The 231,924-nt window shown below is 39.1% G+C and overlaps 5 protein-coding genes and 6 long non-coding RNA genes across 15 annotated transcripts; 5 read left to right on the plus strand and 6 right to left on the minus strand.

The window, feature by feature from the left end:
• Positions 1-233: 233 nt before the first annotated feature.
• Positions 234-6,758, minus strand: rbmx (RNA binding motif protein X-linked). Of its 2 annotated transcripts, XM_008420720.3 has the most exons (11): positions 6,624-6,758; positions 6,447-6,546; positions 6,233-6,342; positions 4,988-5,094; positions 4,748-4,901; positions 4,427-4,564; positions 4,207-4,318; positions 3,877-4,002; positions 3,044-3,135; positions 721-2,307; positions 234-371 (listed from the first exon to the last, which is right to left on the minus strand). In XM_008420720.3, the coding sequence occupies exons 3-10, from the start codon at positions 6,339-6,341 to the stop codon at positions 1,994-1,996; spliced, it is 1,152 nt and encodes a 383-aa protein (XP_008418942.1). In that variant the 5' UTR covers position 6,342; positions 6,447-6,546; positions 6,624-6,758; the 3' UTR covers positions 234-371; positions 721-1,993. The 2 variants fall into 2 exon arrangements, with proteins under 2 accessions (XP_008418942.1, XP_017162748.1); XM_017307259.2 differs by having other exon boundaries at positions 721-811; positions 6,447-6,741.
• Positions 6,759-17,328: 10,570 nt separating this feature from the next.
• tm9sf5 (transmembrane 9 superfamily protein member 5) lies at positions 17,329-30,596 on the plus strand. Of its 2 annotated transcripts, XM_008420721.3 has the most exons (18): positions 17,329-17,623; positions 18,016-18,083; positions 18,171-18,264; positions 18,399-18,526; positions 18,667-18,796; positions 19,445-19,572; positions 20,189-20,303; positions 20,415-20,494; positions 20,602-20,707; positions 23,168-23,218; positions 23,552-23,684; positions 24,731-24,850; positions 25,056-25,113; positions 25,249-25,408; positions 25,512-25,663; positions 25,749-25,860; positions 25,949-26,120; positions 29,615-30,596. In XM_008420721.3, exons 1-18 carry the CDS (start codon positions 17,498-17,500, stop codon positions 29,680-29,682), a joined length of 2,001 nt encoding a protein of 666 aa, XP_008418943.1. In that variant the 5' UTR covers positions 17,329-17,497; the 3' UTR covers positions 29,683-30,596. The 2 variants fall into 2 exon arrangements, with proteins under 2 accessions (XP_008418943.1, XP_008418944.1); XM_008420722.3 differs by lacking the exon at positions 23,168-23,218 and having other exon boundaries at positions 17,330-17,623.
• Positions 30,597-32,674: 2,078 nt separating this feature from the next.
• Positions 32,675-37,801, minus strand: gpr101 (G protein-coupled receptor 101). Its single transcript, XM_008420723.3, has one exon. It carries the CDS (start codon positions 35,733-35,735, stop codon positions 34,392-34,394), a length of 1,344 nt encoding a protein of 447 aa, XP_008418945.1. The 5' UTR covers positions 35,736-37,801; the 3' UTR covers positions 32,675-34,391.
• Positions 37,802-44,917: 7,116 nt separating this feature from the next.
• On the plus strand, positions 44,918-169,058 carry LOC145553123 (uncharacterized). 3 transcript variants are annotated; one of them, XR_014089341.1, is made up of 6 exons: positions 44,918-45,749; positions 78,585-78,644; positions 158,336-158,379; positions 162,636-162,783; positions 167,092-167,207; positions 168,564-169,058. It is a non-coding gene; the product is annotated as an uncharacterized LOC145553123 (long non-coding RNA). The 3 variants fall into 3 exon arrangements; XR_014089340.1 differs by lacking the exon at positions 44,918-45,749 and adding an exon at positions 64,902-66,861; XR_014089339.1 differs by lacking the exon at positions 44,918-45,749 and adding an exon at positions 64,904-66,127.
• LOC145553256 (uncharacterized) lies at positions 67,406-68,922 on the minus strand. Its single transcript, XR_014089552.1, has 5 exons — positions 68,598-68,922; positions 68,157-68,300; positions 67,842-67,979; positions 67,629-67,734; positions 67,406-67,538 (listed from the first exon to the last, which is right to left on the minus strand). It is a non-coding gene; the product is annotated as an uncharacterized LOC145553256 (long non-coding RNA).
• Positions 129,507-132,270, minus strand: zic3 (zic family member 3 heterotaxy 1 (odd-paired homolog, Drosophila)). Its single transcript, XM_008420726.3, has 3 exons — positions 131,161-132,270; positions 130,289-130,452; positions 129,507-129,827 (listed from the first exon to the last, which is right to left on the minus strand). The coding sequence occupies exons 1-3, from the start codon at positions 132,149-132,151 to the stop codon at positions 129,645-129,647; spliced, it is 1,338 nt and encodes a 445-aa protein (XP_008418948.1). The 5' UTR covers positions 132,152-132,270; the 3' UTR covers positions 129,507-129,644.
• zic6 (zic family member 6) lies at positions 138,762-143,945 on the plus strand. Its single transcript, XM_008420724.3, has 2 exons — positions 138,762-140,639; positions 142,480-143,945. The coding sequence occupies exons 1-2, from the start codon at positions 139,679-139,681 to the stop codon at positions 143,103-143,105; spliced, it is 1,587 nt and encodes a 528-aa protein (XP_008418946.1). The 5' UTR covers positions 138,762-139,678; the 3' UTR covers positions 143,106-143,945.
• Positions 169,059-169,778: 720 nt separating the features above from the next.
• Positions 169,779-205,199, minus strand: LOC145553121 (uncharacterized). Its single transcript, XR_014089337.1, has 3 exons — positions 202,986-205,199; positions 194,188-194,256; positions 169,779-170,989 (listed from the first exon to the last, which is right to left on the minus strand). It is a non-coding gene; the product is annotated as an uncharacterized LOC145553121 (long non-coding RNA).
• LOC145553122 (uncharacterized) lies at positions 177,032-179,374 on the plus strand. The gene is made up of 3 exons (XR_014089338.1): positions 177,032-177,360; positions 178,315-178,576; positions 178,722-179,374. It is a non-coding gene; the product is annotated as an uncharacterized LOC145553122 (long non-coding RNA).
• Positions 197,819-226,838, plus strand: LOC103471610 (uncharacterized). Its single transcript, XR_534681.3, has 3 exons — positions 197,819-198,219; positions 202,414-202,516; positions 225,503-226,838. It is a non-coding gene; the product is annotated as an uncharacterized LOC103471610 (long non-coding RNA).
• Positions 215,625-222,537, minus strand: LOC145553124 (uncharacterized). The gene is made up of 2 exons (XR_014089342.1): positions 221,807-222,537; positions 215,625-216,226 (listed from the first exon to the last, which is right to left on the minus strand). It is a non-coding gene; the product is annotated as an uncharacterized LOC145553124 (long non-coding RNA).
• Positions 226,839-231,924: the final 5,086 nt, after the last annotated feature.

Genomic DNA, 231,924 nt, shown 5'->3' on the forward strand with positions numbered 1-231,924 from the left:
AAAGTTTGAATATGAATCCATTTTCAAGGTATTACTGGTGTAACTGGGTTAAACTTTTAGAGCACAGCCTGATATTTAAATCCATCTTATCATGTCAAAGTTTAGCATCACTTCAAAAAGTCTGGGGAGAAAAAAAAAATCTGATTTGCTACTTTTAGAAATATTACACATCAACTGCTTTACTGAATTATCTTTCCCAGTTTCACTGTTGTATTGAGACAAAAAGGGAAAACTGATTTTAAAGACTTTATTTAAAACACAACAAATATCAAATTTAACCAAGTCTTCAGTCTGAACTCTTCCCACTTCCAACAGGTTCTTCCAGCCAAATGGTTTCAGTCAACCTCTGCAACGGTGGGCTGCAACAGCACCTGAGAAGCAAAGAACGAAAGATTAAAGCAAGTCGACAGACCTATAGAATGATAGCAAGTTTCAGCTAATCCGACAAATCATGAACAATTTAAAATGTGTATAAATGAGTTTATGCTCAGTTAAAGGAGGACTTGTTGTTTGTTAGTTTAGGTTTGGCTTTACAGGCTGTGCTTCAGAGGGAGTAAGGCAGCACAACATATTATTACAATATTAGTGTGCAACATTGAGATTGCATAGAACTGGGTGCAAAAAATGTTGGCCGATATATTCCACACGTTACATGCTTCAATTTTACATGCTAATGTAATATTTGACCAAGCAGCTGTTGGTCATATGTGCTGGACATACCTAGGTTGATTAAAGACGATCTGGTCAAATCAGCCCAACAACTGGAGGATATAACTGGTATATTTCAGCAGCCATTGCCTTGATGTTCATCCTGCAACACAGAAAAACAATCAACATTGTCCTTGTCTTAAGTGTGTATTGAAAAATAAAATATAAAGATATTGTAGTTCTCAATCCAACTTCAAGTTTCTCCGTATTTTTTTTTTTCCAGTTTGGCTGCTGGGTTGATGGCGTTTCTCCACAGGTCTCCAGTTTTTTGGGGGGCATGCTTGTAGAAGAGGTTTGGTTACTGAACAGAATTTATGCCTGCTTGGTTTTTACTTAGAAAAAAAAAGTTTTTCACTAGATGTCGCTTAATGTCAAAAAAAAAAAAAAATACTGATGCCAATTCTTTGAAACCGCACAACTCGGTTGAGCAAAAAGTTGTTTCGAGGGCTCAGATTGTCAATCTTGTTGATCAAAAGGAAGGAATCCTCATGGTTTGTTGCTCTTAAAAAAAAAATTACCAAATAAAACAATTAGAAGCGCTTATTTCAGTTGACCTCCTTATTGCAGTGTTTCCTGAGGCAAAAGTTGTCTGGAGTGAAGATTGTAATACAGGACAATGAGAAACTCATTTACAGGTGAGAAACAAAGGTTTGCTTTGCTTACCAGCTGATGACTATCGGTCGAGTTGTGTTTGCTTGTTGCCTTTGGTTTTGTCGTTGCATGTCATCAAATTGCTCTAGGGTGATGGATCCATTTCCAAGGGGAACTACATTGGAACATTTTGACAGTAACATTTCCCCATCTGGCAAACAGTAGTGTCCAGTTGGAAGCACATTTTGTTTAATATTTCATTCCACTCCATCACATGTGCGAACAGACTCACCTATGATTACAGAACTTTGCAAAGGAGACGGTGTCGTCACCTTTTCCCCACATTTGTCAGAAATCTTGAGGTGAAAAATCGATGAGCAGATGTAGAGTTTCAACTAAAAGCTTTATTAGCGTATGAAAGCCATATTTAGGGCATTGCAGATTCAATTCACACTGAACTGACAAAAACACTTAACTACACTGTGACATAGGTAAAGAAATACTATATATTAAAAAAAGGGAAGAAAAAAAAAATACACATTAAACGGGGAAAGTAAAAGATACAAAGCTAAGCTTCCTAAGTCACAGATTTAAGACACATTTTGTCTGTTTGTATTTATCAGATTTCTTCCAAAACATGTGTCAAGGATGTACGAAGATCAAAGTTTGCATTAATGAGACTTCCAAGTCCATTTTAGTATCTGTTACGAGCCATTCCTCTATCAGGCCGACCGCCACCACGGCCACCGCGAGGCCCTCCACGACTTGAGCCATACGAGTCACGAGGAGGGTAGCCTCTCTCGCCAGGGGGGGCCGGGCCCCTTTCCTGCCTACCCATTCTCTCTCCACGGCTCGGAGGGTACGGGTCACTCCGGCTGCTGGGGTAACTGTCACGACTGCCATAGCCATCCCTGGAGCTGCTGCCATAGTCATCGTAACGACTGCTTCCACCGCTTCCACCATAGGATGGTGGGGGGCCCCGTGAGGGTGGGGCGCTGCGAGAGTTACCTGCAGGGTCAATGGTTCAGGTAATGGTTCAGGTAATGGTTCAACGTCAATAAATTACTTGCACCGTTAAGTGCGCACTTTCTGCCAATAGAATTCATCCTGTGACAAATTTCATGGGTGGTGTGTTGTTTGTGTTTTTCATCTTCCATTTGTTTGAGTTCTACATTCATTTAATGTGGATGTTTTAGTTGATGAGCAGTTGCAGTTGATATAAAATTAATATCTTCTACATTGAATAAGTGGGTAGTGTTACTCCATTTCTGCATGCCATTTACTCGGGAAGCCATTTTTCCTTTAAGAGGTCCAGGTGAAGAAAAGAGACGAGGTTTTCTGACTTGTCTTGAAGGTTTGTGAAGTTTAGTCCTTGAGGGAGTGCTTTGCTAGGCAACACTTAATGGACATTTCCAAGGTTTTTGAGGGATCCTTACAGTTGCATACTCTGCGTCAAGTCAAATCAAATCAAATTGTTCCTTTGCCTGAAATAGTCACACTTTTGATAAATATAGGAATTGCACAGTGTGGACTGAGCTTTTAGACAAATTTCTGCTTTTAGCCTAGAAGCCAATGTCTGAATTGCATACAAATGTGCGAGTTGGAGGTTTGTTCAGGGTGAAAGTTCTTCTCTTGGGAGGTAGTGAACTTGAGCTTTCTGTTGCAGCCTGTGCCATGACTTATTTTTGCAGCTTTTCCCTGTGTGACGGTAATAATTTGTTGAGCTCATGGAGCTGTATCTTACCGTAACCATCATAGGAATCTCGGTAGGAGCCACCACTGGGACGATCCATGTAGCCTCTCGGCTCTCTGCCACCTCCATAACCATCACGGTCGCTTAGTAAAAAACATAACATAACCCCATTATGTTTAGACGAGTAGGTATGATTTTAAGAATGTCTTAAAACCTTAGGAACTAAAGCAAACCTGTATCTAGGCCTCTCATAGTAAGCACATCAATTATTAAAATAAACTCAATAATTTACATTTGCTTGTTTGTTTTCTTCCCATTTCTTTTTCTACCAGACTGGATAACAAAAGGCTTCACTCCAGTGTGTTGACCCGACTGACCCCCTCTCTTCTTGTTGCCTTAGCTGAAGGAGGAGTGAACTCTGGTGTCAGTTACTTGCCAGGCACACAGTATTGTAGACACAAGCCAGAAAACGCAAGTGGAATTATTCAAATGGAGTGTTTTTGTTGTTAGTTTGCACTTCTGTTTATAAAGGTCCTATCTGGAAGTTTTCCTGGTATGAGAACAAAGATTGATATCTTTGAAGGACAATTTTACATACAGAAACTTCATAATCCATTTCATTTATGGTTTTGGATGTGCATAGGTTTTTATTTTAATTTCATTTAGTGTTTTTGGTTGTTTTGTTCAGTTCTTTTTAATGTTTAAAATCTCTTTCAGTTCAAGTGTTAACTGTTGCTTAGAAATTACAGTTTTGAGCTTTGTTGTACTTCTTTATCACCATCACATTACTTAAAAATGTTATTAAAAAAAATACAATATTAGTCATCACAATCATTTCTGGGCAATTTATCGTCAAGCAAAATATGTTACAGTGACAGGCATACCTGTATCCTCTTGACATAGAGCCATAGTCATCTCTGGAGCCAGAACTAGAATATTCTCTGTAGGAGTAATCTCTGGGAGGAGGTCCGTAGTCCCGGTCTCTTGAGCTGTAATCCCGGCTGGAGTATCTAAAAACCATTAAACAGGACCGATCTATTTAGGTTCATCACAACACCAAGGTACAATAAAAGTGTTTATGGAGTGTTTATTCGACAACTTTAACATATTATATTTTAGTAAATCTTTTTTTTTTTTTTTTTATCTCGTATGTAAATTTTCCCTTTTATGCTCAGAAATCATTCACAGTAGACCCTGGTTCTGATATTTCCTACCCATCTTTAGGGTTGTAATGGTCATCTCTTGGGGATGGATAATCATCTCTCCTGGACATGGAGTCTCTGCGCGGTGGAGGGCCATAGGGATCCCTGTCTCTGGACATGGGAGCTGAAATGACGACAAGTTAACAGTAATATCCCCAAACCGTTGAGACAAAAAAATTAAATAAAAATAAATTTAAAAAATTAATATTCTGAGACTGTTTTAAATACTCACGTCTGCTCATGGAACCAGATAGGGCCGACCTCTTGGGTGGAGGACCCCCATTGCGAACTGGTGGGCCTCGTTTCATTGGTGGACCTCTGGATGACATCCGACTATAGTAGCCATCTCCATCTTCTGAATCATAGTAGTCTTAAAAGATGGACATATTTTCAGCATTTATCTGAATTAATTAAAAACCCACCTTTTCAAATTTCCCCAATAGGTATCTATATTTAAAAATGCCCGTGTTATCGAGAGGAAACCAAATTCCAATTCCTAGTTTGTGTGCAAACTTTGCCAAAAAAAAAAATCTGATTCTGATTAATACCTTACCTCTGGATGGGGGGCCCCTCATTCCTCCCCTTGACCCGCGGGGCCCTCTGGGAGGACCCCGGCTTCGAGAATGCATAGGCGGCCCTCGTCTGCCAGAACTCTCAAACTGAGGCTTTGTAGCTTGTTCCACTTTAATAGGCTTCCCATCCAAAGACTGGTTAAATAAAAAAGTTACAATTACAATCGAAACTTCAAAATTTTATAAAAAAAATTATATCTTGAAGAAAAACAAAGACCCACCTTTCCATTCATTTCCCGGGCGGCATCTTTTGCATCAGCCGGACTTTCAAAGGTTACAAAAGCAAAGCCCCTCGATTTGTTTGTTTCACGGTCCTTCATTAGAAGTACTGAAACATAAAAACAAAAAAGGTGAGACCAGAAGTGGATTTAAAAAAAATTAAATAAAATTTTTTTTAATATACTTTCAAATTTAAGACATAACAGTTTGTTACTACTTTATATTTTATTGCATCCTGTGAATTGCAATAATAACTAAAAAAACAATAAAACACTTTTATTGAAAGTTTAGTATAAACTACTGATTTGAAAGTTGATGTGTCGCCATCTGGAAGTCTGCAGATGTAGTTTGTGCTGAAATTACTTACTAAAACCATTGATGACATAACATTCAAAATCTATATGTTGCCAAACGCCAAGTATCCTGGTCACACAGCCAGGACTCATCAATGTTTAGGTCTGATAAAACCTTGATTTGTTTGGCTGAATTGGGATTTTTTTTTTTTAATTAGCCATTTTCCAGTACCTGTACCAAAAACATAAATTTAAATATTTGATCAATTAGCCTCAATTTAGTATGTGCAATGTCCAGAGCCTCTTGGGGAGAAAAAAACTGGCAAATTGTGACTTAATCTCAAGATTAAACTCTTATTAAAAATTAAAATAAAAACATTCTATGTCAATTATACCAAGACAGAATATTTAACCCATGACTAATTCTGAAAAGATTATGTAGTGACAAATGTGACCCTTTGCCTGGATAAAGGTATATGTCATTTATTTGAACAATTCACTGAGATAACTAGATGCTGTGCTCCTATTTTAAGCAACTTTTGGGGCTTAGCGGGCATTCAACACTACTCATCCTTAAAGTAATTGAGCAAAGGAAATAAAATAGTTCATATTTCAGGATTAAATTATACATCCATAAACTATTTAGCTTTTCAAAAGGACCCTCAAAGTATTTTGAAAATAAACAAACAAAACAAAACAAAACAAAACAAAAAAAAACATATCTATCGAAAGTGAAAATGAAACAATTCGAGTTCATACAAAGTCTTCAATATTCATTTTAAATATTGGTAAAACTTAAACAAAAGGAAAAGATGCTATTTAAACTGTAATATTACAACTAAAAATATAAAATTTCAAGTGTGTATTAATCACAGCAACACATAAGCTTTGTACGCGGTGCCAAAGCAGTAGAAAATTAAAATCGGGTTCTACTTGTGGAGGGGTCATTCCCACCTTCGACGATCCTGCCATATTTGCTGAAGTACTGCTCCAAGGCCTTGTCGGTGGTCTCTGTGTTGAGTCCACCGATGAAGAGCTTCCCCGGTCGGTCTGCTTCGGCCATTCTGAAAAACAAAGAAAATGCCGATCGGGTCAACTATCACACGGAAAATATTGCACACGAACGATAAAACTGCTCTTAAAAACGAATCATTTGCTAGTTGAATACCTTTTTGCTGGTTTAGAGTCGCTCAACGCGCAAAATGGCGATAAACGCGCCACCAATATCAGCGAAACAGTTATTCACGTTAGAAGACTTTCCCCACGAGCTAGAAAAAAAACATTTAAATACTGCTGTTTAAAACCACAAAGACGCCAAGTGTGAAATATTTAAACCAACACGAACCTAGTCTGCTCAAAGCATGCAGGCTAACAACATGCTATAACGAGGAACTACGAAATTTATCAGGCTCTTGGAGAATACAATGATGGTGAACAACGGTTGCTCTTCTTCCTCTATTTACCTTCTTCCGGTTGAAATTCATACTCCTGCCCCCTAGTGGCACTCCAAGGCGCTGCACATCTGCAACTGCTCTAGTATCGCAGTCATTTTCTGTTTAGGTTTAATGTTTCATCGTTTTCATTATTTGTTCTTATGAAATGCTTGGTTTAAAATCCCTTGAGATTTTAGTCATGCAACCACTCATACCATTTTTTTCACTCTCTTAAGTGACCGAATGATTTGCGACTGAATGACTTCAACATTTGCGAGGTTACAAAAATTGTCTATCTTTGCTAAGTATCTCAAGCTCTGTCAAACTGATTGGAGAACGATTGGGGACATCAGCTTACTGGATTTGGATCTGGACTTTGACTGGGTCATTCTGCACTGCTACAGACAAATAAATACACTTTAATTCAAGGAAGCTGTTAATTAGATTTAGGTCTTTATGATTGCATTGTGTTCTCTATTGTGCACTGTAACTTTATGTGGATTTTCTGGGTTACTCATTTTGTGAAGCACTTTGTGACATCAGTGCAATTTATGAACCTCGAGGACTCACGAATCAGTGTTAAAAGTTATAAATAAAACTTTCTACTGAAAGGGACTGAACATTGCACTGAAAAAAGATGATGGGTGAATTTAGTTGGACTCTGGCTGGGAAATCCAAAACTTAATTTAATTTCAGGTAAAGCCTTTCTTTTGTTGATTTAAATGTACTATTACACTGAGATTGTTTCTACAGTTGGGATCTGTCTTCTTAATCTGTTTTTTGAGTAAAATCCTGAAGGTTTGGGGTTAAAAACAGGTATTTCTAAATTAGGAACTTTCTACATTTTGCCCACTTTCATTATTAGCTTTTAGTAAATGAGAAAGACTGAATTATATGTCCAGTTTTTGAAATGTTGCTGTTATTCCATATTATCTCCAGTTGGAACTTTGTTTCTGTGATGGTGGAGCAACACTGGTTTCACAGAACAGTTCTGGTTTCGTTCCTGTTTATGCTGGTGTAGCGTAGTTGAATCTGCGTTGTGTCTTGTGAAAATAACAGCCAGACAACAGCTGAGCTGAAGGCACTTTTAATGCTCCTGCATCCAAACAGCATAAAATAGTGGTCAAAACAGGCCTTTTCTGATCAGTGCTCCACAGCGCCTTCTCCCACGGAATCCGAACAGAAAGAGCCTGAGCAGCGCGTGTGCAACTTATGTAAAATAACACATTCACCTTACAAAATAAAAATAATGGCAACAATAATTAGTAACTAAGTCCAAACATGAACCTTATACTCTTGAACAGTACATGAATAACAAAAAAAATAACAATTAGACAAAATATTCCCACCAAAAGCAATGAAACATCACATACCTGCATCCAAACAGCATAAAATAGTGGTCAAAACAGGCCTTTTCTGATCAGTGCTCCACAGCGCCTGTTTAACCATGAACAGTACTATTTTCAGCACATGGATGTAGCATTTTCATTAGCAATGTTTCATGAAGTATAAGAGCAGCTAAATGTCTGCCAACACGGTTCTAGCACTGTTTAGCAAGGTTTGAGTGCCCCAAAGCACATTATCTACAAAAACATATTACTTATACTTAAAATGCACTTATTAAACACAGAAAACAAAACTTCATACCTTCTCCCACGGAATCCGAACAGAAAGAGCGCGACGGAGAGCGTGGGAAAACCTTTCATGAACTATAATGGTATGACCCGTTAATTTTTCTCCTTAAACCCCGAATTAACACCCAAAACAACAATATATGAACTCAATATGTTCAATAGTAGAGAAAACAATTCACATTTTCATTGAGAACACACCACATTTAAATAAAAATAATAATTTTGAAACAGGAAGTTACCCGCTGTTTTGCAATGGATTTGCCGTCTTTTCAAAATAAAAGCTACCAGTGCTCATACGAGTTCCCACCGGAATAGCTTATCACTTGACAATCTAGTGTAACAACATCACACTGCTACATTCACCCCCTCTGTTTTACACTAGATTTCGGTCATATTACAAAAATAATAAAGAAAAACAAAAACCAAGCAAATAAAATAAAACAAAAATAAACATACAATTTTTTTTTTCTTCAAATCTGACCACGACAATACATGTGACCCGGATATACCCGCCATACAAGACCAAAATGGTCGACCAGCAAATAGCTATTCATTGAAGAATTAGGGAAGATGAGGGGTAGCTAAGTCCCCACCTCACCATAGAAGACATGCCACCTACACATCTATCATAGAGTACACCCAAAATCACCCCAATGCGTCCAGTGCAATGGACAACCTAAATAAAATCATGACCAGACCCCATTATAAGAAGTCCCAATAAAAAGAAAAACAATAAAATAACACAAAATAAATGGCCCTATGACAAAATCTTAACTCTCTGTGTGGACATTGTCTGAATCAACCTGTTAACAGGTTTGATAAGTCTACCCAGTCTCGTCCGTATCCCTTCCCCTGAAACGACTGAAGGAATTGCTGAAGGTACAACAGTAGCGATTGAGTCTCTTCCAGACACATGTGAGCCACTAATGGCCTTAGTTAAACCTATGGTGTCACTTTGGCGTAAACCTACGCTGACAGAGTCTGAAAGCCGGTCACTATTGTGATCCTCAGAGTGTGAGCTCTCTGATCCATGATCCGCCCCATCCAAGACCCTCCTATGGTCCCCACAGGCAGACATGGTCCCTCTACCCTGAACACTACTATCATTTCCTCCAATAGCTTCAGAATCACTAGCTACCATCACTTCACCTGCAGTCATTACCACACTAGACTCTGGGAGGGAGGAAACCCAGTGAGCTGTTCGAGTATCACTGTCCCGCTCACCTGGAACCTCATCATCTGACGGCCCACCCTCTGAAACTGTGTTTGAAAAAGAAGTCTGAGACACCGAATCATCCCATGATGGCAGAGGCAAAAAGTTTACAGGCATGATCAGATTCCTATGAACTGTCCTAACCCGTCCTGTGACAGGATGACGAATAACATAGGTGTTCAGTTCGCTGTTCTTATGAACCACAATGTAAACCGTGTCCTTCCAACGATCAGCCAATTTCCGTTTGCCCCGTTCCCCTTTGTTAGCCATCAAAACTCTGTCTCCTTTCTCCAAAGAGTGTCCCTTAACCTTTCGGTTATACACCTCAGCTTGTCTCAACTGTTGTTTCTCAGCGTGTTGCAGAGCCAAAGTCATTGCTTCTCTGAGATCCGTGCCCAATGACTGAACATACTTGTCCATGTCAGCAGTCTCTCCGTCTAAGAGGACACTGCCAAACATCACATCAACAGGTAACCTAGGAGTTCGCCCGAACATTAAAAAGAAAGGCGGCCAACCTGTTGTTTCGTGTACCGTGCAATTATAGGCAAAAGTCAGTGTGTTAAGCATCTGAGGCCATTTTTCCTTTGCCCGAGGAGGCAATGCACGGATCATGCTACCCAGAGTGCGGTTAAGACGTTCAGCCTGGCCGTTTCCCGCAGGATGATATGGGGTTGTATGGCTTTTACGAACACCGGCCATCTGGAGTAGCTCGGCAATGAGGGAACTCTCGAAATTAGCCCCTCTGTCAGAGTGAATACAAGCTGGAAACCCGTATATGGAAAAAAAATGATTCCATAACACGCGAGCCACTGATTTGGCAGACTGATTTGGACATGGGTAAGCACATGCGAGTCTGGTAAAATGGTCTGTCACCACTAGAACGTCGATGGACTTGTTATTGACATCCTCTGCGGACCAGAAGTCAATACAAACTAATTCTAGTGGTGCTGATGTCACAACAGAAACAAGTGGAGCCCTGGCCTCAGGTTCAGGTGCTTTGCTCAAGACGCATCTCTTACAATGACTCACATATTCTTTGACATCGTGTTCCATCGAGTCCCAGTAAAAGCGCTGTCTGGCAAGCCACAGTGTGCGCTGCTGACCTTGATGGCCTGCATCATCATGCACCCCTTTCAACACCTGACATCTCAAAGCAACTGGAACCACATATTGGAACACTTTCTTCTTGCTCACCACATGTTTAGAAACACGGTACAACACACCCAGCCGAGTCGTGAGTTTACCCCACTGTCGCAATGTACGGTTTGTCTCCCGCGATTCGTGGACGCGCTCACGTCGGGATGGTCGACTTCCCCTGTTCACATAAAAGGAAACCCGGTTGATCACAGGATCCTGACACTGCTTATCATACAACTCCTCATGAGTGAGAACAGGCAGTGGGCACTGCCCCACTGGCAACAGTTTCTCCAGCTGTTGTGTGTAGCAGGTTGCTCTCATTTCTGCACCTTCACTCCAACAACGGTGAGACTTAAATAAGGCTGACACCTCATCACGAGAAACTCTCCCACCATTGTCCTTAATGTCCACACTGCCTGTGACAGAGCCCTGGATCGGAGAGGTAAGTCTAAGCTTCCCATCCACAGACTCTTCCCGAGAAAGGCGAAACATGTTCTGAACATCTTCCACCAACAAACCCCTGGCCTCTTCCAGCAAAGTGTCATATGGAATTCTCGTCAAACGGTGCATCATCCTGTGCTGAGCAAATGGTTCCCTGCTCAATGCATCCGCCACAATATTTCGCGGCCCTGGAATATACTGAATGTCAAAATCAAAGGGGGCCAGCTTGGCCACCCACCTCTGTTCGCAAGCATCCAGTTTCGGCTTGGTAAGAATGTACTTCAGAGGATTGTTGTCAGTCCAAACAGTAAATTTATGCCCACGCAGCCAATGACTAAACTTATCATGAATAGCCCATTTCATGGCGAGAAACTCGAGCCTATGAGCTGGGTATTTGGACTGTGCATGATTCAAGGACTTACTAGCGAAGGCAATGGGCCTCGCAATGTTGTGGCCTTCTTGTACCTGTGACAGCACAGCTCCTAATCCGGAAGATGACGCGTCAACAGAAAGCAGGAAAGGCTTTGTAAAGTCAGGGTGGGCAAGAAGAACCTGCTCAGTCAACAAAGCTTTCAAGGTCCTAAATGCTTCGCTACAAGCTGGGGTCCAGTCAGCCGCGACAGGCTTACGCGACAAAGCTGGTTTCTTTTGGCCCTTGCCCCTCCGTGGCTTGGCCGTCCCTGTAGTCAGTTGGAATAATGGCTTGGCAATCACAGAGCAGTTCTCAATGTAGTGCTGATAATACACCACCATGCCAAGAAAAGAGCGAATCTTCTTAGGAGATGGCGTGGCGCCATCAGGTTCCATAAGATCTGCTTCTGACACACCTTCAATTGCCTGCACTTTGTCAGGGTCTGTTGCTATGCCGTCTCTCGTAACAATGTGACCCAAGAACTTGACCGACTTTCTCAAAAACTGACACTTGGATGGAGACAGCTTTAAGTTATGTTCTTTTAACCGCCGGAACACCATCTCAAGCCTTTGCAAGCTTTCCTCCTCAGACTTTCCGAAAACCAACAGATCGTCCAAGTAACAAAGAAGGCTTAAAAAGTTCTGGTCACCAAAGATCGTGAGCATCATTCGCATGAAAGTGGCCGGGCTGTTACACAGACCCTGTGGCATGCGGTTATACTCGTGTAATCCGAGAGGAGAGGAGAAAGCAGTGTATTTCTTATCATCTTCATGAAGTGGGACATTGTAATATCCCGAAGTCAAGTCCATTGAGCTAAAGAATGCGTTACCTCCCAAAGCTGCAAGGATGTCAGCTTGATGTGGTAAAGGGTGCGCATCTTTGACTGTACGGGCGTTCAACCACCTGAAGTCCGTACACAACCTCAAATCACCATTTTTCTTCCAGCAAAGAACGAGTGGAGAAGCATACTCACTGCTCGATTTTCTAATAATTTCACGCTCTTCCATGTCATCCAAAGTTTCTCTCAACTTTTGGTAGTGAGCAGGAGAAAGCCTACGATAAGGCAGACGAAAAGGGCGTTCATCTGTAAGTCTGATGCGATGGCAGAATTCGGCAGCCTTGCCGCAGTCCAATTGATGTCTTGAGAACACATCTTCATACTTTACAACCAAGTCAATCAGCTTCTCTCTCCAATGTTCAGAAACTTCACAATCACCGACAGACAGATCTTGCAGCCCCACATCCGCTAATTTGCCAGGTCCACCTGTTGTCTTAACACTGCAACATGACTCAGCAGTAAGGCTGCCGTGAGAGCTGCTCACCCTACCCACGTTCTGATGTACCCTCACCTCCATACCACCATCAAAGTCCTCCAAGGCAATGCATGGATACACATCAGCCACCTTAGCGTTCCTTCTCAACACAATCGGGGACATAGTAGGGTTGATGATCTTCACAGGAAGCCACCCGCCCCCCCAAAGTGGAGCAACTACTCTGCCAACCATCACACTACGGTGCACGCAGCGTGATGTGCTCGGTTCAACAACAACAGTACTCCCCACAGAGAGTTTAGTCTTAGGTGGAAGGCGGCCCCACACCACATGCTCACTCATGGGCTCAAGAGTCACGGCCTTCTTCAGTTTGACAGTCCCAACTTTCTCTGGGATTTCCTCCCCCCTCCACCTTTCAAGATTGGCCAAAAATCTGACAAACTGACTGTTTGCATCCAGACAGGTAGAGTCCGGTCTACTCAGTACCCGCCAATAGGCCTCATCAGTCTTAAACTGTTTGATGAGCGGTTTCATCACATTGGTGCCAACAATGAGCTCATCAGCCTGACCTTCAACCACCAAAACTGGGACGACATAGTCAAACCCAAACAGCTTAAGTTGCAGTTCACAGGTGCCCACCGGAACAGTCTGTTTCCCACCACACCCAACAAGAACAATGCTAGCGGAAGGGATTACATCTCCTTTCATCACTCCTGCCTCACGTAGCTGAGGGATCATGTCTGCACGTACAGATGTAGCCATAGACCCACTATCTAACATCCCCCGCAGCTCAATCTTGTTCCCAACTAGCACCGTAGTGAAAAACAGGCCATCACTGATAGGCAGTTTTGCCACATTCTGGAAAATGACAGTTTGATCAGTAGATATTGTGTTGCAAGCCATTGTATACACAGTCTGGATGTCATCATCAAAATTGAGGGAAACACTACAGAGGCCCACACCATCCCCCGCTAAATGAGGGCCATCTAGTTTTCCTGAGGCGAATCAGCCCGTCCCTGGCCAATCGGATGCATTTGAGATTTCTGAGTTTGAGTACAGTGAACACTGATGTGCTCCGGAGAGAAGCATCGGAAGCATAATCTGTGCATCCTACAGTGTGACCTAGTGTCATGCTGCAGATTGCCACAAACCTGACAGTCCCGTGAGCGTCTAGAAGTCTGCTTATTGGACCTGTGGCTTATAGCCTGAGTGTTACTGATTAGAGCTGTCTCCAGCAGACTCAAAACCCTGTCCATTGTGTTGTTTTCAATTACTGTTTTGGAGCACTCTGGCTCTGGAACACATCTAGAAATGGGCAACACAGTTTGATCATTGACAGTCACCCCCTCGAGTGGAAGCTCGGTAGCTGCCCCTTTCTGTTTTCCGCGGCTCCGAACAACCGCATGGTCTCTTAAATGCTCATCCAAATGGTCTTGCACTTCACTAGCTGTCCAGTCGCGAGAAGGCTTGGTTTTAAAAACCAGTGCCAACTCTCTGTCAGGACAATGGCGAATAAACATTAGCACCAGATGTGAACTAAGGTCAGTCATTGATTCCCCCTTACTAGCCAAGCACCGTTCAGCAACCTCTGCAGCTTTGTTAAGCCGTATCCAGTAATCAAGAGGTCCCTCATTTGTGTATGGTGTGCTAGCGTAAAAGTCAGCTAGCGGCAGGTCTGAATGAATGGTGTCCCCAAAATGTTGTCTGAGAATACTAAAGATAACAGAAACATCTGCAGTCTTTGCATTACTACGCATCCAAACTTTAGTGACATCTCTTGCCCTCCCCATCAATCTGTTCATAACCACTTCTACCTGTTCAGCATTAGTGGGGGGTTTCTGTCGAAGGTAGGCCTGCATGAGATCTTCCCACTCAAAAACAGAACACTTATCAGATTTGTCACCCCTGAAGTAGGGTGGAACATCAACATCAGAGCGTAACAAAAGATTAAGTTTTGATGCATCAATAACAGTAGTACCACCTTGAAATGACTGTGAAGAGTTCTTGTTGTGATCCGGAGTTGAGTCGGGTTGAGGCTCCGAAGCAGTGTTCTGCATCAACGACATCTTGATGGACTCACCTATTTCTGACCCAATAGACCTGATTAGATCAGTTAATTGAGTGGAGGCAGTTTCTCCACCAGGTGAAAACACAGGAGAGGGTGAGACAGTCACTGGGCTCAAGCCTGGAGTGAAACTTAAAGGTTGACTAGGCAGTTCACCAACCCCCTTTGTCCTCCCAGAGCCAAAAAATGTTGTACCACAAACCCCTGGACTTCCTGGAGTAGACTGCATAGCAACTGCCAACTGCAAAACCCCTCTCCCTCTACCCATGGATAAGTCCCCATGTCTAGATGTTGACATGTTATTCACATACTGACCCTCCATAGGGAGACTTCACTGTTGTCCTTTATAGAAAAAAAAACATGAACATGTCCAGAAGTAAAAAAAAAATGGAAACGAAAAAATCCCAACCAACAGTGTCCGAAGAACTTCACAGTCTGCCCCAAAGTGCAGATGGAACCAGAAAGCGTCGTCCTGCAACACCGGTGGTCCGCTTCAGCTGACCAGACGACGGGTCACGGCACCAGTTTTGTAGCGTAGTTGAATCTGCGTTGTGTCTTGTGAAAATAACAGCCAGACAACAGCTGAGCTGAAGGCACTTTTAATGCTCCTGCATCCAAACAGCAGAAAATAGTGGTCAAAACAGGCCTTTTCTGATCAGTGCTCCACAGCGCCTTCTCCCACGGAATCCGAACAGAAAGAGCCTGAGCAGCGCGTGTGCAACTTATGTAAAATAACACATTCACCTTACAAAATAAAAATAATGGCAACAATAATTAGTAACTAAGTCCAAACATGAACCTTATACTCTTGAACAGTACATGAATAACAAAAAAAATAACAATTAGACAAAATATTCCCACCAAAAGCAATGAAACATCACATACCTGCATCCAAACAGCATAAAATAGTGGTCAAAACAGGCCTTTTCTGATCAGTGCTCCACAGCGCCTGTTTAACCATGAACAGTACTATTTTCAGCACATGGATGTAGCATTTTCATTAGCAATGTTTCATGAAGTATAAGAGCAGCTAAATGTCTGCCAACACGGTTCTAGCACTGTTTAGCAAGGTTTGAGTGCCCCAAAGCACATTATCTACAAAAACATATTACTTATACTTAAAATGCACTTATTAAACACAGAAAACAAAACTTCATACCTTCTCCCACGGAATCCGAACAGAAAGAGCGCGACGGAGAGCGTGGGAAAACCTTTCATGAACTATAATGGTATGACCCGTTAATTTTTCTCCTTAAACCCCGAATTAACACCCAAAACAACAATATATGAACTCAATATGTTCAATAGTAGAGAAAACAATTCACATTTTCATTGAGAACACACCACATTTAAATAAAAATAATAATTTTGAAACAGGAAGTTACCCGCTGTTTTGCAATGGATTTGCCGTCTTTTCAAAATAAAAGCTACCAGTGCTCATACGAGTTCCCACCGGAATAGCTTATCACTTGACAATCTAGTGTAACAACATCACACTGCTACACTGGACACCTTCTGCTAATCTATCTATCTATCTATCTATCTATCTATCTATCTATCTATCTATCTATCTATCTATCTATCTATCTATCTATCTATCTATCTATCTATCTATCTATCTATCTATCTATCTATCTATCTATCTATCTATCTATCTATCTATCTATCTATCTATCTTATGAATGACTCCTTAGAAATTAGGCTAAATTACAAAGAACAGTTCTCAAGATCAATATTTGCAACATCACAGGATCAGATTGTGAGTACATTTTGTTTACTTAAATTTTGAGTTACAGTTGATGATACAGAACTAAAGCTCAACTAAATAATGCGGAAAAAATTTATATCATTTGAAGTGAAAGGCTGATTATTTAGACACAGAATAGCACTATAATACCAGCAAATAAATTGTAGTTATTTCAGTAAAAACTTTCACCACAGGCCACGCAAAGTTGTGAACTTCCGTTTCCTTCTACAAGCGCTACGTATCATTCAGGTTTTTCTAGTCATCCTTCATTTTATTTCCCAAATTTACGAATGAATGTCCCTCTTCATTTTTTTTAAAACGATGTCTGCTCTCTTCTACAAAAATTCAGATTTCTGTAACACATTTTCACAATTGTACTTTATGTTTTCCCTCTCTAAGTTAGTTCAGCTATAAAAACGAGGAAAACAAGGGTGTTGATGGTGGCTGAGAAGCAACGTAAAGTTCCACGGTGTCAAAATATGATGCCTGTCAAAATAATTCAAGTAGCAAATATACCTGCTCATTTTAAGTCTCCATATGATTCCATTATAATATAAGTAAAACACATTAAAAACTTTATAATACAAATTGTATTACACGCAGTTTTACATAATCTTAAAACACAAAAGTCCAACGTTTGAAGCAGAACGAATCTTTCGTACCTTTACTTTGAAAGGAAAACCCCGTGACATCCGCATAGCTTGACAGAGGTGGGACGTTGTCAGTCTGGATCGGTGTCCGTAGTTAGCAAGACGGCTTTTAGCCAGTTGTAGATACCCGGTGAACAGTAGACCCTTATAAACTAGGGGATACGCCGCCTTTAACAGCAAGATATCGCAGCGTTGGAGAGCTTAGCCCGCGTTAAAATGAAGACGCGACAGTCAGTTGGATTGGTCTTTTTGCTAGTCGTATATTTCAGTTCATGCTCGGCTTTTTATCTTCCGGGTTTAGCTCCCGTGAGTTTTTGTGATAAAGAGACCGAAGAATGCCAGGTATGATTTCTTTCAGTGGAGTAGCAGTTCTTAATAAGTTCTGTACATGTTTATCAGCAGAAGTTTCTATATTTTTCCCGTGTGTTTTTGACATCTTTTTTTCAACTGGGAGAAATGGCAGTAGCTAGCCACTTGTCCTCTAGGCCCCGGCTAATTTCTGGAACAGGAAACTGGCACATCGTGATGATGTTTAGGCACTTTGTATTGTTTTCGTCTCACTAGTAATTGCTTAAAAGCCATTGTCTCTTGGTTTCGGCTCTAATGCCATTAAAAAAAGTTTCTGTGCGTGATAATTATGTTTTCCATTTGGGACTCGATAATTTCAGGCTCATTAGTTTGTTTTTTAAAAAAATGTTCTTTAAAAGTTACATTTTAAAGTATCTTCTTTACAGACGCAGGTTGAGCTGTTTGTTAATCGCTTGGACTCAGTGGAGTCTGTCCTGCCTTACGAATATGATATGTAAGTCATTTGATATTTTAGATTAACTAAAATTCTTGATCAGTATCATCATTTGTCTGTGGATGATCATTTAAATATTTGCTAAAGGTTTGACTTCTGCAAAGATGACCATGAGAAGAGGCCATCGGAGAACCTGGGACAGGTGCTATTTGGTGAGCGAATTGAGTCTTCCCCTTACAAGGTGAGAGCCTGAATGATGGGAAATACGTTTTTTGTTTCGTTCATTCTATGTTTGCAGAGATGCACCATTCATTCGACCAAATCCTTATCCATGTTGCAGCTAAAAAACAACATTTTTTTTGCCTTTTTTTGCAGTTCAAGTTTAAAGAAGATGTAAAATGCAAGAGAGTTTGCACCAAGACTTACAAGACGGCAAACAAAGATGATGCTCCGAAATTGGATTTTCTCAAGATGGGAATGCAGTTGAACTACCAGCATCACTGGTTAGTGGCTGATACACTTCATTAGAAGATGCTTGCTGATTCAATTTCTCCTTAAGAATTGGTGCTAATTTAGAGAAAATTAATAAATGAACAAAGGAAAGTATTTAAGCAAACCTTTATAATTGTAAATGTATTTTAAGGATTATCGACAACATGCCAGTGACATGGTGCTATGACGTTGAAGATGGTCAAAAGTATTGCAACCCTGGCTTCCCCATTGGCTGCCTTGTCACATCAGATGGTCGAGCAAAAGATGCCTGTGTGATTAATGTGAGTTGTGGTTTCTTGCTTTTTTAAATTTCTGCATTTTTAAGTGGTTTTATTATAAAAATGTTAATTAAATGAACAACAGCTAATGGCTATTTTCTTTAAGGTAATTTATTTCCTCAGAAGGAATACCAACAGAGATGACATTGTGTATTTACAGTAAATTTGTATGAACAGCATTAGTGACTGTAAAACTGGTTGCATTAAGCTATGCTATGCTTGGCTTTACCAACCAGTGATACCTGTCGGAGCAGTGTGACGGTGTACGTCAGCAGCTAAAAGGAATGCATTTTTATCTAACTGATTTTATTGTCTTTAAATGCACTCTCGTTTAGTTTGTTTTAGTTGGTAACTATTAAATACAAAAAATGTTTAATAAAGGAATGAACCTTCAGATCTGATTAATTTACCTAAAAACACTAGTTTTATTTTTTTTGGTGATTGTACTTATAATTTTGCTTGTGCTTTCATGTTTTTTTTTTTTTTTATCTTATTTTAGAGGACCAAGGAAAGACGTTAGTATGATGAAAGAACTAAATAAATCTGATGACTTTCACTTGTTACACAAAATAGCATGAGTTCAATATGTTCAAGTGAAGTTAAAGGTGGAATGGATGTTGACTAATCAGATACATTTTCATCTTTTTTCAGTCTGAGTTCAACAAGAAAAACACATTTTATGTCTTCAACCATGTGGACATAAAGATCACTTACCACAAAGGAGAACCCGAAGGTTGGCAAGGCTCTCGCCTGGTTGCTGCCACTCTCGAACCAAAGAGGTGAGTGGATGTGGATGGACAATCAGCTACTATTTATTCATTAAAAATTTTTTTAATGCATCTCATTTAGGCATGCGTCACCTTTCAGCATGAATGTATGCAGAGGTTTTCAATAGTTTCAGATTTAAAAACCACAAAAGTTTTTATTCATACCCTTATTAGTGACTAAAGAGCTAACGGAGTGTAACAAAGTGCTCCACTGTCTCTCCCTGTTGCTGCTCACTGCCAGTCAGCTGGTTGAAAGACTGCTATGGTTTTCCTTTGCTTACAATGTAGACATATTAGTATTTCTAGTAAGGAATAATGAACTCAGTTGGCATACTGACAATTTGGAAACTGTTAGTATATCAAATGAAATTAACAATAAATGGCTATGGTTGACCATATTAACTGTCAATATCCAGTTGTTCTATCATTTTTGCTGCAGTTTAAACCTGACTTGTTTTTCCGGTTTTGTCCTAAAGTACACAAAAACATGTTCAAACATAAAGTGGTTATTATGCACTGAGACGCTCTTACCGCATGTAGTTAAGGTTATGATATAAATAACAATTGGCTTTTGTTCTTAACAATTACATTTTAACATAAGTTGACTTTTTGTATTTTGTGCAAACAGCATCAAACAAGTAGATGAAAACGAACCAAAATGTGAGTCAGGAAACCCAATGGAAGTGCCTGCGGAGTTTAAAGAGGATGTAACAATCGTTTACACCTATGCTGTAACATTTGAGGTAAGCCTTTTATGTGTGACTATACTTTTTAGTAATGTGTTACCTGTTCATGGTCTGTAAGGAGAAAACTGTTATCTGATTATTGCATTTTTAAAAAAATGTATTTTACAGGAAAATAATACCATCAAATGGGCCTCTAGGTGGGACTACATCCTGGTCTCGATGCCTCATACCAACATCCAGTGGTTTAGGTCCGAATACGCTTTTAATGCTTTTTCACTTTAGAAAACTGCCACTAGTATTCACAAGCTCTTTATTCTCGGTATTTGCATTAAGGCGCGTCTTGTTTGTTCAACAGCATCATGAATTCCTTGGTCATTGTGCTTTTCCTGTCTGGCATGGTTGCCATGATCATGCTGAGAACCCTCCACAAGGACATCGCCAGATACAATCAGGTGGATCAGGTAAAGGCGCTGTTTGACTTTCCTGTTCTGATGTGTACAAAAAATTCTTACTACAAATACATTGCAGGACATCATGTTTGCACGTTGTGAATGAAAGCAGCTGCATTTCTGATGGAAAATCTCCTATTAAGCAAGCACTTTTAGAGTTACTTCTATGAATAAACATACTTTTACATTCATATTGTTTTTAGCCACATTTAAACATTTTTAGAATCATTCATGCGATATTAAAAGAGCTTAAATTGGTCTTGATATTCTAATTTTTCAAATTATTTCTTCCATGAGCAGTAAACATTTTAGTTTGAGTAAAACATTCACAGAAAATGCAAAAATGCAAAAAAGGTATTGGCCTGAAGGCTTAGACAACCTTCAGGCCATCAGCATCACATGAGACAAGAGAATGGAGTACATTGAGTTCACCCTGACGAAGCAGCACTAGGACTTTGCCCTAATAACCACAACCAGTGTAGAGGCGAATAAACAAATCAGGTGGTTTATCAATCTCTTTTCAGTCATCATATGCAAATGTTGCTGGTTTTTCAGTGTGAAATGCTGTTGCACTGTTTTTTTTCTTCCAAAAATGTATTTATGCTTTAACATGAGGTACAGTGTAAAGGCAGTGCAGTAGTTACATAGTTAACATTGTACCATTAACATACAAACATAATTGGGCTAGAACACACCCAATTATACACACATATATATATCTAAATGAGATGCATGATCAAGTCAGAATAAGCATACTGTGTTAGCGGACAAAAAACGGATACATCAAAAAAAAGAATAAAAATAAAAAGGAGCACAGTACTAAATATATGTACATTTCTTTCCCTCAACCCATACAAACACACAAAGACAAGAAAACAAGAAAAATAAAATAAAATGCAGGCGCCAGGGGATACTTCTGTCAATATATCAGTTAAGCTTAACTCAAGAAAAAGATGAAAGTAAAAGAGATATAGATGAGAATAAGAATAATAAACACGAGCTACGTACATACCACCTTATCAGTCTGGAATAATGCTGTTGCATTGTTGATTAAATGAATGTTTTAACAAGGAACTCTCATTAAAAACTCTGTCATAACAAGGAAATGCTGTTTATAAACAAATCTTTAGCCACACTAACAGTGGTATATGATCGACTTGCTTAAGCTATATATCTTCCCAGTAATTATCATTAAGTGTTTATTCAATAGAACAGGTCTGTCTGTATGTGTTAGTTACTGGCTCCGGTCATTGATCTCCGGCTAGCTTTCTTATGGTGATGAGTTCTTGAGTGCAGGATTGCGCAATTTTTTACTATCGCTTACTCACACAAGACAAGCCCTTCCACTTCCTGTTGGCGTTATGAAACCATTGTATTAGAAGTAATCTCCATTTATTTTCAGATGCCACTCATACCAAAACATGTTTCAGCATTTTCCTTTCTGGAAATTATTACACACAGACTGTTGTTACTGTCTGATAAAATTAATGATTAATTCAACAAGGGTGGGTTTTCTTACTAATTGGTAGTCTGATGTTTACATGCTTAGGACAGTGGGACCAAGTGTTGTCTTGTACTATCTACAGATGTATCTAAATGATTTAGAATAGCATCCAAAAGTTATGTGAATTTATTTGAGTAATTTAACTGAAAAAAGGAAACGGATATTATATAAGGTGCAAAAATACAAAATCTTCCCAAGTGATTTTGGTTTAGTTTTAGTGTAAATATCTTGGTGCACTTAAAATAAGACAAAACTAACTTAAGAGTAACTTTTAATCAAGACATAAGAGCTTGTTTTAAGTCAATAATTCCTTAAATTTGGTGAAAAAGTACTAGTTCCATCGGCAGGTTATTTCACTTACTTCATTTTCCCATGTTACAAGTGGAATAATCTGCCCATGAAACTAGTACTTTTTTGTTGATGTCGAGGTATTAGTGGCTTAAAACAAGTTTCTAAATCTTGCTTAAAAGTTATTAGTAAGTTAGTTTTTCTTGTTTCAAGTGTACTAACATACTTGAACTAGAAACTAGACCAGAATACCTGGTAAGATTTTGTTTTCTGCAGTGCAGATTTCAATACGGACCAATTAGAAAATATTGGTATGAGTGTCACTTTTTGAATGAATAAAATAAAGTTGTCAATATTATTCTCATTTATTGAATATGTGTCTATTCTTGAATACTTTTGTTGCTGAGACTAATCAGATAGAAACCTCTTGTATGCGTGAATGAAGGCAGGGCAGGTGGATCCATATCGCTCTACATAAGGATTTTCATGAGGAACTTAGAGGCTTAACTGAAGAAATTATTCTAACACATTGGAGACTGGAGTTTATTTTCTTAGTAACGCCATTTACTGGTCTGCTTGTGCTTATTTGTGTGGCTTATGCTTTAAATCTGCAGTGTAAAGTACCACCCAGCACGAGTGCATTGCATCCAAAATTACAAATATTCTGTTACATTTCACAGGGAGACTTGATAAAGCTTACACCGGCCAAGGAAAAATCTTCTCTACCCTATGTAAGCTTAATGAAATCCACTCTAAAGATTGAACTAAATCAGGTGCTTGGTGCTTGGGTGTGTATGATTCTGGCAAACGGAGAACATATGGAATGTAAAATGTGGTGTGGATCTTTAAACTAGGAGTTAAATCTGTCTGAAAAAGGGGAAAAATGCATTTTTCCTTGAAATTAGTTTATTCACACCAAATTTTACACCTTTTTAAAATCTGTCTTCACATATATGTGTTTGTCTAGCAGGAATGAGTGTCTGGTGGTCGGCAGCCTTTTAAACTTTAAACCTGTTTAAATTTGAGTCTCTCATTAGACCCTTGTGTTGACCTTTGTCCCCCAGGAGGACGCACAGGAGGAGTCGGGATGGAAGCAAGTGCATGGCGACGTTTTCCGTCCTCCCAGGAAGGGGATGCTGCTGTCTGTGTTCCTTGGACAGGGCACCCAGATCTTCATCATGACCTTCATCACGCTCTGTAAGGATTTCTCACTTTCTGCCGAACGCACAGAGCTTCACTTTCATCCAGATGTTTTGCTGTTAATTTCCTGCAGGTTGTTTACACAAACTCGCCTCCAGCTGCACCTGGTCTAGGTTGATGTCTATTCTGCATGTAAAGGATGGTTTAAAAATCACTTTGCTGCTGTCATGTATGCTAGACATGTCCACAGTCATGCTTAGTTGGTTTATTTGGATACTTAATGCCTACATTCCCATCTGCTTTATGTATTACATTCAAATAAAGAAACTATTTAATTTAGCATCTGCTTATCATAGGGCTGGACAATAAATCAATAACAGTATATGAAATGATTGACATGTCGGTAGATAATACATCTGATAGATTATTTAATACATATTAATGAACTCTGATCCGAACCTCTCATAGATAACTGAACAAGGCGTGTGGCATCAACTAACTTACTCTTTGGTTACCTAGCAACTCACTGGTTACCTAGCAGTAACATGTTGGATAAATCACATAGTTTTTCAGGTCTCTCATAACTGCTTAAAAATAAACAGTGAAGTGAAAACTGGATGCAACCAGCTTGGCAGTATTTCAGATATTTAAAACAAAAAACGAATCAATAATTATCTATCGGCTGACATGAAATACTTGTTTCATAAGTTTTTCAACCACATCGTCCAGGCCTATCTTGACAGCATAAAAACAAATGATTTTGTATGGTGGTGAATAAATTCAACCCATACAAGGTGTTCAAGGTTTCAAGTAACGTGACATGGGAGCGTGATTCTCTGCTTTCCCCATGTTCAAAATAAAATGAGAAAGCTTCTTTAAGTTATCACGTAATTCTGATCACATGACTTTTATCGTAAATATTGTTTTGTGAGCTAAATGTAAACAAGATATTCCGAATCTGTACTAAGCACGGAGCTTTCAACTTAAATTACAGTATATGGTAACATATACCATACACATTTTACATTCTTAAGTTAGCCAGGCATTCTGTTAAAATGTTTTGTCTTTTACATTCTACATACATGACTTTCTGTCCACTTTAGTCCTGGCCTGTCTTGGATTCCTGTCTCCTGCCAACAGAGGGGCTCTGATGACGTGCGCTGTGGTTCTCTGGGTCCTGCTGGGAACACCTGCTGGCTACGTGTCTGCACGTCTTTACAAAAGTAATTCTCCACTTTGTATGAAAGTTACAGTTTTACAAAGTAGTTAAAAAAATAAAGAAGTTGTTTTTTGATTGTCACCCTCTCAGTTTAGATAATGTAGGATATCTAAAAGTTAAACCAACTTGGATAATAATTCGCTCATAACCAAACTTCACTTTTATCGTTCCTGTCACAATAATTAATTCTTGTCTCTTCTTCTTATCAGCTTTTGGAGGTGAAAAGTGGAAGACCAACGTGTTGTTGACGGCTCTCCTGTGCCCAGGGTTCGTTATTTAGCTTAGCAAATTCTCACATTTCATGCGCTTCTGTTTCAGCAGGTCTGGAGGCTTGCATTCTGATGTTAACCAGCGTATGATTTACCTTTGTATTGAGTCGTTGTTTTTTTTTTCTTTCTTTAGGATTGTATTTGCGGACTTTTTCCTGATGAACCTGATCCTTTGGGTGGAGGGTTCCTCAGCTGCAATCCCCTTCGGTACTTTGGTGGCCATTTTGGCCATGTGGTTTGGAATTTCTGTTCCTCTCACCTTCATCGGTGCCTACTTTGGATTCAAGAAACCTGTGAGTTAGATCTTCCGAGTTGACAAAACATAGACAAATGTTTTTATCTTTGGCTTCTTCTAAGTCTTCATCTTCTTTTTTTTTTCTTTTCTGTTTGGCGCAGGCAATTGAGCAACCGGTGCGGACAAATCAAATCCCCCGTCAAATTCCTGAGCAGTCCTTCTTCACTAAACCCATCCCTGGGATCGTGATGGGTGGCATCCTTCCCTTTGGTTGCATCTTCATCCAGCTGTTCTTCATCCTCAACAGCATTTGGTACAAATGTGAAACAAATCTTCAGATCCGATATTAGATACTTAAACATGTTTACAGGGTGAATAAATTAATATTTTTGATTTAGGTCTCATCAGATGTACTACATGTTTGGGTTCCTGTTCCTGGTTTTCATTATTCTCCTGATCACCTGCTCTGAGGCCACAATTCTGCTGTGCTACTTCCACCTGTGTGCTGAGGTACCTGAATGTTTAGCCTAGATTTTTTCTTTACTTTTTTATTGTTTTAGAGGACCCTAACTCGCCATCTTTTGTCTGATTCATCCAGGACTACCATTGGTGGTGGCGTTCATTCCTGACCAGCGGCTTCACAGCAGTCTATCTCTTTATCTATGCTGTGCACTACTTCTTCTCAAAGCTGCAAATAATTGGCGCCGCAAGCACTATACTGTACTTTGGATACACTATGATTATGGTTCTCATCTTCTTCCTCTTTACAGGTAAGAATGTTACTTTTTAATGAAAATCGTTTTGTTTTATCCTTGTTGGTGTGTATTGCAGACATGACTTTGTTCCGTGTCTCATTAAATTCAATGGAAGTTTAAGATCAGTGAAGAGTTTGGGTTGTGCTGTCTATTCAAAGGTAATTTGAAACCAGTGGATAGTCAGGTTACCTGTAGGAGGGGCATTCAAGATCCTGTTCTAAGAATAGACACAAGGAAATTCCTCAACATTTGTTTGCTCTCATTTTAGTGGCCTTTTGTGCTTGCACAGATAAGAAAAAGTACCTACAAAGTAATGCAGTGAAAAAGGAATGTATTTCAATACTTAAGTTTCCATAATTAAACTAATGGTTGTTACACTCAAAAGCGTTTGATTCTGTTCATTCAGATGACAATGGCTTACATCTAGTGAACATCACAGTTCTCAGAAAATTTAAATATAATTTAAGACCAATTAAAAATCATATTTAATGTTATTCTATGGACTGCACAATTATGGGGAAGACTGCTGACAGACGGTTGTCATTGACAACTTCCTCATCTGGTCTTTATCAAAGACGGTGGATAAAGAGGCTGGCTTAATGTAAAGTTGAGTGGAAAGAATAATGTAAAAAAAATCATACCCAATTGGTATGATGGCAGTCCTGAGATGATTCACTCAGTCAGGTTTATTTGTATGTATTATTAATCAAAAGCATCTCTAAGCAGGTGGGTTTTTAGTCTTGATTTAAAGGAACTCCGCGTTTCAGCCGTTTTGCAGTTTTCTGGAAGTTTATAGATTTTATGGTTCATAAAAGCTGAATACAGCTTTTGCATGTTTGGTTCTGGTTCTGGGGATGCAGAGCAAAACCAGAAGATCTGAGCGATCTGGAAGTTTGTCATTCTGTGATTTATAAACTAATAGAAATATTGTAATGTCTGTTCTCTGAGCTATAGGCAGCCAGTATAAGGATTTTTCCAACTGGGTTAATGAACATTATCCTCCTGATTTTAGTGAGAATGCAAGCAGCTGTGTTCTGGGTCAGCTGCGCATATATATATATATATATATATATATATATATATATATATCTTTTTTTTAATTTTTTATCAGACCTATGAAGACACTGTTGCTGTAATCAATGCGACTAACGATAAGCACATGAGTTTTTCTAGGTCTTGCTGGGACTTTAGTCATTTAATCCTAGAAATGTTCTTCATGTGACAGAAGGCTGACTTTGTAACTGCCTTTATGTGACTTTTTTACACTTATATGTTGTTCAGTATGATAAGTGACTGATTTACAATTATATGTTAAGCATAGATTACATGATTATTATTAATTGAATTGAACATGATTGTATATAATTACAAGGATGAAGTGAAATATATTTAAGTGCAAGACATGATTTATTTGAATAGAAGAAGTCTTTTATTTTGAAGAATGCTTAAGTATCTGGTTCTGTTTTGTCACTATCTTGCTTTGTTGATATTTTGGTTGTCTTGGTAACGAACAGCTGTTGCCGTTATCAGCTGTCGCCGTTTTCTCTCTTCAATAAAAAACGGAACAGAAAGGTTCAGTAAAAGACATACGAGCCTCCGTTTTGTTTGAAGAAGCTTCACTCCGTAACAGCCTTTATGTGACTCTTAAGGTTCAGGTCTGAACCATCATTACACCCAGATCTCGGGCCGGTCTTTATCAAGTCCAAAGTTCACAAACCAATCTACCAGGAAGTTTTAGAGCACTTCCTGCTACCTTTTGCTGAAAAACTTTGAAATTTAGATTTAATTTTCCTGCAGGACTGTTTCTTACAAGCCACGTTAACAGTCTAGATTTTTCCAGTTGCATATCTATGTGGCGCTGTTGAGCTTTCTTGCCGACTCAAATGAGATTCAGGTTGTCAGCAGGAAGAGGATAATATAAAGTAGGGAATAATGAGCACATACCCGCCCAGTCTGTGTGTTGCACAAGATCATTTGGCTCACCATGATGTTGATGATGACATATGTCCTGGTATTATTCTGTCATTAGGCAAGATAAAAATTTAGTCCGTAGCAACGCTCGTCACGGCTGTTCTGGTTGACACTGTCTTGGGTCAGAGCTATAAGTAGCAAGCGGACAAGATGTCAGAAGATTATCGCTGCAAAGTAGTTCTGCAGTTCAGGAAAAAGATGATTAGTTTCCCTCCTTTCTGCTGGTTTTGATTTAAATACTACTAATCCGTGTCATTTCCTCTTTTCACTTTTTATTCTGTTGTCTCTTTGCCATCTCATCCCAACTTTGATCACAACTTATTTCTGCTGGGGGCTTTATGTGTGGCCCCCATTCAGCAGTCAGTCGGGGTTTTACACCCAGACGAAGTGATTCGGGATTTTAACTAAAGGAACAAACGTATGCACCAGAGATCGCTGTGTTTTTGTCAAAATACATACATTTATTTTTTATAATCTCTAGATTCCATCTCAATTACCAAATCGATTGCAGTTGACTCATCCAGATTGATCAGGATCTAGGTCGCAGAATAACCTCGACATTACCTTGAATATACCCGGCACATGGCTAACTAGAACATTTATCCAAATACTCTTTACTGAGAATATTTGCAAATCAAACCCAATTTGACTTTTTTCATATTGGCATTGATGATGAGTAATAGGACTTAAAAAGGTTTTGACTTTGACTCTGGCAATATATTTATGTTTTTTGCAAACTGTGACTCCAGAAAAGTTGCTTTTTGGACCTTCCACAATAAAGACCTAACTATTTTTAAATAACAATTTAATAATAATAATAAGAAGAAATTCAGGTTCTTTCCTTTTCTTTATTTTTTTATTGAATTTCCATAACGTAATGACAAGTATCAGTAATATTTATATATCTATATATTGGAGCATTCATGGCTCTAAATGAGTTTTCTTTAAACTGACGGTTGTAATGATTTCAGGTCTTTGGTCTAGATAATAACTTACAATTTGGGAGGAAAATATCTGCAGTTAATAGTTTTTTTCCACAAATAAAAGGAAGGAAATAAGCTACAATGTTGAAGCTTTAAATTAGTTCATTTACTTTTACAGATAATATGGAAAAAGCTTAAATTGTGGTATTACATGCGAAGGTATTTCAGAAGCAATGTGGTAACAAGTACAAACTATTTTAGTGTACTTTATGTACCTTTTGCTACCTTGTGTTGAATAAAATCTTCTTCATATGACATCATAGATCACAAAGTCTCTAAAAACGAATCAGTTCATAGGTTAACATACATTTCTCTATTTTCAGTTATTAGATTCCAGTAAGTGAAATTGGTGATTTTGTTAAAAATAATTATTTCTTGTTTATATTTTTTCTTAATTAATTAAATTTGTGTGCCTCATACAACTGAAATAATAGTATAATTGAGGTTTTTAACCCATTTTATTAGAGGTGCTGGTTTATGCGGATCCTACCTTGTTAATCTCATGATTTATTTATGTTTTTTAACAAATGTGCTTTTCCTGTCTCCTGCCTTTAGGAACAATTGGGTTCTTCGCCTGCTTCTGGTTTGTAAATAAGATCTACAGTGTGGTGAAAGTGGACTAGAGGACTGAAGCATGGACTAACGTCTTGCTGCCACAGCGCTGGGCTCCTCAGTGCTGCCTTTGTCATGAAGTGGTCTAAACGGACCGGAACTGAAACCATCACGTGATAGAAAAACTCACAGAGCAGAGCCCGTCCTTTTTTTTGTGCTTTAAACCTCTGTTGCTTCCCCCCCCCCCCCCCATTTTAAATATAAATATGTATATCATATTGTTTCACTGTTGACCCGTTATCTTCTGAGTGGCGCCTTGAAAATCAGTGAGGGTTCCAGTGATTAAGTTGGCACCATGAACCATTTGTTTTACTTTAATTTTCTAAAGAAAGTGAAATATTTTAGTGTTTTGGTTTTTCTATTCTTTCATGGCTATAAATGCTCCTTTTTTCTGTTCTGTAATGATTTGGAAAACAAAATGTGTACATAAGTTGTATAAAGAGGGAGAGTGAGAATGCTTCTGTCACCATTATGAGAGCCTCTTGTGGGGCTTTTCATTTTCTGCATATTTTTGATTTGTAGGTGTGAATTGGGCTTAAATTCTTTAAATATCAGTCAGTAATGTAGTTTAAACATATAAAACACTGACACTGGTATGATGATGTCCATTTTCTTCAAATTAAGATTCTGTAGAGTAGAAGGATGATGCAGGTACTGAAGACACGCCCGTGTTAGTGACTGCAGTGTGTTACATATTAAGAATATTTCAATGTGTTTGCTCACAGGAAAAAAATCCAACTTTAATTTCAATGCAGACCATGAAGTTACTTACTATGTGCTCCATTGAGATGCATCCCTTAATGATCTAAAGTGGTTTGTTGAGCTGTTAATCGCATAAGCACCATTGCTGTGTGCTTCTGGCAGTGGGGAGTCTTCATCAGAGGTGGAAACTTTACAAATAAATGTAATTAATTTAAAGGGAAAATGGTGGTATTGTGTTTGAGTTACTGTAAAATGTCACTTCTTTCTATTTATCTCTGGACTTTAGACTAGAAGCTCCAATTCAGTAATGATCTCATGCAGCTTTTTCTATTATAAAACTACACAGAAAGCAGATTGAGATGTATTTCAAACTGTTGATGCAGTAATTCAAATAAGTATAATGTAATATACTGGTGATAAATTAATAGGCATAATTTATCCATCAAATTAAAACTAAGTGTGACTTTAAATGAAGACAGAAAAATGCCTGATTTGAAATATTTCTTGGACAAACATCAATGTAAAATGACACATTGTTTTTCTTATACATTACACAGTTTATTATTAAACAGCAAACAGCATTTATTATTCCAACCAAATTAATACAAATGCACAAAATATGTTGTTAAAGTCTAAACATTTTCTCTTGATTTGCTGCAATGCAAACTGTTCTATTGAAAGACTGACAAGTTTGATTGTCAAATATGTTTTCTCTACTGACCTGCTGGATAAATACAGGTTTATAACAAAGGCAGGTCTCGGAAAGAAAAAAAAAACAACATACAAATCTATCACAATATAGTATGAAAAATAATACACTAGGGGCAAAACAATTTTTCCTTTAACAAACAGTTATAGAAATACCAAAACAGGCAAAACCTGCTGTTAAAATGAGCCCTAGTCAAGCTTACGGCTTCCTAAATATGCTTTTCTCTGACTTGTAACACTGTTGGACGCAGTCAGACATTTACATACACTCAGCATAACCATGAATGCATTCAGGGATTTAAAATAATATGCTTTACTGTCTGTCCAGCATGGAATAATTGTATAACTTCAGCAAACTGATCAACCCTCAGATCAACGGGAAAGTCCAAAGGAAAGTTTCTAGATCCTCTGAACAACCAAAGATTTTAAGATTATCAATTCAAATAACTGTACCGAAGTGCAATTTGTTAAGATATGCCACCTTCTGGAACCGAACATTCACTTTTATGTGAAAAGAAATTGGTTAAGATTTTAAGGAACCACCAATGCTAAAGTGTGCCATGAAATGGAAATTGCTGGAACTCTGATCACATTTCCACAGACTGAGGAGAAAGAATAACGTTCGCCAAGATGGACACCTTCAAGATTGACTGAAATTTGCAGTTTAAAGCCAGGCGCCTTCTGGAATTTATGTTTAAATGAAACAAAAATGTTTTGAAGAGTCATGCTGAGGCGTCCGAACCTTCAAATCACTACACCACGTATAAGGCATGATGTTGATACCCCCTTTTTGGAACTACTGCTGAATTCTTCAAATTCATCCCAAATGAACAACCAGGCAGTTTACATCTGGACACAATAACACCTGACAGTTAAATAATCCCAAATGCACCTCAAAACTAGTTGTAGACTGCATAAAGCAAGCTAATCTTAAATTTGGCTTTTTGAAATCCTTGACCTTAAGTTTACTTAAGATTTGACTGCTATGCTGGGAAGTCGTTTTAGATAATCTCTGCCAATATTGACAAGAATACATGTCAAATATTCAACTGTCATTATTTCTGAAGGTTTTTGGTTGTGGGGCAATTAGCTTAATTTCAGGGAGATGTATGTGGATATTTTAACCTGTATTTAAATTCTTGTGTGGATTGGAGAAAATCCATGATAAATTCAAATATACTGCTCAAAAAAATAAATGGAACACTTACAATATAACTCCAAGTAAATGAAACTTCTGTGAAATCAAACTGTCCACTTAGGAAGCAACACTGATTGACCCGACGAGGGTCCCGTTGTCAATCAGTGTTGCTTCCTAAGTGGACAGTTTGATTTCACAGAAGTTTCATTTACTTGGAGTTATATTGTGTTGTTTAAGTGTTCCCTTTATTTTTTTGAGCAGTCTGATTTAAAAAAAAAAATTTAACGTGATGATTATGACATCCTAAAAAAAGCTGAAACGCATCGCTGCAAAGCTCGAATTAACATAGCATGCATCCCCAAATGAGTGTATGTAAATTTCTGACCCGAGGTACTTCTATTTGCGGCTTTAAAAATTCTTTCTAATTTTTCTTAAAGAGGTATCTTACACCTTTACATGTGCTTAATGGAATGTAAGACATCTGTTACATAAGCTCTGCTGGCGTGCTGCTTGTTTAAAAAAAACTGGTACACTGTTATATTTTTATCACACGTTGCTCCCTGTGTTGTGTGGTGTTAAAGAAAATACTCTCTCTCTAAAGAAAGGCTGACGCTAAAAAGGCAGTAAATACTGAGTCCAAATTTGACACACTGAAGAAGTAAAATCTTCAGGTTTTGCCAGAATAAACTAAAAACTGATGGGTGCGTGTATTTGTCCATGTTATTAACTAAAGGGAATCATAACCCTTCTGTGTTCTTTCGCTTACAGGCACAGTGAATCATTCTTTCTATTCTCCAAAAAGGCGCTTCAAGACTAAAAGAGGAGTTGCAGAAAATAAATATTTACAAGCTAAAAATTGAATTGATATGGGCACATCATTTTTCTTAGTCTGCAAGCAGCACCCTGAGTTGATATGGTGGAAATAAAGCTGTGCCCTCCAGCGTGTTTCACATAAAACACACTAAAGGAGAGGTCTTGCTAAGCTAACAATGAATTCAAGATATCATTGGTTTGTGTCAGAAAAAAGATGATATTTCGTTTTAGGGCAAGGTCTGGATTGATTAGTTAAAGTTGAAAAATGTTTTAAAGGTCCATTTTGAAATTCAAACATCAGTAATTACAATATTGGATACTTCTGATAATGGTTTTACAGACAGAACATGATGACAACAGCAAGTCTTGTACATACAATCTATGTTGTAACTTTTATAACTGCATTTACATATTAAAAAAACCCTCAGCTGGTTTTGATTCTCTTGACTGGATAAAACTTTCCCCCCATTGGAGAAGCTTAAAGGGATAGTTTGGGATTTCTGAGGTTAGGTTCTGATAATATCTTAACTGCAGTAGATAACTCACTTTATTTAATATAAATCCAGATTAGTTGGCTTAAAGATAATGGCTGCCCAAAGTGGTCTTCTGCCATCTTAAAATAAGTCCAGGCTCAAAATCTGAAAGCAGTTTTATGGAGCACCATTTTATAAACCTTTAAGCCATTGCCATCTACGCTATTAACACATGAGCTGTTGATTAGCTACACAGGAAACAGAGAAAATGACTGCAGTGCAGTTATTTTCTTGTACCAATAACATAAAATGTATAGTATCTCCTATACATTTCATGTTATTTAATGGTGACAATGTTTCTTTAGAATTTGTACACATAAAATAGAAGAAAATACAGTATTTAGCTAGTTACCACAACAACAAACTGCAAATCCAGTTGAGTTTTCCCAAATTACAACAAGAAAACATTTGGATGTGATGCCTTCACCCAGATCAGAGCTTCAACTTCCTATACAAATCAAACAGACTGTAAGCACCAGTTTCTGTGAAAATGACCACCCAATACCAACATTAGAGCAACTTAAAGGTTCATAAAACTGTATTTACATAAATGTTTTTGCCGTTTAAAGACAGTAGGAGTCTGCTGCAATCTAGAGAGTTACCTACTGCTATTTAAATATTATCTTTTTATTTTAAGGAAACCTAATTTCAAAAACCCTGCACTTTCCGTTTAAGACAAACCATCAAACGATCGATAAGTGAATGGTAATGTATTCAGTACCACTGCTTACAAGTTCAGCAGGCTAGATCCACATTTATCGCCTCCCATCCACAGAAACTCCTCACATAGGAATCGAGATTTCCTTTTTGATGATCGCAGTGCAGATCATGAGCTTTGCTGGCCGTGAACAGGAAGCTCTCTCTCGGAGCTGAAACTGGTAGAGGTGGTCTCTCTGCGGCTGTCTCTTGACTTCCTCTCACAAGTAGGAGAGGAGGACGTTGTGCACTCTTCCCAAGTCTGCATGGGGAAAACTCGAGCAGCCAGACTGGGGAGGTGAGGGTGAGCGTTGGGCTGTCCCTCCGTCGCGGTGAAGCAGCCCTCCACCGTGGAGCTGTGACGTGGACGACCCTGCTTGCAGAGCATCCCGTAAAGCAAAGCCAGGAACTCTTTTCTCACGCTGCGATGCATGTAGCCATAAATGTACGGATGAAGGCAGCACTGCAAGAAGAAGAGCACCAGGGCAGTGGAGGACAACCACGGGGGCACATTGGCTCTGGTGCTCATCGAAATGGTATTGAGAATGCTGTAGGGACCCATGCTGAAGATATATGAAGCCATGATGACAAACACTACACGAGCTGCCTTGCAGTGGTAGTGGAACCGTCTGTGTTTAACTCGTACAGGGTGTCTTCGGGCTGTGTAGGGGCCCTCAGGTGAACTCGCCTGCTGGGGTAAAGAAAGCTGCTGCGGACTGGTGGGGCCCTGAAATTCCTGCTGGCACGGCTGGGAGTAGGATTGCGTCTGAATGGGATGCACTAACGCATTCTGTCTCCTAGCAGCTCTAAACACCATCCAGTAGCATCCAAGCATGATTAGCACTGGGAGCCAAAAGGAAAAGGTGAACACCACAGCAGAGTAGGACAAGCTGGAGGACCACACCACTGTGCAGACCTTGTAACGGCGGTCAAAATCTATGGAGCCCCAGCCGTAGAGAGGGGGTGTGCTCTGCAAGACGCTCAGCACCCAGGTGGCGACGATCAGGTTGGTGCCTAAGTGTGGGGTCATGCGGGTCGGATAAGATAGAGGGTGGATAATGGCCAGGTAGCGATCCACTGAGACAACAATGATGGTGTTGACTCCGGCGAATGCAAAAAGGTGCATGAGCACCACCAGAGCCTGGCACAGCCGAGCATCCAGCGGCCACACACCCGGCAAGGCAGCCGCAATGGCAAACGGCATGACTAAGACAGTCTGGAGGAGGTCCGCCAGGAGCAGGTTGAGGACAAAGCGGTTGGCGACGTGAAGGAGCTGAGGCTTCCTTTGGAAAACCAGGAGAACGACCACATTCCCAAACAAAGAGAGGCACACAATCACAGATATGAGCACCACCCTCACCACACTGTCAGCCAAGGAGGACCAGACTGGGTCCTGACTGGACAGCGTGAAGCCATACTCCAGGGGATCATCAGTGAAATTGGAGCCCAAACCAGGTGCCTGGGAGGATGACATCTTCCGGCTGGCACCCAGCAGAGTGTTGACACAAAGTCAGGTCAGTCCCATACTGATCATCACCTAACACCAGCCCATCTGCTGCTGTGCTATTCCTTCTTCAATGGGTTTCAATACACATTATCTCACATTATTGTTTTTAAACCTATTTCATCCAAAGTGACAACATCACCCGCAAGGCGTGAAAGCTGCCCACGCGAGTTATCCACGAGCAGATGAAGATAACCCACACTGATTCGCCGCTCATGGCGACCGGTGATTAATCCCCGAAGGCTTCACCCGACAAAAAAAAACAGGCCGCTTCTTCTTCATTTTCGTCTCCTTCTCCTCCTTCCCGCAGCCGACATCTGCAGAATGAAAAATGGAATTTGGCGACAGCAGATGCCACCGTCCCAGCCTCCAGCGGACAGAAAATATCACCAGCCGCTAATCTGTTACTGATGCATGAAAAGCGTTGAGATGATCAGCGAGGCGATAATTTGCCTGATGATGCCGCCTCCTCTGCGCCGCGCTCGGTTTCCATCCCTGCCTCGGCTCCAGTCATCGGCGGCGTGTCTTCACCCAGCGGGGGGTCTCTCATCCAGACGGGCAGATCTTCTCCGCCGCGGCTCTTTTCAAGGCGGATCGTTTATTATTTTTATCTGCTTCGATTCCTCCTTAGCAGTGTTAGGCTGCTTATAGTCGGATCTTGTCTCCGAGGTGTCAGAATGAAGAAGAAGAAGAAGAAGAAAAAGAAGAAAAAAAAAACAGGACACCTGTACAGAAATCTCTCCCCCGCCGCCGCTGCTGGATGTCGACACCAACCCCCCTTTCCTCCTCTTCTCCCCCCACTGTTGTCATGAATGTGAGCGCGTTTCAGCATCTGCAAGGCGTATTTTATCCATCATAGAAGCACAAGAGTTAATTGTGTTATCTTGAAGAATTCATGTCCGTTTTTATAATGAAAGGGAACATTTTAATGAAATAAAATATGGTACCTGTTATGGCTAAAAAGCAAACAAACAAGAAAGCAAAAACAAAGCAGGACTTCGATTTTCACGTCACAAATATAACTGTGTTTTATTGAGATGAGGTGCACAAGGAAGGAAACGTACACACGTTTTTCAAATGTGTATAATACAGTTACAAATCTGAAAAGTGTGGCATGCACTTGTAGTCAACCCCCCTTGGTCAACACAATGGCTGCATGTACTTTCTGAACCACCAAGCTTGTTGACTGATGGAGAAATTGATGCCAAAGGAGCCCCGACCAAGAGCTGTGGTACAGAACGTTTCAGTAGGCTGACAATTTCTACATTCAAATCTTCTATCATTTTCAACAATATTCTAATTAATTGTGATGCACAAAAGCTTGAAGAGAAAATTAGACTTATAAATATAGAATTTCAAATTTCATCAGCTATAAATTGAAACATTATCAAGAAATTATCAAGAAATTATCAATTGTTCTGTTGATCAGGGGCTGATCTAAACCATCGTCTATTTCAGTTTTTATTTATTTTTTTGCTCTTAAGATCCATCATAGGATCCAGGAAGCATAATTCAGAAAACATTGAGATTTTATTGTGCATAATTATAAGTATTTTTCAGTAGCCAAAAGTTTTGTATTTGTAAAAACCGACTTGGTCTTACACTGTATGTAACTTTCAATTTTTTTTCTGAGAAGCTGAATTTTGGATTTTTATTAGCTATGAGCTGCAATCATCAACATTTGCTGAAATAAATAATTAAAATACTAAAGCTACTTTTACATTTTGAATGAAATGACAACAAACAAACTTAACTGTTGTTCTGATTCTTTGAGCTACACCAGTGTTTGAAGAAGAAAAGGAAAACCTTAAATCTTCCCTCTGAAGACTTTGTTTACCTTTGTGCTCTTTAACTTGGCATCATAATAAAATGTAGCCTAATTCGTCAAGCTCGATATGTACCTACGACTGAGGTTTTAGCCTCATAGACTGAAAACGAAATAAAAAATCTCGGAGACGTTGAGTGACTGGTGGTGCGTTGGGTTAGTTCAGATCCAAAAACCAAAACATTCAAGCTTGTATTTGAATCTGGGTGCATATTTATGTGCGTCTCTATTTTTACTGAGGTAAACAAAAAAAATTTGCTTCAACATTTCAGTCTTTGTTGGTTGGAAAAGAGAGGCTTCATTAAAATGCGCAGAAAACAAAAGCCGTTCCTCATTGTGCAATCCAATTAGTCTGTGGCTTACATGGCCTACTAATCAACACTAGTAATTAGCCATTTTATTTCAAGTCTGTGCTCCATCCAAGCTATCAAAAAGCCCTTTGATGTGACTCTCCAACACCCTGTGTTGTAGATTTAGATTGCAAATGAAATGCTGGTGACCATAAAGCGGTGGGGAGATGTTTCCCTGTTCCCATGTTGAATGGCCTGCGGTTCAAAGGGAGACCCAGAGGCCTTCTGTCTCGTGGGATTATTAGCCCCTATGAATGCTCACAGTGTCCCCTAGAACTGATGCCATTGCCTCCAGGTCATTTTCACCAACAGCTATGAGCTAAAGAAGTTGAACAGACGATTGAAAGGAGGGATCAGCATTGCAGCTTGGTTGGTAGGGCATTACATTTCCCTCTTTTTTCTTTTTTTCTCTTTTTTGAATTTCCACATGTAACAACATGATAATCTTCAATTATTTCATGTCTTTTTCTGAAAGGACAAAAATGTATAAATCAAAGAATGTACTGGTTTGCTTCTGCTGGAAAAAAAACGAATTCAAGGTGATTTTTATAGAAATGTTAATTTAATATTTGATTAATTTAATATTTGATTAAATTACCGTATCTAAAATGCAAATCTTTGACCAGCAGGGGGCAGAAAAAGCAACAAAACATCTAGTATGCAATGTTCAGTTCACGTCACAAAGAGCCTACTGACAAGACTGCAAGTTTCCCCTGGCCATTAATTTTTTAATGCAACGATATATTAAATACTTGACTTCCTTTTTGTGTCATTCTTTTGCATTACAATCACAAACTTTGCTGTAGGAGTAAATTTTACACGACCTTTTGAAAAACTACTAATCTGAAAAGTGTGGCAAAGATCTGAGTTCAGCCTCCATTTCCTCAAAGAGGAATAGTAGTAAAGTATAATTGAATGTGTAAATATACTTTACTACTGATCTTCTTTTTGTTTTAAATTTATTTTATTTGTTTATAGTGTTTTTTGTTTTGATGTCTTATTAAAACCAAAAATACTTTATTGAACTTTATGTTGAAGAAAGTCAAACTCAAATAAATCCCCTGCAACCAACTACATTCAGAGATCACCGTGTTTGTAAATAGAACCTAATGGAACTTGATTTAATCTCAATAATGATTAAAACTGCTCTATGAAGACCTTAGAGGAATATTAAGGAACTCACAGCTTCATGAAGACCAAGCAACACAGATGGGTCAGGGATAACTTTAGTAAAGATTAAGCAAAGTTAGTTTATAAAACGACACCCCACAGACCAATGTTCCATCGTCTGAAAATTAAATACGTAATTTACAACTGCAAAAATCTAGCAAGGCTACACCGTTCAAGTATTTTATTTATTTATTTTTTGCACTTCATTAGTCTGTCCTTTATGGCAAAAAAACCAAGTAATAGAGAGAAAACAAGCCCCGTTTAAAATGGTGTCCGGCAACTTTTACACGTGTCTCCGCTTCAGCACATCTGAGTCAAATGATAAGGCTGTTGGCGACATGCTGGACAACTTGACTGCCTGCATTGATTCAGCTGAGGTTCCAAACCTCTGACCTAAAACATGCGGCGCAGTGTGCCTTGAGGACCAGGGATGGGAAACGCTTGGATGAACTCATGGTTGTGTGGCAGAATGACCCGTTCACCTTACTGACCTCAAGTTATTCTACAGAGAAGAAAATGTAACTCTGGTAGAGACATACAGCTTTAATTGACATGAGAAGTTCTTCAATGTATTGATTAATGCGACTGAACAAAAGTGCACATCTAAGTCCTTTTATTTCAACTTCACAATTATGCTGTGCTTTGTGTTAATCACATGAAATCCTATTATACATATTAAAATCTGTGATTTCAACTCAACAAAGGGTGACAAAGTTGGAATCAGCTCAGGTTTCATAACAAGGTCTGCATTTCACTTCTGCATGTGTGCAAACTATGATTATATTTATGTAACGTGCAGTTATAGTCAATACACTCTGTCCCACAATATTAAGCCAATCTGTTAACAAGTATTATTCCAGATTTGACCATTATATCAATAGTTTTCATTAAATATTTTTATAATACTTTATCAGAATGTTTCAGTCAATAGCCTATGGATTTAATTGTCTTATATATCAATAGAAATCCAATATTTGGTATTTATGCAGGACTAAAAGAGGCTTAGATGATCCATGTTTGGTTATACTTCAAAGTTTATCAGAATTCAATGCACTCGTGCAGCTTATTTGAGAAATTGAGTGATTTGAAAACAGAGCAGAGGTAAACACATGTCAAAATACTCCTAAAATAGATCAGGAAATTGGAGAGCAGAAACAGAGAAACAAACAATAAATACTGTGCCATTTTGGCATTGCACATGAGGATTTAGAGTAAGGTGTGAGCACATGCAGTACAGGAGAATGATAAAAAAAATGACAAAATAGAAAACATTTGAACAAAAATAATACAACAAAAGCTTGGAAACATGTGATGTTGGAAAATAAAGAAAACACCATGTAAAGTGTTATGGGACGGAGCTCATACATGAATAAAATACACATATGGGTCAGCAGTAGAAAAATAATTCCCCACTGTAAAATTACCAAGAACGTTCATGTCTTTGAAATGCAAACAAGCTCAAGTCTGGAAAGAAAATTGGCTCAGCAACTCTTCTGTGAGTAAAACAGGTTCTTGCTGCTTTTATAGAGGCAAGTTGAAACTCCACCATGCACAAAGCACATATAATCAAAATCCAGAAACCTTGCCTAATCTAACTTTAAGCTTATTTAAGACGGACTGAGGCAAAGTGAAGGACTTTTCAGTCAGCCACTTCCTCCACATTGGTGCTGAAAGCGAAGGTGATGCAATGCAGTGGTAAACACCGTCCCGGGCTATGCTAACAAACATGCTGTAAACACGCATTAACATTGAAGTGAAATGTTTGGAATGATTCAGTGATGAAACACTAAAACTGACCATGGACAGGCTTATGGACACACAAATGTAAACACTCCACCATTTTGACCTACACTGCTGAGAAAGTCTTCAGGTCACATTACATTTAATTAAATAATGTTTTATTTCACAGTCTGTGCTCTTGAGATGAAACATGTAATGATTATAAAGCTGTTGTGATGCAAGTTCTTAGAAAAAACACATTTAGGGAATTTTAAAGGAGTGCACGTCAAAAAGTACTAATTTTCTCTTGCTAATGTTCAAAACTCAGCTAACAGAATGCAATGTTGTCTTTTCCCCTCTGCTTAGAATTTTCCAGGACTCTTGATATTTTTTTATTTTCTCTCTTTGAAAAGTAAACAAATGCTTAAAAAGAAAGTAGAAACTGTTAAATTTTCCCAAACTGCTATTTGGGAAAATCTAAACTCTCTGACTTTTGTGTGCTGAGTTAGAGGTCAGAAGATGGAGAGCTAGACATGAAGAACGATGATGAACTGACCATCAAGGACCAGGAAGTTGTGGCCAGTGCAGCCATTTTCTAAACGCGCCTATTCTTGTACGGTCTCTAACTACGGCTGCCATTGGCTGCTGGATCGCCAGCCCATCACAGGTCAACATAGGACCGGTACCCACACATGCATACAGCTTATAGAGATCAAGTAACCAAAAATGAATGTTTTCATGCATTAATGTACAAATGACATGCAGAAAAACATCTAATTTGATCTATTTATGATTACTGTATGTATTTGGGAAGGTTTGTCGATAAAGCAGACTTAACTTGGGGCTAAAGATAAACAAAGATGGCATTACATGTGGTTTTGTCATGTTACTTCCTCAAGCTTCAGAGTGTTTTATTGAGACTGAATGTAACAGTAACATCACAGCAATGTTTATAATTATGAAATGGGGGAAATATGGTACTCATTTTCCAAACCTTTCTACAAAGAACAATCTGAAAAGTGTGATTTGTGTTTGGCTCCTGGACTTTGACTCCTCTCCAAAAATATAATCTAATTGGTAAATAGAGCCTGCCTGTGTTCAAAGTCGGTGGAAATACTGCTGTCTTTGAAGATAAAGCTGTGCAAAAGTTTAAAACAGGGTTATGTTTTAAAACAATGCAACGCTTCACAAATCTGGGCTTTACAGAATAGCTATTGTTAAAGTTATGTAATAAGACATAATATTTGCAGTTTGCCACAAGCCACAGGACCCAGCAATCATGTGAAAGAAGGCGCTCTGGTCAGATGAGACCAAATCAAAGCTTTTTGACCATCGAGTATATTTGATCCACAAAATTCACTCCACATTATTCTATCTGGATGCTTTCATTTTGATGCATGGACAGGGAAACTTGTCAGAGTGGATGGAAGATGGACGGATCAAAAATACAGACAGATCCGGAAAGAAAACATATGAGATTAAGGAGATGTTTTATGTTGGACAATAAACCTAAACATACAGCCAGAATCGCAACAGGATGGTTCAGATCAGGAGTTCCCAAACTTTTTCATCCCCCCAAACAGTATTAACTTCTGGCTGGAAGTTACCAAATATTCAGAGAAATGTCAACTTTTCAAATGTTTTTCCTCACTATTACTCACTATTCAATAATTATTACATTTGTTTAGTATAAACGTTGCCTCATAGCTCCTGATTTCAGTTGACCATTAATTCTGTAGAGGAAATTTTTTATCAAGTGAAATATTATGGCTGATGTTTCTGTCATAATATAAAACTTGTTAAAATGTTCCACCACAGTCCTCTCTTTTTTATAGTAATTATTGAAAAACAGATTAGATTTTGTACAAAATAAATAATTTAAAATATGTGATTAAAAAAAATTTCTGTGGATTTTTAAAAATTTAACTTTTGCATTTTTTCCCCCCTCATCTTCCCTCCAATTTTCTGAAGCTCCCCTAACGCCCCCTGGTGGCCTCCATTTAGAAAAACACTGGTTCAGACGGGGGGTCCTCATATCCAGGCCTCCAGGGCCAGAGTCCTGCCAGTTTTAAATGTGTCTCTGCTCCAACATGGCTCAACCAAACGGCTGAATTACCTCCTCAATATGCAGTCGGGTTCTCCAGAGGCCTGCTAATAACCTCATTATTTGGCTCACCCCTGGTTTAGATCGTGGGTGTCCGGCTCCAGTCCTGCCAGCTTTAGCTGTGTCTCTGCGCAGCTGATTCAAATGGTTCAAAATGACTCCTCAGCATGCCAAAGTTCTGCAGAGGTTTTCCAATGAACCATCACTTGATTCAGGTGTGTTGATCCAGGGAAAGAATTGAAACATTCAAGATGCTGGCGCTTGAAGACGGACTGTGGGCATCACTGGTTTAGATCAAAACAGGTTTATGTGTGAATGGAGGTTACGCAGTGGAGCAGCTGGGAGCTCTGGTTTCTTTTAGCAAGAAGGTACTGAGCTTCAAATCCTGGAGTCTTTCTGTAATACTTTGAGTTGGTCTCTGTAGTGGTAGTGCAGTAAAGCAATATGCAGATGACTTTGTAAATATCTTTATATTTTACTTTTCACAGGAAGATTTTCACTGATAAATTAAAAAATGTATTCATTAAAATAATAAAAAAATGTTAGGTAAAGCAGAAAAAAGCTGTTTGGTTCAATTTTAACTGCATAAAATCAATAAACCTTTTTTTAAGCATTCCAATTCATAGATGTTGCCTAAATACAGCAAACATTTTTAAAGATAGTTGTCTATCTCTGATAGTTAGTTAGCTTGTTGTTGTTGTTGTTGTGGAGAACATTCTAGAAGTTTCTTTTCTAGATCCAGAAAGCAGTTAACTCAAAAATAACAGGAAAGATTAGCATTTCTTAAGGCAGCTATTGCATGATTCTTTTATCTACCATCATTTACAGATCCTGTTTCTACAAAAATCAGATTACTTCATCACGCATAGTTTACAATCGAACAGGAATAAACAAAAATCGCAATTTATTTTTGCATTTTGAATTAAAAATGACTTTGGCCTGTGAAGTACTTCAAATCTGCAAAAAAGCTTGGAAAAGGAATGGCACATGTTCACAAAAATTAAAAGCAGGGACAACCGATCTCATGTTTAATGCATTTTGCAACATCAGAACTTCTTTTCCTTCTTTACGCAGTGCAACATGTTTAGTGTGTGAATGCGTCCCTTCTTGTCTCTGGAATTTGGCACGTTCCCATCCCCGGCGGACGGCGTCAAACTGAACCACATCCACACACATGAATGAGAAACGCATGGCTGTGGTGGTCAGCTGCACAAGGCAAAAACCTCTGTAAACAAACAGATGACAAACAGATTGAGAGCAACCATCACGGCGCTGTTCTCTAAAGAAAGCCTTTCATTTTATTGCACAATAGCAGTTGTCTCCGAAGCCCAAACAGTTTAGAAGTAATTACCAGTGTTTTCCCCAGAAGGTGATTACTTTGCCACACTTGGCAGCCATTGTCACCGTCCGTGCACCACACTCATCAGCCCCACAAAAGGGGGAGAAGTGCTCGATTGATGATGAGCCTTCTGTGGTTTTGGGGAGAATTTAAAAGTACTTGTATGCAGCTCTTTCAGGAGATTAACTTGCAATAAGGGCTACCTGCCACGGACACATTCCCTGCATTCATAGTGCTGGCACAAAGACGTTTTAAGAGGGGCACAGCTGCATGAAAGCAATTGGTGAATGGGGATAATAGTCACAAAAGACAACAAACCTCAAGTGTAAAGAAATAAAGTGTTTTTTAAGATCGGAGGTTTCCATTCAATGCCCAGACCATTCCTTCTTTTGACCATTGAGGATCCGGCCACTCCATCACCCAAAGCCTCAATCTAATTATTTTAGGACAAGACATGTTATGGTGCAAAGTGGCAATGAGAGAGTACTCCGGAGCAAAGAGCGTTTTAGTTCAACCTCTCTATTTGACAGATTCCCCTTCAAATGGACGTCACACACCAGTTGACTGGCACAATCAGGAGGCTCCCAGTGAGTCCTGCCGGGGCCCCCTTTTTTTTGGCCGCGGTCAACAGCACGTAAATTGGGCACACTTGACAATATACAAGTAAATGTAGAAATAGATATAAGCAAATGACTTATTCACTGTGTGTGTTTTTGTAGAGGAAGAGGGGCTGTGTAAGAGAGGCTGAGGTTTATTTTTTTTTCCTCCTCTCTCTCCTTGCTCTGTAAATTGTGGAAATCTTCAAAGGCAGATTAGACCACAGCCACGGGGGCCCAGTCCTGATTCCATTCATTAAGCAGAGAGAGAGAGGCAGACTGCATGAGTCCTTGCTTGCCTAAATGTGAAAATTGCTCATGCCATTATTTCAGATGAGAAAGTGGGAACTGAATGGATTTGCTTTAATATAACAGACATGGGATACCACATACAGAGAGTCGGAGGGGGGGCCAGACTTCTTTGCTTTTTGCTCACACAGTGGAAAGGCCCTGACAGGTGTGCTTTTGTATGCGTATGTCTATGTAAGGGTGAGGCAGATTGTGTGAGTGTGTGTGATGTGAACGTGAGCACACCCAGACACAAGGTGCATATGTGTGTGTGTGTGTGGGTGTGTTAAGTGTTTTCCACGTTGTGCCGCCACTCCCTGGTGCAGAGACGGGCCTTCTCACTCTCCTTCCTGGTCTGGTCGTAGTGAAGGCCCGGACTGAGAGCTGACCAGCACAAAAAGCAGCTCGGTTAATGCTGATGATGTGATGGAGGAAGAGAGCGAGCAAGCAGGAGAGAGAATGTGTGGAGGGAAAAAAAAAAAACATCCGCTGCCAGCTGATGGAGAGGAGAGCACCTTAATTGAGTTCAACTGCAATTTGTTCTTGGATTCGCTCAAAATCTTGCAGGATCCAGCGTTCCCCTCGGCTCTGTGGTAAGAATATTTAAATCAGCGTCTTTTATTCTTAAAGTCAGTGAATGTTAACAAGTCTGCAAGTTCAGTTCGATCATCTCCTGCTTATATCTTCCTAATTTAAATCTTTAAAGTGGATGTTTTACTTTGCCACAGAGAACGCCAGGGTCAGTGAGTTGAGTGACATTAAAGGTCGGAGGTCATCTCAGCTGTTTCAATGATCAAAGACAAGTGAATGAAAGCTAAATCTAAACAGCTTCACTTATTTTGATAAAAGCATGGAAAATGTGACATTTGCACATTTGCTTCCTAAAAAATGTCATTCTTTGCTTTTAGACCAAACCTTCTTTAACTTTTTATATTGAGTACCACCTAATTAAATACCAATAAATCTAAGTACTGCCATATTTGACAGGTGATACAACAGGATTTAAACTTTTTTCCCATTTGTCTATTTTATATAAAACAAACAAAAAAGAAAAAATCCTTTATATGAAAACTTTTATTTTTACTCCATGTTGAGTTGAAGTCAGAAGTTAAAACAATCATTCAAAGGGGAAAAACTAAATTCCCCTGCAGTTGGAATTCAAAATGGGAAAGCCAGAGATTTCTCACCAACCACAACCTGAAAATCCAATATGGCTGCCGCTGCACATTTCAAACCCAGCAGTGGCTGCAGTAATATTTTTTAAAGCATTTCTACTGTTCTCTTGCTCTTTTTCTGAGTGAAAATGTCCAGTAAGTGTATAAATATAATGATGTTAGAGAAATACTCTGTTGTGGCTTTAATTGCTGGTAACAGCTGAGCACATCTTGTCCCTGTAGTTTTCCAAACTAAGTTGGGTTTGATGTCTTTCCCAGATTGAGGTACTAAATATTCTCCTTTGCATTCCTGTAGTTTCTGCTTGAAGCACATGTGCTTAATATCGCCACAACATTAATTAGCTTTGCATTTACCTTGTAAATGTCTGACACCAAGTTTCTTCTGAGAACCACCAAAGACAGGAGCTTTTGAAGACAGAAAAACAAAGACACAACTGCAAACTCAGTCTTGACAACTTCTCTGAATAATGCTCTCCGTGATTGGCTTGTCAGCTGAGGTGAAAGGTCATGTGCTCTGGAGGAGCAGCAGAAATCTGAATCAAACTATTTATTTAGACTTTTTATAAATATGGCAAGAAGACTTCCTTATTAAAAGAAAGTCATAAGCAGATTTTTGTATTGTTTTCCACAAGCCATGGCGTGAAAGTAGAAAATGAGATTATATTAGGCCTATTTAATTCATTTGTGTCTAACTTGTGTGACGAATGTTAATTTAGTTAACCAGATAAACTACAAACTTAACTGGAAAACAACATTTTTGTGGGTAAAGTAACATAATTTGTATATGTTGAGTGAAAAAATGCAAAATAAGTTGCATACTGCGTCAAACTAACACAAAGAAATATAACGAGTTCAGTTAGGTTCTCTGTTGTCAACCTGAAGTGATTTGACGTCGTTAGATTAATTCGTTATTTTAGAAGGTCATGGAGTTAAATTATTTTATCTTTTTTTTGCTTTCAACTAACAAAATATAATTTTGTGGAACCTGATGAAATGAAAAAAAAAAGATATATTAAGTCAGTGATTATTTTTTTTAGCATTCAAACCTGCAAAAGAAGGTGCTCTTGTCAAATAATAAACGTTTTGGACTTCATGAGCTGTGCGTCACCCTGTGATGTCACACTCACATCTCTCCGGTGAAGCATGGTGGTAGCATCATAATGCTGCGGGGCTGGTTTTCATCAGCGGGAGACAGAAGTTGGCCCATCTCGATAGAATATTTAAATATCACCATTTAGTATTTAGGCTGCAGAGCGCTGCAGTTTCATATTTGGCCACTAGATGTCAGGGCTCGACCAGTAACGGCGCTCCTCCGCCCACCTCCCCTCCACCGGCACCTGAGGGGCAAACTTGTGAGTGGCCTACACATGGTGTGACAGCTTCCCCAGGAAGCTCGGGTGACATTTGCCTCACTTAATGACACAAGCTAATTAATCATTAGCCGTCCCAGAGGTATTGCTGTTAGAGAGGCTTTGTCGTGCCTCGCCGCAGTAGGGGGTCCCAGCCTCAACACGTTATGTATGCATAACTGCCTCATCCCACGCTGCAACATCTTAATTCTCACCCGTTTAGCTAGTTTGACTGAGCTACTCGTTCTTTTCCAGCCACTCAAACCTGTGCGAAGTGTGTTCACCTGCATTCATCCCAGCCTGCCACACGACTCTCTGGACCTCTCTGTAAGTTGGGACTTGTGAGCTGCGATTGCCAAAAGTAGTGAGGAGGGCTGAGCTTATTGATGCTTGATTGAACAGACAAGAAGATTGGGGTTTAGATTTGCTGCATCGGCGGCTCTAACCACATCACTTTGTGAAGGCCCAGTGGACACTTTCAGATATCAGATACACTTTGGACTTCTGAAGGCTGTATTCTTTTTGTTTTAAACCACCAATCTTTACGCTCTCTGCTTGCTGAACAGTTTAAACTTTTTGAGAGTGTTACAATCTTTTTTTTTTTTTTGAGGTAATGTTCTTCTAAACTTGAGCTGGTGAAACATTTGAGTACGTGTGCTCCCACATAAATGTGTGATAAATCCTTAATGAATTCTGGAAAAAAATGAAGTCTGCCCTCGGTACACGTTTGTGCCCCTTTACCATCATTACCGCTCCCCCTGCTGCGTTTCAGGCTGGTTTTGGACACGCCAAGCCTACTTGGCAAGTAGCAGGGAGCTCCAGGTGATGCATGCTGGTTCCCTTCACCCACTGGAGAGGACTGTGGGTTAGTGCATATGTGTATGAGGCCATTGAGGCCACGTGCTGATGAGGGCCTGGACAACGGGAGGCCTTTGAAAAATGTTAAAGGTTTCAGGATGAGACTCCGAGAACCCTTGGGATATCATGATCCCTGACACCTGCTCACTGACCCCTGTGCTTTGTTGTATGACCTGAGAACGGTGCATACATGTGGAGAGGTAGGATGTCAGAACTAATCCAAAAGTTTCACACTTTCTTGGGCCAGCGCGCTAAATTATTTGCACAAACTTTGGTTCTTACGCTTACAGTTTGCTTTCATCTCCTAATCGCTTGAGATTTCATTTTTTTTAAATGTATAAATTAATTAATTTTGGAACAATCAACCAAATTGTGCTGTTTTGTGCAAAATGTCAGAAGCTCTGGTGCAGATGTGAAAAAAAAACAACAACCCTGAAATAAAGTCAGAAGTTGATTGACAAAATTTTAAAGTGAATGCAACATCTGTTTTCAATTTAAATAAATAAAAACATATTAAAATTGCTGTAACTCAAAACCTTTTTCCAGAATTTACTCTAGCCCTTCTTGAACTCAATAAATTTTGATTAGTAAACTGACGTTTTCTTTGACCTGGTATATTTATAATGTGACACAGAGGCCAAATTCATATTAAAGGGGGAAACAAGAAATCATGCCTTCCTAAAAGGTGTGTTGATCTTCCTAGATCCTAAGATAGCTACAAAAAAGTTTCTTGCCCAGAAATAAATATGTCTACAACCTAAGCACCGTGTCAACACTTCTCTATCAACAAAATATCTTCTGCTGCCAGTTTTAACCGGGAATCTCTTGAAAAAGAGATTTCTAATCTCAATGATATTTTCCTGGGGAAATCTAGGTTAATAATAGTGATAATAATAATAATAAAAATAATAAACAGCATGTATTCAATAGGCCTTCGCAGCGCTTAGCTGCTCGGGCCTAATTATGAGTATTATTTAAAGCCTTTAGTTTTTTTGTAAAATAAATTTAGCTGAAGCAAGTCTTAAGATTTATTTTACTGTCTTAAGTTGATCAATGTATCAAGTAACATTTAAATGATAACCCATGACTTCCTGTTTACTCAAAAAACAAATATCATGTGAGACAATCTGACTTAGGTTCTCTTCAAAATGGGAAAAACAAGCACACATGCTGTACCAACACAAGGCCAGCATGTGTTGGTAGTCACTTTCCTAAACTTGCTCATTTGTAGTCAGAACAATAATTAAGACATTTAAAATAAATGGAACCATCTTGAAATGGTCAGATAAAAACCTTCTCAACATGTTGCTGTGAGAGAGACGCAGAAAAGGAGAGGGATCTTGGGCTAACAAATCTCCATGGCAACCGCTTATTTTCAGATGTTCGTGCTCATCTTAACCAATGGTGGCAATATTTGGTGAGGCTCCATTTGGCTGGTTCCTTCTGGTGTTGCTTGTAGTTTGTTTCCAGTTGCTTTTGTGGATTTTCCTGATCAGAACTAAAATTCTCCTCCCTGCAGGTTCAATCTCCACGTTTAGTCTTTTGCCCACATCATAGTGAGAGTTTCTCATTCCCTCCTGTGAACATGCTTCATTTGGTACAAAACAACTCTCTGCTGTTTTATTAAATTTTCCCTTGCTTATGTCATAGATGTTCCCTATAAAACTAGTTGTTCTCGTTCCGTTGCTCATTACGTTTTTGTTTCATTACAAACAAAAAGATGCCATACTCTATCAACTTTATTTATTGTCCTGCTATTCTTTTTTGATTATGTGTTCCAATTTGCTCAATTTCTCTCCGGTGAACGTTAGCTTTCAGTTTATGCAGAGCTTTGCCCAAAAGGTGTTTTGTTATGTTTGTTACAAATAGATTTGTACTTTGCTTTTGTAGAAAGCTGTGAACAAATTAGAATTGCAAAAACTATGTGCAGTAAATATGCTAAGCATTTGTATTCAGTGCCTTGTGCTAATTTACCTCAGCAAATAAAGGGATGTAGATTTAAAGTGATCTTCAACAAAATTAGACATTTTTGCATCAGAAAACACTTCCAGAGTGAACATTTGCTCATAAACATGGTGACAGGACTTTTCATTTGAATGGCACTGACACTTTCATTTCTTTTGAGCAATTGACACACGTTTGTAGGTTATCGATTAGGTTTTGCAGCTTGCACCAGTTGCTTTGAGAGATAAAATAACCGTTGTGAAAATGTTAACAGTGACCTGAGAAAACTGTAAAATCACTGGAGCTTCCTCGAGATCTCTTTTGTGTCTGCTGTGATCAGCCATTGTAAGAGTGCTTCAGCGAGCTAATGTATGCCATCAGCTTTTGCTATGCGCATAAAGAAAGTTTAGTTCATATTTACACAGGGTGAAACTGAGGTTACACAAACAAGGGTCCCCAAGTGTAGCCATCCTCCAAACATAAGAGCCACTGGGCTGCATTTACATGCTGGTGTTGTCCCCACTCCATGTCACCTTGATGAGGCTCTCAGTGATTTTAACTTCCTTTGTCACTCTTAAAGTCTTTTTTTTTTTTGCAAGACATCTAAGCCTTGACCTTGCCAATACAGACACCATATTTTCCTGAATCTTAGCAGGAGGCCTTTGGTCATAAAACATGAAGAGAGAACAAGAAGTTACTGTTCTACGGCTACAGAAGCCTCTGCTGAACCTTTAAGATGCAAAGACGGATCTGTTGCCTCACTTGCCTTCGTCGTCTGTCTGGAAAAAAAAAAAAAAAAAGCCGGGGCGTGCCCCTCCTAAGGGAGTCCCATTGACAGGCTTAAAGTGATGGCGCCACCCTTTCCTCCTTACCTTTCACTGTTCGCTGTCAGCAGCACGCACACACCCATGCACGTACTCACCTGCTCGCAGACACGCAAACACACAACAAGGGGGAAAAAAAGCTTGTGCAAATGTACCTGACAGTGGCAGCATTTGTGCCTGAGAAGATACTTAACAATGCAAACTCGACAACCATCCAATCTCAGCAGGAGACCAAAGGAAACAGATGAGAACTAGTCAGGTTGATGAGGAAAACTACTGCCTGCCTACACGAACCATGTGCTGTGCAGAGTCTACCCACCTCTGGGCTTATTAAGAGTTAATCAACATTGTTTTTTTTTTGTTGTTCTTGTTGAAGGCAGAGACACAGACTTAAAAGAACCAATAGCAGAGTCTCTCAAACTTTTTAGAACAACTATCGCCCCAATAACTCCTAAAGTTTCGGAGTGCAACCATTTTTAAAAAACATCACATCGCTTAACACCAACCTCAAAATCCAATATGGCTGCTGTGCAATTTATGACGGCTTTCATGGACAATGGTGAACAACCTCTGCTGGTGAAAATGTTCAAGAACTTTGTTATTGTTTCTTCGTTGTCAGTTTCAGCTTAAACTTTGAGTTTCTGGAGTTGTTTCTGAGTAAATCAAAGATCTCATTTGTACTTTAGCAACATTTATTTTTGATTTTTTTGGCATATTAGGTCTGCATCATTGTTACAGTGGCTTTCAATTGAACTGAATTAAGTTCTGGAGTCTGACTGGGCCTCTGCAAAACTTTGGTTTTACTTTTATTAGGCAAAGCAAGGCAGCTTTATTTATATGGCATCGTTCAGCCAGAGACAATTCAAAGTGCTAATCTGCTTAGCACTTTGCTCTTCTTATACAAAAACAACATGCAACAAGAAAAAAAACTCATCAAACCGATTAAAATTAGACAAGTTAAATTTACAAAGTTTTTAAAAATAAGTAAATAAATAAAAAATACATATTCTAAGAATAGGCAACAGCAAATAAAAAGTTTTTCTTTTTTTTTTTTACCTTGTTTTATATAAACAAGCAGAAAGTTGCTTCATAAAAACTGAAAGCTGCTTCAGCGTGTTTAGTTCTATCTTTTGGAAGGATGAGCTCCTTTGTCACTTTATTTATATTAGTAGGTATTTCATCAAAAATACCACTAAATCCATTCCCACTGCCGTATAGTGGTACTTGTACCTCAGTTTCAGCAGAAAGCCTAAGTTTGTGCCTAAAATGGAGAGGGGTTGGCAGCCAAGCCTGCCTCATCATGCAGCATCAACCCTGGTTGGCATTTGTCCTTTCTTATTTATGGCACATAAAAGTGAAGCAAACCTTTCTGCTCTCACCGTTTAGCAGTTGCAGCTTCCTTGTGGCAGCCCTTTCATCGTTTCAGGGGTGGGACAGAGAATTTCATGTGATTCTCTATCTCCAGAAAACCCCACAATTACATCTGGCACAACTCTGCATGAAGTAACGCTTTATAAGCCTTTGTGCATCCCGGCTTTGAAGAGCCGCTGCCTTCTATAAGTTTGCGTTTTGTCCCCCTCCACCCCTCCGTTGTACAGCCTCTCCCCCCTTCAGTCTCCCCCATCCCCCCAGCTTGAGACAGAGGACAGAATGTGATGTGTTGTCTCCCCTCACCACACAAAGCCTCACTGCATTGGACACACCTTGGACGGCACAAAGGATGAAAAGCACGACGAGGCTTGGACACGCAAGACCACGCTGCCAAGCCCGATAAAGACGCTTCAAAAGTCGAGCAAACGCTGGCCTTCTTCCCCCGCTCCCCGTTTTCCTCCCCTCACCCAGGGCCTTGCATTAGGAGCGAAAAAATATGTAAAAAAATAAAAAATAGGCAGACTGAGTAAAAAGATATTTTTGTCTTTTCCGCTTTTACCCACAGGAGACCTATGAATGTAATTTTATATTTTTAAGCACTGTTGTGTCTACAGCTGAGTGAACAGAGTAAATGTGCATGTAAACACCTAGATTAACATTTTGTATGTCTGCTTGTTTGAGCCGAGGATTAACCAAAAAACATCTCAGCTTTGAAGCAGCCCATAAATAAAGTCTAGCAGCTGCTTATACTCACAGTCAGACATTTAGCTTGGGAGATGCCACTCAGATTAGTTCACAGTGAGAAATGAACATAGTTTCGCAACAAGATTTAAAAAAAAAAAAAAAAAAAGTTTGTGAATTCACAACAATGCGATCGTAAATGACATTTTCTTCCTCATCATTTTACTTCGTCGGTGAACAAAAAGTGTCCACGTATCATAACACGCGACTTTTCACCAGTAGCACCCTCCTCCTTCCTCCTGCTTCGCTCTCTCCCCTGCGCTGCCACATCGAAACAGATGGCGTTTTATGCCGGGCACAATCAGGACTATTCAGCGTCAGGCTGGGCAGGCCCTCCCCACCTGTGTTCAGCCCAATCATAACCTAATGAACACATTGGGAGCAGTCTGTTCCAAATTACTCCCAGTTGGAGACAGGGCTGCAGGTAACCCCACCCCACCCCCATCACACTTTGCCCCTTTCTCCACACCTTCGCTTCTTTGCAACAGTTGCCTGGCCCACCCGCCTGAACCGGTATTGGCTCTGGCGCTCAGAGCCCAGCTCTGACTCCTAATCAAATCAAGATTCATATCTGTGTGCTGTCAGCATACCGACACGCGGCTCGCTGAGGTAATATATGCAGTGCAGGCGTATAAGTTACACGTGGGGAGATGTAGATTGACAGCTAAAGTGTTCATATGTTTGACTGGGATTGGTTTTATTTGATATATCTATAGGAGTTGTTTTTTCAAGGTAATATGTATAACTGAGCTTTCACTATTAATTGTCTTCCCACCTGTGCAAGAACACACTTTACACAGTAATAAAGAAGCATTCTGCGCCACTAAAAATGACTTAACAACATCAGGGTTGGTAAAAGGTTTGCCGAGTCTCATGAATGTAACATGTTGATTTTTGCACTTTAACTGAGCTGTTTGTTTCTCAGGCTGCATTTATTATATAACCAACAGATCCAACAGCAAAAATTTACAAAGGGTGAAAACTCTACACACATTTTTACAATTCTATGATTTTATGGCTCCCGAACCACAAAATCTTTGTGACAAACTTTGGTTTTACTTTGCCAACACATTTAGTATTGGACTAAGATCAGGCTTTGAGATGGCCACTCCAAAACTTCAACTTTTGGTGAGAGTAATTTGGCATTTAGGTTTCCGCTTATGTCATTAGATTTTTGCTTTAATGTTTCCACACTATATTATTTCATCTTGATGGCATCTATTTTATGAAGTGCACCACTCCATGCTGCAGCAGCACTCACAGGGTGGGATGACTTACAATTTTAGAGTCATCAGTTTACCTAACATGTAAGTTTTTAGATTGTAGAGAGAAGAACCTGGAGAGACTCCACACTAAACCCACAGGAAACATTTCCCCCCAAAAACTGAAGACTTTGTAGGACTTCAATTCTTCAAAGTCCTACAAAAAAATTGTTCCAAAGTTTGAGAAATATATTATGTTTCTCATTAGATAGTGTATGTACATATCTGATTTAAACTATATTTGAGTCTGCAAGTATGTGTTGGTTCTAAGTGTAACAATGCTTTCAAATGCGAGAATCTAATCCCTAATATAAAAAAGTCATCTAGGTTTGTATCAAATTAACATGGTGCACTGTAAAAAACACTAAAATAAAAAAAAAAGTTTCTAATTTACAGTAAGGCAGCTGTGGCAAAATATGGAAAACTTTTGGCAACCACAGCTACTGGTATTTTACAGTAAATTGTAAGATTTTTTTTACAGTGTGTGTAGAGACATCTGACCGCAGCTGCACTCGTCACTACAAAAGAGTATTAAGGACACTGAAAAAAAATAATATTTCTGACTTCTTTTCCCTCAGAATTCTGACTTTTGATCTCAGACGATTAAAGTCAGAATTTTGAGATTTAAATCAGAAAAGTTTTTTTTTTAGTGGCTCTAATCCTCTTCTGCACAACTACACAACTGCATTTTAATTGCATTGCTGTAATTGTTATTCAGAAAATTCCAAAAAAAAGGAAATTATAATTTTTCACCCTGAAAACCAGCGTATGCTTATAAATTTGTGAAAGGCTAAAAAGCTTCCTGTTGATGTATGTCAGAACAAGCAAAAGGGCAGTTGTGGGTAGGAGCCATTTGACACCAGAAGTGTGCTGTAGTCAAGAGTCGCTGACATTCTGATACACCCGGCAACATCCCTGGGGACCAAGGAATGAAACCAGGGCGCCTGGCTCGTCATGTCCCATCAATCGCCATCGGATCCCAGGAACCGCGGGCCAACCAGCAGCTGCTGCTTGGGTGTCCATCACTTGGTTTCGACAGGAGTTCTGCCCCACTGGCTGCCCTTCTTCACTGTCCCTCTGGCCAATCTGCACCTCAATTGGCCCTGCGCTGGTGGGTGATGCCTGCTCCTTCTGTTGCATGTCAAAGAGAGCCAGGAGCCACAGAGGAAGTGCAAATATCCTCTAATGGCCTTGATCCAGATGGATGCGCTGATGACAATAGGCCCCGTGCCTGAGGTTTGGGTTTTTTTTTTTGTCAGGGAGAAACACACAGGGGCCACCACAATAACACAGCAAAATTATGCATGCGGGACAAGCACTATTGACATGTTAAAGAGCACAGCCAGTTGCTATGATAATTGAGTTAGTCCATTCCAAGGCAGAGAGCTCTTAAACATGTCTTTAAAGGAATTTTGGGCACATAAGGAAGGCTTCGAGACAATCGATATATAAGATGCAGGGTCACCATCTCTCCACCCATTTGAATAACATAGGGATGAATTTTGGCTGATTGATGGAAGTGCCTGTGGAGGCATGCTTTGTGATTTTACTGACGTTTTAAGGATTTGACAGATTCAAAGTTTGCTTCATTTTGAACATTTTCTAATTTCTTGACCATGTCAAACAGGAATGCAGGCTTGGAGCCATACGCTCAGGTATGAAATTACATTCTGTAACATCACACGTGCCATGAGGGAAGATTGACCTGCTTTAAGCAAACAAAAACACCAATGGCATCCCGTCTGTTTAAATTGCTTTTAACTGGGATGTTTGGTTACGTCAAGGGGTGTCTGATCTCCCCTCCACCTTCATCGGGTCACACTGAGAGTGGCCACTTTGTGTACAGCTGGGGCATGTTTGGCCAGTAAAGTAAAACCAGGAAGCCTTTGAAATTTAACCAAAGCCTCTTTAAGCAAAAGGTTCGGAGTTCATTCCTATTTGGGAGTCTCCGAAGCTTTCTTTTCGGACACACTGAGCTGGGTCAGAGACATCAGAAGGCAGTTTCTTCCTGCATCTATGGAGCTGCAAGATGAACTCAGAGTCAGTCAAAGTGTCTGAAGTGCAGGATTTTCTTCCTGGCAGAAGTAGCCGTACCCTTTGAACTTCTTGTCGATTTGCAACCACACACTTCAATGTATTTAATGGGATAGAGACAAACACAGAGTAGCAAACAACTGTGAGGTAGAAGTTAACATGATCCTCTGATTTTTATCTCCCTCTATTCTGATTTTCTTAGATAAAATCCCCATCTTCGGAAGTCACGTAAGTAGTAAATTTACCTCAGTGTAAATAGTGACAGAACATCACGCAACTGTCACCATCGTAAAGTCCAAGAAGGTTGTGAAGTCCAATGCAGGGTTCGCTTCTAAAACATTATTCCCAGGTTTAAACATTTCATGTGTTGTTTGTTCATTTGAGAATAAAAAAATAACTGGTACAATTACAAAACCTGACAGCCAACCTTAACTGTAAGGGAGGATAAGGAGAGTACGAATTAGCGAAGCGGTCAAGAGGCCGATGTGAACTCTGAGGGAGCTGCAGAGACTCTCTGCTTAGGTTTTACAATCTGTCAACTACAACTCATGCAGTCCACATCCGCTGGAATAAAGTTCTTACTGGAAACCATAAGATCTTTGCCACATGTCATGGAGGCAAGCAGTTGTCCTGGTGGTAGTTAGTACAATCACAGCTCAAACAACGACATGCGAGGCAATATATTAATGCTACTATCTAACATAAACAGCATAAGTAGGCTTTACCATTTCCAATTTTGTCTTTAATTACATTTTTTAGTTTGAAGGAGGGCTGTCAATTTTAATATGTTAGCGCTTGAGATTTTCTTATAAATTTAAACCATTAATGTTACATATTCTAGATTAATTTCATTACCTAGTCCACAGCAGCGCATTGCGAGGCCTTGTGCTGCGACAATGTGGAGATGCAAAATCCAGCAAGGAGAGTCAAAATGGTGTTTATTAATAAACATGATTATTAATAAACACCCTGATGTAAGTTAGATAAAACCTAGGTAGTTTTTAGTTATTATTTCTAAATTTGAAACAAAATTACTTCTTTCAAGTCTTCCTGAATATGGAAACCTGGTAAACTAAGAGCCTTCACACGTTTGGTTTGAGACAATAAAACATTTTCTTAACATTTTCACATTTCAAGCTTACAAAGTGATTAATTGTGATTAATCTGAATGAATTTTTTAATCGATTGACAGCATTAGTTTGAAGATGGTCTCATCCCGTTGACTGGGAATGCCAACTCAAGAAGCTACTAGTGTAGGAGGCATGGGGAAAAGGTGGTCAGATGAGGCTGAGGTGGTGGTTTACATTCAGTCCCTGCTATATGAACTAAAAGCAGTTCTTAAAAACATATATTTACAGAAACTATTTCTTCTGGCTGAGTCTGAGCTATTTTGAGGGACACATCAATTTCTGGCTTTGGAGAGCTTTTCAGTGAAAGATGGTTCCATAAAGTACTGAGTCAACCCAGAAAAGGTTTTATTTATGCAAAAAAAGAATTTAAACCCATTTGATACCTTCCACTTGATAGTCGTGTAGTACTTTGTATGATCTACCACAGAAAATATACTGACGTTTGTGATCCAAAGGATGTAAATACTTCAAGATAATAGCAAACATGCTTTAAAGAAGGAGCTCGAACATGAAAAATGAGTCTTTATTGGTCATTAGTTGGTTTATTTAAAGCAGGCTTCAACGCTTGAGCCATGTGTGTGTGCTGCCACATTAATTTCTGCATGTTTTAACTAATTGGTGACAAGCTGCTGTGACAGGCAGGCACTGAGTGAAAAGATTTCAAAATGCGACTCTTGCACTTTCAAGGCAGGTCCTCTGTTTTAACAAGATGCTAGTTAATGGTTGTGCTTTTATGGTGGTGGCTGCATGTATAATTAAACTGCTGTAGTATTTGTTATAAAAAATCCCCAGGGGTGCAGGAAATGTTGCAGGAGCCAATTTTACTTTGAGCTGTGGAAAATTAAAACCGTCAAACCTCATACTGTTGTTTTGACATCATTCCAATGTTTATGGATTTTCCTGCGTGTGTGGTTGAGGTTTTGCTGTTAAGCGCCTCACCTTGTGTTTGTTGGGGGAACAAAGGTTGCAATGTTTGCACAATGTTGATTGTCCCTTCTGGGAGGTCTTAGCCTCCGGTGCTACTTGTTGGGAAACATGTTGCCTGTCTTCCATTAATGGATGTCTAGCCGTTACCTAAATTGCTTTTAAAACATAAAGCTCTATTAATGATATGCTGCTAATATATGGCACAGACATTCATGTATACCCTGCACTGGCTGTGGCCTCATTTTGAGAAGGAATGCTGCTTCCAGACTAATAATCCAGGCTAATATTCACTGGCCCTTGAAATGGCCACATATCAACAGTTTAATGTTAATAAAAGAAGTGAAGGAGCATCACTCAGAGAGTCTGGCTCGTTTCTGATCACAGTTTTCAAAGGCCATGTTTGTCTGCAGTATTTTACTAATTCCAAACAAAACAGAATTATTAGTGTTGACTTTTTAAGCTTTTCCTAACATCCACAATAAAATTTTAACAACTAGCAAACTTAATCTGGATAGCATTTCTAAATGAGTAGAGTTAGTAGTCCCTTACTTTAACTGTGATATTTCCAAATCACTCCTGAAGTGTCCCGATTCTCCATGTTCCATACTATGCAACCATGTTTAGCACTAATAAGAGCTAAACAGTGGAAGTGTGACCCACGTATTCATTTTTACCCTGTGTTAGATGGTGTAGCATCATTGTAACAACAAAGGGCACGAACTAAATAAACCAAATAATATAGTTAAATTACAAGTGTGCATTCTAACATATTATACTGTAAAGATTTTAATGTGTTCAAAATTTTTTGCGTAATTACTTGCATTTTTTTTTCTTTTACATTCAAAAGTTTCTGACCAGAACCTTTATATTCATGCGTTTCTAGTACTCCCATAAATCTGGCGCGCAGGTGGCATTCACATACATTGATGGATGACAAAGCCGCTTCTCTTTTCCCACTGGGGCTCATGTCTGCTTCAGAAAACGATCTGATGGGATGCTGGTGGAAAACACTACTGTTGTGTTCAAGTTGTGCAAAAAGGAGCCAAAGCTACTCAAACCTAAAATTGCATCGCAATGTAAAACGTGTGTAAACACCCTAACTAACGCTAATGTCAGTGTTAACAATCCACATCTCCAAAGAATAATTTTTTTCAGGGTTTTTTGTGACACTTGAAAGCTTTGCACCAATCTGGTGACTGAATAACCAAAATAACAGATTCAAAACAATGTTGTTGAGCTCATATGTTTAATTTCAATAATCTAGCAGCAAAAAGGGTTTTAGAATTGGAAATGTTGGTTATTTGATCAATATGTTTAGATTAAAATGTGATCGATTGCAATTAATCATTTGTAGACCCTAATCAATTAAACATTTTTAACAAATCCCGCCACTAAGTTAAATATTTATGCAAAAAGTAGAGTTATGTGTTGGCATTACTTTCTGTGTATTAACTGTAAAGCTGTTTGTTTTAGCTCTAAGATCTCTAAAGAGACTCCAGCATGTTTCACTGCAGACATGCACTGGGTTTGGCAAAAAGAACATAACAGAGTTTTCCTTTAAATTTTGAAATCTCGCTCGCTGGATCATCCCCCAACAATCCTCTGTATAATATTGCCTTTGAGGAAGTTTTTGTCTTTTCTTTGCATTTATTTTTAACCACCACTGTAATTATAAAAATGCCTGATTTTATTCTTCTTTAATCAGTAACAACTTCCACACCAGAGAGTGTTGGTGTCAGCCTGGCAGCACATGTAAAAAGAGCTGTAATGTCTTTTTGTTTCTGACCATCCAATTACCATTCAGGGTCAGTCAAGCGCAAAAAACCCCCCTTCCACCATCAGAATATTTCTCTGAGCATTTCCAACACATAAACACTGATCTTTAATTATAATTAGTAGAATTTTCTTTTTGGAAGGAGAGACTGAACAGACTTTTTACTCTGAGGAATCACTGAGACAGAAATAGAAATTAAGCAGTGCTTCTTTTTTTTCCATTTTTGAGACAAGCAAAGCAGTATTAAGAATTAATCACTGACAAGGATTACTGAAGTTTAAGGTGACAGGTTGTTGGCATAATGTAATGCACTCCAGACATCGCTTAGATAAGTCTGATGTAAGATTTACCTGCATGGCCCCGGTGATATCTATGGAGATGAGTCTTATAGTCTTGATCTCAGCTCCACAACGCCAGTTTCCTGCCATGCTTATGACTCTGTATCTATGCTAATACAGGGATCAGTCGGGGTGAAAAGCTAGGGGGCTTGTGCTTTTTGGTTTATCTTATCACTCTGCTCACCCTGCTTCTCTCTGCACTGCATCACCGCATACCTGCTATGCACATTAAAGAAAAACAGCCTTTTTACTCATTTTTTTTGTAGATTTTCAGCTCTCCTTCTGTTTCTTTGCTTAAAATGCATCTGTTCCTGTGCTACTTAAATTATTACTTGGTGCTAACCAATATTTTTCACTCATTGTGGCACTAAACCTTTGATGAAGTAAGTTTATTTCCATTTAAAAAGCTTTAGTTTGCTCCCTGCTGCAGTAATCGGTGAGCCATTGAATGCATCAGTCAAAAAACAAAACAAAAAAAGCATCCTTCAAAGTTTCCTTCCACGTGGAAGCTTTTTGGTCAAGAACAGGTCAGTTCAGAGAGTAAATCCTGTCTGACTTAACTGACACCCCCCTTCGTCCCTCTTAGCCTCTTTGTCTCCATCGCGCCCACCCTCACTGGCACGATTATTTCTTATCATGTATTTATTTGTTTAATCCTCCCCTCCCCCCACAACACTTGGCGGCCCTCTGCCTGTGCACGAGCTGCCTGTCTGGCATCCTCCACCTCCCCCTACTTCTCCAAATCCACACCCATAGCCGTCCCCATCCAGCTCAGGCCCCAGCCACAATGGGCGGATGTTTCTTCCAGAGCTTCACATGGTGGGGGACAAGAGACCCCCTCCTCCCTATTTCATCTTCCCGTCCCTCCCACTTGCATGTGGCCACCACTAGCCTTCCTACGTGCAGACTATAAATAATGGATGCATTAGCATGCATGAATATTGTTTTAGAAAGGGGGCGGGAAAGCCTTAATTCATTATTAATCCACTTCAAGGCAAAGTGGAACGTGGCTGCTGGGATCCTACTAAAGCTTGTCTGTGATGTTTCCCCCAAAAAATGATGACGAAGTTCACAAACCGAGCTTTTTTTCCCACATGGGCCTTCGGTCAAGACAGTAGCACTTCACAGCTGGACGATAAGGAAACGTTTTTCCATTACAAGTTAGGGGTACATTTTTGACTCTTAACCAATAATTTGAAAAAGCATAAATATGATTCAGCTCTTGAGTTTAAACAGAACAAAGTTTTGAGATAACGGTTTCTAAGAATGAAGGTGCAAAAAACTCCCTCACCCCAAAATAATAATAATAATAAAAAAATAAAAAACAGGTTTGGGAGCATTAAGTCACACATGTGGGTGGAATACAGGGAATTATATTATTTTTACTCTGTTTGGTATTCAGGATATTTCATCTAATAATAGGTTAGTGGTTGGAGAGCATGTGTTTTAAAGAGATAAGTTACCAAACGCTGTATTAACCAGACATGGGGGCTTGAGTGGAAGTGTTGCAGCCACATGTGTTTATGAGTAAGACAGAAAATGTGTATTTTCAGCGTCAGTGTGAGTCACGGTAAACACCCCTTTACACCACACCCCTCTCTCCCACCACTAGGTTGCACTGCCTGCTTCCCTCCTGTCTGATGCCGATCCAGCCAATAGCACACAGATGACAAACCCACATGAGAGCGACAGCCTATTAAAAAACTACTACAACATACACAGGGATGTTGTGTATTGGCTCGGTGAACCCTAACAACTCCACACAAACTGGATTCATGTCTTCTGATCCAATATGAAAAATCCTGTTCTCACTGGCATATGAATATAACAAATCCATATAGCAAAGTCAACAACACTTTTGTTGTTTCTGTTTGCTTCCAAAAATCAAGATAGCATAAAAAGTGGCTTCATCCTCATCCTGGGTTATTTTATTTATGCAGCAGTTAAAATGTTTCTTTGAGAAATGAGATTCTTACTAGGAGCTGAGACATCATTAATTTTATAAGATTTGTTTCGCTCAAACCTGCAGCGTTTGAGTTAGTGTGACTGTATGTGTGCAACAGAAATCAACATATATTATTTTTATACTTCTAAAGGAAAACAAGTATAAACTTTCTGGCAGGTCCAGAAAGTTTTGCAAGGGCAGATAGAGGCTTGTTATATTTCTTGTAGGAGTATGTAAAAAATAAAATAAACTTCCAATAGACTTTTAGAAAATGCATAATGTAATACCTTACATTGCCACAAAATATACATAAAAAAAGTTTTTAAGAAAACACAGGGTACTCCCAAAGTTGAACATACTTTCCTTGTAATTCTTGAATAGACAAAATCCTTATGTCTTCTGTAAGTTTAATAAAAGCAGTTTCAAATAAACTTAAATGTTTTGACATCATGCTGCTTTGCAAATTTTGCAAAAATATCTATTACTGTGTTGTTGTCGTACATAGACAGAGATAAACTGGGTGGTGGCGGCTTTAGGACTCAATGACAGATATTTAAAGGTGGCAAAATGAAAAAACAAAAAATGGCACAAGCATGTTAAAATAGATAACGAAGTAAGTAAAATAAAAATGAATGAATACAGAAATACAGAAATAAATGAACAAACAAATAACTAAATAATTAAATAAGCAAATAAATGTTGCAGCTCTATGTAACTTTAATTTTTCTGTCTTTTTTTTCACAACACCAACAAAAAATCATATATGACTGTTGGGCGCCATTTTATATTTTTCTTCAATTTTTTCTTGCTGTGTTTTTACGTATTTCAAATAATTAAAAACAATTCCTTTAATTTATTAGCGAATGTGTGAAGTATGGGCTAGAATGGCTGCTGTGATTCTGAAATGTATGAAATTGAGATTTTTTTTCAAAGTGTTCGTTGTTACTGAGAATGTTAACTCATAAAATATTTATCTTTAGCCATGACTATAACTCTAATCATAAATCAAATCATGATTTTCATCATAGTTTTAAACTGTGAAATATTACAATTTAAAAAAGAACAGACTGCTCTGATGCATTGCATTTTAGTTCATTTGTAAGAAATGGGATTCTGCTAATGTACAAAAAATTGTGTTTTATAAAAAAAAACAACCTGTTTTTAGTATTGAAAAAATTAACTTTTGGTGACTCGGATGTGACAGTTGACGGCCAAATCCTCCTGTCACATGCACTTTTGAGCATTTTTGAAATTATATACACTCAGGCTGCTGGGTGTCAGAGTCCATCACAATACTGCCTCTCAGTCAGAACGGAGGCAGCAGGGGTTGTGTTGCTAACACATGGAGGACCAGGGTTTCTGGAATGTTCACAGCTTAATTTTTGGATTTCAGGCTCTTGGCACGAGGCTGGTGTCTGGTGTTGAACCCTGTAGGCACCACACTGCTCCTGTGAACTTTGATCAACCTCTAAAATACCTCTTCTTGAGCAGGAAATTGAAGTATTGTGAAGTATTGGCATGCTGATGGTCATCTATCTCAGGGGCCTGGAAAGAGATGGGGGTAAAAGTGAAAGCAGACCCTCTGTGGATCAGAGATTGGCTGCTGGGTCTGAGTTCAGAGGTGAAGAGGAGAGACCTGGACTAGGAAATAAGATAGTCATCACTTTGCCGCTCTGCATCTGTACCCTGGGTTTGGGCATTAGAATAGGACCTGAGAGTTTTAGGGACACTAAATATGTTTTATGGTTCCTCACTATTACACTCCTACGTCAGTATAATATCATTTATTTTATTGGATCTATTGCAGACAGTTGTAGGATAAATGTGTTTGTGACGAATATTACGGAAAGGACAGATGAGTGATAAGGCTCATAACTCAGGGCACACTCAAACATGGGATGGCATTCCACTCAAAAAAAAAGTTTTCTATTTCTTTATTTATATATGTTGATACAATGTAGGCACTATAAAAATAAAGATCTGTATTGCTCTTTTAGCTGATGATACTGAAGCTTGTATTTGATTTTTAGATTCCTATTTGAAACGTTAAGAGGTTTATTCTACTTTTTTTGGGAACCTGATCATTTCATATAAAACAGTCGCTGGTCAGATGTGCGCTGGGTTATTCCTTACTGAAGAGAGAAGAATAAAATCTACATTCAACATGTAAAAATACTAAAAAATCATTATTTTAGAACTAGGATCAAAATAGGTTGAGAAAATAATGAGAAATATAAAACATGACCTGGCCAAACATGGATGAAATTATACTTCACTGATCATAGAATTATTTCTAAACACAGATTAGAGATGTGAATCTTTAAATTTAGCCAGTTATTTTAAACATGGCTACCAGACACAGAATGAGACCCATGCATGCAAGAACTGCTGCTGAATGTGGGGAAAAGGCCTAAAACTGGAGTTTATCTGTTCTTAACCAAGTTGCTCTAAATTGCATTGATTTAACCAAACTGTATGCTTATGGCACCCAAACTAACCAACCAATTCCAGTTACTGCTAAACCCAGCCCTGCCTTTACCTCTCAGAAATAATAAACCCAGAATAAAACGTATTTTCCCACTGAGAAATGAATGTCAGGAAACATAAATGGTAGTGAATAAATAGTTTCAAGGGCCTGGTAAAAATATGATCAGGGTGGCTGAAGTTTTTTGTTTTACTTAAATTTGACTCCATCAAGCGTTTGTGACTTTGTTCAGCTAAATATTTTCTCAGCGTCCTGAATGCATTGTTGGTTAATTCTCATCAGATTTCATCCATTATGCATGATGTAAACGCAGTGTTATGATTCCGCCGTCATTACATAACACTGGCCGTAAATGCGTGCAGCGCAGCAGGAAATGAACGTCTCCAGCGCATCACAGGGGTGTAGGAGGATGTGGATGTGACTGTATATCATGTGAAAGTGTACAACGTCGTTATAGCGAGTAATAACAGAGAGGGGCTGCCATTTTAAAAGAGCATCGCCCGTCTCCTCTGGGGCTTGAATTCTGCCCTGAGGTGTGACCTTGTGAACTTGGCTCTGAATATCCCCAGTCCTGTCTCTCCGGACACCCCTCCGCATCCCTGGGCTCTATTGTACAGGCTTTACCCAGGCAGGAAGTGACATCAACGGGTCCAAACTAAAAATATGTCGCAGGACGAGCTGGTTTGGATGTCCAGGACCGATGTTTGTTTAGAAAGGAGGATGCCTCCCACAAGGTGATGCTCCCCTGAAGGATGCAGCAGAGTGCCACTGGGGAGGCAGACAGACAGAGAGAGAGACAGAGGAGCGGGGCTGAGTGAGTCGCCTGCTGGCTGTTGTGCTTTGATGCCGTCACTTTCATTCACGCAAGTTCAAATATGGTGCCATACTTTGCCCCCCGTCTGAGCCGGTGACGCAGCGCGATAGGACTTGGACCGAGGAATTTAGTCGGCGTTGCTCTTCAGAAACGGGGCTTGTGGCGGCGTGGTATTTACAAGACAGAAAAGAGTTATGAATGGCAACTGCAGGGAGAGGGAAAGACAAGACTCGACGTCAGTCGGTGCGCTTTTGCGCATTTATATACCATCTTTAAAACTACACAATAGAACAACTGAAAAAAAAAAGTGGCTCATGCAAAGTTTAAATATCTTGACGCGCATCACATAGCTGTGGAAATGTCTCCTTAACAGTCGAACCGTCATCTCCGTCCAGTGCTTGTGTGTCTCGTCCTCACCAGGGAGGCTCTGACAGACCCTGCTGAGTCCAGGCTGAGCGCTGCAGTCACGTGGTGCCTGTTATTATCCGCCCTTACGTCAGGTGCAGCCAATGTTTGGACGTTGTGTCACGGAGCGTTTTCCAATGGGGAGGAAAAATCTGCTACTCCGAATAGAACTTTGGATAAGAAATAAAAAAACCATTGCAGCGCATTTTCAGATTTTTTTTCTTCCATCAGTGCTTGACTGACAGCCATTCCATCCCAGTGAATCTCAACACATTGTCCTACTGAACGAGGTACTTGGTCAGATGGTCACCTGGACCCAACTTACCCAGGTGAAAAAAAAGTATACTTTAGTAGACTAAATTTTAACATACTTTAGTATTCTTTTATTGATGTACTTAAACTGTACTATTTTGGAACAACTAATTTTGTGCTTAGTATACTTTAGTAGTATTTAAATAGCATTAAATTACAACTAATAGTATATTTTAGTATACTATATGTACTTTTTGGAACAACTTCAAGTGTACTTAAAGTATACTTTTTAAATATAAGATTTCAGAGCTTTATTATATTTTGATATAATTATATTTTGAGTGTAATAATTCTGTCTCAGAATTATATTTAAAATATATATTTAATATACTTTAAATATATTTTAAATATACTATTAATATATTAGTAATGTATGTAAATTACACTTAATTTTTATTTTTGATTTCCTGCTATTGACAATAAACTACAATTTTAATTACTCGTGAAAGTCTTTATTCCTACGTACCTATTTTGTAAATGACATGCATAACTACACTACAGTACTTACATTGTTTTAGGCTAAAATTACATGGAAAGATTAATTACACAAGATGCTCAAGGTAATTCAAATATTTTGTTTTATTACTGACACTTTAAAAGTGAACACATGAACATGAAAATTTAAGTGTGACAATAAAACATGAATGTGAGGATCAACGACAGAACATTCCCGTTCACTGCACCTTACAGAAACCTACAAAAAAGAACAATAGAGCAATTAAACAGAGAAAGCATTTGTATTTAAAGAGAACAGAAAAGTGGCAAATAAAAAAATAATACTTACAATTTTAAGATGTTGTAGACTCGCCATGTATGTGACATCATCAGAACTGATGATGATTGGGACCAGATGCCTGAGGTGGAAAAACATTTCTGGGTGTCTTCTTTACCTGTTTATGTTAGAAGTAGAAAAAATGGTCAGCAATGTCATAGAGTGAGTTGATGTTGGCGTTAACTATGAAGCTGTTTGAAGTGTGGACTTGAGGAGACAAACTACCTTAAAATCTTTCCATCCATGATCTGAACACACTGATTCTTGCAGGGTGGTGAGGGGGGCTGGTGGTGCCCATCTCCAGCAGCCATCAGATGAGAGGCAGGGTTCACCCTGGACAGGTCACCAGTCCATCACAGGGCCCTGAAAGCCAACAACAAATAAAATGAATGAAGGAGAAATGTTAGATTAACAAGAAGATAAACATTTTTTCCAGTTACATTTAAATCAAATCTTGTTTATTAAGCACTTGGTGTTGGTAACACAGCAGTTTTTGTTGTTGAAAATGTAGCTAGCTCCTCATTGAAAAAACAAACTTACATCATGAAGACAATGTGGAGGTTCATCCTCAGAGCTGGTTGGTGATCTGGTGGAGTCAGAGCTTCTTCTGAGACAGAAAGTCTTTAGGTTTTCTAACACCCGATTTCTCTGGCTTCCTCTTTCATCTTCATTTGCTTAGTTAGACTGCAAACATATATTGAAGATAAAATCATTGATGAACGAGTTAGAACAACAACCACCTCACAATATCAAAGTATCTTTGTCTTATGGAGCTTAATTAAAACCAGGTTAGTTTATGAATTAAAGTATAAGTCTCAACAAACAACCTCCATGCAGTTATAGCATGAAGCTGAATGATTGCTATACTAATAATCATACAAGTCACAATAAAATTGATAAAATAATTATTTAAGAAACCAAATATATAATTATAACTGCACTGGTTATAATTAAATGAAGATAATTAATAAGCAAACTTACCACCAGCTAGCAACTTAGCAGCCTTCATCCCTCCGGGCTCCTTTTGCGACACACATTTCATTTCCATCGGTTGTTGTCCCGTTGTGTTGTCGTCTAACTCGGACTAGAACGTCACCAGCTTGAATTTACCAAAATTAGTAACTATTGTCAAGGCCCTCTCTACTTTGAAGGCAATATTATTCGAGTAAAAATGGCGAATTTGAACAGCGTCTGTTATCTTCCCTGCTTCAAGTTTTTACTTCTCTTTGTGGCGTTTTTTAAATAAATGAAAGTGTGCAATACCGCCACCATCTGGTCTGGAGTATGAACTGGAGCTAATGCCCATCATGATTATCATTTTTTTATTGTATGTAATTTTAATAAATAGTAAAATATTATTAAGGCACTTAAAATTTCATACATATTCATTCATATTTTGTTCACTTAAAGTATACTTTTATTTAATATATTAAAAGTATTTTGGTACAATTATGTTTAAGTGTGTTTAAAGTACTAATTTCGAAATTGGTACAAGTGTATTTTTAGTATACTTCAGATATACTTATAGGCAGTACACTGAATAATTAGTATACTTAAAGTGTACTTTCACAAATTTAAGTATGTTTGAAGTATACTTTTCACCTTGGTAAGTATGAAAGGTTCGTGTCAAGAGGAGTTAAAGCTGTTTGAATTCTGGGTCATTCCACCACATGTTCTTTGTTGAACTTACTTCCTTAGGTCAAACATGAGTAATATGTTGTTTAAAAAATACACAGCAACTTAATTTTTTTTTTTACCCCTGCTTGATTTTTGTTAAATGTATTCATTATTATTTTTCAGAATATATGCTCAAATTATTTATAGTTGGAATCTCAGAGAAAAGTTGATGCTAGATTTATAAAAGAAAAAGAATAATTTTAGTCAAACACAGTGTAGTGGAAGTACTTTGATTTTTTTTAACAGATTTCTCTGTTATTGTTTATTCTTTTTTTTTTGTCTCACTAAAATATTCCAGCTCATTAATGAACAAAAACATTCCAGCTATGATGAAAAACATGTTTACTGTCAAAATTACTGACCACATCATGGGCTCACCATTCCAGAGCAAAGAGCATATAGAATAGAAATGTAAAACACACATATTTAGTGAGTAATACTCATTTTCTTCCCTAAATAATGTTTAGCTCAACTGTACAACTTAAATGGCTGTGCAAATACTTGCGTCTCCAATTACAAATGTGCGCAAATCTTTGCCTATATATATTCTAGAAATGTAGAAAAACTACAATTTCGCAATTGCAATGTTTCCATTAAAAATGAATACATTTTAAATCCCACTTGAATGAGCTTGTTCAGGCGATAAGTGATTAAAAATCAGGGCATCCATGGATGTAAACAGTTATATGAGATTATATTAATATCTCCACCTTGGCGCTAGCGCTCATCGTCGATCAGCCATTAGAGGACACGTTGGCGTCTTTTTCAGGTGTTGGAAAGACAAAACCCCTTATATTGGGAGCAGCTACATATGCGGGATTTTGGGGAAATTGTAGTCAGCAACTTTATATTAGAGCTATAGATTCAACATGTTTGTAACACCTTTTATGAAATGTTTGATGCTGTGAGAGCTCTGGCGGAGTCAGCTGCATATTGTCCGACACTTTCCGCTCCCCTCCGTTCCCTCCAGAAAATAATAATAAAAAAGATAAATAGCACGAAGAACACTACTTCTTGCTCTCTTCTTCGTGGTTCTTGCTGTCTTCTTCGGTAATAACGTCCAGCTGTTAATCACGTGACTCGCGTTATGCGGAAATAGTGTTTCCATTGCGGTTTTGCGAAATATCTATTTCGATATGGCTGTAAAAACACCTCATCCCAGCGCTACAACGTGAGTTTTTTCGGAAATTGGCGTGTTGCCATTAAGGGAATATATTTTTGTAATTTCAATTTGCGCAATTCTGTGATAAATAAAAACGCAAGTAGTGTGTAGTGCTCTCGTGAGCATTTTCAGGCAGTGTCACCAAGATGTTTGTTTACTTTATTTTGAACTAGAAAACAGAGTAAACTGTAACATTGAAAACATGACGAAGCTTTTTTGACTACCTTGTTCAAAACAATGTCAGGACTTTTCATTCTGATGAAACTTACTCTTTCATTGACTTGGATACCTCCTCAGGAACCATTGATTAATGATCTACTGTATAATCGTTCCATCCCAGAGGAAAAAAAAAGATTAAATAAATCATTTAAAAGCTTAAATTTCTATGACATTATAACCCATGGAAATTCTATGTAAAGTTCTGACCAGAACTGTTGGTTGGTTTCACTGTGGGTACGGTCAAAGCTCTCTTAAAGCTGCAGTATGAAACTTTTACAAGCATATGTTTTTTCCGTATTTATTCAAGCTGCCACCATGTTGTGACAGTATGATATCAGACAGATAATCTGTGAACAATTCAAGCTCCTCCACCTCCTTCTAATGCTACTATTATGTTCTGGAGAAGTGCACCACTTCTGGTCAAAAACAGTCAATCAGAGGCAGGAGAAAGGTCTTAGCGCTGCGAATCAAGCTTGTGTATGTGCTGCTTAATGTGCTAATGACGGAGAAACGACCTGCCATTTCAGGAAAACTGCTTGTCCACTCTCATTAGCGGCTGTACTAACTAGCCTTATCATTCGTGACAGGCCATGTTGTGGTCAACCAGCTGTAGGAGAAAGCAGGATGTACACAAGACTGATTGACAGCACTAAAACCCTCCTGATGACTCTGACTGGTTATTTTTGACTGAGTTGTGTATTTCTGCAATCACTACTGGGTGAAGTCAGAGGAGCTAGATTTTCTCACAGATTATCTTTCTCATACTGTCACAATATGATAAGTTTAACACATTTGTAAAAAAACAAAAACAAATATTTTTTATAAAAGTAACATACTGCAGCTTTAATGTTTAAGAAGAAATCACATTGAATGTCATGTTTCTCACGTGTCGGCTTTTAAAGGCACTTAAAAACAAGTCCTTGTGTTGTTGTCTCCACATTACGGTCTTGGTACCTCAGACCCTTCATATAAGTTCACTGATCAGACGTAAGAAAGAAGGAAAACGCCTCCTTCCTAAAGCTGCTAAACTAAAACTTTTAAGATTTGAGATCTTTAATCAGCGACGGTCGACTCTTCTGCCTTGTGAAATGATACATGAGCTTTACAGTAGAGCAACTACTGTACAACTACATCTGGCGCGTGTATGGAGCAGCCTGTGGGATTATGGGTGTATATAACTCATGCCGCCGTTGCCTGCCTGTCTGAAGCGATAGCTTCATTATTCATGGTTGCGTGTAGACAGCAGAGCTTAATCTCTGGGCAGCCGGTGACTGGAGCTAACTGCCTGTGCACGGTCAGCCTGTTCTGCTTCTAGTTAAGGAAGGAGGGAGAGAAAGTAAACAGAGAGGAGGACAACTGTTGAGTCCAGGGGACATCAGTTGAACACCCTGTAGCATTGTGGCATTTGGTCCTGGCGGTAATTAGCCACACTGGACTTGTGGGAAGAGCTGTATATTCTTGTCGCTGAAAGGGCCGTGGCAGGGGGCCTTTTGGTGCTTGACAGGTGCAGCGTGAGAACGGCGTCAGGAGTTTTGGGGAATCGAAACCAGAGCCGAGGCCAAACGACGGTGTCTCTAGCTCGTGGGGTCAGGTGCTCTGTTTGACCTCTGGAGGCCCTAAAACACAGACAAAAATCAAGCTTCTGTCGCAAAGACAATCAGCACAGACAGCTCATCAGCTTTAAAGATTAACATCAGTGCATACTGAAGAATCAAACATGCCGACTGTAGTTTATATTGGATTGTACATGAGTGAAAGTTGGTTTGCGATATGTTTAAAACATCTTCATGCCGCGACTGTGCTTTAGTTAATAAATCATCGTTTATGTCCAGTCAGCGAGGGGGTTAAGATGCGATCACAAAGACGTGTTTGCAGTTGCGGTTTTCTCCTGTCCAATTTTATCTGACTCACACTCGAAGAAATTGGGAACGCTTTTCGGTTAAACACCCATGTGTCTGATAGTATTAAACAATACTTCTGAAGAAGCTTTGATCATTCAGCTGTGATGGCAGTTCAACAAAAAAATCTCGCCATGATGTGTTTTGACATGTTCTTGATGCCAAGAGTCTGCTGTGCAACAGAAAAAGAAAAAAAAAAAGTCTTAGAATAATCTGGAATGCTTCTGTACTGTAAGAGGGAAACACACAACTCATTGTGCTGGCCGTTAGAGGGAGGAAAAGCTGCGGCGCTCACCATGTCATGTTTTTTCTCGCTTCCTGCCTGTAATGCTTGAACTCCATAATCCCGGTTACAGCCATTACAAATCCTGCTGCCTTGACTTTAGACCCCAGACAGGAGACAGGCTCTGCAACTTGGTTTCATTTAGCATTCCTCTGAGCTTTACGGGCAGGTGTTTAACATTACTGGCAGGATATTTATTGGCAACTTTAAAGGCAACTTTTTTGCTTACCTCTCAATTAGAGTGCACACAAGTACAATGCGTTCACTGTAGGTGGAAGCACCCACACAAACAAGCACGTGGCCGAGGACAAAAACAAAACCGGATGTTTCAGTTATCACTACTTTTATGCATTCAGAAATAATTTTGAGGTGCAGAGGGACATCCTCAGGACATCAGCCAGTTTCTGTCAGCCACAAACTTCAGCGCGTTTTGGAAGAAAAACACAAAGTAGTGCATGCACATGATAGGGCTGCAGCTAATGATTATTTTGACAATTAATAAAATAATGATAATTGGCACGCTGTGCAGATTTTTCACTCAACCGCTTGAGTTTATTTTACGCAACTTCTGAAATGTACAAAAATGCTAATAAATAATTCACTTTGTTTTTTAGATAAAATAGTAACTATTGCCTAAAATGCAATAACTTTAGCTTTAGTGAACACTAGCATCTGCAGCTAAAGAATACTTCTAACATCGACGTGCAAAAATAAGTTGCTTATTCTTGATTTAACATAAAATTTTAGACTTTGCATTTGCAAGTTAACAGTTATTAGATTACTAAATTAGTTGACGGTTATTTCAATAATCGATTAATCACAAATAATCCGATTAATTTGATCAATTGTTTCAGTCCTAGAATGTATGAAAATGATACATGGTGTATCAAATCTGAAAAGTGTGGCAGAAAAGTGTTTATCTCTGCTGAGTCAATTCATTTTATCACAGTTAGCTGCATGTCTTTTGCTGTGCCTCTACCTGCTTTGCGCTTCGTGAGAGTAAAACATTTTCCCACTTCAGTAAAACTGGATGAAACCACAGATTCTATTTGAATCTAGGTCTGGATTTTGACTGGGTCATTCCTAGAATGGAGCTTGCTCTGGTCTAAACAGGCCTATTGTAGCTCTGAGGTACGTTTATGGTCATTGTTTTGGTAAAATGTCCTCACTATTTTTTAGCAAACTGTTTTCTTTTAGCATTGTAGCTTCATTCATCTCACTGTCAGCTATGAACAGCTTCTCCACAGCATGATGCTTCCACCACCATGTTTCTTCATGGGGATGTTCAGGGTCTTGTTCAGTGTTAGATTTCTGCCAGACAGAGTTATATGCATTGGCTTTGTAAATTTAAACTTCATTCTCATCAGATCAGATGAACTTTTTTCATGTTTGCTGTCTCCCCTATATGGCAAACTCCAAACAGTTTTTAATGTCTTTTTTTTGTTTTAAAAATGGTTTCTTCTCAGTTTTTCATTAATCTGCTTCATTAAACCAGATTTATGGAGGGTAACACTAGTATCTGTCCCACTGAAACCTGCCAGTTTAGATGGATGAGTTTGAAGTTGTGCTAAGCTGCTTTAATTTTCAGATGATGGACTGAATAGTGCTTTTTGAGATATCCAAAGCTCGGCATATTGTTAAAGAATCTAACCCTGCTCTTATCCTTTCCATAACTTCCTACCTGACCTCTGTGCTGTGTTCCTTGGTCCTCGTGATGTTTATCTGAGCATTTCACTGAACTGCTGTTCTATCCAACGTTTTCTCATTGGATGACTTCTGAATCCTGTCGGTTCTAATGGATTTTATCTAGGGTTATCAAATTAAAGGCTGCTGAATACAAATGCACGGTACTCTTTAAAAGAAAATTAAGAATTATAGATTATCATCCTCCTTTTCACAATTAAGCACCAAAGTGTGTTGGTCTGTCACATGAAATCCAAATAAAATACACTGAGGTTTGTTGCATCCTGCAATAATTTGAAAAAGTTGGCTCGGTGTGAGGACTTTGGGCCCCTGCTCCCCATTCCCATCCACCTATTATGCCAGGTTAGTTTATGATGCAACCTTTAGAGTTACAGGCTTGATAGGATGTGTAGCCTATAATTACCAAACTTTAGCAGTCCCAGTGGCTGTGATGTGAAATTCTCAAATCAAGGTGCCGCCTGAAGTCTCGGCCAGCCTCTGCTGCTGCTGCTGCTGCTGTTGCCCAATGCTGCTTGATTACTGGCAGCTGGGTGAGCCATGTCAAGTGGTAGGCCGGGGAAATGTGAAATCCCAGATAAAGCACAGAGCCCTAAAAGCCATGAAGCTCTAGTAATGAGGAAAGTGATGGAGTTTGGGTTTTGGGTGTGCTAAGCAGGCAGACAGCAGCCAATAGCCTCCCTTTCAATCTGTCTCCCTTCATGGTGTTTGTGAGAAAGGGAGGAGAGGCTAAGGTGTTTGTATATTTGACTTTTCTAATCCTGGATTATAGAGGCATCCGCATCCGCAACATTGTTAAACTGGTGGGCAGGTCAGCATAGCTCTAGATATGCCCAGACTAAATCCTCCTGGGTTGTCCTCAACCATAAATCATAAACACAGAGCACATCCTGCCAGTGAGTCTCATGTTTCCCAGGGTCAGTTCCTTTGAAAGTAGCCGTGAACCCTTTGTAATGTGGCCATGGTCATGAGAAGGCGGAATGATTCCCGATATTAACGGCAGCCTGATTTCGAACAATTCTGGAGCTGCTGTAGTTGTTAAATGCATTCCTAGTTTTGTGGAGGCCATTATTCCTGCTTTTTAATCACCCATTTGGCTTTTATAACCTCCCCAAGCCTTAGTGTGTGGCTAAGAGGAAACCACATGTGGGCGGAGAGCATGGCCTGTATTTACCAAACAGCTAAAAGTCAGATAGTTGACTACAGTAAAAGATAAAAGCAAAAATCCACAACATATTATCGAGTCATAAATATAAAACAGACTCAAACATTCTCCAGGAATTGTTCATGCTGCAGCGTTTAAAATGCAGGACTTGTTGTATTGTACTACTGCATCTTTAATAATTCATCTTAAATTAAACTGCCCAACATTTTCTTTGACAATCAGAAAAATAATCTGGTGTTTTTCTTCCTATCCACTAAGCAACCTTTTGTCTGCACTTGACAGCACAACAATAAATAATTCTTACAAAGGGATTGTTTTCAATTCACCTTGTCAAACAGCAGCAGAGTGTTTTTCAAATGAAATTTTTTTATAATTTTTTGTTTTAAATCACAATTTCCCTTCGTCTCAGGAGAGTTCACTCAAACCCAGTGTGCTTTCTTTGTTTTAAATGTTGATCTTGTATGTGCAACTTTTAAAACAGGACTTCACACACGTTCTCATGGTTATTCAGCTTTAGTTGAACAACCCTGGATGTTTTTGTTTTGCTGAAAAGCAGAATACTTTTGCAAGTTGTTTTCAATAATTTGTTTGTTTACTTACTAATTACAAATGACTAATTACCAGAAATAGTATTTGTAGAAAAATAGTATTCACATGAGTGCTTTCCTAATATTTAACAGGTTGAGTGCATTATTAATGTTCTTTTATTAAAATTTGCAGGAAATGCAACACACAAACAAACATCCAGCTGTTTTTAAACTCTTCTAATTTCATTCTGTAACAATACATATTTTAGACACATGTTGCTGTTGGTAACCTTCCTGCATCTATTTTGTAGCTGGAAGCAAATGATTTCATACCTGAACTGAAGGGATTTTAGTAGAACTTTAATTCTGGTCACATATTTGAAGTATGTGTGTTGCTTTTGATGTACCCCCCCCCCCCTTTGAATAGTGTATGTGTATTGGGATCAAGGGTGTGAAATTCACAGTGTTCTGCTGCAAAAGGACAATCTTTGTTAGCTTTGCTGTGATGTCACTGTCTTACTCTGCCATTTTCTAAAATTTAAGGCTAATCTCACTGTATGGGAATTTTTAAAAATGATCTCTGGGTGGCCTCAAGTGGTCAGATAATTATTAGTCAGGAAGTTCTTGTGCTTTTCAGCTTTAGTTTTAGGTTTCGGGTGAGTGTAGCTGTTTTTTACAGTTCTGTTCATTCTGCAATATTCACAGGGATTTGGCAAGTAGCTACAATCTGCAAATAGCTGAGATGCCCCTCTAAAAACCTTCTGGTTGCATATTTTAATATTTCAGTCTCCAAATATACCTTGGAAGCCATCTTAGCTCTATGTCTTACTTCTGCATTTGGTGGCACAGCCAATGAGCACCAAGGAGAATGAATGGTGCTCTGCAAGTGCCAGTCAGTAGCATCTAGACACATCCAGGTTCTCAAGTTGCATTTTGTTTTGAATATTTTAGTTATGTTCCGCAGAAAAATCTGTAAATAGGTGGGGGTGCACAGTGCACAGTGCACAGTGCTAAGAGTATAATTTCTGTACTTCATTCATCTCCTCTCATTAGCTGTACTCAGGTCTGTAGGGCAGTAGAAGAGATTGGTTGGTGTGATAAACCCCGACCTGTTCTGAGTGCTTCCTTTTGCTTCAGCTCAGCTCTGTGCTAACAATCCGTTTCATGCAGCCAGCCTCCAGACCGAAGCTGACAGCATGTGTGAATTGGCTTGTCTTGCTGATGTTGCAGTTACAGCTCTCCAGAACACCTGGGCGCCCAGACACCAAACAGACTCACCAGTCTGCTGCGGCTGACGTGCTGTCAGGATGGGCTCGGCGGCATAATTTACGCAGGTCACAGTCACGCAGACTGTGTAACTGGGTGGGAGTTGAGGGTGCATGGAGTCATTGCTTGTTTACCCTGTGCCTGATGGCCCCCCACCAGCAGCTACAGCAATTATCACCTTGAAGGAATGTGGAACCCTCGTGTTAAATTCTCTTTGACCCCCTGATGTAGGAGGTCAGGAGGTTGGGCGCTCTCTCCAGGGGTGGGTGAGCGCTGGGATGCGTGTGTGGGTGACAAAAGTCAGTGGGCGTCAGGGTTAGTGCTGTGTGTGTTTATGCATATGTAGATTTAAAGGACCCCCTCCCTGCTCTCGATCCTGCAGCCAATCCCTGCTCCCGCAGACCCCCAGCAAAGCAAACAAAATTCTACGTCCTGTTTCTGCAAAGTAAATCAGCTTCTAAAGATCTTAATTTGATTTAGATTTACTTTGTTGGAGGATACGTGCAACACTATTTTTCGGTATGACCAAGTGGTATCAGAGGGTAGCTCTCAGCCTTCACCTTGCACTTGAAGTTCAGCGTGTTAAATGATGCTTTTCACACTTTTCTCGTATCAGTATCACACAGAGGCAGCTTTCACAAACGACTCCAACCACTAACACAGAGTCAATTCTTCTCCTCATTACTTTAATGTGTTTGTCTCAAGCTGTTTTTAGTACACAAGTGTAAATCACAACTTTCCAAGTAAGTGTAGGGCACTGAAAAGGATTGGTGTTAGTGTGCACGCTTGTGAAAGTAAATGGAGGAAAAGGTGAGAGGAGAGTGGGTTTAGATATGAGAAGTCTGATACATCTGATGCTTTTTCTCCTATAAAGGAATAAAGATGTGAACATATGACATAGCAGAGGACAATACATCTTTTTCCCTCTAACTGCTTTTTATCGACTTTAAATAACTTCATCATCATTGCAAGTAGTATCGTATAATAAATGGCGTTTAAGTTTATCACACGTTTTTTTGTGCCCGTGTTTAATGCTCTGAGTTTATGTGACTTTATCTCTTCTTTTACAGGTTCTCTGTCATCCACAGTTTAATGAAAGGAATGGAACGAGGTGTCAACGTGTTTCAGAGGTAACACACCAAAGTCTGCTTCAGATGTCTGTATTCATGTAATAAATCATTTCTGTCTTTGGTGATGTATTGCTGGAGGTAATTTTTCGGCTTTTGATTTGCTTTGAAGTCTGCAGTGAGATGTAAATGTCTTTCTGCGATGTCTCGCTGATTTGTGCCTCGATTTCTCCAGGATTAGAAACTTTTTTTCTGTCCTATCTGCTTCATGTTAAGCTGTGTGTTGTTTAACTGAAGTGCAGCCACCCTTGAAATGCGAAGGCCTTTACACGTTGTGACAAACTAGAGTATCCCCGCAGTGTCATCAGATCACAGCGTCACTTCTAATTAACCATCCATTCAGAGCATTTTTTCACCCAACCAGCAAAACTGATGGACAGCAGAGGCTTTGGTCAGCATCTAGATCTTTTTAAAGGTTAAAAAGTTTGTCCCTGTCTGTTTCTCTGGTATATTGGAGGAGGCTGAAGTGAAGTGGGGGTGGGAGGTTGAACTTTTCTGTCTTTTGATAAGAAATTCTTTGAAGATTATTGAAGTGTTTTGATCTTGATTAGTATGATAATGGATCTAGTCGCCTGTCTATGGTAGAGCTTTGCCTTTAACCATCGTACCACTTTTTTGTCTTTTCTTTGCACTTCATATATCATTTAATCTACTTTGTCCTGATTCTAAGTGTGATTTCAACAGGTAGTGTTACAGCAACAGTTAAATTTTGTAACATTGTCACAACCAGGTAACTATGTTACCTTAAGTTATAAAAATTGTGTGTATATCAAACATAACTTAAAATAACTTTGACTTTGCAATTTCACACCTTGAAATTGGGCGTCTGAAGCTTCTGCTCTTTCTGACATTCAGCACTTCATCACAACGATGCTACTCCATTATGCCATTTACAACCAGGAATCTGAGTGGTGGTTCCTTAGCAGACTCACAGTTCCTCCATGTGTCTGATAACTGCTGCTACCACTAGTCTGGAGGAGCTGTGTGCAAGTAGCACTTTGCAGTACTGACCTGGAGGAAAATGTTACACAGTTTGTGTCCAGTATGTGTGAGGTCTGCAAGGGACGTCATTTTCCTGTTTCCTGACCTTTGTCCTGTTCAAGTTCTGGATGGAGGGAGGTTTTATGCTTAAATTATTCTCCCGGGTCTTATTAACCACTTTCATTTTCTTTTCTGTGAGTGGCTTCACTTTGAGAAATTTTGTAGCATTTCATTCCACCCAGAGTGGAAAATGCTAGACTCTGCAGACTGGTGAAAAATAATAAAACAAGAAACTGTTTATTTGAACTTTCATTTGTGTTTTTAAACAACTCCAGGTAAAAATTAAAACTAAATAATCTTTTAATTTAGGTTTCTTATAACAAATTTTTTTTACAACAAATTCTAACAAATTCTTCTTATAAAAAGAATTAAAAACAATTCCAGTTATGCCATCAGTGATCAATGCCATATTTTATGTAAATATGGAACTGTGTTTTTTTCCCTGAATCTGATCAGTTGTTAGTTTTCTATATGTTTAAATGTGAATCGTGTCTACAAATCTGTATTGTGTTTCTGCAGAAACTACTAAATTGCAGAAAGGTGTGCAAGGGCATGAAAAAATATTAACATTATCCTCTGTTGTGAACCATTTTAGGAAGGCTTTTACCGTTTTCTTTATTCAGCACCAAAATTGCAATTAGTGCAACTGATGTTGCTTTGTAACTAATTTGTAATTGCACATTTATCATTTATACACGTTTATATTTTGTTCTAAGTTTGGTGACAAGTGTGCCAATTAATGAGGTGCTTATTTTACCCTTTCTATTTCTGTTGCGTTCCTCCCATTCAACTACTTGAATGTTAGAATGACTGAATTTGCCTTATTGTTGTGTACCAGGGCAACACAACAACACAAAACACAGCATAAACTCCCTAACTGCATCTTTTTGTCTGCTTGATAGCCTGACTTTCAGCGAGCCCCCCGCTGCCCCCTCACCCTCGCTCTGCAGACTTCTGTTTCCCTCTGCACACTCACTGCCGCGGCACTCATCCATGAGCAATACACTCATTCACACGCGCTCTCGCATGACTACACAAATGCACAAACAGGACTTCGACCCCAACTGGCTCACGCACACAGAGCACGTTCACTTACTTGCTCAGGAATTATCGTGGTAGTAAAACTGGAGGGGAAGAGTTGGAGAGAGATGAGGGGGGTAACAGAGGGAGGGAAATGAGTGTGACTGCCCTAACATAAGCAGTTTCTCCCCGAGCAATTTTTGAATGTGGCCCATGTCTGTGACCCAATCATGAGGACAAGCTTTTGTTTTGTTCTGCAGCAGCTAAAGCTTGCATATTTGGAGAAGCAGAAGTTAAATTAATTGCTTTTTAAGGATAAATTATTTTTATGTTCAGTCTCCATAATTTTAACTAGCAAAATGGTTAAATTGTGTTATTTGCATTGCAGGTGTGCAGAATCTTCTTTTATTCCTCTAAAGTGGTTGCAAAGCTTACTCATGTTGTGCTTTGAAGGATGTGACAGACTTGTTCTTGAGTGCGTTGTTCTGCTCTTCTCACTTTTTTCTTTTTTTCTGCTGGTACATCTCTGACTCTCGCAGCGTTTATGTGTGTGTGTGTGTGTGTGTGTGTGTGTGTGTGTGTGTGTGTGCGTGTGTGTGTGTGTGTGTGCGTGTGTTTGCGTGTGCATGTGTGCTGTCTGGTCCGCTGCTTTGACACAAAAAAAGGAAGACCAGGCCGCCCCGTTCTTTGTTTTGCTTCTTGTAGGAAACTAGCAGCAAATTGTGGCTCAATGAGGCGTTGCTGTTTTGTATAGTCTGATAAAGTGCAAACCAAACCGTCTGGGCAGCAGTGTTTTCCATTGTAGCTCGGCCCATGAATGTAGGTCTGTGTGATGGTTGGTTAGTGTTGAACATTAGGTGATTGAGCGTGGTTGTGGTAGTGGTTGGACGGGGTGCAGGGAGCCATTCACTCAGTTTTAAGATGTCACCCAGTGTTTAGAGCGGCTGTCCACTGTGCTTAATTGTGATGAGGGGTAATTAGAGCCCCGCTTAAGACTCTTGGAGAGTTTTCTGTTTTCAATGTCTTCGAGGGCTTCAAAATCCCAAGATTGTGGAGTTCTCTGTAGAGGCAGCATGACACACTTGTCAAAATGATCAGAGCAGGGCATATGTGTGTGGGTGTATTTATGTGCCAGTGGGAAATATCCAAGTTTTTTACTTCAATGAGTTCTTCCAACACCTGCAGTAACTACTTAGGTTGAAAAATGAAAGGAACGATAGAAAGAATGTGCAGTAGTGATTCCTTTTTTTTTTTTTAGTCTCTTTCAAATTGAGCGTGCACAAAAAGAATAAAAAGTTATTTTAAAAGAACACGTGGATTTGACTAGATTATGCCATGATCAGGCTTTTCCTGGCCGATTTCAATTCCTGATTTTCTTTGTGGTCTAATTTTTAAAGATTTGGTTTTATCACACATAAACTTAGCTGCAGGATCATTAATTGATACTTTAGAGTTGTAACAATAAGTGAGGGAATTACAAGGTTACCCACAGTTATGCATCAAACATGTTTCCCTTACTTTTATTTAATTATTTACTGCATTTTATTGTTCAAGGTCAAGGTTCTTGTTGTACTTCTCTTTACTTGCATGACTTTAGTCAAGTTTTCCCTTCAGAAGTGTTTACTTGTGGTCTGTATGGCTGTAGCAAAAACATTCAAACTCTGAATGAAAACCATGAAAGTTTGTTTAAAAGACCGAAAATGTCAAGCTGATTTGTACAGAAATTGCGTTTTTGTTGAGGATTTTAAAATGCTGGACATAGAGACAGAGGTGATAAAAACTGATCAGTGTTTCCATCAATCATATAACTGCACAAATTTAAATTACAAAAATAAATTTGCTTAATGGAAATTTAGAAAAAAGTCACATTTTTCAATGAACAGTTTGGTTTTTTCAGCCGTGTTGAAATAGATGTATTACGCAAAACTGCAATGGAAACACTTGTGAAAACCGTGAAGATGACAGGAAGTAGCAGGAGGAAGATGATTTGTTTTTGGGGTTTTTTGGACATTGTGATGCTGGCTCCACCTGAGCTCTCGCAGCGTTACATATTTAATAAAAAGGTAATTCGTACGTATTGAATCTGTAGCTCTTCTTTAAAATCGCCAACTAAAATTTCCCCAAAATGCAGCATAAGTAGCTGCTCCCAAGAATATCGGTTTATCGCTCCGATGCCTGAATAAAACAGCGACGTCTCCTCTGACGGGCGGATAGATGAGCGCCAACACCATGGCTGAATTGTGAATAAATCTCAGAAATGCCTTCATCTGTCGCTGACGAGATTTTTAACGACTTATCGCGTGAACAAGCTGATTCACGTGTGATTTTAATTTAATTTCCTGTTTAATGGAAACACATAATTACGAAATTGTGTTCTTTTCAACATCAGCAAAACATAGACAAGCATTTGTGCACATTTGTAATGGAAACACAGCTACAGAGACCCACTCTGCCCTCTCAGGCTCTCTGTGGTAGAAACCACAACAAACCAGTTAAAGGTTTATCCATCGTTGTCTTTCTTTGTCCTGACTTTCCATTAATCCTCAGATGGAACAGTGTGCTCCTTTTGTATTCAACCCTGACTTTTTGCATATTTATTTGCTAACACATGTGATGATTTGTGGCTCATTAAATCACACATAGTGCTGCAAAATAGCTATGTCTGTACATGGTTTAGCAGTGAACAGCCACACTTCCCAAATCACCTGTTTTTATTGTTGGTGCTCATTTGTCTAATGAAAAAAGTATTTTTAAATTTCCACGTAATTTCTAAGAAGAAAGCCGTTTTCCTCGTAGAGATTAAGTGATTTAATAGACTGGATTCCTGCACTGCTTGGGTGCATATGGAACGAAACACAGTTAAGATCCACAGATCAAGTCCTTTCAGTCAAGCAAAACAAACATGTGGCTTGCGAGAACGACAATAGGAGGAGGGTCCCGGGTGCACGGCTGACCTTTTCTGAAGCAGTTTGGGACGCATTCGAGCGTTCTGCTCCTTCAGAGGCTGTTGGGGTAATTATCTGCCACGGTGCACATGTTGCACTGCGTTTGTCAGAACGGGTGTTGGTCAGAACTGCTCATGTTTACTAGGTGAGCATGGAATTGTGTTGCAAACGTGATGAAATATGTATGTCCACTTTCCAACACTCCAGTGTTGGCCTTCATCAATTCAGACACACCCTGACGATTTTTCATTTATTCCCCAAAGCTCAAAGCCTGGCTGTGGGCCTCTCAGAGCAAGAGACTGGCTTGAGGAACAGGCCAAGGAGCCATCTTGGACATGGGATAAAGGGGCCCAACGGCACAAAGCCCCATTCCCTGCTCCTCCATGTGGAAAATGGCAGGAGCAAGAGGAGGAGGGGAAGGAAGAGAAAGAGGAAAGAGGAGGAGGGAGCAACAATTAGTGGGATCTTCTAATCACCAGGGCAACACTCATTTAATTGACATGTGAAATCTGAATTCATCTAACAAGTCGATAGGCACCACGACAATGGAGCAGTTTAAGTCCAAGGTCTGCTGGTGGAAGCACGGGAGGGGAAGCGGCAGCTGAGGGATGAGGCCACGCTCTTTGTTAGCGGTAGCAGCGCTGCTGGGTGGGAAGGTTGTCCACGTGGAGATTATAACGCATTATGTCTTTGACCCGTCTCCATTGCAGCACTTAGCTGCTAACAGAGCAGGTATGCTCCAAAGCAACAGGTTTTTTTTTATGTGTTTGTGAATGTTCTTGTTATTATGTTCTGCACAACCCAGAGTGAGTAAACAGCAATTATTTTTACCTCTGTAATACCAAGTCTAATACTTCCAATAGCTTGAAGAAGGAGGAAAAAAAAAGACCAAAAAGAAATGGGTGGTGGGGGAAACAGCTGTCTGCTCATTCCCACTCCTACAGAAATCAATAAGCTATTTAAGGTCATCAGAAAGAGGCATCACTGTCAATGTGCTGGTGCGGGAAGTGAAAACACACCAACGCTCACTGCCACCTCGCAGGGGGACTTGGAAATAATCCATGTCTTTTACCCTTATGATTATTCTAACAGGTCTTTAAACTGTGAGATTTGGGCGTTTTTCTGCAGAAAAACAAAATCGTGCAACCTGTGATAAATATTTTTCTCACACATGATTACATGGAGGAAAACAGATTTTTCTGGGTCTAGCACTAGGGCAGGTGTTGCAGGTGCTTAAATTACTGATTTAGACTTTTAATAGGAAGGTAGATCAAACAATTTTTAGATTTTGGAGGGCTCAGTTTAACCACATTGAGTAAAACTTTGACAGGAAAATCACTATGCTATTTTGAACTTTGCTTAATAGGGACAAATTTAATCTTACATCTCTAAGTGGATGAAGTGTTGCAGTCAAATCCAGGACTGGGGTCTATGGAAGCAGATGTATTGTGTCTCTCAAACCACAGTGTTGATTTAGACATTTATTTTGAAATAATATACCTGTATATAATGCATATTCAGGTTTCTAGCAGAGGACACAAGGTTTTTATTTAAAATCCTCTTATTTTTCAAAAAGTCCATTATGCTGTGGAAGAGAAACAAGCCCAGAGCATCATGGGTTCTCCGCTTTACCCTGCATATTACGTGGTTTCATGACATATTTATTAAATGTTTTAGGATTGACCTGCCTTGAGTTTTTGCCTGCTGATTAGTTATTTCATCTCATTTGACCAAATAATATGTTAAATTCCCATCTCAGTTGATCAAACTTCACATGTTTACTTTTGTGATGGTTGGGCAGAAGATGCTTTTTTGGGGGACATCATATCCCAGCAACTGTTTGGTACAGGTATCAAAGTAAATAGTCATCAGGGAGATTTAGTGACCACAATGCCAATCCTTGTTGCAGTTCTCTAGTACTGAGGTTTGGAAAAAATATCTGTTATTTAGTTAAAATTGTACCATTTCTTAATCAGAAGGTTTTTCTCCACTGACTCAATGTACTCAAATGAAAGTCTGGATGTCTCTAAAATGTTCAAAATTATGCTTGCAATGAAAAAAATGAATTAAGTTGAAAGGTTTTTAGGCATATTTTCCAGGAGTGCTGATGGGAATATATGTGCAGAATGTTTGTGCTGCACAAATCCAAAAGATTTCCCGTCGTCAGTAGAACTACCAGGAAAAAATTCAGACCATAATTAGAGGTAACCTTTGTTCTTTTCTTTCTGTTTCTCTGTAAATGTGTTTCTCAATATGAAACAAAACATATATTTAAAGCTGAAATAATAAAAAAATGAACACAATATTAAAACTAAGAAAGTGACGCACAAGGTTATGAGTTTTTAGTCAAAACTGTTTTTGATTAAAACGCGTTACTGGACAGAAATCCTTGAAAAGGAGGAGGAGATGAAGCACATTTTATCTCTGGTGGGACACTTAAGGATTACTAATATCAGATCCAGCAGTCTTAAACTTAAAGTCCTTTGCTGCATTGCAGCAAAGCCTTAAGACAATCAGGGCCAAGCTGTTGGGGTGCAGATGTGTTATAAGATAAACTTTAGCATCTGTCTCTGTCTCTGTGGCATCAACTGTTGCCTGAGTTTCTGGCTGGTTTCAGTAGAGCTCCTCAATATCATTTGTGCTAAATTCAAATCGTGCTGATCATTTTGTCTCTTTGTCATTTTGTTCCTCTGTATTCCCAGTTGTTTCATCCCCAGCATGTTTGTATGTAAATTTTTACCCACATTCCCTGCAGTTATCTGTTACGTACCTACAAGCAGGAAGTCCCTTAGAGTTGCTTATTTATTTTTTGCTTAGGTGTCATAATCACTACCTTTTTTGTAAGAATCAACTACCCACAGAGGAAACTAAATTCCTCCTTTAACTTAAATGTGCTTCTAATTTGCATAAATTGGTTGTCCTAAAGAATCTGCCTATATTTGTTTTGAGATTCTGGTGTTTTTAAAAACTGATACAAGTTTTCTTTTGTGCTTAACTCCAGCAGATACCATTTTAGCTAAATGCTTTTTGGACTTTTCTGGCTCCTGTGTATCAAGTCATATATCTTCGGTGAGTTACAACTATAAAAACTTATACATCGCAACATTACCAAGCTCGGTATGTCCTTAATCCTGGATATTTTCCACATATTTTGACCTTTATATTTGGTCTGGGTTGTAAAGAAATCCATTCACAATACTAACACTTACGCTGCCCTTTAGTTTGAGTTTTGTTCTTTTGATTCTGGGCTAACAGACAGTTCTATTGTCCATGGTGACTTCGCTGAAGTGGCAGAGAGTCAGAGGGGGACTCGGGGTACTTCTAAGTCTTTCAACCTTGGTGTAATCCTCTTCCTTTATCATACAGGCTGATCTGGTTGTATGTGAATGACTGCTCTGGTTGTCTCTAGCTCTTAGTCACGTTTCCTTTCACACTGCTCTTCTCCAATTCTCTCTTGTTTGTCTTTTGTTGTGTCACTCCATTGCTCGGTGATCAGCGCTTCTTCAGTGTCCACCTCGTTTCTGTTTTGTGTGGAGGCAGCTGTTATCTCTGTGAGAAAAAAGAGAAATCCAAAACGTTCCTTTCCAAACAAAAAAAAAAATACATACATAGATGCCACTTTGCACCACTCTGGAGACGGGCAACTTGGATTGTGTCCAAAAATCACAGCTGGAATAGTGTGTATTTACAGTGAATATGTGTGTTGGGGGTTGGGAAGTGGGCTGCATCTGGGACGTTTGATTGGTCCGCTGGCATTGGAGCCAGACAAGATGCTGATTGGATAGTTGGATGTAGACTAGCGTGCAGGTTTCTCTGTGCCATGAAGCTTTGCCTCCCAGAGTGCCGGCCAATAGCTCCACATATTGGATGCATTACAGATTAGATCCAGTGCAACTGTATCCACATGAATGTGTGTGTGTGTGTGTGTGTGTGTGTGTGTGTGTCTGCGTGAGCTTGTGTGCCTACACATCTCATTTCTGCAAGAGCACTTTTATCCTCAATGGACAAATCTGCTCTGTCTCCATGATCACAAAATGCATTTGCCTCTTCTAGACTAATCATTAATTATTAACCGCACATTTGACTCGCCGTCCCAGATCGATGGAGCAGCTACCCACTTTTATAAGCTCAAGACTTTTTCTAAAAAAAGTCTTCTAGAGATCGATATGCAATAACTTATTGCCAATTTCTCATGATAAGGTGCTTTACTAAGCACTTATAGCAACTTCATGCTCAAATATATGTAATTTTCAACACAACTGCAGTAATGAGTTGAGAAGAAACGATGGATGTTTTCATTGATATTTTGAGATCTGTGTAAAACACTTTTTTTTTGGTGAAACATGATTGAAGCTGTATGAAAATAAAAATGTTAATCTGATTGATTTAATTATTAGAGTTCAAGAATTTCATATTTTCATCTAATTGAGTTTGATTGTAAGGAAAAATGGCAACAAATGGACTCAAAGGAAAGGATTGTGCATGAAAGTAGTTATTTTTTAGGTTGTTACTGAATACAAATAAGGTTAAGATTTAAAAAAAATATCCACCAAATACTTTATAATTAGATTTTCTAAGTATGGAGAGATTGTTGATTGCAAACTCCTTCAGATAATTCTCAGTCGATTAAAGATTCCTCAATGTGCAACTGACTGACTTTAAATATGATAAAGTGATGCGGATTTTGTGGAACAACCAGTTTTATGACACCATTGAAGGAAATGTGTCATTTTTGATGCTCTCTCATCCTAAAGAGTGTGTGTGTGTGTGTGTGTGTGTGTGTGTGTGTGTGTGTGCGTGCGTGTGTGTGTGTGCGTGCGTGTGTGTGTGTGTGTGTGTGTGTGTGTGTGTGTTGGGATCAAGGATGTGGGATTCACAGTGTTCTGCTGAGCTTGGACAGGGTATCATTTTATTTATCTCTCATACTGAAGGATCCATAGACAACTCTGGAAATAAAATTGTAGTGCTCTTTGAGTGCCCTCCAAAAGGCAGATAAATATTAACCCTAAAAGAAAAGCTCAGTTTCACTTTAAGTTTCGAGCATTTGACATGCTGAGTTGAGTAGATAATGTCCAATCTACATAGCATAGCATGAAACAATGTAATATTACTATTTAGTCTTAGCTGAGATATCGCTAATGATGGCGCTCCAATTTTGTCAACATGTCTAAAACATCCAGGATGGTTTGGCATTTTAAGGTATTTAATTGTAGCTGATTACATAAAGATTAGCCTAGCTTTGTGGCTCAAATGTGGGTTGTTGGTGGGATGTTACGGCAAAAATACAGGTCAAATGTCAACTTTAATATACATTAAATTATTTATGCTAAAGAATACCGAGACAAAACAGATTTCAGCTGTGACTGCTAGCGTTGGTTATCAACCAACTAGCCCTGTAATGGGTTGGTATACATAACAAAATATTAGATATTTGTTTTTTTAGCTTGCATTATAAGCTTATGTTATTTTACACCTTTAGAACTGGAGTCGCTTGAAACATTTTATGCACAGTCCTAAATATTGACCTGGCTGCACACTTCTTCTCCTTTCCTGTGGGTTATTTGAGCTTGCTTTATTTGTGAATGCTCATATGTTCTCACATATGAAGGACCAGAAACGGCTTAAAAAGAGAACCTGTCTTTGCAGCTGAATGATGAAAGTGTTTAGAGAAGGAGTCCACTGTGGTCGATACCTAAATTGACCTCTCTGAGATCCATATAGGGCTCCTTATTTATATCGACTCACAGCAGATGTCTGCAGACGCTGGATAAGACGCTAAGCAATTATTAGCATGCTGTTTTGCAGGGAAGATACTTTTTGCGATGGGGATGGAAATTTAAGGAGATTTTGTCTTATGTCCCAACTTCTACTCTTGTTTTTTTGTCTTTAAGCCTTCCGTGCTTCTCCTTTCTGCATCGCAATAACATCATAACTGCAGTACAAAAGATAGTACCGTACTTGAAATAATTGTCATCAAAATGTTAGTTTACAGAAAACATCTTTCTGAGTTGCTGTCATGCTGACAAAATGATAAGCAATTCATTTGTTTTATCTGAACACAATGAAACAAGGACATTCTGATCTGATGGCACCAACATTCATTGACATTTACTTTCATTGACTTTTAGATATGAATTAAGTGTTTTGAGAAAGAAACTGGCTTTTGGAGGTAATCCATTGTGCTTTGCTGTTTGTCTGAGTTATTTTCAGAAATTCACTTCATAAAGCATGTTGACGATGATTCGAGATATGCAGCAGAGCAACTGAGTAAAACTGTACGATGAGAATCAAGTAACGTCAACATCTATCTGAAAAGCAGATGAAATTTAATTATTCAATCAGAGTTTAAAAGGATTACCATCATAAAGTTTAATTAAATAGCATCCCCAGTTCCCAAGTTATTAAATATGTAAAGAAAAGGATGGAAGATGTAAAATTATGGTAAACATGCTTCTACTGCTATAAAATTACATATTCTTTGAAATTAATAAATGAAATTGTTCTTAGGCAATGAAAACCCAAAATCATTGAAGCTTTTAGCTTTTACATTTGACATAATTCAGTCTAAATGTCATATTATGTTTAATTTTTCCTCACTTAAGTTTAGGCTGTCGCTTCGGTTGGATCTTATATTGAGCGCTCATTTGTCTTGAGTTCTGTAATCACCCTCCTCAGTGAGTTACTCACTCACCTGCTACTTTGTTCCTTTTGGTCATTGTCAGATCCTCCTGCTGCACATCCTGCCATGTTTACTGGTTTCCCCACTCATTGCTTGGACCTTTTGTTTCCCCAGTTTCAGAAATTTATTTCCATAAACTAGTTGAGTTTGCACCTTGCCAGTCTTTGCCCTCTTCCTGCATTTGAGTGATTTACCTCAAACGTGACACTTAATGGATGCCCTGAGGTTCAATTTATTCAATAGATTTTGGCATATTTTACAAAATGCAAGACAAACTTTCAAAATTCTTGCAGGGGAAATGTAAAATTTTTATTGTTTGTATTGTTTTTTTTTTATTCTATAAAAATGTGGCACATTCATGTCGGTATAGCTGTAAAGCTCTGACATGTGTAAGGTATCCTGACACCCAAGCAATCTCTCTATTGCATCTAGAAGCTCTAGTCTTATTTATTGCTTTAGTTGCATAATATCATTACTGTTTATGTCTCTTGCATAGTTTTTTGTGTGTATTTATTGTGTTTTGCATCCTATGTTTTTACACTAATCTTTTCCAGGTGAATCTTAAGCTATCATACTACTGCTGCAGAGTTCTGCCTAATTTCCCTCCAAATTCACATAATGCCAACAATAAAGGATTCAGTGGTGCATAAAACCACTTCAGTAATTGTAATGTACGCAGCAGTCGTGGGCATAAAGATATACAAGAATTCCCTTTTAGGGTTGCGTTGATCTTGAAGTGCTCAGTTGTGTGGATTGCTAAACAAAATCTGTACCTGCCGTAAAAACATTGGGGAATGATTATGTCTTCATTCTCTATCTTCACGGTTGAGTCCTGATTATGATAAAAAAAAAAAAAAAAAAAAGTTCTCCTACATTTTATCAAAGTTGGATCCAAAAAAAGCAGCAAAAGCTCTGAGAAGCTGATCATCATCCGTTCCCTTGACCTTTGTAACCTGGTGTTCAATTAGAGAGTTAAAAATAAAGTGAAATAGAAAGGCAGCGAAGGAAATGTAAGACTAGGCCACAAAGAAGTGGAGAAAGGACACATTAAGAATCCTGATAAACAGGAACTCCCCTCCACTACCACATTTTTACCTTTAGACGTCTAACTCTGTTATTACACTTGTCACAGCAACACTACGGTTGAAGCAAGTGTCAGGCTCCATCACCAAGGCTAACAATGCAGGAGACAGACATGCATTAAGGAATAAATAAAATGCGGCCATACTCAGACGTGCTGCCCATATGGACATGCAGAAACAGAAGAACAGACACACATACATATTCACACTCAAAAACAGTTGCACCATCCACATGGCTGCACATGCTACACAGTCGCTGAACGCTGAACGCGTGGCAGCACCGTCAACCCCAGACGGCTCTCCGCTGCCCACCTGTCATGAAAACCTGAGAGAGAAAATTCACCTGGCCTGTGTCTCAATCTTCTACAGTTCTTCTTAGTTTAGCTTTTACCAGCCATCTGGCTCAGCAGCTCCACTCAAACTCCCCTCCTCCTCCATCCCATCTCCCCTCTGCCAAAATCTTTCCCAACTCTCACTCGCTTTAGTCTTTTTTAAAGCATGTCAGCAGTTACCCGGCACAGCGGTCTTAGTGAGGCTGCTAACGTGGCTAAGTGTCCCTCTGCCTCTTTGCTGGTGCCGTGGTTCTGAGTGTGTGTTTGTGTGTGTGTGTGTGCTTCACAGATGGCAATGGGAGGCGAGGGAGGGCTGGAGGGGGTGATGGAGAGAGCTGTCTGAGGCTCCGGCAGCTCTCAGGCAAGGCGGTCTGTCTGCGGGCATCTGCACTGGCAGCCCCTCCAGGCCCTCCCCTTCACCCATCCAGCACCGCTACCTCTCCAGCCAGCGCCACAGCTTGGCAGCCGCCCGACGGCGAGGCTTGATTGCTGCAAGATAACTCCTCTTGACCTCAGATGGACTTTACCACCAAGCCTTTTGCCCTCATATTTTTGGAAATGATGAGGGTCGACATCATACCTGCAGAGTACCAGAACGTTTGAAAGAGTTACGGTTTAAAAAACTGCAGCATACATTTGTGCTGAGGTTCTAAGTTAACACAAATAAACCTGTTTAGTTTCATCATTGTGAAAAAACTAGAATGGTGTAAGAGTGAAGAACTTCTTTATGAGGCATCAGAGAAAATAACCAGATTTTTGTTGGTTGAAATATGGCCACTACACTTTTATGTTTACAAGAAAGTCAAATTTCACCATTTCAAATGTGTCTAGATGCAAAAATATACACAACTATTATGTGGAAAGTAAAAAATAATAATAACATGATTGTGACATCATCATTCTGTGGGGATGTGCCTATGGAGACCAAAATGACGCCTAAAGCTCATCTTTGACTCATGCGTGAGCTTCCAGAGGAACAACATTTAAAGCACTGCAGATCTCAATAGCCTCAGCTAAGGGCAGCATTCATGCTTCAAGACTTTGTGCTATTGCTAGAACCATAAATTCTACTGTCTACCAGAAAATCTTGAAGGAAAATGTCTGGCTATCACTTTGTGACCTTGAGCTCAAGATCATTTGGGTTATTTAGGAGGCCAGCAGTCTGAAACTCACCAAAAGTCCAAATCTGAATACCTCACAAAATGTTAACAGCCTGAACTTGTGTAGTGCTTTATTTAGTCCAGAAGACTCCAAAGCGCTTTGGTCATTCATCTGTTCGTCGTGGTGAGCTACATTGTAGCCACAGTGGACCTGGGACAGACTGACAGAAGTGAAGCTGCCATATAATTGTGCACCAGCAGGCGAGATGGGTGAAGGGTCTTGCCGAAGGACACGGAGACTGAGGCGGATGAAGCTGGCAAACCACCGGTAACAAGACTAACTCCAACCTCCTGCCGTGGTAAAAAATAAAAACTTTGGAGCGATTTAGTCAAAGTTCAGATTTATATCTGAATGAGATTCTGTGTCATGACCTTAAACAGGCCAGTCAGAAGTGAAAACCCTCGGATGTGGCAGGACTGAAATTCAAAATTCCTTCACATGGATGTAAAGGACTAAATGGCAGTTACTGGAAATGTTTGATGGTAGTTGTTGCCGCCAAGACTGGCCCAACCAGCAATTCGGTTTAGGGTTTTTCTTTTTACACAGGAAATCCTCGTTAAAAAACTATGTTGCGTATTTACTCAGGTTGTTTTTGACATTAAAATTTGATGATCTGAAACATTAAAGTGCCACAAAAACATTGTGAAACTTTAATTTCTGTGCTCAAAGAAGAGTAGAAAAATTCCCAGGAGACTGGGAGTATCATTAAAGTATCACACTTTTTTGATCTGACTGCCTTTTGAAACAAACCCTAATCCACGCTTGCATCCGGTTACAGCATAATTAATGCAGAGATTCTGTTAGAGGAGCACAATTCCTGTTGGCTCCAACACTGCAGCAGCTCAGCTCAGGGTCTGACACATCTGTTCCTGAGAAATTCGTGGAGGTTTGGGCAGTGGAGGTGTTGGTATGCGCTGATTAGAGCAAGGCTGTCTTTACCCAAACGCCGGGTCCATAAACTGTTTAAGAAGGAGGCTGTTGCCATGGTTTTCTGCTGTGTTCCAATCAGTCGATTTTGACCACTTAGCTTTATTTATTCCTCAAAAATAGAAAAAAAAGCCAATGCCTTCTGCATCAACCAACTGTTGTACCCCTTAGACCAATTGTTCTAAATCCTTTATATACTGAATTGTGTTCGTCGGCAGGATAGTGAGCTTGGATGACGATTCGTGCCTGATTGGATGAGCTTTGGAGAAAGAGCCTTTACAAGCTGACACCTTTGGCTCATGTATGGTTTGGAAACAGAGGCTTTGATGAGAGATAGAGATTGCCATCATAATAGCCTGCTAGCACAATCTTCATTGTGTGTGGTGGACCTCCAGTTAGAAAATGCATGCTCGCCATATTTTTTTGATCTCCCTTGAAAACACATTGTCTTTTAAAAAAAAAAAAAACTTACCTTAATGACACCCTCAGGCAAGATGCGATAAAAGTAAGATAAGATTAGATATTTTTTATGACTAAAATTGGCTTTTCACTGATCCTCCATGTCTGTTCTGTTTTGTTCTTTCATCCCATCAATACCCCCATCCCCCTTTTGTATTTCTCCCTTCTTCTTTTCTCGGCTTTAATAACAGGCTAAAACTCTTTCTCAGATCTGACAAAGCCAAAGCAGCTCAAACATGAAGCAGCTCCCAGAGGTAAAGTCACACTTGAGGAGTGGATTGAAGCTCACCCTGACTGTAAGGTCACAGAGTTTGTCCCCCTTGTAGGCTAAAGTACCGTATTTTCCCCACTATAAGGTGCACCGGATTATAAGGCACACCTTCAATGAGTGACCTATTTTAAAACTTTTTTCGTATATAAGGCGCATAGAATAGACGCTACAGTTTGGGTTGCCAATTTGTTTCATACTCTATTATTACACATCTACATTTCCAAAGAAATGGTCCCCGACTGTAGGCTGCCCCAGTCATTGTTTTACTCACGGTGTTGCGATATTGTGCCCAACTGCTTTCTGGGTAACACAAACCAACCGACATGCTGCCGCTGCAGTCTCTGTCTCCCCCCCCCCCCCCCCCCCCCCTGGCTTTAAATGTATTATCAAACTTTATTAACAAACCAGCGTTCTGACAACTATCCCAGCATGCACCGCGCACTTCTTCTTCTACGGGGGAAAATGAAGTCGGTGGCTGCTTACCGTAGCTGCTAGTCCTGTTGTGGCTCAATATTGGTCTATATATAAGGTGCTCCGGATTATAAGCGCACTGTCAGTTTTTGAGAAAATTGAAGGTTTTTATGTGCGCCTTATAGTGCGGAAAATACGGTATTCTTCTTTGGTGTTTTACTGTCTTGTGAGCTGTTTGTTTTGCCCTCTTGCACCTTTCATGACAGGAAGCTGCAGCCCCAAATTGGATTACTGCTAATTAAGTACTGCACACATATGAAGAGGTATCATATCACACCATCGCCAGACTTTATCTTGTCTTCATGTAGATACAGATATATGTAATTAGTTATCTTGTACTTTGCCACCTACCAGTAGATATTTTTTAACATGTTTAAATAAAGCATATTATCTTTGTACATGTTCAGACACTGATTGATAAAAATTTGCTTCTTATTGCTTTACACTGATTTGCACATTTTTTTTTCCCGGTTGCATAATTTTAATGCAACATGTTTAGTTATAAAAACATGAAAAGGTTAGAGATATGTATTCATCCACACTCACCTGCCTCAGTGAGCTGCACACAAAGCACAACAATTTCCACAGGAAATCCTGTCATGGATTCTGTCCCGACTCTTGTGAGCTTAACGGAGGTCCTGACCCGACTCTCCAGACATTTTCTGGTCTCCAGGTGTGAAAAAGGATTTCGTTTTTTTTTCAATCCAGACCACATAATGGAAATATGGCTGATAGGCGTTTTATGTGCCACAGAATTTCAAATGTTTGCTTCAGATTTGATTTAGAAAATAGCCTGCATGTTTGTTTTAACCTTTTTGCCAAAATGTAAAACAAAAATGTTTTTTGCTGCTTATATTGAAAAGAATTCATCAGCAAACTTATGCTCCAAATAAAAAGGATAAAAAAATGCAAGAGCGCATATTTTTATTACAAATGCATAAATGCCACGTCACTTCTCTTTACAATAATTTTACACTGAATATTTTTTATTTCCTAAATTTCTTTCTTATTCATTGATTTATTTGGTTGTCCTGCTGGGTCCAGGTATTTTTCTCCTCGTTTGCTCTCCGCCTTTCTTCGAGTAGCCAGTATGTGGTGACACAAGGCGACGTGCGACTGCAACGTGTGAACCTAATCACTGGACTTTTATTGGCCACCAAAAGGGAAACCATTAGTGAAGTGCTAACATGCAACTCACTGCTTATTTATGGTAGGAAAAAAAACATAAAAGACAAATAAATCTGGAATTTAAATGGCACCAGGCAGTTTGAGCAAAATGAAATATTTAGTTAATTCTTTTCAGAGTTGTTTGGATGTTTATGGCTGGATTTTTTATTTTATAAACTAGATGAGTGAAGTAATTACCAAATTTTTGTTTTACAATTGGGCCATGAAGATTTTACAACTCAGACATGTTTTATGAAAGAGTGATGCATTTTTTCTCAACACATTCAATTCAGTTCAGTTCAAACCAGTTCTTTTTATTAATTCAATTCAGGTCAACTCTCAGGTTTATTTGAGTCCTGAGGGGAAACTGTAAGTAAGCAAGAAGAAAAATTACACAAAAAATAAAAAAAATATTACTCGTCACTCTGCTTGGTACATTATTTTTTACCTGATATTAATGTTACCAAACCAGGAGAGGAGAGAAAATGTCTGCACAGATTCATTATAAAATATATAAATTAAGATCAACAATGAGTTATTTATCTAAAACTTGTAAAGTTTTCTCAGACTAAACAGTCATTTCTGACTTTTCTTGCAGCTCTCTGAATGACAGGTAACTTTTAACCTTTCAGTTCAGCTCAGTTTAGTTCAATAATGCCAAATTAGAATAAATGCCATATCAAGGCTCTTTACTACACAAGCAGGTTGAATTCATGTCAAATTGTACAGATCAAATTTCAGTAAAAATCAACTCGATTCACTATAAACCAATCACATTACATGACAGTCAGATTCAAGTTCATCTGGTCCAAAGGGACCCTAATTATAGAACAACACATCTGAAGTCAGTCGGTTCGAAGAAAACCCAGCCGAATGCAAATCAAGTCGCTTGCAACCGTCTCCCAGCTCAAGCAACAGAGAAAAGAAACAACTGTGTTTGAACAGAAAGCAGAAGCGAGCTCAGGATGAGCGGCCATCTGTTTTTATCATTTCTGTCGAGCGTTCGCATGACTTGTTACACACAAATTATTCTGAAATAACTCCTGCTTTCAACCGAGTTTTATTTTTTACTGTTCTTTGTCGCTTTGTATTCTTCAAATGCTGAATTTCCTTCTACAAAACCTGCACACCCATGTGCTCATTGCTCATATTTTTGTCCTCGTGCCTTGAGCTAAAGAAGACAGAAAGCACAGACTGTAAAGGCAGTGAAATAATGACCAGTCTGTCCTACCATTTCATCTGTGGCCTCCTGCGTGGTAAGACACAGCTGTCATTGGGATTGTTGTTGTTATTACATTTTTAATGTTCTAAATAATGAACTGTTCTGTCTGAATGGATGGATGGAAGGAAGGAAGGCAGTGACAGGGGGATCCAGTGATAGCTAAGGGAATAAGAGTCTCCATATAACAACTTGTGATTTCAATAAATCTCCTCCTAAGACACGCAGGCATTCACACACAAACCCTTTGAAAGACTCATGAGACTTGTCTTCTTTTGTTTGAGGTCTGTAAATCTTTTTATTTTCCTGCTGCTGCTACAGAGTTGTGTGGGTATGAGAGCATTTGCATGGCTCTGCAATCAGTACTACTGTACTCCTCTACATATCAAAGCTGAGGTGGAGAACCATCAAGGGAAGTTGTCTAATTAACAGCGCTGCCATTCTCACAGACACTTAACTCTTGTTACAGTGTCTTCAGCTTCCAGGGTCTTTCACTCGGCAGCAAATGGATAAAACACAGAGAGGAGTAATCTTTGTTGTGTGGAAAATACTGCATGCAGCTGGAGTGATTTTCTTTTGTAGGGACTGAGTGTTTTCTCTCTTCTTTTTTTTTTGATTTTGAGGTGTTTGTGAGGCAAAAACTCCTTCAAATTAAAAAGAAATGTCTCATTGAGAACATCAAAAATATGAATCAGTCAGAAGTTTACATCTGTTTGCGTTGCCCTTTAGCAGCATGACTTTTGTAAAAACATTTTCGGTATCCTCACACACTTTTTAAGCTCTGACCACAGGTTTGTTGTTTGTTGTGGGACTGAGAACAGACCTTTGTGATGGAAACTACAAAACATTGCCTTAATCAACTTTGGAGCTAATTTGGTGGTTTTGCTTTGGATCATTATCCATTTAGGAGACTCGTTTGTGTCCTGTTTCCATGACACATTTTCAAAAACGTTGTCTGTTGCGTATCCGTAAAACATTTCATTTACATAGCAACGGAATTAAAATGCTCTGTGGGCAAATGAAATCGTAAATAGCAACGGAAACGATTAAGTGTTCGTGCCGTGTCTGTGAGGAGGCTTTGGAAGTTTTCTGACCTAGAGGAGTTTATGTAATGGGTATAAATGTCCCAAAATTAACAGATTTTACTTTGACACTACACTAAAAGGTTTCGGTTTGGAGCCTGTTTGAATTTTTACCCAGCTACGGCACTGTTTCTGTGTAAACAAGAGACCAAAATGCAACAAAAATATTAATGTTGTCCTGTCTTGACATTGTCTTGTAAACCTCGGCTGATTTTCTTTGGTTTTTCCACGACATGGAAGTGTTGTGTTTTAGTTCTTGCCTTAAAACACATCCACAGACCACTTTAGTTAAATTCAATGTTGTGAATTAACCTTTAAGAAGTTTACAACCCATGGCATCCTCTTATGGGCTTAATACTGTTATTAGCTATATGCAAACTTCTGGCCTTGAAAAAAGTTTCATCTTCTTACAAAAGATTATTTCACTGACATTTGTGGTCAGGGAACACAGCCACCCACAAGTTAATACTTGAGACCCCTCTGAAAATACTTATAACTCTCTCTTTTAATAGTTTAAAACAACAAATCTACCTTAATATGCATTAATAGGTGCAGTGGAAACCATCGCAGCGCTACAGCAGAAGCTATTATCTACAGTTTTCCCTGACTTTGCTCATGGGATTACAGCCAGTCAGTCCCAAGGAAAATAAATGGCGCTCCTGGATTGGCTGCTTTGCAAACACCAGCCAAAATCATGCCGAGTAGCATTGCACACAGGTATTTCTGCTCCCCAAGCTGTATTTTCTTTACAACATTTTAGATGTGCTCTATGGGCAAATCAAATAGGCCGATTTTCCTGGAATAATTTAGATTTACTTTCCACAGAAAAATATGTGAGTCCTGGAATAGGCCGAGGGGTATTGTATAGATCTCCTCCATAGTGATAGTTTGCATAATAAACTCTCAACATTTCCAGCATTTTAGTCATAAGCTTCTTGCCTTACTCCCATGGACCAAATGTGTCGTATTAAAAGCTCAAACCTGAAAAACAGATGATTTCCTCATCCAGTAACAGCAAAGCAGGTAAAAAAAAAATCTATTTACTCATCTGGATTGACAAAAGTTGTTCATAAATAGAAACTTAGTTAAATTATTAAGATTTTTCTACTTCATTTCAGCTCCTTGAGTAGTTTTGACTGAGAATTTCAACATAAAATATTTAAATAATTTTTTTTGTAGCTCATACTAAATAGAAATGATGACTATGAGCATTTACAAAAGGCTGGCAGCAGCTGACAGGGCGGCTGATGTTCTCTTCTGCTTGGGGGAGTGGGGGGTGCTGGTTGGGATCCCGCTGGGTCTTTTGTCACCCTGGCTAATTATATGATCCTGTTGACCTTGTCGTTGCTGCCTGGTAACACGTTAGCAGGAGCTGGTGTGTCTGACCTCCACTTTAACTCATAACTAGATGCTCATTGGTGATGGGATGCAACTGTACATTGCAGGTTAAAATGATGGCAGGTGCATTTATGGGGAATGCATTTGCTGATTAAGAGAAATGTATATTTATGCTTTGTTTTCTTGCATATATTAGTGGTTTATTACATATTTAAAAGAGGTACCCCTCTACTGCTGTGTGACTTTTGTTTTTAGGAGTTTTGTAAATGAATCAGATAAAATGTACAGAGAATTATATGACTGCAAATCAGCCGAGTCAATTTCTTAAAAATGTAATAAAGCGGACATTTACAGTTTTGAAAATTAGTATAGTGTGAACATATGAGGATATCACTTGACAGATGCTCACAGGGTGATATCGTGCTCGATCTTCTGGTTTTTCATTAACTGGGCTTCAGAACAGCTGCACTTGTGTATCTCACTCAGAGCTGACAGCCGCAGCATGCCAAGTCTTAAAAATAAAAAAAAGAAAAGAAAAGAAAAACATCACTTATATTCCAGTGAATGTCATTAGAATTTCTTTCAGAGAACATGTGACACTTTTCAGATAAGTGTTTTTTGTGTTAACAAAATGGAAATCTTAATTTTGCTAAGCTAATTATAGCCTGCAGTCCGTTGCTAAGGAACCTAATGACAGGAGACAGCGGGGAGTCAAGAATCTAACCTTTGGCTGGATGGAGCCAAGAGGTGACATTTGGCTTTCCTTCATATCACCTCTGCTAAAGCTCTGTACTGACTCTCAGGCTGTATTGCTTTTTACAGTTGAATATTTTTACAACGTGCAGTTTAAGTAGCTCAATTTGTTCTGTAAAGACAGAAACCACACTGTTTAAACTTCCTTAAGACGGTTCGGAGCACTCAATCAATGTCACTCGCTTTAAACAGAGCTGTTGTGAAAATGACAGTTCCCAAACATGTGTGGGGGATGAGTGAGTCATTCTGCACTTTGGAAACGTGCATCGGCTTCATATCTCGTCTCATGCGCTGTTGGTGTGAAAAATGTCATGGCTATTTTCATGATGCCACTCCGAAGGGCACTAATGTGCCGAGGGACGTCTGCTGCTGCCGTATGGCGTGAGCGTACCGTTATTTTCAAACGCTGGCCCACCAGCATATGCACAGAAAATTAAAACCAGAATTTCTAGCTTCACCATTTATTTTAATAAATGGATTACTTGCTGAGATGCACCAATCAGAATTTTTTGGGTCGATGTCCAAACACAGATTTTTACTAACTGTAGCCAACTCTTCTTCTTTTTGTACTTTTTTAAAACTATTCCAGTCATGTAAGAGAGGTATCTGTACAAATACTCTGACTTTTTTTTTTTTTGCTCTAAGATTCACTCAAAAATAAATAAAAGCAGTGTCCATTGTAATATTTTAGAGGATTCCAGCTATGCAAAGGCAACATTTTATGTATGTGTGAGAAAAAAAGTTGCTTTAATCTGATTTTTTTTATTTATTTCAAAACAAAGGCAGAAAATCAGAGTTGACCTTTTAGCTTCCCCCATTAACATAAGATGATTAGTATTGTTAGCAGTTCTAACAATGAACAGCTGTCTCTGTGTGTTTCCCCTCTAGAGGAAGTAAAATCGTACCTTAAATTTCCAGGGCTTGCCAACATTTCTAAATCAAAAGCCTACCTTCAGAAAACGTAAAATTGATAACTTCAATAAAATTTTAGCAGTGTGTCCTCTAGTTTTAGAGTAATCTTTTAATTTAATAGAAAAATGTCTTCTGACTGGAATAACGTTTTGTAGTGGCCTAGCTAAAGTCCTCACTTGAATCTGATAAAAGAATCTAAAAGGTAAAGTTTAGGATGATGGAAAAAAATTACTTTCTAAGACTTGGAGGTTAGTGAGCAATTATAGGAAAGGAATCCCAAAAAGTTGACTATTGACAAGTAAATGAATCACTTTAATGTTTAACATTTAAATATTTTTTTTAAAACCAATATTCTTTTGACATTTAATTAACTTTTGAAATATGCCTGTCTCATTTCCAACAAGAAACAAACCACTTGGTTGAATAAAATTATTTATAATCTGAATTAAAGGGGCATGACTAATTTTGACCTCATCTGTTGCTACGTTTTCTTGATTCATTCAGTAACAACTTCCACTCCAAAGAGCGTCCTGGTCACCGTGACCTGGAAGCGTCTCTGTATGGTGCTTTTACTGTTGGGGAAAATTTTTATTTTTTTCAGCGTCTGTTTATCCATCTGGACCAGACGTGTGTTAAATTCATCTCGTTTTGAGGAACCGCTGATTAAATTTTTTTTTTTTTGCGTCTCTAATTTCTGTATTTCTCTCTAAGCTCATTTTTTACATTTTGTATTGACCAAAGACAAGGCCGCTTTGCTTTGGACATTTCTTTGTGAGTGTCTTTCTGATCTTTCCTTCTGATGGTGGGGCGTCTCACTGTGTGTGCGTGTGTGTGCGTGTGTGTGTGTGTGTGTGTGTGTGTGGGGAAGGATTCATGGCTCAGCGCCGAAATAGTTTTGAAGTATCTGTGAAAAGACTCTTCTTAATCCGTTTTATTTGCTCTGCTACCTCCGTACCATTTGTCCATGCACAGCTCCAAACCCCTCTTCTCCACCCAGCCATCTCGGGGATTTAGTGTGGTGGAGCAGAGGTGCAGGAGCCCACAGACAGTTAAAAAATAGCCATCTGGCTGGGGAGGTGCAGCGGGGAGGGGGGCGTTTGGAGGTTTGGGGCTGAGGAGTCATGCTGGGCAATCAAAATGACGGACAGCAGTGAGAAGTGTTTTGCGGGCTCTCACATACATGCAAAGTAGGCAGACTTGTGAGCATTCACAGCTCCCTCTGGTCTCCAGGTAAACACCGACGGGCCAAGGTATGCATGGTCTTTCCCCACCTCGGTGTGTGTGATTTTGTTTGTGTATGGTAATAGTGTGTTTGTTGGCACGCTCGTGAGAGGAAAGAGCTAGCTTTCCCGTGTTTACCCCAATGTCAGGGGCTCATGTTTTTGTGTGTTTTACAAGAAAGCTTGCCAAATTTATTTCTGTAGTTTTTTCTTTTTTATATGTTTATTTTGCCAGTGATAGCTAAGAAGGTGTTTGAGCAGAGAAGCCGGGGTCAACAGGTGAAATAAACAGCATCCATATTTCATGAAGCATAAAAAAACAGGAATTCGACACAGACCAGATCTAAGGACACTGTGAAAAGGGTTTGTGATTGTTCCTCCTTGCTCTGAGCAAATATTATAATCCTATTCTCTTATGCTTTACATCTTGCCCTCTCTCACCAATGTTCACCCCAATGGCGGCCCCTTTCCCTTAGTGAAAAACCCCTCCGAATGTGTGGAGGCTTCATTTTTCACTCTCCCTTTGGGGCTCTGTTGTCAGAGAGCAATCCTTAGGAAGTCTTTATTTCTGCCAGGCAGGGCCTCTTGCGTTCCTCCACCCTCTCCCTCCGTTCTCATGGCTGTCCCCCCCACCCCACCTGCTGGGATCCTGATCCCAGCCAGGGCAGGGCTTCAGCGGGGGACAATTACTGCTGCTCCCCGGCTTTGATCATCTGACCACATGGAAGCATAACAGCTGACCACATGTTTCAACAGACAAGAAGAAGAAGTAAATAGAGAAAGGAGGAAGAGTTAGAATGGAGTGTGAAAGAAGAAAAGAAATCCCCTTTTTCATCAGAGCTGAGCCCAAACTTCGATTTCACTTTGGAAGCTTTAAGGAGAGTTAGCCAGAATGGTCAGATGGGTGTTTCAGGCTCTGTCTTTTGATGGCGGTTATTTATTTGGATCGGGGCGAACCGTACTTATTACGGACTACGTCTGGCTTCAACCTCAAATAAAGTTCTGTTTCAGTTCGCCACTCTCTCCTTTGTGGGCTTCGCCGAGAGAGAAAGAGAAGCAATTTGAGGCAGCCCTTGTAAAAAGTGAGTGCTAAGTCTTCTGGTATTGTCAGCCAGATTGTCAGGGGGCCAACTGGGCTCTGCTGTTGTGTTCTGGGCACTGTGTGGCTTTTTCTCAACCCAGGCCTGCTCCATTCAGACTGCTTCCTCACAAAGTCACAAGCTTTTTTTTTTTAAGTTCAGAACAAGGGGGTTACCTTGTTTAACTAGTTAGATTCGCCACTTCGTCATACATTATATCTATTAAGATATTCAAATTGAAGGGTTAAAAATATCCTAAAATGTTCGAAGCTGCATCCAGAATATCATATAGATTTAGGATTAAGTACCAAATCTTTGTTCAATATGAATTTTTGCTACTATTCCTGTCCACTGTCGCTGCATGCATGCATGCTCGGTATGAAGGATTGTTGTAAAGTCAACGTCAAAGAACGCGATTATCCTCACGCGCTCGTCGAGGAGGAGTGAATCCTGCAAGTCAATGTTCAGTCTGCTGGGTTTCCTTACACACAAATATTTTAATCCACTTTCAATAATTCATTGAGCTTAATGTACTGTTTTTATAACTAGGATCAATTGTAATGCGATTGAATTAAACATTTTTTCCATAAAGTGCCGCGAGACGACATTTGTTGTGAAATGGCGCTAAATAAATAAAGTGAGTTGAACTGAAGTTAAACCCACGATTTAAGTAAATGTGAAAATCAAGATGAGACTGAGCGAGTGCGGAGGGTGTTTGCTTTTCCCCTGGTTCGTCAGGGATGGCCTCTTGGAGTGTCCCATTGTGGAGGAGATCACTTTACCACATTAAGGGAGCCTCAAAAGAGCCTCTTCAGCAACACTTTGGCCCAGCCTGGAAGAACGGGGCATGTTTTGACTGGCCTGCCACCCTTTATTGTCACGACTCCTGCCGACCGGCGGCTCGGTGCAGCCTCAGCTGCGCCTCTCAGATGATGCGCCTGCATTGCACGCGTAAACTCAGGCAGAGGTGTAGAACTGCATTGAGGTGAATACAATGCAGTGAAAGATTGTTGCACAAAGTCACATACTTTCAAGGATGAACATGCAGAGGAACAGGACCACATTATGTTTTCCCAAACCGTCTGTAGTTATTGGCACCTCTGTTAAAGATATGTGCAAAAGCTTTAAAGCAAATTGGTGTTACTGAATCACTTTTCAACCCTTGCCCCTCTTTCTGAGCTATTAACTCCAGGTTTCTAACGGATAGGGTGACCCAGCTTTGCAGAAAAGGTTGAGGGCAAAGGGTAACTGCTTTCCTAGCCCTTTAAAAACAGAGATTTTTCAGGTTCCCTCTTGGAAATGAAGGGGAAGGAGATGTACTTCATGAGCAGAACAAATGTAAATATTTCATGTGTTACTAATTACCACTGTCATGTTGGGTGTTTGTGTATTATGTGTGGTATGACTGAGTTATTGTTTACCTAAATAACAAACAATAATAAAAACAGGACAGACTTTACGATTACTACAAATAGGCGATGTACTTTAGTTAATGCTAAAGTATTTACCCTAAAAAATAGTAAATATTTTTTACTTTTAGTTTCTAACTAAACTAAACTAAAAGAAAGAAATGCTTTGTAAAAAAAATTGTACATTCCTACCCATACAGTCAGACTGGTAACCAATATGCTCCCAGTTCTTTGAATTTTACGTCATCTGCTTTCAAACAAACTGTATTAACTGATGAGTTAAAAGTTGGGGAGGGAATAACTCTAAGAAATGAGATTCAGTCTTTAAAATTCTCAGATGCCAACTTTTATCATCTAAGGATGAGTGTTTCAGTTGTTTTGAAATGTTTCATTATTGTTCTTGCTGTTGATATGGACAAATTTGAGATAGTAACTATTTTCTATTAGCCATTATTGGACTTAATAAGGTTGACATACATCTGCTTTACTCAGATGACATGCTCTCTTGTCTTTCCCATTGTGAAGAGTGAATAAGAAAAATGTGTTTCTGTTATTGTGGCATTTTTATATCTCAGGGAAACTTTAAGTCATGGACTATTAATGAAAAGTTTCTACTACACTGATGGGGGTAAATGTATAAATGTAGCCGTGGTTATTTTTAAATTATGTAATTTCTTTTTTTTTTTATCATACCCAAGTAAGTGGTTGACTCTTTCTAAACTCTTTGGTCTGTTATTGTGCTACTAAGGTAACAGTTACATTTATTGTCAGCGTTCTTAACGTGTTTTGACCAGAAGTGAAAATGAATGTAGAGTTTTTTTGTTCAGTAAATTTAATAAAAACCAGTTTATAAATGATCAACCTGAGACATCCATGAATTTATATCACCTAGATGTCTGAATAAAATGCTCACATTTGAAGGATCTTTGATGATGTGCATGCTGATTTTGTTTTTTGTATTTTTTTTATTGCACATATTACATTTTTTGGCATTTATTGTGTTTTTCTCTTGTGCCTTTTCAAGTCATGTGTGTGTCTGCTCTCTATTACATTCTATTCAATTCTCTATAATTTTCTACCAAGAAAATTATTGAGCAACACATTTCTTGACAGAACTTTAAATTGTTGATTTATTACCCTTGTAGCTGTATATATTATTTTCTGAACTCTAAGTAATTTAGAGTTGATCACTTAATTTGCTCTCTGTTATTCATATTAAGCAGATGTAGTCATTTTACTATTGGATGCAAATAATTCTGAACTACATTTTAAATTAATATTTATAGTAACTTGTAATTTTTTTTAATTTAAAGTGACTTTATAAACTTTGTGGTAACATTCTCTGCTATAACTGAGTTGATTTTTGATGTTTATTGTGTCATAACAATATCCATATTAATAAATACTAAACTGTATCCCAGTTGTTCCAGTTTTTCTAACCAGAAAAGCTACAGAGTGTTTTATAAATTGACCCAATTGTCTGATCTCCTTTATGGAGCATGTTCACATTTCCTCACTAAAACTTAAGTTAGTTTTCCTTCAGAGACAGCCAGTCGCTTTATGACATGCCCTCTGCCATTTGTGCATCCTGCCCTACTTCGTAATCATTTTTATCCGGCCATTAAAAATAATTAACAAGTCATGCTCTTTTGTCGTCTGCGATTTTAGGTCGTGGGTCCAGCAATGAAAGGTCCCTCCATCAGCACGGTCACATAACAGTGTCAGGATGCGTTTTAAAGTGCAGTAATTCAGGGGTTTACACTACCTCATAAAGTACCGACATGCCCTGATAATGAGAAGCATGAATGGAAACTCGGAGTTCCCTGTGGCCTCTGTGTGAGCTTGTTTAAGTGAGTGGGAAGATGTAGCTGGAAGGAAGAAAGGAAGCGAGGAAGTAAGAAAGAACAAGAGACACAGAAAAAAATATGTTTTCAACTCGCAGAGCTGCTTTACAGAACCCACCTTCATTGACGCAAAAGGACAAAGATGACTAAATAACTTTTTCTCCTGAGGTTGTCACTTGCTGAGAAGAATAAAGATAACCTGAGAATGGTATTCAGGTGGAGAGAGGCAGGATCGAGGCTGAAGCTGTGCAGCTTCCCTCCTCTTTGAGTGATATCATATGGACCAAACAGTAAAGGTCACGGCCCGCTCAAACACATAACTCTTCATATTTCACCCCTACGTGACACTATTTATGGTGTCCTGGCCTGCTGGCAAGAAGGCTGTTCATGCATGTTGCATGCAGCGTCCTCGACATTTGTTATCCCCCCAGGATTGAGAAGCTCTAAAATAAGTAAGTTTATTATTCCAGCGCCAAAATTAAGCATTGGATAATTTAGAAAAATCCAGTGACTGGCGTAACTCGATCCCCTAATATGTTTAATACTCTTCAGTTCATACAAGTTTCTTTTAGTATTTGTGTCTGGAGGCTAAAATAGTTATATTTTGTGTCTCTTTATTCTGCCATTGTATTTTGGATGATTTTTCTGCAAAAATACCCATTTACTGGAAGAGGCAACTAGATTTCAATATAAAATGCATTTGTTCTTGATAGTAATGCGCTCTAAGGTTCCCAGTCCCTTTTGAACAGAAGTCAATATTTTTGGAGGAAAGGCATCATTTTACGCTACGTGGCCACAGCAGACCATCATGTTGTGTTTCTTACAGAAAACTTGTGATTGGATATTAACCAGGGTTTAGTGAGCTGATTTTGTTTTGGGGTTAATTTGTCGGAGTATGCGTAAATAAACAATACAGTATATTAGTTGTAAATGATGTGCTCACCAACATTCACTTTCTCTTCAGATGTAACAACATGCTTTCTCCACATTTCTTTATTGTTTTTGTGTAATTTGACGTCTTAACATCACAGAATATAGCTCTGAAATACTAACCAGTTTTTTCTTTGGGTTGTAGAAATTTCTGGAAATGATGCATTGTCCTTAATTAACTATTTTTCATAAAAACACAACGGTGAAGATCATTTTAGAAATACCTAACAAACCCAAATCTTAGTACCTATGTAGTTAAGACCTGCTTTCATCATGACTCTGTTGTGACATGAATATATAGAAAAGACACCAGAATTATCTATAGCTCATCTACTGACATCTTATTCAATCTGATCCTGAGAAAAGCAGCAGAATTGAACAGAATCCCTTCCTACTGTGGTGCTGCACAGCAGAAAAGACTTTTGTACACTGGATGGTATAAAAGGCTTATTCCTAATTTTCTAACTTATTTTATTACCTACTTTGTTTTTGGTTATTTTTCTACGTGTAGAGACACATTCTGTGTAATTTTTAAATCCTCCTATCCTCAATAGGTGCAGAGTATATTATGCTGTAATTTTGCCTTTTCTGTGCACACTCTTATTCTAGCGTTTTTTTTGTTGTTTTTTTTTTACTTTACCTTTCTGTGATAATACATGCTTCATTTTGCCTCTCACTTTGTAGGAGAGACAGAGTCATTTAATTAACAAGAAAAAACCCACTGAGATTAAAACCTTTTTCTAAGAGTTACCTGGCCAAGACAGCAAGATAAAACATACTAGACCAAATGCACGAAGACATATAACAGTTTATAATAAAACATATTCTGGAGGGATTATAGCATTAAATGTAAGGGCAGTTACAGCAGCCAAGTGAGCTGATGTTTTTTTTTTAGCATTGATTTGAATTTGCCCCAAAGTTATAAGAGATTATAATTTGTTTGAAATCCTTCTTCATATTCTTCAGTGGAAAAAAGGCTTTTTACTTAATTCAGTTCTGACTTTTGGGACCTGCATCAAAATGATGCGAACTTTAATGACTAAGGTTTCTACACAGAAGTGAACATAGGTTTAAGAACGAATTCATAGATTGAACACAGCAGAGCTGAGGCAGTGCACGGATGAGTCTGCATTCAGTTAAGGATGGACGTTTTGCTGTAGCACACAAGGTGCAGTGGTGTACTCGATAGCTACAATTAGTCATAAAACTACTGCAATCAGTCCCCCACTGAGGGACAGTAAAGGTTATTTCTATTCTGCTCTACCGTTTAGACCTTTACAACACTCAGAACAACTTAAATCTGAACTCAAAACGGCTTCATTTGTATTTAAGTTGTAGAAATTGTTAGGGGAGTCATTAAGCGTGGTACTGATGAATTTGATCCTTTTTTCTCATTGCATACATAAACTCAAATTACAGGGTGGATTTTACATAATTCTTTAGTGTGTGAGATTTTGTGACGGTAATAAAAGCTCAATTTATTCCAAGTCTCTTTACACATCTTCACCAGGGGGTTCAATAAATGTGCTCTCTACGTGCCAAATAAATCTGACTAATATAATGTTTATCCGCAGACGGCATCGAGGCTTCATTCGCTTTAACACTTGTTTACATGTTTTCCTTTCTTTTTTTTTTTTTTTTTTTCCACCAGGTGATCACTATCAGGCCTCTCTCTCTCAAAACACATCTTCATCTCACCGCGGCAACATCTCGTTGTCACGGCATAAATCATGATGCATGGTGGAGGTGGTGGCAGGCAGCGTGAGTCACAGAAGCAGCTTGCTTGACTTCACGCTCGCTGGGGATCTGGTAACGCAGCAGGTAGCCCGAGTACAGATTGAAACTAACTCTGCCTTTCTGCACTCATGACACCCCGAGAGCTCTATTCAAGAGCAGCGACTGTTCCTTTATTGCAGGATAAATTGCGGGAGTTCTTTTTCTTTTTTTTTTTTTATTGTACACAGATGGGAAAGGTTCAGGTCTCGCTCTGCTCCCCGTCATTTTTCTCACAGAGATTTCAGATTTTTACTGGAATAGCTTGTGATCCTGCAGCTTTATGAGCAAAAATCCCCCCTGTTTAAGTGACACTTGTTTAGTCAAGAAGGAGAAGTGAAGTCAGAGCCCAGGCTGTGATTTGTTAGTTTCAGACGCTCGCTCGTGATTAGTGAGTTAAATCCTGGAATCAGCCTGTGACCTTTGTGGAAGGTTACCGCCACAAGGCCTGTTTTTCATCTCCCTGTTGTTTTTTTGTTAGCGCTAACAAGATTGACTTATAGCAGATTTGCACAACTGTGCATTTTGCAACCTCTGACTAACTAGCACTTATTCATGTGCCCAGCAGAATAGTCCTACTGGCACAAACGTGGACGTCTGATTTATATTAGCAGCTCCGGAGTCACATCTGTGTTTATCAGGCAACAGCTTTGAAGGTGACTCAGCCAATCAAATCTGTCTTTTTTCCTAATATCTTCTATTGCTGAGGTAGTGCATAAATGAGTTTTTCTGCATAGAAGGCAGTTGCTGCATGGGGATGGTGCCAACGAGTGTGTGAATTACACACATGCATAAAGCTGTCCTTGTGCGCTGCTGCCAAGAGCTGCAGGGAAACTGGAAATGACCGTAAATTAAGCAGAACTTGGCTGAAGCGAATGTGCAGAAACTGAAATTAAAAAGAACATTTGGAATTATTAATAAGGCCAATAAAGGGGCTGCTCTTGCTGTGCGAAAGGTCGACAAAGGTGGTGTGTAGCGTCTACAGTGCCTTGCGAAAATACACGTACGACTGGGACATTTCCACAATTTGCCACTGACAAAACCACACAAATTACACTGACAGACTTTAGTCGGTTTAATTGGGATTTGATTTGTGATGGGAAAAAGTAACGGACAAATGAAAGAAACAAGCTTTTCAATGTTTTTACATTTGGCATTTTTTAAAAAAAGGGCTGTTCAGTTGTATTTAATCCTTCTTACTCACGAAGCACCTTTACTTTTATAAGTTTGTTTTTTGTTTTGTCATCTTTGCACAAATAAAGACTGATATTTTAATGCATTTCACTTTTTAAAATAGCTCAAGTTCAACCAGACGAATGGATGGAGATGAGTTTTCTTCTGATGAAATTAGGTTTGGCGTTTAATTACTCCTTTACAAAAAAATTAATATGTTAATATGATTCCTGGTTTAGGGTTGTTGTCCTGTTGGCAAGTCCCTCCATCGCAATCTTATTTTTTTCACCTTCCAACAAGTTTTCTTCCAGGATTGTCCTGTATTTTGCTGCAATCATCTCCTCTCCAAATCTGTCTGCTTTCCATGTCACTGTTGCAGAATTATAACTTTTTTTTAACCTTGACTTTTTTCATGCCACTCTACTATTCTGATCAAATTTTTGCAGCACGAGTAAAACCTCTCAACAGATTGTCCAGCATGAACTACTGTATTTAAAATGTGACATAGAGAAGCGTACATGTGGACTGTTTTTACTCTTTGAGCGCTGAAGACACAGCTGCACTGGATTTTATTTGGGCTGTTTAAGCGAGAAGGATATATAACGCACCATATTATTTAGATTAGTATTTGTAAAAATATTTGAAAACCATTTCCCTTCACAATCATGAAATTCAACATTGTGTTGGACTATAACATAAAATTATATTAAATTTATGACATTTATGACGAGATGTGAAAAACAGTTTTGCTAGGTACTGTACTTCTGTACATATACTGGACTAAATAGGAGCAGGAGGAAAGGTCCGATTTTGTAAATGTCTGTGATAGTCATAAATGGCTGTCCCAGCTGATGCCTGCCACTACAGATGAATTATTCATTCCCTTGTCAAATCAATAATGACCGGGTCTTTAGTGGCCTACTCTGCCCATGCCCTACTTATTGGTTTTGGGGGGAGAGGACACATCATTTGACAAACGGTTGTTAAGTGGAAAAGAAGATATTTCAGAAGTCTGAAATGGAGAGGGAAATCTCTTTTCTTTTATAGCCGTCTTTAGGGATTATTTATTAAAAAAAAACGAAACCTGACCAGAAAACCCATTGCAACTGGAATGACATAAAGCAGTTTCAGAAAAATGGAAGCAGCACGCGGTCGTAGAGAGAAGTGCAGCGATGGTGGGGAAGGCTGAACGGTGGCGGGGCGGGTTGGTGAGGTGGGGGGTTTCTGGCAGGATGGGGGGTGGGGGGTGTTGCCATGGCTTTAAGGGCATGGGCATGTTTGGATGGCACAGTCCACCCCCTGCCCCTTCTGCCTCTGTTCATGTGTCAGTCACTGTCTTCCAGTCTGTAATTTTCCATCTACTGTAACCGTCTGGGCACATTGCCACCCAGGGAACTTTTAAAATAAATAAAGAATTCATTAAATAATTAGTATCTCCACAACAATCTCTTTTGTTCTGTCAATCTCAGAAGCGCTCACAAGTCACCCTGAGAGATGGAGAAAGAAAGAGAGGCAGGGGGCGGGGGTGGGGAGAAATTAGCAGAAAAAAATCAATCTGGAAAAAAAAAATTAAAGCATTGAATTTTTTGAAATGGTTTTTACTTATCTGCCACTTATTACATCTAATTGGACCTCATTTCCTGAAAAACGCTTGTGTATTACTTGCATGGATATGTGTGTGTGTGTGTGTGTGTGTGTGTGTGTGTGTGTAGTCGTGCGTTTGTGCGTGTCAGTACGTGTGTTTGTGACATTTGCTAATGGCTGGGTGCATAGATGATAACCACTTGGCTTGAAGACAGACAGATATGAAAGGTTGTCACTCTGAGCTGAGACAGCTGTAATGGCCTCGTGAATGTCTGTGTGTGTGAAAGACTGTATAAGTCAATGTTTTTATATATGTGTGTGTGTGCATGATCATAAAAGGGGTGATGAAAGAGGACCCGTGCTCAGGTTTCTGGGTGGGGTGGTGGCCGTTAGTCCAGATCGTGGTGTGACAGGGTGAGACGTCCATCTCTGAGTCCCTTCAGTGATTTGACACCCTACATGACACGCTCCTCTGCCCACTGTACTTGTCAATTAACTTAGTAGCCTAGAACAAAAATATAAAAAGCTGTGGGCTGGTCTGACATTCTCCTTTTAATAATACCATTGAGGAAATTTGTGACAGCAAAACTTTCTCTGTCACAAATTGCTGCCTTTTCCACACGGCTCCTCCTTGGAGATGCCGACTCCAGAAGAGCATCCTTCCCAGCTCCTACCCAACCAGCTCCTCCAGACTAGCGGCAGCAGCAGTTAGAAAACACATGGTGGAACTGTGACTGCTGAGCTCATTATACAAACTACTTCTCAGTGCGACACTCCCAAGAACAGTTGTAAATGGCATAATGAGAAACGTTTTTTAAGGTGCTTCTTAAAGAGACAGCAACCCATTTCTAAGGCATTAAATTATTACATTTAATTTCTTTTAAGTCATGTTTGACATATACTGCCTTTTTTTTATAGCAACTGAATGTATCATAGTTAGTTGATTTTGCTATAAAATGGCACTATGTGCCTGGAAAATACATTATACAACCCCTTTAAAACAGAAAAGCAAAGAAATATTGCTACTGTTGGAAAAATAATATAAAATAATAATTGGTATAGTAAAACACAATTATTGTTTATTTTATGCATAGAACCAGGCAAAAATACGGAACAAACACCTGCTACATAGAGTGTTAGATAATTTTTAAAGAGGAGCACCGGGATTATATATCCTATAAGAAACCAGTTTCTTATAAGAAACTGGTTTTAGCTGATTATTTGGACCGTCTGTTTGGGTTTCTAGCCTGCATTCAGCTGCTGTCTGATGAAAGTGAAGTGGGACTGTTCAGCTATAAAAACCATTTGTCACATTTGGAGAAAAATGAGGGATGCCTGTCAGCATGGGGTCACTACGCCAAGTTCATAAAATAGATCACATCATGAAGAAATAACATTGTGTGGAAATATTGAAGCAACATCTATAGACATCAGCCAGGAAGGAAAAACTTGGGCACAAATGAGTTTCCACATGGAAAATGACCCAATGCTTGCAGCCAAAGTGGCTACAAAGTGTCTTAAAGACAACGAAGTCAATGTTTTGGTGAAGCTGTCATGCAAAACCCTGATCTCAGGGTGCTGTGGTGGTGCAGGGGTTAACCACAACCCACATATGGAGGCCTTACACCTCGACGTGGCTGTCGCATCTTCGATTCCCAGCCTGATGACCGCATGTCTTCTCGCTTCTCTCATTCCTGTCAATTCACTATCAAATAAAGGCCACTTGAGCCAATAAAACCTTAAAAAACCTTGATCTGAATCCTAAAGAGAAATTTTTGGCAAATCTGAAAAGAAAGACGTATCAAACGAGGCGGCTTAAAAACTTTACCCAGTTACACAAGTTCTGCCTGTCTGTTTTACACAATTTGGAAAAGTCCAGAAAATAATTAATGTATTTGTGTGCTTTTTGATTCATTATCTGTATTTATATTTGAGTTAAATTGAGGCTTACCTGTCTTACCTGCTACTTCCTTATGTGGCTTTTAAAAAAAATCTAAATAAATCACCAAAGATGTCAGGATGAGAATCTTGGAAAGAAGCCGAAAGATGCCACGATTATCTGGTCAAATATTTATAGGCAAGCATAAAAAGCAAGGAAATGTCCAGGGGGTAGACAGGTTCTGTGTCCTAGAGATGGATGGGTTTTGGTGTTAAGTGTGTGTATCAACCCCAGAACAACAGCAAAAGACTTGTGAAAATTCTAACTAAAGACGGTAGGAGAATCATTACATAATGAAACATGTACTGACTGTTAAGACGGAAGAAGTCTTTACTCCAAAGGCGAAATGTTCTGCGGTCTGATGAAGCTCAAAAGGAAATGTTCGGTCATGATCGCCATTTGGGAAGAAAAAAATGAATCATCTGACCTGTATTAGCAAGGCATGGAGGTGGCAGCATTATGATATGCGAGTGAAAAAAGCTGGCATCATGAGGAAACAAAATTATGTGGAAATATTGAAGCAACATCTCAAGACATCATCCAGGAAGTGAAGCTCAGCACGAACGGTTCTTCAAAATGGACAATGAGCCAAAATGCTGCCACAATTACAAAGTGGCTTAAGGTCAACAAAGTTCCTCCTTTTGAGTAACAATCAAAAAAAACCATAGAAGATTGGGGTGCAGGTCGGAAAAGGTGTTTTTGAGCAAAGGAGCCAAAACTCAGGTCAACTCTGTGAAGAGGAATGGGCCAAAATTATAGCAAACGACTGTCGGAAGAGTGTAGATGGATACACAAAATGTTTGACCCCAGTCATACAATTTAAAAGACAGTTCTACAAAATATTGCGGAAATGTATATAATCTTCTGAACTTGAAAAAAGCCGTAAAATTTGAGTAAAAATGTTTCTCCCTTATTCTTCTGGAATTTAACAAATAGAACTGATTTTGATCATTTTAACTGACTTAAAATAGGAAACATTTAGTCAGAATAAGTCAGACAGTGCAAAAAAAAATAAAAAAATTGTACAGTGATAGGTTCCCGCTGTTAAACTAGCCACACAATTACGTCTTAAAACTAAAATATGTACCAAATACCTATATTTTTTAAGTGTCAAAATACGCAGAAAATTGTTGTAAAAAAGTTCAAATCAAAAGATCCGGACACTTTGCAAAGTTCTTGAACAAAAATATACTTAGTAGTCACATCACAATACTTTTTTTTCTTCTATGAAACAAAACTGTGGAGTTATGGAATGTCATCTTTCATCACTCTTTCATCACAAAATCACTTGTCGCTTCTGTCACTCCTGCTCCTTTCATTTTGTCTAAGGAACTACATTGAGTCGACATTTCTTTTTTTTCTGAAATTAATGGGGAATTAATGATTCTGTTATGCCCCCCGCTGTGTGAGGAAGGGGGCGAGGTGGGGGAACGGGATTCTTTTTTTAATCGCCCAACCTCTAAAAACTGATTGGAGCAGAAAAAATACGCCCAGCCCCCCCTTCCCTCTACTGCTAGGTCTCACAATGGAGGCGCAGATTTTTTTTTTTTTTTTTTTTTTTTTGATAGAGTTCTGTGCTGTCAGGAGGCCAGCTGGAATTAGAAGTGGATTAATAATTTTAAACAAGGCTAAACCGCTTGGACTGTCTGTCTGTCTGCTTTTTGCAATGCTTAGCCAATAGTCCGTCTGCTCTCCGAACACATCAAAACAATCTAAAACACTATATCCTTCTAATGAAGAGGGATGGCTGTATTTTATGTGCTTTGGATAACATGAAAACATGCCTATTTCTGTCGATTTCAGGAGGATCTGAGACTAAGAACAAGCCTGGATTATCCTAAACTATCCAGAACAGCAGCCTTAAGAAAAAAAAGCATTACTTTGGCTTAATGTGCAGCCAAAACTAGATGCTGTTAGATTTATTTTGTAGATTTTCATATCTTGTAAAAGCTTTCTCCAGACTTTTTAAAACTTTTTTTCTATAAATAAGTGGTAAGCAACCAATCACTTAATTCTCAGCACCTATTGACGCAGTTCAGCTCCTCTAAAGAGAGAAATGTGTCTTTTCTTGCATGTTGCATGACAGTAAAGATTAGGTTTAACATCGATGGGCGAGTTAAAGGGTCACTGGCAGGGATTTGGAAAAAGCAAACATATTACAGAACAAATTTGGTTACAGCAGAGCCTGGCAGAGCAGATGAGACTATACGGTTGTGTCTCCTTGGACAGAGCCATGTCCTCGGTAATACTGACATTATTTATGTTTGTGCAAGAGAATTGTGAAGTGCGATTTGTCTCACGAAGACAAACTGAGACAAAATATGGTTATGTGTAGGCACGAGCATGTGCTAGTTTCAATTTTGATGCCTGGTGTATGGTTTTTTTTCCCACCACATTCTTATGGTAATAGATTCATACTTAGGGATGCATCAGATTTAAGGAAAATAGATTTTTACACAACTGTCTGCAATTCCTAAAAAAAACTATTTGCAAACACAGTTATCTCTCAAAGTATCTTGCCTTATGTGTATTAAAGACCCCTAATAAATTTCCCTGAATGTGGGGATGTAACACGGTGGTTGAATTACCTCCCCAAAAAAATCAAATAAAGGGGTGTGGCGGATGCAATTAAAGTCAGCAGTCCTTACATCTGACATGCTTGGGGTCAAAGGTTAAGCTTGTGTTTGTAACATCCATTTCGGATAGCTGCATGTAGGATATATGCAAACTCCAAAAAATATTGCTACTGCCACACTGTTTTTTGTCATTCCACTTATGCTTGTGTACTAAACAGTTTATAACATAACTCTAAGTCGGAAGAAATAAAGATATTTTGTGGGATGTTAAGTACCGTTGGATCCTTAAGATATTTGAGTCTCTTTTTATGTGCTCCCATATTCTGAATGCTGCATGTGTACGGGGATCTGTGATGTAAAATTCAGTGTTCTGCTGAGTCCACTCTGGGTCCATTACTTTTTTGCCAGATGTCAAAATCTCATTTAAGATTTATATTAATTTCAAGGAATCCGCTGACCATCTAAGTGGTCTGTTCAGTGTTTTCTGTGTATCCACAAGTGGTCAAATGATTATTGGTCAAATTAATCAGAAAAAGGGTCAATGGATCAGTTTTACTTTAGCTTTTGGGCGTTTATGGATCACCTACAAAGTGTAATGTGACATTAAGCAGTTCTGTTATTGGAATATTTATATTAATTCTGTTGCAGAGTTTGAAGTTTAATGAAAACAGTGAGAAAGATTCAGAATAATTTTTTAAAAATAAATCCTCTGTGGGCATGTGAAGTCATTTCTATGTCAGTTTATATATATATATATATATATATATATATATATAATTTCCAGATAATGAGTCCTCATAGAATTTACTGCAGCATTTCTAATAATCTCTAATTTTCTAAACTGGTTTTAAAAATTAGGTGTGTGTGTGTGTGTGTGTGTGTGTGCGTGTGTGTGTGTGTGTGCGTGTGTGTGTGTGTGTGTGTGTGTGTGTGTGTGTGTGTGTGTGTGTGTGTGTGTGTGTGGATAGCAGGTTCAAACTGTCTGCTTCGCCAAATATACTTTGTGTGAAAAAGGCTTAAAACTTCTCAGTTATGCGGGTTTAAATATAAGCACATAAAATGCAGCATTTGTAAAACATTCATTACAAAAAAAGAAAAAAGAAAAAGAAGGTTACCAGAACCTGAAGCCCCAGGCTGTTGCCCCAGTATGGCCAGCCCAGTGGAAAGAAACGCACATATATGAGGATACGTGAGCAGGAGAGAGACACAGGAACTGGGCCTCCTGGAGGAAGCCAGGCTCGGAGAACGGGGTCAAAAAGGGCCCAGAATGAGAGCCAGGAAAGACCAAACTGTACTGCCCAAATTTAATTTTTGTTTTTTTAACATTTCATATCCAATCAGAATAAATGCACCCACAAAAAGCCAAAGTGCAGACGAAGTCGGGAATAAAGCAGGAAAGACTGACTATAACATAAATCTATATTTTTTCTCTTTAATCCAGTCATTATAAAAATGTTCTGTGAATGTAGCAGGGACATTAGCCCCCTTCTGAGCTATTATCCCAGCAGTCTGGTGTTGCAATTTCACACTCCACTGATTCCGACAAGCAGCAGAGAGTCTGCATGCCCCAGATTTCACCTTGTTTAGGTAATACAGAAAAAATCATTCCCAAGACTGGGCAAATTAAACTGGGTCCTGGATGGGCACACTGTTGCCAATTTCAAAAGAAAAAAAGAGAAAAACATAGAAACGGAAACATGAGCGTTTCTTCCGCAGATAAGATTAACTGTATTAAATCTATAGAGTTAAACTTCTAAGCAGCCTGCAGTCTTCACAGCCAGGAGATTTGGACCAATTTTACTACTTTGACACAGTTATTCACATCTAACCTTTTGCTTTAAACATCAGGTTTTTAATCTGCTCTCCACGCCTCCGTCTGGTCGTGCGAGTTTAGGTCAACTTCCAATGTCACGTCTGATATTATCACCTTTTTGGAGCCTTTGCCGGCTTCCTCTCTAATGCATGCACGTCGGCGTATTAAATGTAACCGGCAGACAGGAGAGTTTATACATTATTTATGTTCATCACGAGTGAAAACAAACTGGCTCCATAGTAATGCTGCACAGTGTGAAACCGTGTGCTGGTCTGCAGAGCGCATGCAGCGCGCAGTCTTTTGTTTTATGCAAAGGGAAATTTAATCTCCGTCGCGTTTTCTTTATTCTGTGTTTTCCAGAAAAGTGCGACAACGTCGCGTTTACACCACAGAAAGGTGCCGAAAAGGTAACGGAAATTAATCCATTTTTGGTAACGTTTTGAAGGAGAATAATTTCATCTTTACCGAGAATATGGTTTTGATTTTAGTTTCATGAACAATCGAGACGTAATTCATTATAAAGAAGCTTTTCCTCGGAAGTTTCACCGGGAGAAACTTATGAACTCACCGTGTTTAAGTTGTTTTTTCCCCTCCTCTTGCACGACAGTCTGCCCTTACATTAGCCAGGCTTGTCGTTAATTTTTGAGTGTGTAAATAAATTTTAAAACAATTAAAAACTTTACATTTTATTATCAACAGAAGAAAACAGGTACATTTAATTGAGGTTTAATTATAGGACGTTTTTAACTTTAAACTTCAAAGTAACCAAGAAATAATTTTATTCTAGAGCTCTCAAAGCTAATAATATATACAATAAAATAATAATAATAATAATAATAATAATAATAATAATAATGTTTAGAGAAGTTAATGGACTTTAAATCTGCTCATCAAATTATGCAGGCATAATTATCCAACTTGTAAGTCTGAGTATGTTATTTTGTAAAACAACAACAAAAAGCCTTAAAAGGGTGTTACCGTTTTACTATTTGTTATTTTTATGCCTTTCAATTTGAATATTTTGCAAGAACTTTGTTTCACCAGAACCACTGAGGTCACCTTCCTCCCCAGCCGGGACGGAAATATGCCAGCGGCCTTCATAGCGGAGGATGGAGTTGTCGTCTCTGTGATGATATATGAAAAATATGCGGCCATGTTGCTTTCGAACAAACAAGATGATTTGCAGCTTCACAAGGCCCTCCTGACTGGGGGAGAAAAACAGTGTCAGCCACACCATCATGTTACTACACTCTGTCATTTTGACTTTTTTTGTGGCGTTATTTTATTCAAAGTTGAAGTCTAAAACCACTGCTGTTTGTGGTGTTTTACATAACAGGCTAAGATAAAATTGCGGCGCTCCGTAGAACTTCGTGGGGACTAAAAAAAGGGTCTCCAAACCAGCTGAAAGACTTTTGGGAATGCTTGTGTGAAACAAAGTCTCTTCTCCTTTGTGACTTGCCTTCAGAGCAGAATTGAAACAGGAAAAAGCAATTATTGTAGAGATTGTCCCACAGGCATTGAAAAGCTATCAGCATGAGGGTTGGGATTGGCTTGGGGGACACCTATGGCCCCATGCATTATCCTGGCATGAGGTCGCTTTGGCAATCGGCTGCCAATTTCCACCAGCACCTGGCTTTCCCATCCCCCTCTTTCACCGGGCCCTCCTACCTGGTTTCTTTTTCTCCTCCTGCACCGCCTCCTTCCTCTCTAAACCCCACGCCTGTTATTGTCCCAGGACGGACACTTTTAAATAAGACAGAGGGGAAGGGGGGGGGGGAATTGAAGAAAGTTTAAACTGTTACACCTCACCATACCCTTCCCCATTATGACGGATCGTGGAGTTGATGCAACTGTAGGGGAGGAAAAATGTGTTTGACTCGGCTTCGTTGGTGTAGCTGAACCCAGCACCATAATAATACCTTCAACTCCCCAAAAAACCCACTGAATAACAGTGCAGCTAATGCTGTGAAAATATAGGCCAGTTGTGTTCTGTTTGGCCAAAAGGCATGGTGGGAGAGTGGAATCTAGATTACTGGAAAAGTGGGAAGAAAATAACTGGTGCTATGTCTAACACTTTTTATTATGGCTGTTGAAAACCTGCATAGCACAGCTGTTGAATATCACTCTGGTGTTTTGCACAAGAGCTGCTGCCACCCACTCAAACACCTGGTCTCTTCCTGTCGGGGCCACTCACCCAAACACATTCAATTACAGCAAGGTAACCTCTGATCAGGGGGCCAGGGATGCACAACAGGGGCCACAGTATTGCATATGAAAATCCAGATTGTACCGCTGCTCCTTCTGTTTCTCATTTTGTTAAAAGCTTTATCTCTTTGCTCGTACTCATCCGTACGGCTGTGCTTTCTGTCAGAGTTTGAATATTTGCTTTGCAATTTAAGTACTGTTGGAATTGCCTTACTTGCTACATTTTGTAGGTAAGGCACTTTTTCATTAATGCTGAACACCAGAGTGGATCAAGGTATGTTGAAATATCTCTAGAAAGACGTCATGTTTTGTGCACTTTTAGGCATTTAACGTGCTGGAGGATCAATTTTGCTTTGACTACAAGTTTGACTTTTTTCAAGCAACAAATATCTTGTCTGGTTGTGTTTTTCAGCTGAGCCATTTTTATAAATAAAAAAGCATTTTAAAGCACAATAATTTACAAAGAAAACTAGTTTTAGAGAATAGCAATGCCGATCTGTAGCTTATTTATAACATATTGTTTACCTATAGGCCTCTGGCACATTTTCTGTCTTGAGAACAGTAAAATGTGAAACTTTTAATTTACCTTAGAGGAACTGATTCAGAAAAAACGCAAAAACACTAAAAAAATAGAAAAAAAAATAGCATAGCACATTTCACTATTATACTGTCACTCTATATCAAATAATAATAACAATAATAAAAAAAAACCAGGTATAATCCCTCTATTATATGAATAAAGATTTAGGGCATAATCAGAAAAGCGAAACTCAAGAAGTTGCTGTCTTTAATTGTATCCGTCTATATGAACATGTCGCCAGGAGAGTGACACACACGTGCAGCAGCTTTGACAGGATCAAGCAGATTGTTATTGATGGTGCTGCTATCCCTGCCTCATGCATATAACGGATTAAAGATCGCAGAGACATTATGCAACTATAGAGCTGGCCTTTTTTTCCCTTTGTCTTGATTGGCATTTCTGGGACACAAGATGGAACTGTGAAAACAATATGGACAACTTTAGCTATTTATAAACTATCTGTCTGTCTGTCTGTCTATCTATCTATCTATCTATCTATCTATCTATCTATCTATCTATCTATCTATCTATCTATCTATCTATCTATCTATCTATCTATCTATCTATCTATCTATCTATCTATCTATCTATCTATCTATCTATCTATCTATCTATCTATCTATCTATCTATCTATCTAATCTAATCTATCTAGAGTTTTGCGCACGCGCAAACACATCGCCACGGGAAGCGACAAAAAACTCTCTTCAAATAATGGGAAATCACTCTCCAATTCTAATTCACTGTCTTTAGAAACGGAGACATTAACGAGTATTGTCTCTTTTATTTTGAAAGAGTAATGAATATGTGAGCGTCGCGGTCCGCCTCCCGCCCCTCTCTCCCCTCAGGGACAGACCCCCGTCCTGCCAGGCTGGCCCCGGGGGCTCTCAGGTGAAAAGTTTGCTGGAAGCGCTGAATCAACCCTATTCACTCAGGCTCAAACAAAATATAGCTTTGAGATGTTGACTTTGCAGGAGATATAATGGCCAAACGCCTAGTGAAGTGGCTGCAGCGCCCTTTTAATTAAGCTAACGATTTAATTGCAGGTGGTGAAAGTTGAGGGTTCAGTTTGAAACCTCAGCATTAGTCCGTCGTACTGCGAAGCGCGAGGAATGCGCGCATGGGAGGAAGAGCCTCCGTCGTAACGGGTCACAAATGCTCATTTACGCATTCGCCACCCGTTTAAAAAGCGCTGAGAATATATCTGTCAGAAGACACGACGCGAGGCACAATTGGTGAACATCTGCTTTGCTGAATGAGCGTTTGCCAGAGCGCGCACTCCGGGGACCTATTAACGTTGATTCCTGCATGCGCACACTCTGATAAGGAATTCATCAAGTTTCTGACACCACGCCAGATGTTGAGGGGAATTACCGCTGTCTCTAGTCGGACATCGTACTAATAGATTGCCTTCAAGAGCGTTTTATTGGAGAACAGGACGCTTGGTGTGTTTTGTGGGAGGATAACAATGAAGCAATTACATATACATTTGATTGGGCGCTTTTTATTAGTTATTTGAAGCCTCATGAAAAAAAAAAAAGAATCTCTTTGCTTTCTTGTTCTCGTTATCCATTGTTGAGACGCTTTACCTGAACTCAATTAGCAACTTTCACCTATTTTACGCATCGGCTGTAGTATCATGATTAGGCGTGTTATTCAAATTCCGTCTTATGTAAAGCAATCGACGAACAATGGAACTCGAACACAAAGCAATTGTGTTGTGCATCACAAATGCCACAAAACGCCTTAAGATTTAAAGGCGGATTAAGAGACTTTTTGAATGCATATTCAGCGCCCTGCTGGAGGTGAAATAAGCATCCATCATTAACAAATGCACCTTCCATACAAAATCTGTTGAATCAAATTCAGTTTGTCTGTTGAACTAAATTGCTAATTGCTGAACAGGTTCAGTTCAAATGTGCAAGTTGTACAGAGTTAAATTCTGTCAGTCACCTACCAGAGTAACTTTTAGATCCAATTATATACATTCCAGATTAAAATCTAATTATAAAATACAATCAACGTCAGTAGACTCTGAATCCCTTACCCAATAAACTTAAATGGTTAGCCCAGAGTTGTGTGTGTGTGTGTGTGTGTTTTAGGTAGTTTCTCCCTTACTGTGGTGTAGCAAATTCATTTTGTCAAGTAAAGTCAAAATGTGCAGTTTCTGATGAGCTGTAAGAAATTCAGTCACATAATTTTCTATAGTTCCTCTCTGTGAGGCGCTATACGTTTCCACATGACTGCATTTGTTTATTTAAAGGTTGTTGGCGCAGTGAAGTGAAGAAACCTGAACATCTTCCAGGGATTTGACAGCAGTGCGGTGAAGTTCAGACATGTACGCGATGTCCCCAGCAACAAAATAATAATAATAATAATAAAAAAAACAGTAGACAAAAAAAATAATAATAACGGGAGAGAAAAAGTCTCGGCTTCAGATCAAAGGCCTCGCAGCAACTCTGTCCCACTCACTACGAAGCACTTAAGTCCTGCATTAAGTACCGGATAAAACCTCAGATGTAAATAAACAGACTTGCATCTGAAGCTCTGGCTTTTTTTTTTCTTTCTTTCTTTTAACGCACTGAATTACCTTACTTTAGAACCTGGAGATTCAGAGATGAGGTCTGCATAAGACGCATTGCGTTCCTCTAATCAGTAATTTATCAACGCGAAGCAAATGATCAGGTAAGGTTATTATTAAGATCGCCTCCTCCGTTGCGTGACAAAAGGCTGGAGACTTGCTTGTGTGACTTTATCCTCTTAGAGCGCGCTCTCCCCGCTTAGCCAGCAAATACTCTGCGGCTGAGGAGACACGGGGAAGGTAAAGGGATGGGGCTGTCCAATCAATCCCATATTAAACTTGAGCGGAAGGCGCGTGCTGGAGTGCACCTCGGTTCTATTTTTTTTCCCCCCTCAGTGCAGAGCACAAAGCCCTCCCTCCCCCCCACCCCCCCCCCGCCCCCCTTTTCCCTGCAGCTCCTCTGCCACAAACAGAAGAGAGGGAGTGAGACAGATTACAGGCAACTGCGCGCTGCCAGTCCGCGCACAGCAGCCAAGCAGTCCAAAGCAACTAAATGAGGGCTTACTCGAGCTGCTGTAGTTGGATATTGTCTATGTGTAACAATGCTTTCTGATCCATTGAGAATCTTGGGGGAAAAAAAGGGAGCCTTTTATGTATTTCTTCATTCTGGAATGAACCGTCTGCTCTCGTCTCGGTGTAACAACGTGCAACACTTACGGTTTGACCTAAATCCATATTTATCTGCTGTAAAATACCGAGGAGCTATATAAAGATGGGAATATGCAAAGTTTTTAGTCATCATATTAAAACATTTCTGGCGCATCCCTCTATTCTGACCCCCCGTCTGCCGGTTAAGCACCTTTCCCAAAGTGCGTGCGTGAAAAAGTGCGGCTTCCATGTGCCCCCTTCTCTGGGAGAGAAACCGGGTCTCTGTTATTTCACGTCACGTTGTCTGAGAGGAGGAACTTGAAATGTGCGACTAGACGAGCAGAGAAGGGAGGGAGGCAAAGCAAAAAAAAAAAAAAAAATGAAGGAGGGGGTGGGGGGGAGAGGGGAGGGACGGGGGGGGGGGGCCAAGGAAAAGAAAAGAGGAGGGGGGAAGAGGAGGAAGGGGCGAAAAGAAATGAAATCAAACGGAGAGCGAGGGGGTAGAGCGCTTGCGCAAAAAAAGAATCAAAAACAGAATTTGAGTCACAGCATATAAATCTGTTCACGGTTAAAGGATTTTAATGCTCTACCGAAAAGTACATTAATGTAAAGCAGCAACAAAGCTCCACAGATTTAGCAAGGCAGAACACTGACTAAATAATTATTTTCTACTGATAGAAATTTCAGCGTTTTGCATCAACTTTTATTTTAAGTCGCTTCAAATTTCAAGTTACCCTGTTGTAATCCTCATTACTTCGCCCACTGATGCTTGTTTGTCGTGTTGTGGTGCCTCATTAATCGGTTGTGGCGGAGCCACTTTTGGCAACGTTCCCCACTCCACTGCCATGGTCACGCAGGGTCCTCAACTTCCCTTCTTCGGGTCTGCAAGTCAAGATTATTTCACAGAAGTATTATCAGGGGCTCCACCAAGGGGGGCTGCTGGGTGCCATGTGTGTGTAGGAGCTTGAAAACCTAACAGTTTGTTAGCTGTTTAAATAAACAGAGATTTTTCAGTCAGACGTACATTTTAAATTCCACCACATCGTACTGCTGTAGCTTTTGGTTTTGTTCTCCTATCTCAAGGTTATTACTGGTCCCCATTTAGCCATAACTTAAAATGCCTATAGTGTTATTTGAATTTGTCTTATAAGGAAAAAACAACATAGACAAGAATAATTCTTTTATTTGTTTTTATTCCTACAAATTAGCAGTTCCATGTGCACATTTCTGTTCATTTTTAAAAAATAGAAATATGTCTTATTTAGCTGCAATTTATTTTATTTTTGAAATCATGGATGCTAAATTAGGCGGCGGTGCTAGAGATAGCATGTTCTAACATCTCAGCTTTATGGTACATATGTTGACCATAGACTGTTAGGATGACTTTTTATTATATATTTTCAGTGGACTTAAAATTCATGCTTCACCAAAGAAATCTAGCTAAAAATATATATAATGGTGTGCCAATCCTTCATTATTATTTTCTCCTATCCGGCCACTCATTCAAAACTGTTAGGATAAACCAATGATCATTTTTACAACTTTTTAAACATCACTAAGAGAAAACACAAACGCACATTTTGTTGTGATAATTTTGTTCTGAGACTCTCCAACGCTTCCACTCGGGCAATGGCCACCTTGTTGAATTTCCTAAGCTCTCCCTGGACGGACTGCTTTACACGCATCCGTTGTTTTGTGTATGTGCATTTAAGAAAGGGACGACATTTGATGAATTGTAACATGTTAATTTTAATATGTTTCACTTTTTGCCTTAAAACGCTGTTTTGAACGTGTGTCGGTCACTCCTGATGTGTCGGTCACTCCAGTCAAGTGATATCTGGATCGCAAATGTAGGTAAAATAAAGGGAGAGCCACAGCATTTTAAAATCATACGTGCCGAAATAGTTTATTGTAAAATTCTGCTCTGGCTTTTTTTTTGCTTTGGTGTGCCACCCCTAGATTATTATTAGTGGTCCCCCATCTGGCCATCCCTCAGAAAACTTCCTCACGGCGCCTGTGATTAATGTTATTATTCTCTAAGGATCAGTTGGAAAGTAAAAAAAAAAAAAAAGTATTAATTAAAAAAAACACTGAAGAAACTTTTCTCGTGATAAATGTTTTGTACAGTTTACTGCTAATCTCCAAAACTGTCGGTCTCTAACTTGCTTTCCAAATATTCCCACACATAATGCGCGCGCACGCTCTCTCTCTCTCTTCTTCGCTCGCTCTCTCTCTCTCTCTCTCTCTCTCTCTCTCTCTCTCTCTCTCTCTTTCTCTCTCTCTGTCTCTTGCCCTCGCACACACGCACAAACACAGACCCACACACACACACACACAATCAAGATACTAAGATGGCGCCTAATCAGTGTCAAGTTCAAGTGACTCCCACAAGTCTAATGCAAAAAGCATTTCACACAGTGTCTGCTGTACAGAATGCAGCGTGCAGAAACAACGTGATGCTAATAATAATAATAATAATAATCAAGGTGGCAGTCCGAGAGTCGCTTTTTTTCATAATGTTTGTTTTTAATTTCAATCAAAATTTCCGTTCACATTTGTTCATAAATAGTTGGCAGAACAAACCAACCAACATACAGTAGCCTAAAAAGTACAAGGAAACGTCTGACTCTAGGTAGGCTCTAAGCGCATATAGGCCTGCTTGTTGTAACATAGTTTGCCTCGATGTGGCACAGTGACACAGTTCATCAGTGATACAGTTTTGCTCTTCAGGAATAACTCGGAGTGTGACCCATTTTTTTCCCCCCTCCCAGAAAGTGTTACAACATCACATTCTAGCTGTGTTTTTATACATCAGATATTTTCCTCTGACCTCTGGACATGGGGGCAGGAAGGTGGCGGGAATAAGAAAATGTACTTCTTTTTTAAATTAAGGTATAGAAAATAGCATATAAAACATATACTCCTTAAATTATTTAAATAAAGTTATTTCATATATCACTGTCAAGAGGTACCGTTTCACTTTTTTACATTTTATTTTTTTAAAAGTAGTGCTGGTGGTCTGAAAATTGTTCTCGTAAGAGTACAATATACTTGGTGTATGCATAATATTTAATTCTTGAGAATAGGTTACAATGCAATGCTGTAACTCTTTTTGTCGCCACTGAACGTGTTCTCCCTCCAATTTCCCTTCCACTAATTTTTTCTTTTTTTTTTTTTTTGTTAAACACAACAAAAAGAAAAAAAGTCATCTTGACAAGTTATTCACACACAAAAAAAAAACAAGCAAAAATGTGTAATCAAAACTGCTCTATATGCAACACCACAACAAATAACACGATTTAGTTTCACAGAAGAGTTACATTTAAAACAATGCAAGCTGACAGACAAAAAAAACATAACTTATTTTATTTTTGAAGATACTGTATCGTGACAGTTCAATTGTTGCCGATGCAGACATTTAAACAGAGGCTACTTCGCACAAAGACATTTGCTGGAACTATAAAGGTCGCCACACAGGCGTATTTTTTCGGGTGCTTGACCCCCTCAAATTGAAATGAATACTGAAAAATACTCGATTTGGATAATCATGAACTGCGCACAACTCGTCTAAGACCTGTATATATAGGAGTGCAATAGGCTGATGGGTTCATTCTTTTTTTTTAAAAAAAAATCTTATTTTCTCCTCTAAGATTTGACATCTATTTCTGATCCTATAAAAGAAAAATCCACAAAAAAGTTTAAACTGAACCAAATATATAAACAGAACCGCTTTGTAGCTTTTCAGCTCAACTGAACTCAGTTCTAGACAGTCAATGTTTTTTTTTTTAATACATGTCAATGGTCTCATAAGGAAAATAAAAGTGACTGAAATATCTGCAATATATATAGACAAATCCATAATATTCATATAGATGTTTTTTTTTTCTATTCGGTCCAAATAAGACACATGTAGGCCTATTGGTTAAGAAGAGGAAAACAGAAGGATACAATCGCGATGTTGGAGCTTAAAGAAGAGTTTATCATTTGTTCAATGTTAAGCTGGTTATGACCAAAAACTGTACAGATCTTGTTAGAAAAACATTTCCATAAATATCATTTAAGTTTCAGAACTTATACCCATAATTAAATTACAAATCGATAAATATGGCATCATGGATATGTATTTACAACGGTATAAACAAAAGGCAACGTTATATTCAACGGTAACAATCGTAAACCTAATACCACATGTCTCCACCTGAAAACGGACGTTGACAACAGATGCGACCCCATCAAACAAGGAAAAAAATACATTCACGAGTATAATATTTATTTAGGATTTTCAGGTTTTTTTTTTTTTTTAAATCTGCGTTCAAGTTCATGACAAAGACTTTGGCACGTTTCTTAAGACTGTTTTTGAAGTTTCAACAATCAATCGAAGGAGGCGACGTCACCGTCATATAAAACAGCGTGAAATAATCTTTCATTTTTTAATTACTTTTTTTTTCTTACTTAAATAAAAATTTGAGAAAATACATAAAATAAAAAAAAAATAAAACAAGCTTTCTGAAATCTGTAAACTAAAAGATTAAAAAGAAAAACCAAATTAAAAAAAAAATTATAATCACAAAGTTTATTTAGTCGTGGATGATTTGTTTTAAAACTGCGGAATAAAGTCTTTTTTTTTCGTGATCCTGAGAACGGACGTGGCCTGCTTGGTGCTGGCTTTTGCTCTCATCTCCATGTTGTTGTTGTTCCAGTCCCATTTGTTTGTATGTGTGAGTGTGTGTGTGTGTGTATGTGCGTGCGTGCGCAAGAGTGTGTGTGAGAGAGAAAATTGTTTTTATTTTAAGTCACTCCTCGTTCATCCTCATGGTCCAAACTGCAGGGAGAGGCTCCACTCCTCACGACTTCAAACATACCACTCGTTAAAGTTGGGCGGCAGTCCTTCGCTGTGACCAGGCGTGTTTTGCACGGCTGACGGCGGTGTTTTTGTCGGGTCCTCGGTGCTGGCTGAGACCAGCACCGGTGGAGTGGCCGATTCATATCCGGAGCTCGCTGCCGGGGAAGATTCCGAACCTTGAGACTCGTGTACCTAATGAAAAAATAAAAAATAAACACAAGGAAAGATAGTGAAATTGTTGTGGAATTACATACATATAACCTCCTCCCTTCTCCCCAACCCCTCCCCCCCCCACCCCTCACACACAGATACGTACAAATAAATGCGACTGGAACAACTAATAATATCCACGTTCAAAGCTGGACTATTTTTGAAATATTGCAGTAAACATATTAATTTAAACTTGAAATATAAATTAGAATAACGGGAAGACATTTTCTCTGTTGAGCACAACTTAGTTCTAAGTATTTACTCGTTGGCATCATATTTGTTTACACTCTTTTTTTCTTCTTCTTCTTTTCCAGCAATAAGATCTTAAGCAATGCCTCAAGTTGTCTCTGCAGCAGAGGAACGGGGGTGGTGGTGGTGGAGCGTGTGTGTGACTGCGTATGTGTGTGTTAATGTGTTTAAGGAGTAATGAAGACGTTAATTACCTTCATGTGTTTCCTGAGAGAGCTGGGGTGTGTGTAGGACTTGTCGCACACTTTGCAGATGTATGGCTTGTCTGACGTGTGCACATGCATGTGCTTTTTCCTGTCGCTGCTGTTGGCGAAGCGTCTGTCGCAGCCGTCAAATTCACACTTAAACGGCTTCTCACCTGCGGGATTAAACAAACCCACAGCACACCGTGAATCACGACTGCAACACACAAACAAAAAAAGAGAGAGAGATAAAAATCTCAACCCCCCCGATTGTAACACCCACCTGAAACAAAAAAAGAAGCAGAGACTGAGTTACGGTCTGCAGACTATTATATAACAGGGTAACCTACATTTATTCGGCGAGACGTGGATACGAGCTCCACTACTACACTCTGCTGCTCTGTCAGGCTTTATTTATTCAAGAGGCCTGCTCCCTCCTTCATTCAACTCCACTGTAGTCAACAATGAATCAACAGGGCAGCGTGCAACGGCTGAGCAACAATTATAAACACAGCTAGAAATTGATTAGTTGTCTGCTGCCATGGTAGTCTGACAAGCGAGCACAGAATCTTAATGAATCACACCAAACTTCCCGTCTCCAAACCATGCATGCGCATTGAGCAGAGTTAGCAGCACAACAAAGTTGCTAAAAGAGTTGTTTATGGTTTTTTTTTTTTTTTGAGCTTGCAGTCGATTTATGTAATTATTATTATTTTAGAAATGCAGTAGCTGTTCGGGAGCGTGAGGCGTGGAGCAAAGTTCGCAAATGGTTTTGGTAAACAACAAAAGCATGCTGCTGCTATGTAACGGCTGAACACACACATTTACTACCCGGGAATGACCCCGTGAATCTTTTAGGCGAAATAAAACTCTCTTATTCTTACCTGTGTGCGTTCTTTTGTGGATTTTCAGATTTTCCGAGCGGGCGAATATTTTCCCACATCCAGGGAACGGGCACGGGAACGGCTTCTCGCCCGTGTGCACGCGGATGTGGTTGACGAGTTTGTACTTGGCCTTAAAGGACTTGCCCTCCCTCGGGCAGTCCTCCCAGAAGCAGACGTGGTTGCTCTGCTCGGGGCCGCCGACGTGCTCCATGGACACATGCGTGACCATCTCGTGCATGGTACTGAACGTCCTGTCGCACGTCTTTTTGGGTCTATTCATCTGGTTCTCGTCTATCCATTTGCAGGACAGCTCTTGCTTGATCGGCTGCCGCATGTATCTGAAGAAGGCCCCCGGACCGTGGTGCGTCGGCACGTTCATGCCCATGTTCATGTTGATCGGGTGGTTGTAGTTGTGCAGCTGGGCACCGTACGGGTCCGTCCGGGGGCTCGCCACCGGCCGGTACGGGTCTGGTCTTCCGAAAATGTCCCCGCGTAAGCCGAGGTGCATCTGGCTGTTTACAACGTGTCCGCTCGGAGAAGTGTGGCTCACTCCCTGGTCGTGAAGTCCAGGGAACAACAAATGTCCGGGGTTGTCGGGGATCCCGGGCGGCCCGTGCAGACTCCCCGTCGAGGCTGCAAAGATCCCATGCTGGGCACTCGGAGCTGGGGACTCCCCGACGCCCCGGTTCCGGAAGAGAAAGTCCCGCGTCGAGTTGAACGCTCCCCCGCCATACGAGCCCACCTGCCCGCCGTGCGAGTGTCCCAAAGCGGCCGCGTATCCAGTAGCCTGCGGAGTGAAAGCTGATGTCTGGCTGGATGCGATGTCGTGCGCCACGGGGCTTATTTTGAAAGCCGCGGAGTGGGGGGAGTCAGAGAAGGGATTCAGTCCCAGACCCGGGTCCCTGTTCCCGATGTCGTGGTGCCGTGGCGTCCCGAAGCCCCCCACTCCTAACGATGCGAACTGCGGACCGCTATCTAGAAGCATAGTCATGAAGCTCGAAGCGAACTCAGGAGTCGGGTGGGAAACAGAAAATCAAATTAAAATCCAGTTTGAGCGGAGCGCGGTGGGCTTCAGACCACTGCGCTGAGATTTACCACGTTGAGCAAAAAAAAAAGATCCTAGAAATAAAAAAATAAAAAAAAGCCAAAAAATGAGGGGAAAAATCCTATGTAAAGGAGCTGGGAGGGAAAAAAAACTCCCGTTGACTGCGATCCGTGAGAAAGAGGATCAAACTTCCCCCCCTTACCAGGCTGATGATGTCCTTGGACTGATAAAGTCAATCACTCACTCCCAGAACATAAATGAACTCAGGAGGCAGTGCTACGGTGGCCAATCGGCGCTCAGCTACCCTTCAGACACGTGATCACCGAGAGTGGCGTTAATTGGCTGGATTTCATGTGATTGGCACTGTTTGGGATTGAAGATGGCAGGTCGTCTCACTGGTTGCGTGTGATTGGTTATTTCGGGCATTATTTTTGCAGGTATAACGGAACACTCCGGCGATCCCACATGTGTTAATGTGAGGCGCCTCACTCAATGTAATGCAGACGTGCTATGGAAAGAGCCGCAGAAACTTCCCCAGAATTAAAGAAAAAAATACAATTACGGAACTTTTCCTAACTTTTACCCACTAATACCGTATAAAGGAGAGTAATTTGCATTCTATCTATCTATCTATCTATCTATCTATCTATCTATCTATCTATCTATCTATCTATCTATCTATCTATCTATCTATCTATCTATCTATCTATCTATCTATCTATCTATCTATCTATCTATCTATCTATCTATCTATCTATCTATCTATCTATCTATCTATCTATCTATCTATCTATCTATCTATCTATCTATCTATCTATCTATCTATCTATTTTTATTTCATGAATTGGCGCATTTCCAGATTTTTATTTCTTTTTAAGAAAAAAAATATATATCCGGCGAAACATAGATAAAAAAACCAATAAATAAATTAATACATGCGTAAATAAATAGATAAATACTTTATCAGACATTTCAGTAATTGCAATCTAAATGTATCTGTCATTTAAATTTAAATGTAATTCATTAATTAATTTTTTTTGGCTTGGCTTAAAGCTGTAAAAGATGTCGTGCCACTGAGCAAGTTTCACAGGGTTGCCGCTGACTGACTCGCTGCAGGACACAAAATCTGATCAAGTTCAGAGACGCGCAGAGTGAGCTTCAAGCGGCGCTTTTTAGAAACTCCGAGCCTTTTTCACATCCTTTTCTCTCCACCGCCCTCCACCCCCTCCTCCTTCATCTCCTCCATCTCTCCTCCTCAATCTGTCCCAGGAAGGAGCTCTCACATTCTTTACTTTACAGGGCTCTGGACTCCCCAAAAAAAAAAAAAAAAAAAAAGAAAAGAAAAAGAAAAAAGAAAAAAGAAAAAAAAAATCAAGTCAGTTCTTCATTCTACTGTCGCCCTCGTCCCACCGCATTCCCTCTGAGAGCATTTCACCGAGAGAGAGTAATAGATTGGGGGTAAAAGAGGTGAGTTTGCTTCATGCTTATCTTTACTTTAGAAGAGGTCTATCTGGTGCATTCTAGAGAAGTTTTAATTCTACATTTTCATAGGGGTTTTAGTGCTCCATGTTTAGGCCCGTTTCTCATATGTTGATTCAGTTGTTGCAAAGAGCCGCGTACCTCCTTGGTTTCTTTCTCTTATTGCCATCTTGCATAGCAGTTCAACACTTGCGCTTTTTAGCACAAACTCAACAACTTCTCATGAAGCAAATCCACGAATGAAATTCACTTCATCGTTTTTCCTGTGTGTGTGTGTGTGTGTGTGTGTGTGTGTGTGTGTGTTTATAAGTGTGTCTCCCTCCTCGCTCCGTCTCACAGTTTACTCCCTCCCTGCACTCTCTCTCACACACACACACGCGCGCACACACACACTTTCCCTCTCTCTGACACCGCACACGTTGCGCGTTCACGCACACACACACACTCACTCACACACACACACATACACACACATTTATGCAGAGTTTTTCAAAAGGATCCCAGCATATGCACACATTCACATCTGCACACACGCAGATTTATTGCGACCTTCGGTGAACTTTAGGAAGTGACAAGCAGCCTGTTAAGTTTTCCTGTATTCCCTCCATATTTTACTGCCTTGTTGAAACGTGAAGGCTCCACACGCCGCTTTTAAATAAACGCGCCATGTGTTTACAGCCATATTATACTGCTATGGAATGATTAAGTGACACGGGTTAAGATGAGTCACAAATGTTGCCTTTTTGTCGGAGCTCTTGCTGTGGAAAGAAGAGGGGGAGCTGTCATCAACAAGACCAAATGTGAAGCAACTGTTGCTTTAGTGTTAAAGTTCTGACTTTTATTTATTAATCAATGAACCCTCACAAGTGGAAATGGGCGTCAAGCACATTTAAATTATAGTGAAAACAAACAGCACAAGTAGTGAATTTGTTTTTATTTGTCTTGTTCCTGCGTGGTGTGTTTTTAATTTCACCCGAGAGAAGCAGGGATACTTTGCGCCTTTTTTCCCAACTGAATCGTAAAACGTTACTTCAGAAGAAGCGCAAAAACAGCACAGGCTGCAGCCCTGCTTAATCAAAACTCTCTTCCTGACACTTTTAAGCGTGTCTATTAAATTCCAACGTGGGTAAATCTGATAAATAAATGCAATTAAAAAAAAAATAAAAAATCTTAACTCAATGTTTGCTCGTATTCAATTTAATTACATAAAATAACTCAATTTGCATGCAAACGATCAGTCAAACACATCCGAATTAAAAATCATGAATGACTAATTTTAGCACACGCAGGCGTGATGCAACGTGATGCATCTTCAGCAGGACTGCGGTATGTATAATTTTGTTTTATTTAGTCATCTCTGCTGGGATTACCTCACTGGGCGTTTGGAAAGCTCATTGGTTATAACATAATCTTCCCTCAACAGAGCATGCGCGTTACCTTAAAATATGAGAATATTTTCTGGTGTGCTTGCCCTGCCTGACTGTAGGCCCATGCTGTTGGAAAAGAGAACATAGCCATCACACTGTATGGTAAACAGCTCACATTTATATGCTTGTTGTAACTAGATGCAATATAGGCTGGGACATAAAAAGGTTATTTTTAATTAAAAAAAGCTGGATTCATGTTTTTTTTTTTTTTTTTTTTACCATAAAATAAAGTGGCCTATAGCATTTTCTTTTCTGGCAGAAAAGTTGAGGGATTTTTCTTTCCTTTTTTTTGTCCATGTTGTCTGGCCTGTATCCCATACTATGCTTGGCTCAGGCCACTTATGCAGTAGACAAGTTTGTGGACTTGAAGTTAACTCAATAATGACTGGACCAATATTAAATGTAGCCTGTACTTCTTTTTTTTGGATAAACTAAAGCTTGTCTAAGAATTACTTATGTTTGCGTTTTTACTGTAGAATGTGTGTTTTCACGTTTTTAAATATTAGAAATGATTTCTGTGTTTTCGAGGTGCAGTGAAAGAAAAAAAAATAGTCTGATTCACTGCTTTGCTATGGGATAAATGTTGCAGATAGTTCCGCTGTTATTTAATATCGCTTAAAACTGCACACGTTTTATTTTGCATATCAATATCAACATGAGTTGCTGCTGAGTTTAGTATTAGTTTTGCTTTCTCAGAAAAATCTCCACACCACAGAGGGAAGCTTGAAGGCTCGGGTTCTGCTCTTTCGTTCTATTTCACTCACAGGTTACATTTTAAATGTATTTTTTCTTTTTCTTTTAAACTTTTGAGGAATTTTAAAAATGTATTGTCATGCGTGGTTACGTTTATTTTTTCAAAAAATATCTAATTTTACTTTGTATTATATATATATATTTACACGTGTCACCTCCTACTATTTACACTTTTAAATTTAGCAGGTAAATTTATCAGGGAAGTTTTTTTACTATAGTTTATCGCTAACAATTTTTGTTTTTGCAATTCGATATTTGACTTTATCACATCTGCGTCGAACCCATTTCCGTGCGGTGTGTTGTCTGTGTTTCTTGAGCGAAATGTTGTAATTTTGCTCTTTTTGCCTCCTCTAAAATATTTTAAATATCGTATACAGTAAAGTAAAAACCTAACAGGCTCTCCATATATTGTCAGATTAGGCAGTCACTTGGGCTCTGAGTGACTGCACTTGGAATTTGCCTTCATATGGCTGATGGAGAGAGCTAATTGACTTCTTGCTGTGATTTACTGGAGCAGCTGTCCCCCAAATGGACTCATCCCAAACCTGTTAATTCATCTAAATTTCATAATGTGATGGCAACAAGGTGCACTGCCATCCCCACATTAATTACAATATCTCCACAACACAAACGGTTGCACTCATACATACACACATTTATTCCCGCAAAACATTAGCAGACATTGGAATCAGTTTCTGAAAAATAACAACAGATTTCACAGTAATACTAACGGCATGTTATAATTGACTTTTTTCAGAGCTAATGATATTAATCGCAAAGCGCATCATCTGTTCTAGTTTATTTTGTGCAAACCTGCATGATAACTGTTTATGTGTTTTATGGCTTTGTAAACAGTTTAATAATGTATAATAAAGTCTTATCACCTACTAAGGTTAAGGATATTGAACTTAATGAATTGTGAAAAGACTTTCTCAATGTGCTTTCAATTTATAGGTTTAGGTTTTTCCACCTTGTGTTAGAACCGTATTCTGTTTTGCTCCTACTTGATGCTCAATTTGAGGCACAGTAACAGAATCAGGCGGGACCGGGTCGTTACACATGTAGAATTATTCACTCACATAAATCACAGAGATATTTTGTGTCCAAAGGTCAGGAATATGTAATTTGTCTTGTTAACTAATCAACATGAATATTAGACTCATTTAGGAAAGCTAAATTAGTATAACGATATTTATATGAGTGTAATTCAAATTGCTTTCAAGAAAAATAAATGAATAAAATCTAATCAAATTATGATCAAAACCAGAAATGTATTTCCAAAATATTTGAAAAATGTGTATTTTGTGCTGGCGGAAATGTGTTGGAATACTTTCGGTTAATCTTTAGATATTTAAACTCGAGTGATTCTAAATCTAACCTCTTTTTGAAAAGCCTCCTCTTTATTTATTTTGTCATGTTTTAAGAATAAGGTATTCAACGAAGAAGCATAATAAATAAATGTAAAAACGTGACAATGCATTTTTTTTAAAATGATTTTTTGTAAATATGCTTGAAATTAAACTCTTTATCAAAGCTTTGAAACCATAACATTTCTCCAATTGTTTTGGAGAAACATGTAAAAATGTTAACATATGTTAATGGTTTCAGTTCATTATCATGTTTTACCCTGTTTTGTTCAGTAAGAAAAAAATATGAAGTAATTTTGATCTTTTCAGACGTGGATTTTAAAACTAGATATTTATTATTATAAGGCTTGAAGAGTTTCCCCCCTTTAGAAAAACATCAGTTTTCAGGCACACACACACATCAGCTGCCACGAATCTGTTACTGCAAAGGTGAAGCCAAACAGCCTCATAGAATCATAACATCTCTTTGCACATCCCACATTTTCTTTCTTTCCCTGAAAAGAAAAGACCATAAATCATCAGGTTTGCCAGACCTTTGTGCAGGCTGAGTGGCAGATTGGAAACCTACAGTTTGTTGACCTCCTGATCTCAATTATTTTCAGAAATGCATCAGGTGAAAGGTTGACAAACATGACCGCCAATGACAATTGGGGCAGATTTAGGCCAGGTCTGGGCCTGTTTACTATTTTACAGCACTTACTGTCAAGTGGGTCCCTTTGATTTATTGCTGTGTTTAGAACACAGAAAAACTGAAGGCAGGTTTTTTTTTTATATATTTTTTTTTATTTTCCTGTGTATTTAGTGACGGGAAAGTTAGAAAATATGCCAGCAACAGTCTTTGGAAATAAAGAGGGGTGGAAGGGGGGACTTTCACCTTAAACCTACACAAGCTACAGCCCGGAGCCCAAGCCTCGTTGTGTGGATTTAAATAAAAGTAAAAGATGAAAGAATGTGCCTTAGCTGTCCGAGGTGTTGAGGAGCCTAAGCAACGTCAAGGGAAAAAAAAAGAAAAAGAAAAAAAGAAAGCGAGTTGACGCACAGGAAAAAATGTACTCTACTGTAGCAGCAGCACTGGAGAACTCTGTGTCCTCACAGCACCTCAAAGTATATATAAGAAAGTTTTCATGCAAGCTCACTGAGTTTGTCACGTTTCACTATTTACATTTTACATAACCACTTTCTTTGAAAATGGAGGGAAAAAAAACATGTACGCCAGCCTTCAGGACGCATGGTGCACTTTTTTTTTTGAAGATTATTAATTTATTTACGTGCCTTAATGAGAGACGCTTTATTTACAGATATGGTTTACATTGGACTCTGAGGTATAAAGTAGTACGGACTGTTCTGTTGTTCTCCCAAATGACGCTTCTGTAAGTAAAAAAAAAAATCATTTGTACTACTAATAAAAAAGATAATCATAAAAAAATCGGCTCTACTTGTTGCTTCATTGCAGTTAACTTTTTCCAAACAGTTGAAACTTGCATTAAAACCCCCCCCACATGTATATATGGTTAAATTAATAGAGCTATATTTTAAATCTCTAAAATCGCAGTGACTTAAATATTTAATAAATACTTTTCTTGAACGCTTTGTTTACGCAGTTTCATTTCAAATACATTTTACCTGAAATAAAACGCGTTTGTTTCCCTGTAACTTTCACTGCTGTCAAGTGTTTCATTTTTTACTTCTAATACTGGTCTTGAGAATAATTGGCCTGGACACGCAGAGCCCAAAACCTATTGTTCTTGCCAGGCAGGACTAGTTGTTTTGGCAAAGAAAAAAGCCTCTGCAGACTTTGATTGTGTTGTGTTTTGCTCATGTCTGGACCTAATCACTTGACTTCTACCAGATGATTTCTAATAAACATTAACCTGTGCATATCCCCCCCCCCCCTTCACCCCCCACCTCTCTCTCCTGCTATATGTGGAGATTTTAGAGAAGGGCTGTAATGAGAGTGCGCCTGAAGTTAAAGAGGCAGCGATATTAGGGAGTAGCACCGCGGCACATTTCAAAGCATTTTCTCGGCGATATTTGAAAAACGGAGTCGTGCGGTGAACTCCTGCGTGTCCCTTTTAAAACAAACCCTGCGCCTGTCAATCACCGCACATTCCAACCAATCCCAAAGCTCCCTTTTTAAAAGCAGGTTTGCCTGCTGTGCTTTTATATTGCACCATGGCCTGTTTCGAAGCATTTTTTTACTACCACGGTTATTGCCACAAATCAAGAGGGCAAAGTGAACCGGCATGGGACTCACACCAACTCTAACGAAACTGAGTCTGGTTGCAGCTTCCGCGATGTTCACGGCCAAGAATTTCACATGCAGATGATATACAGCAAGGGGAGAGAAAAAAAAAAAACCAGCAACATGGGAGCAGAGTTTCTAGGTGCATCCTGACTGCTTGCACTGGTTGATTTCTGCAAACTCACAGGCAAACTCACAACAAAACATGACAAGCCTTTCGAGGTTTAGTGGCTGCCCTCTCTCTTGCGTCAACCCCGGGGAGAGCAATACTGAACCCAGCGTGGTGCTGCCACCTTTGGCAGGGGAGCACATGGGACACCCCACTGGCAGTTCCTTAAAACTCTGCCCCTCGCACAATTTGCGAGACTACCCCGAGACGAGGTCCAGTGCATATGTTGACCACTCGGTTCCCAGTTTTTCAGACTCTGGATATCCCAGTCACCGGTTAGAGCACAGCCCTAGGGGCATTATCATTGGAGCAAATCTCTCTGGAGCCGGCATGCCACCCGTCACTGATCAACTGGCACCAAGACCCAACCAACATGGCGGGATGGGACGGTACCGGGACTTTGCTGGCTGCAGGGACAACAGGAGTCACGCTTTTTTTGCCAGCTACCAGGAGCAGGCCCACGCCTCCACGGACGCGTCCCGCGACCTCGGCGGTCAGATGATGCTGGGTCTGCCTGGCGACCTCCTCACCCGGACTCACTCCTACGGCCAGACCATCAGCCCCAAGGGAAACAGCCAGCAGATTGTCACCCAGTTCCTGGGTCTCTACAAGCCCCTGAACATGGCGATCCAGCGTGGGGGACCCGACGCCTTCCTCAGGTGCTCCAAGCAGACGGTCAAGCATGAACTGGTGTGCAAGTGGAGTGACGGCAAAGAGGCAGGAACGGGGAAGCTGCCCTGCTCCAGAGCCTTCGGGACCATGTATGAACTTGTCACCCATGTGACAGTGGAGCACGTCGGAGGACCCGAGCACTCTGAATACATTTGTCACTGGGAGAACTGTGCGAGGGACAGGAAGCCTTTCAAAGCCAAATACAAGCTGGTGAATCACGTCAGGGTCCACACTGGGGAGAAGCCCTTTCCCTGTCCATTTCACGGCTGTGAGAAAGTTTTTGCTAGATCAGAGAATCTAAAGATCCACAAGAGGACTCACACAGGTCAGTATAATAATAATAATGATAATAATAATAATGCATTTAAATGGTTAAATATTTATTATTGATTAAAAATGTATTTTTTTAACGTTTATCTGTCTCACAGTAAGCTTTTTATTTTTTCTATTATTATTATTATTATTATTATTATTATTATTATTATTATTATTATTATTATTTATTATTCATTTAGACCCGTGCTACGTATTTTGCGATTAAACGTTCTAATTTTTTTGTGGGGTTTTATTTTTATTTTATTTATTTTTTTAATCGCGGTCCACGTCAGTTTTTACTCGCATGTCTCAGGAGAAAAGAGAGAGAGGAAAAAAAAAAAAGACACGTGTAGTCCCCACGCAGGAGCCACAGATGAGAAGTAGTAAGACAGCTGCAAACGAGTGCAGTCAGCAGGCAGCAGGCCTGGCGCTTTGGGTGCCTCCCTCACTTCATTCACAGAAATTATTAAATAAATGCCGGGACACCGGAGCGCTGTGACGTAGCCGTTACGCTGCTGGTGCCTCCCAGGGATTTATGTGTTCACAGAGCACACCCGCTCTGTGATGTAGCCATGATGTAGTGGGAAATAATAATCATTTTTAAGAAGTTGAGGAAATGGTGGACTTTGGCTGTAAATAAAAATAGGCTGTGTTTAAAAATGTATCCCGTTGCCGTTTTTTTTTTCTCCTCCTCCTCACTTTTCCTTTGAAGGGCATTTCATATGTTACCATGAACCGTGAAATATCCCATAAAATACTTTTTTAACTTCACAACCTGGCATTTCTTTTTTTTTTTTGTACCAAACACCCAACCATGTGAAATAAATCAGCATGCAGTTATATTTTATTCCTTTTTCCACACATGTCAACCTAATTACGTTAAAATAAAGGCATTTCATTTTGAATTATATAAATAAAGTGAATTGCTTTCTCACAAAAAATAAAAAAAGAAAAGAAAAGGACTGGACTAAATACATATTCCTTGGGTGCTGTCTTTTATTTCTGCTGAGTATTGTTTTATTATTAAGAACAGCAGAAGAAAGAGGCACAACAGATCCCCATGTGACCCTGGCTAAGCTATCACACAGCTGCACATGCGTACAGTGTGCATATTAATCAGGCTCTTTATGTAATAACAAAACGTATCATAAAACACACATAAGGAATCCAGTTATTCAATCATATAGCAACAGTTTACAACAAATGTCTTCTCAAGAGACTTCAAAATGCAGGAAGGGCCAAATGGTATCCAATTCTGTGGACATATTCAGTCAAATCAGACTCCATACAGTCCAATCATAATGTCAATTCAGTTACATTAAATCCAGTCTGATTATAACGCAACAAAGTCCAATTCATTCAGAAAATGAAGCACATGTACTTACAAAAACTGCACTGCCATGATGTGTGCAGAGAGCTGTTGTGCAGTTAACTCAGGTGATTAATTTGTTCAAACAAAAATGGATTACATGTTTCAATAGGAAGTGATGGAAAGCTACAAGGAAAACTGTAAAAAAAAAAAAACCCTGAAGACGCTCTTAAAGGTGATTTTAAGGAATGCTCAACATGTATTACAAGTTTCATATATATATATATATATATATATATATATATATATATATATATATATATAGTTTTTAACTGAATTTCAACCCAGAGCCTTATATACGTGTCACATTAAGGGATCCGTGTGGATGGTGGGACCCGTTATTGACGGAAGATCCGCCCTTCCGTCAGTTCTCCTCCATCTCTGTGCAGCATTTTGGTGACGTGTTCCATATGATGGTTGGATGTTCAGGCCTGTATGCGCTCTCATAACTCGTCCCCGTTTCTGTCTCTGCACGTTTTAGGTGAAAAACCGTTTAAATGCGAGTTTGAGGGCTGCAACCGGAGATTCGCGAACAGCAGCGACAGAAAGAAGCACTCCCACGTCCACTCCAGTGATAAACCCTACATGTGCAAGGTCAGGGGCTGTGACAAGTGCTACACCCACCCGAGCTCTCTGCGGAAGCACATGAAGCTCCACTGCACCAAGGAGCACGTCGCCAAAGGCGGCGACGCGCCTCCCGGTGACGCGGGTCATGCTGCGGAGGGCAGGCCGGCCCGAGCGTCGGACCTTGGCCAGATCAGCCCCCCTCAAGCCCCCACCTCCACTCAGGATGTCCCCCTGTCCCCCGAGAGCCGGGACGAGTCGACCCCGAGGTCACGCTTCCATCACGCGTTTGACAGCAGTTTGGACTACTGCGCGCACAGGTCGCAGCCCCTCTTGGACCCTTTGTTGCTGCAGAGGGGCAGCTACAGGTCCCAGTCTTCCCAGTACCCCTGCGGCCAGACTGGTCACGCTTTTGCCCAGACCTCGCGGACTTTCTCCTCGGCTTCTCCCTTTCAGAAGAGCATCGTGAACGGATGGTACACATGCCACAGTGGCGTGGACACGTTCCCACCAAAGCAGTGCAGCAACATCCCCTCCCTCTGAGGACCTGAACGCAAACTGTGTTTTCTTGTTGTAGCCTAAAACCCAACAGCTGTTTCTCTTTTACTCTGTGTACTTTTGTGAATGCTGTATGAAATAGTTTCTGAAAAGTCCTTTTGAATTTTGCATTGCGAAATATGGCCAAGTTTTTTTGTCGTTCTTATTGTCCTCCGCTCGCCCTTACATCTCCACAGTGTGCTTTAGGAGCGCATACGCGTTGCATAACTTAAAAAAAAAATGTCGGTCTGTCTTAAAAGTGAGAAGAAAATGATTGTTTTTTTTAATGTAAGTTTTTTTTATATATATATATAATTATCAGCGCATTACGCATTATGAACCTAAAATCTCTTACAGGAAAGTTACAAAATAAATCTGAATGTAGCCCTCACAGTAGGGGTCTTTGTTGAATGTAAACTAGGTTTAATGTATGTCGGGATGAATAGAAATATTATTCATGACTTCATGTATATCGCAGGTTGAATCATTATCTGGATGATCTTTACTTAGGTTAAATTTTGAGATCTAACAGGCCTGCTTGGTGGGCCTGCAGCATGATTTGACTTTAATTAATATACCGGCAGGCTCATTATTTTTTTTCTTTCCCTTAGCCTTGATTATGTTCAACATCCTCGCTCCTTTTTTCCCATGAAACATTCGTGCTCTATAATATGTGTTTATTTCACATTTCTGTGCAAAGTGAGTAAAACCACAGTGTTCGTGTTAATGGGAAAAAAAAAACAAAAAAAACGTTTAATTAGAATACATTCCTGCTGTACATAAGCATACTGTATAATTAATTATGTATCTTATATTTTATTAAAGTGTCTATATTCTCTTTGATCAGATATGTGTGATATACCCTCATCAAATAATTTTCAACAAAGATACAAACTTTTCTCTGGGTACAAAAAAAGAGAGAAATTATCCATGTCCTGAGTTAAGATTTGGAGATTTGGAATTCAGTGTGAAGCCCTCCTACAGCTCTTAATATACATATGGAAGAAAAATTTATCTGAGTTAATTGAGAGCATCTGTGAGGGCTGCCCTTTATATATATATATATATATATATATATATATATATATATATATATATATATACCGAGCAGTTTGCACTGCTTTATTTTATTATGTCTGTTTGAGTTCCCTGACATGACATTTGACGTAAATTGGTGCTATATAAATAAACTGAATTTAATTTAATTTAATATACAGAACTACACTATCTTGTAACATAAAAGCATCCTGGTAACAGCTTGCCTTAATGTTCATATGTCTGTTATATAATTAATCAAAACCACTGGGTTTCATGTTGCGTTTTCTAATTTTTCAACCCATCTCAACGCTCACTGAAGGCAAATATAACTCATGTTGGAAAAGTCTTGGTTAAAGAAACAGCTTTCAAACAAAGATGTTGGTTTTGCTTTGTTAGATTTTCTTTCTGCTAATGGTGAAATGATTGCCTCCAGTACAGTCTCACTGACACATTTGTTCACGTTCCTTAGTTTTTGTACCTTCTGGAATGCAAATGTCAACAAACAGCTCATTATTTCGCAGGAATGAGCCGAACAGATCTCTCTTTTCGACGCCTGTCTTTTTTTTTGTCTTCAGACTTTGAGTTCGCTTTTGCAATCTAGTCTTGGTGCAAAGGCTGAACTTATCTTCAGCGAGTTATTGTTCCCGGTTCACACTCCCTGATTCATGTGTCATAAAATACATCTTTGTCTAAAGATGTCAAGAGGAGTGCAGTTGAAAGCCCAGAGACAAGCTGAAAGTACAGTATGGGTCGTCTTGATGGATGATGAATAAAGACATAAAAATAAATCTTTCACTCTAAAAATGATTTCTGACCAGTTTCCATGCATGCTATCCATATTTTTAGTAGTACACAACTTGGATTCAAACTTGTAGACATAAATTAGGTCACGTTGAGTCGTTTGACGTTCATATTTGGGATCATATTTGCAGGACATGATGGTCTCAGTGATCTTTCAGCTAACATCAAAGTTTTTTCCCTTCAAGATTTTCATTAGATATTTGGATGATCATGAAAAAGAGTGCACTTACTGGTACAAGGCTGCATTTTTGACCCTCTGGTGATTTCTTTCTGTATACTATTTCAAAGTCAGAACAAAAGCGTCACAAGAAATGCATAATTTTTGCCACGATATAAAGAACGAAAAAATAAATACTGGATTATCTGTTTCATGTCTTGGTGAAAAGCTGAAAAAAGTATGTTTACTGTATATGTGTACAGTATTTGCAGATGTCTGCAGATGCAGTCTGAGATTAACTTGTTTATGTATTCTGTGTTGTGTGTATGTTACCCATGAGGATGCATCATTTGGGAGATTCAGATATTTTTGAACGTGCATTTTGCAAATCCCTCACGAACTTTCAACAATTTCAATTTCTGTATGACACCAAGCAGTTTGCACTGCTTTATTTTACTTTTCGTAATTAGCAGTGACTTAGCATTGCTGTTTGAGAGCTGCTTAATGTGATGAAATATTAATATTAATGTAGCTGAAGATTTTATAAGTCTTAAAGGATCATCTCAAGTGCTTGGTTTGAAATATTTAGATAGAGAGGTCTTTCTGTCTTTAAGCAAAGTGGGCCAAACTTTTCCAGCTTTGATCTCTTTGCTTTAATGGACAGATTACTAGAATTTATGAGATAACTTTCTGCAGAACGCAACCGCAGTGAGAGTTGCATCAAATGCTTTAGGTATTAAGATAAAGTGAGGCGTTTTGAAGCGATGTTGAGATTTTTAAATCTTACCTCTCATCTGCTATGCCCTTCCCTTTCCTTCTGTAATTCTACAAATAATCCAAGTGTTCACAGAGATATTTAAGTCAGAAGATGTATTTGTCAGAACAATATGTTCTAGCGGGGTACAAGGACGCCGTCGCCGCCGCAGTGCCACGCGTAAATATCTACCACAGTACTGAACCGCTGTGCTGTACATTCAGACCAAGCTGTGGTAATATTCCATAAACACTGAACCCCACCACACCCTTCCCCCCAGTAATCATCACTGATTAGACCCTGCACTCCCCAGTTTGCCACTTGCCCGCCGCCATCTTTATTTTTGTGCTCTGCCTAGCAACAAGAGCAGGCGCCATTTTGGATGGGGTATACATCAGGTTGATATAAATAAATCTCTTTTTTCCCCACTTTGGCATTCACTGAATTGTGACAGGGTAAGCCCCCCACTCCTCCCGCGCTGCTTTTGGGTTGAGCATGATGAGGAACCCAGCTGTGGACTAGAGGCTGGGCTGCTTTGTCACACCAGATCTTTTGCTTTTATGCATCATCATAACCAAATACGACATCTTGCGTAATTTACACCGTGCAGCTGCCATACCTTTCCAGTGGCTGTCCAGCAGCTGGCAGCGGCTGGAACGGCTGTGTCAGCACTGACACTGACTGACCGAACGGGGCTTTAATTGGATCTCTGGCTTTTTCCTGAACCTCCTCAGGTCGAGTCAGAGGTGCTTTTGCTTCCCTTCTTGCTTTCTTTTTATCAATATCCCCTCACCCTCCTTTTTTATACCAGATTCTCTCATTTCTTTCTTCTTGTCAACCTTTATCCCTGCAGCTCCTGGCTATCTTCACCCTCTGTGGCTCCTTCATGATGGCCCTCTAATCTCTGCCAGTGTGGCTCCGTAGTAGGTACTGTTGATACACAGTTCCTCATTCTGGCCCCGACAAGGATTCGTGTGGACTCCTATAAAGTGGATCTGCAAAGTGTTCACACCCTGATTAAAAAGTAAAACTCATGGTAACTGTTTGTTTTTCAACCTCTATTTTTACAAATACCCTGAAGCAGTATGTTAGTAAAATACATCTTAATTTTGTAATATTTGCTCAGTCCTTTCTCCAAATCTTTCAGACTAAGTGGACATTAATTGTCCTAATTATAACCCCACAGGTTAAAATTAGGATCTGAACTCTTCCACTGTTTTTTTTTCTTTTGTTTCTGGTTAAGCAATTATTTTGTTGCTTTGGATTCACCCTTAGTTGTGATCCCGATCAAACATAAAGTCAAACATACAGAATTTTGAAAAAAAGAAAATAAAATTACCAATATTTGAAAAAGCTCTTTATCCCACCCTCCTGGAGGGTGGGATAAAGGGAGGGTGTGGACCTAAAGAAAACACCTTAGGTCCACAAGACGAAACATCACAATAGAGAATGATATTGCCACCATAGTGTTTCAACTGAAAAAGTACCAAAAAGGAGCCAAAAGTTCACAAATTCAGACCACAACTCACTTTCACAAAATGTTTTGCTGAATATTACAGATCTGGGTAAAAATCAGGAAAGATCTCTTTCTTGTAGGCCTGTTCCTTGTTGTTAACATACAGAGTAGATTATTATCATAAAAAAAACACAAGCAATACTTTGTAGACATCTCTCTTAGTTTTGTCTTTTTATCAACTTTGGGGAAATAGTCCAGTTTTCATGATTTTCTTTTGTTTATATACACAGTTAGGTCCAAGTTGACCATATTCCTGGCAAAGTTAGATAAAAAATTATTTTAATAGAAAGCAAAGATGTTTGTTTCTGATTCGAAATGAGACAGGCTTCTCTAACAAGCCACTACAACAATATCAAATAATGAAAGAACATTTAGTTTTACTGTTATCGTAGTAAACAAATTGTTAGCCAGCAATTAGTTATACCTTTCTTAATAACCAATTGAAAAACTATGATTTACCATTAAAACTATAACAATTAGACCTCTTTTCTACTAGTGTTGTGATCATTTATCTGGGTTGAAAATCTTCAGATCTCTGAGGTTAGAAGGCCTCCTCATCATCACCCTAATCTTTAATATAGCTTCCAATCAGAAGAGAAAGAATAACTTTGGCCCCAACATTGGTATTTTATAGCAGAGTTGACCCATTCAAACCTTTGAAGACTGTAGCAACTTATGAGTTAATGAGGTCTCAAAGATGCACGAAATCAAGTACAAGTCATGGAGATAATTTGAAACGGGTGTCCATATTCCCAGGTCTGGCTGTCCATCAAAGGTCAGATTGAACTGCAAGATGCAAAATTTCCCAAACCTCTAAAGTGTCAATGCAGGACCTGCAGCAGACCTTGGTCAGCTCACTATAATGAAACCACTGAATTTTTCTGTGTATCAGAGAAAAACATGAGACTACATGAGTTTGTAGCAGAAGCAGAACGTTGCCCTTCAACATGACAATGACCCAAAACAAGAAAATGGCTGAGTGACTATTTTATATTAATGCTTAATGTCTGTTTGCTGAGAACATGTGAAAGTGAAGCTTTATTCTTTGCTTCACTTTCTTGGCCAATAAACTTGATTCAGATTGTGAGAATTAAGTCAAAGTCAAAACCCTGATCTTGACCCCATTGAAGTAAGGGGGGAGGGGTAGAGGGGGGGTTGGGGGGGGGAGCTGTGAGGTCCTTAAAACGGACTAAACATACAGGAAACAGGGTCAGTGGAGGTTCCACATCACATTTATTGGAGGGTGATGGGGTCGCAGTTCGTTTTCATTTAGATTCAGAACAAAAGAATGGATCAAAAAAACATAAAAAACAACAACATGCCAATATTTCACAGTTTAATATGTTAAATTAGCCACAGAATCCAGACAATACAAGTTCTGGAGCTGTAGGTTGCAGAACACTGATCTACAAGACGAAATCTATCAGCCTGTCTCACTGTAGCTAAATGTACAACACCTGAATTTTTAATGCCTTGTTAAAGTAGAACTGTAAAGCTAAAGAATTAAATTGGTCCAGGCAACCAATTATTTATGCTTTCTTTGTCAGTGCCTATAATAAGAAGTTGATTTAGTATTATCTCTTCAGTACAGAAGCCAGGATCAGTTCTGCAGGAGCACTGGCCCCTGTTAGCCCCTGCCTAGAGCCGCCCATGCTCCCGCTAAGCTTCATTTCAGATAAACCAGATTCACTGTGATTTATGCCAGCCGTGAATTTAAAAAGGCTGAAGTTAATCAGAAAGGGGCTTCGAGAAAGGGGTGTGCATACCTCTGCAACCAGGTTACTGCACCTTTATTTATCTCTATAAATAAAGGTACATATAAATATTCTCTATCATATATCCTATATTAATATATCTACTTTAACATTTTCTCAGATATGTTTTTTGTCGGTTGAATTATGCGGGATTTGTGTCCCAGTAAAGTGCAAGGATTGGCTTTAATTTTTGCGTTGTAAAAGCCTGACATTTTAACAGGGGTGTGAACGATATTTACAGGCGCTGCGTTTGCTTTTTCGCTCTCTGTGGAGAATTGCAACGCCACATGGATGCAGCTGTTCAGGGCTTTGGCATTTAGACATCGATGTGGCATGAGGCCAATTATAACATTTCATGAACTCCGATTCCAAACAGTAAGACAAACAAATGTACAACACAAGTACACACAAAAGAGCAGCTCGTACAGTATTTTCCTATCTGAGATAAGGTGATCTGTTTCATGTCAAAATCATTGTTTATTTGCGAGAACTAATAAGCTTATAAAACACACATTAGTCGCGAGGCCCTTATGCTAGACAATGCCATCATTACAGACCTATGCCCATTTTGGGGAATTTAAGTCCCACTTCGATGCTCTTGTGATTTAAGCAGTCCTTTAAATTTCTCTGGTGTTCATCTGCACAGCGGTTTTCTGATTTCTGTGGTGCCAACCCCCCGTGTAGACCAGCCTACACCAGGGCTTATTAAACTAGGCTCCTTTCTACTCTTCTCAATAGTTGCTGCTATGTCAACTTAAGCCCAAACCCCCCTCGCCCCCCAAAAAAATGCTCAGCTCTCTGACTATTGTTACAGAATTTTTCAAAAAATTGGTGCAACTGACTGAGGTATTGCTGAATAGCCAACATACAGCAGGACGGGAAGAAAAGCCCTGCCTACCCTCATGCCTAATGCATGCTTGTCTTTTGATGCTTTGCAATTTACCCCGTGGCTGGTTCTTAAAAAGAAATCTTTCTTTTCTTTTGTCATTTATTATCCATGCCTTACATAACATAGATTTCAACCGTTTGAGATGAGACAGTTTTTCAAATACTTTCATGGCGCCTTTTTAGCCGGTCAGCTCAGGAGGTTGCTATATGATTCAAAATGTTTACCATGATCAAACAAACAACGGCAAACAGACAGGAAAAGTTGTGCTATGTTGCATTTATATTTCAGCATTTAATGTGAAGATGTGCGATGTCCATGCTAAATAAATAATACATAAAAATCATATCTTATAGAAGTCTTTTTTTCAAGACTCCGGGAGAGGTAGAAGTTGAGCTGGGTGGGCAAATCTTTGAAGATCTTTCAACTCTTCCGACCTCCAAGCCTTTGAGATGTATTCCATGCTTTTAAGGGAATGACCAAAACGTTGGTCCTCCTGCTTCTAATCCTTGCACCAGACCCCTTGTCATCAGAGATCAACCAGTCTGAGCCTCAATGCCCCCCACTCATAGGCAAGGGCAGCTGGCGGCTTTCATGTATGCGAAGAGCCATATGAATATGTTTAAATATGCATATTTGAGCAGAAACTGTTGCCTTTATCTGCATCTGTGTTTTTTTTTTTTTCTGGACAACTCTAGTATATGATCTTTGAGAAATGATCAGTTACATTTTAGAGCCCCTGCATAATGATTCACATTTTACAGAATGCATTTGAAGTGTTTGTTAGAAGCTGTTACAAAGGCTTTGATCGTGCCTCCTAAAGAAGCCGGCGCTTCAGATTTTTAATAAAACCAAAAAAAAAAAACATGTGAGGAGACGTTTTAATCGCCTGTTGTCTCTCACAACCATCACGCTTTATTAAATAAAAAAAAATTAAAAAATCATTTTCATTTTTTTTTTTTTTTTACATGGTTTCTGAAAATTCTGCTGTTTGAGGTTAAACTTGAAAAACAGCGGATCACACTGATCACGATCCAGCGGGTTTCAAAGCGGGGCCCAATGGTGAGAGCTTAATTTTTGTCTGTTGCAGTATGCATTGCGAGGCAGCTGCGTTATCAAGCCTGTGAACGCGACATCAGACGGAAGGTTCCCGTTTCTGATCCCATTCCTACTGAAGTCCATCCATTTCAGGAACATGGGTGCGTTGACATGCTCAAGCTTGCGCCTGCTGATTCGAGGCCATTAAATTAATATGTAGTGGACATGAGGCTGTGTGTAGTTTTAGGGTTTGTTAAAGTGGGATCCCATGAGGCCACAGTTTAGAGGCCTTTTCAGCGAGAATGTGAGGCAATCTTGCTGTTAGCCCTAAACGCTCCAACATCACCCCAGGGCCTAGTAACTCTACAATGATGGATGTGGGGCGTTGGGAAAAGAGGGTGGCCCTTCCCCAACGCAGGAATTCCCCTTGGGCCTTTTCAATTACGGCTAGCCAAAGGTTTCTACTGTGATGATATGTTGAATTAAGGCTGTGACGGTAATGAAAGGGACAAATGTGATTTGACCCTCAACTACAAGCGGCAGAGGCACATCTGGGAGATCCTGTTTAGGCTTCACCGTTTACCCTTTGAACTAATTCACTTTTTGTCACATAAAAATCAACCCTTCAATCTGTTTTACGGGAATTTTATGTGATAGATAGGAAAAAGCAGCATTTGATTGTAAAGAGATTCATAGTTTTGATATAAAAAATCTGAAAAGTGTGGCATGCATTTGTATTTATCTCTTTCTAAAAGCAGTGTCTTCACAGACCACCTACCTAAACCAATGCCGCTTTTTATTACAGAAGAGGTTAACTGGCATAGTGGAGATTAAGGGACACAACAGGGTTAAAGTTGTAGACGAACTTTAGGTACGGTTAAGATGTAACAAAATATCTAAAGCTTTGAGCATCTCACCGATCGCTGCTCTGTCATTTTCTGATGATGGAGAGAGTACGACACAACTACAAACCCACAAATGAAGTGGATAAAGGTGCACTGCACAAACAAAAAGAGTGGCAAGAAGAAAAGCCCCTTCTGAAAGAAAGCAATAAGAGCCTATGTGAAAATATATTTAGATGTGAAGAACAGTTCTTTAACATAAGAACTGCTGCAGTAATCTTTTCGCCAATTAGTTTTGTTTCTGTGCTGATTTAAAACCTGTGAACTCTGATTCTTTCCACAGAGGAGTTAGTATTTATATCAGTCTGCAGGGAATGTTTCCTTTTTAGGATATCTCAGAAAAAGGTGGAGGATAAAAGAAAAATCCTTCTTTTATGCAACCAAGGAGAGTGTTGCATTTTCAACAAGCCCAACTGCTAAAGTTGAATATTCCTCAGCAAATTGACCTTTGTCCACTGCTGTGCTGGAGTAACACAGTGTATGTGAATGACTTTCCTTGGTTATGTAATTCCAGAAATTATACAGTCTGCTTTTGCAACTGGGTGTGTCTCAGGAAACGCATTTAACAACAAATAAATCATATTTGCATGGGAATTGAGTGGAATGAGGACAAAATCCTAAACCCGCTTTCATAGGTCTAATTACAGAAACCAAATCCTGCTAATGAAGCTGTGCTTGGACTGGATAAGAGTTGCTTTTCTGTCCATTTATCAACATTTCTGTTTGAAAACACAGCAAAATGATTGAATTACAAACAGCTGCTGTGTAATCACCATTTGGTGAAAAAGACATTATGAATTCAGTATTAAAGATGGATGCCATTTACCATTTACAGCCACATAATTGTACAGTAAGTATAAAACTACGCTTGTTTGATTTTAAGTTACAAAAACACTTTTCAGCAGATTAAAATGAGACATCAGCCACTGCAGGATTAAGTGTGGGTTCTTGATTTTACACATGAACAAGATCTGAACAGCTGGCTTTTGCCTACATAAAAAAAATGAAGATATAACCTACAGAATCACTGGGAAGATTATATGTGGAAAGTTAGGTGGAAGGAAAAAGTGTGGTAGAAAATGGTGCACAAACAGCAGGCATTTAGTGGATTTCCACCAGACATTGACTGTGGTGTGTGGTTAGTGCTTTAAGAGTCCAGATGTATCCAGAACCTGGGGTGGCGTTAGTTTTGTTAAGTCATCTCTGAACCAGAGGTGTCTCACCTTGCAGGGGACATGGACTGAGCTGCTGCTCAGAGTCTGGAGGAAGAGTGGAGCATTGCTGAGGTTCAGAGTTGGGTTTTTGAAGCCAGTGATGATTTGAGGGTCAGAAAACTGGTTTGAACTAAACCCCAAAGAGAATCTGTCATGTGAAAAATTAGCTGAGTGAGACTAGAGCCAACAATGCAGGCTCGCCCTAAACTGTTCAGGCCATAGGTATTTAGCAGGAAAACATTTCTGCATTAAAAATGTGTTTTTGTTTTTCTTGGTTTTGTGTAATGCTAACATTTTCTAAGAAATTGAAGCCGTGATCATATAAATAAACAGAACTTCATTACTGAAATATTTCACTTTGAATCGATGAATCTAAATAACACAGTTTCATGTTTAGAATTTATTTGCCAAAATAAGTCAACTTTTTGATTATATTCTAACTTGCATGTTGAGATGAATCTGTAAAGTCATGATCAGAACAACACTGTGCATCATAAATTCCTTTCATCTTTCATATCCCGTCTGATGCCTGTTCTTAGTTTTCATCTAATTTCATACCTCCTGACCTTTAGCTTACTTTTTATCATCTCTTGCCTTATGTTGCTTCTCTGATCATCTCAGAAATGTTTCTTGTTTTTTTTTGTTTGTTTTTTTTAACTTAGCTCTAGGCTTTGCAACAAAATGGAAGAATAAACGTCCAAATTTCCTTTTAAAAAAAGCCGGAGTTGGTGGTGAAGTACTGGCTTGTGTGAATGTGTGTGTCTGTATGCAATATGTAGCAGCGTGGCGGACTCAAGTCCCAGTGTATTCAAGCCCACAGATCACAGAAGTTTTGAAAATCTCCTTGATCATTTCCATTTCTAAAATAACTTCCTTTGAACATTCCAAGTCACTTGTGTGTGCGTGGTGTGTGTGTGTGTTTTTTTTCTTATTTATAAAGCCTATTTAGACAATCAAGGAGTTGAAAAATAATTAGGCTCCCATGCATGCGCTTGGACATGTACTCCCTTTCAATCAGTTAAAACCAGCTGTTAATTAAACTTCTGAGCTGCCCAAATAATTTTCTTATTAGCCGCCACGTTCCTCAGATCTGATGTCAGAGGAGCACATTTTCTCTTTGGCTGCGTCTCTCAGTGTGTTTTATTTCCCACAGAAATCCCACTGACCCACATAGTTGATCTCAGTTTTGAAGTGAATAATATAGAAGTTAAGCAGAACGGAGGCTCTATTATTAGTCCCGTCTGAGCCTCTGTTTAGGTGCTTGCTGTGTGCTGCCGAATTCCCCGAGAGGAGGCATTACCATCTCATTTGGGTAAGGCTCAGATTACCTCACACAGCCGAGCCGTTTTATGTGTCGGGATCTGAGTTGTCAGTGCTGAATGTTTATTCTAGCATCTGAAGGCACGGCCAGTCCGGATCCGTTTCAGCGACATCACACATGACAACTTGTGATGCCACCTTGCTGATATTTCCATTGAAGGGGACTCTCACTGTCAACGACACTGTATTGATCCTCAGGACCGTTTTAACAGCCGCCTCGCACCCTTTCGCACACACCTGAGTGACTGCGGGTTGAAAATGTTTTGCTGGTAACTTCGCCGGAACGTCGTCTTCTTTAAGTCGTCAGTCGAGGCATTGTATGCTATGCGGAGAGAGAGAGAGGACGATGCAAATCAAATAAATTAATATGCAACACTAATGTTTTCATCCTGATTAAAAGGCAGTGGCATGATGAGCAATCAAAACAAGAAATAAACTACATGGATTAAAAATTTGCTTTTAATTGGGTAGATGAAAGAGGTAATTAAATGCAGTTGAGTTAAGTCTCTATTTCAAGTCAGCCAGTACTCATTTATTAAAAATGAAGACGTTTAGTGATGCGATGAATTGCTCTTTTCAACATTTATGACCTGAAATATAATTTTCCTTATTATTTTCTCAGTTTTAATTATTGTTGCTCTTTGGTCTTTTCATTAGGTTCTTTGTGAGAAGTCTACAGTTTGTTGTAACATCTTGCTGAAACCAACCCAATGAAACCACTTTTCTGAAGTTTCTCTCAGCAATATTGAAATGTTCAACAAGTTGTTTATTTAATAAAAGTTGAAATAAAACATAACCCACCTCCCCAATGCTTTTGTTAGCTCTGCTAAAGATCTGTAACTTACCCATCATTAAGTTAATCTTTAAATTATTTTAATACAATTCATTGCAGAAATAAGATCACTAGTATGTGTTAATTTTTTAAGATGATTAAAGAATATCATACATTAAGATATTTTTAAGAAAGTGGTGCCATGTGTACTGGTACTGTTGGAAATTAAATCATGTAAACTGAAGCAAGTTTTAACTCCTTCCTGACCTTTTTCAGTTCATCAGAGTGTCTAGAAACTTTGATTTGGTCATTAAGACTTTTTTCCCCTGAAGTGAGACACAGAGGCCTGTTCCTCTCAGCACTTGTCTTTCTTCCAACACTGAGGCGCTCCTCAAAATGGGAAGGAGAAGAGAACCTGACATTTGTGTAATGTTTGATGTGCATTGATGTTTGCAGTTTATAAAATATATTTTCCATGTCTACAATCTAATGAGCAATTAATGAGTTTAAGACAAGTAGAACAGTCACAGTGGTGGCTGGATGCTGACCCATGTTTCTCTTGTCACTAGTATTCAGGGTGGTAACCGTACTGCTGAGCAAAGACTGGCATCTTGAAGTCACAGTGTGGCTCAACTTGGCTCAAATATTCTCTACACACTCAGGGTGAGTTTCCATTACAATTAAGTAACAACTCTAATGGAGTAGTTGTATAGTTGGGCAGTTGCAGAATCTGATAAACTGGCATGATTCAATCTGGATGCATCACGAACAAAACGCAACAATGGAGGACATGGAAGCTATGTTAAACATTCTGCTCAGTTTGTGGATCTTTGGCAGATTCAGTTGCTGTTGTGAGTCTTTAAAACCGTAAGGGAGACTCTTGTGACCCAATCAGCAGCTTCACCCCCTAGCCAATCAGTGATTGTCAATCTTTTCAGCCTTATGTTACACAATTAGAACCCCGATGAAGTAGGTTCCACAAACAGGGATGTTTCCATGTAACCGTTACTAGTGGAAAAGCCTCATAACCATTTAGAGCCAAGTTGAACCACGCTGAGTATGTGCTCATGGAGAAGGGCAATGATTTTCCAGAGCAGCCATCCTTGATGCCACATACCAACTGGTTGTTTGGGTGGCATACCAAAACAAGAAAAAAGCATTTTCTGTCCTGCTGTTAAAACCTACTTCATGAACTAGCAGGAACAAGTCCATGACTACATTTTGTTGCAGGATATCGATTCAAAACATACAATCAAAACAATGAAAAAATGGCTCCTGAGGCTGAAAATTAACCTTCTTCTAGTCACCAGACCAAAATCCTGTAAAAAATAAATCTGAAATGTGAGTTGAAGAGAGGAAAACTCAGGACTCTGGATGAGGCAGAAAGACTGTGAAAGGAGTAATGGTCATAGATCACTCTCTCTTTGTGAAAGGTTATGGGAGAAGGCTAAGTGCTGTCCTGTAGGCTAAAGGCGATTCTGCACACTATTTACAGCAGGTGTTCCAGTGTTAAGGGCAATTATTTCTTCTTATGGGATTTTTCCTGCACTTAAATGACCTCAAATTAAATGTTAGATTTTGCAAATTTTATTAGAGACTATGCTACTGCAGTAACAGACGCATTTATTTGCACCACTATATTCATCTCATTTAGATGATTTGGTTTTATTCTGAGTTTTGCATCATGCATTCACTTATAGGAGCCTGCAGGAACAGTTATTAACATATGGTTATGTAAATGCTCAGATTTGCTTACAGCTAAATCAGAGTCTGTTATTTATTATTAATTTAACTTTTTTCCTAAACTAAACTCCCCTGCAGCAGTGCTTTCAGTATAATTCATTGTACCAGCCTTCCAATGCGACATTTTCATTAAAGTAATACTTCTCTAAAACATTTGGACCAAGACGTTGCGCTGGATCATCCCTTAAGATACATTTTATTGCAGTGCTGTTGCATTAGACCGTGTTAGAGTTGTGGACTATTTTTAAATCGGTGTGACAAGCAAACTGGTGACTGAGTTTGCATTTCGTACTTTCAGCTGTGCTCATGACAGGAGGAAAATATAAAAGTTGATTACTTTTCCAGTCCCTCTCTATCTGCTGTAACAGTTTCTATATTAGGGATCACAGGATGCTCGTTTTTGGGGGTGAAATACAATTTCCGAGGCGTGATGGGGTAACTGTTGGGGTACGAGGAGCAACAAGCTTGGCTTCCAGAAGATGTGCTGAAATTTGTGCAACAAGACCAGCCCATGTCGCTCTGCGATTGCACCAGCCTTACTCATCAATCAGAAATCAAAGGGTTGACAGGGACGAACATTAAAGGGAGGCCGCTTGGTTGTCCTGTGGAAAGAGACTTCTTTTTGCTGAGCATATTAAGTCACTGTAGGCTATAAAGAGTCTCATCACTGGTCATGTGGAGGAAGATGGCTGTTTCTGAGTAGGCACATGAAGTTTGTTGGGCCTTATTAAGTCATTGTTTTTGAAATGTCTAATTTCAAGATCTGTTATTTTTACAAAGCAAAACATTTAATGTCCCTAAGCATCCAATTTACTTGCTGCAACAAAAAAAACAGCGGAGTGAACACTGCCAAAGGACAGATGAAACTTCATTCCAGCTTGATTTTTGGAGGAAGGCGGGGTTCGTAAACTTCAAAAAAAGCAAACTTCACACACAGAAGAAAACGAATAAATCCAATAAAAGTAACCAAAATGTCACAGCTGCCAGTCGCAGGCTGCATCAAAAATGAAAGAAAGAAAGAAAAAAACTTTTCATCCTGATTCCACTCATCTGCATTTAGGTGTGTTGTCAATGTTTTTCTCCGCCCCCTTTTGGGATTTGGACTCAGGCAAGAAGTCTGTTTATCTGAGCAGCCGGCAGAACCTCAACAGAGAGTTTTTTTGCATTCAAGTGGTGTCTTCAAAATCTTGACGAAGTCAGAGTTAATGATCAAACTAGCTGTATAATTCTTTGATCTGTTCCTGTAGCCACCCATTAATAATCACATTAGGCTCAGAGTAATTTGTGCCCAACATTGCCTAATTATTACCTGTAATTGCTTGCCTTTTTTTTTTCTTGCAGACTCTTGAATGCCTGCTCATCTAAAATCTGGATGTATTTTTGGGGTAAGTGATGTATGAATATGCGGAAGACTATTTAAATCTTGCAGTTTTGAAGTAGTCTGTGATACTTTATTATTTCAAAGAGTTTGTTATGCGGAGCTTAGAAAGAACATGGCACTTTCACTCATCCCTCTTCTTCACTGCATCCTCAACAGAGACGCTGTTTCTCAAGATTGAGATGGAACAACAAATATGTGCAACACAACATCCATGCTCCATGATGTCAGCAGGGATGTTAGTGGGAGTTGGTGTATTCTATGCCTTTGCCAGGGTATCTTAATTCCTGTGCAGAGGCTATGATTTAGTCTTTTTTGTTTGTCCCTGGACATGTTTATGGGCTAATAGGCCTTTGTAAGCAGTACTCTATTTATTTAATACAATTGTAGTGCGAACAGAAGGAATAATAAACAGGCTGACTAAACATACGATTCTTCTTTTGGGCTGAGAAAACCCAGTGTAAGGACACAAAAGGGGGACGTTTCCACAGCGGAAAGTAAATTCTTTTGAAGTGGAACTAATCATCTGAGGGATGGTTCCCGTTGTCCTAACAACGCAGCTGAATTGGAATGAGCCTTCTTTTTTGTGGAAGATATGTTTTCTCCTTTTCATTCAGACCTGATGATGATAGTAGTTTCACGCCCTGTCCACCCACATTGTCCGTCCAAACTTCTTTGCAAGATAAGTCTTTACTCGTAGACGCCGAGCGCACGGCGGGTGACTCCTGGGCTGTGACGTCAGCCTAACTCCTCTGTCTCCTGCTCTTTCTCTCCTTTTAATGCCGTTAGGATGAAAAGGGGAATCTCCGAGTGTGAAAAGATGAAAGCTCAAAACAGTCCTTATATCATAATAGAGCTTCTTTACATAAAGTCGGCCCAATGGTTTGAGTTTTCGCTGCTTCTGGTTCACCTGAATTTTTATGATTATGCCTTTTTATGTTAATTGTAAAAGAAAATTGTTTATTTGGGGTAGGAAGATACAAAGAGTAACTGTGGAAAAACAACTTGTTTAATAGGACTGGTGCTTGGATGCGGCACTAAAACCAGCTTCGTTTGCATGTTTTAACTTTTACAGGGAGAAAAATACTCTACATTTTGAAAATGGACTCAATTAAAATAAACTCTGCCCAGAAAAAGACAAACAAAATAAAGACAAAACATTTAAAATTAGAATTATGATATCAGATAAATAAAAAGGACGAGATTTTTTATACATAAATATTGGTTTATTGAAAGATATGTTTAATACTTGCTTAAATGTTGTTAATTTAATAAGGTGCTTTTAGTAAGACATAAATAGTCTCATCAGAATTCATCTTCAAATTTTCTAAATATGACTAAATATAAAACACGACTGAAGTGTATTGTTTTGTTTTTGCAACAAAACAATATTTACTCCTAATAACCTTCTAAAAACCTTTACTTTTAATCAAGAAATCCATTTTCTCCCAGTGATTGTTGAGAAGCTATGTGTTAATACGTCAAATAACATTTAACAGTTTTTTTAATCAAAGACAATTAAAGAGAAGAAATGTTGCTTTCAAAATACAGTTTCTTCTTTGCTTAATTTTATCTTTTAGTAGATACCTGTCTCATTTCCCATCAGAAATAAACTTCATAATTAAACAAAAGTAATGAAGACTCCAGGTTGTATTAATTAAAGGGATCATGTGAATATCATAGTGCATGTTGCTGTTTAATACAAATAAGCATTTATTGACTGAGGCCCTAAAAGCCCTCCATACATGCACAGAGAACTCTCCTTTCATCTGAAGCCGTGGCGATGCAGCTTTTGTGCTTCTCACCATCTGCCTCTGACAACTAAAAAAGGTAACCTTGCACTCCTGACCTCAGACTGGGGGAAATGCAAACTTGTACCATTCCAAATCTTTGTCTTCACACAAGCTGTAAAGCTCTACCTCTCCTGAGTTATAAACTATTGGCCTCTCTGCTACTCCAATAGTCATCCAGCCGTTTTATTGTCTCAATGGGGGGTACAGGGTTCAGGCAGCAGTCATCGACTGAAACAGAGGTGAACTCTTTGGGGGGAAGCTTCCGGGCCACTGTGCCAACATATCAGTCAAGATCTGTTGAGACATGAAAAACAAAGAGACTGAATTCCTTATTCCACAATTTTTTTTCAGTGGAAAAATGAAAGCTGCTATTGCTTTTGTTAAAATCCTTAAATATATCCATCTCCTCATCTTGAACACACATTTGTTTGAATGAGTATCTTCATCAGTAGGGCTGAAGATTGAATGATGACATTATTATCACCATCCAAATTAAGCAAAGACGAAAATTTGAGCAGTTTTCAGATATTTTTGTCAAGCCCCGGAACTTATTAGATTTTCATCATTTGTAGTTTTTTTAGAATCTCAAAACCTCCCTACTGTGTTTTCCTGCTGATTATTTATACAAAGTTCTTATGACTACATTATTTATCATCTTTCTCACAGATGATTTATTAATTGCAGTACTGCAAATAAGGACAGCCGATGAAGAAGTGGTAACAGAGTTAAATTATGTTGTAAAACTAAAAAAAAAAGGAAGTCTAGCTAATCAAACATTGTTTCATCTCCTTCCCACTGCAATAACTGTAGTGAATCATTAGTATCAATGAGAAGCAGGTGGCAGCCAAATGAGCAAAGAGTTCTCAGTCAAAACTAATTCAAGCTGATAATGGATTTGTACTTAGCAGTCATAAATCTACATGATGTTCAGTTATCGCAGCAGCTATTCACACACCAATTAAAGGCAATCCGGGCTACTGATGTGATATTTGGCAACAGCGCGTTCGCTGTGATGTCACACAGGGGTGGATCCCTGCATGCAGTGACAGGAGAAAGACGTCTCTTTCTTCCATCCCAACAGCAGGATTAGCCTCCGCTCTTTTTCTTAAAGGGTTCGGAAGATGAATCTGCTTTATCTCATCACTCCGTTGCCTGCTGTGTTCTGAATGTTTTCTCTTAAAGCCTCACAAGCGCCCTCGCTGCAGCGCCGAGAGTGGAAAGGTTACGGCAGGACGCACAGCATAAGCTCATGACACACTTGAATGTAGGCCATTTTTAGTTCTTCCCGGTTGGCAAAGAAAATCAGCCTGTTAGAGGATGCAAACTCGGAATCCTCAAGAAACCTTATTAATTCCACTTCCAGCTGGAAAACGGCTCGCTTTAAGGTCATTGCAGGCTCTCTCTGCGGTTTAACCATGGATGAAAAGGCTGACGGAACAAATATTCACAATTAAACCAACGCTTTTCCAGTGACAGAGACGCTGCTCATGCATGAGTCTTTAAATTGTCCAAGCATTCCTTGGCTTGCTGGTATTCTTGTCATTTTTGCATTGCCATTGTCATCACTGCGAAGTGGGAGCCTGGGAGAGGACACCAGCGTTGTGCCAGTTGGCTCAAGCAGAGAAAACACAAGGCAGACGCAGAACAACTCTAATGTTCATTGTTCCAGACAGAGAGTCCATTTTTTTTGGCCAGTATAATTTCTGAGTGTCCTGTTAGTCCTAGGAAATGTTTAAAGCGGTGACTTTGAAACTACCTAGAAGAGTGCAGCTCTTCCAACACATTTTATTACGTGTAAAATATATAGTTATGCAGAATTCTGTTCATGAATTTTTTGTCTTTCACATCTTGCCAAAAAGACCGAGGTCATTTTATTCAAAGTTATGTAACGATAGGAAAGTCATAGAACTTCTGGATCAGGTCGTAGTCATAAATGATTGATACCATGATCGTTGTTAATATGTGACTCACTGCCCAGGGCAGCACAACCTGGGGGGCAGAACAACTTGGAGTGAGAGCTCCAACCATTTATTTTATTTTTTTGCTTGTCTAATCAAAAGGAGGTGGGTGGGCCTTGAATTACGTTCACTATATGCACTGTGAGAGCATATGGCCTCACACTGCGGCCGTGATAACGTTGGCATCTGATTGTCAGCGCTAAATTAAAGCGACTACATTTGATCATGTCTCGTTCAAGATATACATGCTTGACTGGTCAAAGATAGACTAACAGAGGCTTTATGCTTTATGAGACCTTTATTTGTGAAAACAAATTTAAAAAAAATCAGATTTATTTTTTCTAAATATTGTGGAAATATAGTATGTATTCTAACATCTGCAAATAATTTTGTTCAAACCACTCCACTGGAAACATGACTGTATGTTTAATGTTTGGACCTGTTCAGCGGAACCTCCGCCTGTTTGTGGTTCAGTATTTATGGATTCATCCTTTGTCGATTTTTTTCAACAGCTATATGGAAAGACAATGCAGCCTGGGGAGCTGAAAAAGTTGGTGCAATGGTACTTGAAACTCAATTAGCTGGCATTTACAAAGCAGTCAGTCAAGAAGCGCCATTCCTTTTCCCTGGCGCTGATTGGCTAAACCCCCAAGAGTGAAGGTAAGGAACACTGTTGATGTTAGCTTCTGTGGTATTGATACGATGGCTTCCATCTTGTGCATGTTAAGGTATAATCAGTTTTTGAACTATGTAAATAGGCAGTTATAAGTGTTTTCAGAGGATCTCAAATATTTGTGGATTTGAGCTACTCACCCAAATTCCCTGAGTTATTATTGACTGTAAACCTGCTCACCAGTATAAAGCTTTTTGTTGTGTGCAATAGGTTGTTGTCTCCCAGAATTGCCCTGCATTTAAATTAATTAAACCATTTTCTAGCTAAAGATGACCAGCTTTGATGGAGAAAATCAACCCCACAGCATCATGCTACCACTACTATATTTTGCTCTAGAGTTAATATCTTCTGATTGCAGTTTAATGATAATTTTCCTCCATTTAAAGCATTTTACATGTTGGCTGTTTTAATCTCATGTTGCCTGAGCATTTTCTTTCTAATATTTCATGTATATTATATATATATATATATATATATATATATATATATGTGTGTGTGTGTGTGTGTGTATGGTCAAACAGAAAATGGGTTTCTTTCAGTAAAATGCTTTCTTCTTGTCACTCTTTTGTTTTTTTAAGAGCAGATATCTGGCGATCAAGGCCAATATCTGTCCTGCGAGTAGATTCTCCTACCTGAGCTGTACATCTCTCCAGCTCCGTGGATACTTTGGCTTTCCTGATGAATAATCTCTCGTTCTACTTTTAAATGATGGCTTGAACTGTGAAAATAGCTAAACTTTTGATATTTTGTCATCAGATGCTGAGTTAAATTTCCTCACATCTGTCAACAATCAGTAACAAATTTGACTGTATTTGAATGGATGGATGGATGGATGGATGGATGGATGGATCGATGGATGGATGGATGGATGGATGGATGGATGGATGGATGGATGGATGGATGGATGGATGGATGGATGGATAGATAGATAGATAGATAGATAGATAGATAGATAGATAGATAGATAGATAGATAGATAGATAGATAGATAGATAGATAGATAGATAGATAGATAGATAGATAGATAGATAGATAGATAGATAGATAGATTTTTTTTCTGTGTACTTCCTTCAGTATATGTTACACTAATCCAGAAGTCTATGTAGGTTATAATGCAGCTTTATCAGTTTTCTCCTCATAAGCCTGCAAATCTATTCTCCCGGTGGTGCTGTGCTTAGTAGACAATAGTCCTGCAAATATCAGGGGCCAAGTCATTATCTACTGCTCAGCAGGTGTAGACATTATTGAAGTGTCGAACTAATGATATGTAATGAGCTCTCTGTGACACATGTCTAGCCACCCTTACTGTCATGGGGCCCATTAATATATAACAGCATCATAATTAGTTTTGTTTGAAAGCCAAACAGACGCTTATAAATCTTTCAAGCAATATTGAAGTTGTGTTTGCACACTGCTTGCAGTTTTGCAATCTGTGCATCTTGGGCCAAAGATACAGATCTTTGGTCAGTTTAAATTGTGCATCAATAGTTCCATAGTTTTGCATCAAAGGTTTTTGCGTAGACAAATGACAAGTGCCCTGCCTGTGTGTACAGTTGTGTGTGACTAATTTCTTTCTTTCAAACACCACAATTCCCTGACAAACAGAGGGATAAATCATTAGTGTTAGTCTGTTTGGTGTGCTCTGTAAATTCAAAGCCAGCGACACAAACACAAGACAGTCTTAAAAATTTATATTGGAAATGGTTTTTGATGTTGTGCCCCTCTGCAAACACTTTCAGCTTTCTGCAGGTCGCATAGCAACAGCAAACAAAGGCAGGGCCCATCTCAAGTTTCCTGTGGAGCGGCCGGTCCAGCGTGCCTTTGATCTTGACTGGGAAAATAGCTGAGTGGGCACTACTTGCATTTGTCTTTCATTTACTCCAGGCCCCCTCCACAGCCTCCCTGTTCTCCCGAAATGTTCACTAAAACTGCCAAATCTTCATCTGTCCCCAGCAACCAGGACCCCTCCTGGATAATCAGCCATGGCAAAGAAACCCATTTATGCTCCACTTGCTTTAAATTGAGCATTTTGTTTGTTTAGTGGTATAGCTTCTCCCTATATTAGGACTAAATTAGTCAAAACCAAGTTTTAAATTTTTGTTGTTTATGTATTTATGTATTTATTTAAAAGGGACAGCTTCCATTATTTATGAGACAAAAATAAGATTTAAACAGAAAAAAAATTCAAATTATTTTGATACATTCACCAAGTTACAAGAACCACATTATTCTAATTATTATTATTGTTGCTTTTTATTACTTATAATATTTATTATACATACAGAATATAGTAGGGACAATTATACAGCTCAATTGATAAACACAGGGAACTCAATTCATTTCCCATTATTATTGTCATTTTGTCACAAACTGTGGGCTTCATGAAAGTGACAAACTCTGCCGGAAAACTGACAAACATTATTTATCCATTTAATGCTTATAATTAATCATGTCAAAGGTTTTCTTTTGTTAATCAGAGCCCTGACAATCCCCCCAAAGAAGAGCTAGAATGTGAGCAGCACAGTGGAATGGCTCTGCAAACAAATGATGTTGCATGGAACCAACAGGAATTTCACTAATTTAATTAGCAAATACATTTTTTGAAGCCCTTATTAGTGAAGAACTAATTTATCTATAGATGCAAGTCAACACAGAATCACCAACCTTTACTATTAGGATCCCCATAGTGGGCTTCATTGGAATTAAAGGGTGTTACAGCCTTGGTTTTTATTTTTTCCAAGTAGTCTCACTGCAGAATTTATTAACCTGTGCCCCAAGACACTGAAGTTAAAGCCTTGTTGAACACTTGAAGCATCCTAATTTTGCCTTTGAAAGTCTAAGCATTATGAACTAAGGACCTGAGAGGATCATTTGTATGCTCCAGACTTCCCAATGCCAACAGAAAACTGGGCACATTTGATTTGGATAGTCGCAGGGCTGCTGGAGAGTGCTCCTCACTCGGAGCTGTTCAAACGCAAAACATTTACAACCCATTTCTGAGTGTAAATAAATGCTATCAAAGGAAGTACTTGGAGACGAAATATAAATAACTCATAATCTATGCGTTTACATGACCAGAGCTGGATGGTGTAACGCATCTTAAGGCTATTGAATGTAGTCTCGGTTTGCTCTCCTCTGCTTTGCTTTCATTGAAACAGCCCAGACAGCTCAGAAGATTAAACAAATTGAAGTGTTACACACTGTTTTGGTGTAATTTACTGTAATTGATGTTTCTATCTGGTGCTGAGGTCTTTAAAAGCAATTGCTTGTGTTTGTTGAAAGGCATGCAGCCCAGTAGGGTGTATTGACTTTGGCCGTTGACTGGTACTGCTGCATTGGCATCTGTTAATGCTCTCCCATTGTTTGACTAAATGACTAACTCCTCTGTAAAGCTGAAAGCACACCTCACTAACTACCAGAAAGGGACTTCAGAATAAGTTTATGCTTTTCACCAGTGTTTGCTGAATTCTAGAGGGAATCACAAATTTACGAGCTGAGGAAAACAACATTTTTAGCAAAGTACTTTATGGTGGGGTAAATTTTAGCACTCTTTGCAGTCTTTGTTGTCTTCACCAAAGGCTTACAAAGTGGTAATCTAACATGGTTCATCCAGTGTTTCTGACTGAACCTCCCTTTTTCCAAATACTTGTATCAAAATATCTACAAAGAACAGCCTGATCCGGCGTAACATGCTGTTTCCCAGAAATACAATCCTACTGTTTTTTTGTCCACTGCATACAATAACGCAGTTTCAACATAAAGTCTAAGAATGCGTAGAAATTAACTCAATGTTAAACCCCAAAATATTAAAACACATCCGTGTTCGCTGTTCCTGACATTAGGCATTGCATGGAAAATTCTAAAAGAAATGTGTTTTTTTTGTTTTTCTTGAAACATTTTCTGATGTAGCATCTTACAATCGATTATTTTAACTGGTCACAAACTTGAAACTATAAAGAAGATCCAAGACAGACTGATTCCGGGACCAAACAAAATAGAAAGAAATGCTAAAACCAAACAATAAAATAAATCTTTGTTAATAAATAAACCCCGTTTTCTCCAAGCTATGAATAAGCGTGACAAAGAAACGTCTGCATTCTGCACCGTCTGACTGACAGTTTGAGGTATTGAGTGACACTTTAGAAAACTGACAACTATTGTTAGTCGAGCCCAAAATGTAAGCTTAAAATTCCCAGTGGCTTTTCTGACTCTTATAAAACTTTGTAACAAACTTCAACTCGTTTTTAATCGTCTCCTTCAACAAATTGCCTTGTTCTCTCCCACTTTCATTACAGCGCCTGTTTTAGCTGAATCATGAAGCTGTTTTCATGGTAAAAGCTCCTTAAACCCCATGTAATCTACCTGATCTGCAGCAAATGACTGACAGATGCAGTCCTCGTCTCTCTACCAGGTAAGTTTAGGTGAAGTTTAGCAGCCAACAAAGTATTTACACAGGGAGTTAAATATGTACCGTTTCATGACAGACACACCCGAATCAGAGCTTTAACAGCATTACACATGCATAATAGAAAACCTCCAAATTTTCTAGCCTCTTTATGAGGCACTTGAATGTAAAATGATACTTATCTGCCTGTACTATTTATGTTACCTATCCGTGCAATCAACCAAAATACAACAAAACTGTGTTGCTGTTTGCTGTTTGTGTTTTTCACCCAGCTTTACAGAGTTAAAATAAATCATTTGTTCCATGAGTTTCTTTGTGAGCACAGCTCATTCTAGCTGTTTCCTATTTTGGTTCTGTCAAAGCATGGAAGCTGAAGAAGGCTTTTATTTTCCTTCTGGATTCCTTTATGGAAATACCTGAGGTTTTTTTTTTTTATATAAAAACGTCTGTCCTATCTCTTTGTGCTTGCTGTATTCTCTTCTGCAAGCATGCAGCGCCACAATATTTACATGCACTCACATTGCTCAGCACCTGCACATCTACAAAATGATCTATCATATTATTATTATTATTATTATTGAAACGATCAAAAGTTATTGAAAAGACCTGGAAGAAAACAAGCAGATTTTCCTCATCTTCTCCTCCTCAAACCCAACTGAACCAGTTTCAACACATTTATTTATAGCAGGTTTAAAATTCCGAATCCTCTGGAAGAAGACTGTTTCAGCATCATGTGTCATCACATTACCTCTGACAAAAACAGCCCAAAACAAAACAAAACATGCCTTCATGCTTGTCTGCACCTAAACCCACTTACTAAAATGACTGCAAGTGACACCTGACAACAATTTTAGGACAAGCAGGATATTCAGAACATTTTGAGCCCTAACATGCCTGTTTACTGTCACTTTAATTTATGTTGTTTGTCTTGTGGGCTGTCTGATACTGGGACACTGGCAAGTGAATCTTCAGGCCCACCCTGGATTGACGGGTTGTGTTTGTCAGGGGTGTGGCTGCACTGCAGCAATCTGAAAGTTGATGTTAAACGTCAATGTGACATCCACATAAAATGCCTTGATGCAGGTTTTCACATCTAAACGCTGTTTTACTCAATTTATCAAGCATTTATAGAATTTAGTCTTCCTCTCCTACCTTATTTTTTTCCGATATAAAATTGAATTTGTTATCAAACACATGTAACTTTGGCTGCATCCTATTTCAGCCTTTGTCCCTTATACTTAGGTCTTAGCCCCAGGTTTCTTAGGAGTGTGATCTCTTAGATGTTTGTGCAGAGTAACAATAACACCTAATGGCAATTTGGAATAAATAATTAACCTAACAGTCATGTTTTTGGACTGTTAGGGAAAACCAGAGTCCAGGCCAGGATTTGAACCTGAGACCTCTTCGCTGCAGGTCAACAGCGTTTCCAGCTGCGCCGCCATGCAGCTCCCTTGTTGGATCAGTCAACCAAACCTGTTACATTTCTGGTTTTGTAGCAGTGGTAAGTTAAGCAGAGACTTCCCAACGCATGCATGTCAAATGTGTTGGAAAGTTCTGCTTTGCATTCCCTCCCTGCTTATGAGTTCAAAATCTATGCAATTGGTGGCAGAGCAATTTTAACCCAGAGGTGTTACAACAACAACAATGAGAGTTTGTAGTTTGAGGTTGATCTTTGAAACTGTTTTTTTCCCCTCAAGAAGCTGAAACAAGAAAAGACAGCATAGTATTTCTTTATTTAAAACATAATGTCACAAAAAAGCGGAAAAATATTATAATGTACTATAATTGTTTTCATGAAAACTAATGTACCAAATTTGTAAATGTTTTAAATAGATACATATCCTCACACTCTAACAATACATGAGTATGCGTAAAGTATTTTTGAATATTACTTATATTTTGCTATTTTGGAACAATTACATATGGTATAGTTCATTTTTTTTTCATATAATGGTAATTCATTCTAGATTAAAAATATTACAAAATCTACATTAATTTTGAATATATCAAATCATATTTACATGCCAGTAGAATACTTTTGATGTTACTTTTTTTTTTTTTTTTACAAGCATTTCTATTGCTTGTAAAGCACTGCCAATTAAAAATGTTTAGAAATCATTGCAATGGTTGTAAAACATATACAAATGATGTAATTTGCATATGTTGCAGGGGCAGAAATCAGTAAGAGTTAAGAAACTTTTGAGGGAGTGAGATAAATCAACCTCTATGCGAATTTTGTGCCAAGGTTGAGCATTTAATCAAGCATTTAAATAAATAGTCACATGTTTATAGAATCTATTCAGTGTAAAAAATATTCTTTGGTATTTTGTTTTATTTTACCTGTTATACTCTCGTCTTTTACTGAGTATTTAACTTTTTTCTATGATTATTTTTAGGGTACTTATTTTCTTGTGTTGCTTTACTTATTTTCAGATACATCTGACATTTACTATCTGTAAAATATATTTACATTTATGATTATTATCTATAGAGCATGTTATATTGTGGAGGTGTTCCAGACTAAATTGAATCGTTTGATTGGTTAAAAGTATAAATATCCACAATAAAAACATTGAATTTGCAGATTTGACAATCATTTTTATTTTTTATTGTGATGCTTAACTTTTAAAATGCATAAAGTTTGAGACTTTAAGGTTATTGTATCCCGATTAACATGTTTGTTTTGACAGATGGAAGGAAATTATGCATTATAATATTTAAATTGACATCATTAGCATTTATACAATATGCGTTTGACATATGATGCAAACAGTGTTGCTCACACTAAACATACACACCAACAAGCACAGCATGAATTAGCTATTAAGGAATACAATTTCAAGATTTTCATCTTATTTTTAAGCTGTGTGTTTTTTCTCTTCAGTTTAAACTATTTTTAATATTCCTCCTGATTTTTCAATCTTTTGCTCAAAATCTGTTAGTATAGAAAAAAAAAAACCTAAAGCTTTCATGCCAATTTAGCATGATGCAAAGACAAACACCATCTCAATCTGTCAGCCTATATGCTATACATACACTTGGGAGAAATCAGTGTCTGTTTATGCCATATAGATTTATCACCTCTTAACTATATGACATTTCTGGAGGGAGAGAAAGAAAAAAAAAACAACAATTATGGCACAGACGGAGTGGGGGTGGGGTGGCATTTGTCAGTGCTCTCGTTGGGGTTCAAAAGTAGAATATAAAATGTCTGTCTTTGTCTAATCCAACACATTTTATTTTTATAACTGAGAAATCTGTTCAGGGACCCCAACATTTTTCCAACTGTCAGGGTGTCATTTGTCTGGAAAGGAAAAAGTGAAGCTGAATTCCCTCCCCCGGTCCGTCTGCATGTTGTGAGGTTAGCTGTTGCAAACATACAAGGTGGAGGTGTGGATGTATGGGAGGTGGATTTATACACTTCAAACATTTTTCAGGCATGGTCACCCAGCCATGCAGAGAGCACTCTGTTGGATCTCCAGATCGGCTCTTTGACATTACTTTTGCCCTGTTGCTTCATCCTCCTTCAGTCTCTGCTGATTTTCAAGGAAGCAGTTGGACGTCATCGTATTGTCCTTCATATTAACCCCTTTCTCCTCCACGACTCGTTCCCCTCTTCCCCCCCATTTCCTTGTGCCCCTTTTCTCCTCCCTTCACTTCTTCTTCTTTTCCGTCTTCCCTGGATTCTCGTCTCCAGCTGCCCGCTCAGTGAAGCCGTCAAGCCATTAGTGAGTCCCAGCGATGATAATGAAACCTCGGAGGTGGTCTGAGCCACTGTGGTAGTGGAGCTGGAGCACAAGAGAAAGGTAGATTAGGATAATTACCTTTTCCATGAGGGCACAATGAAAAAAATCTCACTTCCTGCAGGCCTTGATTGGCAATGCAGCGCACAATAATCAGGTATGACAGCCTTTAGCTGAAAAAAGATAGAATAAAAATGGCATTAAAGTAAGTTACTATTAGTTCTAATGACTAGCATAAGAAATATCACATATGTGAAAATGTTCCTGGTTTTTTTCCTGGGTTTTCCAGGTTTTATCCGCATCCCCCACTGGAGTTTATTTGTTGTGTGTGAAGCAGCGGTTTAGGACCTCACACACACTACGGATGCCTAAAACATCACCGCTCTTACTTTGAAGAGCCTATGAGGTCAGGTTTTAAATTATAGTCTGAACCCACACCAGGTATTCCCACTGCACTCCTGTAAATCCATTTTCCACACAATGCATTTCAAATCAAAGCAGCGTCACCGTAACACGCCTTAGGAAACATTAAGCCATAGTGCGCTACTTTCATGTAAGATAGCATAGCCTCTGTATGCTTTGATGTGCTCACTTTTTTAATGCTTTATTAATAATAACACACTTGCTTCTTCTCACATCACCACCAGCTTCTTGTCCTGTTTTTTCTCTTTCTGAACCACATCCGTCGCCCCATCCGAGCTGTGGCTGCTTTCCCCCTCCCCAGCCCCTCAGCTCTGTCACAGGATTGGCCTGTTTGTGTTCAGGAGGGGGATTATGGGGAACGGCGTGGGTCTTGAGATGAAGAGAGCGACAAAGGCCTATCAGAGGGCAGGAAGTACACAAAGCTCCCACATCATTGGCTGCAGAGGAAATCAAACACATCATAATTTCTTCTAGTCATTCCTTCTCCGAGTGCCGAGCTTTTATTTTTTTCCCACCCAAAGAGGAGGGGTGTTTGGCAGGAACTGGGAGGTGGGTCAGGTTTTGAGTTACTGTCAGTGAGTTTAAGTGTGTTTACTCTCATGTTTACAGGTCTGTAAACACAGAAGTAACCCAGGAATGAGCATGTACACACTGATGGCACTCACCTCCTCCGATTCTGGCCAAAATACAAGGCAGCCTGCACAGTTCCTGTGCTGTCCAGAATGAACGGTATGAATGGGATGTCTGATTCATGCATGAATCAAACTCATTTACTAATTTAACCTTCATCAGCGGAGGCGCTACTTTAAAACTGATGGCAAAGGGACACAGAATGTGAGCTGCTGTTTCCCAGCTGATCCAAAAGTCTATTTGACCAGAAGGCATGTTATGGTTATTTTTATTTAACTTTACTTCCATGCTCCATGGAAGTAAACATTTCAAATGTTTCAGAAATGTTTTTTTAGTAACACATTCCTGACTAATTGATGTCAGAGTTTTGTTTCTCATGTGTTCTTAAATTTTTATGGACACATTAAGTTTCTGAATATATTAGTCTACTTTGTGTTGACATGTCTTAATTTTACAGATGCGACAGGATTCAGACTTCTGTGTGATTAATGAAAAGTAACCTAAGAATCAGGTTAGTCACAATTAATTTAAGATTTAACATGGTGTACAATTCATTTTTTACACAGGGCTCTTTTATTTTGGATGACTTTCTTCTGAGCTGCTTTTTGTATTTACTCAGGTTTGTATCCTCAGATAAACTTCAGTTCTCCACCACAGATACAGGCTAAAATGATAACGTGACACTGTTCATATAAATAATGCCACTCTTGTCAGTTTAAGGTAAATATGTAGCTGCAATAAGACATTTTTAATGTTAAATGACAAATTGTATTTATTTATATTAAACAAGCTTAGTTTCGGTTGATTTCTTTTTTCATAAATTAAAATGTCAAGATATTTATAACAAGACAAATGTCTTTTACAAGAAGAGCCACATGGATTTGCTTATAGAAACAAAATACTTTCTTCAAAGTCTACTTCCAGTTGGAGGTGGAAAATGTGTTTGACTGATGTAAAATGCAGCCTATCAAATACTAGGGCATCTATGTTTGCTTTATAATAAAAAAAAGTGTCACCATCATAAAGATGGAGAGCTGAATCACTGTTTTCAATACTACTGGTAGCAATTGAAAACAGTTTTGGGCCAAATACAGAACCCTGATGAATACCTTTTGTAAAGAAAGACCACTGAACACATCGGTTATGGACAGAAACCTCATTAGGAAACCAGTTGTGGGCTCAACCTGAAAAATGTACTTCATAGCAGAAAATATTATGATCAGTATCAAATGATTTCCTTAAGTGTTTCAGAAACAGTTCAGATTTTAATTACTAGCTGCATACTGCTTTGTATTTTTATTCCAACTATGCTAATGTCCAAAATTGACAACAGTGGGAAGTGCAAATGTTTTGCTAACGCTAACCAGATAGACAGGATGCAGCCAGTTGACTTTAAAGTGACCGGGAGCTGTGAGCCCGGGCGCCGGCCGACTCGCTCCCTTTCGCCCATAATAGATCTGAGTGGTCTGAGGGCCCTCTGGGGGCACCTGGCTCTCCTCCCTGCCATCACTGGCTAAATCGATCGCTGAAGCCATCTCAGCGAACAGACCAGGGGTCAGCTTCAAAGGCCTCCTGCCCACTTCCTGCCACCTGGTGTTCCATACAGGATGATGGGTACGTTTTCTTTCCAGCCCCCACCCTCCCATTACCCTTCTCCGAACAGGTTAAGGACATGGAGCCGGTACAGCTCCTCCCTGTGATCTCCTGCTGCCTCCTCCCAAGCCACCCACATGCAGAGAGAGGGTGAGAGATCAGTCCCACACAAATGCAGCATAATCACACCACCATTTGATGTGAAAATCTGCTTTTGATTTAATTATAGCCCACAAATGCATATCTGTCTACAATGAAAAGATTTGAGAATTTTTGGCCAGAGTTACGTTTTCCTTTCTATGGTGCTGGTAGGTGTCATATGACCTTAAATCTCTTATCGAGAATGTTTCCCTTTCCATGAGAGCATTCAAACATTCCCTTATTTCGCTTAATAACAAAATAATGACATCAAAAACAAACGTTTTCATGCCACGCATTTTAATCACATTATGATATGTGAGCATCTTCCTCATATTTTAACAAATCAAGTTAAGTAAAGCAAATGGCCCGTTTACACCAATCAGTCATAAGATTATAACTAATGCCAGGTGCAGTGAGTAATATGTTGTTATAACAGAATGTTCAGCTGAGAAAATCATCAGCATTGGTGTTATTTTGACATTTACCATGAAGTAAACAGTTTAGAAGAATATTCCACCCCCCTAACCCCATTTCCTCCCCTCTGGGTGCTTTAAAAGCTGCTTACAAAAATGGCTTAAAGAACATGACAGCAGATCTTAGGGGTTTAGTCAGCCTCTAAAATCCCCAGATTCTGACCTGATGGGATCTAATTGCATCTGTAATAAGAAACTCTGTCCAAAAAGCTCCCCATGACATATCAAAGACGGGTCAAAGAAATATTAAAATCTATTGTTTTGGAAGTAAACATTTAGGACACCCTCAGATATTTTATAACAGAGCAAATCCGGAGCCTCCTGAAAGTTTTAAATGTTCTTTTTCACACTTTATCATGTTGGAAACATAAACTTGAACGCGTCTGATTCGGATTGCACTATCAAAACCAAAAGCAAAGTAGGAATCCATTGTGATGCGGAAAGAAAAAGACAGAGAATTTTCAAAATGTTTTACAAATAAAAATCTGAGGATGGATCTTTCTTTGTTCTACTTCCCCTTAGTCAAGACAAGTGCAACCAGCTGCCTTCAGAAACCACCTCATTAGTAAATTCAACATCACCTGTGTATTATTTAATCTCAGTTTGCCACAAACTGAGCCAGACTTCAGAAGCAACCCAGTGCCCTGATTTGGAGGGAGGCGGGGGGGGGCTCCAAATACAATATAATTTATTTTTATAATGTATGCTCTGCAAACATTGTGCTTAAACAAAAGCAAACAAAATTCCATCTCCTAGGCCCAAATCAGGTGAGTTGTATTTTCAAGTATTTGAAAATTAAGAGGTTATAGTCAGTTTTTGGATGCAACATGCTGTTAGTTATTGTAGGGTCATATTAAACCTACCATGCATCAGTTCAAACCTGCTCATGAATAGTAAAATAATGTTATTAATAATGCCAGGTTGTTGTTGTAAATGAGAATTAGTTCTCAATGACTCACCTGGTTAAATAAAGATTAAATAATAAAAATAGTGGGTAGGGCACCAAAACTGGCTTCAGCCCAGGGGCCCACATCCTTGTAAAACCGGCCCTGGCCACAAGCCATGTAACGTAAGGAAAAGGTGTTATTGTAAAAACAAAGAGAAAATATTATACATCATCCTCACAGTGAAACATGGTGGTGACAGCATCATGCTGTGGGGATGCCTTCCTTCCACACAGTCAAGGAAATTAATTAGGATTGTAGAAAGCTGGATGGTGGGGATATTTTTCAAAGAAGGATGAGAGTAAACATCAGTTTCTCTATTTGTGCAGTCAAGAAATGTCTGGCAGCTGTTTTGGCAATAAAAGGGGATTCTACAACATATTGACTTGGAGAGGCTTAAAATACACAGCAAACTTTTTAGATTTTCATTCTTTTTTTTTATGACAACAGTGAAATATTTCCTCTCATTTTAAAATGTTACTCAACTTTTGTGGGTTTTCAACACATAAAACAAAATAAAATAAACCAAAGTTTGTGGCTGAAACGTGACAACATGTGAAAAGTTACAAGGGTTTGAATACTTTTGCAAGAGCGTGCAGACAGTCATAATGTTATGGCTGATCAGTGTTTAACAGGGCAATAAATTAAAGCACTTCTTGGCTCTCACTTGGAGCATGTTTCGTTATTAACTGATCAACAGATCTGCTGTGGTATGAATAACTCTCTCTTTCCCTGTTGGTCCCGTAACAAATGGCAGGGCTCTCGGACACACATTTGTGTCTCCATCAGGGCTGTCGTACAATCAGCTCCAAGAATACATATTAATCAATGTCGTTTTTTTTTTTTTTTCCTGTTCTTGTCTGCTTATTAAGCCCAGCCATCAACCAACCCCCCCGCTCCCCCCTGCTTCCAATACGTTAGCGGATATCAGTATGTCCACTACTCTTGTGAACAGGGATGAGAAGGAGAAAAAGAGGGAGAGGAAATAAAGGTCTGAGGAGTTTGGCAAAGAGACGATGGAGGCTGAGACAGATGGCATGAAGTCTGCAGCACTCTGGCGTGGCTCGCCTGGTGCTAAAATCCTCCTCTCTCACATTCCAATAAATCCTACCAGGAGGCTGGGGAGTCTGTCACACCACTCCAAGGATCCACACGGCTCTCCTCCCTACCTCCCTCCCCCATACATCAGTGCCCCCCCCCCCCCCCCCCCTCTTCATCAGTGTCTGAGTCTCTGACCACTCCTGTATCTGATTTCTGCTTTTATTGAACCCACAGAACGGTCTGCATTCACTTATAGAAATGCATAGATGTGGATCTACTGATGAGATCAGCAGCAGATGAAAACAATAAAAAGTCTTTGTGATCGCTCTTATTGAAAACCTTTGAGAGATGGGCCTTTATTGTCATTCTAGAGTACAAATCGTATTCTGGCCCAAAACATGAGAGAAACACTGTACAATCCATTTACATTAGAGGAAGAAGACATAAGAAGCTTTTTGATTAGTCTCACCAGAGCCTGCAATCAGCCCAAAGTCTTGAGCAGACACAGTCTAACCAAATATCAGCCTGAACATGCAGCTTTCAGTTCAAGGCTTCCTGTGGGTCTTTAAATCCAAAGTGGACAATAAGTGAGGCTGTGATTACACACTTAGCCCAAAGCCCAAAACTTGATCCCAGACTCCTCAGCAACTTCACATCCATATTCTGAACTGCTGGATCTCCTTTGAGTTTGCTCTTTTTTGCCGACTCAAAGTGGATCATCTCCTAAGAACAATCTAATTTATTTTACGCTCTCTCTCTCTCTCTCCCTGCGTTTCTTTCCGCCTTCTGTTTGTTCTAATGAATGACTTCTGAGATAAAGAGCTGCTGTGATGGGGTCACACACTGGAAAAAGTGTAGCACAGAGTTGTTCATTCAAGCTAATAACTACCATTGAATACAATGTAAAATAATGGACTTGGTTGTGAAAGTCTATTTTTTTGCATTCTGAGGTGTCAATTTTGATTCAGACTGAATTAATAACACTTCTGAAGGGAAGAAAGCAAATATTTTGGTTCCTCTCAAAACATGCTGAAAGGAAATGATGTCATATTTTCAATCTGAGTCACGTGAGAAGAAGTTGGGGAGAAGTGCTTGGAGAGCTTCGTCCGTTTCGGCATGGGGAAGAAGGAATGATTAACGTCCGAGCACGTCATCAAAGAATAAACCTGCGGTAAGTACTAAACTAAGTTGATGTAAACGTGTCTTAACAAGCCTACAATTGTATTAATGCAAAAGACTGAGTTAATGTCACCTGGTTAGCAAGCTGAAAGTCCCGCCTAAATGTGGGTATCCCAGTAAACGCTTTCTTTTTCGCTGGGTTAAATGTGGTGTAATTTCTGAACTTATACGTATTTCACGAGAACTATAACTATGTGTACATTGTTCGGTTGTAGCTGGAATTAATCAAGGTAGGCATAATTCGTTACCAATCAATAGCTTCCACCACGGTTAGCTCGGCTACACGGTGAACTTGACTAGCTTAACCCATGTAAAGCCATGTTAGCAATTAGTTAGTCTAGTGTGTTTATACCACTATGATTGTAAAGTCCCAGTTTGTTAATGGTAGCGAGGCCCTTTGAAAATGAATGGTGTTTTGTGCATGCATTATACTTGTATGGTCGGTGATGTTTCCCAGTGTTCGCCATGCTGGTTTGTCCAACTGTTAAAACGGTTTCACAGGATATGCTCTCGGTAAGCGAATCTCCTTGTTAAGCCTAAACTTTTTGTTCGGCTCTACAACTGGTTTTCATGCATTTTGTTCACGACACTGCCCCATTTACTGTAGATTAAGAACTTCATTTTCCGAATGCATTGTGTTTTCAGAGATATGTCATGGCATGCTGGCAGGTATCTTATGAAGTGTGATTTCAAACAAATACATAGACTAACCTTGAGGGGCTGACATACTGTGACAATGGACTAACAGACAGGGGCACTTGTACTGATAGAAAAGGGGTGCATACGCATTGTTTTATATTAGATTAACTTAAAGGGGCACTGATGCACCTTACTTATTACAACTCAAAGCTTTCATCTCATCTGTATGTTGACACAAGGTGGTTGTGAATGTGAATTAATAATTTCTCTTTCCTTCTGTCTTTCGTTTTATTCTCCTGCCACCCAGGTTTTGACTCCAGCTTCCTGAACGTCACTGACTGTCAGGGCATCTACATCAACAACTCGAGGTCCAACTTTGCAATATGGCGACTCCCGTCCGACTCCTCATCTTGTTGGGTGACGAAAGCGCTGAGAGGATGAAATTATCAAGGGTGCCGTTTTGATTGTCCCTAAAGGGTGCTGATGCAGATTTCCGAAGGGAGTGTATCCTCAAAGCTCTCATCATCTACCTGGGAGAACGTGTTGAGGACCTTCTAAAGGAATACATGGTATGTCCAGATATTTTCTGTCACAATGATGATTCAACTTTATTCATCACGGGAGACCACCTATGCCATTATACAGTATATAGTGATTAATGAGGTGTGCCAGACTGCAGTTGTTCAGTTGCATATTTCGTATATTTTGCCTCAGGTCTCCCAGAAAGATCAAGCCGAGCAGGAGCTGGAGAGGACCATCATGGCAGTCTTCGTCTTCAGAGAGAATTCAGGCCTTCTACAGCAGCCCCAAGACGTTGGGATTGTCATTGATGGTGTGGAAGTCCTCAATGAGTTGCCTTCTCTTGCAGCTGGAGTGGCAATGCTCTTTGGACTTTGCTATGCTCTTAACATGGAGTATCCACAGGGTTTCAGGTTCAGCTTTGAGGCCCTTCAGAAGATCCTGATGGAGCTTGGTTCCAACAAGATGACTTCCAAGATTCGCAAACTCAGTGGTGAACTCAAAACTGCACAGTAGTGTATATTTGTGTGTGCTTAATGTGTGCATGTAGTTGCCACTGGCATCTATTTAAGAGGTAGACCACCTCACAGCACTTTGTTATACAGGCTCACGGGGTCACTTTCATGGAGTGCTTTTGTTGGAATTTTAGTTCTTTGATGATGTTTACAGATGCAACATTCCTTCAAGTTCAGATGTGTTTGAACAGTACAACAACAGTGAATGCTTTCTGTCCATTTAATTTTGCTTGATAGGCCATATTGTCTTTATTTCATTTCTCTGATGTAGAGCAACAATGACATGTTTATATTTGTTTGTCTGAAAATCCAACTTTTTTGTCCTTTTTTACTTGAGGAATAAATGGCTTAGAAAAAAACTGTTGCTGGAGTGTGTTAAGTGTGATGTGAGTGATGCAAATTGTTTATGAAACCAAGTTTATGAAATATTAAAAAAAAGAATTTCATGGTGCCAATGAATTAATTAATGCAATATATATATTTGATGGGCTCAATTTAAATATATTAGTTTGGTTCCAAAACTAAAATTTAAATAATTTAACTTGGATAAAGGTGAAGAATTAATATTGGGTCAAGTAAAGTAATATGGTTTGAGTCAATATTAAATAGTCATGTTGTACCAAACCACTTTATTTAGATTCTGTGAAGTCAAATATATTAGATGCAACAAATGGACATCAATTTTTTTAATTTAAGCTGGGCCACACTTTTTCCAGTGCAGAGGGCCTCAGAATCACATTACTGTTAATGATAATAAAAAGAACAATCTGCGCTGAACGACTTGGATGTTTCCCTTTTCTCCACCCGTATGGACGGGGATGTTTTATCTGCTATTGTTTTCAGTCTTGTCACACATGAAAAGCCTATGAAATTAAAATGCATTCTAAATATTGTCTCGTGTTTTGATGTAAGCATTGTCTATTGAAGAAAAAAAGGATGCTCTGATAACGGAAAAAAAAAAAAAAAGCATACAGCGGTGCACCATCTGGGTAACAAAGTACAGAACCATGCACAACATCAGGCAGAGCAACAGGGTGCAGCATCAGAAAATATTCCCTGAGGTAACATTTTAAGTGCACAATGAATACCAAAAACACTTAAACTGCAAATATGAATTTCTAACAACTGACAAAGAGTTATTCTGGTGCAGGTCTTTGTTCGTGTCACTTCCACGTTTAACAGATTTAGATTTATGTTTTCTGCCTTTGCCGAACCGTGTAAAGCATAATTTAAAGAAATGTGCGGAAACTCATTTTTAAAACATTAAGTGGGGACAACTCTTCTTCGCGTTTAAAACTAAATGCAGGTTCAATCGCATTTTCTGAAAAGCATCACATAAGTGCATCTGAATAAATTAGAAAAAGAGTTGAAAAGTTACAGATTTCAGTAATTCAATTCAAAAAGTAAAACTTTTACAATATTACACATACTGTGACATATTTTCCAAATGTTCACTTTGACGATTAAGGCTTTTTGACAAAATTTTATTTATCAGCGAATTATTACACGTGACTTACTCACTATTATTGACAAGGGTGTAAAGCTACAAAAATCTAATTTTAAGAGAGGCTGGTTGTTTACAGAGTGCCGTGTCCAAGGATATTATGGGAAAGTTTAGTGGAAGGAAAAAGTGTGTTAGAAAAATAGCTGGGACTGGAATGAGTGCTTCAATCACCACTGTACACTGACATCTCTGGGACATGGAGTACAACAGTTGCATCTCCTGAATCAGAGTTATCCCTTGAAGGGTTTTACCTGGAATAAGGAGGAAAATGACTCGGCTGTGAAAAAAATAATAAGATGAGCTGTAGGCCTCTATTAAACTACCACTTCCTTAACACCTCTGCAGAACCCCAGGCTGATTTCCTCTGTGTAATGCAGGACTGATTCAGCAATTCATGCAAAAACAGTCCTGGTCTAAGGTAATACTTAAAATTTCAGAGAATCTGTGTCTACATTTGCTATAAATCATAAAATCAAAATGTGAAGAAATGAATATCTAAAGCATAACACTGTGTTCTTAATGCATTTATATCATTTGAGTTTCACTTCTTGAAATACCTACTGAATTAAATCAAGTTTTCAATAAAATTTTACGTTATTCAGCCGCTTTTGTGTTTAGATCCTTCATTGCCTTCACATGCAGGGGAAAAACTCATACAAACAGCTTGAAGAAACAAAGTTTTGAGCCAAAAACACTCAGCACATCAACTCATATCTCCAGATTTATCTTGTACAGGTCATCGCAGCATCATATGTAGAGGATATTTACATGAATGTGACATTCACAAGCGGATCATTTGTGGCTTTCCCTCCCCCCTCGCCACAGTTCCTGGCTGTCCTTCCTGCGTGGCAGGGCAGTGTGGCGTCCCCAGGCTCCTTGGCGCTGCAGCTGTCACCCACGGATGGGAAAGTGGTAGGGTCGGTGGCTCCGCCGCGTGGCTCCTGGCAGCATCCGTCCCACCCTGGCCCGGTGAAAGATCAAGGATCAGGAGCCCAGCTTTGCGATGGATTGATCAGGAGCCAGCCCTCCATTAGCCACCGTCAGAGCCAAAGGTCAGCTAAGGCCAGCGGATGGGTCCGGCATGTGCAACCTATACAGTGACTCATTCCCACATCCAGGAAGCCAGTCCTTGTCCACTTTGGCCACTCAGAATAGCTGACCTGTCCCTGACGAGATGATGCATCCCACTCAAACCGCATGTCCACCATCCTTTTTGCACTTTGATGTCAGCAGCATTATGCATTATTGCTGCTTTTAGTGATATTGCTATCTATCGCCTGCCAAATTAAAAGAGCCTTCCCTCTAATTTCCTCCAGCAGAAATTGTTTAATAAATAAGAAGGCCTTGATTTGCACTGATGATCACAAAGCAACACAATTGCTCCAAATTGCTCACAGAGTAGATGGTGCACCACATCGCTCTCATCACTGAGTGGCAACTGCTGCCTGGTGTGGTTTACACGGATGCAGCCAGGCTGTGAAAGGGGATAATTGTGGTGCTAAATGCTGTCGAGGCTGACAGGATCCATTTCTTGACTTGTCAAGGGCAGCAGCGATGGAGAGGGTCATTCCACGGTCTGTACACACAGAGGCAGATGAATTTATTTTCACCAACATATGGGCACACATGTGAGCACACGAACACACACACACACAGAGACAGAGGAAATCAGCCTCCCTCCACACAGAGATGATTGTCTCTTGCTTCTATCAGGTTGCATGTGTTTTTTTCTGCAGCCATAGAGACCTCATCCTGGGAAATTGAGCAATTTCTGATTGAAAATAGTACCGGTAATTAGAGCACTCAGTATTTGCAACCACTTGGCATTGCATTAGTATGCAAAGCTGGCAGCCAGCTTATCTTGGGGAAAACGTTTGTTTCCTTAATTGCCCTCTTAGGACAAAAGTGAACAGTGTGGGTGGGGTGGGTGGAAGAGTAAAACGTTAACGTGCTGCAGAAAGAATGGTGCCTGGTGTGTTGAGGGGCTGTGACTCCCCGAACAGAGGGGTTAAACTCCACTAATAGACTGCACGCACGGGCACACACATGGACAGAGAGTAGCAGAGGAGCAGTCATACACCCACACATGGGCACGCTCTTCTTCCATTGGCACATGGGCACACAGAGACTCTTGCAGACAACAACACAACTATGATTAGCGCGCAGATTCCAGGACACACACTTCGGCACAATTAACTCTGCAGACACGGCGTATGGTGCAAAATTAGAAGATGCAAAAGTGTCTTTTTGCTGTGCTAATGAATGAAATGACCCTGACTTTGAATGAAGGATCCAAGATGCAAAGCAGGGAGAGGGTTTGTTCAGTTCACCTGTTAGTGAGATCCCTGTGAAGCATTTATCACATGAGGTCTCTCACTTTTGTGGAGCTTGATGCAGAATTGTCTGTCATATCTGAAGGTGAAGCATCGCCTGCTTCCTCTGCACCTCAACAGTGCTGTTAAAACACTAAATTTAACATGAGGCAACTCCTACACTGCGTCTGTCATGCTTCTCCCAACACTTTACTTACTGTCCTCTTTAAATGAGTTCAAATTCGACATTATTTCTGATCTTTAAGGAAAATTCTGCCCACGTTTTTTTTTTTTTTTTTTACTTTTTGCTTCAATTTTTAAAAAGTGCCTCAAACTGTTCCAGCTTTTCCACCAGCCAGTCCAGATGCATTTTACTTTGAAGTACCAGAAATAGCCCATGATTCCCTCGATTGTATAAAAACTTGATATGAGACTTCCTCAGGAGATGTTATATAATTCAAAAATCACCAACACAGGCAAAATTAAAGAGGATTTGCTGTTTTAGGACCATATGTGCTCCTATTAATAGTCAGGAACCCCAATAATTTCGTTTTTCTTTTTTTTCCAAGACAGAAGAATCATTCTGAGAATTCAAAACTATACTGGCATCTCTTCCAATAAACTAAATCTAGCACTGTAATTATATTTTTCAGGTAGCCTAAGCATGTATTAATATGCACTGCTCTCATCTTTGAAAAAGTTCTTGGCAAATTTTAAAATTCCGCTCTGCGCTCTCTCACCAATAAGCCAAACTCATTTGAGTCTGCGCCAATACAAGCTTCCAGCTCGACAGAGACGCATCTGAGTTATGCGAGAAACACTTCAAATGCGCCATATTGCAAACTTTCTGAAACACCACTAACTTGAGTAGCAGAAACGCCCTACATGCGTCTAAAAACGGCGCTTTCAGATGGATTCAGATTAAATAGTTCCTCTTAAATAGTTCATCAGAACGAAAAAGTAGGTTACCATAATAATATATTTAAATAATCGCACATTCAAAACTCTGACCGCATTTTTTTTATGTCGTGCTACTTTCGATTTAACCCAAATTTAGACAAATAATTTTTCAATACTAGTCTTGAAATATATTAGAACATATTTTAGAAATGGCAGAAACTATATTTTGAAAAAAAAACATATCTTCATCTTTACACTGAGACGTCAGGCGCTGCGATGCCACAAGGGAATATGTATTAAAAATAAAATTAAAGAGTGTGGGCCTTAAGGCCTTGCTGTGGGAAAATATTATCTGAGATGCACCTGAAAGCCGTCACTCAGGTAAGTCAATTTAGGTAAACAGAGAAAACATCTAAGAAGTCAAATATGTGTATATAACGGCCCACTTTTCAACTCAAACATCTGTTGCTTTTTTCAGTGAGGGCATAGAAAGAGAAGAAAGAGAAGATTTCTATTTAGTCTTTTATAGCCGAAGTCCACAAAAGAAGTCCATACTTTTCATGCACAGGAAGAAGTTGACATTTCCGATATTTCACGTTGTAAAGTTGATCCAGAATCGAGTCACAAAAAAGCAACTGGGCAAACATCCAAGCAACAGCACTTTTGGTAAGATAACCAAATAAATAAATGAAAAAGTTCAAATGAAAAGGGACAAATAAATAAATACACAATAGCAATAATAATAATAATAATAATAATAATAATAATAATAATAATAATAATAATAATAGGAACAGTCGGTAATCAGCTAAGTTGGCTGACCTAATTGCACCAAATATTATAATTATTAAGAAAAACGCGCAAATGGTCCTATTTACACCTCCATGTACAGTGTCCGTGCGCGCGCGGCGGGTGGGCCATCTGGCAGCTCGTGAGGTGTAAGGTGGTTTTCATATAAACGTCACAAATCCTGAATAGATCAATAAATCAAGCAACTCCAGATGTTTTTTTTAATTTTATTTCGATGACAATCGAAACAATAAAAGAGTACAAGAAGAGTAACCACGCCACCTCCATTCAGAGAGTTTTTCATAGCACTGTATTTCTATTTACTCATTTATTTTACATGTTGAGTAAACGGAAACTCGGGGCGTTTGAGTGATAGATCACGAAACAAATCCACTACGCAACTTCAAAAGGAATCCCCATTTTTTAGATCACCTCAGGAGACAGTTGTCAGAATGCAAGACTTCCTTAAATGTTTGTGAGGGACCGGAATGGCTCCAGGGAAGCTGAATCGGTCTGTGTGTACACAACCTGTCCAACAAAAGCAAGGGCTAATCCACCTAAATGACACAATGCACAGGGCCCTGTTTACACGGACTATACCCACAGAGGGCCTCCGCCTCGTCCTCAGACTGTTTCCCTCTCTCTCTCTCACTTTCTCTCTTTGGCTCACCGATGATTACAGATAAACGAATAATCGTTTTGTGCAATCTACAGAAAACACAAAACAGCAACGGAGGCGCTTCGAATATGATTTCTATTACCTGAGTCAAATTTTTTTAATACTACATTAAATAATTGATGTTCTGCAGACGGTTTCTGAGTTTTACACTAACTGCCAAGCCCACATGCATTTTTGTCAAACCAAAAGATGAAAATCACATTTGAGCAACAAATCAAGACCTTTTCATTTATCTGTCAGCAATTTCAGAAGTTATTTAACTTCAAAGTAACTGCGATCATTCATAACAGTCTTATAACTGTGCTCAAATCATTTTCAAAGAAAAACTCTCAAAAGAGATTGTAAATACATATTATCTCCAAAGAGTAAAAGAATAAAATTCTACTCCATCATTAGTGCGCAAGCTGTAAACCAAACCACAGCGACTAAAGTTTAATAATAATAATAATAATAATAATAATAATAATAATAATAATAATAATAATAATAATAAATTAGTTTCCAGTATAATCATAGAGGGTTGAAAAGTTACAAAATTCAATTTTCCTCTCGTTTATTTTTGTGTAGCTTTCCCGCTCCCCAATTACTATAATTGTTTCGCATGAATTTGCAAATAGGCCAATAAGCTTCCTTTGTGTGTCGTTTTCATTGTGCTTAATTAAATTACACTTTTTTAAACCCCATAATGTGAAAAATACTGCCTTATTTGTGTGATTCTGCATTTAACAAGATAATAAGGGAAAAAAAAGTATTTAAACTATCAATAAAAATGCAGCTACAGTTTATTGTTAATCTACAGTTTATATATATATATATATATATATATATATATATATATATATATATATATATATATATATATATGCTTATTTAGTTTACTCTTATGAACTATTATTAAAATTAAAAGGTCTGGCAGCTGCGACATTTTTTTTTAATTACTTTTATTACAGTCTTACATTTCCCTCCTTAATCGACTCGGAGCCGTTTTTATATCTTCCCCGTCTGTAGGTGTGCTCTGCTGTCTCCGTAATTGCATTTCTCTCCAGGAGGGGGGAAGGTAATTACACTGCGGCGCAGCCAGGTAAATTCCGGCGCCTAAATTGAAATATTCCGCTTTAATCCTCGCTAAATCCCCAATTCCCAGGACCCGGAGACGTGCGTGTGTTCGAGGGGGTCCTGCGGAGCCCCCACTGCGTGTTCAGGTGAGAGTCGACTAGCAGGATGGGGGAGGGGGTTGTGGGCGTGTTGGGTGGGGTGGGGGGGGGCTCTCCTTTAGCCGCCATAAGCATAAAACAAGATTACTAGATATTTATCACCGAGGGTTCCCTGCGCACAGAACTAGAGCCTGACAAGTTCAGGTAAAGACTGGGAGTGTTGCATAATGAGCAGGAAATGAATTGCAGGTTGTTGTGGGGATATTTCCAACTTAAATGATTGTGCCATAAACAAAGCATCCTCATCTTTCAAGGAGTCTGTTTATGTAAATTAATCTGCGGATGCATTATTAAAATCTTGCCTGATTTGTTTGTTTTGGTTGCTATTCCAAGAGGAAGAGGCTCCTAACATTTACCAAACATTAAAACATGTCTTCTTATGAAAACAGGAAACATGATTTGAAGTTGTTTTTTTTTTCTTCTTCTTCTTCTTCACTGTAACAGGAGTAGAAGTTTGCACATTCCACTTGTCATGGTGTTGCCTGAATTTACCTTTCCCATATCTTTAATTTGTAGTCACCAGGAATAAAAAGGCTGAATCTCAGGTCTGGCAGCTCCCATGTCAGTCTTTGCAGGAGTGGGTGACAGAGAACAGCAGGCAGATAGCATGCTAAAATCGCATCACTAGAGACCTCACATCAAAGTAGACCAAATCTCATATTGAGTGAACTTTTAAAGCCAGAAAAGGCTGTGTGACATCAGAGTACCTAAAATGTGACTGTCATGTTTTTTTGTTTTTTTTTTCTTCCTTCAAACTTTTTGCAGGAAAAAAACACACACACACACACACACACACACACACACACACACACACACACACACACACACACACACACACACACACACACACACACACACACACACACACACTCTCTCAAAGACTTGAGAAGTATTCAGAGGAAAGCACTGTTCAAACGTGCACACTAAGATTAGCAGCCTTTGTCTTACAGGAACCTCAAAGACCAATTAGATTGAGAGACGTCTGTGACGAATTTGTCAAAAAATAAGATGATAGACACAACTTTGGCAGCCAGCGAATATGGCTGGGGATTTCACTCAAGCGGAGTCATTGACAAGACACTGTCAGAAAATGTGTCAGCTTCAGCAGACCTGCCAGTCGACAGAGTTTGGGACTGAGACCGATCAATTCCCCAAATGCCACAACAAGACATAACAGCACTTTATTTTAAGTGAAAAAGTACTCTGTCCTTGGATGTATTGTCAACTTTTTTTGCTTGCAACATCCCAGGACACGGGAGTATATGAAAACAAACAACAACTGTGCCATGTCTGTGGTTTTAGAACTTTAAAAGGAGACTTTGACCTTTCTGTTTGGACACAGCCTGTCCTGGCACATGATTTTGTTGTCCAATGTACACCAGTTCCACACCTCCAATACATGTACTCATTTCGGACTCACTATTTCTGAAGTGAAATCCAATACTCAAAGCATTTTCCTCTTCAAAGTAGTCTCCTGTTGTGCTTTGTGGCCACAATAGTGTCAATCTTATACTTTCAAAGCCTCGTCTCCATGTCAGCGTTGAGTAGCTGTCTATACGTGCCTCCGAATGGAGTTAAGGCTTTGATGGCTGGTCGGAAAAATAGTCTGAAACATTATTAAAAAAAAAAAACTTCGGGCGAAAGGAAGAAAACATTTTTATTGATTTGGCTGCATGTGAAATTTAACTTGTGATTTGAGAAAATTGCTTTTATGCTCACAAACTGAACAGTTGTGGTACTGAGAAAGGGTTAGGTTGAGAAGAATTGCATCAGCATTGAGAGGGAAACTCAAACAGCAAATAAATCTGTAAATCAAAACATCAGAATTTGCTGCAGGAAGAATACAAACAGGGATTCACAGATCAAATGTTGGTAATTCGACTTTGATTATAATCAAGCAGTCCTGAAATAGACAGATCAACTTAAAAATATTCAGTTTTGGTTAATGGATCAAATAGGTTAATGATACATTTTGAAAAGGAAGAGAGAAATACTTGCATCAGCAGGTAAAATTAGGCTTACACCAGATCTTTATTCAAAATGTCTGACTTCCTGTTTGCTGCAGGACTTGACTAACAGGATGCTAAAGTAAGCTAATCCTAAATATTTTTTATCATGTTACTTTAGATTTAATCTATTTTAAACAACTAAAGCTCTAAAAATTTTCTAAAAGATATACATTTTAAAAATGACAGAAATGCATGGAAGTAGATTTGATTACATATTTTACCCTTTTCATTTGTGATAAGTTTATTCTCCTCAATGTTCAGGCTAATTCTCATCAAAGGCCTTCAGATGTAAAAATCTCTGACCTCCACCTTATAACCTCTATGTATGTAGTTTTATTACACCAACAATAATAATAGATAAATAAAGAAGATTTGTAATATAATGGGTCAATAAAAAAATATAGTACTTTAAGTTGGATGATAAAACAAACAAAAAAGACAATAGAAACAATAGGACAATAGAAACGATGCATTGAAATTTTAATAGTTCAACTATTTGTAGAACATTTATTATTAAGCTTATTATTAAGTTAGTCATGACAGTTCATGGTAACTTTAATCCAAAATGGCTGACTTCCTGTTTGTTGCAGAACATGAGAGTTTGATACATCAGGTTACCCAAATTCTTACCTCTGAATTTAAGTTGGATTTTACTGTATAGCGTTTTGTTTCATGTTACCTGGAATTTAATCTATTCATCAATGTGTAAATTTCAGAAGCAGCCTATATAATTAATGAAAATAAATTTTAAATAAAAATAGCAAAAGCATGAAAGGAGTTTTAGTGAAATATTTTCACTTCTACACTGATTTTCCTGCTTGCCAGAGGTGACTGCAGGGTAATAAAAAAGGACAGAACTTCCAGACAGACGGTCTGACATGAAAATCTCTAAAATCCACTCTAAAGCTCAAGTACTTGCTCAAAGTAGAGGAAAATTAAAAATGTATGGACATGCACTAATTTCATTAAGAAATGATCATGTGTTAAATTTAACTCAAAATGGCTGACATCTTATTTGTTGCAGGAAATAGCTGCAAGAGCGTTATTTTTAAGGACAACTTATTATTACTAGAACATTTCTGTGATGCGCTTGAATCATTTTAAAACACATTTTGGTCCAATGATTAAATCTAAATTCAATTCTGAAAATGAAATAACTTTATAAAATCTTTAAAAGGTTTTATCAGTTCATGCATCATTTTGAGTCACAATCATTTTAAACCAGCATGACTTATTAATGTTTGTTTGGAGGATTCGGCTTCAAGATAATTAGTATGCACATAAAAATGTGCATCTGTGTCCTAAATGTCCCACCACTATGTTTAAGCAAGCTGACAAATTAGCTTTTTTTTTTTTTTTTTTTTTTTAATTACCAGGGGGCGCTGTGGAGCTGTTTGTTTGTATACATTTCAATGACTCTTAAATAAATATGCACATTGGCAGAGATGCCTGCAAAATGTCAGGGTAATGGGGAATGTTTAAAACCTAAAATGGCAATGATTTGGTAAATTATTATTATTATTATTATCATGGCAAACATTTCAACCGCTGAATACATGAAGATGTTGGACATGAAAAATCTAATATTTGTCCAGAACACTCATTTGAAAACCTGCATTCAAAGCCAAGTGATGGAAAATAATCAAGTGACAATGATCAGAAGAAAGGAGAGGCAATCTCAATAAACTTTGTCATTCATCCATTCAAAGTTCAATCATATCAGAGGTGTTTTGCATAACTATGAGGCACTGCTTCTAATCCTCAAAGGGTTTTCGGCCCTCTTGGCTTTGCACTGTAGTCATTCAAGGTCGCAACCCGGTAGGAAATATGGGCTGCCATAGCAACACAAAGATGGCCTCTGAAGGCTTAGCATAATTCTCCTCTAATAGAAAAATAACAGCGGCAAATCCCGTCCTTAGTGAACTCGCTCATTTGACAGAGGCAGGCTCCCACCTGTGAAGCACATAGTCACCACAGCAATGCACTAAGGCTGCGATAAGATGACAAAAAGCGCCCATCTCTTGATGGGGATGGGCGGCCTTAAGCTCAAGCCAAATTCTTTCTCTCCTCTGAAGTAAGTCTCTGGCCAGCTTTGGGGTTTTTTTGAGTCTGGACAATGCGAGCTGCCAAATGAATCACGCTCTCTGTATGTAGTACCTAACTTTGAAGTGCTTAAGCCATACCCTGAGAAAGGGAAAAAATCTGGCAGATGATGGTGGCTTATATAAGGATCAAAAACACTGAACTGATTTCACCTTCTCTCATGAAATATTTTAAACTCGACGAGAATTATTGACTGGCTGGAATGGTAGCTCATACTGTAAATCGCGTAAAATCCAACCGCTTTTGGTCCTCTCAGAATATTCATCTGGGAATAAAATGCTATTAGAGTTTCTCAGTAACAAGTCTTCATTTTGATTTTGAGTCTCCCCCCCATCCACTTTGCTGCCAGGTACACAGAGATGGATTCCTGTCAGTGCGAGAGTTGCATCAGGATGATGAGCGCTGGGGGAGAGAATAAATTACCAGCACACTTTAAGAGTGGGAGGCATGTAAGTTATCAGTCGCTACAACAGTGCATGGCTCTCTGCTTATGGAATGGCTAATGAGGAGCAATATCCAGCAATGTTGCAACCATGGTGATCGAGGTAAAAAAATCAAAGGCTCCATGAAATCATTACTGCCAAATCTGGCTGTGTAAATCGTACAATTGCCCAACGACGATTTCCGTAAGAGGTACGATGTGCCGTCTGTCACATGCACAGACATTCATAAAAACGGAGTGAGACGTAGTTTAGAAATTAGGTGCTTGCTCCGCAGTGCACCTGAGTCAGCCATATTTTGCTCGATGGGATCTGTTGTGGCAAACTGTGTTCAACTGTTAGAAGCTCATTGTGTGGATCATGTGTAGCATCTGTCTGTCAGTATCCTGCTGTAGACGCCAGCCGTTTGACTGCTTTTACTCTGTGTTTCAGCCCGCTGCTATGAATCCTGTTTCTTACTTCGGAACTGTGTCCAAGTGTCATCGCGACAGGAATGTTTTTCTGTTTCATGTTGTTCGAGATGACAGAGAGGAGCCGAGCGAGAGATAATCGTTACATCAAAATGTCCTTACGTCTCAGCAGAATGCCACTTGGTTTCAGCTGATTGTTACTTTTGTGCTTTATCAATATAATTCAAACAGATTAGTACATCTTCATTGATTCCAATCATGAAATCTTAAAATTTTAATTACTCTCTATCAAGATATCTGGTTCTGTGATTGTGATAACATGAGTGTGATGTATTAGCCCTCTTAAGAGGATTTTTTGTCATGCAAATTGAGGTTCACCAGCTTTCTTTTCTTATCAAGTGATCTTTTTGCTGTTGGGCAGATATGCAAAATCATTTTAATATTCAATTTTCATTACATTAAGTCATAACCATCTTATTACAGTGCTGATAAAACAATACCTTCTCTTTTGCCCTTTACTCCTTGATAGTCTGCTCTGGCTCTTAAAATAAATTTTCTAAATTGCAGCAGCTTGTCTAAATCATGGCGTGCTTCATAGCGACTTCCCATTAAATACGCAGTGACATTTTTAATGGCCATTTGAGGGGTTAAATCTACCCTGTCAGTGGTTGGATGAATGGAATAATTAAATCAAGCCTGGGTGGACTGTCCAGTGAAAAGCCAGGCTCTCGCCGGTGAAGGGAAACGAGGCCGGACTATAAGCCTCCTGTTTCACACTTTCTACACAGAGCACCTTTCCACTTCAAAGCTAGCTCAGCACTATGTCTCAAAGATACACATCTCCAGGAAAGAATGGCCTCTGCTGAGATACGGGCACCTCTGGCCTCATTTAACGCCAACTGTTCCCCTCCCCCTCTCCAGGCCTGAATCCGAGGATAGAGAGGCTATCTGACGAGATCACTCAGAGATGTGCGGGAACTTAAAGGCAAAGAGTTACTGAGCATCCTACCAGGAGTCTCAAAAGGGTTCTATTAAAGCATGTTCAATATGCCGGTCAGGGCTTTTCAAAGTGTTGCACACCCTCTAGCCCCGGCAAACTCAAAGGGCATCAGAGCACATTCTGTAAGAGGAATCTGGCCCCATTAATTTAATGAGTCCAGGGTATTAGTATGCCATAGCAAGCTGAGAAAGCTCTCTTTTTTATCTTTGGTGCAGTTTTAAGGAAAGGTCTACCAACTTGGGAGTGCCAAAAAAGAAGTAGGAGCAAGGTGCACTCATCGACTCTAATATCAGTTTTAGCTGTCACTCCTCAGGGCTCAATTTCCAGTCGTTAAATTGTCTTTGAGCAAACTGGAGAAGCAGATTAGGAGTAGAGGGTGGCACTCTTATCGGTACCTGGTGGACCATGCCGCCTGTCATTATCCCGTCACTAAAAAACAGATACGGGACTAATAGAAACCTTAGTCCAGAATGACTTGGTACATGTGGACCCTCCAACCCACAAGCTGCTAACGCTAATAGCTACAATAATAGACCCGTGTTCAAACTTCAGCCACAGTTAAATCTCACTTGTATACTAGTGAGACTAAACTGTATACAAGATTGTGCTGCAATACCACAATAGTGAAAAAAATATATACTTGTTTTGCATTATTCATACAACTTGGACTTCTTCACATACATTTTGACATATTTCATTGGGATGACTAAAAAAAAGTAACGTGTAACCGTGAAGTGAAACTAAAAGCATTCATAGTTTTCTTTTGCCCAGGCTTCTTTGCCAAATAGCTCAAACATCCACAAATGCAAACTTTTAAGGCTTCCACAGATTTAGATTTAGGTCTGAACTTTGATTGGACCATTCTAAAACTTGAAAATAGTTTGATCCAAACACCCCCCTTTTGGCTTTAATGCGTCTTTGCAGCCACTAACATGTTTTCTTTCAGGATTTGTCCGATATTAAGCTCTACCCATCTTCCCATCAACTCTGAACATCTTCTACACCCCTGTTAAAGAAATGATTATGCACAGCATGATGCTGCAACCACTATGTTTCAAGATGTTTTTATAGTACGATCAAATATTACTATAATTGGCTGCAATGGATTTAATTTAGGGGAAACAGAGTACTGGAAGCTAAATACAAAAAAATACAACTTCTTGTCAATGTGTAAAATACCAGGGGTTGGAATACTTTTACAAGGCATTGTAAAAACAGCTACCAAGGTACGCTACAAAAACACTCACGCACTCACAAAGTGAAAAACAATAGCAGCTCAGCAATCGCAGCTGGTAATAATGGGCATGTATTAGCACTTGGAGACATATTTGCATAACGTATTTGGAAACACGCTGTGGACTTTATGGTGCTGCTAGCTTCTTTTTTTTCATTCAAATTTTGTCTTCAGTCATTTCACAGCTAATTAGCTTGGTAAACAGTGATTCTTCCTTCTAAAGTTGTAACACCTTACTTTAAAAAGAACAAACATTGCGAGCTGACAATGAACCGACTGTCACCAATAAGACACTACTTGGACAGTGGAGTTTGCCTTGGCCTGTCAACAAGGAAGTAGCAACTGCTGGAGCTGATTAAAGCCATATTAGCATTGTAACATAGCTGAGGACAGGACTACTTCAAACGCTCCTCTTCGTGCAAGTCTGGAGTCTCATCCCTGGGATGCTGAGGCCTCTTGTGACCTCTGCCGGGACCCTGCTGGGCCCTGAGAGCTGTGGGGTGAAGAAGAGTGGGTCAGGATCACTGTGGGGTGCACCTGAACCAGACTTACCTGTGTCTGGGTATCTGCATACCACAACGTGGCCATGTGGCTGCAAGGAGCGAGTGCATGGACTCTGACCTGAACAACAAAGCAGAAGGGAGAGAGCCTGGGTGAGAGGTCATGGGGGGGCAAGGAGGCTTGGAGAAAACACACATACGACACATCGAGTGAACACGATCAGAGGGACCCATGCGGCACAGCGGAGGCAGAACCAGATGCCCTCAGATGTCCTGATGAAATCTAAGCTCAATGTAAACATGTCAGTTCAAAAGTGATTGTGCTCGAGTTAGGCACAATCTAACAGCACCATTTGTCTCATTGTTTCCGGAGAAAAGGTATTCACTTTTGCCAAATTGCAAACAGAAAAAAATGTATTTTGAACTCCAAAATAACTCCTAGCTCAATTGTAATGAGCACTCTCGCTGAACAAACACACCTGAAGCCCATTGAGAAAAGGTTGTTCCAGCCAATATTTATAGACATGTGATAAAAGAAAAAAGATGAAAGAACAGATAGTTGACTCTTTCCAGTCCGTCTGTTTTCTCCTCCGAGCCTGCAAGTTATTCGCCCAGTGTGTAGCTAACGAGAGAGACATATCAAAAAAAGCTCATTTTTTTATCAAACTTTTTCTCTGCTGCAGTTTCACAGATATACCTGCAGTATGGTTGTTTTTAATTGCGCTATCAATGCTGTTGAACCTCCTCTACTTAAGCGTTGCAACTACCACCACATTTTTGTGCATACAATGAGCTGCATTTCTACGAAACATAGCATAACATGCATGACAGGTCGCTGAGCAAATCACATGGGTGTCGGTCGCATTAATGATTCAATAGTGAATCCAAAAGTAGTGTGGCAGAAGGGCGTAGGCGTTGCCTGTTTACACGGATCAGGTCCTGTTGGGTGAGAGGCTCTGAAGGCTTTGTTTCGTGTCTCTCAGGGTTGGTCTTACTGTGACAGGAGAAAGATATTAACAGTGTTGGGGACGCTTGAAGCGGGCCTCCGTCTCCAACTGCATCTCGAAGCGCTGACTCTACACCCTGCTGGGATACATGTGGTCAGACCTACCTACAGGTATGTCCCTATTAGGCCAGAGAGACATCGATTTGCCACCATTCTTTGGAAGGTGAATGCAGCACATCCTATTCTTGCGTGGGGAGTGTGTTCAAAATTGCACCATTAGAGTGCAAACCTTTTTCAACTTTTTTTTTTTTTTCGGTAACACTTCGCATTGACACAGAAAAATTCAACCCAGTTTCTGCTGGATATGTGGCGTACCTGCCAGGTCACGGGCTTGAACAAAAACATGTGAAAACCCTTGACTTGGATTTTGGCAGCCTAAAATTATTCTGCCACTGTGCTGTCCAGGTTCTCTTGCAGCGTAAAACACAGAAGAGGCATCTCACCGCTTTTACAACTCCATAACTTCACGTGCGAGGCAACTGGCTGTGAGCGTCCGAGTGCTGAGTTCTTTCAGCAGTTGTCGCGTGGTCTCAATCTCTTTACACTTCTCCCTGCCAGGCTCTGCTCTACCAGGCCTCCCCAAACTGTGCAATCAGCAGATGTCTTTATAGAGCAGCCCACCGCTACATGCACTGCCCGCGTTCTTTGCCAAATTCAATTGGCAAAATATTATATTTTTCTTTTCTGTTATTATTCTTCTTCCAAGTCCAGCAGCCATGTTGATGTGGCACTTAATATGGCTTGTGGTTGCAAAAAAAACCGCCTCTCTCAGCAGTTTCAATGTGAAGCCAGAGTGATATATCTTTAGTTTTCTTAAGTTGGTCATTTCTTCTGTTTTGCAGGCTTGTCTGTTTGATCAACGTGACAAAACGTAACACACCACAGTGCTTTAAGCTCCTATGAGGAGGTCGCAAGGTTAGAATATTTTTTATATTTTGGCAACAACAAAAAAAAACTCAACACTTTCTGCAGTCAGTTTTTAAAATAAAATGTCCAAATATTTTTTATAACTAATATTAAACCCTTTCTGGAAATAATATAAAATCTCAGCCATGTATTAAAAGTAAATATATTTTTCAACATTGTGTTTTCTAGTTTCAAGATTTTTTGCTTTTTTGTTTTTCCACAGGTTAAAATATAATCATGAAAAGGAATTTGTTTAAAAAATGGTGATTGCTAAAGAACCACACAGACGTTATCGTCACTCACATAAATTTTCAAAAATTAGTATATATATACTTTTTTTGCCCCTTTAAATTTGTACGCTTTGGCCTTAAATATCAGTGACAGCTGTAGCAAATTCTTATTTAATTTTTTATTTTATTTGACACATTTGTTAATAAAAAGACGTCACACTTTCAAGTGCCTTTACCACATAAATTCAAACTTCTGTGAATTGTAATTCTCATTATCAGTCATAATCATGTAATATTACATGCTTATTCAGGAACTAAAGATCTTTCACCAGAGAATATTTTTCCACTCTGTCGCTTTGCTAGTTCCACTTAAGGAAACAAAATCTGTGATTGTCCCACTGCCAATATGGTAGTCAAAAATGTCAAAAGTAACTTTTCTGTGGATTGCGGCCATCCATCCATCATGGACATGTGGCAGCATGCATTTTCAGAAACCACAAGCACCACCTGGGCACCATCAGGGCACCGCCATGCCGTCGCTTCTTGTCTGTCACTTGGAATTTCAATATTGCTGCAGAGGGTGGCAGACTTGTTAAGGGTTGGTTACCCGCGAATTGAGCTGTCAAAATTAGCAATCTTTCTGGTTCGCTTAAAAGGCGAAATGGGTCACGCGCTGAGGCAACAGCTAAGACCCAAGAGGGATGGCAGAATATCTATCAGCGGGAAATTATTCATTACAGTATGCTATCAAATTAACAAAATATTTTTAGATTTTTCTTTATTACCAGTTGAAACTAATTATTTTACATAATTGTGTTATAATACGTGTTGATGCTTCTGTCAATTATCCCTAACCTGACCTGTGGAAGTGATCGCGATAATGACAACTCCATAAATTCACTTTTTTTTTTTTTAATGATTAATTGCTGATTTCGCCCGTGTAATGACAGAGATAGGGAATTGTGTGCGTGTCCGTCTGCGTGGGAGTGTGTGTCTCATAAGTGGTGATGTTAGATTTGTGCACTTGGCAAGCATTTTTTTTTCTTTTGCTCCATTTGGTGACAGATTGGGTTTAAATAACATTATATCTTCACAGTTGTGACTCACAAGCCAAGGCGTTACAAAGTCAGGGTGAGGTTTAGCACTTCAGATGAGGACGAAGGAGGACCAGGTCGCCTCACTTTGTCTTTTAGTTTATCACTTTCTGCAGAACCTAATCTGAGACTCAAGGGACCGTTTCCTGCCTCAATCAGTTCACTATTTCAGAACAAAACCCATTCTTTTCACATGCTGTCACCTAAAAGCCAAAGTTTGTAGCAATTAGTTGAGCAGATGGATGCACTGAAATGGTTTGAAACTTCTTTGAGCTGCCTGCCTGAAAAGAAAGTGCTGCACTTTTTTTTTTTCCTTTCAAGCAAAAACAGAATTAACTAAAGTGGGCATTTTTCACATAAAATTATAATTTTCAAAAATATAGACATAAACTGAACAGCACAGGGACCTAGTCATTTTCAGATTGCCTACTTAGAAACAGACCCACCTTCGCATTGATTACAGCATGTCGCATTGCAGGGTGCTACACATTGCTCAATGCTTCATAGCCACCATGCTAACATCGGCGCTCTACTTTTTTCAACAAGCCTTAGAATCTGGGAGCCGAGACCATGGCAGGGTGCATTTCCTTTCCGAGCCCCAGGTAACTGGGCATGGAGGGGGATCTTGTTTGATATTGACGCTCCGGGCTCGAAAAATGCAAGTCTTAATCTCACATCGACTCTCTGAACCAGCCTGCTCCACCGTCGGCCGCGGCCCCATCGTCAGCCATGTTTGTTTTTGCTGCTGCTGTACTATCAAAGGCTAACTGCTTTACAACACCTCCTGGTGCTGCCTGGGAGGAAACTTCTCTGTTTGCTGTAAAGAATCTGGCCTACATATTTTGACGGTAATAGCATCTTATTTACAATGTGTGAATTTTTTATTATCATGTTCTTTCGTTATTTAACCAAATGCTTTGAAACTGTGGTGATTTTGTTGCATATCTGCCACATTTAGGAACATTTAAAACGCTAAATAGGGATTTTGGTTCATGGACTCTTAACGTTGCAATCTGGTCGAGACTTTACACACTCCACAGGTAACTCTGCTCACTTTTGCTAAGCCAAAAACTGACTTGTGCAGCATAAGAAGGATCAGCTGTTTTGTCGAGTCCAAGAAAGTTTCAGTAGAGTGTGGCCTTCTGCTGCAAACGTAGCTCAGGCTCAGTCAGCATTGATGCAGTTGTCCTGTCCTGAGCTGTCCGTCCCTAAAATCCGAGTCTCAGTATGAAGGGGGGCACAAAGGAGGGATAAGGGCTGTCACTTCTGCTACTACAGAGTGCATGTCAGGAGTGCGTGGAAACTAATACAGACGTATTGGGGCTGACAATCAATGAGATGTCACAGAAAACAAGCTGCAGGACGTTGGCAGTCAACTTCCTGGTTACATAATGCAGGTCAAGTCTTAATTATGAGAACATCAAGTACAAGAGACTAAATTTAAACGAAGGAAGAACTTGGTAATATAATTGCATTTGATATTTTAAAGGCTTAAAACTAGATGGATTTATCATTCAAGAAGAAAGAGAAAGTTTCGGATACTCTCAGCATCTTCGAAAGTTTTTTTTTTCCTCCATAAGTTACAAAATCTTGACTTCAGACTTCTATCAAAGGCTTTCCAGTCGACATATGCAGCAACATGCAAATGTGTCCTATATCAGGTGTTTGTCTCTTGTGCCTATGGTAGCAACCTAGAGGTAATACAAAGCACTGTTTAGGTCAGAAAGCTGAGATGTGTCATATGTTTAAAAGCAAATTTAACAGGAAGGACATGATCAGATTTACTATAAAGCCCTCTAAATGTACCTAAATGTGGGAAAAAAAACTATCCTCTTTGAGCCACAAAAACACATCGTCCACATTCTTTAAATCTTCACCCAAAATAATATTAATAAATATATCAGAATGACTGAAATGCAACTATGTCAAAGAAAAAGCTTTAAGTCCAAAAAGCAGGATTATCACTCATGTGCCTATAAGGGTGCTTTTATTTGACGGTGTGAAATTGGAGCTCCTTTGAAGAACATCCACAGAACCCCTTTCCCTATTTATTTCTCATCAGCGGTGTGACTCTGACATGTGTCTTTTGTACACCAGAATTATGGCTGGGCTAAATTAAGGTACATTCAAAGAGATATGTTACCAGAACTTTTAGGTGAATAACTTTAACTCAACAGAAGGAAAATGAGGTCTGTTATATAAGGGGATTCCTCACTTTTTTTTTTTTAATGTTTGTCCTTAAAGAGACACTGTGCTGAGATCACAGTCCTTTCCATCACTTTCATCTTCATCATCATCATCATCATCATAGGTATATGTAGGATTGTCACTTCAGAAAATCAATGAAATAACTTTTTCAAAGAAAACTAAAATAAGTAGCATACGAAAAAACTAAAAGTTTGCGATCGGGAAAAACGTGGCAAATTAAAAACCCGAACCATTAAACGGCTTACCATATCAAGGTGCCGTGGATATAATACCTGCTTTTTTTTCTCTTGCATTGTTTTTTTTTGGTTGAGTTTATAGAAAATCTAAATTTCGAATATATATAAAGATTATAGCAGAAGAAAAAAAAAATTCTTCTGGTTCATTTTTAAAATGCCGATAAGTTTAAAGCATCTCTTATTAAAAAAAAAAAGAACGTACAGCGTCACTGTATTTATTACTACTACGGTGAAATTAAAGTAATGCAAAAATAATTAATTTGTCGTTATTGCTGTAATTTAACCGCATTTTTTCTAATTTGAAAATAAAAAAAAATAAAATCTCATTTCTTTTGAAAATGGCTACGAATAAATGTAAAGCAACAATTGAAAAAATACATATTTTATGTTCCTTTTTATAAAACATGTAAGAAGCTATATTTTTGTAATAAATAAAAATGTAGGATGTCTAAATTTTATCGTAAAAATTATTCTTTTAAAAAAATATCCTTGAGCGAGTGAATATGATTTATTAAAAGAACAGCAAAAGGACAATATGTATCTGATCTAAAATTCAACAAAGCACAGCGACTTGTTTTAGAATTATTAAAGTTTTTAGCTTATGTCAGACAAACGGAATAAGCTAAAACAATGAAAAAGTAATTACTTCCTTCGTACTTTTTTGTTAGTTTAGCTGTTTGTTGCTAAAGCCATCTGGTAATGCGTCTCTTTGTATTTCTTTTCCATTGTTTTTAACATTTGCAGAACTTCGTGTGCGGCTTCAAAAGACACGGAAATCCATCAGAGCGCTCTTTCAAGGTTGTATCTAATTGGCGAGATTCCCTTATTTCAAGTCCTTTTTTTTGTTTCTTCAAGGGACATTGTCTGGAATAAAAAGCTCTCATCGTAATCAAATAATATGCAATGATAAATAAGAATCCCAGTTTTTGATCAAAGCCTCTGACTCAAATCAAATGTTTTTCTAAGACACTCCAAGTCTCCAAGTGTGAAACTTCTCTGAGTTTCGGAAATAAAAGGCCGCCATCTGTTTTTTGTATGTTTGTCTGTAGAGAGGACATTGAACTGTCAGCAGTGTCCCTCCTACTCATCAGGACTGTTAGATATCCTGACAACACAAATGTTTTATTCCTTAACAATCTTTTGAATTGTATTTACATCAGTAGGTCAACTGTGGTCAAAGTCTTAACAATAAATATTTTCTTTTTGATGAAAATAGAGTTCGGATCAGTTGTTTTATTTAAGCAAATTTAGTATTTAATAAAAGGGTTAATGAAAAATTAGGATTTGAACATTTACGTAAAAAAGGCGGGTGTTTAAAAAGAAAAATTATTCTGTTTTATTCAAAAAACATAAAATAACACTTAATTTTGATGCATTATTTTTCCACCTTTTTCTTTTTTTTTTTTTCGTCTTTACATTCTCAACTACGTTATTACTGTAAAACATTCGGAATGTATTCACTTCAACGCAACTTAAAAAAACTTATCAGCGGGGAAACTTTGCTGGGGGAAGAAAAAAAACTTACCAATCTTACCCTTTGAATCTCAAAGAAAACTATCTCTTACATGATTTTCCAAAGTTAGTCCATTGCACTGAAAGAAACGAAGGATAAAAAAGAAATTCCAAAGGCTTCCTCGTGTCGAACTTGGAAGACTTTTAACTGAAAAGTCTCAAACAGACTTACGTATGAGGCTGTCACATTTGCTCGTCTCAAAACTTAGAATCTGAGCGGAAAATATTTATGTAGTCACTCTTTTCCGAAAACTAAAGTCATTTGAAGAGTGTGCCGTTATTTTATTTACTCTATTGTTCCCTACATTGTGCAAATTTGTAAACTACGTCATGCTGGGAAAGCTAAATTACGTGAGCGCGGAGTTCTGGCGTAGCCTTGACTTGCAAGGATCTATGGGTCAGTCACGTTACCGCACACGTGAAATACTGTAGACGACGGTAACAGTTAGCTGCCGACACAAACTGGACAAAATGTGCAAAATTTAACACCTCGGCATGCTTCTTGCTCGAAAGTCATAAAGAGTTAACCTCTCGTTTGATGTTTTTGTGCAGCAGCGTGAGCATCAGCTCCATCTTCCTTCCCCTGTGTTAGCTTAGCAACAGCAGCCATTTTGTCTGCGTTTACATTGGCTGAGACGTCGTTCTCGGGTCATGACGCATTTCTTTGAGATTCTTGTCAGGAGATGGTAGGAGCAATTTCATCAGAAATTTTGCAGGGGCAAAAGCTCTTAATTTGGGCCTTTAACCAAGATATCAGGTGCAAAAACGTGGATCATTTCAGGCATGCGCTGTGCATGTCCAAAGCATCGATGCTTTCATTTTCCTGCACAGAAGGTGCCAAATGGTGCTCAGCATTAACCACATGGCTGTCACACAAAGGCACACACATACAATACATTCATGTGCATTCACATCCTGCATGCGCACACACGTGTGCACTGATATATATAAATGAGATGAAGTTATCCCTTTCTTAGAGGCTGCTTCAACCACCCGCTGTGCTCTCCATCACACTACGTAGACAGCCGACCACAGGATGTGCAAACCCAGGAGTCTAGAGGTCACCTTGGCTTGTTTGCTTTACAGGGATGGATCCGCGGCGGCAGAGTGGACCACCACCATCCACAATCATAGCACTACCAACATGTCAACACTCCAGGTTAACCAGAACTTTAGTCAAGCTTTAAGGGTAAGTAATGCTAGTTGTGCCTTTTTTGAAAAAAAAAAAAAAAAAATCAAAGAAGTAAAATCTTCTTTGCAGTTACGTTTGTAAAAACTCTGAAAATCCTTAATTTACTTTCATGTTATCAGATTTTCATGCTTCTTCTCAATTTTTTTTTACAATTATTGACTAGAAATTACTTAAATTATCTGTTTCACAGAGCAACTGGTTTATCAAAATTGTATTGTACTTGTTGAAAAACCCCCCAACATATTTATAACTCATTTTTTGATGTAAGCAAGTAAATATCAATAAACACAGTTTTACAAGAACATGCTCCATTGGTTTTTTTCAGGTTTCTGGGTCTGTTGTTAAGTTACAGGCCAAATGACCAACCCTTAGCCGGATAGTGCTGAGCTTAGGCCTGACCCTGCTACTGTAATCTATTGCAGATACCTCTGGCACAAACTAAGGCAATACACACAGAGAAACTCACCTCTCCTCTGCAGAAAGACTCCATCATAAAAACACTGGAGTCTCGGCTGATTCTTGTAAGGTCCCAGATGTCCTTGTTGCTGAGGCAGAGAAGGGGAAAAAACCGTGGGGACTGAGGCCCAGAGACAGGGCTTTCTGTATTTCAAGAGAGCCGGCCTGACTACCCCTGTAAATATAGGAGAGCAAATCCTTTTCAGGTTGAGAGTATGACTCAGGACTGCCACATAAATCAGTGCAGGCCCAGCCCGGCAAAGGCTGGGAACGCCATGGGAGCGGTAGGCGGCTCTACGGTGAGGTTTTTGGGGAAGGATTATGGATTGAGACGTACAGCTGGGAGGCTAAAGTTACACTTTTCATTACCACTTCGAGGGGGTCTTGGCTGCCTGGAAGCCAGTCAAATTTGTGAAGACTGCTTTCTCCCCCTGGATCGGTTGTAATTCTGCAGGCACATTCTTAACCTGAGGATAATTGTTTTTGATATGGCAAGAACAATTTGGCGCAAACGCGTTGGGAAATGCTATTTCTTTCTCTCTTTTTTTGCCAGTGAAAGAATGAAAAAAGAAAAAAAAGAGAAAGGAGAGGGTATTGTGAAAAGTCCTCATTCACCAATAGACCAGAGTAAAGAGAGAGCAGTATGCCCCCTTCTGGCTCTTTTCTTCTCTCCCTCTTTTCTTCTCCTTTTTTCCCTGGCGTCTGGAGATGTGAAGAAACGTCTTTTGATCAGTCCTGACAGAGCCTGGGCCATGTGAAGAGGGTGGCTAGCGGGACTCTGCCAATCCGTGCAAGGCAAAAAATGTTCCTAATAAGAGAGCAATAAACTAACGAGTGCTGGGTGTTTGTCTGATCCACATCCTGGGTAAAGTTTGTGCCAGCACACCCAGTGCCTTCTGACGTGTACTCGACTCTCATCAGTATCTGGACCATTTGCCAGGTCATTGCATTTCACCTGCTCACTCCCATATGGTCTGACTATTTCTGCAGCAGTCTTAAACTTAGTAGGCATCACCAAAATAGGAAATTGGCTTATTCTAGTTCTAAATTTACACTGTGGAATAGGATCACAGCTCCACATTTATGTCACTTTCTGAAAGCACGTACAAAGTTTGAAACAGGAAGTGCAGGGTCAGTTCCGAGTTGTTTACACATCAACTCAGGTTTTTCCCAGAGCTCAGTGCAGGTTTGAAGGGGTCATTTATCAAAGAACTCTGAGTTCTTTTCATAGAACAGAACAAGGAGATAGGCCCGTCTCATCTTCTTAATGCAGGTCAAATAAACACATCACCTCCACTGCAGGAGGAGCAGGGCAACAGCACAGCCGCCAATTCCTGCTTTTTATACCGGCCTGCACCAACAGCAGGCGAGTCCAGAGTGCTGCGGGGCATCACAGGCACAAACAGGTGCTCGGTTGGTGGAGTTGGGGCTGATCTTCAGCTCGTCTCCGTGAAGGTGCTAAGCGTTGGATGTGTGAGGGCTTTTGAGGTTAGGCTGGCCAGACTATAATGGTTTTTTGGTGAGTCCACGACTCAAGCACTGGTAATTAAGGTGGGGAGAGGCGACCCGGCAGTGCCGGGGGAGACCGGCGAGGGGGACTGGCCCACGCCTAGTGGGGAGGAGAGGTCTGCCGCAGGAGGGACCAATCAAGTGTGAAGTCGAGCGCGGACCCTGGGCCTTGGTTCAGTGGGAAAAGCCTTGGCCACTAGTTCAGAGCGCCGCAACTTTCACGGATTAGTAGAGACACTATTCTGAGGGCTGAAAGGGGAACACAGCACGGAGGCGGCATCAATGCATGTGTGCACGCACACAAACACACAGTCTCCCTCTTTCTTTTTACCCTCGCCCTCCTGCACACAAAACCCACCAACAGCTGGGAGGAGGGCTGGAGCAATCGCCACATTACCATGGCAACGGCATATATCACATTTGGGCCAAAATGAAGACACATTGTGCTTCAACCGGATATTTATTCTTCCATTTAATAGAAGTATTCTAATAGTTTTTCTCCATGCCTGTAAAATGGTTCCCCCTGACTGAGTTAATGAGCTGCAATTGAAGGTGCTTAGTGCATCAGACTAGCATTTTGTCATTTTGCAAATTACAGGATAACAACATTGCAAATTTAACTTGTGTAGTTTCATTGCAAAGAACCCCGAGCATCTGCTGTGAAGAGTTGCATGTTTGTTAATTTCCTCCAATTTCCTTGGTCCTGTGCTCAAATCTGTGTATCACATTTGAAAGACGTGGTTCTTTTAAGTGAACTCATTGCTAAAATTAAACTATTTTCACTGTCCTGCGCTTTTGGCAGGTCCAGCTTTGAAGCATAATCACTAAACACTTTTTCTCATTTGGTTTTAAATGTAATTCTTAAAAAGCAGATGAAAGAGCGGATGTTCTTCTGAGAAAGGGCTGTGGTCGTGATTACGTAATGAAAACATTACATATTTGAAGTTTAAAGAAATCAATTAGTCTTTTGAAGAGTTTAAAGATGATTCAAGAAAATGTAGACACACTGGGTTTTTTCTTAAAGCACTTTTTTGTGTAACTGGAAAATTATGTCTAAAGTGTATTTGCAGACGAGAAAGTTTATTTAAAAAAGGTCAACATATTTCTAAGTATTACAGACCAACCGCAGTCAGTACAGGACCGTCGGTCTTCTTTTTCCTCTTGAAAAGCATCTTGAAAAGCTCTAATTCTAACAACCTATCTGCAACTCCAAACAACAACTTGCATAAAAAACTGTGTATGGAATAGTACATACTGAGAAAAACAGATTTAAGTCTTTTAAATGATCAGCAGTTAATGTTTATTTGTCAGTGATAAGTAATGAAAGGTTTTATTTACTTTAGAACCATGAAATGATGCATTCCTCCGTTCAGATGTAGCATTTCCTCCACCATGTGTCCGGAAACAAACTCCACAGTCTCCCCCGGACTGACAGCTTTAGCTGAACTAAAGGGTGTCCATTGTTTTGGAGACGCCAGCTGTAGCGCTGACATCTCCGTTTGAACTGGCAACCATTGTGTAGCTTTGTGTCTTAAAGTGCTTCCCCATATTTAAACTCTTTCCACCGAGCTGTATGTCTATTAAGATGCTATTTTTGTCTGCGTTACCGATGAATTCAGAATAATGCATTTGCTTTCACAGAGTAAAGGCTGTTCTGTTCACCATCTCGCGAGCGCAGCCACACATATGCGCTGACAGAGCCGTGGGATTGGATACCTTCCACTAGCACTCAGCTACCTTCCAAGAAGTAGGAGAGAAACAAACAGCGTGAATACATCAGGGGTTTCTTTGTTTGTTTGTTTTGTTTAGTGACAACAAAAGAAACAGATAAATATGGTAACAATCTAACAGTAACAGATTGGAAAAGTAACTAACTACTCACTTATTTTGTAAAATTGTTAGATTGTGGTATTATTTATGAAACTTTACACAAAATAAGGCCCTGTAGTGTCCCACAGATGAGGCAAAACTTAGAGGAAAGCAGAGATTGTAACGAAACAGCAACCTAAACCTAAAACCTTCATTTTTTCAAATTTATTTTTGTTTTTCACAATTCAACTGGTAAAGTAAATACATTATTTAGTATGAAACACTGTAAAAACACATCTGGCTAAAAAATAAAGAGGAATTACTTTAATGTTTTTGTGAAACTCCGGAGTATTTTTGCTTTATAATGACAGAACCAAGTATTTCGTAAAAAATAAAAAAGATACATCAAATCTCTAAATATATGAGCTGAAGATGACATGGATTTGAGTTTTAAAGCATTACCTGATCTGCAGTAATGTTGTAATCATGTCCTTAACTTTTCACAACCTAAAAAAAAAATTCCCCCACAGGTTTTATGCATTTTACCTCACTCCAACACTGAGTTAACTGGGATCCAGAAAGATACTTTAGTGTTTTCACATTTCAACTAAAACACCAAAGAAATCTAACTTTCTATTTATGACAAGCAAAAAAATCTTCTGTAAACATCCATCATGCTACACAGAAGATCTTTGTGTATTGAGATTTTTGCATGTATAAAAATAAAAACTGTAATATTTTTGTTTAACTTGTACTCACTAAGTGACAAGTTTTTATCTTCCAATAATTGAATGTCAGTTCAGGAGCCTGAATTATCCAACACATAAACTCCAGTTTATAAAAACCTCATCTGGTAGATTAAAGACTTAATGACAAGTCAGTTAGCAAAGTATTAATTAGACAGCGAAAATTTCCAGCCATCTTTATGCAGCACTGCAGCTATAATCTACTGAATTTTCACACAATTAATAAAGTAATCATATATACATCTGCTTCAGTAGGCATTCCCACCAGCTGCAATAATAACTTTCCAGGTTATTACCCTTAAAGTTACCAGACGCCTTAATCCTAACTACCATTTTTGCAGATAATGTCTGCTGTTATTCTAAAACGTTTGTGTTCTTTTGAAAATATTTGCCATGAATTCAATATGAATGTAGTCAGGATTCTTGGGGATGTTCTTAACTGGAAATGTAGAAACCTGATTTTGTTATAGGAACACATCAGCATCGTTAAACTCAGATTTTGTGAAATGAGGTTCTGTGATGTTTTTATCAGTAATTACATATTTACCTCTAGTAGAAAAAAAAGCTCATATCACAGTGAGCTTTTTGACAAAGTAAATAAATTCTCAGAGTGGCAGAAGTTACCAAGCTAATCAGTCTTATGTCATATTAATCTCCTTTTCAGCTGATTAGGCGTATTAGGTGATCATTTTTCCACCGGGATCATTTTCAAACAGTCACAAGACGTGGAAAGCACAGTAACATGCTATCCTTGATGCTGTTGAACAACTGATGCAAAATACAAAGTTTACCTCCATTTTTGACACTGCTAGAAGAGACTGGCAAATTGTGGCGTATCTAGGAAGTTTATTCAACCAGCAGTACAAAACAGAAACTTGTGTTGGTTGTGTTGATGGACCCAAATGCGGCAGACAGAAACGTTGAGTAGATTTTGGTGATTTAGTGAAAAAATGAGGAACAAAACATTTACAAAATCACAGGAAAACCAAGGAAGTTAGAGAAGAACAAAAACGATAAATCCTAGGGAAAAGAAGGGAAAGGAACCAACAGGAAAAAAAAGAAAAAACATTGGGATATAACGAGAAGAACCAGCAGGAAGAGAGCGGAGAAGTGAGAGCAGAAGGCAGACTGAGGGAAGAGGAAGAGAAAGAGAGAAAGTGACACAGAGGGCGAGGGAGAGTCCATATGAGGACTAGGAAGTGAATCTAACAGAAAAGCAAAACTAAACATAAACTAGAGTAAGAATAACTAGACACTAGAAATAAACATAATAATCTAGAGTCACTAAGTCAGGACTGGACTAAAGAAAAACAGGAACAAGATCAATCTAATCCAAATAAATAGCTAACACAGAATACATGAATCTGGAATCAAATAAAACTCTAAAACAACCTAAGATCCTAACAGTTTGGATACTTGTATTCTCCAAAAAGTTGCCAAAGGCCTTTTTACATGTTCAAGATGTGAGAAACCAACTCCTGCAGAGCTTCACTCATAATCAAACAAATTGATGGAGCATATGATGCAAATCTCTTCTCGTAAAACAAATGCTACTTTAGAACGGCTTCTCTCCCTCCTGCTCTTTCACCTACAACTCAACCTGAACCAGATCAACAAAGCTGCTCAACCAATCAGAAACAGACGGGGAGTTAAAGGGAGTCTGATGTTAGACACCAGGAAGTCTTCCTCTGTGATGCTGGACAGTTTCACAGAGGTGAGATTTTACCTACAATAGTTCAAGCTATCAAAAATGAAACTCCTTATAAAACTCCCTACCACAGCTAATACTAGGTATTAACATAAAACACACATTCAGTATTGATCCTTATGACTTTTGAACTATTTCAGTAAAAATAAGATTTGCATAAACTCCTGTTTTGTCTGTAGTTGGAAAATTCAAGTGGCTTTTATGCAACAAAATGTAACAGCAGCAAACGGGGAGTTCACACACACTTTGAAAGATGTGAATTATTTTGAGAAAGATTTTTGTTGTTATGAATGATTTTTATTATCAAACCTCCTGAATCTCATCCAGCTTCCCAGATGAATTGGACTGGAGAACCAAATATTTTTAAGTAAAAGTAAAAAAAAAAAAAACAATCAAACAAAAACTACAAGAGTTGACTCAATTTACTCACAAGTTATTTCCTGGCCAAATTTAGAAATATACCTACAACGCTATCATTGATGTCACACATTTGTGTGAAGATAATTCAGTGAATTGTTCAGCATGTTTTTTTCTAAATGTTTTATAAAATGCCACACTTACAGCATTCTCAGTCTTTTTTGTGTGGTTTTCCTTTTGTCACCTCTGAATTTTCCACCATAATTACTGGAAACAGAAATCCGTTATTGTTCTTGATAAAAAAAAAAAAATTGACTGGTGAACAGTATGATATAAAAGAAGCATCAAGTTAGAGTTTTTGCCTCTAGGATAAGAGTCTTCTGAGGCAGTCAGTTTCTGTAGTCATTTTTAGTATCATGTCCAAGTTTTTAAATTGGATCCTCGACATGCTGAAAATACTCAAACATCTAATTAGACTCTCCTGTCTGGTGCAATGTCCTCCTCATTTTGTTCACAAGATATCTGGTTCGTATTCCTAGCTTATGCTATATCAGTCTGCTTGCAACAGATTAATTAAATAATTAGCCATGGGTCTTGAATGATGTTATTTACCTTCTTAAGCAGGTTTAGGGTTATTAGGAGACTGAAGGTTTTATTACAAACAATCAGCCAAGATGCTGGCAGGGCCAACACTGGGACAAACCAGCATGCACTTCCCCTTAAGGGCCATTTAGAAAGGCCAGTTAATCTAACATGCCTTATCTTGTGGACTATGGCAGAAAACTGGTGTGGCCGCAGGAAATTTGTGCCTGTATAGAGAGAATATGCATCTCCAACCAGAAAGGCCCCACTGGAAAGTAAAACCTGTAAAATTCACCAGAACCACTAATAGGTTTACATAAAATCCAAAATATTAAATCCCTATTGCCTTGAACTTCAAGGCAACTTTGCTAAGATTAAGAGCTGCTGTTTTCAGTTATTAAAAAATCTCATGACTTCATATAAAACATACAGGGCCTATGAAAAGTATTAATTCCCTTGCATGTTTTACATCTTTTACTGCTTTCCCCAATCACTCATGATCAACAAATCTTTGACAAAACTTTATTTTTATATTTTTTGCTATTATTTTTTACAAAAATAATGACAATCAGGATCCAGTTAAACACAGATTCAGCAAATTGGTGCTAATAGTGTCACAATGAGGGGAACGGAAATCATCTGAGTGCAGTGGGTGTGTCTCAGCTGATCGTAGTGTAAAGACACCTGTGCCTGAAAGGTCCTCCCACTGGCTAATCAGCTTTCCTGGCTGCCATCACAGCAAAGACAAAGAAAACACTCTAAGCAAAGCAAATCAGAGAAAATGTTTTTGAAAAGTATGTCAAAAAATTGTCCTTAAATCCCCCTGAAGATCAGCTAAATGCACCATAAAGAAATGGAAGGAATATGACACGTGTAAATATTGTTTAGGAAAAGTTATCAATAACAACATGTGCCCAAATGTGGAAAAGTAATTGCTCTTTGAAGCTAATAAGACGTTGTGCCACCTTTTGGAAGGAACTGCCAACAAGTATTTGCGAACACTGGCAATAAGTTTTCTTCATTGTGGAGGAATTTAGTCACACTTTTCTGTGCATAAATGTTTTTAATTAAGTCAAATTCGGTGGTTTTTGAGCAAGAATACCTTACTGAAGTGATTTCTTGAGTATACAGATGTGGCAGTAACTAAGTCTGAGAGTGGCTGGTGAAATTAAACGCGTTCTGAAAAGTAAACTGAAAGTTTGAAACACAATGAGACGTAGGTTCATTTTACACTTTCTCACTCTGCTCTTAAAAACACAACAAAGAACATGTTTTTATGTTTGCTTCCTGAATCTGATTTCGTTTATCTCAGCTGTTTTCATCAAGCTTTAAATATAAGGTGAAACAGATGATAACTGAGAGGAGACGGACATTGTCTAAAAAACATTGTTTGTCTTTTTGGTTACAATCTTTACCATATTCTTCTGTTAAATTTCAATTTAGAGTTATTGTCAACAATTTGTAAAACATTTTCTAGCACAAAACTGATATTTTCAGAAACATAGTAGAAAGTCCATTCAGTTGATCATACAGAAAGATTCAAAGTCAATTTAAATCTGTTCCGTATTCCAATTTGATCCCAGTTATCAAACAATGCTGTCAAGTTCAGTTTGCTGTTCAAACTTGTGAAAATGTCTTCCTCAGAAACAACAGAGATCGCATCAAGACACTGACTTGCAGCATTTACAAGCATGTGGACACAGTTTGCACTGCGTTGTTGACTTTGCAGCAATCCTAAGCATATACGTAGCGAAAGCTGTAAGAAAACCTCCTCATTCACAGGTAGAAAACTCCAGCAGAACCAGAACTTGGCTCAGTGTAAGTAGCCATCTGCCACTGGCTGAGGGTTTTAGAAGACAGAGCTTGCACACAAGCGAAACACAGAAACACTCAGCTAGGAATATTTTCTATGCTAAAGAAAAAGTAGATAATTAATGGCAGTAGTGCCCTTTTATTGGCTTCATGTATGAAGGACAGAGAGACAGAAAAGCTCTGAACCAGTTTGAAAAAATAAACTGCGATCCGTCTCCACAGGAGAGGAGCCCAATAACTAAAGGATCTGCCTCCCACTCTACTTTTAGAAACTGTAGGAACCGCCAGTAAACCTGCAGTCTGAGAGCGAAGTGCTCTGTTGGAAACATATAGAGCAATCAGATCTCTAATATATGATGAAGCTTGATTATTAATTTTAATTTTCACCAGAACTCTCGCTGAACTCACAGTAGTCCTGCTTTGAAGTAAAAAATGCATGAACTAGTTTCTTAGTGTGACTCCTTTTGCAATACTTCATAGGTGAAATGAGGAGAAGCGAAACACCTGTTTAAAATGGAATTTTATTGAGATGTCCTGGTCAAAAATAACACCAAGGTTTTTTAGTTTGATACCAGACAGCCACTTAAAAATGCCAGTAAAAGTAATTGAATGACTAACATGTTTGTTTTTTTTAAAGACTAAGCTCCAAAGATGGATGTTTACTGTTTATTAGATCCTGTTTTAGGATCCAAAACTCCCCAAAGAAAGAAACTAATCTCTGCTACCATGTTACCAGTGCAGGATATTGGAAAAATACAGAGCATGCATGTTCAGCTCTACCTTTGTCCAAACAAAAACTGAATATGTAATTAACATAACAGCCCATAAGGTCAAGCCCAATAAATATTAGTAGATCTGTTTGTTCATTACAGAAACTTGGAGGTATTAACATTTCACAATTACATTGTCAAAAAGACACTGCATTAATACCCATATTGTTAAAATGTAGTATTTTTGGCCTAAAATCTTTAATTAAAAAAAAAAAAAAAACGTATCTGCTCTTGTTTCAATAGGAGATTATGTTGATTAGAAGAGCATTACTCTTTTGGTAAAAGAAAAAATGTTTTTATGAAATCACTCATCTGGCCTTAGAACAAACTTGAGGTTCTTATTTTGCTTGGATGAGAACACCCTCCATTTATGTAGTTTTATTTATTTTTGCTGAATGTTATTGGTGCAGTTTTGTCCTTATTCTCTGAAGAGAGTAAACACGTAAATGGTGACGCTGATTTGTTTCCAGATGGGCCTGAGGTGTGTGAGCTCAACTTTTACTTTATTCTGTTTAATGGTGTGCCTTCCCCAGACAGGCAGTGTGTGTGCCCGTGTGTGTGTGCGTGTGTGTGTGTGTACGTGTGCATAAATTTGTGTATAAGTTTATGATTTTGGGTTCTTTGAGACGAGGAGTGTTCATCTGTATCCAGGGGCCTTCTCAAACCCCCCTTTACCTCAGCTACCCATTCAGAGCTTGCTTTGGATACCATCATCCTCTCTCTCATGACACACACACACACACACACTTCCTGTCTCTCTCTTGGTTTCTCTCTGTGTTGCTCATCATGCTTCCACTTTGAAGTCACAGCTTTCTCTTTTCCCTTTTTTTGTGTCTGTGTAGCTTTGATGCGCTAACATTCTGTGAATAGCTCCTCTAATGCCTGCTTCCTTGTGCCTCACTCTTGCAGCTCTGCCTGTGTCGGAACGGTGAGTCTCTTGCCTTTGAAACGACGTCCATAAATTACAACTTGTCAAGTGTCATTTTCCTTGTTTACAGCCATTTTGTGCTCCCACTCCCCCATGTTCCTCTCTGGTGTTTCACATTTAATTGCACCAATAATGTTGGTGGTGCTCACCAAGCTCTGCACATGCAGCTCGTAGCCACTGAGGGGGTGCGGAAACTATTAAAATATTTTCCAGGCTTTACGAGTTTTATGTGAGTAATTGTGTGGATATATCCCACTGTGTTACCACCAACTAGGAGAACAGAATGAGATTGTGCTGTGGTCTGTGTTACAATGGTGAGAGGAAGTCAGAGAGAGACTGAGGGAACTGGCTAAAGGGTAAGAGGAGGTGTTAGAGAAAAAAAAAAGACGAGGGGGAGGAGGAAGACAGAAAGAGGGAGAGTTGAGTGTGTACAGGAAATCTGCACTAAGTGTTCCTAAAGAGCTTGTGTTTTTCCACCCCTACACAAACAGTGTAATTTATTGCATGTCTGTTGAAGTCAGCAGCCCTTTATAACCCCACAATAATTTCCCATATGTTCCATATATCACCACAGAGAGAGGGTGAAAGAGAGAGGGTGGGTGAGGAGGAAAATAAAAAGACTGAGGCAGCAAATATGTCCAAGACTTTATACACATACACACATGTTCACAGGAGACCCGGCACACCGCAGCTGGGACAGTGGCCTCCATCTTAATCAGCCCCGCTTTGCCATATAGATGTATGTATTCCCTGCACGTCTCCACACCTGTGGGTGGCCTATGAAATATTAAACACTCCTGTTCATGTTGTTTACTTTCATCATTAAGGGAGAGTCCTTGATAATAGAAAACTTCTCTCTTCTGGATATGCAGCAGGGAGTCCCTTGTAACGGTCTGGCACAACTTCCACTCCTCCTCCAATCCCGGTTTGTTTTTGTCTAAACCGATGATCCACTATGAGGCTGACAAGCGGAAGGATTTTCTTTCATAAAAAGTTGAGTAGGAAAAGCACCCTTCTTGGTTGCAGTGTAGCAGTTTAACCTGTGCTTCTTTTAGGCTGGTATTCATTAGTGTCTCAGCATGTGTTTAACTATTCTGGTCTTAATTAAATGCAAGCATATCTTTACCCTGTACATACGCTAGTGACCTTTTTCTAAATGTTTCCTTTAGACGATCCAGTCTTGACCAATGCATAATTAATACACTTAAAGTTAAAGTGTTCTGTGTGAATAGAAAATATAATTCTCTACTGCAGCATTTTACACTAATTTATTATGGGGATATAAAATACTGACAGCATTTATTTTAGGAAAGGTAAAACAAAGAAACAGCTGCATTATTTTTACAACAGACAACTTGCCAAACTTTTACAAAACAGTGTTTTCTTTAACTATAATTTCAGTGCCTATTACAGGGATTTTGTGTGATAGTGCAACACAAAGTTATACATAACTGTGAAGCCAAAGGAAAAGAACATGTGGTTTGAAAAGCATGAGATAAACCTCCGTCCCAGTCTTAACTCTTTTGCAGCTTCTTCTAGGTTTTCTTATTAAATTTCTCCATCTTCTCTGTCACTGCTGAAGGAAAACAATCCCGTGGCATGATGCTCCCACTACCATGTTTCATAGTGGAGATGTTACATTAAGTTTTCTACCACAATAAACATTTCGTATGTACTTAGCTAAAAATGTACGTTCTGGTTTTATATGTGCACATGTTTGCTGTGTGCCATAAAGGATTTGTGCCACACTGCAAACATGAATTCTGATAACTTTATTTTGACAAATCTTTACTTCTTGCCACTTTTCTATAAAGGCCAAATTTGTGAAGTGCACGACAAGTACTTGTTCTGTTGACAGAACGTAGCCGGATCAGAGTGGTGAAAGACCTTAAGCAGAGTTTTCTTCGGGGCCCACCTCTAGTTAATCCCACCATCCACTACAGCACCGCTGACCTCCTGTTTATTTTGTCTGTAGTTGATCCTTTTTCTCCCTTTCATTCTACGTTTAAGTTTACAACTGGGGTATTTGTCAGCTTGTCCTGTGTTAATTCAATTCCTCTTGGGGGCCCTGGACAAGCGAGAGGCCCCAGGCAGTCATAAAGTTCACCTATACCTCAGGCTGGCCCTGTGGGTCATCTTTACTACTAAGCCGTGGATCTCTGCAGCTCCTCCAGGGTGACCATGAGGCTCTTAGCAGCTTCTCTGTCTTTCATGTGTTTTGTAGGTTTTCAGTTGTGTCAAAAATTGTCAGTTTTTTTTATCTAGTTCTGTTTTAAACTTCATAAGTTTGTTGTGTTCCTTGTTCTTCATGATGCTGTTTTTTAACTGATGTTCTCTGAGCAAAAAATATATGTTGGAGGTTTTATGGTATACAGAACCGTCATGATTGAAACAGTAAGGAAATTAGTGACTGCTGGATTACAATGAATACCTTTTTAAGACACCTTGATGGTGCTGGATTTTATTTGTGCATATTAGAGTACAGAAAACTGAAATCTATTTCACAGTTTTTATATTTTGATAAAAAAAACATAATCCATGCATCCTTTTTTTGATTTAAAAAATATTGCACAACTTTGTGCATCATTTGCTGCTGCTCCAGATGCTACACCATCTAATAAAGATCAAGAAAATACACATTTTACGATTGTATTGTAACAAAATGTGTAAAAAGTTGAAATGCTATCATATTATATATCTCTGATATGCACACACATCTGCCATTTTTTAGTTATTTGTTGCATGTGTCCAAACAGATGTGAGCTTAGTCAGCTAACAATATATTTTCTGAAGCCTTGACATCGTATGGATGTGCCCCACGTCTCTCAGCAAAGAAAAAAGAAGAAAAAGCCAGCCCCCTGTTGGTCTGCGTGATGTAGCCAAGGACAGAGTGGGTTTCTGGAGGTGGGTGCTGCATTGTGGGGGCGTTGGGTTGAGGTGCCGGAGAGCTGATCGATCCACAGCGGCAGGTGGCCGAGCAGAAGAGGGCTCCCGAAACCTGTCCTGACTACAAAGCAAACGGCACGCAATCTGCAAACAGAAAAGCATGTGAAGAGGTACCGGATGCTGCGGCAATCATTGGATAACACACGATATAGAGTCTTCAAAATTGTTTGGAGAACGCTCCATTCAGAGCGATACAAAATGCTGTAAGGAGCAAGTCAAGAAAATGTCACCCCTACTCTACAGACATCAACTTGACGGCAGTTGAAAAGCAGAATAATGTTTACAGAAGCTTCCAAACAAATTCAACATACTGGATAAATGATGGCGTTTAGCTTAGCTTATGATTCAATGGGGAATAGGAATGCTTTGTTCCTTTTGCAAATGTGTAATTAACAACTTGGAAAATGTCCCTTTTAAAACAGCAGATGTGATGACACTGAGATTACAGATTCCTCTTCCCGTTTACACTGGCCAAAATACATTATCTTAAACAAGAAACACGCTATACTCATGAGATACATATTCAAGTAACAAAGGCTTTAAAGCGATTCCTTTGCATGTATCCACAAATGAATGAATCATCAAGTTATCCAGGGAGAGCTGCAACTCCCCTGCAACTGCTTATTCATAAAGAAATAGGTTAAGCCTTGATGTTTAAATCACAAGCAGGGTGTAAATCTCCTAAAATCCTCTCATGCCTGTTAAGACAAAAGGGTCTTGTTTTGGAACATGTCTTTGAGATCATAGTTTGCAATGGCAACTGATGCATCTGAATCCGTATAAGGCACTGCGGTGAGATGGCTGCAAAGCTGACAAGATAACAGAATGGAAATAAAGAGTTGCACAGGATTGGAGTTAGTATTTTACTTAAAACTTCGTCTTTCCAAAAAGCTTATACAGTTTTGTAAAGAAAGAAGTTAGCCAAAAATGAGAGAATAATTTGGTTCTCAGGTCCCTGGGGTTGGAAACTGTCTGGACTGGCTGCGCGTTCAATAGAAGATCAATATGTTTGCAATGTCAACCAGGCTAAACCCGGCTCCCTGCTTGCTCTATCTGAGCCACCGGCTACCTAAGATGAAATATTATTTGATGTTGCTCGATTTGCAAATGATTGAAGGTTGCCTTATAGATTGAGGAGCATCTTACAGCTAACTGTGCTGACCTGTGCTGCTGTGAAAAGAGTGGGCATATTTATTGAAAGCAGAGTCTGGTCTAAATTCAACCCAATTGCTGTTCAGTTGCAACATCTTGTTATTTTAGGCCCCGGCGCTGAAGGCCAGACAGTAAAGGGGAGTTTCACTGCCTCTCTAGAATTGAACAAATGGACTCTCTTTGCTCTTTCAAACCGTCACACTGAGAAATTATTATTCCTTACGTGCAGCAGGAAAGACTTGATATATAAGCAGTGATGAATCCAGCATGTTACAGCTGAGGCTACCAATCTGGCTCACGACTCCTTATAAGAAAAGAAAGAAGAGAAAAATTGGATGCTGCATGAAACTCTGGCTCCTCCTGATGAAAGCTATTTCCTGAGAAATTCATATTAATGCTCCAAAAGACAGCGAAGATGAAGGAAAGATATGATTCAGTGACTTGAAAATTTTTCCCGGCTGCAGTAACTGCCGCTTAAGAGATAAGAGAGTATTCGATTTCGCTCCTCCTTAGCACAGATTCCTGTAACAAACAAAGACTCTGAGAAAAAGAGCGAAATTGTGTAGTTGATTAGATGAAATGAGTGAAATGTCAAGGACTTCCCTTCAGTGCCAGAAAGGCCTTCAAAAACCTCTTCTTTCTGAAAGACTTCTCATGAATAGGCCGCTGCATTCACCCACCATGCTATGCAAACAAGTTGTCCAAGTACCACATTGTTTCAAAAGACCTTGTGACACACAAAAAAAGCAGGCAATGTCTTGGACACACATGCTCATCCCAGACTCTTTCACACCCAGGCTAAACGTTTAGCCACCCTGGCTAATTAACTGCTGTGAAAGAGACGTGCATCAAAGGGAGGCGGAATTTGGAGGCTCTCTGACCAACCCTCAGGTCCAGGGGTCATTCCTCTCCAAGACAGAAGTTAGGACGTTCTGGCCCTAGACCTTTGGACGCTCACCCCTAACCCTTGCCGGAGCATATCAAAGCTCCGGCAGCAGAGGGTTGCACAGACGTCCCCCAACAATAACAGGAGGACATCAAAGACCTAGTTGGAAAAAGACGTGAGAAAAAAAATTTAAAATGAGCCAATATCAAACTCCCTCTTATTCTGCAGATATTCCAAAAGATGAATATAATTAATCTCTCCAAGTTGTCATGGGTCTAAAGGGCCCTTGCTGTGCTGCAGCCTCCTCGGGGCACTTGAGGAGAATTATGTGATTAAACAGACCTGTGAATTCTGGACACAGGCGGGCAGAAGAAAGCTTCAGTTCTCTTCATAATGCCCCTAATGAAGTGGCTGGTGGCTCCGTCATCCCTGGCTGGGCCTTGTGCAGCCTGTTCACAATCTGTCTAATGACAGAGCGGGGGCTGCAGAGCGCACCAGTGCTTCCCAATGAGCCACAAAGGGAGATCACAGGCTCCATTGTGGTTAGGCACAGGAGCTTAGCGCTCATCAGACCCAATAAACCTGTCTCTAGTCAGGGCGGGACACACCCCTCTGCCGCTGGCCAAGAGCCCCACACAGCACACTCCTTCAGTTGTCAGTCGTGATGTCTGTCATTATGACATCAGGGTGTCATGGCCTCATCATCCACCGAAACACAACTCGCACACGTTCTGACTCCTGTTTGCATTTACATGCTGATTTTGGACTAACAGGCCTATTTTTCCTCCTTTGGCCACTGCCATTGTGTGTACTGTAGCCGAGATAATGCATGGGTATGTATCTGCAAGCACTGGGTGTTTACTTGCCTGCCCTTTTGCCTCCATTTTAAACGGGGGGCCACTCCTCTTGGCCTGTTCTGCCTCCTGGTGCTCCTGCCAAACGTATGCAAATGAGCATGTCCACAATGGCGCTCACAGCTGCATGCAGTCAGCCAAAGACAGAGGACAAGGCGGCCATCTCTTTCATCCGTAACCCCTGATCCCCTCTCAGTGACGCGTCATGTTCCCCCCAACGCTGTTCCCCGCCAAAGAATCATGTCGCCTCTCCACATACACAGATGAGCCTTTGGCCGGGTTCTTAGTTGCACTGGACAAAGTGTCCAGAATCTGCTCATATATTCTGCACAAACTTCAACCCAGGGAGTTGCTCCTGGTCCTTAGTTGGGTAAAAGCAAACAGGAAAATTTGGTTAAAAGTAAATTTTGTTTCTTTGTTTTGTTAATATTCTTCATGGGCTTTTGTTCATAGTCATTATTTGTGTTAAAATTACTGTGCAGGGCGGATGAGGGCATAAAGAGGGAGGGAGAGGGGAGGCGGGCCATCCAGAAAGAGTGGGGGTAAAGAGCCTGATTGCTTTAATCTCAGTGCTCATGGCGCACCCCTTCTTTCTTTTTCTTTTTTTTTTTTTTTATAAAACTCTTTGGCTGTGTGATTCAGTCCCAGGCCCCAGTGTTCTGCGCCCCTCCATTGTTCTCACATGAAAATCAATTCCCTTGAAGACCCTCCTTAATCCCGTTTTTGGCGTCAACAATGGCCACTTGTGCACGGCCCTGATAGACTAAGAGCCGGGATGATGCGGCTGTCTGCTCTGATTCCAGCCCATTCAGGTAATGGCGGCCCGCGTCACTTTGTAGTGCCAAGCGCAGGACTCGATAGGAAGACGTTTGCGATCATAATTTCCTGCAGTGAAGAGGCCCAGGCACCCAACACCACCACGAGACTTTTAATTAGGGCAGACAACCACAGAGATTAGAGATCAGCCTGTAACAATGACTGTCCCTTTGAACGGGCTTCGGCCTCTGTCCCCACTGAGGCCATATGGAGGATATAATGCTGTGATCATGCTAATAACAATCACCTCAGCAACAGCAATCAGCAGTAGTCCCTACACCAAATGTTCTAAAGGCCTGTAAACCCTCCTACACTGCATGGTGATGTGGCACTCCATGTTACACGTCTATTTTTGAAACGGGCATCAGAAACTGAGCACCTCAGAGCTTAAAGGAAGCTTGAATATTTGCAGTTCCTGCAAAAATGCAATGCAAATGATTAAATTAAAGGGATTAGCTCAGATTAGGTAAAAAACACAAAGCTGATCAGAAATAATTACAGAATTTAATTGTGTAAATGAGTAAAAACATTAAAAATAAAATCTGACAAGACAGTCAGTAAATAAGTTGGTAAATTTGCAGGTCAGGGAGAGAAAATTAGATTTTATTTCTCCATAGGGTGTAATTATATATATATATATATATATATATATATATATATATATATATATATATATATATATATATATATATATATATATATATATATATATATGTTCAGATACCTTTAAGCATTCTGAATTTTCATCTATAAAATTTTTTATGTGTTGTTAAAGGTAGGACAGGTAGAATTTATTCACTAATATGGAAAATGTGGATTGATATATAAATAATAACCAATGGATTCAAAGAGCTCAGATGAACAGTAGAGTGCATGTTCACACCAAGTTTATTAGAGACTTTATGAAAAGTACACCGTGATTTTATAAAAGTAAAACGTGTATATGAATATATTTATATAGAGCACTGGAAGAAGCTGAAAGTAGGGCAAACTTAGTAAGACTTCAACAATATTTTTGATGAAGCTAAATATTTAAAAATGTATGCTTTTGTCACTTATGTATGAAACTTTTGGACCAGCATTCTTACACATAAACAAAGTGTGTCTGGAAAAGAGATTAGGGATTAGAATATGCAGGTATATAAACCTTGATCCTTTAATAAAAGAGACTCTGTAATCATAGCTGGACCTTCACCTTCCAAAGGTTGATGAAATAGAATCCTGAATGGATACTAGCATATTTAGCAACTCAACTCCACTGTGAACTTCACTGCTACAGACACAGAACAAAGATGCAAATATTATTTCATTTGAAGTTGAGCTGGTATTTTCTATATTTTGATTAGTTGCACACAAGTACTTTTAATGGTGGAGAAAATATTTAAAGGTGGAAAAAATGGTCAGGATTGAGAAACGGGTTTAATGGATTAATGAATTATTAGAAATCACTAATAGAGTGTAATTACATTGCTCCTTAGTTTTAAAGTGTAAAATCTAAAGTGACCAGCTCCCAGAGGTGCTATTAACTCTTTCCAGCAGGCAGTGTTTCTTTTCTTGTGGTGGGTTGTAGCCCAAGCATAAAGTAAACTTTTTGATTTTTTTTCCCATTGGCTTGTTATTGACAAAGTAAAATATCAGATATGCAGGTTCTTCAGTGATTCCCTTTACAGTAGATGCTACAATCATCTTGATTTCTTTGCTGCTGGAATGTAATTGAGAGAAATTCATCTAATTGGATGAATAATCTTGTCTCACTTTGGGTTCATGTTTTCCACACCTGCTTAAGGCATGTGACTATTTACTTTTGTATCATAGTGTAGCTGCAAACAGTGTAATTAGTAATCATTGCATACATATTTGCAGCAACATATAAGCATGCGACTGCTCCAAAGAAAAAAAGGAAAAAAAACTGTAGTGAAACTATAAACAAGTTAGCTCAAAATAAGATAAGCTCACCAGGAAGGTCCCCTCGGCCCAGCGCAGGTGGAGGGAGACACAAGAACTTTAACTAAAATGACTTCACTGTTGGACAATGTCGGAGACCCTATACTAGAGGTGGGCAGCTCCAGGCATCGAGGGCTGGTGTCCTGCTACTTTAACATGTGTCTACTTCACCACACCTGGATCAAATAATGAGGTCATTAGCAGGACTCTGGAGAACTTGACTGCACTTAAGAGGTGATTCAGCTATTGGATTGAAGTGTGTTGGACCAGGGACACATCTAAGAGTTGCAGGACACCGGCTGGGATTTCCCACCTCTGCCCTATGCAGAGAGTTCCTTCAGTGCAGACTGCTGCATCTTAAGTGCACAAAGGAGCATCAGCGCAGATCCTTCCTCTCATCACTGCTTTCAGCAAACTCAATAAGTGTTTACATACCTGCTGTTATTTGGAAATTGCTGTTTTTTGCAATTTTTTTCACTTCTTGTAAAACGTTGGTTTTTGTTTGTCTTGCACAAAGATAAATGCAAATCTTTAAGCAACTCTTTAAGTAGCTCTACTGAGTTGCATGTCTTCTAATCCAAGTATTTTTACTATGATTGTTTTATGTTGTAAATTTACCCTTATCATACAGTCTCCTATTCTTATTTTTATATTCTTTACCTTTGTGTGAATACACATGTTTCCACTTATCTTTAGTTTGTTCTTTGTACACCTGAATTTTCCCACTGTGGGAGAATAAATAATATTTCTATTCTATTCTATTCTATTCTATTCTATTCTATTCTATTCTATTCTATTCTATTCTATTCTATTCTATTCTATTCTATTCAAAAGGACACTTTACTGCTTACGATTTAAAGTAGTTACAGCTATCTTAATGTAATGTTTAAACCCCCTCCATACTTTAGTAACATCAGAAGTCAGAGAATGCATCTGCTGAAAAAGCTAAAGGTGGAATAGCAAACAATATATGAAAGGAATTAATCACCAAATACCTGCAACATACTTCATACAAGAAGAAGAATATTTAGAGTTTGTGTTATTAAGAATGACTCCTCTGTCTTTGATTTCAGATAGATTTCAAGATGCTCATTCCTCTCTGCAGATGAAAACGGGCATGTCAGGGTGTGAGGAAGTGGTTTTCCACAAGTTCTGATATTTATCAACCTTATTTATTAAATTCAAACATCAAAACAAGGTAGAATCTTTGATTGCTGGACTCAAGGTATAAGCTTTGATGCTGGCTTTCTTTAACTCTCCAAAGACCAATGGTGAGAGCAGCAGAGATCAACATCACAACAATCTGACTTAATTACAGTCAGTGCTATATCTAAAAATCCCAATGAGGCATACAAAGGCCTAGATTTCATTACTCGTTCTTCCCTTTACCTTTTCTGTGTTTGGCAAAAAACTAAAAAGGAACAAAGCAGGAACCCTACTGATTGAGAACCAGCAGAACAGTGAAACAACAGGACACAACTGATCGCTCATGCATGGCTGGGATAAGGATAAAAGTAGAAAGAGCACAGAGAAGAAAGCACACAACAAAAGGAACAGAGAACTGACAAACTTTTTTTTCTTCGTTTTCTTTTGTGGTGAAAAGGATGAAATGAAAGGTCTGGTCATACGAAAAGATAGAGAGAGAACGATTACAAAACAGAGGCGGTCCTTTTCAGCCGCTCTACGCCCCCACTTGCTCTGTTTTAACCAGCTACATGAAAGATAAGACTCAACTCTCTGGTGACCAACATGACACAAACTCACCACCAATGAATTGTTTATGAAGATATTAGCATTCATTCATTCTTTCAGTTATTATTTGTTTAAAGGCAGGCCCACAGTGTGCCAGCCAATTTTAATGTGAATTTGTAAGAGCACAGAAATGGAACACTGTGATTCCCTTTGACCAACTGGCTTGTGAAAGTTGTTCATTACACACCAACTAACAAGACAGCAGCCTTTTCAGCCCCTGCCTCCGCTAAGTGGAGATCATCCAACAATACTCTCAGTGCCTCCCCTGCCTTTGGACTCGGTTCAAATTGTGTTCTATTCCTTATTTATCTCCCTCAACAAAAAAGGAGGGGAAGGCAAGTGATTAGAATTCCTGTCTTTGACTTCTCCCCATTTAAGGGGGCATTTGTGAATGTGGGGAGGTGATGGCTACGCCTCCATTTCGGCCGGCTCGTTTTAAGTGGCGCACCACTAGTCTTCTCCTGCTTTGGACCCAGGGTGAGAGGGGGAAATGGTTAACTTGTTGAGGGGTGAATGAGGTCACAGGGTGGGTATAAAATGAAGCACGACATCTTTCAGATGCTGAGGTGACAAAAGTGAAGACCTAACTCAGCTAAATAACTTTTAAGCATTTGGGCTGCAACAGGTGTTGCACATGGTGTGAATAAAATTTCCAGAAATCTTTTAAAAGACTAAAATCATTTGAAAACTGAGTTGCTTTAAGTATTTTCAAAGTAATGGCGCAGACATCACACAAAAACTTACTCACCTATTAAAACTGATAAAAAATGTGAACATTGCATAAATATTGTAATTCTGAGTCATTCACACAAATGACTGAAATAGACATTATAAATAAAATATGCATTTTGCTGACGGATGTCTAGGAAAATCCTTAGAAAGATCTCCAAGAATGCAAAACAGTCACATTTTTATGATCCAAATAAATTAAAATAATGTCCACAAAATGCAAATTTACATGCACTTGTAGATGGCTTAGATTATCTTGTTAATACAAGCACATTTCTGTATTCATGTGCATTCCTTTCTTTTTAGATTAAGTGTATTCTATAAAATTCAGTCAGTTGAAAGTCTAGTAATATTTATTTTTCTTTTTGAACATTTTTTGGAATGTATTGATGCATCTTTAACCTTATTTATGAAGAGATTGAATAACAGTGCTTCAGCAACAAATAAGTCTTTTTCTTTAATGCTCTGTGATAGATGAGTAGAATAAGCAAACTGTAAAACAAGGTTAACCCGTTTGATAGAAAGCCTGAATATTACTGTATATTGTTATAGAATACAGGCTGAAATGGACTGAAGGTAAACTGATCTAAATCTGTGTCTGGCACTTTCTTGGAATTAAATAATGTAATTTGAACATAATCTAGACTGAATTGTGTTTTCTATGACTGCATATGAATTCCAGCTGTTTGTCTTGTAAAGTACATTGAGAAGCAAAGTCTAGAACTCTCCAAATACTTTTAGCTGTGATCAGTAATTGTCTTGACTGATCACAGTTCTGTAAATCTTGCTGTACCTCTACAGTACAGCAAGATTTATCCAGCTACAATTACACATGCGCACAAATTGCACTGACATGCAGACTGGTAGGCAATTTGGGGTTCAGTGTGTTACATAGAACACACTAACTACATGTAGTTGCCAAAGAAGCTGGATTCATATCTGTGATTTTTTTCAAGTGAAAGGGAATTGCAAGTTGACAACAGTCCCCACTAAGCCAGAGTCACCTCCAAAATAACCATTGTTTTGGTATGTTTTGTGAAAGAAAAAAAAAACATTTTGAATTTCTTTCATTACAAATTGTCACATTTGTCTTTTGGAAACTGTAAAAGGGGCAACAACATCACCAATATTTTTAGAGAGACTTCATATTTTTGTATTTATTGAGTGATGCGCAATTAAACTGTCACATCTTACAGAGAAATTCCACCTTTTCTTTCATTTCTGCAGAGGGCTGTCTGATAACAGAGGACACACATTTGAAGAAACAACAACCATCAGAGCGGACGTGCACCAACTCTCAACACTCAGTCAACAACAGCACAGACGGTGCATGTTATTCATATGGTTGCTTTAAGTGTTTCTTTCTCTTTGAGGAAGTTCCACCTATTATCCTGAAATATAAATCACACATGTCATTAAGGTGTCTTTTTTTTCTGAAAACAATAGTGTCTGTTCTCGAATGCAGAAGACAGTGGGAGGCTTTCTGTGCCACCCCCGACTCTCTTGCATCTTGTCGATGGCTCCACTAATCGCCATGACTGACTGACCTTTAGGCCGGTCCCCTTCTGGGATTTACACCTTTCACTGGCTCGACCTTTGCCATCCAACCCTCCTACAGACACTCTCGTCACGTGAGCTCAGCATCAGCGCTGGACAAGACCTGCTGCTGGCCAATGTGTAGGCTGCTGCTGCCTCAGCAAGTCAAAACCTCTCTAGGTGGTATGATTCAGCCGGTGCTTCATTAACCCACCCCCCAACCTCAACCAGCTCATCTACCCCCCACCTGCATCAAGAAAGTTTCCCCTATGGCCTGGAGCAAGGTAGACCTGCTTAAAGCTCAGCCTAATGACGTGTGCCATGGTGCAGGAGACCAAATGCCACCACCACATATGGGGATGATTACAGGAAGTGGTGCAGAATTGTAGGGGGACCTCAAGATTTTGAGGGGTGGGTGTTGGGGACTCAATTGTGGCACTGCGGCTGTGAATTCCCAGAGGCCTTTGTGTGGGGAAACTCAGCAAAAGCTTCATCCTGCCCAGGTCACGCAAATTTAGGAAAAAATGCTCAGCTTCTGGGGGTAGCGTTCTCTTTGTTCCTTAATTAAACACCCATGATGCATTGCCTTTGCAGATTTAATAAAAAACAAACAAAATACTAGGCAGTGGTTTCCCTTAAATGGCAAACAAATAGATGCACTCAAAGTCAAGTCAACTGTCTTGTTCTGCTAAAGTCAAAAAAACTTTCTTGTTCTTTAAAACAGTGGCTAAAGTTAATTAAGCTTTTCCTGTTTGTAGAGAAGTTGTTCTTCTCTGAGTCTGCATGTGCACTGGAGCATGAAAGAAGAAAGAAAGAAACAATTTGCTGTACACTTTTTGTAGATACTTTGTTTTTCTCTACTGATCTTCTCTGTGAATCCCATCCAAACCAGAGGCTTTTCTTTAGCAGTCCGTCTGGTCCAGAAGCACTGATTTTACTCTCACTAAGAGTGAAATCAGCACAAGGACTTTTATACTTCATCACCTTACTGTGACATCATAAAAAGTGTATTAAACCTTTTCAGTTTTTGTGTGTGTGTGTGTGTGTGTTTTAAATAATTATTTATTTGTAGTTGTAAATTTTTTTTCATGTAAAATTTGTTAGATCTAAGTTGTGAAAATTAACATAATATTAACCCGTATGTAAGAATTCCAGCTGGAACAGTTGGATCCTTTCTTACTAACCCAGACCTCAAAATCCAATATGGCTGCCAGTCATGCAAAACTCTCAAAGCAACATTTTTCAATCAGAATAAGAATAGTTTATTGATCACCAGGGGGAAATATTCTTCTACATTGATGGTAAAAGCATTATTATTATTATTATTATTATTATTATTATTATTATTATTATTATTATTATTATTTTTCTGCTACATGTACTCCTGTGTTTGACCAGTGTGTTGTGGAGTGGGTGGGAGACATTACCCAAAATTGCTTGCAGCTTTGACAGCTCCTCTGTCGACACTCCCATCAGAGAGTCAAACTCCACATCACTGGCCTTACAGATTAGCTTTTCGAGGTTTGCAAAAAGGAAACAAGTCATAACTTACCCATGTTAAATATTTTCAGGACAGGAAGGACAGATTTCTTATACTAGTTGTCTCTGGCTGGTTTAGTTTAAGTCTTCTGATGTTGCCAAAGTTATATAATAGCTGTACTGAATTCTGGTTTGAACCAGTTAGTGGCCTGATTGATAACCTTTTTGAGTTTGTTTTACATTATCACACTGCAATGTTACAGTGCGCCCCTCGTATTCATGGGGATTCGGAACCACAGCCGCCTGTGAATAGTTCAATCTGGAAATACTTAAGACCCCCTTTAAAACACCTAAAACTGCCTATTTTAACAGTCTAAACATCAAATATACCTTAGTATGCATTAATAAGCACAGTGGGAACCATCTTAGCACTACCGTAGAAGGTAGTCTTTATTTCCTCTCTTGGGGGTAGAGCCAATAAGCATCAAGGGAAATAATGTTCTCAAACTGGTTGTTTTGCAAGTGCCAGTCAGTAGCATGTCAAGTAGGATGATATATTCCAGATTCCTGAATTGCATTTTCATAGCTATAGTATGAAAATGCTATGAAGAAATCCACAAATAATTTGGAATTGTATTCCAGAGATAAATCTGCAAGTACTGAATTGCAAATAGGTAGAGTCCGCTGCATACTAAAGAACTGCAAGGACAGTATGTTGTACAATAGGTATATAAAATCACTAACACACTCAACCTTACAGTTCTGTAATTATTAGTCTATAAACCCTTTGGTACCAACTTTTATTCTTAATCCCATTGCTTTTTGGTTCTACTAATACTGAGGTGCAAAAAGCTGCTGTCAAACCAAGTGACAGCAGCTTTCAACATGCTGAGAGTGAGGAGGGGATGTTCACAGCCTACAGGCAGGATCCCAAGGCTTGGTGGATTCTGTTTGGAAAGCATCGAGCTTAATTTGTTTGTACAAACTGGAAGAGCCAAAACATCCCCGTGTAACTCCTGTGTTTCAGACAAGGTCAGAACTGCAGGTCTAATTACCTTAGCTTTAACCTGATGAAGAAGGACGTCAGCTTTGAAGTTCACACATTTTGCATCTTGAAACTAAAACATGGTATGAAGTCATTCCCACAACCTGATTCAGAGGTAAATGATAGAAGTCATCATCACTTGTTCCTGATTCCAAGCCTGCATACGTTTTTTTTTATGTTCTCTCGATTGAACAATACATCCTTTTGTAGATTATTGTTAATTTGTTTGTGCTTATCTTGTGAATAACTGATTCCAAAATGTTTTCTGAGCAACACTAAAGTACTCCAAATACCTTGCTCCACAGTTTGAGACCATTTTATTAGAAGCCCATCCCTCTGCTTTGTAGCCAAACTTAATATCTTCCTTCCAGTTTCAGATTGCAAAGGTCAAAAGATAATATTTATGGCTTGTTTGACTGTGCCTAATGAACTTCCCAACGTCTCAATGAAGCAAGTTAGTTGCCTCCTTCTCAATGAAGTGGTCTTTTCCCCCCTCTGCTCTCACAGACAAACAAAAACAAAACAACAAAGAGAGGCGGTGCATGAAGGAGCTCACATGCTGTCCATTGAGTCTCCAGTCCATCAAGACCATTCAACAGGCTGCATAAAACAGGCATGCTGCTTAAATACCTGACAGTAAGAAAAGAGACAAAAACAAAGAGAAAGAGGGGGGGACAATAGGCAAAATAAATAAGACAGCCCCTGTGACTGATGTATATAGATGGTGCCGAAGAGTCACTGACAATTCAAGAAATGTGGCTGTGGTCACAAAAGACGGCTGGAAAATACTGAAGGAGCTTGCTGGGCACATTTTTCAGTCCTTTCCCACTTGGACCCCCTTTTGAGTCTTTGTCCCGGTCCATGAGAGAAGTCAATCACAGCCCTTGGTTGCAGATTCTTTCTTTTGCTTTTCTTTCATGGGGTCACTCCTACACTGTATTTGCATAACTAATTGAAGACAGAATTTCAGCAAAACAACACATTATTTTTCTTTTTCTTTTTTTAAAAAGAGTTACCACGCAGGGTCTTTCTTGTCATACCTCAATAAAGACGTTACTATCATTTTTGTCCAAAAGTACGGCGACATCAAAAGACGAGTGGAAAGGAAAGATAAATACTGGGCAATCATTAAAATCCATATTTATGCAGCCCAATTTTCTGTGTGAGGCAGTTCAATGTGTTGGTTAGTTGGCTCCATTTGATCTGTGCAGCAAAAGGAGATGTCTGAACCTCCGGGGCTTGTGATCCCAGGCTAATGCATGGGCAAAAACAGTCAATTATATTGTAAATTATGGGGAGAGGGGCGTTAAAAATGTTTGATAGGCACAGCTTTTTAGAGGTTATAGAACTCTCTGGAACACACACACACGCACACACACACACACACACACACACAGAGACAAAAAAAAAAAAGGTAGAATAAACAGGTTGGATCAGTGAGCATTTGGAGACTAAGAATTCTCAGCGCTGACATTTACTATAGCAAGGTAATCACACAGTTTGAGCACCGCTGCAGCTCTACACAAGCAGACAAACAACCTTAAAATACCTCACCCTCCTCACAAACACAACAACAGTGACACAGGAGTTTTTTTTAGAGACTTTACAGAGCAAAGTTTACATCAATGTCTCTACAGTTTGATGGTTGTCTTCGGCTCCTTTTCTGTCACAGGGAATACGCCTAACAGTGAGATATTGTTTAGCTCCTTTTATTTCCCAATTCCAGGCAAGTAAACCCTCTGCAGCACAGACTCCCTCCGTCTTTAATAAAGCCCCGAAAGATTTCAAGCTTCTCCACTCAAAAGACTCTCTCCTCTCTAAAAGTAACAGAAACAGAGTTAACTCTTTTTTTTTGGATGGGAAATGTTTGCATGTTAGATCTAAGGACTGAGTCCATAATTCTCCCAAAGTGTTAGCTTTAAATCAGACTGTATGTGCCCTGGGGTTGTGCTGAGAGCATTTATGTGCTAAGGTGCTCAAACCACGTCTGCATCCTAATGTGTGTTTGGAGCCCAGACACAGTTTGGAGGTTATAAACCTTAAGTGTCTTATTATACAATACCTTGCAAAAATATTCACAAACTTACATTTTGACACCTTACCACCACATAGATCAATGGACTTTATTGAGATTTTTGGTATTGGACCAAGACAAAGTTGTGCATAATTGTGACATGGAAGGAAAATTATATAGGCGAATTATAAGTATGCATTTAATAATATATATACCTGTAATGCATGCCAAGCAGCCCCTATGAGAAAATACATTGTGAAACCACATCTTGCTGCAGTTACAGCCACTAACAGTGTATGCCTGAATTTCATTTTTTGCCCATTTTCCTTTGTAAAGTTTGTAAAGTAGTTCAAACTGGGCTGACTCTGTTTACTGTAATTTTCCAGTCTTGCCACAAGTCCTCAATCTGGACTTTAACTGGACCAATTCTAACACCTGGATATGCATTGATTCAGACTATTCCTCTGTAGCTTTAGCTGTTTGAATATACATTAACTCTTTTACAAGCTTTAAAATGTTTTATTTGATGAGTATTTAGCTCCAACCACTAACCTCTAAACTCTCATAAACATTCTGGTCTGCTGAAATATTGATGCTGCCACCACCATGCTTCTTTATATTTATGCATATTAATAGTAAAGCATATACGGCTGGACTTTATTAATTATGTGACTTGTGATGGCACTTGGTTGTACTGGATTTCATTTAGGACGATCAAAGTTAAGGGTACTGAAAATACATGGAACACTTTTCAGAGTTTTATTTTATTGGAAACAATTTTCAAAACTAAATAAAAAAAAATCCTGCCAGTTAACAATTAAAAACTAAAAACTACTTTATATTGGTTTATCACAAAAAAATCCCTCCAAATACATAACAAATGTGAGTTATGACTACAAAACTATAAAAAAGTTCTAGGAAATGAATTCTTTTGAAAACCAATGTTAGTCTACAGACACAACCCAAATGTCTAACCACCATCATTGCATTATAATTACTGCAAAAATTATCCAGGGTAGAATAACTCCACATATTAAAGCTTCGCTGAGCTACGTTTGATTCGTTCATTTGGGTGCGCCTCATAGAAATAATCTGAAATTGAAATTTGCTACAGTGACCAGTGGGCAAAAACTAAATAATGGTTAATTCTCTGCTTGAGGTGGCATATAGATGAGTAATCATCTGTCATAATCTTTGCAGTGTTTTCCAGTAATGGAATAGATATTATGTTATTTCTTGCATGATGAGACGTGGTCGGCTCTTCCTTTGATCTTGTGCACTCACCAGGAAGAGGCAGATTAAAAGGTTTGTGGATTCAAAATAAACCTTGAATTGGTTTTTGGGGAAGCGCTAAAGTAAGAGAAAAAAAAGGAATTAGTTTTATGCAGAACACTCTGGGCATATGTGCACATGATATTGACAACTGTATCACACTCATACAACCTGGTAAACATGCCTGATGCCTTCATTTGAAATGCTTTTCCAGGGAAACTGGTGCAGATTTCTGAAGAAATCACGTGTTACCTGAAAACCCATACTTCTAGTTTATGCTTTTACATGTGCATAGAGATCACA

The sequence above is a fragment of the Poecilia reticulata genome, chromosome 10, assembly GCF_904066995.2.
Source record: "Poecilia reticulata chromosome 10, P_reticulata-male-v2, whole genome shotgun sequence".
In the NCBI taxonomy this organism is placed as follows: domain Eukaryota; kingdom Metazoa; phylum Chordata; class Actinopteri; order Cyprinodontiformes; family Poeciliidae; genus Poecilia; species Poecilia reticulata.

Excerpts from the sequence above, each read along its gene's own strand:
- rbmx (XM_008420720.3), bottom strand. The coding sequence starts at position 6,341 with ATGGCCGAAGCAGACCGACCGGGGAAGCTCTTCATCGGTGGACTCAAC. Across the intron at positions 4,565-4,747 it reads GAGGGGCCCCCCATCCAGAG|ACTACTATGATTCAGAAGAT; the intron begins GTAAGGTATTAA and ends CCATCTTTTAAG. Across the intron at positions 4,319-4,426 it reads ATCTGGTTCCATGAGCAGAC|CTCCCATGTCCAGAGACAGG; the intron begins GTGAGTATTTAA and ends TCGTCATTTCAG.
- tm9sf5 (XM_008420721.3), top strand. The coding sequence starts at position 17,498 with ATGAAGACGCGACAGTCAGTTGGATTGGTCTTTTTGCTAGTCGTATAT. Across the intron at positions 19,573-20,188 it reads GCCACTCTCGAACCAAAGAG|CATCAAACAAGTAGATGAAA; the intron begins GTGAGTGGATGT and ends TTGTGCAAACAG. Across the intron at positions 23,219-23,551 it reads AAAAATCTTCTCTACCCTAT|GAGGACGCACAGGAGGAGTC; the intron begins GTAAGCTTAATG and ends TTTGTCCCCCAG.
- gpr101 (XM_008420723.3), bottom strand. The coding sequence starts at position 35,735 with ATGTCATCCTCCCAGGCACCTGGTTTGGGCTCCAATTTCACTGATGAT.
- zic3 (XM_008420726.3), bottom strand. The coding sequence starts at position 132,151 with ATGACTATGCTTCTAGATAGCGGTCCGCAGTTCGCATCGTTAGGAGTG. Across the intron at positions 130,453-131,160 it reads CCACAAAAGAACGCACACAG|GTGAGAAGCCGTTTAAGTGT; the intron begins GTAAGAATAAGA and ends TTAATCCCGCAG. Across the intron at positions 129,828-130,288 it reads CTCTCAGGAAACACATGAAG|GTACACGAGTCTCAAGGTTC; the intron begins GTAATTAACGTC and ends TTTTTTCATTAG.
- zic6 (XM_008420724.3), top strand. The coding sequence starts at position 139,679 with ATGACAAGCCTTTCGAGGTTTAGTGGCTGCCCTCTCTCTTGCGTCAAC. Across the intron at positions 140,640-142,479 it reads CCACAAGAGGACTCACACAG|GTGAAAAACCGTTTAAATGC; the intron begins GTCAGTATAATA and ends TGCACGTTTTAG.